The sequence below is a fragment of the Bufo gargarizans genome, chromosome 9 (genome assembly GCF_014858855.1).
Source record: "Bufo gargarizans isolate SCDJY-AF-19 chromosome 9, ASM1485885v1, whole genome shotgun sequence".
In the NCBI taxonomy this organism is placed as follows: domain Eukaryota; kingdom Metazoa; phylum Chordata; class Amphibia; order Anura; family Bufonidae; genus Bufo; species Bufo gargarizans.
Window position 1 is genome coordinate 111,779,650 of NC_058088.1, and position 288,358 is coordinate 112,068,007.

The 288,358-nt window shown below is 45.1% G+C and overlaps 3 protein-coding genes across 3 annotated transcripts; 1 reads left to right on the forward strand and 2 right to left on the reverse strand.

Moving 5' to 3' along the window:
• Window positions 1-8,155: 8,155 nt before the first annotated feature.
• Window positions 8,156-93,315, forward strand: ATP7A (ATPase copper transporting alpha). Its single transcript, XM_044305731.1, has 23 exons — window positions 8,156-8,266; window positions 25,858-25,990; window positions 36,199-36,670; window positions 39,004-39,735; window positions 42,552-42,752; window positions 49,854-50,017; window positions 51,821-51,982; window positions 53,075-53,151; window positions 61,541-61,763; window positions 62,654-62,887; window positions 70,089-70,180; window positions 71,223-71,350; window positions 72,093-72,247; window positions 73,403-73,537; window positions 79,768-79,962; window positions 80,322-80,498; window positions 82,102-82,312; window positions 83,576-83,725; window positions 83,813-83,955; window positions 86,979-87,182; window positions 87,927-88,044; window positions 88,833-88,935; window positions 92,427-93,315. Exons 2-23 carry the CDS (start codon window positions 25,877-25,879, stop codon window positions 92,707-92,709), a joined length of 4,473 nt encoding a protein of 1,490 aa, XP_044161666.1. The 5' UTR covers window positions 8,156-8,266; window positions 25,858-25,876; the 3' UTR covers window positions 92,710-93,315.
• Window positions 93,316-116,927: 23,612 nt separating this feature from the next.
• Window positions 116,928-123,861, reverse strand: LOC122919799 (cis-aconitate decarboxylase-like). Its single transcript, XM_044268986.1, has 7 exons — window positions 123,748-123,861; window positions 122,139-122,193; window positions 121,839-121,969; window positions 119,235-119,303; window positions 118,809-118,913; window positions 118,514-118,719; window positions 116,928-118,411 (listed from the first exon to the last, which is right to left on the reverse strand). Exons 1-7 carry the CDS (start codon window positions 123,859-123,861, stop codon window positions 117,490-117,492), a joined length of 1,602 nt encoding a protein of 533 aa, XP_044124921.1. The 3' UTR covers window positions 116,928-117,489.
• A 44,267-nt stretch (window positions 123,862-168,128) lies between these two features.
• LOC122919376 (cis-aconitate decarboxylase-like) lies at window positions 168,129-172,607 on the reverse strand. Its single transcript, XM_044268368.1, has 6 exons — window positions 172,543-172,607; window positions 171,173-171,227; window positions 170,817-171,004; window positions 170,391-170,495; window positions 170,096-170,301; window positions 168,129-169,993 (listed from the first exon to the last, which is right to left on the reverse strand). The coding sequence occupies exons 1-6, from the start codon at window positions 172,561-172,563 to the stop codon at window positions 169,072-169,074; spliced, it is 1,497 nt and encodes a 498-aa protein (XP_044124303.1). The 5' UTR covers window positions 172,564-172,607; the 3' UTR covers window positions 168,129-169,071.
• Window positions 172,608-288,358: the final 115,751 nt, after the last annotated feature.

Consider the following 288,358-nt stretch of genomic DNA (forward strand, 5'->3'; position numbering starts at 1 on the left):
CACTCGGTGCAGTGGAAGTGCCGACTGAAAATGGATTTTTCGAACAAACGAATATTATTCTTCATGTGGTGAAAATCTGCAAAACTTTCTTCAACATTTTCACTTAGCAGCTTGAGAAGCTGAACCATTCTTCCTTCTGGGAAGCGAACGTTCATGTCTTCCTGATGTTGGAAAGTTCTCTTTCAGCTTGTTGTATGAACAATACACCTGACAGATTAGCTTGTTTTTTCCTTGCAGCTTTAGATTCAGTTCATTTAAATAAGGCGACTTTCACACTGGCATTTTGGCTTTTCGTTTGTGAGATCTGTTCAGGGCTATCACACGCGGTCCAAAACGGATCAGTTTTGCCCTAATGCATTCTGAATGGAAAATAATCCGCCCCGAATGCATCAGTTTGCCTCCGTTCCCTCTCTATTCAGCTTTGGAGGCGGACATCAAAACGCTTGCAGCAATTTGGTGTCTGACGAAACTGAGTCAAACGGATTTTCTATGACACAATCTGGCACAATAGAAAACGGATCCGGCTCCCATTGACTATCAATAGGTGTTCAAGACAGATCCGTTATGGCAATGTTAAAGATAATACAAACGGATCCGTTGTGAACGGATGCATGCGGTTGTATTATCTGAACGGATGCGTTTGTGCAGATCAATGACGGATCCGTAGCAAACGCGAGTGCGAAGGTAGTCTAAGCTGTCAAATCGCACAAGATTGCTACATCCCAGAGCCATGATGGATCGCTAATCTCGGGAAGCTGTTTTGATTTTTCAGCCATGAAGATAGAAATCTCATGTCTCCGGTCAAAAAAGTGTTTCAGCACTTTGCCTCGACTTCACGGTGATAGACATCATCTTCATGTTCAGATTCAACTGCAATGAGAAATTCTCTGAAAGTCCTGGGATTCAGTGCATGTGATTGTATGAAGTTTACACATGTAACGACAACCTTCAGAACATGTTCCAAGTCCAACTGCTTCCCACAAAGATTTTGTTGGTGAATTATGCAGCGGAGCTCCAGTGCTGGAGAACCATTGGATTCTATCACTTTGTGACGTATTCCAGCTACCAAACCGTCCAACCATGCTTCTTGCACCATCTGTAGTCACTCCTGCTAACCTGCTCCAGTCCAGGCCAAGCTCGGCAATAACTTCTGATACTTCTCTGAACAAATCTTCACCAGTGGTTGTTCCATTCATGCTTTACATCGCTGCCAGTTCTTCTAGAACTTCAAATGTAGAGTTTGTGCCATGAATGAACACTAGCAATTGAGTGGTGTCACTTACGTCTGTAGACTCATCAGCAGCAATTGAAAACACTTCAAACTGGCCTCTTGTCCTCAGCAGTGATGGTCAGTTCGCAGTGTTTGCCAGCAGTCACTGGGAGAAGGCAGTTCCGAGAACAGCCCGATGAAGGCCCTCGGCGGCTGTTCTTGGAACTGCCTGCTCCCGGTGACTGAATTTAATTTCAGACCGGCTCCCGGCACAGGTAAGGGCTTACCTGTGCATCGCCGGACGGGCGAGCCTACCTTACTAAAGATGGCAGCCCGCATGCGTTCGCTGATGAACACTGAGAACTGACCATCACTGGTCTTCAGTTGCAGCATAAGATCGCCTCCCAAATCTCCCACTCGTCTCGTGATCGTTGATGACTTCAATTGCACTCTTTTTCTGGGCATAATTCTTCCACCATAGCCAAGAGGCACTTTTTCACACATTCACCTTCAGAAAATGGTTTGGCTTCCTTACTCAATATACGAGCCACCCGAAAACTTGCACGAACGGCTGCTTCATTTTCTTTTCTATTTTTATTGAAATTTTTTGTTAATCAACTTCTTCACGCAATTTGGCAATTTTCGGTTCATGGCACACACCAACATATTGGTCATACGTTATCTTGTGTTTGCTGTCACAGTGTTGTTTGATATTGTGCTCCTACTTTACGTTTCTTCCCTTCTGCCATTTTCTACAGCTGGTGCTGCACAGACCTTCCAATTGGGTGCCAACACTTTCTTTTGGAGCTCCTTTAAAATGTAATAAAGAAATAAATATTTTACATTATATTGGAGTTCCATGGTATGTGAACTACCCAACAACAAATTAGGCCCCTATTTTGGTGTAGTTTCGCATAGCAGCCACTAGATGGTGATGGGGCACAACTTAGGCTCCTTTCACACCTGCGTTCAGGTGTCCGCTCGTGAGCTCCGTTTGAAGGGGCTCACAAGCGGCCCTGAACGCAGCCGTCTGTCCCTAATGCATTCTCAGTGGAGGCGGATCCGCTCAGAATGCATCCGTCTGCCAGCGCTCAGCCTCCGCTCCGTGAGCGGACACCTGAACGCTGCAAGCAGCGTTCGGGTGTCCGCCTGGCCATGCGGATCCGTTCCGACTTATAATGGAAGTCAATGGGGACGGATCCGCTTGAAGATGACACCATATGGCTCAATCTTCAAGCGGATCCGTCCCCCATTGACTTTCAATGTAAAGTCTGAACGGATCCGCTCAGGCTACTTTCACACTTAGAAAATGTTTCTAAGTTATAATGCAGACGGATCCGTTCTGAACGGAGCCACCGTCTGCATTAATATGATCCGTTCAGAACGGATCCGCCCGAACGCTAGTGTGAAAGTAGCCTTAAAGGGAACTTGTCACCTCAAAAACGCATATAAAACGGACAGCGTTACCTCATAGTATCCCCCAGTCTGTTAGTAATCATATGTTTGATCCGGTAGTCTGATGCTCCATAGGTTTGAAAAACTATGTTTTAAGCGCCCTCAGCTTAAAGTCAAGCGGGCAGAGGCTTCCTTGCCTCAAGTCAAGGTAAGCACGCCCCCTCTTTTGTTAGATTGACCGCCTGCAGTGTGGCCGGGATTGCATAAGTCTCACGCATGCGCAGTGTGCTCCTTGGTAAGGTGCGTTCCTGTCTCCGGCTGCCGTTGTTAGCCAGGTTCCACAGTGCATAAGTTGCGTAAGTCTCGCACATGCACAGTGCGCCGCTGGAACCCGGCTAACAATGGCAGCCGGAGACAGGAACGCACCTTACCAAGGAGCACACTGCGCATGCGGGAGACTTATGCGATCCCGGCCACACTGCAGGCGGTCAATCTAACAAAAGAGGGGGCGTTTAGGGGGCGTGCTTACCTTGACTTGAGGCAAGGAAGCCTCTGCCCACTTGACTTCAAGCTGAGGGTGCTTAAAACATACTTTTTCAAACCTATGGAGCATCAGACTACCGGATCAAACATATGATTACTAACAGACTGGGGGCTACTATGAGGTAACGCTGGCCCTTTTATATGCGTTTTTGAGGTGACAAGTTCCCTTTAAAAGAAGTATGACCAGGCAGACTTATATATGTAGAGTTGCTCTATATGTGCAGCACAGGGAACTTGTATGCATACCTCCAAACCATCCCAGATCAGGCAGGACAGTCCCTAATTTTAGTGACTGTCCCACTGCCCAGGAACGGCTGAGGTATCGGCTGTCTCTGCAGTCACGGGGTGCATAGACTGCCTGTAGCGGTGAAGCAGGGAGCCGTCCGCTCCACCGTTCAGCGTAGTTGCGTGATGCAGCCAAACATCCCACTGCAGGAGACACAGACCAGCAGAGTAATGTGTGACGGTATCCTGCCGCTGGGAGCGCAGATCAGCAAAGGAACTAGGGGAGTATTTACTGATCTATTTATTCCTGTGAAGGGGGCACATGTGAGCATTACTGCTGTGAAGGGGGCACATATCTGCCATTATTACTGTGAGGGGCACGTGTGAGCAGTACTACTGTGAAGAGGGCACATATCTGCCCATTATTACTGTGAGGGGCACATGTGAGCATTACTACTGTGAAGAGGGCACATAACTGCCATAATTACTGAGAGGGGGCACGTGTGAGCATTACTGCTGTGAAGAGGGCACATATCTGCCCATTATTACTGTGAGGGGCACATGTGAGTATTACTACTGTGAAGAGGGCACGTATCTGCCATTATTACTGTGAGGGGCACGTGTGAGCATTACTGCTGTGAAGAGGGCACATATCTGCCATAATTACTGAGAGGGGGCACGTGTGAGCATTACTGCTGTGAAGAGGGCACATATCTGCCATTATTACTGTGAGGGGCACGTGTGAGCATTACTACTATGAAGAGGGCACATATCTGCCATTATTACTGTGAGGGGCACGTGTGAGCATTACTACTATGAAGAGGGCACATATCTGCCATTATTACTGTGAGGGGCACATGTGAGCATTACTACTATGAAGAGGGCACATATCTGCCATTATTACTGTGAGGGGCACGTGTGAGCATTACTACTATGAAGAGGGCACATATCTGCCATTATTACTGTGAGGGGCACATGTGAGCATTACTACTATGAAGAGGGCACATATCTGCCATAATTACTGAGAGGGGGCACGTGTGAGCAGTACTACTGTGAAGAGGGCACATATCTGCCATAATTACGGAGAGGGGGCACGTGTGAGCATTACTACTGTGAAGAGGGCACATATCTGCTATAATTACTGAGAGGGGGCACGTGTGAGCATTACTGCTGTGAAGAGGGCACATATCTGCCATAATTACTGAGTGGGGCACGTGTGAGCATTACTACTATGAAGAGGGCACATATCTGCCATTATTACTGTGAGGGGCACGTGTGAGCATAACTACTATGAAGAGGGCACATATCTGCCATTATTACTGTGAGGGGCACGTGTGAGCATTACTACTATGAAGAGGGCACATATCTGCCATTATTACTGTGAGGGGCACATGTGAGCATTACTACTATGAAGAGGGCACATATCTGCCATTATTACGGAGAGGGGGCACGTGTGAGCATTACTACTGTGAAGAGGGCACATATCTGCCATAATTACTGAGAGGGGGCACGTGTGAGCAGTACTACTGTGAAGAGGGCACATATCTGCCATAATTACGGAGAGGGGGCACGTGTGAGCATTACTACTGTGAAGAGGGCACATATCTGCCATAATTACTGAGAGGGGGCACGTGTGAGCATTACTGCTGTGAAGAGGGCACATATCTGCCATAATTACGGAGAGGGGGCACGTGTGAGCATTACTACTGTGAAGAGGGCACATATCTGCTATAATTACTGAGAGGGGGCACGTGTGAGCATTACTGCTGTGAAGAGGGCACATATCTGCCATAATTACTGAGTGGGGCACGTGTGAGCATTACTACTATGAAGAGGGCACATATCTGCCATTATTACTGTGAGGGGCACGTGTGAGCATAACTACTATGAAGAGGGCACATATCTGCCATTATTACTGTGAGGGGCACGTGTGAGCATTACTACTATGAAGAGGGCACATATCTGCCATTATTACTGTGAGGGGCACATGTGAGCATTACTACTATGAAGAGGGCACATATCTGCCATTATTACGGAGAGGGGGCACGTGTGAGCATTACTACTGTGAAGAGGGCACATATCTGCCATAATTACTGAGAGGGGGCACGTGTGAGCAGTACTACTGTGAAGAGGGCACATATCTGCCATAATTACGGAGAGGGGGCACGTGTGAGCATTACTACTGTGAAGAGGGCACATATCTGCCATAATTACTGAGAGGGGGCACGTGTGAGCATTACTGCTGTGAAGAGGGCACATATCTGCCATAATTACTGAGAGGGGCACGTGTGAGCATTACTACTATCAAGAGGGCACATATCTGCCATTATTACTGTGAGGGGCACGTGTGAGCATAACTACTATGAAGAGGGCACATATCTGCCATTATTACTGTGAGGGGCACGTGTGAGCATTACTACTATGAAGAGGGCACATATCTGCCATTATTACTGTGAGGGGCACATGTGAGCATTACTACTATGAAGAGGGCACATATCTGCCATTATTACGGAGAGGGGGCACGTGTGAGCATTACTACTGTGAAGAGGGCACATATCTGCCATAATTACTGAGAGGGGGCACGTGTGAGCAGTACTACTGTGAAGAGGGCACATATCTGCCATAATTACGGAGAGGGGGCACGTGTGAGCATTACTACTGTGAAGAGGGCACATATCTGCCATAATTACGGAGAGGGGGCACGTGTGAGCATTACTACTGTGAAGAGGGCACATATCTGCTATAATTACTGAGAGGGGGCACGTGTGAGCATTACTGCTGTGAAGAGGGCACATATCTGCCATAATTACTGAGTGGGGCACGTGTGAGCATTACTACTATGAAGAGGGCACATATCTGCCATTATTACTGTGAGGGGCACGTGTGAGCATAACTACTATGAAGAGGGCACATATCTGCCATTATTACTGTGAGGGGCACGTGTGAGCATTACTACTATGAAGAGGGCACATATCTGCCATTATTACTGTGAGGGGCACATGTGAGCATTACTACTATGAAGAGGGCACATATCTGCCATTATTACGGAGAGGGGGCACGTGTGAGCATTACTACTGTGAAGAGGGCACATATCTGCCATAATTACTGAGAGGGGGCACGTGTGAGCAGTACTACTGTGAAGAGGGCACATATCTGCCATAATTACGGAGAGGGGGCACGTGTGAGCATTACTACTGTGAAGAGGGCACATATCTGCCATAATTACTGAGAGGGGGCACGTGTGAGCATTACTGCTGTGAAGAGGGCACATATCTGCCATAATTACTGAGAGGGGGCACGTGTGAGCATTACTGCTGTGAAGAGGGCACATATCTGCCATAATTACTGAGAGGGGGCACGTGTGAGCATTACTGCTGTGAAGAGGGCACATATCTGCCATTATTACAGAGAGGGGGCACGTGTGAGCATTACTGCTGTGAAGAGGGCACATATCTGCCATAATTACTGAGAGGGGCACGTGTGAGCATAACTACTATCAAGAGGGCACATATCTGCCATTATTACTGTGAGGGGCACGTGTGAGCATAACTACTATGAAGAGGGCACATATCTGCCATTATTACAGAGAGGGGGCATGTGTGAGCATTACTACTGTGAAGAGGGCACATATCTGCCATTATTACTGTGGGGGGCATGTGTGAGCATTAAAGAGGGCACATATCTGCCATTATTACTGTGAGGGGCACGTGTGAGCATTACTACTATGAAGAGGGCACATATCTGCCATTATTACTGTGAGGGGCACGTGTGAGCATTACTACTATGAAGAGGGCACATATCTGCCATTATTACTGTGAAGGGCACATGTGAGCATTACTACTGTGAAGAGGGCACATATCTAGACAGTTTGACAGTGAATGGTTCACATGTGAGCTTTATTACTGTGAAGGAGGCACAAGTCTGGGCATTATTACTATGAAGAGGGCACATAGCAAGACTAAGGAGTGGAATGCAGGAAACTCCGTAACTGCCTTTGGCTGCAGCATTATGAGTTCTCTCTCAGAGCTGGTGAGGAGCAACCCAGATGGCCCACATGGGCACCAGACTTAGTAAAAGACACTTCCCACCACTGCCACACCTCGCCAGTCACATCCTCCATAGAACTTCTGCACCCTTCTGACTCGTACCTTCTCCGATGTGCCCTGATGCCTGGCTAAGAGTCCAGATGAGGTCTGTACCGACGGGTGTGGGGAGATGCAGAAAATAATTGTACTGCGCCACCCGCAATTGTACTGCTGTAGAACTTTATTTCAACTAAAAACTTTGTGGATCGGGTGTGGACCCATTAATTTCAATGGGGGCTACAAAAGATGCGGACAGCCAAGCAAATGTCCCATTCCATCCATTCTGCAGACAAGAATAGGCATTTCTAACAAAGGGCGCCATGTACTGATCCGCAAAATGCAGGATGCACGCGGCTGGTATCCGTTTTTTGCAGATCCAAAATATACAGACCACACAACAGATGTGGCCATGTGAATGAGCAGCTTATGGGGGCCTGCGGCTCTCAGTCGGGAGCCAGTGCTGATCCATATAATGCTCCCACAGGACACCCAGACCAGACCTGCTCCAGTCTGCTTACAACATGAAGGCACTAGCCAGTGTCTGCTCCCCCTGACCCGCACAGGGCAGCGCCACTGCACCTCTCCAGCATTCCACCATCATGTGAGGATGACCCGAGGGAGGGGGGGTGCTTGAGTTACCAGGGAGACGAGAAGCTCGGTCATGTGATTGCAGTGTTCTCGCGAGACTTCTCCTTCCCGGATCATCACAGTATCAAGCTGGCACCAAGTGACAGCGCGGCTGGGGAGTGAGAAGTCGCTGCAGGAGACGGGGATGGTGCCCCTGGCGCTGCTCTGTGGTGGACTCCAGGTAGGTCCTCTCCCCCTATTATTCCACCCCAGCAGTGGGGGGCGCTCTCTCCTCCAGCCTGTACATGAGGGCAGCGTTCCCTCCAGTAAGTTGTAGAGCTCAGGGCTTCCATGATCCTCCAGTAACATGTCCATTCAGTCATGTGCGAGCGACTGACGTGACTTGTGAAACTTGTAGTCCCTGTTCTAGAGATGGTACTTACCTATTCTTATATCTCCAACTATAGTGAGGTAGGTGTGCCCCATGCCCATCTATACTGTCTATGAGACATGGTACTTACCAATTCTTATATCTCCTCATAGTATAGTCAGGTAGGTGTGCCCCATGTCCATATATACTGTCTATGAGATGTGGTACTTATCTATTCTTATATCTCCTCATAGTATAGTGAGGTAGGTGTGCCCCATGCCCATATATACTGTCTATGAGACATGGTACTTACCTATTCTTATATCTCCAACTATAGTGAGGTAGGTGTGCCCCATGTCCATATATACTGTATATGAGACATGGTACTTACCTATTCTTATATCTCCTCATAGTATAGTGAGGTAGGTGTGCCCCATGCCCATATATACTGTCTATGAGACATGGTACTTACCTATTCTTATATCTCCTCATAGTATAGTGAGGTAGGTGTGCCCCATGCCCATATACACAGTCTGTGAGACGTGGTACTTACCTATTCTTATATCTCCAACTATAGTAAGGTAGGTGTGCCTAATCCCCATACACACAGTCTGTCAGACATGGTACTTACCAATTCTTATACCACCTCATAGTATGGGAGGTAGGTGTGCTCCATGCCCACATGTACTGTCTGGGAGACACGGTACTATGTCATCTACCTACCTACCTACCCTCAGTTGGTCAGTCAGTCGTATGCTGATCACATGTACAAGAACAGAGGGGCCCAGATTTACTAACGTGTCTGTGCCTAGAGTCTGTCTTAGGGCTTATGGATGGACACCACCGTATGTATTTTGCGGTCGCAAAACACGGATTCGCAAAAATTAAAAATAAAACGGATGACATGTAGGTCCATGTAGCATCTGTTGTTTTTTTTTTTTTTCCGGGTCCATTGTTTTCTTTTTTGCTGAATCGACTTGTGGACAAAAGGAAACGGAGTGCACACAGTCATTTCCGTAGGTTTTTTTGTGGACCTATTGAAGTGAATGGTTGCGCATACGGGCTGCAAGAAAAATGGAACGGATACGGAAAGAAAATCTGGTCTCGTGCATGAGGCCAGGGGTGTAAATGGGCCCAACCTTTTCTTGGTGGGGAAGGTGGCTGACTTCTTGGGGCGCCTTCACACGCAGCAGATTTTGTTGCAGAATTTTCTGCTCCTGAAAATCAGTGCGATTCATTTGAATGGGGTGGATTTCTGCTAGCCCCATTTAGGTGAAGGGAACAGATTTTCGGTCGCTAAAAATAATGCAACAAAATCTGCGGCGTGTGAAGGCGCCCCTAGGTGTGGCACGGTTTTGTACCACAATTCTGTCTCAGAGGAAAAGCCAATAGTTGTTATAGAGTCAGAGAGAAGTCCCTATCCCGGCACCATCTACAGGATGTGGTGAATGATTGCCCGTATTTGCCAGTCATGCCGTACACATCTGGTGTCACCGAACATCTCACTTTACAGCAGACAGTAGCCGTGTCGGCCATCATGAAAAACTGCCTAAGATCATAAAACCATGAATGGCCAAAAAAGGTGTGTGTGGTCCCTTTCCCTGTGCCCCTGCTGTTACTTTCTCCCCTCCTTCAGCTTTTCTCGATTACTTTGCCCAGCATTAAGGCAGCACACGTGGCCCGCATTAAAAACTGCACATAAATCGGCATTATTTTGGTGTGATTTCATGCAGATTTTCTCCATTGACGTCTAATGGGGAAACCACTCTATATGAGGTGCAGAATCACAGGAACAATTGACTGGCGGCAGATTTTAAAATCTGCACAACAGGTCAGTTTCCGCACAGAAGAAAAAAGTAAAGTGCACGTGGCATTTGTCAGATCTCATTTATTTTGCTGGTGCTGTACTGCGCTGCGGCTTCTCCGCACAAAAATCTGTGCGTAATCTGCAACCTGCGCAGTTACACCTAGGATAACTGTGACATTTTGCTCTTGCATTGCACTTGTATGTACATGGTGAATCCAGGCGGCTGTCTCCGTATCCTGGGCATGCACTGGATCAGACACTGACCGCTCAGGTAAAGACTGTGCCGTGGACGTGTCCGTTGCCCATGAACAGAAGATGCAGCCCCTCCATGCCGGCACAGGATGTGCAGATCGGGAGTCCTCAGTCACGTAGAGGTGAAAGGCTTGAGGACCAGCACTTCTGGGCCCAGCTTCTGCGGAGAAGAAGATGCTGGGATCCAGCCCTGGGTTGTGGGTACAAGCATGCAGTTTATCTGGCTGGAGCTGTAATGATGGAGACCGCTCGTGCACGTTAGACACATCTTGGCTAAACCCACCAATTTTGATGGGATTTTCTGGCAATGTAAGGGACATGGGGCCACCTGACTCTTCTCTAGTGGCAGCCGTTGTGGGAAGGAAGCATTGACCTGTTGGAATCCTTCTGACATAGGCCATGCTTATTTCTTTTATAGTCCGGGCAGCATGAAATCCCGACAGCTCCCTGGTTAACAGCAGCTATATCCTACTCAAGTGGAATTTCTCTCCTGAAAAGAGTGTGGCGAGGGAGGCAGCGGGGCCAGTGGCTCTGCCACATTTCTTACCCTCTGCCCCAGTTTTCTGGCACAGTCTCTGGCAGCGTGCCTGGGTACTGTATCCCAGTGTACTCCTCCCCAGGTGTAACCTATAGACATGCCCTGTAATTGTATAGCTACAGGGTTCTGTACACATGATCCCAGCGGGAGGGTGGCTGGGACCTCCAACCATAACTAGTGAATGTTTCATTTGCTGATGTGTCCCAATGGGAGGAGGGCTCTCCAGCCATCTTTTCTCCAGACCGTATGATCTAATTGTGGAGCTAGGGTGAAGTATCGGTTCCTCTACCTGCATCTTCTTCTAAACCTGATTTCCTTTAGTACGTCATCCTCCACGCTTCCACACCCTCTCAGATTATGAGACGCATCAATGTTCTCTCCACACCCACAACCTCTTCCTTGTCTTGTCCTCATGTTTCTTGTCACCATAGGGTTAGAATTTGACATTTGCATATACTTGTCTACATCAAGTAGTGTTTCACCATCAAATTATAAACTTGTGTGTTTCTGCTTCAGAGATTATGTAAGTGATGATTCCACAAGGAAAACTTGTTTTATTGGGCACCGTGAAGCTGTTCTAGGAAATGGAATTGTTGTGAATATGTTTTCCAAAATGTTTGCACTGGAGACTTTTCCTCTATAGGTCATCAGTATGTCCTTAGTGGGGGTCCAACACCTGGGACCCCCAGTGATCAGCTATTTGAGAAAACACTGGCACACGCAGTACCGCTGTGCCTTCTCGCAGCTTTATTAGGCCATGTGACGTCACATTCATTTGTCACGTGGCCTAGGCACAGTTCAGCCCTATTGAAATGAATAGGGCTTAGCTGCGATGCCAAGCACAGCTGCTACTGCGAGCACCAGTACCTTCTCAAACAGCTAATTGGTGGGTTCCGGGTGTTGAAGCCCCACCGATCAGATAACTATATTATAGGTAATCGGTTAAAAACGCTCAGAAACCCCTTTTTACGTTGATCTTTATTGCCTTTAGCTGTGCTTATGCAATATTTTTTGATGAGAGGCATGGGCAGCAAGAGCATGGGATGGAGAACGTACTTTATATAGAGATTTTGGTGAGGACGGCCATACACTACACATTAGATAGAAGGTTGATTGCTGAATGAACATACATCTGGTGAACGTCCGATTTACAGACGCAGTCATACATGTTTTAGTCCATATTGACTCTTACAGTTGTTCCAAATGCTCATACATGTTCAATGAGACCGGGCCATGGATGAAAGATCTTTCTGGGAACGTTCTTTCAAAGAAAGATCTTTCACCCGTCTATTGGGCAAAAATAATAATTAAACGTGACCAACTTGTTTTCAAGCGATAATGGTCTGTCATCTGTTTTAGCCAACAATCATTCATTGTTCAATTTCACCAAGCAAACCTTTTGTTTTGGTTGAAATTGCCTGTTTTGATCAACTTTAGACTGTGTATGGGTACCTTTAAAAATAGAAGTAACTTCTAACAAGTACTTTGCTGACTGCTTATAAGGGTTTTCACATGATAGCGACTTATCACCTATCCATAATATAGGTGATAAGTGTGTGAACGTTGGAGGTCCCACCACTGGTGCTCCACCTGTCACAAGAATGGGGATCCAGTGTCCACCATTAGAATAGTGTAGTGGTCACATGCATTACCGCTCTATTCCTTGTCTGTGGGACTGACAGACAGCAGAGCGCTGTACTTGGCTAACACTTATCAATCAAGCACTTATCACCTATCCTGTAGTGGCACAGCGCCTGTACCTATCATAGTAGTGCAGGTTAATATATGAAACCTATAAAGCCTATCAGGGAGGCTTGACAACCGGCAGCCGATGGTTCCTCTTTCCCAGGCTGCGTTATCTCAGTAATTAGAAACCTCCTCAGTCGGCCAAACTTGATCTGCAGGAAAAGTATGTAGGATGTTTTCTCAGTGATGCCCATAAAAACCTCTACTAAAGCCAGGTGTATTAAGTATTCACTCATCACAACACATTTAGTGAGATCTTCAAGAAAATCGTTCTATGAAGAGAGATCATGATGCAGATTCCTGAAACGTCTCCTCAGATTGCTGTAGATCTTTTCACAATGCATCTGCACCAAAATCTGCAACAAATCTGCCATGTGTGAACTTGGGGAGAGGAGGGGGATGCAGCTGCAGTCTCTCTCTTTTTCTTTCTCAGTGCACATACTGTCAGTGGGAGGTGGGAGCAGAGGTGCTTACTTATCCAACCATAACCTGAAGGATTTACTTGGATTTCCCTTTGTACGGGATGTTATCCAATATCACATGCCCCCGTTCTTTAAATAAAAGCTGGCCCACTCACATCTGATTGTCTGAAAACTCTTGACTTTAGTTTTACTTTCAAATTACCGTATGTGCTATTCCTAAATGTTCACATTTGCCACTCCCTGATAAATAAATGTCTAATATTTTTTACTTGATTTGTTTCTTTTTCTACATTTAGGACTTGTGTGGATATCCCATGCAGTTTTAGGTCAAATTTATGCAGAAATATAGAAAATTCTGAAGGGTTCACAAAGGTTGAAGCACCACTGTATATAGAGGAGACGGCTGTTCTCTAGGACGGACTGTTTAAAGGGCTTCTGTCACCCCATTAAACCGTTTTTTTTTTTCTTTACTAATAATCCCTACACTGCGATCTCATCATACATAAGCTAATTAATGATTTTCGTTCAGTAGAATTTGTTAAAAATCGATTTTTGAAATATGTAAATTACCTTGCTACCAGCAAGTAGGGCGGCTACTTGCTGGTAGCAGCCGCATCCTCCGATGGTAATGACGCCCCCTCTGCTTGTTGATTGACAGGGCCAGCGGACGGGATCTTTTTCTGCTGGCCCTGCCTGTTTTGATTCAATATCTGGCGCCTGCGCCGCAGCCGTACCTCTCTTCAATCTGCGCAGGCGCACTGAGAGGCGGCCACTCGCTCGGCGCTCCATCCTCAATGCGCCTGCGCAGATGACGTCACATCTACACCCGGCGCAGGCGCATTGAGGAGCGAGCGGCCGAGTGAGTGGCCGCCTCTCAGTGCGCCTGCGCAGATTGAAGAGAGGTACGGCTGCGGCGCAGGCGCCAGATATTGAATCAAAACAGGCAGGGCCAGCAGAAAAAGATCCCGTCCGCTGGCCCTGTCAATCAACAAGCAGAGGGGGCGTCATTACCATCGGAGGATGCGGCTGCTACCAGCAAGTAGCCGCCCTACTTGCTGGTAGCAAGGTAATTTACATATTTCAAAAATCGATTTTTAACAAATTCTACTGAACGAAAATCATTAATTAGCTTATGTATGATGAGATCGCAGTGTAGGGATTATTAGTAAAGAAAAAAAAAAAAACGGTTTAATGGGGTGACAGAAGCCCTTTAAAGGAGAAGGTTATTTACTCTTTTCAGTCATAGCTGAGACCGGACCTCGGATTAAGGGTACTTTCACACTAGCGTTTTTATTTTCCGGCATAGAGTTCCGTCCTAGGGGCTCAATACCAAAAGAACTGATCAGTTTTATCCCTATGCATTCTGAATGGAGAGTAATCAGGATGTCGTCAGTTCAGCCTGGACTTTTCAGGATGGAGATAATACCGCAGCATGCTACGGTTTTATCTCCGGCCAAAATTCCAGGACACACTTGCCTGAATGCAGGATCTGGCATTAATTTACATTGAAATGTATTAGTGCCGGATCCAGCATTAAAAATACCACAATGCTGGATCCGTCCTTCTGGTCTGTGCATATGCAGACCTTTTAAAAATGTGAAAAAAAATAGAAACGGGTCAGTTTGTCCGTATGACTAACATAGAGACGGAGCCGTTCTTGCAATGTATTTGTGAGACGGATCCGTTTACAAATGCTGTCCGTTTGCATGCAGAATGCCGGATCACTCTGCCACAAGTGTGAAAGTAGCCTTAGTTGGTTCCAGTGTCTGCTTGCCAGCAGTTCTCAGTACAGTAAATATGTATCTTTCCAGCCCTGATATTTACATATAATAAGAAGGAAGGGCAGATCTGTGTGTTTTGTTTAATCGGGAAAACCTAAAACCGGTGACTGTTCCCGGAAGCCCTGCAGGGGGCCTACTCTCTGCTCTGCCTCTTGCGTGTCTTCCTTCTTTTCCCACGTCCTCCTATAAAATGTACATGGATATTTTTTGTAACTTAAATTCTTCTGTAAGTCAGATAACATTGAGGGTCTTCTAGTGAATGTAACTCTCTTGGGATCCCAAGAAGTAAATGTCAGAATGCGGACAAGTAGTCAGCTGAATTGGCATGATCAGGACTGGAATCATTTTGGCCATCAGAAAATAACCAGTTTTCTCATATTTTTAGATTTTTAAATCTATGTTCTCGTTGTTTGTCAGGTAGTCCTACGAGATTCAGAAAACCCTTAGGCTACCTGCACACTTTGTGGGTTACGAGCGTTTTTTCTATGTGGATTATTGTGCAGAAAAACCACAGTATATTTCAATACCAGCAAAATGTATGAGATTAGACAAATTCTATGTACATTTTGGGGCACATTTATTAAACCCATCATTGTAGACACCGGTCTTAATAAAGGCCTGTGCTGGCGGTGGATCCGCCGAAGTTATGAAGAGGCTTTGGTCTCACTATTACTTCAGCTCATCCAGTGCCAGTTATAAATGTAAGACCGCTTCCTTGCTGTCTGACACTTAGACCATTTTCTATGCCTAAAACGGGTGCAGAAAATGATGATTGGGACAGGCCTGCCGGCCGCCCATGCCACTGCCACAATTTTAGTGGGGGTGAAGTCGCACACAACATACGACAAATTTAGGCATATTTCAGCTAATGACCCCCTTTGCTTTTTCGTTCCGTAGGGAATTTGACCTCCGGTGTGGATTTTGAAATCCGCAGCGTGTCAATTCTTTGTGCAGATTTCACCCTTTTTCAATGAAAGGTTGAGATCTGCAGCAAAACCGCAACAAATCTGCACCAAAAACCACAAGTAAAACAAGCGGATTTGGTTCAGAAATGCACAGACATCCATATGCAAACTTCTGCGAGACATCTGTATGCAGGTAGCCTGAAGGGGTGACCACATGTAGTATATACGCCCCAGATTTTCGGCAAATCGGCAGCATTTCCGCACCAAAATCTGCATTCTTCAGTATAGATTTGCTGATGTGAATTTTAGCCAGATATATTTTCTAATGCACGTTTTCGTTACCTAATACAGTCTAGACTTGTGGAATAAAAGCAATTGCGAACAAGAATAGGACATCATGCTCTATTTTCTTGCGGCGCTGTGGACCGGAAGATCGGGGCCGCGCTCCGGAAGAGTGCTCTCCCCATCTCTTCCGGCCCCATAAAGAATGAATGGGTCCCCACCCATTCCATGCGGAACGGATGTGGACCCATTCTAAATGGAGTCTAAAGGTGTTATCTAAGAGTATATAATGCACCCCATATGCCCGGGCCCCTCACATGGAATATACTTACCCCACACCGCTGCTGTGGCTTTTGACCGTTGCATGGATGAAAACATCCGGTGTCGGAGGGAGAGCAGCCAATGGCAACCGGGGACTGGGACGAGCCTGTCTAGTGTCACCCGCAATGCTAGGGAGGCTCATCTCGCCTGCCTCGCCACCACTGATAGATTGCTGGGTGGTCTGTAACCATGGAAACTAGCACTGTATAATGTGATGGAAAAATTAATCCAGCCAGCAAAGAAGCAGTATGGAAAATTATAATACATTAGTAAGTGCCTTGTATTAGGGTTGGACGATATCAAAAATATTCAGACGATAACGATATTAAAAAAGTTATCGCGATAACGATATATATCGCGATAAATGCCCATTTAAAAGAAAAAAAAACACAAGGCGTTATACTGTATGGGGACAGCCACAGGGAGACGTTACACTGTATGGGGGCAGCCACAAGGAGACGTTACACTGTATGGGGACAGCCACAGGGAGACGTTACACTGTATGGGGGCAGCCACAAGGAGACGTTACACTGTATGGGGGCAGCCACAAGGAGACGTTACACTGTATGGGGGCAGCCACAAGGAGACGTTACACTGTATGGGGGCAGCCACAGGGAGACGTTACTGTATGGGGGCAGCCACAGGGAGACGTTACACTGTATGGGGCAGCCACAGGGAGACGTTATACTGTATGGGGGCAGCCACAGGGAGACGTTACACTGTATGGGGGCAGCCACAGGGAGACGTTGTTACACTGTATGGGGGCAGCCACAGGGAGATGTCGTTACACTGTATGGGGGGCCACAAGGAGGCGTTACACTGTATGGGGGGCCACAAGGAGGCGTTACACTGTATGGGGGGCCACAAGGAGGCGTTACACTGTATGGGGGGCCACAAGGAGGCGTTACACTGTATGGGGGGCCACAAGGAGGCGTTACACTGTATGGGGGGCCACAAGGAGGCGTTACACTGTATGGGGGGCCACAAGGAGGCGTTACACTGTATGGGGGGCCACAAGGAGGCGTTACACTGTATGGGGGGCCACAAGGAGGCGTTACACTGTATGGGGGGCCACAAGGAGGCGCTACACTGTATGGGGGGCCACAAGGAGGCGTTACACTGTATGGGGGGCCACAAGGAGGCGTTACACTGTATGGGGGGCCACAAGGAGGCGTTACACTGTATGGGGGGCCACAAGGAGCGTTATAATAAGGTCTTATGGGAGCGAGGAGGAGGGAGAGTCAGGGCGGCCGCTGCAGGAAGTAGTAGGTTTATAATTTCGTCATCAGACAGAGCACACACTAGTGAGACAGCCGCAGAAAAAGTCTCTCCAGAGACACCAGTACTCACACAGGGGATCGCCAGTTCGCCACACACAGAGCCGGCACTGGTGTATGACGACGTCAGATGGTGGGTGGAGACTTGACTAAGGGAGGCGGAGCAAGAAGGAGGCAGGCCAGGAGCGAGAGGAAGTAATTACCCAGCGCTATGCAAGGTGCAGGGGCGGGCGGACGCACGTTTAGAAGAGGTCAGTGATGTCAGAAAATACTGCGGTATTTAGGAAACGGCGATATCGCCATATCGCCGTTTTTTTAATACCGCGGTATATCGTGATACCGGTATATCGCCCAACCCTACCTTGTATTAACTTTCTCTACATGATAAATGCCACTTACTGAAGTGAGACAACCCCTTTAAGATTAGAGGCTCCCTGATCATTGATGGGACTGTTCCCCTTATGTCATGTGTTTGACAACGTGACCCATGATCACAGTCATACAGGGATAAATAGGGAAGTTGTACCAGCCAGTTCCCTCCTGATGAAGATTTTTTGTAGATTACTGGTAATTTACACTTAAGTAAATGTGTTTATTCTAGATAAGCAATAAGCCGCTTTACTACAAATGCATCTAATAGGCAACCACAAGCCTGGTTATTCACCGCCTCCTTGCTGGCCGGCGGCCATATTCCTGGATGATTATGAGACCGTGGATGCAGATGACCTTTCCACGTTCAGGCTGCGCACATTTTGGCTTCAGAGTGTTGAAGTGACTTCTCATAATGGTTAACTGGGTTAGGGCAAGAAAGGGATCCTGGGAAATATAATATCGTTGTATAGCAAATTCCTTTAGCATTTCAAGGTTCATTTACTTTCTTACAAGGTGTGTTATTTGTGTAAGGATCTCCTGTTACTTGCACCCTCCAGACCATTAATAGCTGGCACAACCATGGCGATTCCTGGAAAGAACACTTTTGCTAACACAGCTGATTTTGACATGCCATTATCAGCAGTCTTTCCATTCTCTGGATGTTGTAAAATGGCAAAACTGTAAATCAAAGCAAATTATAATACACAGATTTATAATTTTTTTTTGCATATCATAAGATGCACATGAGTATATGAGGGCTTGTGTTTTTTATCTGATGGCTTCTTATTCCATTGTTATGGGTGGCCGGCTGAACAGCTTATATTGAAGTTATAGTGGCATTTTATTTATTTATTTTTTAACAGCATTTAATATCATGATAGTTTTATATAGTTCAAGTCATTGTGGGTGCTGTGATGTGTGTGTTTTGTTTTCCCCCCCAAAATAAAACATTTTTAATGGGGGCAAATTCATTTTTTTACTTTATATTTTGATGAGGGAGTTGATAACATGCAAGGGCAGAAGTTCATGTTAACCTCTCCCCAGGTTTATGTACAGTTGTACAATGAAAAGTGGAGCTGTGTTTTTCCTCCTCTCACTGCAGCCTGTCAGCATGTCCCCTACTGCCCCTTGTCCAAACTGGCGAAGATCATAGCCATCTGAAGGGTTGGGCTACTTCCTGCTCTCTCAGGCTATATACAGTCCTGATCAAAAGTTTAAGACCACTTGAAAAATGGCAAAAAATCTTATTTTGCATTACATTGTTGGATCTTAACAAGGTTTCAAGTAGAGCTTCAACATGCAACAAGAAGAAATGAGAGTGAGACAAAACGTTTTTTGAGCATTCAATTAATTGAAAATAATGATTAAACTGAAACAGGCTGTTTTTCAGCTGATCCAAATTTTAGGACCACATGCCTTCTCTGTCAGGTAGTCACACGTTGTGATGGCAAAGGCAAAAAACTCACCCTTTTTGAACGTGGTCGGGTTGTTGAACTGCATAAGCAGGGTCTCTCACAGCACGCTATCGCTGCTGAGGTGGGACGCAGTAAGACAGTCATTTGGAATTTCTTAAATGATCCTGAGGATTATGGAACAAAAAGGTCAAGTGGAAGACCCAAAAGAATTTCACCAGCACTGAGCCAGAGGATCCAATTGGCTGTCCGTCAAGACACTGGAGGATCATCGACCCAAATTAAGGCCCTTACTGGTGCTGACTGCAGCCACATAACCATCAGACGGCATCTGAGACTGAAGGGCTTCAAAAACAAAAAACATCTTCAAAGACCTCGTCTCCTTGAACGCCACAGAACTGCTCGTTTGGACTTTGCAAGAGAGCACCAAACATGGGACATTCAAAGGTGGAAGAAAGTTTTATTCTCTGCTGAGAATTTTTTTTTACCTTGATGGTCCAGATGGTTTCCAACGTTACTGGCATGACAAGCAGATCCCACCTGAGATATTTCCTACGCGCCACAGTGGAGGGGGCGCCATGATGGTCTGGGGTGCTTTTTCCTTCAGTGGAACAATGGAGCTTCAGGAAGTGCAGGGGCGCCAAACGGCCGCTGGCTATGTCCAGATGTTGCAGACAGCATTCCTCATGACTGAGGGCCCTCGTCTGTGTGGTAACGACTGGGTTTTTCAACAGGACAACGCTAGAGTACACAATGCCCACAGGACAAAGGACTTCTTCCAGGAGAATAACAACTCTTTTGGCCCATCCTGCGTGTTCCCCTTATCTAAATCCAATTGAGAACCTTTGGGGATGGATGGCAAGGGAAGTTTACAAGAATGGACAACAGTTCCAGACAGTAGATGGCCTTCGTGCGTCCGTCTTCACCACTTGGAGAAATGTTCCCACTCACCTCATGGAAACGCTTGCATCAAGCATGCCGAAACATATATTAGAAGTGATAAACAATAACGGCGGAGCTACTCATTACTGAGTTCATGTTTGGAAGTTGGATTTCTGTTTTGGGGGGGTTTATTTTTATTTTTTTATCTTTTTTGAGGTGTGGTCCTAAACTTTTGATCAGCTGAAAAACAGCCTGTTTCAGTTTATTCGTTGTTTTCATTAAATTGAATTCTGAAAAAAATGTTTTGTCTCACTCCCATTTCTTCTTGTTGCATGTTGAAGCTCTACTTGGAACCTTGTTAACATCCAGCCATGCTAAATATGATTTTTTTTTGCCATTTTTCAAGTGGTCTTTGATCAGGACTTTAGCAGCTAGAAATGTGAGCTTGTTTTAAAGCTAAGATTGTAAGCTTTAAAGGGTTTCTACCATCAGAATTTCTGTTATGTAGCTGACTGACGTTAGCGATGCGCTAATGTCAGCACTGCATAACAGTATGTTTTTTACATTTCTCCCTGCAGCCGTTCTGATAAAATAAGCACTTTTATAATATGCTAATTAGCCTGTAGGTGCTATATGGGCGTAGAATCAGCACCTAGATGCTCCGTCCACTCGCCCTTTATCCCGCCCAGGTCCCTTGTTCTGCCCGCCCCGCTCCTCGATGCCACGGTTCGCAGCATCGCTGATGAAATCCTGCGCCTGCGCCGTTCACTTCTGTATTTGGTGCAGGCGCAGTGGTGAAGGCCGCTCTCCTGGTGCCGGCTTCCTCACTGTGACGTAGTTGGCGCAGGCGCAGTGAGGTATCTGGCACCAGGAGCGCATCATTCACTCACTGCGCCTGCACCGAATACAGAAGTGAACAGCGCAGGCGCGAGATTTCGTCAACGATGCTGCGAACCGTGATATCAATCAAGAGGAACGGGGGCGGGCAGAACAGAGGACCTGGGCGGGATAAAGGGTGAGTGGACGGAGCCTCTAGGTGCCGATACTACGCCCACATAGCACCTAGAGGCTCATTAGCATATTATAAAAGTGCTTATTTTATCAGAACGGCTGCAGGGAGAAATGTAAAAAACATACTGTTATGCAGTGCTGACATTAGCGCATCGCTAACGTCAGTCAGCTACATAACAGAAATTCTGACGGTAGAAACTCTTTAAAGCAAGTGTGGATTACTGTGCAGTCAGACCAAAGTTGTTATTTTAAAGTTTCGCTTATCTTTAAAACAACACCTGGCTCTCTAGCTCCTATACAGCCATTAGATCCTGATCAGTTCCTCTCACACAGGGATTGATATTGAGAGAGGAACATATAAAAAAACTTCACATAACCAAAACTCTCAACCCCATTAAAACGTAACTTTTAATTCCAATAAGGGTACTTTCACACTTGCGTTGCTTGATTCCGGCAGGCAGTTCCTTTGCCTGAACTGACTGCCTGATCAGGCAAATTGTATGCAAACGGATGTCATTTTTTCTGACTGATCAGGCATTTTTCAGACTGATCAGGATCCTGATCAGTCAGAAAAATGCCTGATCAGTCAGAAAAATGCCTGATCAGTCAGAAAAATGCATTGCAATACCGGATCCGTTTTTCCGGTGTCATCAGGCAAAACGGATCCGTTTTTTTTTCTTTCCATTTTTAAAGGTCTGCGCATGCGCAGACCGGAAGGACGGATCCGGCATTCCGGTATTTTGAATGCCGGATCCGGCACTAATACATTCCTATGGAAAAAAATGCCGGATCCGGCATTCAGGCAAGTCTTCAGTTTTTTTCGCCGGAGATAAAACCGTAGCATGCTGCGGTTTTCTCTTTTGCCTGATCAGTCAAAACGACTGAACTGAAGACATCCTGATGCAAACTGAATGGATTACTCTCCATTCAGAATGCATAGGGATATACCTGATCAGTTCTTTTCCGGTATAGAGCCCCTGTGACGGAACTCTATGCCGGAAAAGAAAAACGCTAGTGTGAAAGTACCCTAAGATATACGATTAGACTTAAACCCTTCCCTAAGATATCCCGACTATGTCTCTGCCTAGGAAGCGGAATAGTTGCCCTGAAATGGGTGATTCCATTGTCTTCAAAACTATCCCTATACTGCCCTATGATATTAAGGGATTGCTGCCTCTAGATTATAGCTAGACACCACATCCATGAGCCTTGCGGTCCTGTCATGCTGCCCTCCTGCGACCGGATGTCATATTGAGGGCCTGCTTTTCCCACTATGCAGGAACAGCTCCACAATATCTACCTTCATCTTGGATTTTTCAGATAAGTGAATCTTCTATAGATCTTGTATTCAATGGTGTTTCTGAACCATTGAGCACGGTATTATTGATTACATTGTGTAGCTTATAAACATCTTTGGTGTGTGAGAAGGGAAACGCGTTGGACTTTATTAACATTAAGCATGAGTAGGTTCAAATGGGTGTATATCTGACTTATCTAGGGATGTCGTTTTGGTGATACTCTGATTGGCCATCCAAGCATTTTGTATATATCAGTATATATTTTAGATTCCTTGGTCTAGATTGAGCTTTGTCGATCCCGCTGCCTACACTCACTATACTTGATCCCTTAATATCACAGGGCCGTATAGTGATAGTTTTGCCCTTTCAGGGCAGCTATTTTGCTCCTTAGAGACATTGTTGAGACATTTTATATCTTATTGGACTTCAAATTTAAGTTTTATGGGTGTAGAGAATTGTTTTTCTGTTGGCACGTGCTGCACACCCATATTTGCTATCTGCACGCCAGTGCTTGTCAGATGCCTTTTGTTACCACCGGCAGATGGTCCATTTTTACAGTATCCGCCGGGTACTACATACTGGTGTATTCATTAGGGCCCAGCAGCATATACAGCCAGGTCCATAAATATTGGGACATCGACACCAGAGGTCGCAATAACGCCTATACAAGCATCATAGACGCCTGTTCAGGCAATTTTACGCTTTGAAAAAAGGCTAATGCGTATTAGTACGCATTAAGGCTTTTCTGTAGTCAACCAGTGCACTGCACGCTGTGAATCTCATGGGCAGCACAGCAATACTGCTGTTACCCAAAACATCTAATAGCAAAGCACCTTGCATGTGTAGGGTTGGCAGCAAGTAAGGAGCTTGTTATTAGGAGGGAGGCATCCTCATTGGCCAATTCCGGCGTGCTGCTTCTCCATGCTGCTCCAGAGTCCCTGACTGTGTAGGGAGACGGGAGAGCAGCCTGATGTCTGGGGACAAGCTGATAAGGAGTGGAGGACGCACAGTAGAGCACTGATCTTTGCTCTGCACCGGGGTAATGGGATCACTTAGAGTGCAGCGTGGCTGCGGAGCCAGCTGCCGACATCAGAGGTGAGGAGGTGACTGCCAGACAAGAGGTCATCATACCTCTCAGAGTCTAGAAAAGTACGACACTAAACTCTCCTGTGTTTTCCCTGTGCTAGGTGCTCAGCCAGTGCCTGCTGGTGCAGTGATCAGTCTCGTATCAGTCTATATCATGTTTATGTAGTGCTCTGTGTATCCTGTATTTTTTGCCCCATCAGCATCATCCCAGTAAAGATATTTCTGCGCTGCTCGGTCATCTCATAGGTGGGCTCTGGATCTACACAGCAGAACATTGTGGGGATAATCTTGGTGCCGATGGGGCAATGTAATACTGGAAATGCAGAGCACTGATAATTTGCCATTTTGGCTGCGTTATATTTTAAATGTGATGGAGAAAACACGAGTTTTTAAATTGCGCAAAAGTCATAAATGTAAAATTGTCTAAATTTGCTATTTATGTGAAGACAATTCTAGAGTTTTTATATGAAGACAATTCTAGAGTTTTTACTGATTAGCCATAAAAGTTTTTGAGGGAAAATTCCTTCAGTTTGAAGCTGTAAATACACATTGCTGTAAGTAAATATCGGCCAAACATGTTGATTTTGGTTGAAGTGCCTGGCCATCTAATGTGTATGGGGGTATCCTAACCCTCTGCAAAAGACAGATGTCAGGAAAGAAGATTCTCGCTTTCCTATATCATGCAAACACTCCCTGGCTTAATTTCATTAGAAGCCAATCAATGGGTTATTCCCATTCCATTAATAGTTGTGATCGGAATTATATTGCAAGCAGTGGGCGGAGTTACAGAAACAGCAAAGCAGGCCATTGTACACAATCAACGTAACTCCCTTAGGCTCCATTCACACAACCGTATTTTTGGCCCCCATCCAATCTGAATATCAATGGGTCTGCAAAAAACGTTTTGCGGACAAGAATAGGTATTGTTACAATGGGTCCGCAAAAAAAAAAAAAGGATGCAACATGGATGTCTTTCGTATTTTTTGCGAATCACAAAATACGGTCTTGTGAATGCACCCTTAGAAGTGCATGGGAGGCACTCCTGAGTTACAGAAACAGCGCAGCACGCTTGGCTGTTTCCATAACTCCACTTATCCCTGGCCACCACTTATGATAGTGTTGGTCAAGCACCAAAGTGCTCATGTGCTCTGGTGCTCGAGTAGAACACTTCTCGATGTTTGGGTGCTCTACAGAGTCAATGGGAGAACCCGAGCATTAAACCAGGCACGCCCTGCTCTGAAGAAGGGAGGGTGTCGGGACTTTAGTTTGGCTTAGGAGTCCCTGCCCTGCTGTGTCCTAATATGAAGTCAGTGCTTCGAGACACCCAGTGTATTTAAATCTAATTTAGCCTCTATTTCTGAAAAGCTTTTGGTGGAATTTGAACTAGCAACCTTCTACATTACAGCCAAGAATCGTATCCACTATACTATAGAGCTGCATGGCCAGTTACAAAAAAAAAAAAAAAGTGTCGTGGTTAAGGTTCTTGGCTGTAATGTAGAAGGTTGTGAGTTCGAATCCCACCAGAAACTTTTCAGAAATAGAGGCTGAATTAGATTTAAATACACTGACGATATTCGGCCGAACACCACGATGTGCCGAGCATAGCGACGCTCAAGCTGCACTGGTGTTCGGCCGAGCATGCTCGCCCAACACTAGGGATGACCCTTTCACCCCCCCCATCAGATTTAACCCTGCTTCTCCAGTGCTGACAAGCAACAGTGCTCGCTACAAGTTATTTCTGGTACAGAAGAGTGAAGAGAGAATCTGCTTTTAAATGGACAATGACGCTTTGGACACAGAGTTGCAGATCACAGATAACCAAAGCACGTAGCCGCCTACATAAAATCACATTATCCGTCTATTGCTAGGGGGTGTTGGTGACATCAGAAGCCAGGACTGGTAATATAGGATCTCTGCAGAGAAACAGTACGTGGTGCAGTTGTGTTTCCAGGTAGCAGCATCTGACTCTGCTTTGCAGGATATATCATGTAGGTACCTGTGACTGGAATATTGCAGCTTGAAGCTAATATCATAGATTATTCCTCAAACAGTCTTTTTCCTTTATTTTAGTGATTAAAGCCGGAAGGAGATGGAGTCAAGAGCCCTGCTGTCTGTCATCCCTGTTGAGGGGATGACCTGTAACTCTTGTGTCCAGAGCATTGAGAAAAGGATTGGAAGTCTCAATGGAGTTCACAGCATTCAGGTTAGTATTTTAATTATATACTGTTATCCCAGTTCAGTTCCATATCTTTCTTTTGGTACCATGGGCTTGTTTTCTTCACACTATGTGTGTGTTAAGACACTGCCAGACAGCATCTTTTATTTCAGTTTCCTGGATGCGAGTGAGCATAACGTACAGGTGATTGTCTTTACCTGCATTGATATGTGACCTCTGAATAGTATGGGTGTGCATACTGCATTTACATACATCTGTCTTCAGTTTAGGAGTCTAAAGCTTATATTAGACCTGCAGATCATCTAGACGATTGTCGGGAGGGAAGCGTTCCTTCCCGGCAATCGCCTGCTTGTCAGCGGAGGAGACTATTACATGCAGCGATCTCCTCTGCAGTATGGTGATCCCTAATGCCATCGCTTGACCCCATACTAAATCATTGTTTGCTGACAGCAGGTTGTGATTAGACAGCACCATCTGCCGCCAGCAAACAATTACTTTTAGGCTAGGACTACACGACGACATTTGTCGCGCGGCGGTTTTTATAATGATAGTCTATGGTGTCGCGCTGCAACATGTGACATGCCTCAACATACTGCGACTAGTCAGTCGCAGAAAATCCATTTGAAATTGATTTGTCTGCCACTGTCGCGTCGCAGCATATCGCAGTGCGACACGATAGACTATAAGTATAAAAATTGTCCCGTGATATTGGTGCAACAAATGTTGCAATGCAGTTGTGCCCTATGCGATGCGCTACTTATTGTCGAGCGACACATGTCCTCGTGTAGCCCTAGCCCTAAAACTGTTGAAAGATTCCAATTACCGGATGAATGAGCGTTTGCTCGTTCATCGGGTAATCGGCGGCAGTATTACACTGCCAGATCAGCGCTAATGAGCATTCATACAATGATCTGCACAGTTATCTGCCTGTCTGATATTAGCTTTAAGGTGGATTTACACGTATAGTTAATTGGGCAGGTTATCGCTCGTTCCCGACGGTGCAGCAGATTAGCTATTCATTTGTTCCTGATAATCGCCTGATCAGCTGAGAGCTATGTTTACATGCAGCAATTCCGTCTACTGTATGGGGATCAGTGATTGCTTGTCCCCATACAGATTAATTTCTTCTGGGTCACAGATGGCTGTTTACATAGGATGGTTTGGTGTCCACATCAGCGATACTTCCACCCGATGAACGAACGTTCGAGTGATCAGAGGCACTGATCATTGACGCTAATTGCTTTAATAATTTGTCAGTGTAAAAGGGCCTTTAATATTTTCCCTCCTTTCAGTACATAGTGGAGGACATTTATGAAAGCTTTCATGCCATATTTTGGTGTAAAAAAGTTTCTAGTTCAGAATGTCAGTGTAGATAAACGTCCCTCAGTATGTAATTTGAAAATTCAGGGGTTCTGTAAATTTTATACATATTATTTGTGTCTAAATTTGTGTTCTACCACAAAAACGGATCAATGGGACTAATATAAAATATATAAAAATCTTTATTAATCAGAATTAATAATATTAGAAATTAGAAAGAAGTACGACACAATAGCAATTTAAAACAGAAAAATACATGGGGCACATTACCAGACAAAGTCCATCAGAATCATTATTGTAAGATCAATGTGGCTCTAAGAATACACTGTTCTATGAGGGAAAATCTCTCAATGAAGGCCTACTATGATATTAATGGGCAGTGCAACAGACCAACAATGTAAAAGGCTGCCAAGATCATACATAGATAATAAGCAGGTGTGCCTTGAAAAAGCGGAAATACACGCAATTAAATAAGTAATGGCACCTAGATATATATATCGGGTGTATGAAACTAGATATAATATTAAATGACACACATGTCCTAATCCGCAGCCTGTATGCAATTCATATCTTCAGATATCCATCCCTAGGTATAGACATGACCATAATAAGTCTAAAACATACCCAGAGTCGTAATGTCCAGAGACTGGAATGTCGCCCCATGTAGAGGTGTCAGTACATGGGGCGACATTCCAGGCTCTGTGCATTATGACTCTGGGTATGGGCTCATTCAGACAGCCGTATGCTGTCCGCAAAAATGCGGATTAGATGCTGTCGCATTTAGTTCTATGGGGCCCTTTTCTTTCATTGCACAGCTCAGCAAAAAAATGAGACATGTCCTATACTTGTCAGTGAAAATCAGGACATGGCACTATTATAGCTCTATGGATCAGCAAAAAAAACTGAATGCATCCTGTTTTTTTGCGGACATGCTGAACTGTCTGCAAAAAAACGGATCCGCATTTTTGTGGACAGCATACGGCCGTCTGAATGAGCCCTATGTGTTAGACTTATTATGGTCATGTCTTTACCTAGGGATGGATATATAAAGTTATGAATTGCATACAGGCTGCGGATATTATATCTAGTTTACACATTTACTACTGCTTGTAAAACACCGTGAGAGAGTCTGTCGTCTGCTGACAGTCCATCTAGGAGGCACAGAATTTCTGGAGTGGAAGTCACTATATTAAGCAATGCTGTAATACACTGTCATGTGTTTATCAGAGCAGAACCAAAACTGCAGTGTAAAACTACCAGAGGTAGGGTTCCTTGTGGAGTACCCTGTATCTGGTGCCGATTGTTTTGTCAGATTCATTCCAAATCTAATTTAAAAGATCCAATAATAATTATTTAACCATGTGTGTGGGATCTGTGTTCGCCTCTATATTTACTTTGCCAAAAAAATAAAAAAAAGGGTAATTTATTAAGATTGGTGGTTTAGATGTCAGTCTTAATAATCCTGCGCTTCCGCTTGATGTGCCTACGTTATGTACAGGCGCCGTCCTCTAGCTGGCCATGCTACTTGCTTAAATCTATCAGCTCCCTTGCTGGAGTAGATTTAAGATAATAATGCACTTCGTAAAGTAGATGCAAGCATTATAGATGGACAAAGTCCTCATTCTGATATGATAAAATTTGAGACACTTAGCCAATATATTTTGATCAAAACACATCTGTGCCCGCCTACCAAGCGCCAAGGTGGTCTCAGGTCAGGCGGGTCCTACGCTAAACCTACCTAAGCCATTGGGCTGCTTTGTTCAGGAGCGCAGATGCCGCTCATATGGTGTGCTGCTCCTAGTAACCTCCATGTGCGTCAAGCAACCGATATGTACCACCTAATCAAGGCGCTCTATTCCCTAGTCTTTTGTGCTTTCCACTGATGGAGGGTCATGTGACCAGGCAAATAACCTCCATGTGAAGCCTCCGCCATTTAAATACACTGCCCCTGCCATTTGTATTTGTACCATTGGGAGTTTAGTGCATTTGCAGTGCGTTAGAATAGTCATGTAGTGGACAGCCATCAAACTGTCCCTGATGTTAATGAACATTTTTGGGAATAACCCACGGGATCCCGAATTCAACACTGAGAATCCACAATTAATTTTTTATTTTTCTTTATACTAATGAACTGGTTAATTTAATGGTTACACCAACAAACCCATGTGCGGAGCAGTTTATTGCTGTCAATCTGCAATTATTTTATGCATACTGTTGATGCAGCCAAATTACTTAACCCCTTAGTGACCACCCGTACACCTTTTTACGGCAGTCACTTAGGGGCTTTTGGTTGGGCCACCTTTTTACAGCGGTCCAGTCTAAGTGCTTCACCGCTGTAGGCTCTCGCATGAGAGCTGCGCTCCTGATATGCGATCCCGCAATGGTAAGCAGTTACAGAGGGAGTGGACCCCGTCTGTCTCCTATTTGTACCCCACAAAAGAGATTTATGAAAAAAATGTAATAAAATATAAAGGCTCCTTATGGACACTGCGATACCAAATATGTGAAATAAAGTTATGGATCTTGGGATGCGGCGATGTAAAAACATTTAATTTTTTATAAAAAAAAGAAGGTTTTATAGCACAAAAGTAATGAAATGTAAAAAAGAACTACCGTCTATGTACGTGAATACGTACTCATGCCTGGCTGAAGTTTTGTGGCATCATGTTTGGAGCACGCACAATACATAGCTGGAGATCGCCAGGCAGAATAGGTCATCAGTATTGGAGATGCCCGGCACCCTGCCTGATGAGCTATTTTCTGCTATGAAAACTTTGCTCTCTGCAACCCTAGATAAATACCCCAGGGGCTGTAGATTTCAAAATAGGGTCACTTCTTGAGATGTTGGGCAGCACCGCAGCAAACTCTCTTGCATTAGAGCTTTTTTTTTCTTTTTGGAAAGAGCTAATTTGCATACTTTTTCCCATGCGCTTGCTTTGAAGGAGAAATGATACCCCCCGAATTCTGACAAAGGCCACTCGCAGTTAAGCCATCCCTCTTTGTTCTGCACTGATGAAGGGGCAATCGCCCCAAAACAGCTGTCTGCAGATGAGGTACTCGTTTAGCAATACACGTGAAACTCGAAAAATTTTAATATCGTGCAAAGTTCATTTATTTCAGTAATGCAATTTAAAAGGTGAAACTAACATATGAGAGACTCCTTACATGCAAAGCCAGATATTTCAAGCCTTTATTTGGTATAATTTGGATGATTATGGCTTACAGCTTATGGAAACCCAAAGTCCCAACCTCAGGTCCCCTTTGCTCAGGGGCTATAGATTAATTAGGTGACTAGAGGGTGACACTTTGAGCCTAGAATATTGAACCTTTTCACTATATGCTAATTTTAAGTTGCATTAATGCAATTCCTTTTAATTTGCATTACTGAAATAAATGGACTTGTGCACGATATTCAAATTTTTTTTGTTTCACCTGTAATCCTAAATTATGTTTAAATATTATTTAAAAGGCTGAGTATTGGCTTATAGGATCGGCACCTCACATTTGGTGGCATTAGAGGCCCAGCTTTCTTTTCTTTTTGTGAAGAGAGCTCATGTACATACCTCTTTCCAGAGGAGCATTGCCTGGCCTATAAGACGTTGGAGCACTTGGCAGACTTGGTCCATGTTCCCTCCTGTATTTTTACGAGCAGGGATAGAAAAGCTCTTCCCGTAGAGGAAATTAGGGAAAGGGTCCTCCTTCTTCCATCTGCTTAGTGCTCATTTCAGTTTTTGTAAAAAAAAAAAATTTGAGCAGTCACACCAGCCACAACAGCCGACATGCAATTTTTGTGCAGTCCAGTCACATATACCTTGTAGCTGCTGCTTTCATTTATTTTATTGCTTTTAATTTAATCCACATTGCTTCCTGGTAATCGCAGTACGTCGTTCCCTGCAGGGCATGTTGGAGACAAATGTCACAGACCGTCGTGGGCAGCTAAGGATTAAATTGGCTTTTACCAACCTTTTAACAAGAAATCAAATGTTCTTATTGTTCCAATTGTTCCTGTTATGTGTTACAGAATCAGTTTTTTTATAGTAATCCCATCCATTCTAAAAATTGATGCGTACAGATGTCTAATTTTCGGATCGATTCTGCAACAAAAAAAAAGAGACAAAAATAGATCTGTGATATGCATTAGTTTGCATGCGTTTTTTTAGGGGTTAAAAACCGATCCACTGTTTTGCTGGATGGAATAGCGCAGAAATCTGAAGGAAGCAAAATGTATGCACTTTTGGCATGTTTTTTCTATAAAGACGTATGTATCCACTAGATGCATCTGTTTTTATAAGGGTTTTAAATAAAAACTGGTCAATTTAAAGCAGACGTTTTAGTCCTCTTGGACATTGATGGCAAATTCTTCAAAATAGTGTGATATAAACAATATATCACAGAACTTAATGTAAACCAGGTATGAGAGGAACGAAACGTTTGTGTTGCCCTTTTTAGAATGATTATGCTAGTATATCTTAGGCAATTATATGTTAATTGAGGGGTTTCCTCTCTCAGGATCCTCATCACAAGAGTGGGGAGATGTTCGAAAGAGTGTATCTTCCTTTGGAGGACTTCTCCTTCTCTGCATTACAGATACACTGACCAAAAATATAAACGCAACAGTTTTGCTCCCATTTTGCATGAGCTGAACTGAAAGATCTGAAACATTTTCTACATACACAAAAGACCCATTACTCTGAAATATTGTTCACAAAAATGTGTAAATCTGTGTTAGTGAGCACTTCTCCTTTACCGAGATAATCCATCCCACCTCACAGGTGAGGCATATCAAGGTGCTGATTAGACAGCATGCATATTGCACAGATGTGTCTTAGACTGCCCACAATAAAACGCCACTCTGAAAACCAGTCGGTATCTGGTGTGGCCACCATTTTTTCAGCTTCCAGGAATTGTGTACAGATCCTTGCAGTATGGGGCCGTGCATTATCATGCTGCAACTGAGGTGATGGTCGTGGATGAATGGCACAACAATGGGCCTCAGGATCTCGTCACGGTATCTCTGTGCATTCAAAATGCCGTCAATAAAATGCACCTGTGTTCATTGTCCATACGCCTGCCCATACCATAACCCCACCGCCACCATGGGCCACTCGATCCACAAGGTTGACGTCAGCAAACCATCTCCCACACGAAGCCGCACACACTGTCTGCCATCTGCGCTGAATAGTGGAAACCGTGACTCATCCGTAAACAGAACGCCTCTTCAATGTGCCAGACGCCATCAAATGTGAGCATTTGCTCACTCAAGTCGGGTACGACAATGAACTGCAGTCAGGTCCAGACCCCGATGAGGACGAGCATACGGATGGGCTTCTCTGAGACGGTTTCTGATAGTTTCTGCAGAAATTCTTTGGTTATGCAAACCGATTGTTGCTGCAGCTGTCCGGGTGGCTGGTCTCAGATGATCATGAAGGTGAACATGATGGATGTGGAGGTCCTGGGCTGGTGTGGTTACACGTGGTCTGCAGTTGTGAGGCCGGTTGGATGTACTGCCAAATTCTCTGAAACGCCTTTGGAGACGGCTTATGGTAGGGAAATTAACATTCATCGCAGGGGCAACAGCTCTGGTAGACATTCCTGCAGTCAGCATGCCAATTGCACACTCCCTCAAACGTTTGCGACATCTGTGGCATTGTGCTGTGTGATCAAAATGCACATTTCAGAGTGGTCTTTTATTGTGGGCAGTCTAAGGCACACCTGTGCAATATTCATGCTGTCTAATCAGCACCTAGATATGCCACACCTGTGAGGTGGGATGGATTATCTCGGCAAAGGAGAAGTGCTCACTAACACAGATTTATACAGATTTGTGAACAATATTTGAGAGTAATGGGTCTTTTGTGTATGTAGAAAATGTTTCAGATCTTTTAATTCAGCTCATGCAAAATGGGAGCAAAACTTAAAGTGTTGCGTTTATATTTTTGTGCAGTGTAGCTCACTAATTGGAATGGGAGCTGTGCAATCCTTAGTTTCCCCTCTACTGGCGCTGCAGGGAGTTCGAACACCTCCTACCAGGTTTCGCAAGAGATTCCAGCTGATTGCTGGCAGGGTGATAGGCTAGCTGAGCAGCCAGTCCATTACCACTTAGGAATCTCTTCAGTTTTAGAGCTAATGCCCACGAGCGCAAGGGCCCCTTGGCCATACTGCGGACCGCAATTTAATGCATGGGCACTGGCCACGTGAATTCTGTTTGCGATGTGGCCCCATATGACCAAAGATAGAACATGTTCGTTTTGCATTGCGGAGGCATGGATGGGAAGTGCTTCGTGGCGCTTCTGTGAGGTTCCGATCCATGCATCCACTCTGCAAAAGATAGGTGAAGTCCTTTGGTTGTATGTTGTGGATCGCGAACCCATTCAAGTCAGTAGGTCCACATCCGCTCCACAGAGTGCACACGGCCAGTGCCCGTATACTGCGGACTGACCATTTATGGTCTGCAATACAGACACTGAGCCAGTATGCTTGTGGGAATGAGCCCTTATTCAGATGAATGGGGTTGTTTTGGTGGCGGCACATGTGGAATTCTGCATGGCCCATTCAGATGAGTAGGACAGTCGGAGAAATTTCTACTAGAATTCATCCTGAGAGTACATCCACAAGCAGCGTACAGGCCACAGATTTTCTGCCGCCTAGCAGAACATCAGCAGCGTTTTACTGTAGCAGCAAAGTGGATGAGATTTAAAGGGAACCTGTCACTTTGATCCTGGTTTTTGAGCTGCAGGCAGCATTTTATATAGCAGGCGGAGCAGATTGATCTATAGTTTTATGGGAAAAGATTCAGTGTAACGTGTAATTTCTACATTTAGATTCCTGCTCATTTTGGGCTTTGAAGTCAAGAAGGCGATACTATCAGTGATTCACAGCCTTCCCTACATGACTGTGTATACAGAGATAGCTGTCAGTTACTGATAGGACCTTCTCCTGAACTTCAGAGCCCAGAATGAGCAGGAATTTAAACTGTAACGGTACTTTCACACTAGCGTTTTTGTTTTCCTGTATTGAGTTCCGTCACAGGAGCTCAATACCCCAAAAAACTGATAATTTTTATCCTAATGCATTCTAAATGGAAAGCATTCCGTTCAAGAGGCATCCATCAGCCCCTTTTAGGTTTTTTGGGATGGAGAAAATACCGCAGCATGCTGCAATTTTATCTCCGGCCAAAAATACTGAACACTTGCCCGAATGCTGGATCCGGCATTCATTTACATTGAAGTGTATTAGTGCCGGCATTAAGTGCTCTGGCAAAACGGATACGGCTTTTCGGTCTACACATGCGCAGACCTTTAAAAATGAAAAAAAAAAATAATAATAATAATAATACCGGATCCGTTTTTCAGGATGAAACTGGAGAGATGGATCTGGTATTGCAATGCATTTGTCAGATGGATCCGCATCGGAGCTGCCTGCAAGAATCCTCTGCTGCAAGTGTGAAAGTACCCTAACTGTCATGTTTTCATAATGCTACAGCATTATGCATACAGAAATCTTTAGTTTCTTCACATACCACTGTATTCATTGAGCTTTTCCCTTAGTTACAGCTGTTTTGAACCCTACAATATGAGGATCTACTCAGTATGGCTTATCCCCTAGTTTTCTGAGGCCAAAACTGCCTTCCCTCACTTCACATACACACTTGCTGTAGCCAGCAGCTGCCTGCCTGCCAGCCAATCAGATTAGATTACTGAGAGACACGCCTCCTCACTCTGAAGCCTAATGCAGGCATGCCGTGTGAAGGACCGCCCCTCTGTCTTCTGTTTACACTGAAGGGAAGACAGAAAAGCCATTGCAATCATTCACAGACTAACTCAGGTATACATGCCTAGCTCTAATAAACTAGCAAAAAAAAAAAAAAAAAAGGACAGTTACACTTGAATGAATGAAATATAGGTTATACTGAATCTTTTCCCAGAAAAAACTATATATCAATCTGCTCAGCTCCTCCTGCTCGACACTGGCGTTTTGGCTTTCTGTTTGTGAGATTCGTCATGGGCTCTCACAAGCGGTCCAAAACTGATCAGTTTTGCCCTAATACATTCTGAATGGAAAAAGATCCGCTCAGAATTCGTCAGTTTGCCTCCGATCAGTCTCCATTCCTCTCTGGAGTTGGACATCAAAACTCTGCCTGCAGCGTTTTGGTGTCCGTCTGAAGAAGCTGAGCCAAACTGATCCATCCTGGCACATAATGTAAGTCAACGGGGACGGATTAGTTTTCTCGTGACACAATAGAAAACGTATCCGTCTCCCATTGAGTTTCAATGGAGTTTATGACTGATCCGTCTTGGCTATGTGACAGATAATACAAACGGATCCGTTCATGACGGATGCATGCAGTTGTATTATTGTAACAGATCAGTTTTTGCAGATCCATGACGCATCCGCCCAAACCGCAAGTGTGAAAGTAGCCTTACATTGTATTTTCATGATGACAGGTTCCAGGAATCCCTCTGGAATCCTCATAGAAATTGACCTGCAGGGCAGATTTTTAGATTTTCAACATGTCCGTTTATGCTGCGGATTTCAGCCAGTTTGAAATCTACCTCAGATCCCCAGCAAAACCAACATGTAAATCCATGGTGGGATATCGCCAACAAATACATCCCCTGTGGACGTACCCTAATGATTTGAGCTTTCTAACTCATATGCTTCCCTTGAACGAATAATACCATAGAGTTTAGTGGGTCTGACCAATGCAGAGCTCTGCGTAACATTAAAACCAAGATTAAAACCAATTATATCATTATATTAATAAAAAAAATAATAATAATGCAAACACCTTGAATACAGGTGACAAAACCGGTTGTGTGTGCTCCTCATCTCGTGAGTCACATCCGGATTTTTGGCTGCCTAGGTTGTTCCTTATTATGTTTGGCTTCTGTATGTCCTCTCTACTTACATTTCAGGTATCGCTGGAGGGGAAAAATGCTGCTGTTATTTATGACCCTACTTCACAGACGTCAGATGCTCTTCAGGATGCAATTGAGGATATGGGATTTGATAGTGCACCTGTGTTCACGAACCCGCAGCCTGTACCTACAGAGAGCACCTTCCTCTACACATCTCCAGAGCAATCTACAGAGGACATCTGCAGTGGACTCCTGCAGCTGAAAGGTGTCCTGGATGCCAGGAGCTCCCCAGACGGAGCAGTCAGTGTGACTTTCATACCCTCAGCACTAAATACTGACATTATACTTCAGCAATTTCCAGGACTCCATTTGGAAGTATTGGACACAAATATGAGAACTTCAGCCACTCAGGAAAATCACACTGGAGATGTCCTGGTGAAAATGAAGGTGGAAGGCATGACCTGCCATTCCTGTACCAGCACTATCGAAGGCAAGATCGGGAAACTCAAAGGTGTCCAGCGGATCAAAGGTAAGATGTCTCTAGTGACCTTAGTGACTTTTGTAGATGTATTAAATGGCGTTTGTCCGCTTCACTGTAGCATATGGTTAGAGCTCTTCTGTGATGTGTATAACTGTGCTGCAGGATCTTGTACATATAAGGCTGTGTTCACATCACCGTTTCATTTTCCGTTCTTATGATCTGTCAGAAGAACATAAAAAAAACGGATGCTGTATTTTATGCATCCGTTATGCAGGACTTTTTTTCCATCTAAAAAAACGGATCTAAAACTGAAATGTCTCAAATGAAATGCTCAGGATCCATTTTTTTTTTTTTTTTTAAAGAATCCATTTTTTTTTTCAGGCTCCGTTATTTTTAGTTTTTCTGTTCTTCTAAAGGATCAGAAGATCAAAAAATGAAACAGTGATGTGAAGCCAACCTTACTTGAACAGGGTCATTTTCAAGCTGCGAGTATAGTTTTTGTAGCGCGAATTGAAGTACAACTGGTGTCCATCATCTTTCATCCCATGTTGTTTGAATTGTTCATACGCAAAAGCCGCCTGAAAGTTGCGTTCACATTTAGGTCAGTGTATTCCCATATTGCCCAACCGTTTGCATCAGCATAGTTGTGTAACCCTTTCCTAAGTGCTGGTTTATATTCTATACATTAGCTGTGTAGGGCTTCTTTCACACTAGCTTTTTTCCTAATTCCGTTATTGATACAACCATCTGCATCCGTTCTGACCGGATCCGGTTGTATTATCTGTAACATATCCAAGACGGATCCATCATGAACTCCATTGACAGTCAACAGGTGACGGGTCAGTTTTCTATTGTGTCAGAGTTAAACGGATCCGTCCCCATTGACTTGCATTGTGGGTCGTGACGGATCTGTCTTGCCCAACATCCCATCTCCGGTATGAGAACAGAACGGAATGCATTTTGGAGCATCATTGACAATGAATGGGGACAAAACGGAAGCGTTTTTCTCTGGTATTAAGACCCTATTACTGATCTCAATACCAGAAAAAAAAACACTAGTGTGAAAGTATCCTTAGTGTTGTCTATGGGCACAGCTTTCAGTTGTTCCTGCTTTTTCACTTCAGGCCTATGATGGCCTTAAAGGGGACTTGTCAGCTCTCCAGACATGTCTGGTTTTGTGCATTTGTCATGAACAATTCTGGAGCGTTTTTTCTTATAATTTTGTATATAAATGGACAACCGAGGATATGTCTGCACTGACCAATCGGTGTTGACAGACTCCGGCTGTATGAGGCCATGGTAAGACCACATTGTCAATTTGTTCATTACTTTCGAGGAAAAATGACAGGTATTTACGAAGATAGAAATTACAGGAGAGGTGATGGTTATATAGGATTATTTTACAAACAGCAGTAATAATAAAAGGATAATAACATTATTACTGTCATAATTTGCAGGTGTTATGTAATATGTCTTGTTAATTTTTCTGTCTAGCATTTATTTTACTTGCTGTAGAGCCTATTACTTACTATATAGCCTGACATATTCCGCAGTGCTTTACAGACATTGTCATTGCTTGCTGTCCCCAATGGGGCTCCCTACCTACTCCATACCTTTGGAGTGTAAGAGGTAACCGGAGTACCCAGAGGAAACCCATGCAAACATGGGGAGAACATGCAAACTCAGTGCAGATATTGTCCTTGGTCAGCTCTACACCTGGGACCCCAACACTGCAAGGCATCAGTGATAACCGCTGAACCACCGTGATATGAGGCAATTTTTTAGTCCTTTCAGTACCTCCATACCATTGCACTTCTCCCAGAGGCTCTGGGCATGTGGCCTATACTAGTCTCACTGCAGAATTGCACAATTTACAGACACCTATGCTAAAATAAATATTGTAATAATAAAAAGAAACTTAAAAAGTGAAACTATATGGAAGAAAATTATAAAACTTGTAGACAGGACGATGGCATTTAAACTGTTCACAAAGGCAGCAAATGTATGTTTGGTAGATATAATGATAGGTTGCTTTCAGAGTAATAGAAAGTTATTGATAAAAGTATTTCCACCTGGAGATGTGTAGTAGCTGAAGCCAAGCGTCTTGTCTAATCATAAATTTCTTCTGTTGGAGGAGTCAACCAGTCTTACATGGTCACTGTCATTTCAACAAATTGTATATAAATCAATTGTATAGGTGAACATAAGAAACTTTGTAATATACAGTATCTTATCTGAACAAAATGCTATTTGTCTGGGTTTATAAATTATCAGCAACTAGGAATGGGAATGATCTGTCATGATTTGATTTTCAGATACATTTTGACTGCTTCATGCCTCTAGACCTTTGGTAATTGATGTGTACATTTCCATTTTGACAGTGTCCCTGGACAGCCAAGAAGCTCACATAATCTACCAACCTGACCTCATCACCGTCTCAGAAATCAGGAGCCAAATAGAAGCAGCTGGATTTACAGCATCCATAAAGAACAAACCCCTTCCAAAACTGGGAGTCATTGACATTAGACGCTTAACTAATGGTAATGGAGATGTAGCACCGGCCAGACCAAAGTCTCTGAGTGACTTAACAAGTGCTGTATTCCAGGTGGACGGCATGCACTGCAAGTCATGTGTCGTGAACATTGAAAGTAACATGTCTTCTCATCCTGGGGTGTCCAGTGTTGAAGTATCATTAGAAAAGAAATCTGCGGTGATCAGTTATAGTCCAAATGTCCTTAGTTCAGATGCTCTATGTAGAGCTATTGAATCCTTGTCCCCAGGCACTTTTAAAGTCAGACTTTGTAATGGCCTGCCCTGTGGTTATCCTTCCATTGTCCAGTCTTCATCAGAAACCAGTAACGCGGAGCAGCTATCGTCTGACCGGACACACCAGGAGCCTTCCTCTAAAGTCACTGTGGTGAACATTGAAGGGATGACTTGCAATTCTTGTGTGCAATCTATTGAGGGCCTCATCTCTAAGAAGCCAGGTGTAATATCTATCACTGTGTCTCTGACAAATAAAAATGGGACAGTGACATATGACCCTCTTGTGACCAGCCCCGAACTTGTGCGGGCAGCCATAGAAGATATGGGATTTGATGCCTCGCTTCCTGGTAAGCATAGTTGTTTTACTACTGTGTACCATCTCCATCCTTTTATCGTTAGAAACATCACATGTATCGGCTGTACTCACTGAAAAGTAAGTTGTATCTCTGCGTAGTCACATTACATATAGTCATGGAACTCCTATTTCTTGAGTCTGGGCCAATGACTATTCTGTGCAGCAGCCTCAAATGAATGACCAGGCTTAAGGTGCCTATGGACATTACACGAAGATTGCCCAAATCTTCCACTTTCAGCTGGACTGGCAAACATTTAATATGTATAGGTGGCCTGAGTCCCCCACCAAAGGCAGATTTGGGGGGAAAGAAGGATCAGGAATGTTGGTTTTCAATATGCTCAATCCTTTGTTTCCATGGGTGATAAGCCATTGCTGGAGGTGTCTGCCAGCGGCTTATTCCCCTTTTCCAGGTGGTGTGCATGTACATAGGGGAGACTGGAGGAATAGCTATGTGAGGCCATGTTGCCCTCTGTGTTGGAGGCTATATTGACTCTGTCACAGCTTTTGTAATATTTGCCATGACTGAATCCAAAGGACCCCATAATAAGTTATTGGGGTCTTTTGGGCACAGTTGTTGTCCAGCATGTGACAGAATGGTCACAGCTTGAATTCTGTTTTTCTGCTGTTATAAAGGAATGGAAAAACGGAGATCCTAATGTATGTGACCATAGTCTACGATGTATGCTAGGCTTTACAATGAAGGGCAGGGTTTCCATAGCATGTGCAGACCTTTAAAAATATGAAAATAAATAAATACCGAATCTGTTTTTCCAGATGACTCTGGAGAGACGGATCCGGTATTTCAATGCATTTGTCAGACTGATCTGGAAACAAATGATATCAGTTTTCATACGGATTTCCCGATCCAGAAGGCAGTTCCGTTCTTCTAACGCTAGTGTGAAAGTAGCCTTAGTTTGTATTGATAAATCAGAGACTAGGGCTGAGTTCATGCGGCCCCTGCAGGTAGGTATTATCACTAGTAAAGATATCAGGTAGGTAATGGACTGAGGGATCTGCTGCTGGCTTCTCACTTCATGACCTCACTACAGGACCTCTAAAAGCCAAATCCAATGGTCTCCAGTATTTTTATCCTCTGCGGTTCTCAAGCATTTATTACTGCTCAGATCACTTACAGTTCTCATTTTATGTGTAATATTGTAGTGCTAAAAGCAGTAAAACAACCAGTTTCCTCTTCTGCTGAGTGCGTAGATTGCAAAAAAGGATTCAAATTCTGATGATAGCAGCTCTGCGATAAAGCAGTGTCCGTATTATACTTTTATTCTGGAGTACAAAATGTGACCAGGCTACTTTGTTATGCCCATACAGTACGTGAGTGGGAAATATACAGACTTTGCCGTAGTTTTCCTTTGGCAAACCTGTGTCGAGAGACTTTCCTTAAAGAAACTGGATGGACAAATGTCTTTTTTTTTTTTTTTTTTATTCATCTCACCCAGCGGAACCTGCGTGACAGGGAATCTTTACTAAAGCCTCATTCACATGTCAGTGATTTCCATCAGTGATTGTGAGGCAAAACCAGGATTAAGGCCTCACTGACATAAGGTATAAGGGAAAGATCTGCTCCTGGTTTTGTCTCAAAATCACTGTTGGAAAACCCTTACGTGTGAATGAGGCCTAGGGCTGGGTTCACATCTGCGCTGTGAACTCCATCATTCTGTTCCAGTGGAGGAACCGACATAGCCGGATGCCACTGTGCACCGCCGGATCCCCATTCACTTTATTGGGATCCTGCTGTAATCTGGCCACTTTCCGGCATATACGTTGACTTTCAGCCAGACAAAAAATGTTGCGCGAAGCATTGCTTGTCCGGCTGAAAGGCGGCATGTATGCCGGATACAGTGACTGGATGACAGTGCTGGAACTCACAACGCAGATGTGAACCCGTCCTTGCCTGCTCCCCACTGTTCTGTAGCTCCGCTGGGCTTCACTGGACTTTAGTTCTGTCAGCTTCTGCACTGGGTCAGACTGCAGCCAGTGACTGGCCTCAGTAGTGATGTGTTCCCAAGCTGCACATGTCCTGCTTGGAGACACATCACTGCCGAGGCCAGGCACGTGGCTTTGTCCATGCGGACGTTGACAGATGGTGGCCTGGAAGTCCAGTGAAGACGTGGGAGCCACAGAGCAGCGGGTATAAAACTCTCCACAGGTAGTGCTGGGAGGTGATAAAAAAATAAAAATAAATCCCAGACAACTCCTTTAAGGTGTAGGATTGACACATGATATGACGGATAGAACACAGTTTCACACGTTTTTGAATTACAGTTTGGCAAGGAAAAAATAGGACTTAAATAGGAATAAAAAAAAAAAGGACTTGTATCTGAGTTGTAGGGATTAGACATGGCTGGAGCATCAGACGCATGGTTCAAAGACCGCTGCCGGTAGCCTGGAACCAGCAGTAGAAGACTTAGAGTTCCCTGCCCCACCTTCTTCTGTGACTAGCCATTCACTTTGATGTTTAGAAAAAAATGAAATGTTAAAAGCATAAAAAACGATTGATGCTGTGATTGTGTGACGCCAATTACATAATAGTCTTTAGTGTCATTCAAACATTAGATGCTGCAGAAGTAGTGTATTCCAGGTCATGTATTTTCATGCTGGATCCTGATAAACTCATTGCATCAATGTCAGTCCTGGGAAAAGTTATGGGATTTTGCAGTCTTTAGTCATTTCTCCTTAGGTAACCAGAATATAGTGATATTTTGACGTATTAGTATATAATTCTGTTTTACTAGATAACCTGGCATAACATTCTTGATTGTTAAAAGCCTTTCTTTATTCACCTCACATTAGGCCTTTTACCTGAAATTACTCTGGAACCCACACAGAAATCTCAGCGCAATTCTTTCCACCCAAAAGAAGGCTTCAGCAAAGACTCCCCGGAGCACAGCAGTCAGGAAACCAGAACTACCAACAAGTGTTTCATTCAGGTCTCTGGCATGACGTGTGCATCCTGTGTTGCAAACATAGAACGGAATCTCCGCAGGGAAGAAGGTCAGTTGATGCAGATTATGTAATGGTTTTTCAGGGATCTCAAGTCTCCCGGACGTTCAGGGAGTCTCCCGCTATTAGATGGCGGCTCCCTGACGCCCGCATGTGAAACAATATATCCCGGAAAGGTTTACTCGCAGTAAACCTTTCCGGCAACCTGTAGCAGTGTCCCCTTCTCGGCGCGTGCGCACAGTGCAAGAAGAAGCCGATGCCAGCAGTCCGCAACGGCGCATCAGGCTGAGCCTGTGCGCACGAGCGGGATCTCAAAGCGGGAGGAGGGGGAGGGAGGGAGAGGCGGCACTGAGGAGTAGAAAGCGGCGCTGGGCACGAACGGCGATGCGTGCGGCCCGGGCACCATGCATCCACAGACCTCCCCTGCTTGGGCACCTTAATTCAATGATTAACGGGTTGGTAAAACCTGTTTTTCCGCTGAATAAAGCCACATTTTTTAAGGCCACCTAAGAAATCAGAATGCTACCCTGGACATAAGCATATGTTTAGCTCACAGGGCTTATAGGTGGTGACAGAATCCCTTTAATCATATACATAAATATGATAATTTGGGGCAGGGTAATGAGCCCAGTCCTCCACACCATAGAGCAAAGTGTGCAGATACTGCATATGTTTGGAAAATGTAATAAAAAGTTTGTGAAAGAAAAAAAAATTAAAACCTCCCGGAAATGAGAAGTGCACCTCCCTGAAATGAGTTTTTTGCACGTTGGGATGTCTGGTTTTTGGAAATCTGCGCTGTAGTTACATATGCCCCCACTAGCCTGTCTGCATTAGGTGACCTTTTTTATGTATGTTCCAATATATCCACACCATATTATGCGGCTTTTGGAGCAGATTTGCTTTTGGCAAAAAAAAATAACAAACACTATACTCGCCTCCCCTGATGCTACTGTGGCAACACATGGTCCCCTATCAGCTTCTGTGCACCCAGCCATCCTGTGATGATGTCTTGTCTCTTGTCGTATATGACTGCTGTAGGCTCTGATTGGCTGCAGAGGACATATGTGATGACATTTCCTTGCAGGAGTCCAGGTGTATAGAGCAGTGGTGGGCAAACCTATTAGTCAACTGAGCCAAATATCAACAAAACTGCGATTGAAATTTCACTACCCTCGTCACTTCCAGTTGTCACGCAGCACGTTCTGACGTTTGGAAGGAAGAGGTTCCTAATAGTGGGAGGAAATATGGGTTATATGAGATGTACACACCCTCTCCAGCTTTGCTAGGTGAAATAGGACTCTGGGGTGAAAAACAATAAGGGCCCCCCCCCCCCCATTCCTACCAATGCACATTTCCCCAGTCCAAACAGAACCAGGCGGCCGTGGCCCCATGGCACATTTCTCCAGCAGTGCCAGCACATGCACAGACATCTCTCTCATGAATCAGAGATGTCTGTGCATGTGCTGGCACTGCTGGAGAAATGTGCCATGGGGCCGCCCTGGTTCTGTTTGGACTGGAGAAATGTGCATTGGGGTGGGGGGAAGTGAATTACTCAGAGTCATAAGAGAGATGTCTGTGCATGTGCTTGCACTGGCACTGCTGGAGAAATGTGCCATGGGGCCGCCCTGGTTCTGTTTGGACTGGAGAAATGTGCCATGGGGCAGCCTTGGTTCTGTTTGGACTGGAAAAATGTGCATTGGGGTGGGGGGAAGTGAATTACTCAGAGTCATAAGAGAGATGTCTGTGCATGTGCTTGCACTGGCACTGCTGGAGAAATGTGCCATGGGGCCGCGGCCGCCTTGGTTCTGTGTGGACTGGAGAAATGTGCATTGGGGGGAGTCGGGAGAGAGATGTCTGTGCATGTGCTGGCACTTTTGGAGAAATGTGCCATGGGGCCGCCCTAGTTCTGTCACATCTCTCTCATGACTCAGAGTCATCCCCCCCCCCCCCCATGCACATTTCTCCAGTTCAAATAAAACCAGGGCGGCCCCATGGCACATTTCTCCAGCAGTGCCAGTGCCAGCACATGCACAGACATCTCTCTCATGACCCCCCCCAATCCCCAATCCAATGCACATTGGCCTTCCCTGGCAGAGTCTGGGCTGTGGCTGGCTCTGTTCGCTCCTTCTTCTCTGCTCTGGGGGCGGAACTGTGGCAACGTCAGACAGACGTAAAGACGTGCCTGCCTGTGCGGCAGCGGCGGGACGCTCTCTCACAGCCACCGCTCGAGTCTCTTAAAGAGGCTGGGCCCCCTCCTTTCCATATTAGTCCGGACCGTGCACTGCCCAGGACTCCATGCGCAGCTGCGCTTAGCGTAGCAGAGTTAGAAAACTTAGCAGCACTAGTATTGCGGGCCGGCGCTGGAGGGCCCCTGTAAGAGCCGCATTCAAGGGGCTAAAGAGCCGCTTGTGGCTCGCGCGCTGCGGTTTGCCAACCACTGGTATAGAGAATGGTAGGCACCAGTGGAGAAGAGTATAGTGTTGTTTTTTTGGACTGAAGATTTGGAAATCCACACCACAGATCTTTTTCCACAATGAAAGTTTACGCATCACGTAGATGAGACTTGTAATCTCAATCACTTTGCTGGTACTATAATCCGCTGTGGATTTTACATCTGCAAATCTGTACAGAAAATCCACTGCAGTTCCATTATGTGTGGTCCACTAACCCTAAAATAGGCATATGTAATGCTAGTGCAGCATTGGCCGGCCTAGGTGTTTGGGCCAACTAATAAGCAGAAAGCTGACTAGTCAAGTAGAACAGAATCAGCATCATCCATTGTACAGAGTAAGAAAATGCATTTATTATAACTTTATATTTGTGCCATATAAGGAGAAACTTCAGTGAATTCTTGTTTTATGTTCATTACTTCATTTAGCAGGGCTCTTACTTTCAACCTTTATGTCCACCTATGACCCTGAGTCATGTTTCACAGTCACTGAGGCTAGCCGATGAATAGGCACCACCCCGATTTAGCCTTTCTCTTTTACTTCAGAATTAACAGGTAGATTAATTCATCAGTCTATGTTACTATCTATAGTACGTGAAGGTTTGTACAGTTTTGAACTGCAGTACTGTGCAAATGTTTGAGGCAGGTTTGGTAACAATGCTGCAAAAGTAGGAATGCTTCAAAAAATTTAAGTTTTAATAGTTTCTTTTTATATCAATTAATAAAATGCAAAATGAATGAAGAAAAGAGAAATTTAAATCAAATCAATATTTGATGTGACCATCCTTTGCCTTCAAAACAGCACCAGGTACACTTGTGCACCGTTTTTGAAGGAACTCAGCAGGGAGGTTGTTCTAAACTAACTATAGATCTTCTTCTATAGATGTAGGCTTGCTCAACTTCTGTCTCTTCATGTGATCCCAGAAAGACGGGATTGTGTTGAGATCAGGGCTCTGTGGCGGCCATATCATCACTTTCAGGATTCCTTGTTCTTTAGGCCCCTTTCACACGAGCGAGTTTTCCGTCTGGGTGCAATGCGTGACATAAACGCATAGCACCCGCACTGAATCCTGACCCACTCATTTCAATGTGCAGGAGTTCTATATTCTGCATTTTTCACGCAGCCCTGGCCTATAGAAGTGAATGGGGCTTCAGTGAAAAACGCATTGCATCCACAAGCAAGTGCGGGTGCGATGCGTTTTTCACTGATGGTTGCTAAGAGATGTTGTTTGTAAACCTTCAGTTTTTTATCACGCGTGTGAAAAACGCATCAAAACACATTGCACCTGCACGAAAAAAAACTGAACGCAATCGCAGACAAAACTGACTGAACTTGCTTGCAAAATGGTGCGAGTTTCACTGAAAGCACCTTAGGCTTCGTTCACATCACCGTTCAGCCTCCGTTTAGAAGCAGGAGAACGGAAAGGACGGATAAGGCACATAACTGACGCCAAACTGAGCCAAATGGAGCCCTTAGGACCCCATAGACCATAATGGGGTCCGTTATGTTTCCGCTCAGAAGATGATTTTGAAGCAGAGACAAATGTCCTGCATGCACAACTTTTGTCTCCGCTTCAAAATCATCTTCTGAGCGGAAACATAATGGACCCCATTATAGTCTATGGGGTCCTAAGGGCTCCGTTTGACTCAGTTTGGCGTCAGTTATGTGCCTTTTCCGTCCTTTCCGTTCTACTGGTCCTAAACGGAGCAGGAGAACGGAAAGGCTGAACGGTGATGTGAACGAAGCCTTAAACGCATCCAGACCTAATCCGTAGCGTTCGTGTGAAGGAGGCCTTACGCTGAAGATGGTTCTTAATGACATTGGCTGTATGTTTGGGGTCATTGACCTGCCGCGGAAATTTTTTTGAGACAATCAGACGCCTCCCGGATGGTATTGCATGATGGGTTAGTATCTGCCTATTTCTCAGCATTGAGGACAATAATTAATCCAGACTAAATCTCCAATTCCATTTAGGCTCCATTAAGACGTTCATTGAATGGTCCGGATCCGTTCCGCAATTATGCGGAACGCGTGCGGACCCATTAATTTTCAATGGCCCCAGAAAATATGCAGACAGCACACAGTGTGCTGTCTGCATCCGCACTTCCGTAGTGCCGCCTCGAACTTCCGGTCCGCGGCTCCCCCAAAAAATAGAACATGTCCTATTCTTGTCCGTAGTAGCGTACAAGAATAGGCATTTTCTATTATAGTGCCGGCTACAGACGTGGACAAAATTGTTGGTACCCTTTGGTCAATGAAAGAAAAAGTCACAATGGTCACAGAAATAACTTTAATCTGACAAAAGTAATAATAAATTAAAATTCTATAAATGTTAACCAATGAAAGTCAGACATTGTTTTTCAACCATGCTTCAACAGAATTATGTAAAAAAATAAACTCATGAAACAGGCATGGACAAAAATGATGGTACCCCTAGAAAACACAGAACATAATGTGACCAAAGGGACATGTTAATTCAAGGTGTGTCCACTAATTAGCATCACAGGTGTCTACAACCTTGTAATCAGCCATTGGGCCTATATATATGGCTCCAGGTAATCACTGTGTTGTTTGGTGATATGGTGTGTACCACACTCGACATGGACCAGAGGAAGCAAAGGAAAGAGCTGTCTCAAGAGATCAGAAAGAAAATTATAGACAAGCATGTTAAAGGTAAAGGCTATAAGACCATCTCCAAGCAACTAGATGTTCCTGTGAGTACAGTTGCACATATTATTCATAAGTTTAAGATCCATGGGACTGTAGCCAACCTCCCTGGACGTGGCCGCAGGAGGAAAATTGATGACAAATCTAAGAGACGGATAATCCGAATGGTAACAAAAGAGCCTAGAAAGACTTCTAAAGAGATTCAAGGTGAACTTCATGCTCAAGGAACATCAGTGTCAGATCGCACCATCCGTCGTTGTTTGAGCCAAAGTGGACTACATGGGAGACGACCAAGGAGGACACCATTGTTGAAAACGAATCATAAAAAAGCAAGACTGGAATATGCCAAACTACATGTTGACAAGCCACAAAGCTTCTGGGAGAATGTCCTGTGGACAGATGAGACAAAAATCGAAGTTTTTGCCAAGGCACATCAGCTGTATGTTCACAGACGAAAAAATGAAGCATATCAAGAAAAGAACACTGTCCCTACTGTGAAACATGGAGGAGGCTCTGTTATGTTCTGGGGCTGCTTTGCTGCGTCTGGCACAGGGTGTCTTGAATCTGTGCAGGGTACAATGAAATCTCAAGACTATCAAGGAATTCTAGAGAGAAATGTACTAGCCAGTGTCAGAAAGCTTGGTCTCAGTCGCAGGTCATGGGTCTTGCAACAGGACAATGACCCAAAACACACCGCTAAAAACACCCAAGAATGGCTAAGAGGAAAAAATTGGACTATTCTAAAGTGGCCTTCTATGAGCCCTGACCTCAATCCTATTGAGCATCTTTGGAAGGAGCTGAAACATGCAGTCTGGAAAAGGCACCCTTCAAACCGGACACAACTGGAGCAGTTTGCTCATGAGGAGTGGGCCAAAATACCTGCTGAGAGGTGCAGATGTCTCATTGACAGTTACAGGAAGCGTTTGATTGCAGTGATTGCCTCAAAAGGTTGCGCAACAAAATATTAAGTTAGGGGTACCATCATTTTTGTCCATGCCTGTTTCATGAGTTTATTTTTTTACATAATTCTGTTGAAGCATGGTTGAAAAACAATGTCTGACTTTCATTGGTTAACATTTATAGAATTTTAATTTATTATTACTTTTGTCAGATTAAAGTTATTTCTGTGACCATTGTGACTTTTTCTTTCATTGACCAAAGGGTACCAACAATTTTGTCCACGTCTGTATGTGCACTTGCGGACATGTGAATGGACCCTTACTCAAATGCAGCCCAAACTTGCATGGAACCTCCACCACACTTCACTGTGCCTGCAGACATTATTGTACTGCTTTCCAGTCCATTGGTGAACAAACTTCCATCTGTTAGAGCCAAATAATTCAGATTTCGACTCATCAGTCCAGAGCACCGGCTGCCATTTTTCTGCACTCCGGTCTTTATGGAAGAATTGATGTGGAGACAAGGGCTGCATTTCAGCAAATGGAGTTGGGGATTTGGTCAGGATTAATGATATTCTTGTTGCTGAGAAATACAGGCAGATACTTATCCATCATGCAATACCATCAGACAGGCGTCATACTGCCTCCAAGTTTGTTCTGCAGCAGGACCCAACACATACATCCATTGTTAACGATCTTCAGCATAAAAAAGAACAAGGAAACCTGGAAATGATGATATGGCCCCCACAGAGCCCTGATCTCAGCATCTTCGAGTCTGTCTGGGATTACATGAAGAGATCGAAGGCTCTGAGCAAGCCTACGTCCACAGAAGATGTGTGGTTAGTTCTGCAAGATGTTTGGAAAAACTTCCCTGCCAAGAAAACTGTGTGCATGTGTACCTAAAAGAATTGGAGCTGTTTTGAAAGCAAAGGGTGATCACACCATATACCGATTTGATTAAAATTTCTCTTTTTTCATCCCTTTGCATTTTTTTAATTGATAGCAATATACTATTAACACTTCTATTTTAGAAAGCACTCTTACTTTGCGGCCTTTTTTCACACCTGCACAGTACTGTTTATGCAGACGACATGGTCGGTAGCTGGTGGTATTCACTCTGTTTTACTATTTTTTAGGTATTCATTCTGTTTTAGTAGCTTTAATGGCAGGCAAGGCTGAAGTGAGATACAACCCAATGATTATACAGCCCGCAGACATTGCTGAGCTCATCCAAGAACTGGGCTTCGAGGCAACTGTACTAGAAAACTATGACGAAGGAGACGGTGTCCTGGAGCTGGTGGTAAGCTAATCTGTTCTCATGGGTCTGTTTCATGTGCATTACGCCAATAATTGGTACTTTCATTCTCTGTTTCATAGTTGGACAGTTGAAATTATGCTGCAGTTAGTCGAGGACCCAGAGAATCTAGAAACTCTGCATTTAACAATAGCGCTAAAGGGGTAGCCTTAACGAAGAAAAATACTTTTAAATAGAAGATGTGAATCTGTCTTTTTAACCCCTGGTGATCAGCTCTTATTGCCGGGAAAGCTGCTTCTGAGGAAATGTGGCATCACATGCTGACCATTCAAATCAGCTGACTGGGCCAACCATAGCACAGTCCACACTTACAGAGCGGCTGTCCATCCCACCTCACTGAGCGAGGTCATGTGGGGAAACAACCCTTTCAAGAATTTGTCCAGTTGTCATACATTATGTTCATTTTCTTAGACATAACAACAAGCATGGTTATTCTTAATGGCCTTGCTTGAATTACTATCAAAATTCTTTGAGTCCTTGACAAATATGTCTAGTTTGGCGATACAGAAGCTTGGCACTGGGCAAATTTACCATTTAGGATTCTTATTGGAAGTATCCAACCCGATAAAAATGTAGTGAATCAGCTAAAAAAAATGTCTAAACGGATCTGTTTTGTTTGTGTATTTTTTTTTAATTTTTCTTTTTACTTTTTTCCTATTTAGTTTTTTATTTCATTCGGAAATGTAGTTTAGTTGGTTATTTCATGCCCTTTTCTTTGACTGGCATGGCCAGGGAAGGGGGCATGGATAAGTAGTGTAAGCTGTGGAGCTGCGGTGGACCAAGGGCCTAGAACAACCGCCTGGAGCACTAACGCTCTAACTGTGGACTCATGCACACAAGCGCAGTTTCTTTCCTTGTCCAATGCAGTATTTTTTTTGTTAGTTTTTTTTGGGGGTGGGGGGTGTCTGCAAAAAAACCTGAAGTTGCTTTGTGTGCATTCCGTTTCTGTGTGTCTGTTCGGCAAAAGAATAGAACATGTCCTTTTATTGTCCACATTACGGACAACGATAAGGCTGTTCTATTAGGGGCCAGCTGTTCTGTTCCGCAAAATACGTAATATACACGGATGTCATCCGTATTTTGTGCAGATCCGTGTTTTGCGGACCGCGAAATACATACGGTCATGTGCATGAGCCCTATATATCTCTGTTACAGCAAAATGGATTTGAGTGATTAATGTATTAAGGCCTGGTTTCAAATATTCCTTGATTTAGTACAATTCAGAAATAATCCAGGAAGAGTGAGAGGCATCCTTCACAGATTCCATAAAAAAAATTCAACAAATATAAGAGAATAAGCGATGGTCTCCACATCCAAATTTTTTAAACTTTATTATACATTTTGATCAAATTACATAGATCCACTTACGACGTCATGGTGGACTTTTTGAGTGGGTTCCTACACTAATTTGGTGCAACATCACATGGTGACTGCTTCCTCAACACAGCAGCTGCAGGCACCCCCTTGGCACTGTGCCACACCAAACTATGGGTACAGCACCGCTGCGTTTTATCTGGTAAATTGCTGAGCTCCCTGTTGGGATACTCGACAGTCCCAATTATACTCAATGTTGTGTTTGCTTTGATTTTCTACTCCTAGGATTGAACTGAGGCAGGTGTAATTGTAGCCTAAAAATATATATGCTGCTTATCACAGGAAATACCATTTGGCACACTGAGCATGTGAAATTCGGGGTTTCTGAGCAAGTGTTACTTTGCTGCTTAATTCATTCATTTAAAGAGTTTGGGATACTGACGATTTTCATGTTTTATTTGTGTCATTTTACAGGTTAGAGGGATGACCTGTGCATCCTGTGTACATAAAATAGAATCATGTCTGATGAAAACTAAAGGGGTGCAGTACAGCTCTGTAGCCCTTGCAACAAATAAAGCTCATATTAAATATGATCCAGAGATCATTGGCCCTAGAGACCTTATCAAGATTATTAATGTAAGTGTGTACTAATTTTAGCTATACGTTGTGTGGAGGATGTAGAAATGTGGCTACTAACCTTATTAGTATAACTAAACAATGCAATCTGCAAACACTGAATATATAGATTGTACATTTTACTTGTGCTATATTCACTACATACATGAATATACAGTACCTAGCAAATACACAATGGATCAAAATCATTTGTGCCCATCCACCACAACAAGGAGATCTCTTTTGGATGGGAACCTACTCTATAATGACTCCTCTTCTTATACCAACAGGCCTCCGGTTATATAATGCACTAATTAAAACACAACCAAGATGGAGGCAGCCACACCTCCAAAACCTTATTAGTATAGACATGTTCTCTTATAATATCACTAGAGATGAGCGAATTTCCACCAATGAATTTCTTTCACACTTCGTTTGTTGGTTAAAGGTGAATTGCGTTATGGATTTCGTTACCACGGACCATAGCTCAATTCTATGACGGAATGTCTTTAGAGGCATTCCGTTATTCATTCTGTCATAATAGAAGTCTATGGGCTGCAAAACAGATCTGTTCCGTTTCCGTTATGCAGAGGAGTCCATAGACTTCTGTTATGACGGAATGAATAACAGAATGCCTCTAAAGGCATTCCGTCATAGAATTGCGTTATGGTCCGTGGTAATGGAATCCATAACGCAATTCACCTTTAACCAAAATATGAAATTTGCTCATCTCTAAATATCATATTGCCTCCAGATCCCAGCACCCGGGCCAATCGGCTATTTCATAAAACTCCAGTGAGCGTGGTGGCTTCCTGGCAGCTTACCAAGCACAGCGCCATACATTGTATAGTGGCTGTGCTTAGTATTTCAGCTCAGCCCCATTCAAGTCAATGGGGCTGAGCTGCAGCTAGGCTATGTGACCGATTTGCAGTGACATCACTGGCCTAGGAAGGGGCCTAAATGCTCATGGAGCACCACTGCCTCTTCTAACAGCTGATTGGCTGGCTCCCAAGGGTCTTACCCCCGCCCATCTAATGACCTCTTATGAGGATAGGTCATCAGTATCAATTCCCAGATAACCCCTTTAAGCATTTCATTTTTCTTCTTTTCCAGGATTTAGGATTCAGTACATCGTTAGTTAAAAAAGACAGATCTGCAACTCATTTGGATCACAGGACTGAAATACAGAGGTAGGTATTATTTCATATGTTTTCATTACATGATTATTATAGACGCACTCCAAGATTTTTTTCCTGTAAGCAGGATTGCATAAAGAAACTGGCTTCTGGTCCACAGATAACTATGATTTGGATAGTTGGAGTCACGTGGTATTAGGGCTGTTTCACAAGAGCGAATCCATTGCGGAAAACACGCTGTGTGTGTGAGCGTGATCCTCCATTCTGGACTTGCGGGAGCTCACGGCATTATACTGATTTATAATGCTATGTGCCTCTGCTTAACCATACTTCTACAGGATCATAATGAAATAAAGCTGTCACTATGATCCTGTAGAAGTATGGTCAAGCAGAGGCACATAGTATTATAAATCAGTATAATGCCGTGGGCTCCTGCAGGTCCAGAACGGAGGATCATGCTCACACATGGGCATGATTCCCACAATGGACTCCCTTTTTTTAAACAGCCCTAATGGAAGAACCAAATGGAGAATGAAAATTTGGGAATAAAACTTTGATGGTTCTACTATTTATCCAATCACAATTGGAGAAGGATTTTTTTCTTGTGAGTGATCTATACATATACTGAAAGCTTAGGTTATGTTTAGTTATATCCTCCAGTCATACAGTGATAAATATTAAAAGCCACTTACTAGAAAGTGCAGCGTCTCCTAGTGTTCCTTAGGGCCCCTTTCACACGAGCGAGTTTTCCACGTGGGTGCAATGCGTGACGTGAATAGCACCCGCACTGAATCCGGACCCATTCATTTCAATGGGTCTGTGTACATGAGCATTGTTTTTCACGCATCACTTCTGCGTTGCGTGAAAATCGCAGCATGTTCTATATTCTGCGTTTTTTCATGTAGACCTGGCCCAATAGAAGTGAATGGGGCTGCGTTAAAAACTCATTGCATCCGCAAGCAAGTGCGGATGCAAGCGTTTTTCACCGATGGTTGCTAAGAGATGTTGTTTGTAAACCTTCAGTTTTTTATCACACGTGTGAAAAACGCATCAAAACGCATTGCACCCGCGCGGAAAAAACTGAACAATCGCAGACAAAACTGACTGAACTTGTTTGCAAAATGGTGCGAGTTTCCCTGAACACACCCGGACCTAATCCGTATCGTTGGTGTGAAAGAGGCCTAAGGGGATTGTCTCAGTAAGTGCTTTGTATTAACTTTGTCTACATGATCACTGCCGTTTGCTGAAGTGAGACAATCCCTTTAACATGGCTTGAGGTTATTATGGAATTCTCCTGGCCCCAAACTGACCCTTTTTGAAATAGAACTAGAGAGTTCCCTGCAGGAAAGAGATTTTCCATGTGTTCCCGTATTTCATTAATTTAAATGTCCATCTTTGTGAAATAATTAGGTGACAAACCTATTAATGCTGTCTACCTGTGGCATTTGTAATATTAGTTTTGTATATGGGACATAATAATGATATTTATTTATATAGCGCCACCATATTCCGCAGCTCTTTACAAATTCAGTGGGTTCATGTACAAAAGAAAAGTAACTGGCTAATATACAATTGAAACACCTAGAAGTCAGGGCCCTGCTTGCAAGAGCTTACAATCTATGAGGAATTGGGGGTGACCCATAAGATAGTTGATTGGGATAAGTAGGATACGAGCCATTATTGAACTGAAAGGAGTGGTGCGGCCGATCTGCTTCAGGTAGGAGGAGTTGGTGGGGGAGAGGTTTACTTGGGGAATAGTCCGTTTAGGTAGCTTGATAAGCCTGCCTAAAAAGATGTGTTTTTAAAGGGAACCTGTCATGTGGATATTTGATTATAATCTAACTAATTATATACAATCATTAACTACTAAAAAGTACCTCAGATGTATTCACTTACTGGTGTGATAGATGGTTACCTCATAATATACACACAAAGATGCCGCAGGCTAATGAGCTGATTTGAGTCCAGCGTGATGTCATTGAGTCCAGCGTATATTTAATTCAGAGCTATAGCCACTCCCCTGCCCACCTGCTGCTGGTTCATGTGGAAACAAACTGTCATTCAGCAGCAGGTGGGCGGGGAGAGTCAGGAGCTCATGAATATTCAGGACTCATCATTATCAGCTGGAGCTTTTCAATACAAGATGTTGGCAGATTGACTGGGTCAATCAAAGAAAGTGACCCAGCATTTTGCTAAGCGAATCAGTCACTTATTTATGTTGCCCTTAGTTAGGACACCATAAAACTGGTGACAGGTTCCCTTTAAGGCACATTTGAAGCTGGAGAAGTTGTGAAATGATTTGATATTCTGGGGAAGAGTATTCCAGAGAGTAGGCGCAGCTCGATAAAAGTCTTGAAGACGGGAGTGAGAGGTACGAATTATGGAGGTTATTAATCTTAGGTCGCTAACAGAACGGAGAGCACAAGTAGGGTGGTAGATGGAGATGAGGGAGGAGATGTATGGAGGTGCAGCACTGTGCAGAGGTTTGTGGGTGAGGGTGAGAAGTGTGAACTGTATTCTGTGGTGGATGGGCAACCAGTGACGTGACTGGCACAGACTAGTAGCATCAGTGTAGCAGTTGGATGGATAGATGAGCCTAGCTGCAGCATTTAGGACAGACTGAAGGGGGGAGAGTTTAGTGAGAGGGAGACCGATTAGTAATGCGCTGCCGTAGTCAAGAAGAGAATGAATCAAGGCAACCACAAGAGTTTTCGCCGTTTCCACCGTAATAAAAGGGCGGCTTTTACATAAGTATTATTGAGGCACAGTACAATGCTGGTTGTGGATTTTCTAGTGGATGAGCAAATGGATATGAAGTGAGTTATTTGACCATTTTGCACAGTCCTTGCAATTGCTAGATTTTAACATTTGTGACAATCTTAAAGGGACTCTCCAGGACTGAAAAAAGATGGCTGCCTTTCACCAAAAACAGCCCACACCTGTCTGCAGGTTGTGTATGGTACTTCAGCTCAGCCATGTTCACTTAAATAGGGCTGAGCTCTAATACCACTGGGGGACATTTATCAAGACTGGCGTTCCCATAAGCCATTCTTTATCTCCCTGCATCGGAGTGAGATGTGCCTAATTTATAAAGAGGCAGATGACTAATAAATTAGTCACATCTCTGGCAGTTCGTGCACCAGAAACTGACGTCTACACCAGCTTTTTTACACAACAGTAGTGGCATAAATCCTTTAAAAAATGACCCTAACTGGGAGTCATTTATCATAGCCCCTTATGCCAGTTTTTAAAATGCTTGCGCACCTAAGTTTAGGCACACAAAAAGTTTTTACACCGTCCTGGTCACTGGGACGTGGCGGTGGGAGTTGGGGGAGAGAGGTGGAACGCTATAGCCTCTGGTAAAATTCAACAACATTTACGCCTGTATGAAGCTTAAATGAAGATTGAAACCTACTCCTGTCAGTAAGCACTGGAAGTGACAGGATGGCAAGTGCAGTGCAGTGCAGGTCTACAAAGAAAGTGAGGGATTTGGAGCTTTATTCCATGATTACAATTCTTACAAAGGAAGAAAAGAAGCCTAAAGAAATCCATGAAAGGATGAATGCTGTATATGTTGATGATGCATCTTCTTACTTCCAATTAAAGTTTTGGGACAAGCAGTTTAAATGGTGTAGGGTAGGGAATCAACTGACGATGGCCCCCATTCAGGGCGACCTGTCGAAGCATCTTCAGAGGAAATGTACAGGCCATGGTTTTAGAAGATTGTCGGGTCAAAGTCTGTGTTATAGCTCATGAATCAGGCTTTTTAGCTGGCACAGTTTGCAATATCATTTATGATGTTTTGATGATGTCAAACGTCAGTTCCCGGTGAGTGCCACAAATGTCTACGTCTGAGCTAAAACACTTGTCGCCAGCAATTTAGTGATGCTTAGAGAAAATCCAGGAGACTTCTATTGTCTAAGTATTACAGGTGATGAAACATGGGTCCATCACCATTATCCTGAGACCAAACAGGAATCCAAAGAAATGTCATGTGCAGCAGTCAGCTGGAGAGTTTACTGGAGACACGTATGCTTCTTCTGACTAAAGGGATTTTAGTCCAGCTCACCACCACATAAAAAGGATTTTCTTTGGTGCACGTGTGGTGTGGAGAAGCTCGCCAGCATGAATCATGGCATGACCAGCAGCTATGCATTTCATATTATTCAATCCTTCATCAAGGCTTCAATGAATGAAAGCATAATCTGAAATATATAGCTGTTAGTCTTGCTGTGATTCATGCAGAAATCTTTTTAATGTTGTGAACATTTTATGGGAACTCATAATAGTGCTGGCCGGCACGTTGCAGTGCATGGGAGCTACGGAGCCAGTATAGCACATCAAGCTATGTTCTTTCCCTAACTTAGGGCTCATTCAGGCGGCCGTATCCTATCCCCAAAAGTGTGGATCCGTTTTTTCGTGGATTCATTTTTTTAGAAAATAAGTCCCCTCTTACCTGATGTTGTCTTTGGTCTCCCCTGGTTACGACCACCTCTCCTGTCAGATCCCGCCGGGGCCGCGCTTGCGCAGAAGACTGAAGATTTTCTCCCGGCCGGGCAATGTCCTGAACGCGCACGCCGCCGTGCATGCGCCATGATGACTTCTTCCTGGCCAGTATAGTACACAGAGCCGCGAACGCGCACGTTGGCTCTGTACTCTACAGGCCAGGAATAAGCCACCATGGCGCATGCGCAGCGGCGTGCGCGTTCAGGACATTGCCCGGCCGGGAGAAAATCTTCAGTCTCCTGCGCAAGCGCGGCTCGGCCGGGAGAAGAATCCAGGAAGTGAACGTCGCGCTCAAGTAAGGTAAGTATAAAAAGGGAAGATGAGAATACCCCTTTAATGTGATTGTACCTGGATTATGAGCCCAAATCACTGTATGCACACATTACATATTTCCACCTGCACGTCAGTAAAAAGTAATTTAATATTTTAAGGCCTTACCAACATGAACACATCCTTTACAATTGTATAACTCCCCAAAAGTTGCATTCCCTGGTGATTTCTGGGGATAAGACAAGGCAGTTCTCATGGCTGTGGCATTGGTACCTTCTCCAGTTCTGGCTGGTCTTCATCCTACTTCAGGGATCTTATCCCAATTATGGTGGAATAATATTGAAAGATATATAGGCCAGTTAGTACACAACCTTGTAAATATGGGAGCTGTCACAAATAAGGACCGCCTTATTCCTAGTTATAATGTTTGCTGTGATATTATATGTTTTATGGGTATATGTCGTAGTGTAACATAGTCCAGTGTGATTCACATTCATATACAGTATGTATTTGTATTGCCAGGCCAGCAGCCATTGATGAATTGGTTTAAGGCTGCTTATAGGCCGAGATGTCTGCCTCATACCTGTGAAAACAGCGAACTGCTCCCCGGGGGGGTTACTTAGCACAGAGATGCTAACCGGGTTGGGCCGTTTGCTGGTCACACTCAGGACAGAGGACAGCAGACTCTCCGGCGCCGTGTGTCAGCATGGGAGCTTCATACCAGAGAATATAAGATTCATATCTGTTTCATACATTAACCCCTCCCCTGCAAAAAAAGTCTAAATGTTTTGATCGTCGCATTCTAAAAACTAGAACTTTTTTTCTTTTTTCTTTTTTTCTTTTATCAATGTAGCTGTATTAGGGCTTGTATTTTGTGGGCCAAGTTGTAGTTTTTAATTGCACTATTTTGAGGTACACATAACTCATTGATTAACTTTTATTAGCTTTTGTTTTGGTGGGAGAAATGGGGAAAAAAACCAGCAAGACCGCCGTTGATTTTTCACATTGTATATTTTGCAATGTTCACTTTGTACTCTTTAGGTCAGTATGATTACAGTGATGCCAAATACATACAGTTTTTTCTACATTTACTTTCGGACAGTAAAAAAAAATTGAAAATCACTGTATTCCAAGACCCATAACTTTTTTTATTTTTTTCTTTCTACGGAGCTGTGTGAAGGCTTGATTTTTATTTTTTTATCAGGATAACTAGAATTTTTTATTGGTATTATTTTGTAGTGTATAAGACTTTTTTGATGCCTTTTTAATTTCGTGTTTTTGTTAGCGGATATGCCAAAAACAGTGATTCTGGCATTTTTTTTTATGGCATTCACCATGCATGACTAGGGAGGCTATATAGAGGAAGGACTGGAGGAGCATATATAAAGGGGGGACTGGAGGAGGGTATACAATGTATATAGAGGGAGGACTGGAGGAGGGTATATAGTGTATATAGAGGGTAGACTGGAGGAGGGTATATAATGTATATAGAGGGTGGACTGGAGGAGGGTATATAATGTATATAGGAGGAGGAATAGGGGGGTGTACAATGTATATAGAGGAAGGAGTGGAAGAGGGTGTACAATGTATATAGAGGGAGGACTGGAGGAGGGTATATAATGTATATAGAGGGTGGACTGGAGGAGGGTATGTAATGTATATAGAGGGAGAGGGTGTACAATGTATATAGAGAGAGCAGGATATATAGTGTATATAGAGGGAGGACTGGAGGAGGATATATATTGTATATAGAGGGAGGACTGGAGGGGGTTATATAATGTATATAGGAGGAGGGTATATAATGTATATAGGAGGAGGGTATATAATGTATATAGAGGGAGGGCTGGAGGAGGGTATATAATGTATATAGCGGGAGGGCTGGAGAAGGGTATATAATGTATATAGAGGGAGGGCTGGAGGAGGGTATATAATGTATATAGAGGGAGGGCTGGAGGAGGGTATATAGTGTATATAGAGTGTAGACTGGAGGGAGGTATATAATGTATATAGAGGGAGGAATGGAGGAGGGTATATAATGTGTGTGTATATATAGGGAGGACTGAGAAGGGTATACAGAGGAAGGACTGGAGGAGCGTATATAGTGTATATAGAGGGAGGACTGAAGGGGGGTATGTAATGTATATAGAGGGAGGAATGGAGGAGGGTATATAATGTATATAGAGGGAGGGCTGGAGGAGGGTATGTAATATATATGGAGGGGGTATATAATGAATATAGAGGGAGGAGTGGAGGAGAGTATATAATATATATAGAGGGAGGTGAGGAGGATATATAATTCATATAGAGGGAGGTGGAGGAGGGTATATAATGTATATAGAGGGAGGAGGGTATGTAATGTATATAGAGGGAGGAGAGGAGGAGGGTATATAATGTATATAGAGGGAGGAGAGGAGGAGGGTATGTAATGTATATAGAGGGAGGAAAGGAGGAGGGTATGTAATGTATATAGAGGGAGGAGAGGAGGAGGGTATATAATGTATATAGAGGGAGGAGAGGAGGAGGGTATGTAATGTATATAGAGGGAGGAAAGGAGGAGGGTATGTAATGTATATAGAGGGAGGAGAGGAGGAGGGTATATAATGTATATAGACGGAGGAGAGGAGGAGGGTATATAATGTATATAGACGGGAGGAGAGGAGGAGGGTATGTAATGTATATAGACGGAGGAGAGGAGGAGGGTATGTAATGTATATAGACGGAGGAGGAGGGTATGTAATGTATATAGAGGGAGGAGGAGGGTATGTAATGTATATAGACGGAGGAGGAGGGTATGTAATGTATATAGACGGAGGAGAGGAGGATATATAATGTATATAGAGGGAGGAGAAGAGGAGGGTATATAGAGGGAGGAGGGTATATAATGTGTATATATATAGAGGGAGGACTGGAGGGGGTATATAATGTAGGTTAATTGCTCAGCCCTAGTGTCAATGTAATATTATGTACAGGGGAACTTTACAATGATATTGTTTTGTTTTCTCTATTATGCAGTTTTATTTTCGGATACACATGGATGTAAAATTCGGTTCACATACCTTTCCTATTGCAGTGCAGTAAAGCTCAGTCTATGCACAGGTTAAAGGCCTACCCTTGCCCATGAATCGCCCTGTGCAGCAGTCATTTGACACCCACTCGCACCTCCTGCCCTCTGGATGAACACACTCGCATGCACCATGTGACCCTCGTCCCCCCACCGGAATGCCAGACATCACATGACTGATGGCCTCTTCATGCACAGCACATGACTGGTCTGCACTATTCATCCATCTGTGCGGGGACGGGCTGTACTGCTGTGGTATAATAAAGGGAAGTGTGCAGGGTGTTCACTACATGGACGTACGATTCCCTGCATTAGCAAATACCCGTCTGACCATGGCATTTCTTCTCAAAATAAGCTTTTTATGGGGGGTCCCAGGCGATGACCTCCCCCCTATGGCCGCATTTTATAAAGGGTTGCCTCTAATGATGCGATACAGTTATCATGTACCTGAATAGGCCAGCCATCTGTAACTTGCTGCTGATCTGTGCACTTTCTATGAAGGTTGCTGCCTTCAGTCATTTTTAGGAGTACATTCTTCCATTGTCTTAGCCATAACTTATATAAAATGTTTCCAAGGATTTAACCTGTGATTTTTATTTTTCCAAGGTGGAAGCGATCTTTTCTTATTAGCTTGATCTTTTGCATTCCTGTAATGGGATTAATGATCCACATGATGTTTATGGACAGCAGTCACATGATGCTGAACCACCACAACATGAGCATGGACGATATAACAATGTATCACCCGACAATGGTCCTGGAGTATCAGATCATGCCAGGCCTGTCCATCATGAACCTGCTGTCCTTCCTGTTGTGTGTCCCTGTGCAGGTAAATGACCTTAAAGAGGATTGCATTGTGTTGTGCCCGTCTTGTAAATATACCAATAAACTTACCGTTTCCCTTATTAAAGCCTGCATCCCTTCACAGCCGGCAAGGATTTGCCAGTGTCAGACTATATAGGGGCACACCCCAAAAGGTAACACCCAGTTGTTAATATATTAATACATTTCTAGGAGGAATAACAGAGGTGCTGCACAACACAGAAGAAAAGCTGCTCCAGAATAGTTACTGATGAATCATTCGCCAATATGACCGCCATGGCATTCTACACTGTTAACGTAGCACGCCTGCTCTATTTGCGTAGCATAGTTTTTAGTCTGAATGACAATAGACGAGCTATGCAAACAGCGCGGAGTGCCACGGAGGAATACGGTATTAACATAGTGCACTGGCGTCGTGATGGTGACTAGAACACCTGTAAATACATAAACACTATAGTTGTTCTTCAGTTTGTCCCTGTGGCCTTGGTTCAGCACCGGAGAATCCAACCATTGAAAAGCTGTTTTCATAATGTCAGACAAGGGTGTAGATGCCATACTGACAGCATGGTGCCGCTATAATGGGGTCCTTAGAAAGAGGCTACTGGTTGGCAAGAACCTTTGTCAGACTCCTATCTCCAGAGGAGTTAGATCACCCAAAAATACGTAGGGAAAGGATCCAAGGATTATGTTGGGGTCATGTAAGGAAAAGCAAACACAAGGCCATTTTGTGCTAGTTGACAAATCCCAGCACCATAAAGGGAGACCCGTGTTGATCCTTGCCGTGGGACCCCCTTATTTCTGTGTGTGACACTTTTCCTGCCCCTAGACATTTTATGCATTACTAATTTTGAGTATTGTTTCTAGACTGCTTATGCCAATCTGTTGTCAATGTTTTAGTTTTTAGGTGGATGGTACTTCTACATTCAAGCATACAAGGCCTTGAAGCATAGGACTGCCAATATGGATGTACTCATAGTCCTGGCCACCTCTATCGCCTTTATTTATTCGCTGGTTATTCTTCTGGTTGCCATGTTTGAGAAAGCCAAAGTAAACCCAATTACCTTTTTTGACACCCCTCCGATGCTGTTTGTCTTCATTGCCTTGGGCCGGTGGCTGGAGCATGTTGCTAAGGTGAGTAGTAATGTGCTTGCCTACTGGGGTGGATCCGTATGATAAGATTATAGACTTATCAGAGGCGCTGGCTTTAATGCGCATTCAGAGTGCTTTTACCTGTATGACATAGTCTGGGCTATATGTGTACACCACAGAGGCCGAATAGAGCTATATTTTTGTAGAGGCCATACTATTATACTGTTTAGTTATGTAATCTGTGTATAATTGTTCTTTTTAATTTATTCTGAGGACTATGGTTCCATTTTAACCACCTCCGGACCGCCTAACGCACATGTGCGTTCCGGAGGTGGCAGCGCTGCGCACAGTCACGCATATACGCGTCATCTCGCGAGACGCAAGATGACGCGAATATGCGCGCGCGCATGCGCAGTTCGCGCCGGCATTTCGCACAGCAGTATTTCGTCAGCAACCTGCCAGCCAATGATCGTGGCTGGCAGGTTGCTGATTTTTAAAAAATCCAATCAAAGTGCCAGATAGCAGATCATATTTGTAAATATGATCTGTTATATGGCTGCCTGCTCCTCTGCTGGTTCTTTTCGTCGGTTGGATCCAGCAGAGGAGCAGGCTTCACAGTGAGTACACCAACACTACACACTTAGCCCCAGATCACCCCCCTGAACCCCAATTAACCCTTTGATCACCCCTTTGATCACCCCTGTCAATCACAAGTGAAAAGAAAAAAGTAATCAGTGCAAACTGTCACTTTTTTTTTCACTGGTATTGACCGTTAGGTTTTAGGTATAGTTTAGGTCCCTTGGTTAGGTAGTTAGCGATCAGTTAGCGCCCAGCCCACCGCACCGCAGTCCGTTATTCGCTGATTAGCGTATCGCTAATCAGCATTTGTACTTTTATAGTATCTGGAAGTGATCAAAACTGATCACGGTCAGATCTATAATTGTATTAGTGTCACTTTAGTTCGCCCTCCACCCAAAACGCAGTGTTTGCTCGATCAGGCCTGATCGGTCGCCCACACGTGCGTTCGCCCACACCCGCCCCACCGCAGTGACAAAAAAAAAATTTTTTTTTGATCACTGCACATTCACCTTACACGCACTGCGGCGATAAAAAAATCAGTTTTGATATTTTTTATCAACCGCAGCGGCCTCCGGTACTTCGCTAGCCTCCCCTTTGTAAGACAGGCTTGCTTTTTTTTTCTTGGGTAGTCTCAGGGAATACCCCTAAATTTAGTTGCCCACATGTCTAACAGGGGGTATTCCTCTGAAGAGGCCTACAGGCTTCTGACCCAGTCGGATGAGGAGTGGGAACCCTCATCTGATGAATCCAGCGGGTCAGAATACGAACCTGTAGAAAGCAGTGGCTCTCTGACCCAAAGTTCGGACGAGGAGGCTGAGGTCCCTGATACCACCAGGCGTACCCGGCCCCGTGTCGCTAGACCGCAGGTTGCGCAGGATCCGCTTCAAGAGCAGCAGAGTGGGGCTGGTGCTGTCGGATTACGTGGTGAGGCATACACCAGCAGCCCAGCCCTCCCTGGACCTAGTACCAGCACTGCCGTACAACCTGGTGAAGTAGCGAGCACCAGAAGGGCAGTTGAAGCTGGTACGGTGGCACGTGCACTCGTGCAGTAGTGACCCCGTCGCAGCCACCGCAAAGACGTGCCCGTAGAGCCCCTAGAATCCCAGAGGTGCTGGCAAACCCTGATTGGCAGTCCCCAACTTCAGCCGCACCTTTCACTGCCCAGTCTGGAGTTCGGGTTGAGACGGCTCAGATCGGTTCAGCCCTGGGATTTTTTGAGCTGTTCTTGACTGCGGAGCTTTTAGACATAGTTGTGGCCGAAACAAACAGGTATGCCACACAATTTATCACCGCTAACCCGGGAAGCTTTTATGCCCAGCCTTTCCGGTGGAAACCAGTCCAAGTTTCCGAACTTAAAACTTTTCTGGGCCTCCTCCTCAACATGGGCCTGACAAAAAAGCATGAATTGCGGTCATATTGGTCCACGAACCCGATTCATCACATGCCCATGTTCTCTGCTGCCATGTCCAGGGCACGTTTTGAGGCCATCCTGCGGTTCCTGCACTTTAGTGACAACACCGCCTCCCGTCCCAGGGGCCACCCTGCTTTTGACCGGCTCCACAAAATTCGGCCCCTCATAGACCATTTCAACCAGAAATTTGCAGATATTTATACCCCAGAGCAAAACATCTGCATAGACGAGTCCCTGATACATTTTACCGGGCGCCTTGGCTTCAAACAATACATCCCAAGCAAGCTCGCCCGGTATGGGGTCAAATTGTATAAGCTCTGTGAAAGGGCCACAGGCTATACCCACAAATTTCGTGTCTATGAGGGAAAAGATCAGACCCTGGAGCCGGTCGGTTGCCCTGACTACCTGGGGAGCAGTGGGAAGACAGTTTGGGACTTGGTGTCACCCTTATTCGGCAAGGGGTACCATCTTTATGTGGACAATTTTTACACAAGTGTGGCCCTCTTTAGGCATTTGTTTCTAGAACGGATTGGCGCCTGTGGTACCGCGCGAACTAGTCGCGCGGGCTTCCCCCAACGGCTCGTTACCACCCGTCTTGCAACGGGTGGTAAGAGGGCCGCACTGTGTAACGAAGAACTGCTCGCGGTGAAATGGAGAGACAAGCGTGACGTTTACATGCTCTCCTCCATTCACGCAGACACGACAATACAAATTGAGCGAGCAACCCGTGTCATTGAAAAGCCCCTCTCAGTCCACGACTATAACCTCCACATGGGAGGGGTCGACTTCAATGACCAGATGTTGTCTCCGTATTTAGTTTCCCGACGCACCAGACGCTGGTATAAGAAGGTGTCTGTATATTTAATTCAATTGGCTCTGTACAATAGTTTTGTTCTCTACAGTAAGGCTGGGAGAACTGGATCCTTCCTCAAATTTCAGGAAGAGATCATCGAGAACCTCCTGTATCCAGGAGGTTCCGTGGCCCCAACCACCAGTGTAGTTAGCCGTCTACACGAGCGACATTTCCCCAATGTCGTTCCTGGTACCTCAACCCAACAGTCACCCCGAAAAAGATGTCGTGTCTGTAGCAGGAGTGGAATAAGGCGTGACACCCGCTATTTCTGTCCTGACTGTCCGGACCACCCTGCCCTATGCTTTGGAGAGTGTTTCCGGAAGTACCACTCACAGGTACACTATTAGCATAGGGATCATCTCACCAGGACAGGCACACAGGGCTATTAGGGCCCATTCACTCACTGCTGCTGCAAACGTCTCCTTTCACATGGGACAAAGTGCATAACGCACTTCGCCACATCTTTGGGCGATTTGCGCTTTGCACATTGACCCATGGGGAAGAAGAGGTTTGTTCTATAAAGATAAAAAAAAACAAAAAAAAAACAGGTAAGCAAACAGGTTAATGTTTAGTTCCAAAAGTTAAAGTTACATGTTCTGTTCCAAAGTTAATAAAATTATTGCGTTGTGGCCTGGTTTTTTTTTTTTTTGTCTTTTTACCTTCCAGGTGGACCAACCGATCTACTAGCTGCAGCACCGATGTGCATTCTGACAGAAGCATTGCGCTGCTGTCAGATTACACGCAATTCGGTGTATGCGGCGCTGCAAGACGGGATTTTCTCCTCTGCAGTGACAGATACGTTTGCCGAGGCATACGAGCTGAGGAGGAGGCGGCGTTCCTATGCTTTGGCAAACACTTTGTGTGTGTGTATATATATATATATATATATATATATATATATATATATATATATATATATATATAAAAAAAAAAAAATCCCGGCAATGATTTATTCATCCACATCGATTGATGCGAATGGAGAAATCTGGTTTGCCAGGGCATACGAGCTAAGTGGGTATGGATGTTGGGCAGACGCCTTTCCCCTCCATTTTTTTTTTGGGCAGAGATTTTTTCATCCACATTGATCGATGCGAATGAAGAAATCTGTGCCGTTCATTTTTTTCTTTCAGCCCAGAGGCTGAACGGAAAAAAAAATCTCATTACCTGTATGCTCAATATAAGGAGAATAGCAGAAACTCCTAATGCTGGCCATACATGTAATGATTGCGGAGACCCTCAAATGCCAGGGCAGTACAAACACCCCACAACTGACCCCATTTTGGAAAGAAGACACCCCAAGGTATTTGCTGAGGGGCATATTGAGTCCATGAAAGATTTAAATTTTTGTCCTAAGTTAGCGGAAAGTGAGACTGTGAGAAAAAACAAAAAAAAATCAATTTCCGCTAACTTATGCGAAAAAAAAAAAAATTCTATGAACTTGCCAGGCCCCTCATTGGATACCTTGGGGTGTCTTCTTTCCAAAGTGGGGTCACATGTGGGGTATTTATACTGCCCTGGCTTTTTAGGGGCCCTAAAGCGTGAGAAGAAGTCTGGGATCCAAATGTCTAAAAATGCCCTCCTAAAAGGAATTTGGGCACCTTTGCGCATCTAGGCTGCAAAAAAGTGTGACACATCTGGTATCGCCGTACTCAGAAGAAGTTGGGGAATGTGTTTTGGGGTGTCATTTTACATATACCCATGCTGGGTGAGATAAATATCTTGGTCAAATGCCAACTTTGTATAAAAAAAAATGGGAAAAGTTGTCTTTTGCCAACATATTTCTCTCACCCAGCATGGGTATATGTAAAATGGCACCCCAAAACACATTCCCCAACTTCTCCTGAGTACGGCGATACCAGATGTGTGACACTTTTTTGCATGCCAAGGTGGGCAAAGGGGCACATATTCCAAAGTGCACCTTTCGGATTTTGCAGGCCATTTTTTACACATTTTGATTGCAAAGTACTTCTCACACATTTGGGCCCCTAAATTGCCAGGGCAGTATAACTACCCCACAAGTGACCCCATTTTGGAAAGAAGACACCCCAAGGTATTCCGTGAGGGGCATGGCGAGTTCCTAGAATTTTTTATTTTTTGTCGCAAGTTAGTGGAATATGAGACTTTGTAAGAAAAAAAAAACAAAAAAAAAACATCATCATTTTCCGCTAACTTGTGACAAAAAAAATAAATTCTAGGAACTCGCAGTGCCCCTCACGGAATACCTTAGGGTGTCTACTTTCCAAAATGGGGTCACTTGTGGGGTAGTTATACTGCCCTGGCAATTTAGGGGCCCATATGTGTGAGAAGAACTTTGCAATCAAAATGTGTAAAAAATGGCCTGCAAAATCCGAAAGGTGCACTTTGGAATATGTGCCCCTTTGCCCACCTAGGCTGCAATAAAGTGTCACACATGTGGTATCGCCGTACTCAGGAGAAGTTGGGGAATGTGTTTTGGGGTGTCATTTTACATATACCCATGCTGGGTGAGAAAAATATCTTGGTCAAATGCCAACTTTGTATAAAAAAATGGGAAAAGTTGTCTTTTGCCAAGATATTTCTCTCACCCAGCATGGGTATATGTAAAATGACACCCCAAAACACATTCCCCAACTTCTCCTGAGTACGGCGATACCAGATGTGTGACACTTTTTTGATGCCAAGGTGGGCAAAGGGGCACATATTCCAAAGTGCACCTTTCGGATTTTGCAGGCCATTTTTTACACATTTTGATTGCAAAGTACTTCTCACACATATGGGCCCCTAAATTGCCAGGGCAGTATAACTACCCCACAAGTGACCCCATTTTGGAAAGAAGACACCCCAAGGTATTCTGTGAGGGGCATGGTGAGTTCCTAGAATCTTTTATTTTTTGTCGCAAGTTAGTGCAATATGAGACTTTGTAAGAAAAAATAAAAAAATAAAAATCATCATCATTTTCCGCTAACTTGTGACAAAAAATAAAAAGTTCTATGAACTCACTATGCCCATCAGCGAATACCTTAGGGTGTCTACTTTCCGAAATGGGGTCATTTGTGGGGGTTTTCTACTGTTTGTGCATTGTAGAACCTCAGGAAACATGACAGGTGCTCAGAAAGTCAGAGCTGTTTCAAAAAGCGGAAATTCACATTTTTGTACCATAGTTTGTAAATGCTATAACTTTTACCCAAACCATTTTTTTTTTTGCCCAAACTTTTTTTTTTTATCAAAGACATGTAGAACTATAAATTTAGCGAAAAATTTATATATGGATGTCGTTTTTTTTGCAAAATTTCACAGCTGAAAGTGAAAAATGTCATTTTTTTGCAAAAAAATCGTTACATTTTGATTAATAACAAAAAAAGTAAAAATGTCAGCAGCAATAAAATACCACCAAATGAAAGCTCTATTAGTGAGAAGAAAAGGAGGTAAAATTCATTTGGGTGGTAAGTTGTGTGACCGAGCAATAAACGGTGAAAGTAGTGTAGTGCAGAAGTGTAAAAAGTGGCCTGGTCATGAAGGGGGTTTCACCTAGCGGGGCTGAAGTGGTTAAAAGGGGCTATCCCATGATTAGTGTAAAAAAATGTACTACAGACGTCATATAGTACATGACAATCTCTGTCTAACAAAGCTAGAACCAGCCCTGGATATCACATGCAACCAGAGATCTCCCATTCATTCCTCCAATTAATCTGCTAGATTTCAAGCTGGCAGCTCAGTGGGAGTGTCCTTTCTTGATGGGTGTGTCCTTTCTCAGGGGCCATTTCCTCTCTGCTACAGCTGTGTCCGGTAATTGTCACAGCTTCTAACAGTAGATAGGCTGGTGACAGCTGAAGGATGGAACTGAGCATGTGTGACCTCCTCAGCTAGGTGGACAGAGAAATTACAAAAAGAACAAACAGCAGGTGGTGCTATACAGATAGATTTAGTTGATTTAACTCCGTGGCTATACTAAATTACAAAGTATTCAGATCCAGGTGCTGCTTTAACAAATGTAAAATGTTTTCTGTAGGACAACCTCTTTAATAGCCCAGACTTATGCTGGAGAATGGGTTAACATGACTCGGCAGTTTGTCACAATAAGCTATCTTCCTGTTTTTTAAGATTTCCTTCTTTGGCCTTCTTTTTGATTGTGTTTTTTGTGGGTCACAAGGGTTTCATTTGCTGCTGTATTAGTACTGATAGGGTATGGTCACATGTAGTGGGTCCACTGAGCATTTTTTGCAGCTCAAAAAAACGGATTGTATGGATTTAGCAGCGTTTTAAGTGGCGGTAAAAAGCTGCGGATTTGTTGCAGATTTCACCCTTTGCATTGGAATGGGCGAAATCGGCAGCAGAAATCCACAACATAAATTAACATGCTGCACATGTGAAATCCACAATGATCATCAATTGTAAATGTAACCTGAGAAAATCTTTTCCAGAGCAAAACATCAGAAGCCCTGGCACGACTCATTTCACTGCAAGCAACTGAAGCCACCATTGTGACACTGAGGCCTGACAACTCCATTGTGAGGTAACCTCGTTACTTGCTAATATCTATTATTATTTAAAGACACTTAAAGGTGTTTTCCGAGATGTCCTCTGAATAGGTCATCAGTAACTGATCGTGGGGGTGCGACATTGATCAGCTGTTTGGCAAAACATGATGTGAACAGAGCCTTAGTTCTTCTGACATCTGTGATTAGTAAAACACTGGGGCAGATTGACTCATTCTGCCAAATAGTAAACCAGTCTAAGGGTCCATTCACACGTCCGCAAGTGTTTTGTGGTCTGCAAATTGCGGATCCACAAACACGGACACCGGCCATGTGCATACTGCATTTTGCGGACCGCACATGGTCGGCCCTTAGATAGAAATGCCTCTTCTTGTCCGTGGCTGCGGACAAGAATAGGGCATGCTTTATTTTTTTGTGGGGCCACGGAACGGAACTACGGATGCGGACAGCAGCTGGTGTGCTGTCCGCATCTTTTTTGGCCCCATTGAAATTAATAGGGCCGCACCTGTTCCCCAAAATTGCAAAATGGATACGGACCCATTCATATGGATGTGTGAATGGACCCTAAAGATGTCCATCACGATGGCTCACTGCTTTATGATGAATTATTATAGCATCTTGAGGGACATGTTGGCCATTTATGTCTAATTTTACTTCACCTATTGGTTTGCCTACTTTGTGCCAAAATTTAGATGACATTTTGTCACATTATTGCACTTCATACCACACCACTTCCTGGCAAGCCAAACCCCTTGCCTCAAAGCCATATCTATTGTCTAATGAGGTGCAAGTCTCTAAAACACATAATAAATGTGGTACAAGATACATATTTCAGTTTTTGTGTGCAAATTCAGACAAAATACTGGTGCATTTAGCTTCGTAAATCTCCACCAATTTGTTCTTGAGATAAACAGTTTGGCCTAAATGGCCGCCAAGTTGTAGTACATGGACCCTCTATTTGTATTATGGCACACAGTTTGAGGTTTATTAGCGATAACCTTCTAGTAACACAAATATTTTTCTATCAGACTAATGGAAATTTCTTTTTTTATTTCCCAGTGAGGAGCAGGTTGATGTGGAATTGGTGCAGAGAGGGGACATTGTGAAAGTGGTACCTGGTGGAAAGTTTCCTGTGGACGGGCGAGTTGTTGAAGGCCACTCTATGGTGGATGAGTCCCTCATTACAGGTACTTGATGGTTGTTTTTGGCCTTATTTGTGTAGACCCTCATGAGTAACACAACTTTTACAGCGTTAGCGATAAAGATTATACAAATGTTTACAAATCTGGAATCTGGAATTAATAATTTTTGGCATAAAATCTTAGTGCTGTTCTACAGTCATATCTTGGTGGTTGTTAACTTGCTTAATTATTCCCCTTTAACCCTATCCAACTTATGCTGCTAACATGCATCTTGTGAGCCGTTGGCTTCTCTCACAGCTTCACGGCTTTAAATTATGAGTTTTGTTGAAAAACATTTGCAAAAAAATTAGAAGGTTTATGGAATATTATTCTGTAAGTTTTCATCTGCTGGAAATAGAGTAATATGATGACTTCTTCCTGTGATTGAGGATCCACTGAAGTAACACTGCATTGGCAGTGTGCAGGGACTGTCAACTGATCAAACATGGTATACCTCTGGATAGTTGACTTACACCATTTTGTCCAACAGTTAAAAGGTATACCAATGTGTACCAGCCTGATGGCAGCCAAAAGGACACTTTTTTGGCCTCTGTTGGTTGAATAGGAGCTCATGGTACGTTTAATGTATATGCCAGGAGTTTTCCCAGCATAGTCATTAAACATACTGCAAACACAGTGGGAATTCACCATGGCGTGACCTTTTATAAAGTGCACTTTCAGGAGACTGTATATAAATTAATTTGTAGCATTTACCGTGGACCTGAATCTCCGCCATATTCTTTCCCAGGTGAAGCCATGCCTGTCACTAAGAAGCCAGGAAGCAGTGTTATAGCGGGCTCAATTAACCAGAATGGCTCCTTGCTCATCTCTGCCACTCATGTTGGTTCAGACACCACCTTATCACAAATAGTTAAACTTGTGGAAGAAGCACAGACATCCAAGGTAACAACTTCTATATAGCAGTTCTCTCAGTCACCCATGTGGTAATAAATGTTTTTATTGAATGCAGATTTAGGGGTGTTTTGTACCCCTCCCAATACATCATTTTCAGTGCTGTGAAGATCACACCTTTGATCATCTATGGCCCAATTGAAATGAAATATGACCACAATTGTCTTCTTGTGCGTCTCAAGGCAGTATTACTCAGCCCAATGTGGCAGACGATTGCCTTCCCTCCCGGCAGTCACATGCTCGCCAGCAGAGGAGACCGCTGCTATTACATGCAGCGGTCTCCTCCGCAGCATGGGGAGGAGCGATCGTCATGCCATCGCTCATCCCCATGCTGTATAGTGGTTAGCTGGCGGCAGATCGTGATTAGACAGCACGATCTGCTGCCTGCAAATGATTTTTTTAACATGTCAAAAGATTTGACAGTCGGCGGCAGTATTACTCTGCGAGATGATCGCTAAAGAGTGTTCATATGATCGATCGTTAGCGATCATCTACCAAAAAATCAGCAGGTGTAATACAAGCTTTAGATGTTTAAAGATTAACTGCCGTGCCCTCTGCACTTTGACAGGGCTAGGCGGGTGTGAGCACGTTTTCACTGCCTGGCCCTGTCAATTAAAGTGCAGGGCGCGGCCCATTGTGAGATAGCAGACTCTAGGTATAACAACAATGCCCCATTGCTCCTAGAGGCTCATTTGCATATATTAAAACTTCATTTTTCTCGGAAATGTGGGCACATATGAACATGGGACCAACACAGATGCCTTCGGCTTCCAAGTGGATATGTAACAGGTCAGCCGGTGTCATAGGTACAGATCTGCTGACAGTTGCCCTTTAAGGCTGTATGCACACGCCCGCACCTGTCTGTATCTGTAAAATACAGATATATTGTTTTTCAAACTCCCATCAATAGAAAAGGCTATTGTCCGCAGCGGCACACTTCTGCACAAATATGGATGTGTACACAGCCTCAGAGAGACAAGTGGCGCAGTGTGCTCCCTACAAAACATGTGGATAGCACACAGATGAAAAATATCGCCACGTAATGTTAGACTAGCGATTTTTAACACTAAATGTAGATTTCGCTGTATTTGCACATTGATAACATGTGTCTTTTTTTGTCTATTACATTTATATTTTCTCTTCCAGGCTCCTATCCAGCAGTTTGCTGATAAACTCAGTGGCTACTTTGTTCCTTTCATTGTCATAGTTTCTGTTGTCACCCTGATTGTCTGGATTATTATTGGGTACCAAGACTTTGAAATAGTAGAGAAGTATTTTCCTGTAAGTATGGATGGGCTGAATGAAAGATTCAAAGCCATAGACACCTATGAGCTATTTTGTTTCTGTTGTTCATTTGCTTCCTAACTGTAAAATGAAGCTACTGCTCCTGGATGATGATGGCTCTTAGGGTTACCCAGAGGTAGGGAAGGGGAGGAGGTTGTACACTGTGAATTATATTTAGAGAGTGAGTAGAGCACCCACAGTCTGCAGCGTGGAAGGAGTACAGTCTGCAGAATCTACAGGAGAGGAGGAGAGAAGTCTCACCCCGGCAGCATTAGTTTAGAGGGAGCAGAACCTGCAGGATCTGGGGAGAGAGATCACACAGGCAGTATCAGTTCTGTCAGGGAGGAGAGATCACACAGGCAGTGTCAGTTCTGTCAGGGAGGAGAGATCACACAGGCAGTGTCAGTTCTGACAGGGAGGAGAGATCACACAGGCAGTGTCAGTTCTGTCAGGGAGGAGAGATCACACAGGCAGTATCAGTTCTGTCAGGGAGGAGAGATCACACAGGCAGTGTCAGTTCTGACAGGGAGGAGAGATCACACAGGCAGTGTCAGTTCTGTCAGGGAGGAGAGATCACACAGGCAGTGTCAGTTCTGTCAGGGAGGAGAGATCACACAGGCAGTGTCAGCTCTGACAGGGAGGAGAGATCACACAGGCAGTGTCAGTTCTGACAGGGGAGAGATCACACAGGCAGTGTCAGCTCTGACAGGGAGGAGAGATCACACAGGCAGTGTCAGTTCTGACAGGGGAGAGATCACACAGGCAGTGTCAGTTCTGTCAGGGAGGAGAGATCACACAGGCAGTGTCAGCTCTGACAGGGAGGAGAGATCACACAGGCAGTGTCAGTTCTGACAGGGGAGAGATCACACAGGCAGTGTCAGCTCTGACAGGGAGGAGAGATCACACAGGCGGTGTCAGTTCTGACAGGGAGGAGAGATCACACAGGCAGTGTCAGTTCTGACAGGGGAGAGATCACACAGGCAGTGTCAGTTCTGTCAGGGAGGAGAGATCACACGGGCAGTGTCAGTTCTGTCAGGGAGGAGAGATCACACAGGCAGTGTCAGTTCTGACAGGGAGGAGAGATCACACAGGCAGTATCAGTTCTGTCAGGGAGGAGAGATCACACAGGCAGTGTCAGTTCTGTCAGGGAGGAGAGATCACACAGGCAGTGTCAGTTCTGACAGGGAGGAGAGATCACACAGGCAGTGTCAGCTCTGTCAGGGAGGAGAGATCACACAGGCAGTGTCAGTTCTGACAGGGAGGAGAGATCACACAGGCAGTGTCAGCTCTGACAGGGAGAGAGATCACACAGGCAGTGTCAGTTCTGACAGGGGAGAGATCACACAGGCAGTGTCAGTTCTGACAGGGGAGAGATCACACAGGCAGTGTCAGTTCTGACAGGGAGGAGAGATCACACAGGCAGTGTCAGTTCTGACAGGGAGGAGAGATCACACGGGCAGTGTCAGTTCTGACGGAGGAGAGATCACACAGGCAGTGTCAGTTCTGACAGGGAGAGAGATCACACAGGCAGTGTCAGCTCTGACAGGGAGGAGAGATCACACAGGCAGTGTCAGTTCTGACAGGGGAGAGATCACACAGGCAGTGTCAGTTCTGTCAGGGAGGAGAGATCACACGGGCAGTGTCAGTTCTGACAGGGGAGAGATCACACAGGCAGTGTCAGTTCTGTCAGGGAGGAGAGATCACACGGGCAGTGTCAGTTCTGACGGAGGAGAGATCACACAGGCAGTGTCAGTTCTGTCAGGGAGGAGAGATCACACAGGCAGTGTCAGTTCTGACAGGGAGAGAGATCACACAGGCAGTGTCAGTTCTGACAGGGAGGAGAGATCACACAGGCAGTGTCAGTTCTGACAGGGAGGAGAGATCACACAGGCAGTGTCAGTTCTGACAGGGAGGAGAGATCACACAGGCAGTGTCAGTTCTGACAGGGAGAGAGATCACACAGGCGGTGTCAGTTCTGACAGGGAGAGAGATCACACAGGCGGTGTCAGTTCTGACAGGGAGGAGAGATCACACAGGCAGTGTCAGTTCTGACAGGGAGGAGAGATCACACAGGCAGTGTCAGCTCTGACAGGGAGGAGAGATCACACAGGCAGTGTCAGTTCTGACAGGGGAGAGATCACACAGGCAGTGTCAGTTCTGTCAGGGAGGAGAGATCACACGGGCAGTGTCAGTTCTGACAGGGGAGAGATCACACAGGCAGTGTCAGTTCTGTCAGGGAGGAGAGATCACACGGGCAGTGTCAGTTCTGACGGAGGAGAGATCACACAGGCAGTGTCAGTTCTGTCAGGGAGGAGAGATCACACAGGCAGTGTCAGTTCTGACAGGGAGAGAGATCACACAGGCAGTGTCAGTTCTGACAGGGAGGAGAGATCACACAGGCAGTGTCAGTTCTGTCAGGGAGGAGAGATCACACAGGCAGTGTCAGTTCTGTCAGGGAGGAGAGATCACACAGGCAGTGTCAGTTCTGACAGGGAGGAGAGATCACACAGGCAGTGTCAGTTCTGACAGGGAGAGAGATCACACAGGCGGTGTCAGTTCTGACAGGGAGAGAGATCACACAGGCGGTGTCAGTTCTGACAGGGAGGAGAGATCACACAGGCAGTGTCAGTTCTGACAGGGAGGAGAGATCACACAGGCAGTGTCAGATCTGACAGGGAGGAGAGATCACACAGGCAGTGTCAGCTCTGACAGGGAGGAGAGATCACACAGGCAGTGTCAGTTCTGTCAGGGAGGAGAGATCACACAGGCGGTGTCAGTTCTGACAGGGAGAGAGATCACACAGGCGGTGTCAGTTCTGACAGGGAGGAGAGATCACACGGGCACAAACACCACCAGTGTCAGCCTGCACAGGGGAAGAGGAGATCAAGCAGGAGATGTACTAGGAGGAGAAATGAGGCCAGGAATGAACCTGCGCTGAACTCCTGGACACAGACCTCACATCCAGCATGTATTACTGGGGGGGATGCCTCCTCATGAAAAAAGTGTCATATGAGGAGCAAGTTGTAAACTGAATAGTAGGGAATGTGGAAAGGAATGGAGACTGCAACCTGTTAAACTGGCCATACTCATGATATGTTGATCTGTAGATCACTGGCAGATCCAGCTTGTCTTAGTTGCATCTGCTGTTAACCCTTTGCTGATATGCACCAAATATATACAGTACTGCCCTTGGGATATTAAAGACCGTCACAGTATATGTATGATGCTGTGGTGGTACAGGGCCTCAATTGGCAGCTCATGTTATCTATATGTTGCAGCTATCACCCTGCTGAAACTTCAGCCTTTTCAGTGCTGACCGCAACATCTATTTGGTTTACAGAGTGAGGAGGACCCCTCTGTCCCCCCATTTCTTCACCCTCCCTCCACCATGCACTGAATGATCGCAAGTGCTGATTTGGTTTTTATGGAAGTTGAGGGCCTAACAATTGCTCCCAGGTTTGCCATATTAATACACCTATTAGTCCCTACCAGGGATGGCAGGCATAATACACTGCAAGGACTTGAATAATAAAAAAATGTAAAAAAATAAAAAAACTTTTTTAACTGTTAAGGGGGTTGTTTGGTTTTAGGAACAAACCAGACAACAAGTGGGGTATCCTTCTGCAAAAAAGAACTATGTTACATATCTGACAGATCCGGTGTTGCACTTCAGTTCTCACGTCCGGGCTAAAAATTATTGCAGTTACACGGGTTTTGTTATACACATGTTTATTTCCTTTGTGTGTATTGGAACAATTCACACTGCTCCTATTCATTTCTATGTGGTGGCCCTATAGAAATGAATGGAGGGCAGCTGCACATGCGCGGTGTGCCCTCCGGGACTTTGCCACCAACGTTTACGAGATAGGTGTGGGTCCTAGAGGTGGGACCCGCACCTATCAGACAATGGGGGCATATCCTAGCGATATGCCTCCATTGTCTAAGATGACACAACCCCTTTATGGGTACTTTCACACTTGCGGCAGAGGTTTCCGGCAGGCAGTTCCGTTGCCGGAACTGCCTGCCGGATCTGTCAAAACGCATGTAAACTGATGGCATTTGTCAGACTGATCAGGACCCTCAGCCGTATGGCAAATACATTGAAATGCTGCATCCGTCTCTCCGGTGTCATCGGAAAAACTGATCCGACATTTATTTTTTTCAAATTTGTCTGAGCATGCCGGATGTGTTTTGCCGGAACACTCGGGCATTAATGCATGTCAACGGGAAAAAATGCCGGCATTCCAGCAAGTGTTCTGGAATTTTGGACGGAGATAAAACCGCAGCATGCTGCGGTATTGTCTCCGTCCTGAAAAGTCCAAAAAGTCTAAAAGACTGAAGACATCCTGATGCATCCTGAACGGATTGCTCTCCATTCAGAATGCATTCGGATAAAACTGATCAGTTCTGTTCCGGTTTTGAGCCCCTAGGACGGAACTCAGTGCCGGAAAAGAATAACGCTAGTGTGAAAGTACCCTTAGTATGCTCACACTTAGGCTTTAGTCACATGTCACTGATTGCAGAGGTCACACTACATTTTTTGGGGGAAGAGTAAAAATACTTTTCTGAAGAGTGATTTTAGCCAAGCAGGGGTACAAAATAGGACATTGAGACACAGACAACATTGTTTTTGCTTATATACACCAGGTATATGGACAGTGTAAGTTCTGCATTCTATTGGTTGTTAAGCTACCATTATTTGTCATATCCTGGATCTGCTGAATCTCTCTCCATTTTAGCTGTAGTGGGACAATGCTATTCCAAAATATTCTGCTCCTCTACTGCATTTTTAAGGCTTTTGGAGCCCTCTGGTGTCCATTTGCACTTGATTTTCTTGAACATTTTTTTATTACTTCAGAGTGGGATCTTTTATATAATCCACTGGGGAAAAATACATTTTAGGGTATAAGGGCACCCTTCTTAAAGCGTAACTGACATTTTCATTATATTAATTTTTTTGCTAATGTGTACGGACAGTGACAGGGAACATTTTTGTAATATACTTTACTTTATTCAGGGAAACCGTTTATCTTTAGTAGAAAACTGGGTCTGGAAATGTCCCTTAGCAGCGCTCTCTCAAATGAGTGTTGCTAAGGGCCATCCGTCTTCTATTAGCATAGGAGAGAGCACGGGCTGTGCGGGAGCTGCGGGCGCCTTATGTGTTACATATACATAGTGTTATATATACATTTCCCCTTGTATTAAATATAATCTTCTACAGTATAGTTATGCTCACTGACCAGTGTAGCCAGCGCTGTCAGTGAGCTTTCCCTCTGCGGTAATCGCTCACTACAGGCAGTGCAAGGAGGCAAGGGGAAGCTCTTATACAGTATATAAGAACATAACTGTCCAGCTTCACCCTGCACTGCCTGTAGCGAGCACTTACCGCTCACACAGACATCGAGAGAGCGCTGCTAAGAGACATTTCAACCACAGTTCTAGTAAAAATAAACGTTTTCCCTAAATAAAATATATTGCAAAAATGTTCCCTGTCACTGTCCCTACACATTAGCTAAAAAAATAAAAATAATAATAATGAAATGGCCGTTACGCTTTGAGCTGCATTTAAGTGGTTGTGCATTATCAATAGGGATTAGCGAATCAACTTCGGATGCTTCATCGGATGCGATTTGCATAAAAGTTCATTCGAAGTCGATTCACTCATCTCTAGTCATCAATATCTGTTTGGCAGGGCACCCCCCCTGACATGCTGTTTGAAGAGGAGGCGGTGCTCCATGCCAGCTTTGTTTCCTGTTCATTACACTGCCAGTCATCTTCAAAGTGCAGTGTAATGATGAGTACTCGCTCCATTCACTTGAATAGACCGAATGCTTGTAATTACACTATGCCTCCGCTCAACAGGAGACAACACAGTGTAAATACCAGGAAATAGGAATATGGAAATAGAGCACCGCCATCTCATCAAGCAGCTGATCGTCGAGGATGCCGGGTGTCGGACCCCTTCCGATCAGATATTGATGGTAAGGGTAGGTCATCGGTATAAATCACTGCACAACTCCTTTAAGGCATCCGACCAAGCCTGCCAGAATTCTACTCAAGTGCAAGCACCCTGAAACGGCTGTCTACAGATGGATATTTGGCTTGGCTATATATATATCTCTTCCTTGGGAGATACCCCTTTGCATACAGAGTTTTATTACAACATTACATTTTTAGTGTCTAGGCCACTTTCAGTCACGTTATAAAGCTGTAACTTCTTTTCACAGGGTTACAACAAGAGTATTTCTAAAGGAGAAGTAATTATTAGGTTTGCTTTTCAAGCTGCCATCACAGTGTTGTGTATCGCTTGCCCTTGTTCACTCGGTTTGGCAACGCCAACTGCAGTTATGGTTGGTACAGGAGTTGGCGCTCAGAATGGCATACTGATTAAAGGAGGAGAACCCCTGGAAATGGCACACAAGGTAAGCTACTTGACTTTAGCATCTTGCCCTATGGAAAAATAAATTGTGCAAGTGTATTGCTTACTGTACTTTATAATGATATGCACCTGCTCCTAGTAGGTAACTCGGTTGAGCTGCGAATAGTCGTACCCTGTTCTATATCGTGAAGTTGCAGCAGTATGAATGAAATGGGGTGCACTGTATCCGTCACTCCTTTGTGTTTCAGAATTGTCTTTCCCGATATTCACTGGAGCTGGATCTGTTCATTTCTGGTGGATACACATGCTATACTCGTGTGCATGAAATATTGTCTTCGATCTCTTTTTGTAATTTTATTGCTGATGCTTGACAGTTACAAATAAAAATTCCTGTGTCCTCAGATAAGAACTGTTGTGTTTGATAAGACCGGAACAATCACACATGGTTGTCCTGTGGTTATGCAAGTGAAGCTTTTGGCTGAAAATATATCTTCAAACAAGCTGCTGGCAATTGCGGGGTCTGCAGAGAGCAACAGCGAACACCCCCTTGGAGCAGCAGTTACAAAGCATTGTAAAGAGGTGAGAAACGCGCATTAATAACCCTTCTGTTACAGGCTGCGGCAAAGTTAAAGCGGACCTGTCACTTCGCCAGACATGTCTGTTTTAGTAACTATGTGCATTCCCTATGTAATAGCAATTCTGAGGTATCTATTCTCATGGCTTTATGATGTGTCATTTCTGTATTGTTTCTGCTAGAAGTTATAAATGAATTGCCAGCAGCTTGAAGCAAAGGTACAGATAGGTGTCACCATTTGGGAGGGGGTGTCCCTGACACTAGCAGTAATGATTGAACAGTCAGACACACCCACTACTGGTAACACCCAGCAGTACCTTTACGGCAGACTGCTGGCAATTTATTTGTAAACTTCTAGCATGAATAATACAGGAATGGCACAACATAGAGTCGTAAGAATAGATGCTCCAGAATTGGTATTCTATGGGACGGCAAGTAGTTACTAAGACTCACATGTCAGGAATGGTAAGCAGGTCAGAAGCATAATCCGTTAGGTAGTTGTAATGGACCCACAACCAGCTGTCTTGTAATGTAACATCTCACACTATTGTAATCAGAATAATGGACAGAGGAGAATATATGGACCAAATCACAGTTTTAGTACATATTTTATGTTAAAGTTCTTTCATTTTGCATTGCGTGGTAATTTGATTGAACGGGATTTGGAGTTAAATCATCCTTAAGAGAATTAAGTTTTATTTTACTTGTTGGTAAATTGGTGGAATAGGCCCAGGGCCTGCCTAGTCCCATTCGTATTGAACTGGTGTTAGTACATTGTGTAAAAAATGGTCCACTTCAATTGTATTTGGGCTGCCAGTCAGTGAAAATGAACAAGATAGAAAATGTTCTATTTTTTTTATGTCCGTTATTCACTGGCTGTCAAAAAAACCTGTGGTTTGAATAACCCTATAGACTACTATTGTTTTCAAAATGGACATGTGACGACTTAAAAAAAAAAAAAGTTGTGTGAATGTAGCTTAAGGGTCCTTTTGGCTAGCATTGGCACGGATCATGGAACAGCATGCCGGACCCTACTGCCGCAAGTGTGAAAATAGTGTAACACACATTGAGACTTGCATTCGTTTGTTTGTTGTTTTTGCTTTGCCTGAAACGAAAACTGTGGATCTTTGAGTAAAAAACTCTCACACCCAGGGCATGCTGTGATTTTAAAAGCCTCCAAAAAAAAAGCCACTACAAAAATGGCTTCTGAAGCTGGTGTTTTTTTGCCTAAAATGGCAGTAAAAAAAACACAAAAAAGGCTAGAAAAAAAGCACATTGTGACACCAGCTTTATGCAGGTAGATGTGCAGCATAAAAGATGTGGTCAGCCGACAGACGAGCTTCGTTTGTCAGTTCATCAGTGGGTTGCAGAAGTGAAACATTCGTTTGCCCATCATCGACCCTACTAAAAGGTCCCTTGGGCCTTATTTACACCAGTCTTTTGGGCTGAGTCTGAAGAATGCCTCAAAGTATACATTATTTTAACAATGAAAGTCAGTGGCAGACATCTGAACCGTATTATGTCTTGGTAACTTTTATATCATGTGCATGGCTTTAGTTTTATGACCACAAGGGGTGATTGATCTTTTCTTTCTGTTCCTTTTAACAGGTCCTTAAAACAGAGATCCTGGGAACTTGCTCCGATTTTCAAGCAGTTCCTGGATGTGGGATCAGCTGCAGAGTCAGTAATATCGAACACCTTTTGAGCAGCACCAACCAGACAACAAGCACGAACAACAGCAAAAATGCTCTGCTTGTACACATCGATGAAAGACACGAGGACCCTGATATTCAATCTATCGCTGATTCCCAGAAAGCAAGTAAGCACACATTTTATTCTTGTCAGCAGTTGACCATGTAACCGAAGACTTCAAAAATAATTTCCTGGCCCCTTCGTAATGAAGGTCTAGAGTATAATATGTGGCAGGAATGACCACTGGCCAAATATTTTTACCATTCACTCATTTGCGAGTGATCATAATGTTAGTTGACCTGTCCAAATGAAGAAAATATTAAAGATAAAATTGTCACTTATTTTGTATCTTGAGCTTTGTTATCTACGGCAGGATCAGTAAAATCTAATGCCACTCAGACAAATTTACAGAACGCAGACAGCACTCCGTACTCCTTATCCAACCCTCAGGAAAAGACCTTTAAACCACCAATAGTTTGTCTTTGGTGCCTTTTTACTGTACCTGACAGTCTTTCCTTTCTGAATTGTGGTAGTGCTTCATTCTGTCCTTGCTGTAGGGACGAAAGGTGGATTTTGCATTACATTAGACTACCAATAAACAGTGCAACTAACACTTAATGGGAACCTGACTTGTTGAACATGGTGTCTCAGCTGAAGGAAGCAAGTTATAGAGCAGGAGGAGCTGAGCAGATTGATATAAAGTTTTGTAGGAAAAGCTCCAGTATAACTTATATTTTCTTCATTTAAATTCCTGCTCATTCTGAGCTTTGAAGTCAAGGAGGCGGTCCTATCAGTGATTGACAGCCTTCCCTACATGCCTGTGTATACACAGCTGTCAGTCACTGATAGGACCGCCTCCTTCACTTCAAAGCCTGGAATATACAGGAATTTAAATGAATAAAATGCAAGCTACAAAACTTTATATCAATCTGATCAGCTCTTCCTGCTCTATAACCTGCTGCTGGCAGACTACGCTGCATTTTATGAACGTTTAGTTTATAAGCATTACTATACTGCTGACAGTCCTAATTTTGCCAGGACAACCCTGAGAACCGGGTTGCAAAGGAGAAAGCCTTATGCAAACCCTGGGGGCATTCTTAACCAACCACTTTTGGGGATGTTTGTGGGGTTGGGTTTTAAATGTCCCAGTTTTTCAGATGTTGGTAAGCATGCACTACCTATAGATAATAACAGATCAATCAAAGCTTGAATTATTTTCTGCCCCTATCATGCAACAGAAAAACTTCTGCCGTCACAAGCCCAAATTCATAGTGTGATGGCTCTGTTAGAAGACAGCTCGCTTTAACAAAACCCCCATAAACGCTGAGCTCGACCTGGTCGTTTTTTCAAGTAATGAAGAAATTAATTTCATTTGTTATACATCCTACAGCTTCTTCTACATCAAAGCAGACATATTCTGTGCTTATTGGGAACCGGGAGTGGATGAATCGAAATTTCCTTAGTATGGAGGACGAGACTGATGCTCTTATGACTAAACATGAGAATAAAGGTCGTACAGCGGTCCTGGTAGCAGTTGACGGTAGGCAGTATAATTTGTAAGGAATGAATATATATGTTTACGCGCATTACAGTGCCAGATGTTCATACGCATTGTGCTTTTTTTTAGGTGTGGTCTGTGGATTAATAGCTATAGCTGACACTGTGAAGCCAGAAGCAGCATTAGCAGTTTATACGTTGCGTTCTATGGGGCTGGATGTAGTGCTAATGACTGGAGACAACAGCAAGACTGCGAAAACCATTGCATCCCAGGTACTTTAAATAACCTACATGCCTCCAGGGATAAAGGTCCACCTGTCCATTTAGCATTATTTTTATTGTATCTGGTTGAAGTATGTTCTGCATGTTAATAATTGGGAGCAAAGTAATGTACATTTGTGGCAATAAGACAAAATACATAATCATTCCAGTTGTTTCCTCACTTGCTGAGGGGAAAATACTGTATGTGCCGCCTTTACATATTACAATTTGAATGCCGCAGACTCATTCGCGGATTAGACCCATTGAATTTATCTAAACCACACGTTACCACCAGTCACAGCTTCCAGCACCGTCCAGACTAAGAAAAGATAGGACCTTTCTTGGTGCAGTCATTTCTTTAAATCGCTGGCCGCATGCACCTTTTAGTAAATTTAGCACAATTCAAGTCAGCATTCTTTTTTCTTAGGACTCAGTCAGATAACCGTATGAATCGGTCCGCATCCGTTGTGCAATTTAGCAGAACGGGTGCGAACCTATTCATTTCAATGGGGCCACAAAAGATGTGGACCACACCTTGTGCTGTCCGCATTCGTAGTTCCATTCCGCGGCCCCGCAAGAAAGCTAGAGCAAGTCCTGTTCATGTCCGCAATCGCAGGAATAGTCATTTCTATCATAGTGTCGGCCATGTATCAACGAGCGCTGTGTATACAGATCAGGAAGCACTATGCTGCTTCCTGTCCCGGCTACTATGTCAGCCCCAGTTACAGTAGAAATCAAAAGTAAAAAAATAAAATAAAATATTAATGAAGTTAAATATCCCCCAGAGGTCTTGTATGACCTTTATGGGGGACACAAAGTGTAAAAAAAAAAAAAAGTGTTTTGAAGAGAAAAAAAAAAAAAGATTCCCCCCCCCCCCCCAAATTACAAAATGTTAAAAATAGAAGAAAAAAATAAATAAATAGACATATTTGGTATCACCGCGTCCACAACGACTGGCTCTATAATTATATCATATGATCTATCCAATCAGGTGAACGCTGTAAAACAATAAAATAAACATTGCGCAAAAGAGATTTTTTAGTTAGCTCATCTCCCAAAAAACAGAATGTCAATCAATCAAAAAGTCGTGCGTACACCAAAATGGTAGCAATAAAAACATCACCTCATCCCATAAAAAATGATCCCCCCACTCAAAACCATAGCCAGAAAAATTAAAAAAAATATGACTCTAGGAAAATTGCCGCACAAAAACATGATTTTTTTCTAAAAATGCTCTTATTGTGTAAAACGTAAAAAAATAAATAAATGATAGACATATTTGGTATCGCCGCGTCCATAACAATTGGCACTACAAAAATATTACACAATCTGGTGTAAAAAAAAAATAATAATAAAAATTATGCCAAAACTGCTTTTTTTTAGTGACCTCATCTCACAAAAAACATAATATCAATTAATCAAAAAAGTCGTATGTACCTCAAATTGGTAGCAATAATGTCACCTCGTCCCGCATAAAACAATGAAAAAAATATGGCTCTAAGAAAATGCCAACACAAAAACATGATTTTTTTTTCTAAAAATGTTTTTATTGTGTAAAATAAAAACAAAAAAAAAACATATTTGGTATCATTACGTCCGTAATGACCCGATCTATAAAGTATTACCTTATCTATCCCATCAAGTAAACGGTATAAAAAAATAAATAGAAAAATGACACCAAACAGCTTTTTTTGTGACTTCACCTCCCAAAAAATTAGATAAAAGGCAACCAGAAAACCAAATGTACCCCAAAATGGTCCCAATAAAAACTACAGCTTGTCCCGTAAAAAATAAGCCCTCACGCAGCTCATTCCCAACAGTTGGGGTCTTACTGTATTCAGGAGAAAGTGGGTAGCAAATTGTGGGGGGTTATTATCCTGTTATCGTTTGTGAAAAATAAAGTTTTGGCCTAAAGCACCATTTCTTGTAAAATAAAAAATAATACATTTTTTATTTTCACACCCAAGTATTAAAAATTCTATGAAACACCTGAGTGAAGTGCTTTATATACCCCTGAAAAGTGGTGTGTGTGTGTGTATATATAATATATATATTTTTTTTGGGGGGGGGGGGTTCACTGTGGGTTACCTCAGGGTCTCTTCAAATGATGCAAAATCTGCAATAACCATATGGCGCCACTTGCCTTCTGTGCCCTGTCGTGTGCCCAAACAGTGGTGTACGACCACTTATGGGGTGTTTCTGCAAATTGCAGAATCGGGGTAATAAATATTGAGGTTTGTTTTGTTGTTAACCCTTGATGTGTTCCAGGAAAAAATAAAATAAAATGGAAAATCTGCAAAAAAAGTGAAATTTTGAAGTTTCACCTCTATTTTGCTTTAATTCCTTTGAATACCTAAAGGGTTAACAACATTTCTAAAACCAGTTTAGAATAGCTTGAGGGGTGTAGTTTCTAAAATGGGGTTATTTATGGGTTGGTTCTATCATGTAAGCCCACAAAGTTACTTCAGAACTGAACTAGTCCTTAAAAAAGTTTGCTTTGGAAATTTTCCTGAAAATTAAAAAAATTGCTTCTAAAATTCAAAACCTTCTAATGTCCAAAAATAATTACATTACCAAAATGATGCCAACATAAAGTAGACATATGGGGAATGTTAATTAATGAATATTTTATGAGGTATCACTTTCTGTCTTTAAAGCAGAGAGATTCAAATTTAAAAAACTGAATTTTTTCAAATTGTTGTTAACTTTTTTTTTTTTTTTTAATAAATAAAGGTAAAACATATTGACTCAAATTTACCATTAACATGAAGTACAATGTGTCAGGAGAAAACTATCTCAGAATGGCTTGGATAAGTAAAATGGTTCCAAAGTTATTACCACATAAAGTGACACATTAAACTGATGTACTGCGTGTCTTTCCCAGTCTGTGTAATAAATTAATGATTTAATTTATCCTTTGGAGTAGTTGAAAAGTAATGTTTTTTTTGCGGTCTACCATTAAAGTCTTTTAAGATTTATTAAAATAAACTCATATTATTTATATAGTTTACTTAATTTATTTTTTCCTCCCCAAGGTCGGTATAACCAAAGTGTTTGCTGAGGTTCTCCCATCCCATAAAGTAGCGAAGGTAAAGCAGCTGCAGGACCAAGGTACACGAGTGGCAATGGTGGGCGATGGAATAAATGACTCTCCTGCTCTGGCCATGGCCAATGTGGGGATTGCCATAGGGACCGGCACAGATGTAGCCATTGAAGCTGCAGACGTGGTGCTTATACGGGTAAGTCTTAGAGCTTTACATATTCACTTTTAACCTGCTAAACATGCACAGCAGGGCCAGACATATAAAGTATATAGGGGTATTTGTCAGCAGGACTGGCAGACTTTCTGATGTTTTCAAGAGATTTTTCTTCGTATATTGCTCTGGCAGGACCCTCATCACTGCTCATAGTGTTATGTTCTTTCTAGTTTGTGCTAAACTGGACCCCCCAGGTGGGAGCAGAAGCTGTAACTGCTTTCTCCTGCAAAATACCACTTTAATGTTGAGCTTTTTATCTAGCTGATGTTTATTAACCCTTTCACTGCTCCTTAAACACAGAAAAGACCAACATTAAATTTTAGTCACAGGATTTCTTGCTTTCATTGAATTAAGTTTCTCTGCCTAAAGCCACACACAAGTGAGTTGAATGCGAGGAACTCGCAGCATGTGCATAATGCTGTCAGTGAAATACAATGGATTCCAGGACTCTAAGGCTTACACAGCATTATAAATCAGTATAATGCTATGCAATCCTGCCTGGGGAGCAGACGCCAGAACAGGACCTCTCATTGACACACACAGAGTTTATCACTTTCAACTTTCATGTGTGTCTGGCCTATATACCAGATGTGCAAAGTGTGTATTGATTGACATAGAGTGTTCTCATCATGCTCCTATTGCATGCTGATAGATGTGAATGTGCCATAGAAGATACATACCTTACAATGAGAGCTGACTAAATCTGGTTATGTCTTTATGATGCAGAATGATCTCCTGGATGTTGTCGCCAGCATTGACTTATCGCGCAAGACTGTGAAAAGAATAAGAATAAATTTTGTTTTTGCCCTGATTTACAATCTCATTGGTATACCTATAGCTGCAGGTATGTAATGCAAATCTGGAGATACTCCAGAGATTTCATTATTTAGGAATAGGTGGATTAGGCTTCTTTCAGCTCTCTGGCAGACTGTTACCAGTCTCTGGCAGGCTGTTCTGGTAGAGACCTCTCTGCATCCGGCATGGCTGGATGTTACTGTAGTGCCCACCAGCCCCATTGCCTATAATGGAATCCGGCGAAAATCCGGCCGCACAGAAACCGTTGGGACTGAGCCTGGGACTGAAACTTCTCCCACACATGAACGGAATGAGCCGGAATACCAGGCACAGACCGGCCATACAAATATTGACAGCCTATCCTAAGGATAGGCCATCAGTGTTAAAGGGGTTGTCAGAGAGAATTAAAAATCTCGTCAACTACTTACCTCTTTCTCTGGCACTGTTCTCTGCACCACTAGTTTGGTCCTCCTGACACTGACGGTATGTGGCATATCATTGCTGATGCTAGTCACTGTCCTCGGCCTTCTACAGTGGTCATGTGCTGTAGCCCTGCTTGTCACCACTGCAGTTTGTAAACAAGCAGTGACGGGGACCAGCAGCCCAGAGAGCTGGCTAGTTTACAGTCATTTTTTATTTTACAGCATAACTTTAAGTTATCTCGGAAATCCTTTTAAAGGCTATGGCCCCTTTTGTGGTAAAATAACTTTTCTGTTATTTTTATTTTTTTATAGAAAATTTAATAATTTTTATTATCGAATAGTGTTGTAGGTGTTAGAATTATAACATTGAGCAGTCATTTAATTTATCTATGTCTAAATATGTCCACTGTTTCAGGTGTGTTCATGCCAGTGGGATTGATTTTACAGCCCTGGATGGGATCCGCAGCTATGGCCGCCTCCTCAGTTTCCGTTGTTTTCTCCTCTCTGCTGCTTAAACTGTACGTGTTGTTTCATTCCTTATTGCTACTCGTGATTCTGAAACTGAACATTTCAGTTGACATGGTTTTATTTTCTTCATGTTCTGCCTCATCAATAAGAAGTTACTAAACCTGACACAAGTCAATGCCCCTATACACATTAGATTACTATGAAAAAGTAACCTCCAGCTCGCCCGTACCTTTTTTGTACCAGACATGCACGGTTATAGTCTGATTCCTCACCTTTAGTAATCCATAAAGTAAAAACCAGCACCGTTCTTAACCGCTTTAAGTCCGCCCATAGGATATAAACGTCCTATGGGTGGACCTCTATTTCTGAAAGCACGTTTTAAAACGTCCTTTCAGAAATAGCAGCTGCGCGCTAATCGTGCAGCTGCTGATCGAGTTGCCCGCTGTCAGTGACAGCAGGGCAACCCAGAGAGAAGGCAGGGACGGTGCCCAGGTTTCCCTGCCTTCCGGATCGCTGCTGTGTCTGCAGAGCAGGAAGCGCTGAGCGCTTCCTGTTCCGGCCTGGCGGTCATGTGACCGCCGGGACCGGAGCGTGCAGGAGCTGTGTGAGGTCTTACAGAGACCTCGATCAGCCCTGCATTGAGGCTGTACAGCGCAGAATCATGCTGTACAGCCTCTCTGGGGGGTGCATTTCTTCTGTAACTGAAATCAACAGTGAAAAAAAAAAGAAAAAGTGAAGCAAATGTCCCCCAGAGGTCTTGTATGACCTTATGGGGGACGAAAAGTGTAAAATAAAAAAATAAAAAATAAAGGGTTGAAAAAAATTAAAATAAAAAAAAGTTTCACATGTAAAAAAAAAAAGGTCCCCAAGTAAGGAATAAAAAAAAAAAAATTAAAAATAGAAAAAATAAAATAAAATAGACATATTTGGTATTGCCACGTCCGTAAAAACCAGCTCTATAAAAATATCACATGAGCTAACCCCTCAGATGAACACCGTAAAAAAAAACAAACAAAAAAACTGTGTCAAAACAAGCAATTTTTGTCACCTTGCATCACAAAAGGTGCAACACCAAGTGATCAAAAACGCGTATGTCCCACAAAATGGTACCAATAAAACAGTCACCTCATCCCGCAAAAAATGAGCCCCTACATAAGAAAATCTCTCAAAAAATAAAAAAAACTATAGCTATCAGAACATGGACACATTAAAACATAATTTTTTTGTTTCAAAAATGCTATTATTGTGTAAAACTTTAATAAATGAGAAAAAGTATATATATTAGGTATCGCCACGTCCGTAACAATCTGCTCTATAAAAATGTCACTTGACTGAACCCCTCAGGTGAACGCTGTAAAAATAAATAAATAGAAACTGTGCTAAAACAACCAATTTTTTGGTCACCTTGCCCCATAAAGTGTTATAATGAATGATCAAAAAATCATATGTACCCAAAAATAGTACTAATAAAACTAGCACCTTATCCCCTAATTTCCAAAATGGGGTCACTTCTTGGGAGTTTCTACTGTAAGGGTGCATCAGGGGGCTTCAAATGGGACATGGCATCTAAAAACCATGTGGAGTTCCTTTTCTTCTGCGCCCTGCCGTGTGCCCATACAGCAGTTTATGACCACATGTGGGGTGTTTCTGTAAACCGCAGAATCTGGGTAATAAATATTGAGTTTTGTTTGGCTGTTAACCATCGATGTGTTAAAGAAAAAATTGGATTAAAATGGAAAATCTGCCCAAAAAGTGAAATTTTCCTTTAATTCTTGTGGAACGCATAAAGGGTTAACAAAGTTAGTAAAATCAGTTTTGAGTAACTCGAGGGATGTAGTTTCTACAATGGGGTCATTTATGGGGGTATCCACTATGTAGGCCCCACAAAGTGACTTCAGACCTGAACTGGTCCTTATAAAGTGGGTTTTGGCAATTTTCTTAAAAATTTGAAGAATTTCTTCTAAACTTCTAAGCCTTCTAACGTCCTAAAAAAATAAAATGACATTTCCAAAATGATGCCAACATAAAGTAGACATATGGGGAAGGTTAAATAATAAATATTTTATGAGGTATCACTTTCTGTTTTAAAAGCAGAGAAATTGAAATTTAGAAAATTGCGAATTTTTCAAATTTTTGGGTAAATTTGGGATGTTTTCATAAATAAAGGTGAAATATTTTGACTCAAATTTATGACTATCATGAAGTACAATGTGTCACGAGAAAACAATCTCTGAATGACTTGGATAAATAAAGGCGTTCCAAAGTTATTACCACATGAAGTGAGATATGTCAGTTTTGCAAAATTAGGCCTGGTCAGGAAGGGGGCAAATGGCCCAGATGGGAAGTGGTTAAAAGCTGTGACTAGAGATGAGCGAATTTCATATTTTGAAATTCGTTCACACTTTGGTAGTAAAAGCAGAATTGCGTTATGGATTCCGTTACCACAGACCATAACGCAATTCTATGACTGAATCCTCTCCTGCATAACAGAAACGGGACGGATCAGTTATGCAGGCCATAGACTTCTATTAATACGGAATGCCTCTAAAGGCATTCCGTTATGCATTCCATCATAGAATTGTGTTATGGTCTGTGGTAATGGAATCCATAACGCAGTTCTGCTTTTACCACCAAACGAAGCGTGAACTAATTTCATAACCTGAAATTCTCTTCTCTAGCTGTGACGATCCTTTATTCTTAAAGGGCTTCTGTCACCCCACTAAAGTGATTTTTTTTTTTGGGCTGGTGAAATTAGTTATATTGCGATATATGACAATATAATTGTGTCACTTACTTTGATCCAGCAGTTTCTTCAAAAAACGAAGTTTTATCATATGTAAATTCAGTCTCTAACAGCAAGTAGGGCGGCTACTTGCTGCTAGCTGCTGCAGAAATCCGCCCTCTCGTCGTGTTGATTGACAGGGCCAGCCGGGATCTCCTCCTCCAGCCAGCCCTGTCGGCATTTCAAAAATCGCGCGCCTCTGTTGATTCGGCGCAGGCGCTCTGAGATGAGGAGGCTCGTCTCCTCAGAACTCCCTCAGTGCGCCTGCGCCGATGACATCACCGAAATAGAAGACGTCATCGGCGCAGGCGCACTGAGGGAGTGCTGAGGAGACGAGCCTCCTCATCTCAGAGCGCCTGCGCCGAATCCACAGAGGCGCGCGATTTTTGAAATGCCGACAGGGCTGGCCGGAGGAGGAGATCCCGGCTGGCCCTGTCAATCAACACGACGAGGGGGCGGATTTCTGCAGCAGCTAGCAGCAAGTAGCCGCCCTACTTGCTGTTAGAGACTGAATTTACTTATGATAAAACTTCGTTTTTTTAAGAAACTGCTGGATCAAAGTAAGTGACACAATTATATTGTGATATATCGCAATATAACTAATTTCACCAGCCCAAAAAAAAAAATCACTTTAGTGGGGTGACAGAAGCCCTTTAAGTACAGCAGTAGTGCTAGTTGTAAGCAAGGTCACAGGACACAGGGAATGGTATGTGCTACTTATAGACCCAAATAAATTCACATTTATTCTTATTTGTGCAGTTACAGAAAGCCAAGTCGTGAGGAACTGGAACTGAAAGCTCAAGGTCAACTGCGGCGAAAGTCTCCATCAGAAATCAGTGTTCACATCGGCATCTCAGAAAACCTGAGAAGTTCTCCGAAGCTCAGCATGTTGGACCGCATTGTGAATTACAGCCGAGCTTCCCTCAACTCCCTCAACTTTCTGTCTGATAAACATTCTCAGCACAGCGTCTCTCTGAACGATCCTGACAAACATACACTACTTATAGAAGATCCCAGAGGGGAAGAAGACTCCTTCCTGTGATCAGAAGCACCCAAATATTCTATCTGTTAAATACAGATACATGGAAAAATATACCTAAGAGCCAGTGTGGGTGGACGTACCAATGAGCCTTCTGTAGCTAACATATCAGTACAATGCAGTGAAGCCTTGTGGCAGCAAGACTTAAAGCCATTGACTTGTAAGCTTATGTGCCTTATTGTCTTCAGACATTATCCTAAATTGACCAGGACACTGGTCGGTGAACACTCCTCTCACTTTTTCCTGTTCCTGTTTGTATGGGGACATATATCTATTCCAGTTTGGTTTTTTTGTTATCAAATCACACATATGCACCGCCGGATATATCCGATCAGTGTTGACACTTTTTGAAAGTGGAGATTTGCCTTTTTTTTATTTCACAAGCTGCCCTCCTCCACGAAAAGATGACAATCCCTATGTTCCTCACCCCCCCCATATAATTGTACTGCTGCACTTTGTGAGGTGACATTGTTGGTTAGTTTTTACTCCCACACACACAGCAGAAGATTCCCTAAAACGTGCCTAAAACCTTTTTCTGAAAAGACCCTAATCAGATCCCACAAACCACAAAGATGTTCAAAGGGTCAAATAAAATGTTCATGTCAAGGATTACTTTGGCTTAGTTTATTGCAAGTGCTGAAGTCTAATATGTTGTTTGCTCCCATATATGTGTCATTTGTGCTGCATTTAATAATGTACTCTCTGCAGCCCACCACTATTTATGCCTCATTTAAAGGAACACTCTGAAAAAAGCCTCCTAACTGTGGCGTTATGTTCTAGCTGTCTTGTGTCTATGTTGCTTTTTGAAAGTTTGTTGTTACCATTTTACCCAATGATTCAGAATGTTAAAGTAGGGCTACACAGCGACTTTAGCCGTGATACGCATATGGGGAAAAATCGCAGTGTAGCGCTGCCCACTTTGCAGCCAATGAAAGTGAATGGGGTTGCGTTGTTGTCGCAAGGCACTGCAACACAACAGTTGCAAGAAATCCATCAGGTTTAGATTTCTAGTGATTTTCATGTTACAGCAACTTACGAGTTATAACGTCACGTCATTCACTTTAACTATTGTGATGCAGGCAGTGCTGCGATATTTGTGTCACAGCCAGTCACAGTGTAGCATTAGCCCTATATAGTGGCTCACTTTTTGCACTCATTAAAATGCAATTTTTATTTTACTCTTGCACAGGAAAAAAATATAAGAAGTTTGATGAAATACAATAAAGCCTTATTCACACAAGTGTTTTGGTCAGTTATTTCCATTAGTGATTGTGAGCCAATTAAAGGAGTGGAGGCTACACAGAGAAAAGGCACGTTGGACAGATCTGCACCTGTTCTGTGTTTAGAAGGGCACCTGGATTTGGCTCACAATCACTGATGGAAATCACTGACTGAACACTGACCGTGTGAATTAATCATAAGGCTTAGTGTCAGGGTATACATGAGGAGTTGTTTAAAGGGGTTTGCAGGATTATAAAAAAACAAAACTCTAACAGCAAGCAGTAAGTATGATAAAAGTAAAAAAAGTATTCCACTGATTAATGCTCTGCTGCTCTGGCAGTCCCATGGATGCTATACATCCATGTGGCCTTGCATTTAAAGGGGTATTCCCATCTTCCCTTTTCATACTTGCCTTCCTTGAGCGCGACGTTCACTTCCTGGATTCTTCTCCCGGCCGGGCCGCGCAGTGTCCTGAACGCGCACGCCGCCGCGCATGCGCTATGGTGACTTATTCCTGGCCTGTATAGTACGGAGCCGGCGCACGTTCGCGGCTCTGTACTATACTGGCAAGGAAGAAGTAATCATGGCGCATGCTAGGCGGCTGGCGCGTTCAGGACATTGCGGGGCCCGGCCGGGAGGAAAATCTTCAATCTTCTGCGCAAGTGCGGCCCGGCGGGATTCGACAGGAGAGGTGGCCGTAACCAGGGGAGACCAAAGACAACGATCAGGTAAGAGGGGACTTATTTTCTCTAAAAGGGTGGGAATTGGGTAATTAAATGTATTTACAAAAATAATCACTGTTAAACCATTAACAGATTTAACAGTGATCATTGGGATGGGAATACCCCTTTAATACTGCTGAGGCGAGTGATTGGCTTCAGTGGTCACATGAGTGTACAGACAAGTCATCACAGGCAGGGAGGACTGAAATGCAGGTGATTAGACAGAAGTATTTTTATCACATTTTGTGCTGTTAGGTTTTTGTTTTATTTTTAATTTTGGACAACCCCCCTAAGCGGGGAAGGCAAGCCTCAAGGATTTCATAAAAATAAGATATGCAAAGTTTGCTAGTTGAGCTAGCCATACACATGATAAAATTTTGGATGAACCCACTGATATCAGTTGGATATCTGATATTGAAGATCTCGTGTGCAAGTCTGTGCACTTTACCCATATGGCAAATGTCAGGGGAGAGAAGGAGCTCAGCGTGCATGAGCCAGAGGAAATCCTCCTGTAGCCTAATGTACTGTTTTACCTGAGATTATACTTCAAAGAGACCCGGTCACCTCCCTCAAGCACCACTAAAGGGGTATTCCAGTTTATATAATAGGAAATCATACAATTTTCTAATATGTCCAAACAGAACAAATCCAGCTCATCTTTGACTTAGTCTTGGATTAACAGGACCTCATATTCAAAACAAACAGAAGGTTCCAGCACTGTAGTATCGTTGTGTTGCTTGTTTCTTTATTTTTGGTAAAACAGATACAGCTTAGATGAAAATCCTCCCACTCCAACAGCAGTTTACGCGTTTTGAACGTCTAGTTCTGACTAAGTAGTTATGACGAAGAACTAGACGTTTGAAACGCGTAAACTGCTGTTGGAGTGAGAGGATTTTCATCTAAGCTGTATCTGTTTTACCAAAAATAAAGAAACAAGCAACACAACGATACTACAGTGCTGGAACCTTCTGTTTAATTTTCTAATATACATGTATTTAAAAGTCTTCATACACACCTGTCTTAAATCAGGCAGTTGACCTCTATATGCAGTAGAATGGTGCAGCCCATATATCAGTCCTGTGTAATGTATCCATGGTTTAACTGAAACATTCATATGACACTGTACACACCATATAATCCCTGACATTTAGAAAATGACTGCCTGTCTGTAGGTGATGTAATGTTGTTAATAAAGTTTAATGTTAAAGGGAAAAAAGTCCTCAGATCGGCTTCTTCACAGACACTGGCAGACATGTTGAGATGCTGCTGCAGGAAGTAATACTCTATTGGGGTCATTGCCCATAGCAACTTATCAGATTCCACCTTTCATTTTAGACATCTCCTTTGGAAAATATATGTTCTGCCCCTCAATATACTCCTTACTGTTCACCTGTTAGATACCTAGGCGATTAACTGAAAGCCAGGTCACACGATACTTGTGAGGGTCACATGACGAGTCCTATCCAGCTCTCCTACAGATGCATTTCACAGGACTAGAATGGGCCATACCTTTTTTTTTTCTTTAGTGAGAGGCTACTGTATGGATATATAATAAATATCTGCAAGCAAAATTGTAAAACGGATGTATATTAGAAATTGTTCAACATCCTATTGCAGGGATCAGCAACCTTCAGCACTCCAGCTGCTGTGAAACTACAATGCCCAGCATAAAAACTTAATCAGCCGTTTTTGTAACTCCCACAGAAGTGAAAGGAGGATTCTTAGAGTTGTAGTTTCAGAACAGCTGTCCTATTGTCTATATAAATAAATGTAATCATTAAAACCGGTATACCTCTTTAAGTGCAGTACCGCTGCCCCTGACTATGCTGATGCTCATCCCGTTTCTGCGATGTCTGCTGCAGTTTGCCTCTAGAATAGACTGAGAACACTTGTGAACTGCTGCTCAGAAGGTCCTTTCCATTGTGAGAGTGGACACAAAAGCCCTGTCAATGTATTCCAATAGCGGTTTGCATATAGAGATTCAGAGGCAGCAGTACTATGCATGTAGTGCTTTAAGGAAGTGACTAACTCCTTTTAGGCTATTTTCACACTTGCGTTCAGGGTTCCGTTTGAAGGCTCTCACAAGTGGCCCCGAACAGATCCGTACAGCCCCAATGCATTCTGAGTGGATGCGGATCCGCTCAGAATGCATCAGTATGGCGGCTTGCATCGTTCGGGTGTCAGCCTGGCCGTGCGGAGCCAAACGGATCCGTACAGACTTACAATGTAAGTCAATGGGGATGGATCCGTTTGAAGTTGACACAATATGGCTCAATTTTAAACGGATCCGTCCCCCATTGACTTTCAATGTAAATTCTGGACGGATCCGTCTGACTAGCTTTCAGACTTAGAACATAATGCAGACGGATCCGTTCTGAACGGATCCCATCGTCTGTATTATAGGAGCGGATCCATCTGTGCAGACACCAGATGGATCCGCTCCGAACGCAAGTGTGAAAGTATCCTTAAACTGTCACATTTATAAAACACAATAAAGGGACTTTTATGCAGAAATCACAGAATTTCTCACCTAGTGTATCATGTTTCTTATGTTCTTTACCTAATGAACAGTAACTACATTTCCCAATACATTCTGTACTTTGCAGTGATGTACAATTATAGTAATATTGTCTGTCTGTAACATATATTTATTGTTTTTATGTTTTATTTACACAAATGTATTTTCTTTTCTTTTCCATTCTATAAAGTTCTCTCTGCTTTACATACTGGATTTAAGAAAACCAAAATTACTTCATTCGTTTTATTCAGATAAAATATAAACTGATATGAGCAAAGATATTTCTTTTTGTCTGGTTCTGGATTGTATTTTGGGTAAACACAAGTAGGCGCCATGGCAGTGGAGAGCTACATTTATAAACTAGTTTAGGTAAAAGCCCCTTTACCCTGCTCAACTGAGCTGACGATTGTCAGGAAGGAAGTGTTCCTTCCCGACAATTGCCTGTTCGTCAGTGGAGGCGGCCATTTCATTTACATATTGTGGGGATTTGCTCTGGTTGTTAGGATGAGCTGGCGCTTTACAGAGGCAAAATACAAGTTTGTAATTCAAACTTCAGTGTTTATTCACACATGGTGCCAAAAACAAAATGTCACTTTTGCAGTGTTGGTGTTACTTCACACCCATATAACAAAAAATCACCTTGGTGGCAGTTCTGCCAAAGTCTAAATACAGGCTTTAGGTGGCCTGTTCACCTGACACACGGGGCTCAGCTCTCCAGCCCAGCACAGGCCTCAGATCCAAGCACACAGACATGGCTTCTGAGCCCAGCTGCCTATTTAAGGACATCCAGGTGCTGCCGAAACCCGGAGCGGTATTTGACCTCACCTGACTGTAAATCAGCCCAGCAGCACATGCTGGCAGGAAAATACCTGTTTTCCCAGACCAAACCTCTTACTGTGTCACATTCCCCCCCCCCCCCCCCCCTTTGTTCAACCCTGAGGGGGTGAACACACACCAGACGGTGTACCCGGGACAGGGCATCCGCGTTTCCCTGTAACCGGCCTACCCTGTGTTCCACCGAAAACTTAGTTTTGTAGGGAGAGAAACCATCCGGTGACCTGGGAATTTCTGTCCTTGGCCTGGCTCATCCACTTGAGAGGGGAGTGGTCAGTCACCAGGTGGAATTTTCTCCCCAATAAATAATAGCAGAGAGACTGGAGTGCCCACTTGATAGCCAGGCACTCTCTCCACTATACTATACCGGGTCTCGGCTGGGGTGAGCTTACAGCTGAGCAAGACAACGGGATGCTCCTACCCGTTGACTTTCTGGTCTCATTACCCTGTGTGCTCTGTCTAGGATTAGATCATGAGTGGAAAGAGTTGGGATCAGGGTTTTCATGAGGCCTTGAAGATAAGATGCCAGATATTTAGTGGCAATTTCTTCAGAGATACCGCAGAATTTAAGATTATTGCGGCGGGACCTGTCTTCAAGGTCCACTAATTTGGCTCTGAGGTAGTCCAGTTCTTCTGATAGCTCATTATGCGCTTCTATGAGCTGGTTATGTGAGGTGGCAAAATCACCCATTTTAGATTCCACATGGCTGACTCTGCTATCCATGGCCTCCACTGCTGTTTAGAGTGAGAGGACAAAGGAAGATAAATCTTCTGTATAGATTGACTGAAGAGGACTAACATGTCCTTCAGCAGGTTACCAGACGTTGGTTGATCATTAGTGGGGATCGCCTGCATGGTGAGTATAGTATGTTTGCTTACCTCTTTTGAAATTGCAGGCGACTGCCGCTCCGGAGTTGATGAGGAAGATGGCGCATTTATGGAGGCGCGCTACACTGGGCTCATTGTCAGGGGGTTCCGGTCAGCCCTGATCATGTTTTGCGGTGCCGAGGTTTCAGACGGCCCAGACGAAGACGGGCCGACATTATCTCCGCAGGGGTCTCCAGCAGATCGTTCCGGACACCTGGGTGGTCAGGTCCTGGTGTTCGAGGCAGAGGCGGGGAAGCGGCGCCATTTTGGCATTTTTCAAGGTAAAAGTCCAGCTTTCCCTATTTCTTACCCGACCGTTTGCCTCTGGTCATCACTGGGTCTGTCTGGTCTCAGTAGGCGGGTGTTAATCAAATGGATATGGGGTGTTCAGTCCCGCTGACGCTGGAGGTTCGCTGGAGCTCTCGCTTCACGCAGCCATCTTTCACGACCGGCAAACCACGCCCCCTACCCGTTGACTTCCTGAGACAGTACACCACTGAGGCCTACTTTGGAGGCATCAATCTGTACTATAAACTCCCTTTTGAAGTCGGGTGTCACCAAAACCAGGGACCCGCACAGGGCTGACTTCAAAGCGGAGAAAGCCTCTTCCGCCCGATCATCCCAGCGAACCATCATTGACTTGTGTCCCTTCAAGAGCCCTGTCAATGGCACAGCCACCGTAGCAAAGTGGGGGACAAACCTCATGTAATAGCCCACCATTCCCAGGAATTACTTGCCAAGTGGTGACAGGTCGGGGCCAATTTCGTTTTGCCTCTATTTTGTTCACTTGGGGTTTGATGACTGCGCGCCCAATGACGTACCCCAGGTATTTAGTCTCCTCTAACCCTATCGCACTTTTTTGGGGTTCGTGGTTAGTCCCGCCTTCCCAAGGGAGTCCACTACAGCCTGCACTTTGGGTAGGTGACTTTCCCAGTTACTACTGTGGATGACAATATCGTCCAGGTAAGGCTACTTTCACACTAGCGTTCATAGGTCTGTTCGTGAGCTCCGTTTGAAGGAGCTCACGAGCGGACCCGAACGCCTCCGTCCAGCCCTGATGCAGTCTGAATGGAGCGGATCCGCTCAGACTGCATCAGTCTGGCGGCGTTCAGCCTCCGCTCCGCACGCCTCCGCGCGGACAGCTGAACGCTGCTTGCAGAGTTCAGCTGTCCGCCTGGCCGTGCGGAGGCGAGCGGATCCGTTCAGACTTACAATGTAAGTCAATGGGAACGGATCCGCTTGAAGATGTCACCATATGGCTCAATCTTCAAGCGGATCCGTCCCCCATTGACTTTACATTGAAAGTCTGAACTGATCCGCTCAGGCTACTTTCACACTTTTCACAGAATTTTTTCTAAGTTATTAATGCAGACGGATCCGTACTGAACGGAGCCTCCGTCTGCATTAATATGATCGGATCCGTTCAGAACGGATCCGATCGAATGCTAGTGTGAAAGTAGCCTTAGCCGAAGCGTACCGACGATGTGGACGCAGCACAATGTCTATAAGCCATTGAAAAGTGGCAGGGGGCACAATGCACACTAAGGGGTAGCACCTTGTACTGATACAGCCCCTCAGTTTTTCTTTTTGGCAGTCTCCATTAAGGGCATCTTCCAGTACCCTTTCGTGAGGTCCAAAACAGAAAAATACCAGGCTTGTCTTAACCTCTCGATAAGCTCATCCACCCAGAGCATGGGATACGCATTGCATTTGGAAATCTCGTTCAGTTTACGAAAATCGTTACAAAACTGTAATGTCCCGGCTGGCTTGGGTATTAAGACTATAGGACTGGCCCACTCACTTTTAGACTCCTCAATGACATCTAGTTGCAGCATTAACTGCACTTCCTCTGAGATGGCTTGTCGTCGAGCCTCGGGTACCCAGTATGGTTTTAACCGGATTTTGGCCTGAAGTTCCGTGACAATGTCATGCTGGATTGTGGAAGTACTTCCGGGGAGGTCAGAGAACACATCGGTGTTTCGACTAACGAACTCCATGACCTCCTGAGCTTGTTTAGAGGAGAGGCTGTCAGCAACTTTTACTGGCAGCAACCTCTTCCCTTGCATCAGACAAAGGGGCCGGAACCTCTTCCCTTATAAAACCCGGACGTGGGCTGTCTTCCGTAGAGGTCTCCCTATCCTTCCACGGCTTAAGCAAATTAACGTGGTTAATCTGTCCCGGCTTTCGCCACCCTGGCTGGTGTACCTTGTAGTTCACATCTTCAACTTTCTCGAGTACCTCGTAGGGCCCCTGCCATCTAGCCAGGAACTTACTGTACATGGTCGGTACCAGAACCAAAACCCAATCACTCGGGTTAAAGATCCGAGCCTGACGATTATAGACCCAACTCTGGGCTCGCTGAGCTGCCTCTATATGCTCCAAAAGAAGAGGCAACACTGTCTCTATCCATTCTTGCATCTGGGTAACGTACTCAATAACACTTTTATATGGAGTGGGTTGTTGTTCCCATGCCTCTTTGGCTACATCCAAGAGACCGCGATACTAAACACAGTATAGAGGCAACAACAAGTTCTTTGGATCAAACTGTTCAGTGTTTTATTCACACTTTAGGCAAGTGACAAAACAAGCAGTCATATTCAAACAAAAAAGTCACCTTGCGGTGTTGGTGGTAATTCACACCATGTGGTAATTCTGCCTCAAGGAGTCCTTGCTGATAGCAGCACCAACCTGTTTTCATGCCAAACAGGTAGCAAGCCTTAATCCAGACACAAGGCTCCCAGATCCCAACACAGAGACAGAGCTTCTGAGCCCAGCTACCTATTTAAGGACAGCCAGGTGCTGCCAAAACCCGGACCGGCATTTAAAATATGGGCTGGTATTTGACCTCATCTGGCTGTAAATATATATACTAGCAGAAGGACCTGGCTTCGCACGGGTATATTTCATCTATTTATTTAATGTTTATGTGTGTCGTTAAATGATATCGACAGTATCCACTATAACAGTAACATCCACAGCGCCCCCTCCCCTTTAACAGTGACCTCCACAGCGGTTGCCCCAGAGTACCCCGTCTCGTTAACAGCGATTTCCACAATAACCCGCCCCCTTACCAGTGACCTCCACAGGGCTCCGTTCCCTTAAAATGTGAGCTCCACAACACCCCACCCCCTTAACTGTGACCTTCACAGCAGCCTGCCCCTAGGGTGGCCAGAGGTCCGGCTTTCAGACTCCCTATCTTCCGTCCGGCGCAGGGCCTGGATGGACACAGGGATGTCCTTTTGAACAGATTACGTTCAGACAACAGCACTGCACTGTCTGAGCGTCTGCTGCAGGGAGAAAGTAACCCTCCCTTCAGCTGACAGAAGTTGATTTTTCCCTTTGTTTTTTCAATCCCCGCTGACTGCGGTGTGCGAAGGGTGTGACCTAACCGATCAGGGGAGTGACTTAGTGGGGACGGGGTTTTTAAGTCTGTCTTTTGAGGGTGACCTGAATGGCCACCCTACCTGCACCCTTGAGAAAATATATAAGCGTTATCTGGTATAAAAATATTGGACTACAGCAGCGGTACCCTTAAGGGAGTAGGTTCAGTCGAAATCAACAGTTTGTCAGTTATTTTAATCCTCTAAAAACGGGAAACTGAAATCTTATCCAGCTATCAGAGGCAATAATCGCAGAGACGTATTGTTCATACGAAGAAGTTGTAATCCACTTCCTGCTGGTCCGCAGATCTCGTCATGAGTCACCAACCACTGATTCCAAACACTGAATCTGAATATCTTCAAGAAGGAACAGAACAGATGGTGCAATACCCTCGATATCTTTAAGGTAAGGGGTTTATTGTACTCACAATTTATAAAGTTGTAAACATGCACATAGAATTGCCCGACCCGGGTTTCGCTATTAGCTTCTTCAGGGGCTGCGGTACAAACGCCGCTGCAAACCACGAGTAAAAGATCACTTCTACCCCGGAACTAAAACGGACTTCCGTTGTCCAATATCATGTCAATCAACCAATAAATGTCGGATGTCAGACATATGCATAGTGTGCAACATAAACAATCACATAAAATCACATAACATTTAAAATGACATATAAATAAAACAATTTATAAAACATTTTAATATCTCCCCCGCCCTAAAGAGAGATACTGAGAATGGCAGTCTCCAACTTTGGAAAAGGTATATTGATGACTGCATCGGTATCTGGCACCGTACTGAAAAAGCATTATTCGATTTTATTTCACACATTAATTCTAACGTGTGGAATATAAACTTTACTGAAGACATTAGCAGAAACACCATCCATTTTTTGGACCTTGAGATCAGGCTAGAACAAGGTAAAATTATAACTAAAACTTATTTTAAGCCGACTGATCGTAATGGGTATATCGAGAGGAGTAGTTGTCACTATAAGCCTTGGATATGCAATGTACCGAAAGGACAGTTGCAACGTATCAAAAGGAATTGTACTAACATGGAAGACTATGAAAAACAGAGTAACATTATTATTGAAAAAGGATATGAAAGGGAAACATTGTATAACCAGAGGGGAGAAGTGAAGCGAGTGAAGTGAATCACAATAATAAAAATAAAAATAAGGACCATAGCGAACATACAAAACAGATTAGGGATAGGGACAGATTCCCCCAACGGCTCGTTAGCACCCGTCTTGCAAGGGGGAAGAGGGCCGCACTGTGTAACGAAGAACTGCTCGCGGTGAAATGGAGAGACAAGCGTGACGTTTACATGCTCTCCTCCATTCACGCAGACACGACAATACAAATTGAGCGAGCAACCCGTGTCATTGAAAAGCCCCTCTCAGTCCACGACTATAACCTTCACATGGGAGGGGTGGACTTCAATGACCAGATGTTGTCTCCGTATTTAGTTTCCCGCAGAACCAGACGCTGGTATAAGAAGGTGTCTGTATATTTAATTCAATTGGCTCTGTACTAATAGTTTTGTTCTCTACAGTAAGGCTGGGAGAACCGGATCCTTCCTCAAATTTCAGGAAGAGATCATCGAGAACCTCCTGTACCCAGGAGGTTCCGTGGCCCCATCCACCAGTGTAGTTAGCCGTCTACACGAGCGACATTTCCCCAATGTCGTTGCCGTACCTCAACCCAACCGTCACCCTGAAAAAGATGTCGTGTCTGTAGCAGGAGTGGAATAAGGCGTGACACCCGCTATTTCTGTCCTGACTCCCCTGATCACCCTGCCCTATGCTTAGGGGAGTGTTTCCGGAAGTACCACACACAGGTACACCTAGCATAGGGATCACATCTCACCAGGACAGGCACACAGGGCTATTAGGGCCCATTCACTCACACAGCTGCTGCAAACGTCTCCTTTCACCTGGGACAAAGTGCATAACGCACTTCGCCACATCTTTGGGCGATTTGCGCTTTGCACATTGACCCATGGGGAAGGAGAGGTTTGTTCTATAAAGGTAAAAAAAAAAAAAAAAAAAAAAACACCAGTAAGCAAAAAGGTTAATGTTTAGTTCAAAAAGTTAAAGTTTATATGTTCTGTTCCAAAGTTAATAAAATTATTGCGTTGCGGCCTGTTTTTTTTTTTTTTTTTTTTTTTTTTTTTTTTTTTACCTTCCAGGTGGACCAACCGATCGACTAGCTGCAGCACTGATGTGCATTCTGACAGAAGCATTGCGCTGCTGTCAGATTACACGCAAGTCGGTGTATGCGGCGCTGCAAGACGAGATTTCTACTCTGCAGTAACAGATACGTTTGCCAAGGCATACGAGCTGAGGAGGAGGCGGCGTTCCTATGCTTTAGCAAACACTTTGTATGTAAAAAAAAAAAAAAAAAAAAATAATCCCGGCAATGATTTATTCATCCACATCGATTGATGTGAATGGAGAAATCTGGTTTGCCAGGGCATAAGAGCTAAGTGGGTATGGATGTTGGGCGGAGCTCCTATGTCCTGGCAGACGCCTTTCCCCTCCTTTTTTTTTTTGGGCAGAGATTTTATTCATCCACATTGATCGATGCGAATGAAGAAATCTGTGCCGTTCATTTTTTTCTTTCAGCCCAGAGGCTGAACGGGAAAAAAAAATCTCATTATCTGTATGCTCAATATAAGGAGAATAGCAGAAACTCCTAATGCTGGCCATACATGTAATGATTGCGGAGATCCTCAAATGCCAGGGCAGTACAAACACCCCACCACTGACCCCATTTTGGAAAGAAGACACCCCAAGGTATTCGCTGAGGGGCATATTGTGTCCATGAAAGATTTAAATTTTTGTCCTAAGTTAGTGAAAAGTGAGACTTTGTGAGAAAAAACAAAGAAAAAATCAATTTCTGCTAACTTATGCCAAAAAAATACATTTCTATGAACTCGCCATGCCCCTCATTGAATACCTTGGGGTGTCTTCTTTCCAAAGTGGGGTCACATGTGGGGTATTTATACTGCCCTGGCTTTTTAGGGGCCCTAAAGCGAGAGAAGAAGTCTGGGATCCAAATGTCTAAAAATGCCCTCCTAAAAGGAATTTGGGCACTTTTGCAGCCTAGATGCGCAAAAGTGTCACACATCTGGTATCGCCGTACTCAGGAGAAGCTGGTGAATGTGTTTTGGGGTGTCATTTTACATATACCCATGCTGGGTGAGAGAAATATCTTGGTCAAATGCCAACTTTGTATAAAAAAATTGGAAAAGTTGTCTTTTGCCAAGATATTTCTCTCACCCAGCATGGGTATATGTAAAATGACACCCCAAAACACATTCCCCAACTTCTCCTGAGTACGGCGATACCAGATGTGTGACACTTTTTTGCAGCCAAGGTGGGCAAAGGGGCGCATATTCCAAAGTGCACCTTTCGGATTTCGCAGGCCATTTTTTACACATTTTGATTGCAAAGTACTTCTCGCACATTTGGGCCCCTAAATTGCCAGGGCAGTATAACTACGCCTCAAGTGACCCCATTTTGGAAAGAAGACACCCCGAATACCTTAGGGTGTCTACTTTCCGAAATGGGGTCATTTGTGGGGTTTTTCTACTGTCTGGGCATTGTAGAACCTCAGGAATCATGACAGGTGCTCAGAAAGTCAGAGCTGTTTCAAAAAGCGCAAATCACATTTTTGTACCATAGTGTGTAAACGCTATAACTTTTACCCAAACCATTTTTTTTTTTGCCCAAACATTTTTTTTTTAATCAAAGACATGTAGAACAATTAATTTTGCAAAAAATGTATATATGGATGTCGTTTTTTTTTGCAAAATTTTACAGCTGAAAGTGAAAAATTTCATTTTTTTGAAGAAAAATCGTTACATTTTGATTAATAACAAAAAAAGTAAAAATGTCAGCAGCAATAAAATACCACCAAATGAAAGCTCTATTAGTGAGAAGAAAAGGAGGTAAAATTCATTTGGGTGGTAAGTTGCATGACCGAGCGATAAACGGTGAAAGTAGTGTAGTGCAGAAGTGTAAAAAGTGGCCTGGTCATGAAGGGGGTTTCAGCTAGCGGGGTTGAAGTGGTTAAGGCCTCTCGGTGACTGTAAGACAGAAAATAGGGGAAGGGAGTGACAGGTGAGGCCCTCTCTATACAACATGCGAGGCGGCTTGCTAACGTGTGGCTCGATGGGCGGATGCCTCTGAACGTTTGAGGCGGGGTGTTGGCCTCGCGGGACCACTAACTGATGGCGAAGCCAAGACGGGGTAACCTAGTGGGATGCCTGTGACCCTAATGCCAGCACACTATCCCTGACGGGGTCATCTGAAATGTATGGAGGAAAATCGTAAGAGCAGGTGTACGTACCTGGTGGTAAGAAAATTCACAGAACACACGTGTAGAGCAAAATATGTCTATGCTTGACCGCTTAAAAGGGGTTAAAAGAAAGTAGTATGACGAGTGTGGACTGTGTTGCGAACAGACACATGACCTTGATGGAATCATAAACGTGAGTATGAAAACAAGTACATGCTTGCGCGTGTGACTGGTTGGATCAAGACGTGAGAAATGAGGCCTAGCATGTAGGCTGAAATGACCATCATGAACGTGTGACCGCATGGTCTATGTAGGCGCCATACCATGTGGTTAAATTTTTATTTATTTTTTTCCCCCTGTCAGGGCTAAACAAGGGAAGCTCTATGTGTGATGGAGGATGATTATGAGTACATGAAAGTGACATTTATGGTGGTTTCCACACGATTGTATACCCATGGGGTGGTAATAAAATGCTTGCTGCCTGTGATTCAGAATTATGTTGTGGCTGTAAACATGAATGACCTGAGTAGAGCTACGATCTATCCCCAGCACAATGCGCGTTAGCCTTAGTGCAAGCACTTACGGCACCTACATGGGATGGCGGAGGTGGGGGTTACATACAGAATTTATGCATGGTAAAATCATGATGAAGCCAGGATATGACCTGTGTACTGTGCTGGATGGAGTTTGGTCACAAAGAGGAGCCGGACATCGGTATGAACACTGTATGAATTGTCAGCAAGGTATGGGGCAACCCATGTAGGAGCCGCTTAACATTTGACATGGTTGTATTGCCTGATAAGCATATTCCTGGAAGCACATGTTACCTCGGATGCCCCAGCGTCCGTGCTTCCTAGTGAGTGTGGGGTAGGAGGCTGACCGCCTGCTCCGGGGCTCCGCCGGCTAGCCTGGAGAGACGGACAAACCCCGGATGCCGGCGACCCCCTGTACTCGTTTCGGCGGTGGATGTCAGCCTGGACACTGCGCATGCTCTGGACGGAACCAGCCGCGCATGCGCAGTGCCGCCGGTTTTTAGGGGCAAACGCGATCTGCGGTGAAATCGGGTAGGAACAAGATGAATGGACAAGGTATGCTCCAAAATCCAGAACACCAATGGCGACGAACTTCCAGAAACTCAGCAACTCTCAAGTAACTCTCCAGTGACTTCTCAAGTGACTCTCTTTCAAGCAGTTCAGACCTCAGACGGTACAGGAGCCAGGTAAGGGGAGTGCCTTAAATAGGCTGGAGGTGGAACTCAGCCCCTCCCACAAATTCAGGCAAATTGCCTTAATACATATATGAGTTTCTTTCTGTGACAAAACGACTGGACAGATCTGCAGTAAATTTGGCAATAGGTACATCTGGTGTCAGGGGCGTAGCTAAAGGCTCATGGGCCCTGGTGCAAGAATTTAGTTTGGGCCCCCCTTCCCTCTGTGCTTTGTGGCTAGGGGCAGGGGAGGAGAAAATTGAAACGGCACCACCCAAGCCAAATCTTGACCTAACCTCTTCCCTCCAGCCAAAGGTGTAACTTGACCAGCATGCGCTTTCTATAATACCGGTGTCTTCTTATGAAGCACAAGGGTCTTTGGGCCCCCTCAGGCTTCTGGGCCCGATAGTGACTGCTACCTCTGCACCCCCTATATCTACGCCCCTGGGCGGCTGCAATGCAGTAATGTCATGGTTCCTGCTGAGCTGAGCAGGGGGAGAACACCAGATAGGGGGAAGGTGTGCGCCAATCATCTTGGGGACTGGGATAGGTGAGTATTACTTTTTTATTTTATTAAAACTACAGGGCAGCACTATTGTGGGGGACACTAAGGGGGCCACACTATTGTATAGGTGGCATTGTAAGGCTGCTCGAAGGGCCAACACTATTGTAAAGGGCATTAAAGGGGCAACATTATTGCAAGGCGGTCACTAAGGGAACTTTCACACTTGCGGCAGGACGGATACGACAGGCTGTTCACCCTGTCGGATCCGTTCTTCCGCTATGTCGCCGTGCCGCCACTCCGTCCCAATTGACTATAATGGAGACGGGGCGGAGCTCCGGCGCAGTATGGCAGTTCGCGGTGAAAGGCCTTTCGCCATGCACTGCCGTGCTGCGCCGGAGCTCCGCCCCGTCCCCATTATAGTCAATGGGGACTGAGCGGCGGTCCGGCGAAATAGCGGAAGGACGGATCCGACAGGGTGAACAGCCTGTTTGATCTGTCCTGCCGCAAGTGTGAAAGTAGCCTTAAAGGAAGCAAAATTGTGAGGAGGGCACTACTGAGTCAGCCTTACAGTGAGCAGCACTTATAAAGTGTGTGGGGCACAGCAATGTGTTAATAGGGCAATACTTCCAGCATTAACAAGGACAGAACATGCAGGACCAAGTTGTATCAAAGCCTCCCACTGAACTGCTGAGCACATATGAAGTCACAGTCCTGTCCCAGCCAAATAAGTGTCAGCTATCCAGGGAACGGAACTTATGGGATTGGGATGTAACCATGCGCTGCTCCCCATACAGAGACAGCTCCTCACACACCGAGACCCCTCCTCATATTCAGACAGCGGCAGCGCCTCACACACCGAGACCCCTCCTCATATTCAGACAGCTCCTCACACACCGAGACCCCCTCCTCATATTCAGACAGCGCCTCTCACACAGGTTGCTGACCGTGACCTTCTGCTCGTCACCACCCTCACCTCCCTCACTCGCGAGTCGCATCTTCTCCCCCACATCCGGCCAGTACTGCTACGGGAGCGGGACCTCCATCCTCTGTCTGAGCCTGCGCCTGCATACACTGCTCTGTCTCCGCCCCTCTGAACTTAGCCGCCGGCGCCACCTGCAGCGCGCAAGTGTTATAAACTACCCGGGCCAAGGCTTTACTCCTTATCTCCTGGGGGGCCCCGTGGGCCCCCCTGACTTAGAGGCCCGGTCGCAATTGCGACCGCTGCGACCCCTATAGCTACGCCACTGTCTGCTGTCCAGGAAGGTATTAGGCTGGGTCTCATCTCACTAGGACGTACCGTTCCTGAGATATTCCCAAAACATGCAAATATGGCACCATTACATGGCCTGCATTAGCCAATAGAAGCCTACAGGTTTTTCACTCATATCTCAACTGCCATACACACGTCACATGACCATTATCAGTCAATAGAAGCTTGCAGACCCTGAGTCTTGACATACACACAGTTTTACACCTGGTTTCCATAACAACCCATCCATTTTTCTTTACTGCTGTAGGTCAGCTTTAAAGGGGCAGGGTGCTGTGGATGACACTGTTAAGGGAGTGAAGTGCTGTGGAGGTCACAGTTAAGGGGGCAGGCTGCTGTGGAGGTCACAGTGAAGGGGATGGTCCGCTATGGAGGTCAGTGTTAAAGGGCAGAGGGGTGTAGAGGCCACTGTTAAGGAGGCTGGGTGTTGTAGAAATCACTGTTAAGGAAATGGGGTACTGTGGAGGTCACTAATGAAGGGGCAGCCGCTGTGGAGATCACTGTTAAGGGGGCAGGGAGTGGAGGAGGTCACAGTTAAGGGGATGTTCCCCTAAGGAGGCCAGTGATAAGGGGCGGGGTGCGGTAGAGGTCACTGTTAAGGGGCAGACCCTTGTGGAGGTCACTGTCAAGGGGGTGGAGTGCTGCGGAACTCACTGTTAAAGGGGTGGGCTGCTGTGGAGGTCCCATTTTAAGTTGGAGGGGCACTGGGGGGGGGGTCAGTGTTAAGGGGGTGAGATGCTGTAGAGGTCACTGTTTTGGGGGCATTAAGTCAATATCTTTTAATGACACACAAACATTAAATGAAATGGATGAAATATAATCGTGCGAAGCCAGTTCCTTCTGTTAGTATATTTATATATATATATATATATATTCACCAAATGAAGAGGCAGCACTTCCAGTCATGGGTGATAGGGTGATGACCCCAAACTTTATTCCCAGCAACGTTTCGGCCTTCTCTCTGAGGCCTTTGTCAAGCTACAACAATGCTAAAATGTGGGCTCTATATACCCACAATTCATTACAAAATCAGTGCAATTAGTGAAAACCTGTGTGGACAATTAAGTCACATGACCATCCAACATTATAATGTCACATGACTATATAAGTGCAAATCTTATTAATATCACATCATAAAACCATCGTACAGCGTATTTCAGACAATAGTCAAAAGTGGATCATACATGATATGTGTCGCATATCATAAATGCGATGTACAGACATCAATATTCAAAATGTTACATCCGGTGTTCACAATCTCATAAGTGATCACAAGTGTACAAACATTAAAGAGTTAAAATCATTATACAGCTGTATCTTATAATTAAAATCGGTGAGACCAACCGTCATGGCGTAGCCCAGTGTGCCTGCTTCAGCGTCTCCCCGTCTACCAGGCGCATGCGCCGCGACGAGCGTCAAGCGTCACCCTCCACCCATGGCCGCGTCATCACGCACGCTCCCTGGAACGCAACAGCGCCCAGTGGAACGCATCGCTGACGAGGCGGCCACAGGGGGCAGGGCAAGAGCATACACCCATCCGGATCGCATTACCAGGCGTCTGGGGGGCGTGTTAGTAGCCTAGGTGACAACATGGACCGCTGTCAAAGAGGGGGACCAGATCATGTCACCCAGCACAGTCAAGAGACCGACATTGGATGGAACAGCAACGATGGGTACAATAGGGGTCATCACCATATAATCGGCAAATGTAGCCGAAATGGTGCCTTCACCCCTATTGTCAACAACATTGCTGCCTTCTTAGGCTAATAAGCAGCTATCAAGGGAGGGATCCTTCCCATCTCCTTGCCTAATCCTATAAAATAGAAACCGAGGCCGTCTGGCTTACTGATTCCCGGCCAGAAATTGCCTCTCAATTCCTCTGGAATATTTGCCGGTCGGATAGTCTTGACGTGCAGTTAGTAACTTGTCATGGTAGCCCCTCCCGAACAGCAATCCATGGTCACCATCAAGCTTGCACACTGGGGTAGTCCATATACGGTCCGGTCCAACTGTAAGACAAAGGTTCTTCTATTTTCCTCAATTCTTTATCTATAGATATAGAGGGAAAGGGTGTAAGTAGATTCCTACAACATTCTATAACAATAGCATTGTCGTATATCACCCCCATCAAGCAGGATTACTTGTGTCACCCCCACGCCTGGTGAGCAAATAGCACATTACCTATCCACATAATTCCCATCTGCACTCAGCATTAAGACCTGCGGGCCTAAGCGTACCTAACTTATGTATCCACATAATCTCGCGCTGTTTCAACTTTTTCTCCCTGTCACCTCCCCTTTTGAGTGGGGGGATATGGTCAATCACCCTAAACTTAAGGTCCCTTTCCTTGTGTCCAGCCTCAACAAAATGTTTGGGTACTGGGAGGTCCCTTCGTTTTTGGCGGATCGAGTACCTGTGATAGTTCATTCTCGTCTTAGCATCACATGTAGTCTCCCCAACGTATAGGAGACTACATGGACATGACAACAGGTATACGACGAATGAACTGTCACAGGTCAGATAGTGTCGGATCCCAAATACCTTGTGTGTAACTGGATGCGTGAACGTATCTCCCTTTAGCATATAGCTACAATTTACACAATTCAGACATGGATAGCTTCCGCATTTCTTACGGCCCATATATGTCTGGACTGTGGTTTTCACACCCGCTACCTCTGCTTTTACCAATTTATCTCGTAAGTTCTCAGTTCTCCTGTAGGACATTAAAGGGGGCACTGCAAATTCATTAACATGACCAAGATTACTATATAGTATAGGCCAATGCTTCCTGATGGCCTTGGCCACCTGATCACTGCCCTCTGTATAGGTGGAAATGAATGGTATTCTGGCTTGGTTGATCACTTTCTCAGGTCTCCTCTGATCTAAATCATCTAAATGTTTTTGGACTAATTTTCTTGGGTATCCCCTATGCCGAAACTTGTCAGCCATCTCAGCTAATCTTTTATTTTTCAGTGGAGGATTTTTCACTATGCGTTGGATACGAAGAAATTGACTTCGTGGCAAAGACCTTACCATAGGTCGTGGGTGGCAGCTTTCAAACTTTAAAAGTTTGTTACAATCAGTCGGCTTAATATAAAGGTCTGTTACCAACCTATTGTCCTGTTTCATCACCATGGTGTCCAAAAATTGGACCTGCTCGGTGGAGTGCGTCAGAGTAAACTGGATTTCTGGATCCATATTATTCAAGAATAGATGGAATTGAGCCAATTCATCTTCATCGCCCCCCCAGATGACGAACACGTCATCAATGTATCTCCACCACCCCAGCACATGGCTGAAGTGGTGGGACACATAGACGTGCCCAGTCTCCAGGCCGGCCATGAAGATATTGGCGTACGTGGGCGCCATGTTAGACCCCATAGCGGTTCCACGCTGTTGGAGATAGTAGCCATTTTGGAAAGCAAAATAGTTGTATCTGAGCACCACACCGAGCAGGTCAATAATGAACTCCTTACATACATCAGTATATTGGGTTGTAACCAGACACTTTCAGTGTCATTTCCACCTATACAGAGGGCAGTGATCAGGTGGCCAAGGCCATCAGGAAGCATTGGCCTATACTATATAGTAATCTTGGTCATGTTAATGAATTTGCAGTGCCCCCTTTAATGTCCTACAGGAGAACTGAGAACTTACGAGATAAATTGGTAAAAGCAGAGGTAGCGGGTGTGAAAACCACAGTCCAGACATATATGGGCCGTAAGAAATGCGGAAGCTATCCATGTCTGAATTGTGTAAATTGTAGCTATATGCTAAAGGGAGATACGTTCACGCATCCAGTTACACACAAGGTATTTGGGATCCGACACTATCTGACCTGTGACAGTTCATTCGTCGTATACCTGTTGTCATGTCCATGTAGTCTCCTATACGTTGGGGAGACTACATGTGATGCTAAGACGAGAATGAACTATCACAGGTACTCGATCCGCCAAAAACGAAGGGACCTCCCAGTACCCAAACATTTTGTTGAGGCTGGACACAAGGAAAGGGACCTTAAGTTTAGGGTGATTGACCATATCCCCCCACTCAAAAGGGGAGGTGACAGGGAGAAAAAGTTGAAACAGCGCGAGATTATGTGGATACATAAGTTAGGTACGCTTAGGCCCGCAGGTCTTAATGCTGAGTGCAGATGGGAATTATGTGGATAGGTAATGTGCTATTTGCTCACCAGGCGTGGGGGTGACACAAGTAATCCTGCTTGATGGGGGTGATATACGACAATGCTATTGTTATAGAATGTTGTAGGAATCTACTTACACCCTTTTCCCTCTATATCTATAGATAAAGAATTGAGGAAAATAGAAGAACCTTTGTCTTACAGTTGGACCGGACCGTATATGGACTACCCCAGTGTGCAAGCTTGATGGTGACCATGGATTGCTGTTCGGGAGGGGCTACCATGACAAGTTACTAACTGCACGTCAAGACTATCCGACCGGCAAATATTCCAGAGGAATTGAGAGGCAATTTCTGGCCGGGAATCAGTAAGCCAGACGGCCTCGGTTTCTATTTATAGGATTAGGCAAGGAGATGGGAAGGATCCCTCCCTTGATAGCTGCTTATTAGCCTAAGAAGGCAGCAATGTTGTTGACAATAGGGGTGAAGGCACCATTTCGGCTACATTTGCCGATTATATGGTGATGACCCCTATTGTACCCATCGTTGCTGTTCCATCCAATGTCGGTCTCTTGATTGTGCTGGGTGACATGATCTGGTCCCCCTCTTTGACAGCGGTCCATGTTGTCACCTAGGCTACTAACACGCCCCCCAGACGCCTGGTAATGCGATCCGGATGGGTGTATGCTCTTGCCCTGCCCCCTGTGGCCGCCTCGTCAGCGATGCGTTCCACTGGGCGCTGTTGCGTTCCAGGGAGCGTGCGTGATGACGCGGCCATGGGTGGAGGGTGACGCTTGACGCTCGTCGCGGCGCATGCGCCTGGTAGACGGGGAGACGCTGAAGCAGGCACACTGGGCTACGCCATGACGGTTGGTCTCACCGATTTTAATTATAAGATACAGCTGTATAATGATTTTAACTCTTTAATGTTTGTACACTTGTGATCACTTATGAGATTGTGAACACCGGATGTAACATTTTGAATATTGATGTCTGTACATCGCATTTATGATATGCGACACATATCATGTATGATCCACTTTTGACTATTGTCTGAAATACGCTGTACGATGGTTTTATGATGTGATATTAATAAGATTTGCACTTGTATAGTCATGTGACATTATAATGTTGGATGGTCATGTGACTTAATTGTCCACACAGGTTTTCACTAATTGCACTGATTTTGTAATGAATTGTGGGTATATAGAGCCCACATTTTAGCATTGTTGTAGCTTGACAAAGGCCTCAGAGAGAAGGCCGAAACGTTGCTGGGAATAAAGTTTGGGGTCATCACCCTATCACCCATGACTGGAAGTGCTGCCTCTTCATTTGGTGAATATACATATTGGAGGACAAGCCAGCCTCTCTGAGGAATATTGCACCCAGCGCACAACGTCTGACTGTGCTGCTGCACTATCTGTTGTATTATATATATATATATATATATATATAAAACCTGTTGTTTAAATGTGTTTTTAAGTTTCTTCTATGGCTCAGTAGACAATCATACTCTCAGCATCAATGTTGGATTGGCCTTTGTTGGGATTAGTTTCTGACAGAATTATGGGGCCCAAATTTCCAACAGAAGGCAACCCCATTGGAAACCAACTACTTGCCACCAGGGCAGTGAGACAACCCCTTTAAACGTGGGTATTTAGTATTTCTACTGCTCTATACTGTTGTCAAAAGTAATTTTTTTGTGATTTGGTTTTGACATAAAGAACGCAGGCTGCAAAAATAAATACTGTATGAAAAATATTTGATTATATATTTCACAAATAATGTACAAGGCAGTTGAAGTCATAGTAGGTACCTTCAGCAAGGCTGAGCTATCATACAGCAGAGCACTGTGGTTGGTTTACATAAATCAGCAGAGTTCACTAACATTTCAAGACTCCACACAAGCCGATGAATCATAAATCAAATTCCCTTCACCTCTAAATAGATAAATTACTGCAGAAGTTATGTTCTGCTCACTTCTGGACCGAACATACAAAGAATTGAACCCCATTGAATTATACTTTTGACAAGGTTTCAGTTGTTTGGACAGAATGGTGCTACATGCTGCGCTAATCTAAACTACTGATGGAGGCTCCTAATGGAAGAGCGAACATAGAGGTCTAGAAGGTAGCTGACACAAAATGTTAGGATATTATTAATCAAGATTATTTAAAAATTTTTCTTAATTTTTAATTATGCATTAGACCAACAATAAATTAGTTGTGGAGGATGAACTTCCCCTTAAACTGCATGACGTGCGCAAATCAGCAGACCTGTGAGTGAGAGAATATTGCTTGCAGCAGCTTTCACAGTCAGTGGCAGTCACCCCCATACAGGATAATCAGACTTGTCACATTCTTAGGACAATTTCCAGTGAAAGACCTGGAAATACATGGAATCACATGCAACAACCGAACAACATTGAATACATTTAAATATAAATATACATAAATATCATCAAGACTTAATTAACTTATAAACAATATCCTTCCCATAGGCCAGTGGTTCTCAACCTAGGGGTCGCGACCCCTTTGGGGGTCGATCGGCCCTTTCCAGGGGGTCGCCTGAGGCTTCCTATTGTGGGTCGCCCGCACAACGGCAGCGGCCCCTTATCCTCGCGCACAGGAAGTGATGTCCTATCACTGCCTGTGCTTGAAGGAGCCTGACGTCTGGATGCTGAGGTCCGAGTTTTTTCATTAATGACACTGCCGCTGAGCACCACTGCCACCAATGATTTAATTGAGCCTGGCTAATTTTATTTTAATTAATTGGCTGAGCAAGGCTTAATTTATTTGGGGGGACATGAAGCACCGCTGATTTATTTATTTGGGGGACCCTGAGCACCATTGATTTATTTATTTGGGGGGGACTTGAAGCACCACTGAGTTATTTATTTGAGGGGTACTGTGCGCACCACTGATTTATTTTTTAGGGGGTATTTGTTGTTTATTATTTAGTTTAAAGTTATTTATTTGGTTTACAAATATTTTGTATTTATGCTAAAGTTCTGTGGTTATGAATGAATACATCCTGCATATCAGATATTTACATTACAATTCATAACAGTAGCAAAATTAGTTATGACGTAGCAAGGAAAAAAATGTAATGGTTGGGGGTCACCACAACATGAGGAACTGTATTAAGGGGTCACGGCTTTAGAAAGGTTGAGAACCACTGACATAGGCTTATACAAATATTGCATATGGTAGTTCAAGTGTACTCTTTAAAATCCCCAGTAATTACAAGAAAACTTTCCAAGGGTGCATTCACACTGCTGGATCTACAAAATACAGATGTGGTCCGTGTCGCATCCACATTCTCTTGCAGACTCATTGACCTCAATGGGTTTGCAGTCCGGAAAAGTATAGAACAGGTTCTGTTTTTTTCAGAACGGACATACAGATGCGCACAGTGCTCGGACGGCATCCATCTGCTGTTCGCATTCATATGTCTGTTCCACAAAAGATGTCCCATACTTTGCTGCAAAATGCTGACCCATTGAAGTCAAAGCCAATAAGGGATCCAGCAGATAGGAGTTTTTCCTATATATATATATTTCATTCCCTTTCAACCTACTTCTTGCTTTGGCTCAAAAAATGCAATGTCTGAACCCACCCTAAGAAAGGAAAGCAAGGGTGAGGTCCTACTAAACCTTTTAGTTTCATATTTTTTGTGTGTCTGTGTGTGGCAACAGAAACAGGGCAGGCTCTTGCTTTGCATTTTCAGCTCCTTGCATATCGTGCATTGAAATTTTTTCTTGTCCCCTTTTTAACTACAAAATATTGCATATAATAAAATATTTTTTTTTGAAAATTTACTGCAGCAGATGTGGTAACTGTGAGCTGTCTGTGACACTTTCTAGATTTTCTACCATCTGTATTACACCTTCAATTTGGTCCTCCTGTAGGACGTGTCTAGCATTGGACAAAAATTTCTTCAGTAGAGATTCTCGGCTCAGAGGTTTTCTCCAGTGCCCATAAAAAGTGTGACATTTTTCAATCATCACGTCTCCATTTTTCAGCAGCAGGACCACTTCTCCATACATCTTGTCAAAGTTGGCTTCGTTGTCTTGTGGGTGTTCCACTATCACTTTGCTCAGCAGGTTATGGATTTCTTTACGCAATATTTTGTCTTCATGGAAAGACCTGATATTTACTTCACCATCTAACAGTGCAGTGCAGGCATTGAACTGGAAGGAGTGACGAGCCTGATGTTCTGAATCTGGATAGGGTCGGTTAATGTATTTAGAGACTGGAATTCTAAGAACAATTGTCTGGATAGTGGATGGGTCAAATGATCCATATTGCTCTTCAAACCTGCTTCTCGCGGAAACAGCAGCATCAACTATCCAGTGCATTCCTAAATGTGCTGGAAAAGACTTGAAAGCAATGTCTTGCTTCTCAAGAAGAAACTCATACTGCTTTCCTGGTGAGGTGAGAGCCTTAGGCTGGTAGTCACTATAAAAAGCACTAAAACCAGAGCAGCCAGGCACCTCATCAAGTATGAGAGAGTTGGCCTCCATACCGTTAGCAGCCAGAATGGCGGCTTCAAGACCTAACCTAGTTGCATTACCAATGTGTAATGGCTTGGCTAGAGTGGCAGCATTTGCCATTGGAGCACCAGCGAGAGAGGCTGCAATTGCCAGGGCGTGGGTGCATTGATCTTTGTTTAATGAAAGGAGCTTGGCTGAAGCTGCTGCACTTCCCATGGTGCCAACAACAGAAGGTGGATGAAACCTGTGTACAGAAAACATTATATCATGAATTAGTTCCAATTAGCTATAATAGAATTTTCTTATGCAATGGGGATTATGCACTCGGGTGGAGCTCACTACTCACTTTTTAGGAATATTCTTTGCCTCACTAGAAAAACTCATCAGTCTTCCTTGTATTTCAATGCCCACATTGAAAGCTGTCAGGAGCTCCTCACCACTGACTCTTCTGGCATGTGAAAGCATCTGAGACAGAGCCAGAATGGCAGGAAGCACAGCGCCTGATGGATGAGTGGCAGGATGCCATGTGTCATCAAAGTCCATGGAGTGAACCTGTGTGAATAGGGACATCATCTATACAAGCCTAATTCTATGGATCTATTACGTTATTATATTTTCTTTTGCTGTGTATCTTTACTTACAGCAACTCCATTGGCATAGGCTGCCAGGGTTGGTGAGAGCTTCAAACCTTTTTGGCCAAAGACTGAACAGAGGGTAGTATTGCCATGAGCCGAGAAATATAGGTCCTAAAACAATGAATGATATAAACAAGAATATAAATAATATTGATATGCTAGAAGTACAACTATCCAAGATTTAAGCATGACACGGATATAACTGATCCACATATCTCAGGAATAATTACTGACATGCATAATACTTTAATGTGACTCCACCATTTACAGTTTCCCTAGAGATGTATCTACTGCCTTATAACTTCGGCTCAGAAAACAATTTACTGTATTACAAAAGTGATCACAATGGACATACACAGTAAATCCATCTGCACTCATCTCCTTCTAATGTACCCTACATGTAACTATATAGTCACCCAAGACATTCTTTACCTGGCAGTATTTCAGCACAATGTTAAAGACATGTGTTCTGCTGCCAACCAGTCCCACGCAGTGGCGTAGCTATAGGGGTCGCAGCGGTCGCAATTGCGACCGGGCCCCTAAGTCAGGGGGGCCCACGGGGCCCCCCAGGAGAGACAGAGTCCCAGTAAACAATGAAAGTGCTGCTTCAGAACTGTCTGCAGGCAGCGCTAGTGATTTACATACAATTCCGGCTAAGTTCACATAGTGGTGGGGGCAGAGGCAGAGCTTGTGTAGTACGTGCAGGCACATTCAGGAGAGGGCCTGGCTCCGCTCCCGTTGTTAGTGTGTGGGAGAGTTGTGAGCCGGACGTCGATGTGAAGCTGTGCATGCCTGCTGCAGGGAGTGAGTGAGGTGAGGCGGCGTGACCAGCAGAGCTCTACAGAGCAATGGTGCTGGGTGGGAAGGAATGGGGACTGACTGGGAGATACCAGCACAGCAGCCAGCATGAGCGGAGGCTTAACTGATGTGGAAGGGTCGGCCACTCCTGCTACAGGCTGGTAGGGCCAGGGGCCCAGGACCTAGTTGCTAGTAGTCTGTGTATAAACTAGCCAGTTTCTACTGGTTTCCCCAGATTGTGATGGCTTGGGATGGGGCTGGGTTCTACTTGCACTGGGTGAGTGACACTGCTGTAGTGTGGCTGTACAGCATGTCACCTCAGTTTGGGGGGTACACTGCCACTACCTAGTTGCCTCCTGATGTATCCCCGTTTTAGACTTGACTTAGGCTACTTTCACACTAGCGTTCGTCGGTCCGCTTGTGAGCTCCGTTTGAAGGAGCTCACGAGCGGACCCGAACGCCTCCGTCCAGCCCTGATGCAGTCTGAATGGAGCGGATCCGCTCAGACTGCATCAGTCTGGCGGCGTTCAGCCTCCGCTCCGCTCGCCTCCGCACGGACAGGCGGACAGCTGAACGCTGCTTGCAGCGTTCAGCTGTCCGCCTGGCCGTGCGGAGGCGTGCGGATCCGTTCAGACTTACAATGTAAGTCAATGGGAACGGATCCGCTTGAAGATGACACCATATGGCTCAATCTTCAAGCGGATCCGTCCCCCATTGACTTTACATTGAAAGTCTGAACGGATCCGCTCAGGCTACTTTCAGACTTAGAAATTTTTCTAAGTTATTAATGCAGACGGATCCGTACTGAACGGAGCCTCCGTCTGCATTAATATGATCGGATCCGTTCAGAACGGATCCGATCAAGCGCAAGTGTGAAAGTAGCCTTAAAGGGATTCTGTCACCTCTCCTAACTCAAAATCGGATATTAAAGCAGCCATGCACCACAGATTACCTTGAATAGGCTGTGCTCTTCTATCTTGTAATCTGTCCAGTAGTTTAGGAGAAAAACGACTTTTACGATTATGCAAATTAGCACTGATGGTGCCCAGAGGGGCGTTATGTTCCCCTTAGTGTGCCCAGTAACGCCCCTCTTACAGTGCCCAAAAACGCCTTCCTCCTGAATCCCTAACCGCCCACAGCGTCTCATCCCTCTCCTCCCCCTCCCTCACGTCCGAGCGAAGTCTCGCGCAGACGCAGTACCCACTGAGGGCTGCGCCAGTGCGATTTGCTGGAGACTGAGGGCAGGAGCTTCATCCTCGTCACTGGGCATGCGCCGAGCCCAGTGACGTCCGATGCTCGCTCTTCCCTCAGTCTCCTGCAGATTGCACTGGCGCAGCCCTCAGTGGGTACTGCGTCTGCGCGAGACTTCGCTCGGACGTGAGGGAGGGGGATGAGAGGGATGAGACGCTGTGGGCGGTTAGGGATTCAGGAGGAAGGCGTTTTTGGGCACTGTAAGAGGGGCGGTACTGGGCACACTAAGGGGAACATAACGCCCCTCTGGGCACCTTCAGGGCTAATTTGCATAATCTTAAAAGTTGTTTTTCTCCTAAACTACTGGACGGATTACAAGATAGAAGAGCACAGCCTATTCAAGGTAATCTGTGCTGCATGACTGCTTTAAAATCCGATTTTGAGTTAGGAGAGGTGACAGAATCCCTTTAAAGTGTCAACTACTGTACATTCACATAGCTGTGGTGCCACAGGCACGGCAGCGCCATAGCCATGTGAACATAGCAGCCTAAGCTTAAGTCAATTATCACTTTAAAGGGGTTGTCTCATCATAGACAATGGGGGCATATTGCTAGGCTATGCCCCCATTGTCTTATAGGTGCGGGTCCCACCACTGGGACCCGCACCTATATCGAGAACGGAGCCTCGCAAGGTGGTGGCTTGAGGACTCCAGTCCGGCCATCACCAAGCCGGCTCCCCATAGAAGTGAATGGGAGCGTACCGCGCATGACCGGCCACCGCTTCCATTCACTTCTACGGGCTCGACGGAAATAGACGAGCCAGCACTCGGCTATTTTCACCAGCCCCATAGAAAATAAATGGAGAGCAGCTGTACATGCACTTATTGCATTAAAATGTATTTTCTCGGTGAGATTTTAGTTCTGCCATTGGGCATGGTGGGCGTGCAGGGGTCTGGTGGTGTTAGGAAACGGTATTGAGGTAAGGGGGGGCCCAAACTGAACTCTTGCACCAGGGCCCATGAGCCTATAGCTACGCCCCTGGTCCCACGCCAATGTTGTCCAGTATCATACGTTTACTTCTGTGGCGGACGACATCAGACAGATGCTCTGGGCGTGTCCCATTAATAAATGATGCAAAACTGTTTGTGACCGTGTCTTCCAACTGGTTTCCAATAACCACTGAAAATAAAAATACGAATAATTTAATAAAGTTCTATACAGCATGTCCTTCATTGTTGTTTCTTCTCAGCCCATGCATTACTATCATTCTTGTAAAATGAGACTTTGATATAGTCACATTTGTAGGGGCAAACCTAGAACTTTGGGGGGCAACAAGACGATTATTTACCTTTCGCAGCCGACTTGTGAATGTGTCTTGATAGTTCAGGAATTTTCTTGGTGCTCTAGAAAAAAAGAGAAACATTGTAACTGGAATATTTGTAGTCTGCACTCTAACATTTCTTCTTAGGTTACATTAAATATAGAACGCACAGAAGAAATATCGCCACCTTTTTTTTTATAGCAAATAATACTTCCCATACTACTATATGCTATGTCGTTCCTTCTTTATTCCTCCTGTCGATGTATGACAAAATTAAAAGCTGGTTATTAAAATAGGTAAATAGGTTGTGTCCAAGCACAGCCTGACAGTGTCAGCAATGTCTGGACACCCTCAGACTGTGTAGGAACATACCTCTTTGACAAGTGAAATGGTTACACCTATTTGCCAAAATATTTCTACATTTACAGGAGAAATAACAAAGGAACAGTACAACTAAGAAACTTAAGGAAAGTGCTCCAGAATTGTTATATTATGGGGAATATAAGTATTTATTGAAACAAAGATTTCAGGGGAGTTGATGGATCCACGTTACGTGGCATTAATGTGTTATTTAAGCCTTGTCTAGGAGTGTAATAAATACTTGCAGTTTACTGAACTTGCCATACGGCCAATGAGTCACACTTACTAATGGTGTATGATATTTAGAGATTATAACTTAGAAAGAAATCACAATTTGTCACAGTATAGATTTGGGACACCTTTGCTAGAATTACTTTTCTCTTCCTAACACCACCATTATATTGCAGCATAAAGCTGACATGTGGCATTAATGAATCTGGCATATTTTACTATTAAAAAAGCCAAGTTCTCTTCTCTAGACAGTCTTAAAATCTAGCAAGGCACTAAAGGAGATTTTTTTTTTTTTGGTGGTGGAAAAATGGCAATTTAAAATTTATTTGTGTAAACACCCTTACAGTTTAACTATCTGAACAGTTTCTGTTTCAAAAAATTAGAAAGTTACATTTGGGTGTAATGCTTGATCCCACCACTAGATGATGCTCGACCGTCATATGACAGAAAATGCAGGTGATGAAAATATTTAAAAGCATTGAGGGCATATATTTGGGAGATAGAATGTAATAAATACATAGGTAACACTAAAGGTGGTGGGATGTGATCTAATTGGGTTTAAGACCACAGTTTAGTGAGTTTCTTCTTCTCCTACATTTGTACTATCCAAAAGAAGAAAAATAATAATAATATTAATAATAATAATAATAATACTGATTACAACAACATGCAGTTACAGCAAACCTGAACCTGACACTAGACACATGAAATGCACAGTATCTATCTTGCCTTGTATCTAGCACCAAATAAAAAAGAAAAAGGAATTTGAACAAAATTATTTAAAAATCTTACGTGGACAAGGGTGGAAAGCATCTTGAGCACAAGGTGTCTTCTGAGCTGCAGAGTTGAGTTTTGAGTTGTTGTATTGCCGTCTAGTTTCTCTAGTTCTGTCCAGTGATATTTATTCAGTTCTGCACCCTTACATCATTGTCTTCCATTTTTACATCACTGTCATGTCAAAGGAAATTGGTGGAGCTAACCTGGAGTTTACACCCCTCCAGCAGGTGGGGCCTCAGACAGGGGATTTCTGCAGGAAGTAATGTACCTGACGTCTTAGCAAACATGGATCCTTGGTCATGTCACTATAGTCATTATCTTGTAGGTTTCTGTTTCTGAGATTTCTGTTCTTCCTTGTGTCGTCTGCTACAAGTATGATCATCATGCATCCTTACATCATGCCTCACACCTACATCATATCCTTCTTATTAGGCTACTTTCACACTAGCGTTCGGGGCTCCGCTTGTGAGTTCCGTTTAAAGGCTCTCACAAGCGGCCCCGAACGGATCCGTCCAGCCCTAATGCATTCTGAGTGGATGCGGATCCGCTCAGAATGCATCAGTATGGCTCCGTCTGTCCTCCGCTCCGCTCAGCAGGCGGACACCTAAACGCTGCTTGCAGCGTTCGGGTGTCCGCCTGGCTGTGCGGAGGCAAACGGATCCGTCCAGACTTACAATGGAAGTCAATGGGGACGGATCCGTTTGAATTTGACACTATATGGCTCAATTTTCAAACGGATCCGTCCCCCATTGACTTTCAATGTAAAGTCAAAATGGATCCGTTTGCATTACCATGAAGAAGAAAAAAAAAAAAAAAGAAAAAATGTTTTTTTTTTTTTTTTTTTGTTCATGGTAATGCAAACGGATCCGTTCTGAACGGATCTAAGCGTTTGCATTATAGGTGCGGATCCGTCTGTGCAGATACCAGACGGATCCGCTCCGAACGCAAGTGTGAAAGTAGCCTTATAGTTGCTCTGATGCCTCCATAGCAATTTCTGAACTAGTAAAGTTGTTTTACTAGTTTAGAAATCTGAACTAGTAAAATTGCTCAGTACATTATTTTGAATATTACCTATGAATACCTACCTGTGTCATCTGTGCTTCACTGCATTTAATGTAATTTCTGCAGCCCACCACTATTTATGCCTCATTTAAAGGAACACTCTCAACACGTCTATGTAAAAGGAGTGAAAAAAGGTTACAGAGGCTCTACTGACAACTAAACACGGATTGGTGCTCTCTCCAATATGGCAGTACAAATTGCCAAGATATTGGATGTATGTATGAATTCAAAAAATGGAGGGCACTCAGATGGCTGGGTATATATAGGGAGAGTCAATTACGTATATGGTATATAACCTGTTATTTATTACATATAAAATTGCACCATTCAGTGAATCAATAAAATAATCTCACTCAGTATATCAATCGTGGTGTTATAATATTCACAATATAGGATGAGAATCAATGTGTATATCTTTATATAGCTGAAGGAAAGTTATAAAAACGTACATTGAAAAGAGAGGAGACCTACTTATGCAGGTGATCAGTCTGCATATAGGTCCTATATAAATGTGCACTATAAGATGAAGTTAATTTTAAAATTAGATTAAAAAGTTTTTCGCTGGTGTAGGTCCACTTGTATCCTAAAGGAGCAGTCACCGTGAAGAAAAAGAAGAAGGGGGAAGAGAATGTTTCAAAGTTATATATAAATGTATATAAGTGTAGATGCCCCTTCCCCATTTACACATCTACACTTATATACATTTATATATAACTTTGAAACATTCTCTTCCCCCTTCTTCTTTTTCTTAGCCCCTCTCTGCTCCTGGACGCCGCCAATCCTCGCCACCTGCTATTTTCTTCCTCCTGATGTCGGCTCTCGGCTGTGCACCCTGAACTGGCGCGCACAGCATGATGTAACAAAGTGCCTCACGCTGTGCGCAGCCCTGGACGGCCGACAGCCGAGGACCAGGAAGCGGTAAGTACAGAGCCTTCGCCGCTTCCTGGTCCTCCAGTACTAATGAGCACTTCCAAAATGGAAGCGCTTCATTAGTATTCGCCAGCCAGCAAGCTTGATTAGGGTGTGCCCAGGCACACCCGGCACACCCTGTGTGCACTCCTATGAATGGGGTTGCGTTGTTGTCGAAAGGCACTGCAACTCAACAGATGCAAGAAATCCAGCAGGTTTAGATTTCTAGTGATTTTCATGTCACAGCAACTTACGAGTCATAACATCACGCTGCGATATTTGTGTCACAGCCAGTCACAGTGTAGCTTTAACCCTATATAATGGCTCACTTTTTGCATTCATGAAACTTTTTATTTTATTTTACTCTTGCACAGGAAAAAAAATAAAAATAAAAATTTGATCAAATTCAATAAAGCCTTATTCACTCAAGTGTTTTGGTCAGTTATTTCCATTAGTGATTGTAAGCCAATTAAAGGAGTGGAGGCTACACAGAGAAAAGGCACGTTGGACAGATCTGCACCTGTTCTGTGTTTAGAAGGGCACCTGGTTTTGGCTCACAATCACTGATGGAAATCACTGACTGAACACTGACCGTGTGAATAAAGCATAAGGCTTAGTGTCAGGGTATACATGAGGAGTTGTTTAAAGGGGTTTGCAGGATTATAAATAAAAAAAAACTAACAGCAGTAAGTATGATAAAAGTAAAAAGAAAAAAAAAGTATTCCACTGATTAATCCTCTGCTGCTCTGGCAGTCCCTGCTGTTCATTGTTGGTGCCATACATCCATGTGACCACTGCAGCCAGTCCCTGGCCTTGCATTTAAGGTACAAGACTGCTGAGGTGAGTGATTGGCTTCAGTGGTCACATGAGTGTACAGACAAGTCATCACAGGCAGGGAGGACTGAAATGCAGGTGATTAGACAGAAGTATTTTTATCACATTTTTTGCTGTTAGGTTTTTGTTTTATTTTTAATTTTGGACAACCCTCCTAAGCAGGGAAGGCAAGCCTCAAAGATTTCATAAAAATAAGATATGTAAAGTTTGCTAGTTAAGCTAGCCATGCACATGATAAAATTTTGGATGAACCCACTGATATCAGTTGGATATCTGATATTGAAGATCTCGTGTGCAAGTCTGTGCACTTTACCCATATGGCAAATGTCAGGGGAGAGAAGGAGCTCAGCGTGCATGAGCCAGAGGAAATCCTCCTGTAGCCTAATGTACTGTTTTTACCTGAGATTATACTTCAAAGAGACCCGGCCACCTCCCTCAAGCACCACTAAAGGGGTATTCCAGTTTATATAATAGGAAATCATAACATTTTCATGTCCAAACAGAACAAATCCAGCTCATCTTTGACTTAGTCTTGGATTAACAGGTAGACCTCATATTCAAAACAAAAAGAAGGTTCCAGCACTGTAGTATCGTTGTGTTGCTTGTTTCTTGATTTGTGGTAAAACAGATACAGCTTAGATGAAAATCCTCTCACTCCAACAGCAGTTTACGCGTTTCAAACCTCTAGTTCTCAGTCATAACTACTTAGTCAGAACTAGGCGTTCAAAACGCGTAAACTGCTGTTGGAGTGAGAGGATTTTCATCTAAACTGTATCTGTTTTACCACAAATCAAGAAACAACACAACGATACTACAGTGCTGGAACCTTCTTTTTAATTTTCTAATATACATGTATTTAAAAGTCTTCATACACACCTGTCTTAAATCAGGCAGTTGACCTCTATATGCAGTAGAATGGTGCAGCCCATATATGAGTCCTGTGTAATGTATCCATGGTTTAACTGAAACATTCATATGACACTGTACACACCATATAATCCCTGACATTTAGAAAATGGCTGCCTGTCTGTAGGTGATGTAATGTTGTTAATAAAGTTTAATGTTAAAGGGAAAAAAGTCCCCAGATCGGCTTCTTCACAGACACTGGCAGACATGTTGAGATGCTGCTGCAGGAAGCAATACTCTATTGGGGTCATTTCTCAAACTGGTGTAAAGTAGAAGTGGCTTAGTTGCCCATAGCAACCAATCAGATTCCACCTTTCATTTTAGACAGCTACTTTGGAAAATATATGTTCTGCCCCTCAATATACTCCTTACTGTTCACCTGTTAGATACCTAGGCAATTAACTGAAAGCCAGGTCACACGATACTTGTGAGGGTCACATGACGAGTCCTATCCAGCTCTCCTACAGATGCATTTCACAGGACTAGAATGGGCCATACCTTTTTTTTTTCTTTAGTGAGAGGCTACTGTATGGATATATAATAAATATCTGCAAGCAAAATTGTAAAACGGATGTATATTAGAAATTGTTCAACATCCTATTGCAGGGATCAGCAACCTTCAGCACTCCAGCTGCTGTGAAACTACAACTCCCAGCATGCAAACTTAATGTGCTGTTCTTGTAACTCCCACAGAAGTGAAAGGAGGATTCTGGGAGTTGTAGTTTCAAAACAGCTGGAGTGCAGGAGGTTGCTGAGCCCTGTATTATTGTCTATATAAATAAATGTAATCATTAAAACCGGTATACCTCTTTAAGTGCAGTACCGCTGCCCCTGACTATGCTGATGCTCATCCCGTTTCTGCGATGTCTGCTGCAGTTTGCCTCTAGAATAGACTGAGAACACTTGTGAACTGCTGCTCAGAAGGTCCTTTCCATTGTGAGAGTGGACACAGAAGCCCTGTCAATGTATTCCAATAGCGGTTTGCATATAGAGATTCAGAGGCAGCAGTACTATGCATGACTAACTCCTTTTAAACATTTATAAAACACAATAAAGGGACTTTTTTTTTACACAAATGTATTTTCTTTTCTTTTACATTCTATAAAGTTCTCTCTGCTTTACATACTGGATTTAAGAAAACCAAAATGACTTAATTTGTTTTATTCAGATAAAATATAAACTGATATGAGCAAAGATATTTCTTTTTGTCTGGTTCTGGATTGTATTTTGGGCAAACACAAGTAGGCGCCATGGCAGTGGAGAGCTACATTTATAAACTAGTTTAGGTAAAGGCCCCTTTACCCTGCTCAACTGAGCAGACGATTGTCAGGAAGGAAGTGTTCCTTCCCGACAATTGCCTGCTCGTCAGTGGAGGAGGCCATTTCATTCACATATTGTGAGGATTTGCTCTGGTAGTTAGGATAAGCGGGCGCTGTACAGAGGCAAAATACAAGTTTGTAATTCAAACTTCAGTGTTTATTCACACATGGTGCCAAAAAAAAAAAACGTCACTTTTGCAGTGTTGGTGTTACTTCACACCCAATGGCGAGTTAATATAACAAAAAATCACCTTGGTGGCAGTTCTGCCCCAGAAAGTCCAAATGCAGGCTTTAGGCAGCCTATTCACCTGACACGCGGGGCTCAGCTCTTCTGCCCAGCACAGGCCTCAGATCCCAGCACACAGACATGGCTTCTGAGCCCAGCTGCCTATTTAAGGACATCCAGGTGCTACCAAAACCCGGATCGGTATTTGACCTCACCTGGCTGTAAATCAGCCCAGCAGCACATGCTGGGAGGAAAATACCTATTTTCCCAGACCAAACCTCTCACTTGCGCTCCCCCCTTTGTTCAACCCTGAGGGGGTGAACACACACCAGTGTACCCGGGACAGGGCATCCTCATTTCCCTGTAACCGGCCTACCCTGTGTTCCACCGAAAACTTAAAGTTTTGTAGGGAGAAAAACCATCGGGTGACCTGGGCATTTCTGTACTTGGCCTGGCTCATCCACTTGAGAGCAGAATGGTCAGTCACCAGGCGGAATTTTCTCCCCAATAAATAATACCGGAGAGTCTGGAGTGCCCACTTGATAGCCAGACACTCTCTCTCCACTATACTATACCGGGTCTTGGCTGGGGTGAGCTTACGGCTGAGCAAGACACCGGGATGCTCCTACCCGTTGACTTCCTGGTCTCATTATCCTGTGTGTTCTGTCTAGGATTAGATCATGAGTGAAAAGAGTTGTGATGAGGGTTTTTAAGAGGCCTTGAAGATAGAATGCCAGATCTTTAGGAACAATTTCTTCAGAGATACCTGTCTTAAAGGTACACTAATTTAGCTCTGAGGTGGTCCAGTTCTTCTAATAGCTCATTATGCACGTCTATGAGCTGGTTATGTGAGGTGGCAAAATCACCCATTTTAGATTCCACGTGGCTGACTCTGCTATCCATGGCCTCCACTGCTGTTTGGAGTGGGAGGACAAGGAAAGATACATTTTTCTGTATAGATTGACTGAAGAGGACTAACATGTCCTTCAGCAGGTTACCAGATGCTGGTTGATTATTAGTGGGGATCGCCTGGATGGTGAGTATAGTATGTCTGCTCACCTCATTTGAAATTGCAGATGACTGCTGCTCCGGAGTTGATAAGGAAGATGGTGCGGGAATGGAGGCGCGCTGCTCTGGGCTCATTGTCAGGGGGTTCTGGTCAGCCCTGATCATGTTTTGCGGTGCCAAGTTTTCAGATGGCCCAGACGAAGGTGGGCCGACGTTATCTCCGCAGGTGTCTCCATCAGATCGTTCCGGACACCTGGGTGGTCAGGTCCTGGTGTTCGAGGCAGAGGCGGGGAAGCGGCGCCATTTTGGCCTTGGCATTTTTCAAGGTAAAAGTCCAGCTTTCCATATTTCTTAACCGACCGTTTGCCTCTGGTCATCACTGGGTCTGTCTGGTCTCAGTCGGCGGGTGTTAATCGAGTGGATATGGGGTGTTCAGTCCCACTGTCGCTGGAGGTTCGTTGGAACTCTCGCTTCACGCAGCCATCTTTCACGACCGGCAAATCACGCCCCCTACCCGTTGACTTCCTGAGACAGTACAGCACTGAGGCCTACTTTAGAGGCATTGATCTATACTATAAACTCCCTTTTGAAGTCGGGTGTCACCAAAACCAGGGACCCGCACAGGGCCGACTTCAAAGAGGAGAAACCCTCTTCCGCCCGATCATCCTAGCGAACCATCATTGACTTGTGTCCCTTTAAGAGCCCTGTCAATGGCACAGCCACCGTAGCAAAGTGGGGGACAAACCTCATGTAATAGCCCACCATTCCCAGGGATGACTTTACTTGCCAAGTGGTGACAGGTCGGGGCCAATTTCGTATTGCCTCTATTTTTTTCACTTGGGGTTTGATGACTCTGCGCCCAATGACATACCCCAGGTACTTAGTTTCCTCTAACCCTATCGCACATTTTTTTGGGTTAGTGGTTAGTTTCGCCTTCCCAAGGGAGTCCACTACAGCCTGCAATTTGGGTAGGTGACTTTCCCAGTCAGTACTGTGGATGACAATATCGTCCAGGTAAGCCGAAGCGTACCGACGATGTGGACGCAGCACAATGTCTATAAGCCATTGAAAAGTGGTGGGGGCACCATGCAGACTAAAGGGTAGCAGCTTGTACTGATACAGCCCCTCAGGTGTGATGAAGGCAGTTTTCTTTTTGGCAGCCTCCATTAAGGGCAACTACCAGTACCCTTTCGTGAGGTCCGAAACAGAAAAATACCGGGCTTGTCCTAACCTCTCGATAAGCTCATCCACCCAGAGCATGGGAATTTGGCAATCTCGTTCAGTTTACGAAAATCGTTACAAAACCGCAATATCCCGTCTGGCTTGGGTATTAAGACTATATGACATCTAGTTGCAGCATTAACTGCACTTCCTCCGAGATGGCTGGTCGTCGAGCCTCAGGTACCCGTTTTGGTTTTTACCGGACTTTGGCCTGAAGTTCTGTGACAATGTCATGCTGGATTGTGAAAGTATGTCCGGGGAGGTCAGAGAACACATTGGTGTTTCGACTAACGAACTCCCTGGCCTCCTGAGCTTGTTTAGAGGAGAGGCTGTCAGCAACTTTTACGGCAGAAACCGCTTCCCTTGCATCAGACAAAGGGGCCGGAACCTCTTCCCTTAGAAAACCCGAACGCGGGCTGTCTTCCGTAGAGTTCTCCCTATCCTTCCGCAGCCTAAGCAAATTAACGTGGTTAATCTGTTCCGGCTTTCGCCACCCTGGCTGGTGTACCTTGTAGTTCAAATCTCCAACTTTCTCGAGTACCTCGTAGGGCTTCTGCCATCTAGCCAGGAACTTACTGTCCACGGTCGGTAGCAGAACCAAAACACAATCACCCGGGTTAAAGATCAAAGCCTGCCGATTATAGACCCAACTCTGGGCTCGCTATGCTGCCTCCATATGCTCCCTAACAAGAGGCAACACTGTCTCTATCCGTTTTGGCATCTGGGTAACGTACTCAATAACACTTTTATATGGAGTGGGTTGTTGTTCCCATGCCTCTTTGGCTACATCCAAGAGACCGCGAGGGTGTCTGCCATATAGCATTTTGAAGGGCAAGAACCCAGTAGAGGCCTGGGGTACCTCTAGCACTGCAAACATGAGATAGGGCAGAAGAAGGTCCCAGTCCTTCCCATCTTTAGTCACCACCCTTTTCAACACATTTTTTAATGTTTGGTTAAACCTTTCTACCAGACCGTCCATTTGCGGATGGTAAATGGACGTCCGTAGCTGTTTTATGTGCAGCAACTTAGAGAGTTCCCTCATCACCTTGGACATAAAAGGGTACCACTGATCAGTCAAAACCTCTTTAGGTAATCCTACTCAGGAAAACATCTCCAGTGAGTTTGGCCGATGTATGTCGCAGTGGCACTGCCTCCGGTTACCGAGTGGCGTAGTCTAGGATGACTAAGATGGCCTATGAGATCCATATCTATTCTGTCAAACGGTACCTCGATAATTGGCAGAGGAACTAGGGGACTATGGAAATGTGGCTGGGGGCTAGTTATCTGGCAGGTCGGGTAAGACTTACAAAACTCTTCTACATCTCTGAATATGCTGGGCCAGTAAAACCGCTGTAGTATACGATCCTGTGTTTTCTGCAACCCCAGGTGACCCCGAGAACGTGCTGGTGGGCTAGATCTAAAACGAGTTTGCGATAAGCCTTGGGGACCACTAACTGTTCTACATGCTCATCCCGTAGTTGGTTTACCCGATACAGCATACCCTGATGAACCACAAAACGGAGAAACACTGACTCGGCCCCCGTTTTTTGTGGTTCACCAGCTACTGTTAACACATTCTCAGGGTTAGGACAGGGTTAGGTCCTGGTGTTGTGCGGTACCAAAATTATCCCCAGAGACATTGAGGTCTGCCAATTTAGGACCCTGCGGCAAGTCCTCCACGTCTCCCACCTTCAAACTAAGCAGGGTTGTCTCTCCCCTTTCACCGAAGTGGTGGTCACCCCTACCACTGGCCCTTCGGCCTTGGGTTCCCAGGGTTGTGGTCTTCCCCCTGAGCAAGGCCACTCTGCTGGGGTTACCCCTGTCTCATTGGTATCGGTAATTCTCGTAGCAGGCCACAATGCCGGGAAACCTGGGAAGTCTCTCCCTATTATGAGACACCAGCGTGGTGGGGTAGTCTTTGAAGTCTCTGTGGATGCACATCACCCCTACTTTCCAGCCTTTACTAGGGTCACCAGACTCCCTGAGTCCAGCAGAGCCTATGCTGGAGTGTCTCCCACTTCCAGCTGGCACAAGTGATCTAGAGACTCTGGGGTACCTGTTACACACAGCCTCCTGGCATATAGCGACTGACGGTAGCCATAGTTAGTGTCCATGGGCTCAACCCGATGGGGACAGTCAGCCCTTACATGGTCAGGCTCCTGACCTCCAGCAGACTTTCAGAGCCAGGTCCGCCGTGGGTACATCCTGGGCGGGTTTTATCGGCTCAAATCTCCAGGCCTGGGGCAGAGATTTCCGGGGTTTGCCGACACCCCTCCCGACAGAACTCTCCTTTAGATTCCCAGTAGCTTCATAGCGTTCCACCAGGTCCACCATCTCAAGGGCATTGCCAGTAGAGACCTGACCGATCCAGTGCTGGATAGGGTATGGCAAAGCCCTCCAGAATATATCAGCTAATAGTCTATCCAGTATAGCCGGGGGACTCAGCACATCAGGCTGTAGCCACTTTTGCAAGTGGTGGAGGAGGTCATAATACTGGGTCCTCACAGGCTCAGCCATTTTAAACCCCCACTGATGTACCCGCTGGTCCCAGATCAACACATTAATTCCAGTCTTGCCAAAATGTCACCCTTTACTTTTTGGTAGTCGGCCACTTGATCATCCGGCACAGACTTCTTTCCGGGCATCGTGGACGCTCGGGGTTGCTCCTGCTGTCTGCAAAGCCATTACGTGTTGTAGCAGCAACTGGTTAGTGTCCAGCTTCTGCTTATTAGCCTTGCGTTGCTGCAGGTTTGTCTCTCGCTGCTGCAGATTAGCCTCCATGAGGGCCTTCACAACAGCCGCCATTTTGTTGTGGGGCAGTGGTTTTAATACAGCTGGTTTAATGTACGACAAACAACCGTGCCTAAAAAATGCAGAAACCAAAAATATAGGCGTTCACACCAGCCTCACTGCTCTTGCACACATCCTCCACCATTTGTGGGGACTCGCTCTTGAAGACAGAATTAGTGGACGCAGTATAGCGGCAACAACAAGCTCTTTGGATCAAACAGTTCAGTGTTTTATTCACACTTTAGGCAAGTGACAAAGCAAGCAGTCATATTCAAACAAAAAAGTCACCTTGCGGTGTTGGTAATTCACACCATGCGGCAATTCTGCCTCAAAGAGTCGTTTTTGATAGCAGCACCAACCTGTTTTCACGCCAAACAGGTAGCAAGCCTTAATTCAGACACAAGGCTCCCAGATCCCAACACATAGACATGGCTTCTGAGCCCAGCTGCCTATTTGAGGACAGCCAGGTGCTGCTAAAACACATCGCATTTAAAATACGGTCCTGTATTTGACCTCACCTGGCTGTAAATCAGATCAGTCAAGCAGCACATGCTGGGAGGAAAATACCTGTTTTCCCAGACCAAACCTCTCATTGTGTCACAATATATACAGGTGAAACTCTAAAAATTTGAATATTGTGCAAAGTTAATTTATTTCAGTAATCCAACTTGAAAGGTGAAACTAATATATGAGATAGACTCATTACATGCAAAGCGAGATATTTCAAGCCTTTATTTGTTATAATTTGGCTTATAGCTTATGAAACCCCAAAGTCACAATTTTGAGGTACCCTTTGCTCAGGGGATATGGATTAATTAGCTGACTAGAGTGTGACTCTTTGAGCCTAGACTATTGAACCTTTTCACAAAATTCTAATTTTAAGTTGCATTAATACTAGAGTTGAGCGAACACCTGGATGTTCGGGTTCGAGAAGTTCGGCCGAACATCCCGGAAATGTTCGGGTTCGGGATCCGAACCCGATCCGAACTTCGTCCCGAACCCGAACCCCATTGAAGTCAATGGGGACCCGAACTTTTCGGCACTAAAACGGCTGTAAAACAGCCCAGGAAAGGGCTAGAGGGCTGCAAAAGGCAGCAACATGTAGGTAAATCCCCTGCAAACAAATGTGGATAGGGAAATTAATTAAAATAAAAATTAAATAAATAAAAATTAACCAAAATCAATTGGAGAGAGGTTCCATAGCAGAGAATCTGGCTTCCCGTCACCCACCACTGGAACAGTCCATTCTCAGATATTTAGGCCCCGGCACCCAGGCAGAGGAGAGAGGTCCCGTAACAGACAATCTGGCTTCATGTCAGCAGAGAATCAGTCTTCATGTCATAGCAGAGAATCAGGCTTCACGTCACCCACCACTGTAAGAGTCCATTTTCATAAATTTAGGCCCAGCACCCAGGCAGAGGAGAGAGGTCCCGTAACAGAGGATCTGGCTTCATGTCAGCAGAGAATCAGTCTGCATGTCATAGCAGAGAATCAGGCTTCACGTCAGCCACCACTGCAACAGTCCATTGTCATAAATTTAGGCCCAGCACCCAGGCAGAGGAGAGAGGTCCCGTAACAGAGGATCTGGCTTCATGTCAGCAGAGAATCAGTCTGCATGTCATAGCAGAGAATGAGGCTTCACGTCACCCACCACTGCAACAGTCCATTGGCATATATTTAGGCCTAGCACACAGGCAGAGCAGAGAGGTCCCGTAACAGACAATCTGGCTTCATGTCAGCAGAGAATCAGTCTGCATGTCATAGCAGAGAATGAGGCTTCACGTCACCCACCACTGCAACAGTCCATTGGCATATATTTAGGCCTAGCACACAGGCAGAGCAGAGAGGTCCCGTAACAGACGATCTGGCTTCATGTCAGCAGAGAATCAGTCTGCATGTCATAGCAGAGAATGAGGCTTCACGTCACCCACCACTGCAACAGTCCATTGGCATATATTTAGGCCTAGCACACAGGCAGAGCAGAGAGGTCCCGTAACAGACAATCTGGCTTCATGTCAGCAGAGAATCAGTCTGCATGTCATAGCAGAGAATCAGGCTTCACGTCAGCCACCACTGCAACAGTCCATTGTCATAAATTTAGGCCCAGCACCCAGGCAGAGGAGAGAGGTCCCGTAACAGACAATCTGGCTTCATGTCAGCAGAGAATTAGTCTGCATGTCATAGCAGAGAATCAGGCTTCATGTCAGCCACCACTGCAACAGTCCATTGGCATATATTTAGGCCTAGCACACAGGCAGAGGAGAGGTTCATTCAACTTTGGGTAGCCTCGCAATATAATGGTAAAATGAAAATAAAAATAGGATTGAATGAGGAAGTGCCCTGGAGTCCAATAATATATGGTTATGGGGAGGTAGTTAATGTCTAATCTGGACAAGGGACGGACAGGTCCTGTGGGATCCATGCCTGGTTCATTTTTATGAACGTCAGCTTGTCCACATTGGCTGTAGACAGGCGGCTGCGTTTGTCTGTAATGACGCCCCCTGCCGTGCTGAATACACGTTCAGACAAAACGCTGGCTGCCGGGCAGGCCAGCACCTCCAAGGCATAAAAGGCTAGCTCTGGCCACGTGGACAATTTAGAGACCCAGAAGTTGAATGGGGCCGAACCATCAGTCAGTACGTGGAGGGGTGTGCACACGTACTGTTCCACCATGTTAGTGAAATGTTGCCTCCTGCTAACACGTTGCGTATCAGGTGGTGGTGCAGTTAGCTGTGGCGTGTTGACAAAAGTTTTCCACATCTCTGCCATGCTAACCCTGCCCTCAGAGGAGCTGGCCGTGACACAGCTGCCTTGGCGACCTCTTGCTCCTCCTCTGCCTTGGCCTTGGGCTTCCACTTGTTCCCCTGTGACATTTGGGAATGCTCTCAGTAGCGCGTCTACCAACGTGCGCTTGTACTCGCGCATCTTCCTATCACGCTCCAGTGCAGGAAGTAAGGTGGGCACATTGTCTTTGTAGCGTGGATCCAGCAGGGTGGCAACCCAGTAGTCCGCACAGGTTAAAATGTGGGCAACTCTGCTGTCGTTGCGCAGGCACTGCAGCATGTAGTCGCTCATGTGTGCCAGGCTGCCCAGGGGTAAGGACAAGCTGTCCTCTGTGGGAGGCGTATCGTCATCGTCCTGCCTTTCCCCCCAGCCACGCACCAGTGATGGACCCGAGCTGCGTTGGGTGCCACCCCGCTGTGACCATGCTTCATCCTCATCCTCCTCCACCTCCTCCTCATCCTCGTCCTCCTCGTCCTCCAGTAGTGGGCCCTGGCTGGCCACATTTGTACCTGGCCTCTGCTGTTGCCAAAAACCTCCCTCTGAGTCACTTCGAAGAGACTGGCCTGAAAGTGCTAAAAATGACCCCTCTTCCTCCTCCTCCTCCTCCTCCTCCTGGGCCACCTCCTCTTCCATCATCGCCCTAAGTGTTTTCTCAAGGAGACATAGAAGTGGTATTGTAACGCTGATAACGGTGTCATCGCCACTGGCCATGTTGGTGGAGTACTCGAAACAGCGCAACAGGGCACACAGGTCTCGCATGGAGGCCCAGTCATTGGTGGTGAAGTGGTGCTGTTCTGTAGTGCGACTGACCCGTGCGTGCTGCAGCTGAAACTCCACTATGGCCTGCTGCTGCTCGCACAGTCTGTCCAGCATGTGCAAGGTGGAGTTCCACCTGGTGGGCACGTCGCATATGAGGCGGTGAGCGGGAAGGCCGAAGTTACGCTGTAGCGCAGACAGGCGAGCAGCAGCAGGATGTGAACGCCGGAAGCGCGAACAGACGGCCCGCACTTTATGCAGCAGCTCTGACATGTCGGGGTAGTTGTGAATGAACTTCTGCACCACCAAATTCAGCACATGCGCCAAGCAAGGGATGTGCGTCAAATTGGCTAGTCCCAGAGCTGCAACGAGATTTCGCCCATTATCACACACCACCAGGCCGGGCTTGAGGCTCACCGGCAGCAACCACTCGTCGGTCTGTTGTTCAATACCCCGCCACAACTCCTGTGCGGTGTGGGGCCTGTCCCCCAAACATATGAGTTTCAGAATGGCCTGCTGACGTTTACCCCGGGCTGTGCTGAAGTTGGTGGTGAAGGTGTGTGGCTGACTGGATGAGCAGGTGGAAGAAGAGGAGGAGGAAGCCGAGAAGGAGGAGGTGGCAACAGGAGGCAAAGAATGTTGCCCTGCGATCCTTGGCGGCGGAAGGACGTGCGCCAAACAGCTCTCCGCCTGGGGCCCAGCTGCCACTACATTTATCCAGTGTGCAGTTAGGGAGATATAGCGTCCCTGGCCGTGCTTACTGGTCCACGTATCTGTGGTTAGGTGGACCTTGCTACAGATGGCGTTGCGCAGTGCACACTTGATTTTATCGGATACTTGGTTGTGCAGGGAAGGCACGGCTCTCTTGGAGAAGTAGTGCCGGCTGGGAACAACATACTGTGGGACAGCAAGCGACATGAGCTGTTTGAAGCTGTCTGTGTCCACCAGCCTAAATGACAGCATTTCATAGGCCAGTAGTTTAGAAATGCTGGCATTCAGGGCCAGGGATCGAGGGTGGCTAGGTGGGAATTTACGCTTTCTATCAAATGTTTGTGAGATGGAGAGCTGAACGCTGGCGTGTGACATGGTTGAGACGCTTGGTGACGGAGGTGGTGGTGGTGGTGTTGGTGGTACATCCCCTGTTTGCTGGGCGGCAGGTGCCAACGTTCCTCCAGAGGCGGAGGAAGAGGCCGAGGCGGCAGCAGCAGAATAGGCCGAGGCGGCAGCAGCAGAAGAGGTAGCAGGGGGAGCCTGAGTGACTTCCTTGGTTTTAAGGTGTTTACTCCACTGCAGTTCATGCTTTGCATGCAGGTGCCTGGTCATGCAGGTTGTGCTCAGGTTCAGAACGTTAATGCCTCGCTTCAGGCTCTGATGGCACAGCGTGCAAACCACTCGGGTCTTGTCGTCAGCACATTGTTTGAAGAAGTGCCATGCCAGGGAACTCCTTGAAGCTGCCTTTGGGGTGCTCGGTCCCAGATGGCGGCGGTCAGTAGCAGGCGGAGTCTCTTGGCGGCGGGTGTTCTGCTTTTGCCCACTGCTCCCTCTTTTGCTACGCTGTTGGCTCGGTCTCACCACTGCCTCTTCATCCGAACTGTGAAAGTCAGTGGCACGACCTTCATTCCATGTGGGGTCTAGGACCTCATCGTCCCCTGCATCGTCTTCCACCCAGTCTTGATCCCTGACCTCCTGTTCAGTCTGCACACTGCAGAAAGACGCAGCAGTTGGCACCTGTGTTTCGTCATCATCAGAGACATGCTGAGGTGGTATTCCCATGTCCTCATCATCAGGAAACATAAGTGGTTGTGCGTCAGTGCATTCTATGTCTTTCACCGCTGGGGAAGGGCTAGGTGGATGCCCTTGGGAAACCCTGCCAGCGGAGTCTTCAAACAGCATAAGAGACTGCTGCATAACTTGAGGCTGAGACAGTTTCCCTGGTATGCATGGGGGTGATGTGACAGACTGATGGGGTTGGTTTTCAGGCGCCATCTGTGCGCTTTCTGCAGAAGACTGGGTGGGAGATAATGTGAACGTGCTAAATCCACTGTCGGCCACCCAATTGACTAATGCCTGTACCTGCTCAGGCCTTACCATCCTTAGAACGGCATTGGGCCCCACCATATATCGCTGTAAATTCTGGCGGCTACTGGGACCTGAGGTAGTTGGTACACTAGGACGTGTGGATGTGGCAGAACGGCCACGTCCTCTCCCAGCACCAGAGGGTCCACTAACACCACCACGACCATGTCCACGTCCGCGTCCCTTACTAGATGTTTTTCTCATTGTTATGGTTCACCACAACAACAAATATATTATTTGGCCCAATGTATTGTATTCAAATTCAGCGGGATATAAATTTGAGGCCTAGTATTTAGGCGCTGGGTGACCGGTATGGATTTAGTGACAGAATTAGACTTGGAAATGCACAGAAGCGTGTGTGTGTGAAGTTATTCTGAATGACCCAATGTGCACCTTGAATATTATATACCCTTTTAGGGATAGATTTCAAATAGCTCTGATATAGCAGAAACCACTAAATTATGAAATTGTTAAATTGGGAATTGTATTTAAACCCAGAACAAAAAATGTGCTTTGACGGACACTAAATAACTTTCCCAGCCACAACAGGACAGCGTTAACGAGAGATTTAGCAGGATATAAATTTGAGGCCTAGTATTTAGGCGCTGGGTGACAGGTATGGGTTTAGTGACAGAATTAGACTTGGAAATACACAGTAGCGGGTGTGTGTGAAGTTATTCTGAATGACCCAATGTGCACCTTGAATATTATATACCCTTTTAGGGATAGATTTCAAATAGCTCTGATATAGCAGAAACCACTAAATTATGAAATTGTTAAATTGGGAATTGTATTTAAACCCAGAACAAAAAATGTGCTTTGACGGACACTAAATAACTTTCCCAGCCACAACAGGACAGCGTTAACGAGAGATTTAGCAGGATATAAATTTGAGGCCTAGTATTTAGGCGCTGGGTGACAGGTATGGGTTTAGTGACAGAATTAGACTTGGAAATACACAGTAGCGGGTGTGTGTGAAGTTATTCTGAATGACCCAATGTGCACCTTGAATATTATATACCCTTTTAGGGATAGATTTCAAATAGCTCTGATATAGCAGAAACCACTAAATTATGAAATTGTTAAATTGGGAATTGTATTTAAACCCAGAACAAAAAATGTGCTTTGACGGACACTAAATAACTTTCCCAGCCACAACAGGACAGCGTTAACGAGAGATTTAGCAGGATATAAATTTGAGGCCTAGTATTTAGGCGCTGGGTGACAGGTATGGGTTTAGTGACAGAATTAGACTTGGAAATACACAGTAGCGGGTGTGTGTGAAGTTATTCTGAATGACCCAATGTGCACCTTGAATATTATATACCCTTTTAGGGATAGATTTCAAATGGCTCTGATATAGCAGAAACCACTAAATTATGAAATTGTTAAATTGGGAATTGTATTTAAACCCAGAACAAAAAATGTGCTTTGACGGACACTAAATAACTTTCCCAGCCACAACAGGACAGCGTTAACGAGAGATTTAGCAGGATATAAATTTGAGGCCTAGTATTTAGGCGCTGGGTGACAGGTATGGGTTTAGTGACAGAATTAGACTTAGAAATACACAGTAGCGGGTGTGTGTGAAGTTATTCTGAATGACCCAATGTGCACCTTGAATATTATATACCCTTTTAGGGATAGATTTCAAATAGCTCTGATATAGCAGAAACCACTAAATTATGAAATTGCTAAATTGGGAATTGTATTTCAACCCAGAACAAAAAATGTGCTTTGACGGACACTAAATAACTTTCCCAGCCACAACAGGACAGCGGTAACGAGAGATTTAGCAGGATATAAATTTGAGGCCTAGTATTTAGGCGCTGGGTGACAGGTATGGGTTTAGTGACAGAATTAGACTTGGAAATACACAGTAGCGGGTGTGTGTGAAGTTATTCTGAATGACCCAATGTGCACCTTGAATATTATATACCCTTTTAGGGATAGATTTCAAATAGCTCTGATATAGCAGAAACCACTAAATTATGAAATTGTTAAATTGGGAATTGTATTTAAACCCAGAACAAAAAATGTGCTTTGACGGACACTAAATAACTTTCCCAGCCACAACAGGACAGCGTTAACGAGAGATTTAGCAGGATATAAATTTGAGGCCTAGTATTTAGGCGCTGGGTGACAGGTATGGGTTTAGTGACAGAATTAGACTTAGAAATACACAGTAGCGGGTGTGTGTGAAGTTATTCTGAATGACCCAATGTGCACCTTGAATATTATATACCCTTTTAGGGATAGATTTCAAATAGCTCTGATATAGCAGAAACCACTAAATTATGAAATTGCTAAATTGGGAATTGTATTTCAACCCAGAACAAAAAATGTGCTTTGACGGACACTAAATAACTTTCCCAGCCACAACAGGACAGCGGTAACGAGAGATTTAGCAGGATATAAATTTGAGGCCTAGTATTTAGGCGCTGGGTGACAGGTATGGGTTTAGTGACAGAATTAGACTTGGAAATACACAGTAGCGGGTGTGTGTGAAGTTATTCTGAATGACCCAATGTGCACCTTGAATATTATATACCCTTTTAGGGATAGATTTCAAATAGCTCTGATATAGCAGAAACCACTAAATTATGAAATTGTTAAATTGGGAATTGTATTTAAACCCAGAACAAAAAATGTGCTTTGACGGACACTAAATAACTTTCCCAGCCACAACAGGACAGCGTTAACGAGAGATTTAGCAGGATATAAATTTGAGGCCTAGTATTTAGGCGCTGGGTGACAGGTATGGGTTTAGTGACAGAATTAGACTTAGAAATACACAGTAGCGGGTGTGTGTGAAGTTATTCTGAATGACCCAATGTGCACCTTGAATATTATATACCCTTTTAGGGATAGATTTCAAATAGCTCTGATATAGCAGGAACCGCTAAATTATGAAATTGCTAAATTGGGAATTGTATTTCAACCCAGAACAAAAAATGTGCTTTGACGGACACTAAATAACTTTCCCAGCCACAACAGGACAGCGGTAACGAGAGATTTAGCAGGATATAAATTTGAGGCCTAGTATTTAGGCGCTGGGTGACAGGTATGGGTTTAGTGACAGAATTAGACTTGGAAATACACAGTAGCGGGTGTGTGTGAAGTTATTCTGAATGACCCAATGTGCACCTTGAATATTATATACCCTTTTAGGGATAGATTTCAAATAGCTCTGATATAGCAGGAACCACTAAATTATGAAATTGCTAAATTGGGAATTGTATTTCAACCCAGAACAAAAAATGTGCTTTGACGGACACTAAATAACTTTCCCAGCCACAACAGGACAGCGGTAACGAGAGATTTAGCAGGATATAAATTTGAGGCCTAGTATTTAGGCGCTGGGTGACAGGTATGGGTTTAGTGACAGAATTAGACTTGGAAATACACAGTAGCGGGTGTGTGTGAAGTTATTCTGAATGACCCAATGTGCACCTTGAATATTATATACCCTTTTAGGGATAGATTTCAAATAGCTCTGATATAGCAGGAACCACTAAATTATGAAATTGCTAAATTGGGAATTGTACTTCAACCCAGAACAAAAAATGTGCTTTGACGGACACTAAATAACTTTCCCAGCCACAACAGGACAGCGGTAACGAGAGATTTAGCGGGATATAAATTTGAGGCCTAGTATTTAGGCGCTGGGTGACCGGTATGGATTTAGTGACAGAATTAGACTGGGATATGGCCAAAAAATAACCACACTATTGCTGGTTAAATGCACTTGGTGACGGGCGCAGCTTGCCCCTGATTTAGTATATGGCCAAAAAATGAACAGACTATTGCTGGTTAAATGCACTTGGTGTCACAGCTTGACGCACCACACTACTGAGGGTTAAATGCACTTGGTGACGGGCGCAGCTTGCCCCTGATGTAGTATATGGCCAAAAAATGAACAGACTATTGCTGGTTAAATGCACTTGGTGTGACAGCTTCACCCTGATGTAGGCTTTAGCCAAAAAACAACCACACCATTGAGGGTTAAATGCACTTGGTGACAGGCGCAGCTTGCCCCTGATTTAGTATATGGCCAAAAAAATGAACAGACTATTGCTGGTTAAATGCACTTGGTGTGACAGCTTCACCCTGATGTAGGCTTTAGCCAAAAAACAACCACACCATTGAGGGTTAAATGCACTTGGTCGCAGCTTGGATGCACTTGGTCGCAGCACCGCACAAGACACAAAATGGCCGCCGATCACCCCAGAAAAAAGTGACTGACAAACGGTCTGGGCAGCCTAAAAACAGTGAGTGAGCACTTGAATTTCAGCAGCTCAATGATGCACAGCTGCAGATCGATCGATTAATCAAGTGAAGTCCTTTGGAGGAGTTAATCTGCCTAATCTCGCCCTACTGTCGCATCCGCAACCTCTCCCTACGCTAATCAGAGCAGAGTGACGGGCGGCGCTATGTGACTCCAGCTTAAATAGAGGCTGGGTCACATGGTGCTCTGGCCAATCACAGCCATGCCAATAGTAGGCATGGCTGTGACGGCCTCTTGGGGCAAGTAGTATGACGCTTGTTGATTGGCTGCTTTGCAGCCTTTCAAAAAGCGCCAAGAAAGCGTCACAAAAGCGCCAAGAAAGCGACGAACACCGAACCCGAACCCGGACTTTTACGAAAATGTCCGGGTTCGGGTCCGTGTCACGGACACCCCAAAATTCGGTACGAACCCGAACTATACAGTTCGAGTTCGCTCATCCCTAATTAATACAATTCCTTTTAATTTGCTTACTAAAATAAATGGACTTTTGCACGATATTTGAATTTTTCGAGTTTCACCTGTATACTAGCAGAAAGACCGAGCTTCGCACAGGTATATTTCATCTTTTTATTTTAATGTTTATGTGTGTCGTTAAATGATATCGACAGTATCCACTATAAGGCCCCTTTCACACGGTCGAGATTTCCGTGCGGGTGCGATGCGTGAGGTGAACGCATTGCACCCGCACTGAATTCGGACCCATTCGTTTCTATGGGGCTGTGCACATGAGCGGTGATTTTCACGCATCATTTGTGCATTGCGTGAAAATCGCAGCATGCTCCTCTTTGTGCGTTTTCCACACAACGCAGGCCCCATAGAAGTGAATGGGGCTGCGTGAAAATCGCAAGCATCCGCAAGCAATTGCAGAAGCGGTGCGATTTTCACGCACGGTTGCTAGGAGACGATCGGGATGGGGACCCGATCATTATTATTTTCCCTTATAACATGGTTATAAGGTAAAATAATAGCATTCTTGATACAGAATGCATAGTACAATAGGGCTGGAGGGGTTAAAAAAAATAAAAAACAATTTAACTCCCCTTAATCCACTTGCTCGCGCAGCCCGGCTTCTCTTCTGTCTTCATCTTTGCTGTGCACAGGAAAAGGACCTGTGGTGACGTCACTTCGCTCATCACATGGTCTGTCACATGATACATCACCATGGTGATGGATCATGTGATGGACCATGTGATGAGCGCAGTGACGTCATCAAAGGTCCTATTCCTCAAAGAAGAAGACAGAAGAGAAGCCGGGCTGCGCGATCAAGTGGATTAAGGTAGGTTAAATTACAAACCGGATTCCAAAAAAGTTGGGACACTATACAAATCGTGAATAAAAACTGAATGCAATGATGTGGAGGTGCCAACTTCTAATATTTTATTCAGAATAGAACATAAATCACGGAACAAAAGTTTAAACTGAGAAAATGTACAATTTTAGGGGAAAAATATGTTGAATCAGAATTTCATGGTGTCAACAAATCCCCAAAAAGTTGGGACAAGGCCATTTTCCCCACTGTGTGGCATCTCCCCTTCTTCTTACAACACTCAACAGACGTCTGGGGACCAAGGAGACCAGTTTATCAAGTTTAGAAATAGGAATGCTCTCCCATTCTTGTCTAATACAGGCCTCTAACTGTTCAATCGTCTTGGGCCTTTTTTGTCGCACCTTCCTCTTTATGATGCGCCAAATGTTCTCTATAGGTGAAAGATCTGGACTGCAGACTGGCCATTTCAGTACCTAGATCCTTCTCCTACGCAGCCATGATGTTGTGATTGATGCAGAATGTGGTCTGGCATTATCTTGTTGAAAAATGCAGGGTCTTCCCTGAAAGAGATGACGTCTGGATGGGAGCATATGTTGTTCTAGAACCTGAATATATTTTTCTGCATTGATGGTGCCTTTCCAGACATGCAAGCTGCCCATGCCACACGCACTCATGCAACCCCATACCATCAGAGATGCAGGCTTCTGAACTGAGCGTTGATAACAACTTGGGTTGTCCTTGTCCTCTTTGGTCCGGATGACATGGCGTCGCAGATTTCCAAAAAGAACTTCGAATCGTGACTTGTCTGACCACAGAACAGTCTTCCATTTTGCCACACTCCATTTTAAATGATCCCTGGCCCAGTGAAAATGCCTGAGCTAGTAGATCTTGCTTAGAAATGGCTTCTTCTTTGCACTGTAGAGTTTCAGCTGGCAACGGCGGATGGCACGGTGGATTGTGTTCACTGACAATGGTTTCTGGAAGTATTCCTGAGCCCATTCTGTGATTTCCTTTACAGTAGCATTCCTGTTTGTGGTGCAGTGTCGTTTAAGGGCCCGGAGTTCACGGGCATCCAGTATGGTTTTACGGCCTTGACCCTTACGCACAAAGATTGTTCCAGATTCTCTGAATCTTCGGATGATGTTATGCACAGTTGATGATGATAGATGCAAAGTCTTTGCAATTTTTAGCTGCAAAGATATTGCTCCACTATCTTTCTGCGCAACATTGTGGGAATTGGTGATCCTCTACCCATCTTGGCTTCTGAGAGACACTGCCACTCTGAGAAGCTCGTTTTATACCCAATCATGTTGCCAATTGACCTAATTAGTGTTAATTGGTCTTCCAGCTCTTCGTTATGCTCAAATTTACTTTTTCCAGCCTCTTATTGCTACTTGTCCCAACTTTTTTGGGATTTGTTGACACCATGAAAATTTGAATCAACGTATTTTTCCTTTAAAATAATACATTTACTCGGATTAAACGTTTGATCTGTCATCTACGTTCTATTACAAATAAAATATTGACATTTGCCATCTCCACATCATTGCATTCAGTTTTTATTCACAATTTGTTTAGTGTCCCAACTTTTTTGGAATCCGGTTTGTATTTTAAACATTTTTTTTAACCCCTCCAGCCCTATTGTACTATGCATTCTGTATTTTCCCTTATAATCATGTTATAAGGGAAAATAATAAAATCTGCACAACACCGATCCCAAACCCGAACTTCTGTTAAGAAGTCCGGGTTCAGATTTGGGTACTAAACATGCAGATTCTTCTCACACGCGTGCAAAATGCATTACAATGTTTTGCACTTGTGCGGAAAAATCGTGCATGTTCCCGCAACGCACCCGCATCTTTTTCCGCAACGCCCGTGTAATACCAGCCTAGCAGTGACATCTACAGTACCCCGCTCTTTTAACAGTAACCTCCACAGCAGCCTGCACCCTTAACAGTAACATCCACAGCGCCCTCCCCTTTAACAGTGACCTCCACAGCAGCTGCCCCTTTATTAGTAACCTTCACAGTACCCCTCGTTAACAGTGATTTCCACAATAACCCGCCCCCTTAACAGTGACCTCCACAGGGTTCCGTTCCCTTAAAATGTGACCTCCACAACACCCTGCCCCCTTAACTGTGACCTCCGCAGCAGCCTTCCCCTAGGGTGGCCAGAGGTCTGGTTTTAGGCTGGAGAGTCCGGCTTTCAGACTCCCTGTCCTCCGTCCGGCGCAGGGCCTGGATGGACACAGGGATGTCCTTTTGAACAGATTACTTTCAGACAACAGCACTGCGCTGTCTGAGCGTGAGCTGCAGGGATAAAGTAACCCTCCCTCCTATCCCTGCAGCTGACAAAAGTTGATTTTTACCTTCATTTTTTCAATCCCTGCTGACTGCGGCGTTGGAAGGGCATGACCTAACCGATCAGAAGACTGGCTTAGTGGGACCTGGGGGCAGAGTTTTTAAGTCCGTCTTTGAGGGTGACCTGAATGGCCACCCTACCTGCGCCCTTAACTGTGACCTCAACAGCACTCCGCTTCCTTAACAGTGTCATCCATAGCGCCCTGCCCCTTTTAAGCTGACCTACAGCAGTGAAGAAAAATGGCTGGGTTGTTATGGAAACCTGTTGTAAAACTGTGTGTATGTGGAGAGCCTGCGAGCTTCTATTGGCTGATAAGGGTCATGTGACCAGGGTTCTATTGGCTAATGCATTTTTTTTTTATATATCTCAGGAACGGTACATGCTAGAGAGACCGGTCTAAAACCTTCCTGGACACCTGATGTACCTGTGTGCCAAATTTCATGATTGTAAATGCGATGGTGCGGATTTCTATAGTGGACATACACACACACACACACACACTCAGCTTTATATATTAAATATACACTCACCTAAAGAATTATTAGGAACATCTGTTCTATTTCTCATTAATGCGATTATTTAGTCAACCAATCATATAGCAGTTGCTTCAAAGCATGTAGGGTTGTGGTCCTGGTCAAGACAATCTCCTTAACTCCAAACTGAATGTCAGAATGGGAAAGAAAGGTGATTTAAGCAATTTTGAGCGTGGCATGCTTGTTGGTGTCAGACGGGCCGGTCTGAGTATTTCACAATCTGCTCAGTTACTGGGATTTTCACGCACAACCATTTCTAGGGTTTACAAAGAATGGTATGAAAAGGGAAAAACATCCAGTATGCGGCAGTCCTGTGGGCCAAAATGCCTTGTTGATGCTAGAGGTCACAGGAGAATGGGCCGACTGATTCAAGCTGATAGAAGAGCAATGTTGACTGAAATAACCACTCGTTACAACCGAGGTATGCAGAAAAGCATTTGTGAAGCCACAACACGCACAACCTTGAGGCGGATGGGCTACAACAGCAGAAGACCCCACTGGGTACCACTCATTTCCACTACAAATAGGAAAAAGAGGCTACAATTTGCACAAGCTCACCAAAATTGGACTGTTGAAGACTGGAAAAATGTTGCCTGGTCTGATGAGCCTCGATTTCTGTTGAGACATTCAAATGATAGAGTCCGAATTTGGCGTAAACAGAATGAGAACATGTATCCATCATGACTTGTTTTTACTGTGCAGGCTGGTGGTGGTGGTGTAATGGTGTGGGGGATGTTTTCTGGGCACAATTTAGGCCCCTTAGTGCCAATTGGCCATCATTTAAATGCCACGGGCTACCTGAGCATTGTTTCTGACCATGTCCATCCCTTCATGACCACCGTGTACCCATCCTCTGATGGCTACTTTCAGCAGGATAATACACCATGTCACAAAGCTCTAATCATTTCAAATTGGTTTCTTGAACATGACAATGAGTTCACTGTACTAAAATGGCTCCCACAGTCACCAGATCTCAACCCAATAGAGCATCTTTGGGATGTGGTGGAACAGGAGCTTCGTGCCCTGAATGTGCATCCCTCAAATCTCCATCAACTGCAAGATGCTATCCTATCAATATGGGCCAACATTTCTAAAGAATGCTATCAGCACCTTGTTGAATCAATGCCACATAGAATTAAGGCAGTTCTGAAGGCAAAAGGGGGTCCAACACTGTATTAGTATGGTGTTCCTAATAATTCTTTAGGTGAGTGTATATATACAGTACAGAACAAAAGTTTGGACACACCTTCTTATTCAAAGAGTTTTCTTTATTTTCATGACTATGAAAATTGTAGAGTCACACTGAAGGCATCAAAACTATGAATTAACACATGTGGAATTATATACTTATCAAAAAAGTATGAAACAACTGAAAATATGTCATATTCTAGGTTCTTCAAAGTAGCCACCTTTTGCTTTAATTACTGCTTTGCACACTCTTGGCATTCTCTTGATGAGCTTCAAGAAATGGTCTTCCAACAGTCTTGAAGGAGTTCCCAGAGATGCTTAGCACTTGTTGGCCCTTTTGCCTTAACTCTGCAGTCCAGCTCACCCCAAACCATCTTGATTGGGTTCAGGTCCAGTGACTGTGGAGGCCAGGTCATCTGGCGCAGCATCGCATCACTCTCCTTCATGGTCAAATAGCTCTTACACAGCCTGGAGTTGTGTTTGGGGTCTTAGTCCTGGTCCAACTAAACGCAAACCGGATAGAATAGCATGCCGCTGCAAGATGCTGTGGTAGCCATGCTGGTTCAGTATGCCTCCAATTTTGAATAAATCCCCAACAGTGTCACCAGCAAAGCACTCCCACACCATCACACCTCCTCCTCCCTGCTTCATGGTGGGAACCAGGCATGTAGAGTCCATCCGTTCACCTTTTCTGCATCGCACAAAGACACAGTGGTTGGAACCAAAAATCTTAAATTTGGAATCATCAGACCAAAGCACAGATTTCCACTGGTCTAATGTCCATTCCTTGTGTTCTTTAGCCCAAACAAGTCTCTTCTGCTTTGTTGCCTGTCCTTAGCAGTGGTTTCCTAGCAGATATTCTACCATGAAGGCCTGATTCACACAGTCTCCTCTTAACAGTTGTTCTAGAGATGTGTCTGCTGCTAGAACTCTGTGTGGCATTGACCTAGTCTCTAATCTGAGCTGCTGTTAACCTGCGATTTCTGAGGCTGGTGACTCGGATGAACTTATCCTCGGCAGCAGAGGTGACTCTTGGTCTTCCTTTCCTGGGGCGGTCCGCATGTGAGCCAGTTTCTTTGTAGCGCTTGATGGTTTTTGTGACTGCACTTTGGGACACTTTCAAAGTTTTCCCAATTTTTCGGACTGACTGACCTTCATTTCTTAAAGTAATGATGGCCACTCGTTTTTCTTTATTAGCTGCTTTTTTCTTGTCATAATACAAATTCTAACAGTAGGACTATCAGCTGTGTATCCACCTGACTTCTCCACAAGGCAACTGATGGTCCCAACCCCTTTTATAAGGCAAGAAATCCCACTTATTAAACCTGACAGGGCACACCTGTGAAGTGAAAACCATTTCAGGTGACTACCTCTTGAAGCTCATCAAGATAATGCCAAGAGTGTGCAAAGCAGTAATCAAAACAAAAGGTGGCTACTTTGAAGAACCTAGAATATGACATATTTTCAGTTGTTTCATACTTTTTTGATAAGTATATAATTCCACATCTGTTAATGTAACGGGGTGCCGAAGGTGCACTCGGTCTCCCATCAGCCGCAGACCTGCTGCTTAGCTTCGGGAGCGAGGATCTGTGTTTGACCTCGTTCCCAGGGCAGCTTTGCTAGCTGGGAGGCTCCCTGCTCCTAGGTCTGCCTTGAGCGCCGAGCTGATCATTCGGTGCTCGACTGGTCGGTCTGTCGGTCATGTGACGCTGGCCACGTCACATGATCCTCACTCCCCACTATAAATACAGGCAGCCTGCTGGCCACAGGTTGCCTGTTAATTTTAGGTTCCTGGCAGTTGTTGTATACCTGTGTACTTACCTGATCCTGTTCCCTGACGATCCTTTGCCTGCTCCTCCTGTACTGCGCATCCTTCCTGGTATATTGACTGTGGCGAAACCAACCTCGCCACGGTGTTTTGGAGGGGGCTGTTTACCAGCCTCCTGCCCTGGGATTATGGTCCCTTAAGTTATTGGGTCTTAAGGCACTTGGGACGGAGCCCTCTGTCCCTGGATTGCATCCTTTGCCTTACTTGCTGGGATGAAGCACATGGTGAGAACAATAGATAGAGGCCATTTTAGCTCACAGAAACTGTTCTGACTTTTCAACACAATGCTATCTTGTCTGTATTTGGTGCACAGAGACATCATTCAGTAGTTTGAAACTACCAAACAGGGGACACATTTATTAGTGACTATTTTCGGTATAACTTGTATATTTTCAGTGTAACTGTATCTTCCAAACTACTGAACGGATGTGGGTGAATTTTGGACATGTGGTTCACCCAGATCCCCCGGTTCCGAGGATATATTGGTTATGGGGTTATTGCATGTTTTGGGGTTCCTGTGATATGTTTTTATAAAACTGTATTTCTCTGCCTTTGATAATTATATTCGTCATTGTGTTCAATGGTCATCATCGGCAGAGGGGAGGATTTTGTGTGGGTGTGTTTCTATTGTCCCATTGTCCCATTGTGTGTTTAAATGGTGATGTCTGTCCTGTTGTTTCCACATGTGTATTGGTGACCTCCCTTTGTCCTGAGAGATAATTGGATTGCCCTCGGTTGTCTCCCAGGCAGAGAGGAGGAAACCATGATGCATTGTGGGGATATGTTGTATCTGTTCTGTGTCGCAGTCTCCCTTCTGGTCCTCTAGGGGGCGGGAACGATTGATTGCTGTACTTGCATTGTGTGTTGTAAGATATTGATTGGTTGGATTTCAAAACCCTGTGGGCGGTACTATGTTTGTTTTTTATGAATAAAAGGGGCTGTACCTGAAGTACAGTCAGACCACTGTTTGACCCTCAAGACGGTGCCTTGTCTTGTTATTGGGGGGATTCCCTGTATGCTGTTGGAGACTGATTGCCAGGAGTGTAAGCTGACTGAATGCTTTTCCTGTTCGTCTGCTGACAGCTATTTGCGAGGTTCCAGTTTGGAGTGCTATTTTGTATCCAGTTCGGGAGGTTGGTGTTCTGCAGTAGCTGTACCTGTCTCTCGGAAAGGGGCATATCGCCTAAACGGATTTTAACCCCTTGTCTGCTGAAACGGTGCCGTTACATTGACCTCTGCTTCCACCTGATTATTCTTTGCGGACTCCTTTGGTACTTCTCGACTCTCCTGGTATATATGACCCCATCTTCTCCTGACCTTTCTTTGCTTATCCCTCTGTACTGCGTTGTCCTTTTGGTTTTGACCCGGTCCGTTCACTATCTGTTATTTGTCTTGTCTGTGCTTCCCGCACGTATTCTAAGTTAGGGACTGCCGTCCAGTTGTCCCCTGTCATCAGGACTCGTGAGGCAAGTAGGCAAGGCCAGGAGTGAGGGTGGAGCGCAGTGGTCACTATCCTCCCCCTGTGTGTGTGTGTACGTGACCATTACAGTTAATACATAGTTTTGATGCCTTCAGTGTGAATCTACAATTTTCATAGTCATGAAAATAAAGAAAACTCTTTGAATGAGAAGGTGGCTCCAAACCTTTGGTCTGTACTGTGTATATATATAGATATATATATATATATATATTTGTGGTCCTGGCTACGGCGCGAAGCCTGGCGAGTGAGACTGAACCTAATCTAACTAAGGCGGCTGGTGGTGTGCCTTTAGCCACGTGACGAGGGTAGGCCAAATAAAGGGGGCAAAAATACAAGTAGGAATGGTTAGGATACAACTCTTTATTGTGGATGGTAGTGTTACAAAACTAAGTCAGAGAAAGCTCTGGCGATTTCGGCTTTTGGATGCGGGATGTATTGCGAGAAACCGGAGGACTTCCATCGACCCATTTTGCGTATGATGTGGGCTGGGACCCTATGTTTGGATGCAGTGGAGGTGGCTACGATCCTGAATGAATGGCCCAAGATGGCCTGGGGGTTGAAACCTAACCCTGACGCGAGGCTGCGCATGTGTTTGATGAACTGTGAGGACGTAAGTGGCCGTGATGGGAAAGGAAGGAGAGGGCTGGCAGGAGCCCGGTTGCCCAGGGTGGTTAGTAACCTGTTGAGGACGGCCACGGGGCACCAAGGGTTGTTAGTAGGGAAATATTCTATGCACATGGGGTTCCCGGTTTGTGAGGTTTTGGAGACTGGCAAGGTGAAAGTGAACCGCTCGTGACTGTGGGTGAGTTCGCTTAGTGCGGGGCCTGTGTTGTGCCAGTGAATTCCCCGGGAGAGGTGCCGGTGAATTCCCCGGGCAGGAGAAAGCCGTAGAAACTTAGGTAGAGGGCGGCTTTGAGAATGCAGCTTCTGAAAGGGCCAAAAGGACTGCTGTCTAGGGAAGATAAGAGTTTCCTGAACAGATCCCCTGAGATGGGTTGCCTGGAGGGTTCGGACTTGTTTGAGCTCTTTTGAATACCCCGCAGTGTGGCTTTAATGGCGTGGGAAGAAAAGATTGAGTTGCTGTCTGGATGACGGATCATGAGGTGATGCTGGACCCCTGACAAATACAACCTGATGGTGCTGTACGAAAAGTGTAGGTCTTTGTGGCAGTATGCCAGGAAAGCCATGATGAATGTGACTTTGCTTGCGTTGCCCCTGGGATGAAGGTGAGAAAAAACCTTGAAAGCTTTCCAACCTGACTGGTAATTCCTGGGGGAGTTTTCGGACAGGGACTTGTGGATGAGAGATTGAGCCATTAATAAGTGCCTGTCTAGTCCAGGATCAGGGAGCCGAAATCTCTCGGCTTGTGGCATGACCTGGAAAAAAAGGTTTAGATTTATGGGAGACAAGGCATCTGCTGCAACGTTCCTGATGCCCTGGATGTGGGTGCAAGAAATATGGAAATTGTATTTGAGGGCTAGCCAGGTGAGTTTGTGTAGGAAGCGCATGACCTTGGGCGAGCTGGACCTGCCTTTGGTGAGGATATCGACGACCGTGCGGTTGTCGGTGATGAAATATATTGGCATGTTGCTCCATTCTTCGCCCCAGACTTGTGCGGCCGCCACGATGGGGTACAACTCTAGGAGAGGAGAGGACTGAATGGTTTGAGGGTCCGAGTGGATTTGGGAGGGCCAGGAGTCCGCAAACCACTGGTGGCCGAATAAGGCACCAAACCCGACGGACGCGGCTGCATCGGAATACACAGGTCGGACAGGTGGGACTCCAGCGAGGGACGAACAGGGAGATGCCATTCCATGCTGACAGGTAGACCCTCCACATGTCTAGGTCGGCCAGGGCTTCACGGTCCAGTTGAATCAGCGAGTCTTGCGTTGTGGCTGTAGGCAACAATTGGAGGAGTCTTGCTGTGAAGGATCGCCCCTGTGGCATGATACGGGTTGCAAAATTGAGAGAGCCCAGTAATGACTTCAGGTCGCCCTTGGACATGGTCCTGGATCCTACGCGAGCGGAAATGGACGTTTGGAGTATGACTAGTTTGTCCTCTGGGAGTCTGGCTTCCATTCTGCAGGTATCTAACGAGATACCCAAGAAAGTGATGACCGTGATAGGGCCATCAACCTTTGATGGCGCCACTGGGATCTGTAAGGCAGAGAAAATGCTGAGGAGACTTTCCAACCTATCGGGCACGTGGTTGGGGTTCTCGACCAGTAAAAAGTCATCCAGGTAATGTATGACTCTTGGACAGTTGCCGTGGTTTACCAGAATCCAATGGAGGGCCTGTGCGAACTGATCAAAGAGCCAGGGCCTGCTCTTTGACCTGAACGTGAGGCGGGTGGCAAAATAGTACTGGTCCCTCCATTTAATCCTGTGAAACCTCTGAGATGTCCGCTTTTGAGAGCTAAGCGCCCGCCCCTACCTGTAAGATCAGTTGAATGGCTTCATCCAGAGAAGAGTAGAGCATTGAGTATTCTTCCGACGGGATCAAAGAGTTGAGACTCGGGACGCTGGATGCATGAGGCGCTGACAAATCGTAGATTAAACGTTTTTTATTGGTGTTTTTTTTGCTGACCAGACCGATGGGGCTCACCCTGTAGACCTGAAAAGGAGGAGTGGGAAAAGGGCCTATGATGAATCCCTTCTGCAACTCGACCTGCAGAAGAGAATCCACAAGGCCGGGTCCTCCATGGCCAACATGAGATTGAGGGCCTCCCAGGAATCCCGAGGCAAGGTGACTAGACCGGTGTGGAAGCCTACGGAAAAGACAGATTGCAGAAATTCGACAAATCCGGAATTGTGGTGGGTTTTGAGGAGGGAGACAAGAAGGGGGACATTGATGTTGGCTAGTCAGCTTTTAGCCGAGCGCTGGGAGCAGGAGGATTGGGGGTGGGCCCGGAAGCAGGTGGAACATATGTGGAGCGCCTTGCATTTGCTGTAGTTGCAGAAGCTGGTATTGAAGTTGTTGCACAACTGATTTTTCCCTAGATACACAATGGGGCGACCTAATTTATCCAGGAGCGGAGCTGGCTTTTGAGGGGCTGAAGTGCTGGGCTGCTGTTTGGGCTGTGAGATGACATGCGTGTTTGGGCACCAGTCGGATGCGTGCAGTACTGACTGGCAGTTGGAGCAATATGGGGACCTGAGACCGGCAAAATGTCTGCAGAATAGTTCCATGTCTAAAGAAGCCCAGTTGGTGACATGCTGGAACTGGGCGAGGGCTGCGGCTGCCTTCGCCGAGAATGACCGATGGTAGTCGTAATAAGCGAATCCTCCGTATTTGTACCGGAGCTCCGTGACCCTGTATAGGTAAGCGTCCAGCTCCTCCCTTCTAGCTGGTTGTGCCGAGCAGATGATGTCCCGATACAGGCTGAATGCGAGCACAAACTCTGGGGTGGAGAGTTTCTTGTTCAGGCGAGTGTCTTTGGCCTTCAGCATGACGGACACGTCACCGCATGCGATGGTCCTGTTTTCCACCGTGTCGTGGGTGGAGATGAGGACCGCCGCCAGATTGACGTCCTTGCCTGCGAGTATGTCCCTGCGCAAGTTTTCGGGGACGAAAAAAGGAAGGAGCTATCTCGGGGGCCCCAGGAAACCTACCTGGGGAAGACGGCCGGGAAGTTGAAGGACCAGGGGAGGGACTGGTGGGAGCGGAAGGTGAAGCGTCCCTGCTTTCGACTGCTTGGAGTCTGGTATTTATGTCGCAGATGGAACTGGACAGGTTGTTGATGGTAGCATGCAGTTGCGTGAGGGACAACTGTATGGTCGACATGGAGACTTGCTCCGTGGACCATGTGGATGGCTCTGGAAACAAAAGGCGGTATAATTCGGCCTTTAGGGCTGTAGCCGAATGGCGGATTCCTCGCTTGTTCAGCTTGGCGATCATCTTGGGGATCGTCCACGTCTGGTAAGATGACCGACTTGCTCGCTCTGATACCGCGGACTCTACGATCGATAGAGCGTCCTCGAAATCAGAAACGTGAGACATGTTTTGAGCTGAAAAAATGAAGAGGGACATGACGAGAGCTGGCGGGGGAAGGGTGACATGGGCGCAGGTGGTGCTACCGAAGAATGCCCGCGGCGGGATGGGGGTGTGTTACGTCTGGGCGGTGACCAGAGGATGCGTGGTCCCCTTGCTAGGCGTTATTTATCAACTTACCTTAATTCACCGGTGCCGTTTGCGCCGCGATTTAAACGGGACGGAAAATGTAGAGAAGCCGAGTTTGTCACTACTTCCCCTAAAAAGAACTATATATGATGCCACGATTGGCTATGCCGGGAGGCCGAAATAGCGAATCGTGTCCACTACTTACCTGGAAAAACCAAATAGATTCTAAGGGGGCACCCACGGATTAGCTTAGCACCTGAAAGAACAAGACCGTACATGTTGACTTCGTGAACCGTAACTGGGACGCTACCAGATGTTCCTGGGTAGAGTTGAGCGGACACCTGGATGTTCGGGTTCGAGAAGTTCGGCCGAACTTCCCGGAAATGTTCGGGTTCGGGATCCGAACCCGATCCGAACTTCGTCCCGAACCCGAACCCCATTGAAGTCAATGGGGACCCGAACTTTTCGGCACTAAAAAGGCTGTAAAACAGCCCAGGAAAGGGCTAGAGGGCTGCAAAAGGCAGCAACATGTAGGTAAATCCCATGCAAACAAATGTGGATAGGGAAATGAATTAAAATTAAAATAAAATAAATAAAAATTAACCAATATCAATTGGAGAGAGGTCCCATAGCAGAGAATCTGGCTTCACGTCACCCACCACTGGAACAGTCCATTCTCAGATATTTAGGCCCCGGCACCCAGGCAGAGGAGAGAGGTCCCGTAACAGAGAATCTGGCTTCATGTCAGCAGAGAATCAGTCTGCATGTCATAGCAGAGACTCAGGCTTCACGTCAGCCACCACTGCAACAGTCCATTGGCATATATTTAGGCCCAGCACCCAGGCAGAGGAGAGAGGTCCCGTAACAGAGGATCTGGCTTCATGTCAGCAGAGAATCAGTCTGCATGTCATAGCAGAGAATCAGGCTTCATGTCAGCCACCAATGCAACAGTCCATTGGCATATATTTAGGCCCAGCACCCAGGCAGAGGAGAGAGGTCCCGTAACAGAGAATCTGTCTTCATGTCAGCAGAGAATTAGTCTGCATGTCATAGCAGAGAATCAGGCTTCACGTCAGCCACCACTGCAACAGTCCATTGTCAGATATTTAGGCCCAGCACCCAGGCAGAGGAGAGAGGTCCCGTAACAGAGAATCTGTCTTCATGTCAGCAGAGAATCAGTCTGCATGTCATAGCAGAGAATCAGGCTTCACGTCAGCCACCAGTGCAACAGTCCATTGTCATATATTTAGGCCCAGCACCCAGGCAGAGGAGAGAGGTCCCGTAACAGAGGATCTGGCTTTATGTCAGCAGAGAACAGTCTGCATGTCATAGCAGAGAATCAGGCTTCACGTCAGCCACCACTGCAACAGTCCATTGGCATATATTTAGGCCCCGGCACCCAGGCAGAGGAGAGAGGTCCCGTAACAGACGATCTGGCTTCATGTCAGCAGAGAATTAGTACTGCATGTCATAGCAGAGAATCAGGCTTCACGTCACCCAACATTGGAACAGTCCATTGGCATATATTTAGGCCCCGGCACCCAGACAGAGGAGAGGTTCATTCAACTTTCGGTAGCCTCGCAATATAATGGTAAAATGAAAATAAAAATAGGATTGAATATGGAAGTGCCCTGGAATACAATAATATATGGTTAAGGGGAGGTAGTTAATGTCTAATCTGCACAAGGGATGGACAGGTCCTGTGGGATCCATGCCTGGTTCATTTTTATGAACATCAGCTTGTCCACATTGGCTGTAGACAGGCGGCTGCGTTTGTCTGTAATGACGCCCCCTGCCGTGCTGAATACACGTTCAGACAAAACGCTGGCCGCCGGGCAGGCCAGCACCTCCAAGGCATAAAAGGCTAGCTCTGGACACGTGGACAATTTAGAGACCCAGAAGTTCAATGGGGCCGAACCATCAGTCAGTACGTGGAGGGGTGTGCACACGTACTGTTCCACCATGTTAGTGAAATGTTGCCTCCTGCTAACACGTTGCGTATCAGGTGGTGGTGCAGTTAGCTGTGGCGTGTTGACAAAACTTTTCCACATCTCTGCCATGCTAACCCTGCCCTCAGAGGAGCTGGCCGTGACACAGCTGCCTTGGCGACCTCTTGCTCCTCCTCTGCCTTGGCCTTGGGCTACCACTTGTTCCCCTGTGACATTTGGGAATTCTCTCAGTAGCGCGTCTACCAACGTGCGCTTGTACTCGCGCATCTTCCTATCACGCTCCGGTGCAGGAAGTAAGGTGGGCACATTGTCTTTGTACCGTGGATCCAGCAGGGTGGCAACCCAGTAGTCCGCACACGTTAAAATGTGGGCAACTCTGCTGTCGTTGCGCAGGCACTGCAGCATGTAGTCGCTCATGTGTGCCAGGCTGCCCAGGGGTAAGGACAAGCTGTCCTCTGTGGGAGGCGTATCGTCATCATCCTGCCTTTCCCCCCAGCCATGCACCAGTGATGGGCCAAGCTGCGTTGGGTGCCACCCCGCTGTGACCATGCTTCATCCTCATCCTCCTCCACCTCCTCCTCATCCTTGTCCTCCTCGTCCTCCAGTAGTGGGCCCTGGCTGGCCACATTTGTACCTGGCCTCTGCTGTTGCAAAAAACTTCCCTCTGAGTCACTTCGAAGAGACTGGACTGAAAGTGCTAAAAATTACCCCTCTTCCTCCTCCTCCTCCTGGGCCACCTCCTCTTCCATCATCGCCCTAAGTGTTTTCTCAAGGAGACATAGAAGTGGTATTGTAACGCTGATAACGGCGTCATCGCCACTGGCCATGTTGGTGGAGTACTCGAAACAGCGCAACAGGGCACACAGGTCTCGCATGGAGGCCCAGTCATTGGTGGTGAAGTGGTGCTGTTCCGCAGTGCGACTGACCCGTGCGTGCTGCAGCTGAAACTCCACTATGGCCTGCTGCTGCTCGCACAGTCTGTCCAGCATGTGCAAGGTGGAGTTCCACCTGGTGGGCACGTCGCATATGAGGCGGTGAGCGGGAAGGCCGAAGTTACGCTGTAGCGCAGACAGGCGAGCAGCGGCAGGATGTGAACGCCGGAAGCGCGAACAGACGGCCCGCATTTTATGCAGCAGCTCTGACATGTCGGGGTAGTTGTGAATGAACTTCTGCACCACCAAATTCAGCACATGCGCCAGGCAAGGGATGTGCGTCAAACCGGCTAGTCCTAGAGCTGCAACGAGATTTCGCCCATTATCGCACACCACCAGGCCGGGCTTGAGGCTCACCGGCAGCAACCACTCGTCGGTCTGTTGTTCTATACCACGCCACAACTCCTGTGCGGTGTGGGGCCTGTCCCCCAAACATATGAGTTTCAGAATGGCCTGCTGACGTTTACCCCGGGCTGTGCTGAAGTTGGTGGTGAAGGTGTGTGGCTGACTGGATGAGCAGGTGGAAGAAGAGGAGGAGGAAGCCGAGAAGGAGGAGGTGGCAACAGGAGGCAAAGAATGTTGCCCTGCGATCCTTGGCGGCGGAAGGACGTGCGCCAAACAGCTCTCCGCCTGGGGCCCAGCTGCCACTACATTTACCCAGTGTGCAGTTAGGGAGAGATAGCGTCCCTGGCCGTGCTTACTGGTCCACGTATCTGTGGTTAGGTGGACCTTGCTACAGATGGCGTTGCGCAGTGCACACTTGATTTTATCGGATACTTGGTTGTGCAGGGAAGGCACGGCTCTCTTGGAGAAGTAGTGCCGGCTGGGAACAACATACTGTGGGACAGCAAGCGACATGAGCTGTTTGAAGCTGTCTGTGTCCACCAGCCTAAATGACAGCATTTCATAGGCCAGTAGTTTAGAAATGCTGGCATTCAGGGCCAGGGATCGAGGGTGGCTAGGTGAGAATTTACACTTTCTCTCAAATGTTTGTGAGATGGAGAGCTGAACGCTGCCGTGTGACATGGTTGAGATGCTTGGTGACGGAGGTGGTGGTGGTGTTGGTGGTACATCCCCTATTTGCTGGGCGGCAGGTGCCAACGTCCTCCAGAGGCGGAGGAAGAGGCCGAGGCGGCAGCAGCAGAAGAGGGCGAGGCGGCGGCAGCAGAAGAGGGCGAGGCAGCAGCAGCAGAAGAGGCCGAGGCGGCAGCAGCAGAAGAGGTAGCAGGGGGAGCCTGAGTGACTTCCTTGTTTTTAAGGTGTTTACTCCACTGCAGTTCATGCTTTGCATGCAGGTGCCTGGTCATGCAGGTTGTGCTAAGGTTCAGAACGTTAATGCCTCGCTTCAGGCTCTGATGGCACAGCGTGCAAACCACTCGGGTCTTGTCGTCAGCACATTGTTTGAATAAGTGCCATGCCAGGGAACTCCTTGAAGCTGCCTTTGGGGTGCTCGGTCCCAGATGGCGGTGGTCAGTAGCAAGCGGAGTCTCTTGGCGGCGGGTTTTCTGCTTTTGCCCACTGCTCCCTCTTTTGCTACGCTGTTGGCTCGGTCTCACCACTGCCTCTTTCTCCGAACTGTGAAAGTCAGTGGCACGACCTTCATTCCATGTGGGGTCTAGGACCTCATCGTCCCCTGCATCGTATTCCACCCAGTCTTGCTCCCTTACCTCCTGTTCAGTCTGCACACTGCAGAAAGACGCAGCAGTTGGCACCTGTGTTTCGTCATCATCAGAGACTTGCTGAGGTGGTATTCCCATGTCCTCATCATCAGGAAACATAAGTGGTTGTGCGTCAGTGCATTCTATGTCTTCCACCGCTGGGGAAGGGCTAGGTGGATGCCCTTGGGAAACCCTGCCAGCAGAGTCTTCAAACAGCATAAGAGACTGCTGCATAACTTGAGGCTCAGACAGTTTCCCTGATATGCATGGGGGTGATGTGACAGACTGATGGGGTTGGTTTTCAGGCGCCATCTGTGCGCTTTCTGCAGAAGACTGGGTGGGAGATAATGTGAACGTGCTGGATCCACTGTCGGCCACCCAATTGACTAATGCCTGTACCTGCCCAGGCCTTACCATCCTTAGAACGGCATTGGGCCCCACCATATATCGCTGTAAATTCTGACGGCTACTGGGACCTGAGGTAGTTGGTACACTAGGACGTGTGGATGTGGCAGAACGGCCACGTCCTCTCCCAGCACCAGAGGGTCCACTAACACCACCATGACCATGTCCACGTCCGCGTCCCTTACTAGATGTTTTCCTCATTGTTCTTGTTCACCACAACAACAAAAATATTATTTGGCCCAATGTATTGAATTCAAATTCAGGCCTTTTTTTACAGATACCTAACACTATCTGGCTATCTATTTAGGTACCGTATTACACTAATACAGGCACAGCAGTAACCACCGATTTAGCTGACTATGAATTTGAGGCCTAGTATTTAGGCGCTGGGTGACAGGTACACGTTTTATGGACAGAATTAGACTGGGATATGCACAGTAGCGTGTGTCTGAAGTTATTGAGAATGACCCTATCAGCACCTTGATTCTGATATACCCTTTTAGGGATGTATTTAAAGTAGGCCTGATACAGCAGAAACCACTAAATTAGGAAATTGCTAAATTGGGAATTGTATTTCAACCCAGAACAAAAAATGTGCTTTGACGGACACTAAATAACTTGCCCAGCCACAACAGTACAGCAGTAACGACAGATTTAGCAGGATATAAATTTGAGGCCTAGTATTTAGGCGCTGGGTGACAGGTATACGTTTTACGGACAGAATTAGACTTGGAAATGCACAGTAGCGTGTGTGTGAAGTTATTCAGAATGACCCTATGTGCACCTTGAATCTGATATACCCTTTTAGGGATGTATTTCAAAGTAGGCCTGATACAGCAGAAACCACTAAATTAGGAAATTGCTAAATTGGGAATTGTATTTCAACCCAGAACAAAAACTGTGCTTTGACGGACACTAAATAACTTGCCCAGCAACAACAGTACAGCAGTAACGACAGATTTAGCAGGATATAAATTTGAGGCCTAGTATTTAGGCGCTGGGTGACAGGTATACGTTTTACGGACAGAATTAGACTGGGATATGCACAGTAGCGTGTGTGTGAAGTTATTGAGAATGACCCTATCAGCACCTTGATTCTGATATACCCTTTTAGGGATGTATTTAAAGTAGGCCTGATACAGCAGAAACCACTAATTTAGGAAATTGCTAAATTGGGAATTGTATTTCAATCCAGAACAAAAAATGTGCTTTGACGGACACTAAATAACTTGCCCAGCCACAACAGTACAGCAGTAACGACAGATTTAGCTGGATATAAATTTGAGGCCTAGTATTTAGGCGCTGGGTGACAGTTATAGGTTTACTGACAGAATTAGACTTGGAAATGCACAGTAGCGTGTGTGTGAAGTTATTCAGAATGACCCTATGTGCACCTTGAATCTGATATACCCTTTTAGGGATGTATTTAAAGTAGGCCTGATACAGCAGAAACCACTAAATTAGGAAATTGATGAATTGGGAATTGTAATTACAACCCAGAACAAAAATTTTGCTTGGACGGACACTAAATAACTTGCCCAGCCACAACAGTACAGCAGTAACGACAGATTTAGCAGGATAATAATTTGAGGCCTAGTATTTAGGCGCTGGGTGACAGGTATACGTTTTACGGACAGAATTAGACTGGGATATGCACAGTAGCGTGTGTGTGAAGTTATTGAGAATGACCCTATGAGCACCTTGATTCTGATATACCCTTTTAGGGATGTATTTAAAGTAGGCCTGATACAGCAGAAACCACTAATTTAGGAAATTGCTAAATTGGGAATTGTATTTCAATCCAGAACAAAAAATGTGCTTTGACGGACACTAAATAACTTGCCCAGCCACAACAGTACAGCAGTAACGACAGATTTAGCTGGATATAAATTTAAGGCCTAGTATTTAGGCGCTGGGTGACAGTTATAGGTTTACTGACAGAATTAGACTTGGAAATGCACAGTAGCGTGTGTGTGAAGTTATTCAGAATGACCCTATGTGCACCTTGAATCTGATATACCCTTTTAGGGATGTATTTAAAGTAGGCCTGATACAGCAGAAACCACTAAATTAGGAAATTGATAAATTGGGAATTGCATTTCAACCCAGAACAAAAAATTTGCTTTGACGGACACTAAATAACTTGCCCAGCCACAACAGTACAGCAGTAACGACAGATTTAGCTGGATATAAACTTGAGGCCTAGTATTTAGGCGCTGGGTGACAGGTATACGTTTACTGACAGAATTAGACTGGGATATGGCCAAAAAATAACCACACTATTGATGGTTAAATGCACTTGGTGTGACAGCTTGACCAACCACACTACTGAGGGTTAAATGCACTTGGTTACAGGCGCAGCTTGCCCTTGATGTAGTATATGGCCAAAAAATAAACAGACTATTGCTGGTTAAATGCACTTGGTGTGACAGCTTGACCAACCACACTACTGAGGGTTAAATGCACTTGGTGACAGGCGCAGCTTGCCCCTGATGTAGTATATGGCCAAAAAATAAACAGACTATTGCTGGTTAAATGGACTTGGTGTGACAGCTTCACCCTGATGTAGGATTTAGCCAAAAAACAACCACACCATTGAGGGTTAAATGCACTTGGTGACAGCTTGCCCCTGATGTAGTATATGGCCAAAAAATAAACAGACTATTGCTGGTTAAATGCACTTGGTGTGACAGCTTCACCCTGATGTAGGATTTAGCCAAAAAACAACCACACCATTGAGGGTTAAATGCACTTGGTGACAGGCGCATCTTGCCCCTGATGTAGTATATGGCCAAAAAATAAACAGACCATTGCTGGTTAAATGCACTTGGTGTGACAGCTTCACCCTGATGTAGGCTTTAGCCAAAAAACAACCACACCATTGAGGGTTAAATGCACTTGGTGCCAGGCGCAGCTTGCCCCTGATGTAGTATATGGCCAAAAAATAAACAGACTATTGCTGGTTAAATGCACTTGGTGTGACAGCTTCACCCTGATGTAGGCTTTAGCCAAAAAACAACCACACCATTGAGGGTTAAATGCACTTGGTGGCAGCTTGTGCTGGCGCAACACAAGACACAAAATGGCCGCCGATCACCCCAGAAAAAAGTGACTGAAAAACGCTCTGGGCAGCCTAAAAACAGTGAGCAATTCAATAGCAGCAGTTCAATCATCCACAGCTGCAGATCGATCAATGGATGGAGTCTTTTGGAGGAGTTAATCAGCCTAATCTCGCCCTACTGTCGCAGCTGCAACCTCTCCCTATGCTAATCAGAGCAGAGTGACGGGCGGCGCTATGTGACTCCAGCTTAAATAGAGGCTGGGTCACATGGTGCTCTGGCCAATCACAGCCATGCCAATAGTAGGCATGGCTGTGACGGCCTCTTGGGGCAAGTAGTATGACGCTTGTTGATTGGCTGCTTTGCAGCCTTTCAAAAAGCGCCAAGAAAGCGACGAACACCGAACCCGAACCCGGACTTTTACGAAAATGTCCGGGTTCGGGTCCGTGTCACGGACACCCCAAAATTCGGTACTAACCCGAACTATACAGTTCGGGTTCGCTCATCCCTATTCCTGGGGTATGAATGTGCAGGTGCCAGAAATGAAACGTGTGACTGCTGCAGCGGCAAGCAGGGAGTGGAAAATGCGCGAAATGAGCGGAATTGCAGCATGGCGGGGGTGATGGAACGTGGACCTTGAACCATTGACTGATGGAGAGACTAGCAACAAGGGGTCGCAGAGTGAAACGTGTGCCAGGGCGATGCTGGGAGCCAGAGACGCGTGAACAAGGTCAAGGAATGGTCCAGGGCGTACCTGGTAAGAATGAGTGTTGGGAAACGTGGAGCCTGGGCGTACCAGGCCGGGGGTTGGTGTGAGAATGCGTGGTGCGTGCACCAGCGTGAAAAGACATGGGTTGCGTGACCCGAGCGGAAACAAAGAGAGAGAGATAGGACACGAACAAATAGCAATGTCATATGGAAAGAGGGAATACAGGCCTTGCCTGTGATGTACGACATACGACAAGAGAGAGAGGAAAGTAATGAGAAGAAGGCAGGGCGTTCCTGCGGACAGAAGAGTCGTGAAGGATGGCCAGATTGGAAACCTGAGCGTATGTGTTTAAAATAAAAATAAAAAACTTTTTGGGGAGTTATGCTGTGTCAGAAGCTGCGAGTCAGCGGCGCTGGCCAGACTGGGATGAGGATGTTTGCGGTAGGTACCCGGGCATGACCACTACGCGGAATGACCACTACGCGAAATGATGACGCCGGCACCCGGCAGGCTCTTGAGGGAAGTTCTTTTTTTTGTGTCAGTGCCCGGCCGTCGGCTTCCTGGTCACTGCCGCGGTCGGGAGCGGTGCTCTGGCCTGGGCGAGTGGCGGCAGGAGGAAGCGGTGGGCGGCAGGGGACTGATGTGGCAGTAGTGAGCGGTGGTGGGCGGGAATCCCGACGGCCCAGTGGTAGGCCCTCCCCGCCGACTTACGACCCGCCATGGTGGTGCCATGATGCGTTGCATGCTAGAGCACAAGGCGGTGGGCGGAAGACGCGGGAAGGGGCGGACCGAGCAGAGGGAAGCTGTGATGGGGCCGGCCGGATCTGGTGTGGTGTGCCGTTGGTGCGGGCGAGCAATGTGAGCCGCGAGGGTGAGTAAAGCAGCTGTTTGTGTGGGACGGACAGTGCGGGAACTCCCCCCCCCCCCCCCGCAGACCTCCGGCTCAGCGGCGGCAGGTCCCGAGCACGGCGGCAGGAGAAGTGGCGGGGGGAGGGAGAGAGAGTTCGGCTGGTGCTGGGTGACGGCGGCGGGGGAGAAAGGACCAGAGCGACTTACCAATGATGCGGGATTCTGGCGCACAGAATCGTTGTACAGTGCAGCTAGGCCGGAACAGGAAGCTGACCGGTGCAACTCCTCCTACCCGAAAAGGCGAGAGAGAACGTGCACCAGGAGAGCTGGGCGGTGGAGCTTAAGAAGCCCCCTACGCCCCTCCCACAAAAGCAGGCTGAATTTAGCCTGCTGAATATATATATATATATATATATATATATATTTATGAGTTTCTTTCTGCGACCAAACAACTGGACCGATCTGCAACAAATTTGGCAATAGGTACATCTGGTTTCCAGGAAGGTATTAGGCTGGGTCTCATCTAACTTAACATATACCATTCCGGATATATTCCCAAAACATGCAAATATGGCACCATTACATGACCTGCATTAGCCAATAGAAGCCTACAGGTTTTTCACTCATATTCAGACTGCCATACACACGTCACATGACCATTATCAGTCAATAGAAGCTTGCAGACCCTTAGTCTTGACATACACACAGTTTTACACCAGGTTTCCATAACAACCCAGCCATTTTTCTTTACTGCTGTAGGTCAGCTTTAAAGGGGCAGGGTGCTGTGGATGACACTGTTAAGGGAGTGAAGTGCTGTGGAGGTCACAGTTAAGGGGGAAGGCTGCTGTGGAGGTCACAGTGTAGGGGATGGTCCGCTATGGAGGCCACTGTTAAGGGGGCGGGGTGTTGTGGAAATCACTGTTAAGGAAATGGGGTACTGTGGAGGTCACTGTGGAGATCACTGTTAAGGGGGCAGGGAGTGGAGGAGGTCACAGTTAAGGGGATGTTCCCCTATGGAGGCCAGTGTTAAGGGGCGGGGTGCTGTAGAGGTCACTGTTAAGGGGGCAGACCCTTGTGGAGGTCACTGTTAAGGGGGTGGGGTGCTGCGGAACTCACTGTTAAAGGGGTAGGCTGCTGTGAAGGTCAAAGTTAAGGGGGTGGGCTGCTGTGGAGGTCCCATTTTAAGTTGGAGGGGCACTGGGGGGTCAGTGTTAAAAAGTGGGGGGCTATGGAGGTCACTGTTAAGGGGGTGAGATGCTGTAGAGGTCACTGTTTTGGGGGCATACACTAAATACTTTTAATGACACACAAACATTAAATGAAATTGATGAAATATAATCGTGCGAAGCCAGTTCCTTCTGTTAGTATATATATATATATATATATATATATATATATATATATATATATATAACCTGTTGTTTAAATGTGTTTTTAAGTTTCTTCTATGGCTCAGTGGACAATCATACTCTCAGCATCAATGTTGGATTGGCCTTTGTTGGGATTAGTTTCTGACAGAATTATGGGGCCCAAATTTCCAACAGAAGGCAACCCCATTGGAAACCAACTACTTGCCACCAGGGCGGTGAGACAACCCTTTTAAACTTGGGTATTTAGTATTTCTACTGCTCAATACTGTTGTCAAAAGTAATTTTTTTGTGATTTGGTTTTGACATAAAGAACGCCGTCTGCAAAAATAAATACTGTATGAAAAATATTTGATTTAATATTTCACAAATAATGTACAGGGCAGTTGAAGTCATAGTAGGTACCTTCAGCAAGGCTGAGCTATCATACAGCAGAGCACTGTGGTTGGTTTACATAAATCAGCAGAGTTCACTAACATTCCAAGACTCTACACAAGCCGATGAATCATAAATCGAATTCCCTTCACCTCTAAATAGATAAATTACTGTAGAAGTAAAGTTCTGCTCACTTCTGGACCGAACATACAAAGAATTTAAGTGATACTCAATGGACCCCATTGAATTATACTTTTGACAAGGTTTCAGTTGTTTGGACAGAATGGTGCTACATGCTGCACTAATCTAAACTACTGATGGAGGCTCCTAATGGAAGAGCGAACATAGAGGTCTAGAAGGTAGCTGACACAAAGATATTATTAATCAAGATTGTTTGAAAAGTTTCTTCATTTTTAATTATGCATTAGACCAACAATAAATTAGTTGTGAAGGATGAACTTCCCCTTAAATTGCATGACGTGCGCAAATCAGCAGACCTGTGAGTGAGAGAATATTGCTTGCAGCAGCTTTCACAGTCAGTGGCAGTCACCCCCATACAGGATAATCAGACTTGTCACATTCTTAGGACAATTTCCGGTGAAATACATGGAATCACATGCAACAACCTAACAACATTCAATACATTTAAATATAAATATCATCAAGACTTAATTAACATATAAACAATATCCTTTACATAGGATTATACAAATATTGCATATGGTAGTTCAAGTGTACTCTTCAAAAACCCCAGTAATTACAAGAAAACTTTCCAAGGGTGCATTCACACTGCCTGATCTGCAAAATACAGATGTGGTCCGTGTCGCATCCACATTCTCTTGCAGACTCATTGACCTCAATGGGTTTGCAGTCTGGAAAAGTATAGAACAGGTTCTGTTTTTTGCACAACGGACATACAGATGCGCACAGTGCTCGGACGGCATCCATCTGCTGTTCGCATTCATATGTCTGTTCCACAAAAGATGTCCCATACTTTGCTGCAAAATGCTGACCAATTGAAGTCAAAGCCAATAGGGGATCCAGCAGATAGGAGTTTTTCCTATATATATATATTTCATTCCCTTTCAACCTACTTCTTGCTTTGGCTCAAAAAATGCAATGTCTGAACCCACCCTAAGAAAGGAAAGCAAGGGTGAGGTCCTACTAAACCTTTTAGTTTCATATTTTTTGTGTGTCTGTGTGTGGCAACAGAAACAGGGCAGGCTCTTGCTTTGCATTTCCTGCTCCTTGCATATGGTGCATAGAAATTTTTTCTTGTCCCCTTTTTAACTACAAAATATTGCATATAATAAAATAATTTTCTTTTGAAAATTTACTGGAGCAGATGTGGTAACTGTGAGCTGTCTGTGACACTTTCTAGATTTTCTACCATCTGTATTACACCTTCAATTTGGTCCTCCTGTAGGACGTGTCTAGCATTGGACAAAAATTTCTTCAGTAGAGATTCTCGGCTCAGAGGTTTTCTCCAGTGCCCATAAAAAGTGTGACATTTTTCAATCATCACGTCTCCATTTTTCAGCAGCAGGACCACTTCTCCATACATCTTGTCAAAGTTGGCTTCATTGTCTTGTGGGTGTTCCACTATCACTTTGCTCAGCAGGTTATGGATTTCTTTACGCAATATTTTGTCTTCATGGAAAGACCTGATATTTACTTCACCATCTAACAGTGCAGTGCAGGCATTGAACTGGAAGGAGTGACGAGCCTGATGTTCTGAATCTGGATAGGGTCGGTTAATGTATTTAGAGACTGGAATTCTAAGAACAATTGTCTGGATAGTGGATGGGTCAAATGATCCATATTGCTCTTCAAACCTGCTTCTCGCTGAAACAGCAGCATCAACTATCCAGTGCATTCCTAAATGTGCTGGAAAAGACTTGAAAGCAATGTCTTGCTTCTCAAGAAGAAACTCATACTGCTTTCCTGGTGAGGTGAGAGCCTTAGGCTGGTAGTCACTATAAAAAGCACTAAAACCAGAGCAGCCAGGCACCTCATCAAGTATGAGAGAGTTGGCCTCCATACCGTTAGCAGCCAGAATGGCGGCTTCAAGACCTAACCTAGTTGCATTACCAATGTGTAATGGCTTGGCTAGAGTGGCAGCATTTGCCATTGGAGCACCAGAGAGAGAGGCTGCAATTGCCAGGGCGTGGGTGCATTGATCTTTGTTTAATGAAAGGAGCTTGGCTGAAGCTGCTGCACTTCCCATGGTGCCAACAACAGAAGGTGGATGAAACCTGTGTACAGAAAACATTATATCATGAATTAGTTCCAATTAGCTATAATAGAATTTTCTTATGCAATGGTGATTATGCACTCGGGTGGAGCTCACTACTCACTTTTTAGGAATATTCTTTGCCTCACTAGAAAAACTCATCAGTCTTCCTTGTATTTCAATGCCCACATTGAAAGCTGTCAGGAGCTCCTCACCACTGACTCTTCTGGCATGTGAAAGCATCTGAGACAGAGCCAGAATGGCAGGAAGCACAGCGCCTGATGGATGAGTGGCAGGATGCCATGTGTCATCAAAGTCCATGGAGTGAACCTGTGTGAATAGGGACATCATCTATACAAGCCTAATTCTATGGATCTATTACGTTATTATATTTTCTTTTGCTGTGTATCTTTACTTACAGCAACTCCATTGGCATAGGCTGCCAGGGTTGGTGAGAGCTTCAAACCTTTTTGGCCAAAGACTGAACAGAGGGTAGTATTGCCATGAGCCGAGAAATGTAGGTCCTAAAACAATGAATGATATAAACAAGAATATAAATACTATTGATATGCTAGAAGTACAACTATCAAAGATTTAAGCATGACACGGATATAACTGATCCACATAACTCAGGAATAATTACTGACATGCATAATACTTTAATGTGACTCCACCATTTACAGTTTCCCTAGAGATGTATCTACTGCCTTATAACTTCGGCTCAGAAAACAATTTACTGTATTACAAAAGTGATCACAATGGACATACACAGTAAATCCATCTGCACTCATCTCCCTCTAATGTACCCTACATGTAACTATATAGTCACCCAAGACATTCTTTACCTGGCAGTATTTCAGCACAATGTTAAAGACATGTGTTCTGCTGCCAACCAGTCCCACGCCAATGTTGTCCAGTATCATACGTTTACTTCTGTGGCGGACGACATCAGACAGATGCTCGGGGCGTGTCCCATTAACAAATGATGCAAAACTGTTTGTGACCGTGTCTTCCAACTGGTTTCCAATAACCACTGAAAATAAAAATAAAATAATTTAATAAAGTTCTATACAGCATGTCCTTCATTGTTTTTTCATCTCAGTCCGTGCATTACTATCAGTCTTGTAAAATTAGACTTTGATACAGTCACATTTGTAGGGGCAAACCTAGAACTTTGGGGGGCAACAAGACGATTATTTACCTTTCGCAGCCGACTTGTGAATGTGTCTTGATAGTTCAGGAATTTTCTTGGTGCTCTAGAAAAAAAGAGAAACATTGTAACTGGAACATTTGTAGTCTGCACTCTAACATTTCTTCTTAGGTTACATTAAATATAGAACACACAGAAGAAATATCGCCGCCTTTTTTTTAGCAAATAATACTTCCCATACTACTATATGCTATGTCATTCCTTCTTTATTCCTCCTGTCGATGTATGACAAAATTAAAAGCTGGTTATTAAAATCCCTGTAAATAGGTTGTGTCCAAGCACAGCCTGACAGTGTCAGCAATGACTGGACACCCTCAGACTGTGTAGGAACATACCTCTTTGACAAGTGAAATGGTTACACCTATTTGCCAAAATATTTCTACATTTACAAGAGAAATAACAAAGGAACAGTACAACTAAGAAACTTAAGGAAAATGCTCCAGAATTGTTATATTATGGGGAATATAAGTATTTATTGAAACAAAGATTTCAGGGGAGTGGATGGATCCACGTTACGTGGCATTAATGTGCTATTTAAGCCTTGTCTAGGAGTGTAATAAATACTTGCAGTTTACTGAACTTGCCATATGGCCAATGAGTCACACTTACTAACGGTGTATGATATTTAGAGATCATAACTTAGAAGAGGCTGTCCAAAGAAATCACGATTTGTCACAGTATAGATTTAGGACACCTTTGCTAGAATTACTTTTCTCTTCCTAACACCACCATTATCTTGCAGCATAAAGCTGACATGTGGCATTAATAAATCTGGCATATTTTACTATTAAAAAGCCAATTTCTCTTCTCTAGACAGTCTTAAAATCTAGCAAGGCACTAAAGGAGATTTTTTTTTGTGGTGGAAAAATGCCAATTTAAAATTCATTTGTGTAAACATCCTTACAATTTAACTATCTGGACAAAATTCTGTTGCAAAAGTTAGAAAGTTACATTTGGGTGTAATGCTTGATCCCACCACTAGATGATGCTCGACCGTCATAAGACAGAAAATGCAGGTGATGGAAATATTTAAAAGCATTGAGGGCATATATTTGGGAGATAGAATGTAATAAATACATAGGTAACACTAAAGGTGGTGGGATGTGATCTAATTGGGTTTAAGACCACAGTTTAGTGAATTTCTTCTTCTCCTACATTTGTACTATCCAAAAGAAGAAATATAATAATAATAATAATAATAATAATAATAATAATAATAATACTGATTACAACAACATGCAGTTACAGCAAACCTGAACCTGACACTAGACACATGAAATGCACAGTATCTAACTTGCTTTGTATCTAGCACCAAATACAAAAGAAAAAGGAATTTGAACAAAATTATTTAAAAATCTTACATGGACAAGGGTGGAAAGCATCTTGAGCACAAGGTGTCTTCTGAGCTGCAGAGTTGAGTTTTGAGTTGTTGTATTGCCGTCTAGTTTCTCCAGTTCTGTCCAGTGATATTTATTCAGTTCTGCACCCTTACATCATTGTCTTCCATTTTTACATCACTGTCATGTCAAAGGAAATTGGTGGAGCTAACCTGGAGTTTACACCCCTCCAGCAGGTGGGGCCTCAGACAGGGGATTTCTGCAGGAAGTAATGTACCTGACGTTTCTGTTTTGAGATTTCTGTTCTTCCTTGTGTCGTCTGATACAAGTATGATCATCATGCATCCTTACATCATGCCTCACACCTACATCATATCCTTCTTATTATAGTTGCTCTGACGCCTCCATAGCAATTTCTGAACTAGTAAAGTTGTTTTACTAGTTTAGGAATCTGAACTAGTAAAATCGCTCAGTACATTATTTTGAATATTACCTATGAAGTCCAAGGTTTTATCTACAGGTGACCATTCACCTTATATAGTTGTTGGAAAGCTTGTCTGTCCGACCGTTATTCCTTACATGCCGTGATCCCCCACATGCACGCTCATCTCAGTCGGCAGACACCTCTGCAAAAGTTTTAACTCCCTTCAGAACAAAAGGATCATGTTTATTGAAATCCAACATTCTCAATCCTTCTTCCCCTTATTATCTGTTGTCAGGGCAGAGTTGGCACAGCATCATACACAATAGATGGTCAGCCGGTCCTGCTAAAATTGGCAGGCACGTTTAAAATTCATCTATTGTGTATGGCCATCTAAAGCCTCATTTACACTTCCGTGTCCTTGCTCAAATCTGTGAAAAGGTGGTCAGGGCCTCTGTGGACATGTCTGTGAAGGATTCCAGTGTGCTCCATGTGTCTGTTGTTTGCTGTGTGTCATCTGTGCTTCACTGACACTGTGCAGCTGAAAAATAATTTCCTAATGATCCTTAAAACACGGCATCCATATTGGGACATAATGGGTGTGATGGATCCGTAAACACAGACAAAATAGAGCATGCTAAAATCACGGACCGTGGCAGTGGCGTACCGCCAATATAGGCAGGGTACGCCACTGCTATGGGGCCCGCGGCACAGGGGGGCCCGGAGCGCACGGAAGGCCCCACCCCCTGCAACTGCACTAACTGCAGGCTCAGCTTAGGGCAGAGGCGGTCCGGCTCCCAGCGCCGCCAATAACACCCAGTCCGCTCCCCCCCCCCCTTCCCGAGTTCTCACTGGCTCCGCCTCCCAGTACTTCCTAGTACTTAGCCTGGCCGTGCGCTCACTCGGCTCGTGCGACTGCACAGCTTCACACAATGGGCCAATCAGCATTAGGAGTGTGCAAAGATCCTGCTGCTGATTGGCCCAGTGTTTCGCTGGCAGGCAGCAGGTGCGCACCCAGAGTGGAAGAAGTTGAGAGTGACTTGTGCTGCCCGCCTCACCTGTGTCACCAGCCAGACCGGACCTGAGCCACTGCCAGCCCGCCCACACAGTAAGACTGCCCCAGCCCCTAGTCACTATCTTTCCAACCCCAACCCGGATCATTAAGCTTCACTGGCGTAATTATAAATGACTGGGCCCCACAGGAATTTTTTTGAAGGGGCCCCACAGCAAATTTTTGAATGGGCCCCTGCAGTTGTCTGTCACCTCTGAATGGCAGAGACCCTTGACTTCTTCCCTAATACAGTCAAATTATTGTGCAATAGACAGTGTTAAAATATAATATTACAGTATACATATATTTCCATGACTTGTCTATTGGACAATAATTGGACTGTATTAGGGAAGAAGTCAAGGGTCTCTGCCGGACAACTGGGGGGGGGCCCATTCAAAAATTTTCTGTGGGGCCTAGTCATTTTAATTACGCCAGTGTCCCTAACGTATTCAATAGGTCATGTATATTTCCTTATTGGCAAATAGGGGTGTGGAAGGGGAGGAGCCAGGTCAGGAGGTGGAGTGGGCGGGGTTAGGGGGCCTAATTCAGATTCTTGCTATGGGGCCCAATGATTTCTATGTACGCCCCTGGACCGTGGTAAAACATTTTAGAATGAATGGGTACATATGGTGTCCGTGGAGAATGCGTACTGCACATGTACGTGAAACACTGACGTATGAATGAGGCTTAAGGCTGAGTTCACATAATCCGTTCTTCTGAACTGAAAAAAAAACTGATCCGTTAATTTGAACATTAGTTTTTAACAGTTTATATCAGTTTGTGTCACTTTCGTCAGAGATCAGTTATTTCTGAGAGGAGAAAAAGTCCTGCATGCAGTTCTCAAGAAGGGACAGATCAGTTATGTTTAGTGTAAACTGATAACTGAGCATAACTCTAAATAAATTATCAAAATAACTGATCATTTTTTAATTATTTTTCTGTATTTCTGACCTCAGGTGTTGGGTTATATACAAATTATTTTTATTAATTTTATTAATAATTTTTCTGTATTTCTGATGAAGTGTCCTAATATGGTCCTCAGGTGTTGGGTTATATACAAATTAAAACATTGTTCAAATTAAAGGAGTTGTCAAAAAAATATCTTAAGTGCCAGAGAGCAGGGGATTGTATGAAATAAAGAAAAAAAAACTTTTAAGCACCATTTAAATGTCCTGCTGCTCCTGCCTCCTTCGCTCCCGTCCCTACCACTCCGATCCTCACTGGTCCTGCAACTGTTATGTGCTGTTCATTGTTCACATGACCGTCACTGGTCTCAGCAGTTTTTTTTTTTTTCCTGCACATGCGACAACTAACACCTCTGCAGTAGCATTTTTAAAAAGATCCCTTTAAGTGGGCAAATATTCAGTATCTGTTGTATGTAAGAGCATGTAACGAATGTGCAATGATTAAATATTTAAAACAGACACTCAGGGTTGCAAAAAAAGGTGAAGGCACTTTGGGGGTAACCTGGATAAGTTTAGGACCACACTGAGGGTTTTGGTAAAAGGATTTTTTGAATAAATTATTAAACCACTTTACAATGAGCACCATCAATGACCTAGCAGTTAGCTCAGCTAGAGCTTTACCATTAGCATTATGATGTCCTCTGCATGCTAAATCAAAAACATCTCCCAAGAATGAGAAGGCTCAGAGGCGACTCAGAAGATGGTAACTTTTCAGAACTGAGAGGGCAGAAGAAAAGGATAGTGTAGCTATGAATAGGTGAAAAGGACAGAGTGTGCTACTTGATCTTAACCTGATCTTAGGTGAAACCACCCATGTATAAAATAATATGATAATATCTCTTAAGGGCATGACCACATGGTCAGGTTTTTTTTATGCAGTTTTGAAAGCCCAAACCATGAGTAAATTAATTGTCCTTTTTCTCGTTTTATGATCCACCTCTGATTTTGGCTTCCAAAACTGCATCAGGAATCCTGACCATGTGGCCATACGCTTATCATTTGCGTATGTTGTTTGTCAGTTATATGTCTGTCTTTGCTTGGTGTGTCTGCGCACAATTTATGAAATCACGCCTTAGTAATATATTTGATGTGCAATGTGGTTTACAGCTATATGTGTAAAAGTACACCAGGGGGTTGCCTGGCGTGGAGATGAAACTTTTCCAAAAGTCACACATAATCCAGGTCTAATCTCACTTTTGTCCCTTTGACCAAATGTCACAAACCAAATATAAACTGCAATTTCTAAGGAAAAAAAAAACAGCTGATTTGATAAATGTTCTCCCAAATGATTGTTTATAATCATACCAACAATTCTGACCATTCTTAACCCAGAATCAAGGACCAATTCAATGTCTCCAGTGAAATATTGTTAAGAACCTTCATACACATGGAATGAGCACAAGAACAGGAACAACAGTCCATTGGAAATGTTAAAGATTTTGATTGGTTAATATTGAACATTTTATCATATATGTGTTTATTGCGGATAAGCAGCCTCCGGTGAGGTCTCTAGCTGCTGATTTCTGGAGACGAGGCATATAAAGTTGGTTAAAAACTGTTACTGTAAAAGTTCATTCACACAGCACATCTACAAAGTTACCACAATAAATACAATATAAAATAACATAGTGTGGGTCAAATACTGAGACACGTTTCCTTTATCATGACTAATAATGGCGTCATACACCTTGACAACATCAATAAAGTGCCTAAAATAGATAGTGTATTGTAAAATTCAGCACAATACATCCTCATGTTACTGATTAGCTAAAGTCCCATTCTTAGTCATGTTATATGCTAGTTTCAATATACTGACCATAAAACCCAGTGATTCGTCAAGGAAATAGAATATGTTGTTATATTATCTGTGTCTAGAAGTATTTGGTCGGAGATAGAATATTGACTCTAGTTTTTTTTTACTTTCACATCCTTGTCTCACTGTTGTTTAGCCAGATTGTTTGTTATCTATTAGCTTTAGTTTTGTTGAAAGGAAAGTGAACGTAATGGTTTTGTTCTAGTGTCACATCATGTAACAAGTAGTGATGAGCGATAGGGGCAATATTCGAATTTGTGATATTTCGCAAATATTTAGTAGAATATTCGTAATATATTCGCGAATTCGAAATTATATTCTTGATTGCGAAAATCGGCAATGTATTATTCGCGTAATGTGTGCAAAATACCGGCGTGTAACTTTTCCATTGGTTGCTAGGGATGTTGCTAAACTGTGACAAAGCCTTCTCATTGGGTCACAAGCTAGAAGAAGGGAGGGATGGTCACCTGATGTGTACTGTGTTAAAAAATTAAAATAAAAAATTGAATATTCATCATTACGAATATATAGCACTATGTTCTAAATATTCGCAAAATCTCGAAGTGCCGATATTTGCGATAAAAATTAGCTTTTCGAATATTCGCTCAACACTAGTAACAAGACAATTGTGTCAAGGACACCATTTCATAGCACATGATAAGGGAATTTCCCATCTGGGACATTGATAAAATATGCCATCAATGTCAGATGGGTGCGGGTCCCACCTATGGAACTCACTCCTGTCTCCAGAATGAGGCCCCCGAAGTGAAGAAGAGCAAACCATACATGTGCTGTTAGGTCTTTTTTACTGCTATGGGAGTTCTGAAAATAGCAGGGGGGAGGGGGACCCATAGGTCGATTCCGTACCTACCTGACATTGATGGGAATGCCCTCTTATTCTATGTCTGTCCATTCACTTAAGATGACCCCTTTTCAAATGGAAACCAGTATTCAACAGAGTTTAGGATCTGACAAAGGTTGACTCTCCAAATGAATGGGATTTTTCTATCTCCATTTTCGGCCGATTGCTCCGGGGGGCTGGCACCCAGAAACACCAAGATCAGCAAGCATGTAGCCCAAACCCTCCTCTAACTAATTTTTTGCACTAGTCGCAAGTCTCTAGCCTCCCTGGTTCCGTTAGACCGGGGCTCAGAAGAGGGCCTCCCGAGATTTCAGGGAGACCATGTTTGGATCCCAGTTCTCCAGAGAACCAGGACTGGTGCCCAAAATTAGAGGAGGGGTTGAGCTACATGCACCCCAAGTTTTGTATTTCTGGGTCACACCATCCCAGAGCAATCAGCCCGAGAATGATCATAGGAAACTCCCATTCATTTTGAGAAAGATGGCGAAGTCCAAAATTTATTTCGTCCGATTGCTTCGGGAAGTTGGGACCCAGGGACACCAAATTTGGGGTGCATGTAGCCCCAAACCTCTCTAATTCTGGTCCCATGTCTTTAAACCCCCCTGGTTCTGGAGAACCGGGGCCCAAAGTGACGGCAAGAAACAGCACCACGAGAGTCAACCTGACCCGACAGGACATTGTGCCATTTTTTACCTACCCTGGTTTGTGTTAAAGGAGTTGTCTCATGAAGACTGATCTGTAAAAATGACTCTGGGTGACCAGGCTCACCCATGCATTGCATATATTTCCCCTTCAGCGGCTGCTGCTGGGAAAATGTTTGACCAAAAGTGATGGAAATAAACAGTAGTCTAAAGTTTATAAAAATTGATGATTTCAACTAAAACTAATGTTTATCTGATGAAATTTAACAATGAACAATTTTTATAGCTGACAGACTATACACCATTATTGTTTGAAAATACGTTGGCAATATTTAAATTGTTTTGTGAGGTCTTGTAATTGTCACCTGAATCGTTCCTTTATATGCTATTAAACTGTGAGTGACATATTATAAATCTCAGCTCTTGCAACATAGCTCATAGTAATTAAGAGCAAATCCTGGGTCTGTTGTCATAACCTGCTGTGCTACTGAAAGATCATTAGGTTATGTAAACTGTTTGATGAGCTTTCAGTGACAACAGTGATAAAAACGTAAGACAACATTTTTGGGAACTACCAGGTTGAGATTTCAGACCGCTCCTTACATTCTTTTTGAAGGAGTGAGAGGAAAAGAAGACATACCTTTTTTCTTGTTTAAACACTGGGGAGATTTAGTAATCATGAGCGAGCATTCTTGCACATTCTGTGCACCCCCCCCCCCCAAAAAATAAAAAAAAATAAACTGTCATACCTTCTTTGGAACATATTTATTAAGTGAGTGAGTGGTTTAATTTTGGCACATTTTTTCACATAAATTAAGTCAACAAATAAGCAGTGTAGAACAAAAGGATTGAGGAAAATATTTATTTTGCCCAGTACTTCTCTTCCCCAACATCATCTGTCGGGGGATAGAGACGGGGGCTCCCCAAGCCCATTCTCGGCAGATTCGGCTGATAGTTTGCTGATGTGTATGGGGGCCTAAAGACTAGACAGCTTATGGGGGAAATTTAACATAAAATCAGTAAGTGTTATTGCAGCAAGTGTCTGACCGCCTTACTTCCACCATCCTAGAGTGGGGAGCCACACATACTGTACCACGTCAAGGCCTAGAAAAGATCGTTCTGTAAGGTCTGACCCCTTTAAATGTAGATGACATCCTACACACAGGTGTCCCAACGTGTCAATGCAGAGTGCAATGGTGATTCAACCTAAGTAAGATTTACAGGCAACTTGTTATTAAGTCCATCAGGGAGAAGGAGAGGCGACTAGACAGATGGGTACTGCAAAAACAGACTGAATGGATTGTCCTTTTAAAGATGGTAAGGGTAGTTAAAGTGGTTAAGGAGGAATGGGAGGGTCCGAACCCCCATTCTAGTGCCATTTATCATTTAACCGGTGGTTAGGAGATGAATGTAGTTTTGTGGGATAATACTTTTGTATGGCTTGTCTCAATGGTAGTGTCATTGCTCACCTAGAGAAAAGTAAAAGGAAATATCTGCCTAAAAATCCATAACAGCCAATCTTCACTTTCCTCACAACAAAATTGTCAATGGGTTTGATGGTCTCCACACAAGTTAAAGGGGTTGTCCAGTTTAGGAAAGCCATTTTAATATTCCATATAAAAGTGGGAGGGTCTTGTTCAGAATTCTCATCTCGCTCAGGAGTAGTGTTGAGCGCGAATATTCAAAAAGTGAATTTTTATTGCAAATATCGGCACTTCGAGAATTCGCTAATATTTAGAATATAGTGCTATATATTCGTAATAAGGAATGTATTCACAGTACACATGAGGTGATCGACCCTCCCTTCTTCTAGCTTGTGGGCCAATGAGAAGGCTTTGTCACAGCTAAGGCTACTTTCACACTTGCGGCAGTGTGATCCGGCGGGCAGTTCCATCGTCGGAACTGCCCGCCGGATCTGCGGATCTGCCGCTGATTGAAAGCATTTGTGAGACGGATCCGGATCCGTCTCACAAATGCATTGCAAGGATGGATCTGTCTCTCCGCTTGTCATACGGACCGACGGATCCGTCTTGTACATTTTTTCACATATTTACCTGTCTGTGCATGCGCAGTCCGGATCCGGCATTCCGGTATTTTAAATGCCGGATCCGGCACTGATACATTCCTATGGGAAAAAATGCCGCATCCGTCATTCAGGCATGTTTTCAGTTTTTTTTTCGCCGGAGATAAAACCGTAGCATGCTACGGTTTTATCTTTTGCCTGATCAGTCAAAACGACTGAACTGAAGACATCCTGAACTGATTGCTCTCCATTCAGAATGCATGGGGATATACCTGATCAGTTATTTTCCGGTATAGAGCCCCTGTGACGGAACTCTATGCCGGAAAAGAAAAACGCTAGTGTGAAAGTACCCTTAGCAACATCCCTAGCAACCAATACATAAGTTGCCTACCCCTTACTATATAAGAACCTCCCCAGCAGCTATTTTCTAAAGTTTATTGCAGTTATGAAAGAGACAGCAGTGTCATTGCTGTGCTCTGTATTTACAGTAGACAGTTAACTTATCTATATAATTCAGATAGTTAGGGGGAGATAGTCAGCGTAGGTTAGATTGTGATATAGTGTAGCTGATAGGTTCTGCTGTTCATACATACATGCTACAGACATAGTGCTGTGATGTCACAAGTTGCAAGTATTGCAAAATAATATGCGCATCATTAATTGCCGAAAATTTGCAAGCGCAAATATATTGGAGCACTCTATCGGCATATAAAGCTATTCTAATGCTCTGCCGTGCCAAACCTTTTTCTCCAGTCTCAGGAAACTTATACCAGCTTGAAAAATGTAGCATAAGTGACCCACGCCGGTATTTTGCGCGCATTACGTGAATAATACATTGCCGACTTTCGCAATCAATAAAATAATCTCAAATTCACGAATATATGACGAATATTGTACAAAATATTCGCGAAATATCGCGAATTCGAATATTGCCCCTGCCGCTCATCACTACTCAGGAGGACCTGTTCAGCCTTAGGTCAGTATTATATAATTTGTTAGGTGTCTTCCAACACAAAGGGATCCCAGATTGCAGTTGATTGTGGGGGAATATGAACAATGACTCAGTTATTATTACAATCATTGGGCCCCCATAGATTTCAATTTATGTCAGCATTCACCAAGATTACATACATATTGGCTCTCATCTCAAGAAAGAACCCAAGTGTGGGACCCCTACCTCTATTATAGGTAGAAGGGAAGACTTTTTTATCTCTTATTTTGCTGTTTTATCTGTGCAACCTTGCAGTTTGATTAAAAGCAGCAACATGGCCGAGCTCTTCTACATCATTAGCATTAAAGCCTCTAATTAAATTAAAGAGGTTATCCCATCTTAGACAATGGGGGAATGTCACTAGGATATGCCCCCCATTGTCTTATAGGTGCGAGTCCCACCTCTGGGACCCGCACCTACAAGAAGAGTGGAGAAAGTTGAGGAGGGCACACTGCTCATGAGCAGCCACCCTCCATTCATTTCTATGGAGCTGCTGAAAATAGCCGAGCGCTGGCTCGGCTATTTCCGTCGGCCCCATAGAAATGAATGGGAGCGATGGCCACGCATGCGCGGTGCACTCCCATTCACTTCAATGGGAGAGGCGGGGAGCTGGGGTCCTCCAGCCACAACTCTCCCTGGCTCCATTATCATTGTAGATGCAGGTCCTAGCGATATGCCCCCTTTGTCTAAGATGGGATAACCCCTTTAAGTAAGCTCTTTGGGATATAAATATAGATACATGTAGTTGTAGAGGGAAGTGCCCAGAAAAAAATACATATATAGATATATGTATCCTTATGTATACGTATAGATAAAGAAACAGCAGCACTAGCCAATGTGAACTCACGGGTGCAATCCATACAGGCTGTAGGTTATTGAGCCCATGTAAATCCAATGTCATAGAATGAGGCAGCACTCCAAATCTGTGAAATTGGTGAACCCTTTATTTACCCCATTGCAACATTTCAGCCCAGCACAATGAGGCCTTACTCAAGCAGTGTAACTTGTGCAAACATGAAGTATATATAGTGACAAAAGTAGGAGGAGTCAAACAAGATGCTACATATCAACCAAAGGATCATCATCTAGTTATCTCTAAAATAATCAAACACGTGCATGTGACAAAATATTCATAGTGTAAAATCAGCAAATTGCCAAATACTTAAAATGTTCGCGAACCACAAGTTCGCAGCGGGCCCTATTCAATTAATGGCAGGCGAACCTGAAAAACCTTCAGGTCATATTTGCATCCACTGAATACTTATTAGAAGTGCACAAATAGTCCCACAACATGGACAGTGACATACTAGAGGAGGATCAATGACAAAAATCATATTTTAATCATAGGCCATTTTTATGCGTCTTAAAGGGAAATTCTCAAAAATGTGTCTTGCTGGAGCCTAGAAATTTTTTTATTTTAGGCCACGGGAGTACAGACCCTAAAAATTAGGCATTCACCTGACATAAAAGAAATTGTGATTATGTGGCTTGAAGTACATTATGCGGTCACTGAATAACAGTTTTACTGGAGTACAGGCCCCAAACATTAGGCATTCACCATACAGAAAAGATCAAGTGATTATGTGGCTGGAGGTATGTTAGACGGTTTTACTGCAGGCCAGTACAAATACATGTCAAATACATATGTTTAAAAGAACTAAAAATATAAAATTGGATTAAAAACATGGCTAACGAAATCCCCCCTCTTGAATAAACCCCAAATGATAATAGGTGAAATTCGATAACACGTGGTCGTCACAGGTGTTAAATTCCTCAGAGGCCCCAACAATTAGGCATTCACCTGACAGAAAAGATCAAGTGATTATGTGGCTGGAGGTATATTAGACGGTCATTGGATACCAATTTTACTGCAGGCCAGTGGCGTACAGGCCCCAAACATTAGGCATTCACCAGACAGAAAAGGCCCTTTATGCCGCTGCAATTACATAAGATAGGGACCATTCTTTGTTCTGGGTCGTGGCGGATATGTGTGGGCTGGCATGAGGAAATTCAATTAAACGTGGTCGTCACAGGAGTTGAATTCCTCCGAGATCCATGCCTCATTAATTGTTGGAAATGTGAGGTAGTCCACACTGTCGTGAGTTAGGCAAGTGCGTATATCGGTCACGACCCCCCCTGCTGCGCTGAATGTCCTTTCGGATAGGACACTCGACGAGGGGCAAGCTAAGAGTTCCATCGCAAATTGATCCAGCACTGGCCATAGGTCAAGCCTGCACACCCAGTAGTCCAGGGGTTCCTCGCTTCTCAGAGCAGTTAACCCGATGTAGTCGGACACCTGTCGGTCTAGGCGTTCCCTGAGGCTGGATCCAGAGGGCAGCTGTCGATGGGTTGGATGCAAGACTGATCTCATATCCGAAGTGACTAACACATCTTCAAACCGCTCTCTTCTTGCATGTGCGGTAGGATTGGTACCCGCAACAGTTTTTCTGTGGGTGGAAATTCTGCCAGCAACAGCAGAATGCAGCATCTCTTGCAGCAAGGCCTGGAAATGCTGCATTCTGACAGCCCTCTGTGATGCTGGTAAAATGTCCGCCATTTTGTGTTTGTACCGGGGGTCTAAGTACGTTGCCACCCAGGTCCTTGCCCTTTATGCTTTATTGCTTTTTATACGGTGGTCCCTCTTCAAACACTGGAGCACTAAATTGGAAGCGGTGGAGCGCCCTGGCTCCTGCTCATCGCCCAGGAGAATGTCGTCCTCGGTCTCCTCCCCCCATCCACGGACAACACCAGTGATCCCTGAAAAGTTTAAAGCCTGCGCTTCTTGCTCCTCCTCCTCCCCCATGCACCATTCTCCTCTTCAGATTCCTTCTGACTTGTCTCAGATGGAGTAGCCCCCCCTTGGAATTCATTCAGCATTGCGACTTCCTCATCTTCCAGCTCCTGCTCCTCGACGGCTTGATCAATGGCATGATGCATTGCACGCTCCAGAAAGAAGGCATAAGGCACAATGTCACTGATGGTGCCCTGGCTGCGACTAACCAGTTTGGTGATCTAATCAATTGGCCGCAGAAGTCGGCATGCGTTGCGCATGAGCAGCCACTGGCGCGGTGAAAAGAATCCAAGCCCCCCAGAACCTGTCCTTTTTGCAGATTTCGTATAGGTAGTCATTAACGGCACGTTGCTGCTGGAGCAGCCTATTAAGCACATAAAAGGTGGAGTTCCAGCTCGTCGGGCTGTCACAAATCAGACCTATGACGGGCAGGTGGTGTAGCCGCTGAACGTCAGCAAGGCGAGTCATGGCCGTGTAAGATCTTCTAAAATGGCCAGAGATTTTCCCGGCCTGCTGCAAGACATCCTGGACCCCGGGGTATTTGGCAATGAATCGCTGCACGAATAAGTTCAGGACGTGTGCCATGCACGGCACGTGTGTCATTTTGCTCTGTTTCTGCAGATTGGCATCGTTGTCGCACACCACTTTACCAACTGTCAAATTGTGCGGGGTTAGCCACTGATTGGCCTGTGACGGCAGAGCTGAAAGCAGTGCAGGACCGGTGTGGCACTTGGCTTCCAGGCACAACAGCCGCAGCACAGCATGGCAATGTCTCACCTGGCACGTCGAATAGGTTCTGGGGAGCTTGGGGAGTGCAGCGGAAGTGACGGTAGCAGTGGAAAAGAAGGAGTCAGCTGAGGAGGAGACGGAGGATGGAGGAGGAGGAGAAGAGGCAGGCCTGCATGAAATCTGTGGCGGTAACACCAAATTCACACAAGTGCCATGGGTTGCATGTTTGACAGCCATCAGAAGGTTCACCCAGTGGGCAGTAAAAGTTATGTACCTGCCCTGTCCGTGTTTGCTAGGCTAGTCTTTGGTCAGATGTCTCTTGGCACCGACACGGTGTGCCAAAGATACATTCACTTGCCGCTGAAGGTGACCATATAGCTCTGGGATGCCCTTCTGGGAGAAATACAGTATTTCCTTCCGGGGACCTTCCATTGCGGTGTGCCAATGGCGACAATTTTTTTAAAGGCGTCCAAGTATACCAGTTTATTTGGCAGTAGTTGGCGGGCTAGCAGTTCCGACAAGCCAGCGGTCAGCTGGTGGTCAAGAGGGTTATCCGGCGTCATCAACTTTTTTAAGTTCGAACATTTGGGCCAAGGAAGCCTGCCGGGAGTGTGGCTTTGTGGGTTCTGACGGCGTTGCTCCCACTGGGCTCGGTGATGGGAGGCCAGGTGCCTTCTTAAGGCGGTCGTCCCTAGGTGAGTGTTAGGCTTACCGCGACTTATGTGTTAACAGCACAGGCTGCAGGTCGCAACACTATTGTCAGCAGCTGACACATTAAAAAAAGCCCACACTGCAGAGCCATGTGCCGGCATCCTGGGAGCGCCTGTCACGAGGGTGTCAAGAGCCACGCCTGACTCCGTTGTACCCGGGGTCAGGAGGTCACAGCGGTTGGCTGCACGCTTTATGTAAGATAGGGATGTTTCCTTATTGTAGCTTTCTGGGTTTTCTTTGCAAACCCTTTTGGCTGACTCAGGGATCCGTAGCTCCTTCTCTCAACTGTTCCTTGTCCAGCACTCCCAATCCTCCTTATATTCCCCTCTCACACTTCTCTGGTTGCCAGATATAGAGCTTCCTGCCTGGACATCTATTCTGACCCACTGGAGCTGTGTTGCTGCGTTCTCTGATTGTTGCGTTAGAACTCTACCCTCCGGATCCCTGTTGGACCTTTGTGGACAGTTGTTGTCGTCCACCTGGGTGTCTGTGTTTGTCTGTCCTCTCCCTGGTGTTTCCCTCTTAGTGCAGTGGTGAGGACTAGCGATCCCACCGGCCCGTTCATTATCTAGGGTTCATTTCAGGGAAAGCCAGGGTTTAGGCACGTGATCGCCGCACGGGTGAGGAACCCGTCTAGGGACGTCAGGGCAGTCAGGTGCGAGCCGCAAGGAGAGTTAGGGGTCACCACCTTTCCCTCTCCCTTGGGCAGGACTTTCCCTTTTTCCTCCCTGTGCGTGTTGCCGGTCATTACAGCGCCAGATGTGACCGTGCATGGTGGATGGTTCGCTCCAGATACATTTGCAGTCTGCTTTTTGCCTCCTGTGCACTGCGATTTCTGCCTGCTTCTCCACCTACCCCCTATCTGCTGCTCTGTCTCTCCCTCTGAACTCCTGTCCTCTTCCTCGTTTGTGGGCACCCACCTGACATCAATTGACACGTCATAATCGTCACCTTCACCACCACCGACATTAGAGATTTCGGAGTAGGCAGCAACAGTGGAGACCTCCGTCCTTGGGCTGATCTGGGTACTGTCAGACTGCTGGGTGGCGGCCATTGCTACCTCCTCTTCCTGATCCAATGCCAAGAATTGATGCACATCGGTAAGGTCTGGGAATGGATGGGAAAATAATTTCTCTGACTCGAGTGGAGGGGCTATGGTGGTGGTGGTGGTGTCTTTGGGGGTGCACACAGCAGAGAGTGAGGAGGGTGCAGATACAGAGGATGAGGAGGGTGCAGATGCAGAAGGCTGAGTGAGCCACTCAACCAACTCTGGTGCATCCTTTGACGTAATTGCACGCACCTTCTCCAACTTCCCACTCCCCCTGGTGCACCTGCCCGACTCCTACTATTCCTGCGGAATGGCCTGTCTCTTCCTCTGCCTGTCATTTTCAAAATGACCCTGTGACAAAGTCCCTATAGAAGAGCAGTATTTGTGGAAGCAGGTATATTGCAGACCTCAATCAATATTTGGTGGAAGCCAGTATATCAAACCCCTTTATCAGTATTTTTTGGAAACAGGTATATAGATCACAATAATGAGTATTTGCAGGAAGCAGGTATATTAAACCCCTTAATCAACATTTGGTGGAAGCCAGTGTATTGCAGGCCTCAATCAATATTTGGTGGAAGCCAGTTTATCAATCCCCTCTATCAGTATTTTGTGGAAACGGGTATATAGAACCCAATAATGAGTATTTGCTGGAAGCTGGTATATCAAACCCCTTAATAAATATTTAATGGGGGCCGGTGTATCACACCCCTCAATCAGAATTTTGTGAAAGCAGGGATATCAAACCCCTTAATCAGTATTTTTTGGAAGCAGGTATATCGCACCACTTAATAAGTTTTTTTTGGGGGGCGACAGATATATCACACCAGTTGCAATTAGTTTTTCCAATAGCGTTTATCCCTCTATCTAGCTGCGGTATCTCAGCAGAACCGCACACAGCTGCTGCACAATACAAATGCACTATAATATACTTTCTATGTTAGAAGGTATATTATAGGTATATCACACCCCTCAATCATATTTTTTTTTGGGGCAACATATATATCACACCAGTTGCAATTAGTTATTACAATAGCGTTTGTCCCTCTATCTAGCATCGGTATCTCAGCAGAACCGCACACAACTGCTGCACAATACAAATGCACTATAATATACTTTCAATTTTAGAAGGTATTTTATAGGTATATCACACCCCTTAATCAGTATTTTTTTTTTTGGGGGGGGCAACACGTATATAACACCAGTTGCAATTAGTTATTACAATAGCGTTTGTCCCTCTATCTAGCTACAGTATCTCAGCAGAACCGCACACAACTGGTGCACAATACAAATGCACTATATCTATAATATACTTTCTATGTTAGAAAGTATATTATAAGTATATCACACCCCTCAGTATGTCACACCTATCGATAGCACACCTATACCAATTCTTAAAAGGACTTTTGTGGCCCTATTGGCTAGAGTTTGGTGTCCCTAACAGCCTGTCCCTGCTCCACACAGCAACCTCTCTCTACACTGGCAAAAGACTGAATGTAAAATGGCTGCCAGATCGGGTTTATTTATAGGATGGGGGTGTGTCCATGTACTGAAACATCCCAATTAGTTGTCCTGTCCCACCTGATGGATGTGTCATGGGTCAAAGTTTGGCGCTTTGCAAAAAAATATGGCGCCAATCGCGAACGAGCAAAGTTTGCCATGAAACGACCGCCAGGCAATCCGCAAGGCCATCTCTAGTGACCATGTGTCGTGAATTAAAACAATAAGAACACCTGTAAAGGTGTAAGGATAATTACAGGACCATCGTTGATGGGAATGTGTGTCTCGTAAATAATTGGATGGCGTACATCACATTTATACATATATATATATACTGTATATATATATATATATAATATTGCCTTATTGATAAAGACCCCCAATGGTGCCCCTGTAGAGGGAGATGCCCAGATGTATACAGTGTATATAATGTCTCCTTTTGAATATCTGCTTGCAGGCGCACACGGGACAATCACGTGCGCCTGCTGGGGATAGCAGCTGCTCGGACAACTGGACAAATGCATCCAGTTGCTGGCACATCAAAGGTGGACGATCAAAGAGATCCCTATCCCTAACTTTTTGTGAGTAGTGTATATAAAATGCCCCCAATAGGTATATATAATATTACCTTATTGAAAATGCTCCCTGTAGTATGCCCCCAATGGTATATATATATATATATATATATACAGTGGAGGAAATAATTATTTGACCCCTCACTGATTTTGTAAGTTTGTCCAATGACAAAGAAATGAAAAGTCTCAGAACAGTATCATTTCAATGGTAGGTTTATTGTAACAGTGGCAGATAGCACATCAAAAGGAAAATCGAAAAAATAACTTTAAATAAAAGATAGCAACTGATTTGCATTTCATTGAGTGAAATAAGTATTTGAACCCCTACCAACCATTAAGAGTTCTGTCTCCCACAGAGTGGTTAGACACTTCTACTCAATTAGTCACCCTCATTAAGGACACCTGTCTTAACTAGTCACCTGTATAAAAGACACCTGTCCACAGAATCAATCAATCAAGCAGACTCCAAACTCTCCAACATGGGGAAAGACCAAAGAGCTGTCCAAGGATGTCAGAGACGAAATTGTAGACCTGCACAAGGCTGGAATGGGCTACAAAACCATTAGCAAGAAGCTGGGAGAGAAGGTGACAACTGTTGGTGCGATTGTTCGAAAATGGAAGGAGCACAAAATGACCATCAATCGACCTCGCTCTGGGGCTCCACGCAAGATCTCACCTCGTGGGGTGTCAATGGTTCTGAGAAAGGTGAAAAAGCATCCTAGAACTACACGGGAGGAGTTAGTTAATGACCTCAAATTAGCAGGGACCACAGTCACCAAGAAAACCATTGGAAACACATTACACCGCAATGGATTAAAATCCTGCAGGGCTCGCAAGGTCCCCCTGCTCAGGAAGGCACATGTGCAGGCCCGTCTGAAGTTTGCCAATGAACACCTGAATGATTCAGAGAGTGACTGGGAGAAGGTGCTGTGGTCTGATGAGACCAAAATAGAGCTCTTTGGCATTAACTCAACTCGCTGTGTTTGGAGGAAGAAAAATGCTGCCTATGACCCCCAAAACACCGTCCCCACCGTCAAGCATGGGGGTGGAAACATTTTGCTTTGGGGGTGTTTTTCTGCTAAGGGCACAGGACAACTTATTCGCATAAACGGGAAAATGGACGGAGCCATGTATCGTAAAATCCTGAGCGACAACCTCCTTCCCTCTGCCAGGAAACTGAAAATGGGTCGTGGATGGGTGTTCCAGCACGACAATGACCCAAAACATACAGCAAAGGCAACAAAGGAGTGGCTCAAGAAGAAGCACATTAAGGTCATGGAGTGGCCTAGTCAGTCTCCGGACCTTAATCCAATCGAAAACCTATGGAGGGAGCTCAAGCTCAGAGTTGCACAGAGACAGCCTCGAAACCTTAGGGATTTAGAGATGATCTGCAAAGAGGAGTGGACCAACATTCCTCCTAAAATGTGCGCAAACTTGGTCATCAATTACAAGAAACGTTTGACCTCTGTGCTTGCAAACAAGGGTTTTTCCACCAAGTATTAAGTCTTTTTTTGTTAGAGGGTTCAAATACTTATTTCACTCAATGAAATGCAAATCAGTTGCTATCTTTTATTTAAAGTTATTTTTTCGATTTTCCTTTTGATGTGCTATCTGCCACTGTTACAATAAACCTACCATTGAAATGATACTGTTCTGAGACTTTTCATTTCTTTGTCATTGGACAAACTTACAAAATCAGTGAGGGGTCAAATAATTATTTCCTCCACTGTATATATATATATATATAGTAACACCTGGGCACTCACTGACATATGTGTCAATTGAAAGCAATTTATTAATACAAATGGATAATAAATAGTACAATATAAATAAGAATAAAATATAATCAATAAAGATGGTATGTGCAAATGTAAAGCTATGCAGAGCTGAAGGCAGCAGCAATCCTATATCATAAAATCATCCACTGATCAGGAAAAAGGATCCTTACAAATCATACAGTATATCACTAAGTGCATAGGATCATATGCCTTGTGAAATTGATTGCCTTGTGAAATTTCTCTAACAGTACATAAAGGCGGTCCTCAAAAGGAAAGGGTACACTAATTCTTCATATGTGGCCGTACATACAAATGCAGTTCATGCCAGACCCATGTAGTTGCTGGTATAACAGATATGATGGAAACTGTTCATGTAAGTGAGCAGCGTCCTGCTACACTAAATATACAAGCCGCGTGGCGCTTCGCAAAAACTCACTTGACGGAGCTCTTATTGCTGGTCTTATTCCTACTGTATACAGTATAGGGTTTAGTCTTTACCGGAATGTCATGCAATTTCTGTCGTTTTGTGAGACGTGTTACACCTTTAGTATAACTATTATAACTCAAGGTTTGGCATCCTCACCACTTCTCTATACCACGCTGGCTAGCATCGCACTCTGACCTCTGTCTGTCTTCCGGTGCCGGTTCACTCTGAGACCGATACCGTCTTGCGCGCGGGTGAATCTGTATTCAGCGGTTTGAAATGGCTCTTGGTGTCTTTGATTGTAGATGGTTCTTTTATGCTGTATTTGTAGTCCAACAATACTTAGTGATAAGGGTCTTCTTAGGCTTTGATGGGAAAATGGTACCAGACGCGTTTCGGAACTACTAGCGGTCCCTTCCTCAGTAATTACTTTTCTCCCATGATGCCCCCTTATTTATAGGGGGTTCGGTACTCTTCAAAGACTTTACCTTATGCTGTATAGGAATAAGACCAGCAATAAGAGCATTAAAAGGCATACGATCCTATGCACTTAGTGATATACTGTATGATTTGTAAGGATCCTTTTTCCTGATCAGTGGATGATTTTATGATATAGGATTGCTGCTGCCTTCAGCTCTGCATAGCTTTACATTTGCACATACCATCTCTATTGATTATATTTTATTCTTATTTATATTGTACTATTTATTATCCATTTGTATTAATAAATTTCTTTCAATTGACACATATGTCAGTGAGTGCCCAGGTGTTACTATATATATACACCATTGGGGGCATAATACAGGGAGCTTTTTCAATAAGGTAATATTATATATACCTATTGGGGGCATTTTATATACACTACTCACAAAAAGTTAGTGATAGGGATCTTATAGAGAAATTTCACATTAAAAGGCATACGATCTTATGCACTTAGTGATATACTGTATGATTTGTAACAATCCTTTTTCCTGATCAGTGGATGATTTTACACATATATCAGTGAGTGCCTAGGTGTTACTTTATATACAATTTTTCATGTAGAGTGGGTGAAACTATTCAACTGTGAGCACCAACGCCTTGGCCATCTGACACATTGGTGCAGCTTCACATATTACTTTTTATATATATATATATATATATATATATATATATATATATATAGTGTGTCCCCTTTTGCCCAGACAACTGGACAAATGCGTCCAGTTGCAGGCACATCAAAGGTGGAAGATCAAAGAGATCCTCTGCTATGCTGGGTTTAAATAACCCAGCAGTGGAGCAATCATCGGTTGAGCCGAGCAACATGCAAGAATCTTCTCCTGCAACGAGAATGAAGCAAGGATCATCCCCTGGAAAACAAGCATTAACCCCTGTAGACCCCTGGACTGGCTAAGTACCCCTAGACAATGAGCATAAGATTATTAACCCTTTTCCTGCCACTCTCTCTGCAATAATTCCTGCTACATCCCTGCAGTCAGATACCCTTTCCTTGCCTTATGGCTCTGATTATTAACCCCTCCCCTTCTGTCACCTCACTGGAATATATAATTAACCCTTTTCCTGCCAGCCCTGTATTAAGCCTTTTAAATTAAGGATAATCCATTTCCTTGCCAAATGTTATCCTTATTACAGTTATCCCTTTGTTTTCCCTTGTTTAGGGACATTTAGTGATAGATGAGGGAGGGGCCGCTACTGTTGTGTGTGTTGGATAATTTGGGTGGGAGTAGTGATATTTACAAGGTGTTGGTTTTTCCATAGTGTTGCATTGCATTGTACAGTTGTTTTAGTGATTGTGTTTATATATACAGTTGCAAGAAAAAGTATGTGAACCCTTTGGAATGATATGGATTTCTGCACAAATTGGTCATAAAATGTGATCTGATCTTCATTTAAGTCACAACAATAGACAATCAAAGTCTGCTTAAACTAATAACACACAAATAATAAAATGTTACCATGTTTTTATTGAACACACCATGTAAACATTCACATTGCAGTTGGAAAAAGTATGTGAACCCCTAGACTAATGAGATCTCCAAGAGCTAATTGGATTGAGGTGTCAGCCAACTGGAGTCCAATCAATGAGATGAGATTAGAGATGTTGGTTACAGCTGCCCTGCCCTATAAAAGACACACACTAGTTCTGGGTTTGCTTTTCACAAGAAGCATTGCCTGATGTGAATGATGCCTCGCACAAAAGAGCTCTCAGAAGACCTACGATTAAGAATTGTTGACTTGCATAAAGCTGGAAAGGGTTATAAAAGTATCTTCAGAAGCCTTGCTGTTCATCAGTCCACAGTAAGACAAATTGTCTATAAATGGAGAAAGTTCAGCACTGCTGCTACTCTCCCTAGGAGTGGCCGTCCTGTAAAGATGACTGCAAGAGCACAGCGCAGACTGCTCAATAAGGTGAATTAGTTGTTTTCTTTTAAACCCTTGCAGCTGCATTGCAGACTATATAGCTATTGGACCAATTTCCCTTTAGTTTTCCTTTTACAGGTGGAACTCTTTTTATCTGTACTTTAGGTGGAAGCACTCTCTCTTTTTTTAGGTGGAAAAATCGTCTACTTAGGTGGAATTATCTCACACCTTAATACAAGATTATTTTCCAGCACAACCACTATACCTTTAATAAGGTGGACATATTTTTTCCATAATAACTTCTTCCACATTTTTCATTTTGTAATTGGTGGAGTTATTTTAATTTTATTTTTATTTCCATGCATTCTTTTTTTTTTTTTTTTTTTTTTTTTTTACCCAACCCCCCCCCCCCCCCCCCCTTATTTCACTGCTGCGGGGTCCGACTGTAACTTAATCACTACTTTAGTTTCAATTTCCAGTACTACCAATGACCAGGATTTTTGGATCGGAGAACCTACCCTGTCTAGTATCACTCCAATGTTCTTGCTATTCTTCTGTAGGCATCAATAGTATCCATCTGAGCTCTCCACTCAGAGAAGCTGGGGCTGTTTTTTGTGCCCCAGTATTTAACAATCAAGGCCTTTGCGGCCATAAAACCCTCCAAGCAAACTCGTATCTGATAGGGCATTAAATCAGTAGGGGAGAAAAGACATAATATTGCCTGCATGAAACTTTGTTTCAATTTGATCTTATATCTTCTATATAGTTCCTCGTAAATGCTGGTCCAGAAACCACCTACTTCTGGACAATACCATAATAAGTGACCTAGATCAGCATTTTCTGCTGAGAACGTCCAACACATATCCTTTTTTTCCTTATGTATTTTGGCGATGAAGGCGGGGGAGTAGTATAGGCGATGCACAATCTTGAACTGAATCAATCTATATTTCTGAGAAATGTATACTTTTTTTATGTTTTGATATACCATATCCCAGTCCAAGATCCTACCATCGCCCAGTTCAGCTTCCCAGCCTCCCTCGCTTTTGAATGTTGTTATTTCCCCCAAGCAATCCCGAAATCTGTGATATATTTGAGAAAGTATAAGTTGTGTATCTTTAAATTTAAAACAATAATCCAAGAAGGAGTTCGCCCTAATAGTCAAAAGGCTTTGATCCTGAGTGCTCATCAATGCATGATTTATTTGTGCATATCTATATCTATCTAAAAAGGGACAGTTGTGCTTTTTTTTAATTCGTCTAAAAAGGGATAATATTACCATGTGATATTATATGAGTTAAGCGGTTAATACCACGTGAATTTCAGTATTTGTAGTCTACAATTGACATAAATTCTTTTAAATTATGATTGTGCCAAAGTGGAGTAAAATGTGTGGAGCCTATTGCACCCAGTATCTTTTAATCTTATTCCAGACCCTATTTAGAGTATCACTAATTAAGCACTGTTTTTTCCTTTTCCCCGGGTGACCAGTCTCCAAAATGGAGAAGATATCCCCATACGGCCCATTGGGTTGTGGTCAGATATACCATGTGGCTCGTACTTCATTTTTTGTATCCGTTTCAGAAATTCTGGGCTCTCGAGGTATATATCTATCCTAGACATAGCCTTGCAAGATCTGCTAAAACAGGAAAAGGCAATTTTTTTCCCCATACAGAAACTGCCATACGTCCGTAAGGCCCATCTCCTGACAGATCTTGCTAAGGGTCGTGGGCTGATCATTGACACCCCCCCTCCACTAAGCACAGATACCCTATCCTTATTGTCCATAATGGAGTCCCGCTTACAAACATACTCCGCAATCTTTCCTCCTTATCAATCCATTGATCATATGGGTCGTGGTCCACATTTCTGTGAATGTAAACACTTACTCCTCGCGAATAGGCCGAATAGTGGGAGTGGTACTCGTACTGCGTCCACGGTTTTCGTATATAATGCAATTTTTCAACTGTTAAAGGAGTCTCAAGCAGCCCCATGATAGCAGGTAAATGTCTGGAGATGGTATCATAGACCACCCTCGGTTTAAACTTGTCCGCCAGTCCACGGACATTCCATGTCAAAATACGCGGCATTTACACAATAATGGTGGATGGCCAAGATTATCCAATCCCTTTCCTGGTTCTACAACGGGTCCTGCAGCAGTGAAAAAGCCCCCCCTCCCATGGTGCACGAGGCAATAAAGTCCCATGCTTCTCTTACACATCGCCTAGGCCTGTGACCTGTCCTCCCAGTCAGTAAGTTTTTCCTTAAGGGCCTTATGTTCTAGCTCAATCGTCTAGTTTTTTTTGCCCAGTAAGGAGACTTCATTTTTGATGGCAATTAGGGATGATTCTCTTTCCTTAGCCCTGGAGCGAATTTTATCAGTATCATCCCTAATAAGAGAGATATCAGATTGCATTGAGCACACAGTAGTTGTCAGTGTTCCTAAGGCTTGGTTGGTGATTTTTAACGTCTCCAGAATGTCCCCCAATTTGCTTGATTGTTTCCATGCGGATGTGTATCCGATTTTCCATAGCCTCCTTTTCGCTGTTATCAGGGAACGTTGCGGTATTTCTAGGCTCCTCTTTTTCCTCTGAACGGACAAGTGTACCACTTGTTTTTGTGGGGGAAGATCTTAAGTACTTCTCTATATTAGGTTTAGGGCTTTTATTTTCTGAACCTTTTGGAGACGTAATCCCCAAAGATTTCCTTTTTTGTGTTTTATGGGCCATCTTTTATTTTATTTTTTGAACTGACACAATACTCTATCGCATAAGGTTAAATCCCCAAACCACAATTCTACCTAAACCATAAAACTCTCCCCCAACTCCCCGAGTCCTTCTACGTGGCCCTTAGGACATAAATTAATAGACCCTTCGAGCCCAGGGAGTCACTCAAGTCACTCAGAAATGTTCAACTTGTTAATGTTGTTAGTAGGCTGGCCAATGTTCCCCCACTATTAATGGCCTTTTGGCTTGCAATTCAATTAGTTAGATGTTAATGGCAGAGTTAAGCGGTTAAACAGGTGGCTTTCACCAAACTTGCCAGTCCTGGGTTCAATCAATCGGTGGGTCAGGGTCAACGAAGTGGCTCCAGGTCACAGGTGGCTCATGTAGTCCTCTTCACCGACATCTCTATGGCCTATTGCTTTGCAGAGGCTACACATTGGCGACACTCCGGCTTGGGGTTCATCGACAGTTCATGAAAATGTATTTATAGGTCCCACAGGGGCAGCAGCTATCTCCTCTCACAACCTGCGGTACGCCTCATCGGTCCAGCGAAAGCAGCCTGTGATACCCTCTCACTGCATGCAGTGCGCTCTGTCCATGCTGCTCACCAGCCTGGAGTTCGCTCGGAGTCCATGTGCCGTACAGGACAATCGCGATGCCCTCTCACCGCTCGCTGCACATCCCATTCAGCGCCACTCAGCTCTCAAACGGCCCATCCCGACCTCCGGACATCAGACAGAAGTGACTGGGGACTGCGGGGATGACACACCAGCCGGACCGGAGCCCGCACCACACCGCGGACCATTCAGAGCTACCGCCGAGCGGTCAATCAGCTGGGAGCAAGGGGAGAGAAGAGACGGAGCGGCTAGAGGTTATGGAGAGGTGGAGCCTGCAGCACGTCCTACGTCATGCTGCACGTCCATGCATTCACTTTAATATAAGTATTTGTATTGTGGATAGATTTTATTATCGTCCTTCTCAGCCCCATAATATTGATTTTTACTGATATTAGCACCAATACTATACTGATCTATCTGATGAATGTTGACATATCATTTCTACTTTGTTTGACTTGAGCCATATAGCTACTTGAGGACAATCCGGGATAATCATTACGGAGACCCGAACATTTATGGTCCACCTGACCTAGGTCTACGCAGTTGAATATCTCTGAGATTCACACTTTTATTTATAATTTATTTTATCAAATAAAACTGTTACTATATACCAGCAATTTGTTTCAAATAAATGACACGTGAATTTTTCCAAATGAGGTGTGCACAACCACTCTATATAGTATATTGATCCTCTTTCTGTAGACCGGGTGTGTCTATATTGGTTGGGGCACCCATTCCATTTGCAATAATCAGGTGAGCCATCACAAACAATCATATTTAAGAATCCTAGAGTGTCAGCTAAAGACTTGCAAAAGTCTCTGGCATATGCTAACATCCCTGTTAGCGAATGTACGATACGTAAAACACTAAACAAGAATGGATTTCATGGGAGGATACCACAGAGGAAGCCACTGCTGTCCCAAAAAAAACATTGCTGCACGTTTACAGTGTGCACAAGAGCACCTGGATGTTCCACAGCAGTATTGGCAAAATATTCTGTGGACAGCTTAAACCAAAGTTGAGTTGTTTGGAAGAAACACACAACACTAAGTGTGGAGAAAAAGAGGCACAGCACACCAACATCAAAACCTCATCTCAACTGTGAAGTATGGTGGTGGGGGCATCATGGTTTGGGGCTGTTTTGCTGCATCAGGGCCTGGACAGATTGCTATCATCGAAGAAAAAATTAATTCCCAAGTTTATCAAGACATTTTTGCAGGAGAACATAAGGCCATCTGTCCACCAGCTGAAGCTCAACAGAAAATGGGTGTTGCAATAGGACAACGACTGAAAGCATAGAAGTAAATCAACAACAATATAGCTTAAACAGAAGAAAATAAGCCTTCTGGAGTGGCCCAGTCAGAGTCCTGACCTAAACCCGATTAAGATGCTGTGGCATGATCTCAAGAAAGCGATCCACACCAGAGATCCCAAGAATATTGCTAAACTGAAACAGTTCTGTAAAGAGGAATGGTCAAGAATGACTCCCGACTGTTGTGCACGTCTGATCTGCAACTACAGGAAACGTTTGGTTGAAGTTATTGCTGCCAAAGGAGGTTCAGCCAGTTATTAAATCCAAGGGTTCACATACTTTTTCCACCTGCACTGTGAATATTTATATGGTGTGTTAAATAAAAACATGGTAACATTTAATTCTTTGTGTGTTATTAGTTTAAGCAGACTGTGATTGTTTATTGTGACTTAGATGAAGATCAGATAACATTTTATGACCAATTTGTGCAGAAATCCATATCATTCCAAAGGGTTCACATACTTTTTCTTGCAACTGTACATAGGCTTTGGTATTGAGCTGAAATGTTGCCTTGCCACATGGGTGAATAAAGTTTTCTACAGTGTTTCACATGTCTGGAGTGCTGCCTGCTTTTTGTATCCTATATTAATATATATATATATATATATATATATATATATATATATATACACAGGTCCTTCTCAAAAAATTAGCATATTGTGATAAAGTTCATTATTTTCTGTAATGTACTGATAAACATTCGACTTTCATATATTTTAGATTCATTACACACCAACTGAAGTAGTTCAAGCCTTTTATTGTTTTAATATTGATGATTTTGGCATACAGCTCATGAAAACCCAAAATTCCTATCTCAAAAAATTAGCATATCATGAAAAGGTTCTCTAAACGAGCTATTAACCTAATCATCTGAATCAACTAATTAACTCTAAACACCTTCAAAAGATTCCTGAGGCTTTTAAAAACTCCCAGCCTGGTTCATTACTCAAAACCGCAATCATGGGTAAGACTGCCAACCTGACTGCTGTCCAGAAGGCCATCATTGACACCCTCAAGCAAGAGGGTAAGACACAGAAAGAAATTTCTGAAGGAATAGGCTGTTCCCAGAGTGCTGTATCAAGGCACCTCAGTGGGAAGTCTGTGGGAAGGAAAAAGTGTGGCAGAAAATGCTGCACAACGAGAAGAGGTGACCGGACCCTGAGGAAGATTGTGGAGAAGGACCGATTCCAGACCTTGGGGGACCTGCGGAAGCAGTGGACTGAGTCTGGAGTAGAAACATCCAGAGCCACCGTGTACAGGCGTGTGCAGGAAATGGGCTACAGGTGCCGCATTCCCCAGGTCAAGCCACTTTTGAAGCAGAAACAGCGGCAGAAGCGCCTGACCTGGGCTACAGAGAAGCAGCACTGGACTGTTGCATGTCATTCGGAAATCAAGGTGCCAGAGTCTGGAGGAAGACTGGGGAGAGGGAAATGCCAAAATGCCTGAAGTCCAGTGTCAAGTACCCACAGTCAGTGATGGTCTGGGGTGCCATGTCAGCTGCTGGTGTTGGTCCACTGTGTTTTATCAAGGGCAGGGTCAATGCAGCTAGCTATCAGGAGATTTTGGAGCACTTCATGCTTCCATCTGCTGAAAAGCTTTATGGAGATGAAGATTTCATTTTTCAGCACGACCTGGCACCTGCTCACAGTGCCAAAACCACTGGTAAATGGTTTACTGACCATGGTATTACTGTGCTCAATTGGCCTGCCAACTCTCCTGATCTGAACCCCATAGAGAATCTGTGGGATATTGGGAAGAGAAAGTTGAGAGACGCAAGACCCAACACTCTGGATGAGCTTAAGGCCGCTATCGAAGCATCCTGGGCCTCCATAACACCTCAGCAGTGCCACAGGCTGATTGCCTCCATGCCACGCCGCATTGAAGCAGCCATTTCTGCAAAAGGATTCCTGACCAAGTATTGAGTGCATAACTGAACATAATTATTTGAAGGTTGACTTTTTTTGTATTAAAAACACTTTTATTTTTTTGGTCGGATGAAATATGCTAATTTTTTGAGATAGGAAATGTGGGTTTTCATGAGCTGTATGCCAAAATCATCAATATTAAAACAATAAAAGGCTTGAACTAATTCAGTTGGTGTGTAATGAATCTAAAATATATGAAAGTCTAATGTTTATCAGTACATTACAGAAAATAATGAACTTTATCACAATATGCTAATTTTTCGAGAAGGACCTGTATATATATATATATATATATATATATATAGTCCTGATCAAAAGTTTAAGACCACTTGAAAAATGGCAAAAATCATAGTTTACGTTGTTGGATCTTAACAAGGTTCCAAGTAAAGCTTCAACACGCAACAAGAAGAAATGAGAGTGAGACAAAACATTTTTTGAGCATTCAATTAATTGAAAAAAAATGATTAAACTGAAACAGGCTGTTTTTCAGCTGATCAAAATTTTAGGACCACATGCCTTTAAAATGCCAAATCTGTGCAAAGATGTGGATTCATTGTCCTTTTCTGTCAGGCAGTCACACGGTGTGATGGCAAAGGCAAAAAAACTCTCCCTTTTTTAACGTGGTCGGGTTGTTGAACTGCATAAGCAGGGTCTCTCACAGCGTGCCATCGCTGCTGAGGTGGGACGCAGTAAGACAGTAATTTGGAATTTCTTAAATTATCCTGAGGGTTATGGAACAAAAAAGTCAAGTGGAAGACCCCAAAAAATTTCACCAGCACTGAGCCGGAGGATCCAATTGGCTGTCCGTCAAGACACTGGACGATCCTCGACCCAAATTAAGGCCCTTAATGGTGCTGACTGCAGCCCCATAACCATCAGACGGCATCTGAGACTGAAGGGCTTCAAAAACAAAAAACGTCTTTAAAGACCTTGTCTCCTTGAACGCCACAGAACTGCTCGTTTGGACTTTGCAAGAGAGCACCAAACATGGGACATTCAAAGGTGGAAGAAAGTGTCACAACTGAGGATGGGGGAAACCCTCAGCCGTGCGATGCTCTGAAGATGTCCGCTCGCTACTCGGCCAGGACGACAGAATTAGGGAGCAGGTCACCTCCTATTGTGTCCCTAACACTGACCCTGTCTCCTAGCCATATGAGCCGACCCCGATGGTAGGAGGGCTCATACTCTGGAACCTAATAGTCCCTAGAAGCCCTCAGGCTGGCCCTGAACTAGAAGGAGGGTAAGACTACCTATTCCTCCTAGGCACGGAGGAACAGGAGTCTCACAGGCCAAGCACCAGGGAGAAGGGGAACAAGAACAGACCTATGAATATGACAGGTGAACCAAACAGTTCCACACTAACCTGCCACAGCCTTGCTGACTGGAACCCCTGCTCAAAGACGCTGTCCACACAAACATTAGACAAACAGCACACACATAAGAACACACAGGAACCAGGACATCCATAGCTGCAATAAAAAACAAAAGCACAGGACATCAACTAAACATCAGGGATTTGGATTTATGACCGGAAGAGTGGCCCTTACTGGAAGGATGGTAAACAGGATACCAGGAGGACGACTCAAGCAACATGCCTGGAGTACCCCTCAAGCTTCTGCCATCCAGCAGGAAGCAAAATAACCCAAGCGGCCACACCCACACACACACACTAGGAAAGGAGCTTAACCCTTCCATCACCAAACCAGGTAAGTGTCACTTAAAGGGGAAGTGTACAGACATCAAACTCCCTTTCACCAAACATAAAAAGTGAACACTAAAACCACACGTTGCCAGAGGCAACCACATGCCGTGACAGTGAGTGCCTAGCAACCGCTCAGGCCACTCCACTGCCAACAACCTTATGTTGCCAGCGGCAACCACATGTGAGGCAAGATACAGAGCCCACACCTGTGGAAGACAACATCAGACAAACCGCTGACAACAGCATGCGAACCAAGGAGTCACGACCACAACCATGGTTGTGACAGAAAGTTTTATTCTCTGATGAGAAAAAATTTAACCTTGATGGTCCTGATGGTTTCCAACATTACTGGCATGACAAGCAGATCCCATCTGAGATGTTTTCTATGCGCCACAATGGAGGGGGCGCCATAATGGTCTGGGGTGCTTTTTCCTTCAGTGGAACAATGGAGCTTCAGGAAGTTCAGGGGCGTCAAACGGCCGCTGGCTATGTCCAGATGTTGCAGAGAGCATTCCTCATGACTGAGGGCCTTCGTCTGTGTGGTAACGACTGGGTTTTTCAACAGGACAACGCTACAGTACACAATGCCCGCAGAACAAGGGAATTCTTCCAGGAGAATAACATCACTCTTTTGGCCCATCCTGCATGTTCCCCTGATCTAAATCCAATTGAGAACCTTTGGGGATGGATGGCAAGGGAAGTTTACAAAAATGGACAACAGTTCCAGACAGTAGATGGCCTTCGTGCGGCCATCTTCACCACTTGGAGAAACGTTCCCACTCACCTCATGGAAACGCTTGCATCAAGCATGCCGAAGTGATCAACAATAACGGCGGAGCTCCTCATTACTGAGTTCATGTTTGGAAGATGGATTTCTGTTTTGGGGGGGTTTAGTTTTTTTTGGGAGGTGTGATCATAAACTTTTGATCAGCTGAAAAACAGCCTGTTTCAGTTTATTTGTTGTTTTCATTAAATTGAATGCTCAAAAAATGTTTTGTCTCACTCCCATTTCTTCTTGTTGTATGTTGAAGCTCTACTTGTAACCTTGTTAAGATCCAGCCATGCTAAATATGACTCTTTGCCATTTTTCAAGTGGTCCTAAACTTTTGATCAGGACTGTATATATACTGTGGGGATGTGCTCGTGGTAGGCTACGGTAGCGGCGGCAGTATTGAGGCAATCACAGACAGTCTTTGTGATACACTGTGACTTTATTCACACCAACGGCATAACAGGCAATGTGCAGACCACACAGGTGCATATCCACATAGTGCATAGAACAAAAGTCCTTCCATAGAAAACAAACAGCAGGTTTGAGTCACCTTGTTTTGGACAGACCACAGCAGTTCTGCAGGTTTCTAGGCTATCTGCCTTTGTCTCCCTCAGGCCAGCACCACAGGTCCCAGGGCTATCCTTCAATGTGTGCTGCGCCCAGACTCTCCTTCATCAGCACTCACTCTGTCTGTGGAAATCTCCAGCACAGCAAGACACACCCCACCCCCATCATCAGCAGGCTGGGTTCTTTAAAGGCCCAGCTCCACCAAAAACCTGGGCTGGCCGTCGGGAACAGGCACCCCCCCCACTCTTTACCTGATCCCAGTAAGAACCGGCCCGGACACACTGCGCCAGCAGCATTCGCCGCTGTAACCGCAATGATCCGGTTCTTACTCCACCGAGGCCAGGACCTCTGGTGGCACGTATCGTCCGTCCATTATTATTCCGGGGACTCTCCTACATATCCCCCCCCTTCGTTCACCCCTGAGGGCTTGAACATACTGTTCAAGCCTGAGGGGGTGAACACACGCACAGCAGTGTACCCGGGACAGGGCATCTGCGTTCCCCTGTAAGCGGCCGGCCCTGTGCTCAACAGTGAACTTAAAGTTCTGGAGGGACAAGAACCACCTGGTAACCCGAGCGCTCCCCTCTAGAGTTGAGCGAACACCTGGATGTTCGGGTTCGAGAAGTTCGGCCGAACATCCCGGAAATGTTCGGGTTCGGGATCCGAACCCGATCCGAACTTCGTCCCGAACCCGAACCCCATTGAAGTCAATGGGGACCCGAACTTTTCGGCACTAAAACGGCTGTAAAACAGCCCAGGAAAGGGCTAGAGGGCTGCAAAAGGCAGCAACATGTAGGTAAATCCCCTGCAAACAAATGTGGATAGGGAAATTAATTAAAATAAAAATTAAATAAATAAAAATTAACCAAAATCAATTGGAGAGAGGTTCCATAGCAGAGAATCTGGCTTCCCGTCACCCACCACTGGAACAGTCCATTCTCAGATATTTAGGCCCCGGCACCCAGGCAGAGGAGAGAGGTCCCGTAACAGAGAATCTGTCTTCATGTCAGCAGAGAATTAGTCTGCATGTCATAGCAGAGAATGAGGCTTCACGTCAGCCACCACTGCAACAGTCCATTGGCATATATTTAGGCCTAGCACACAGGCAGAGGAGAGAGGTCCCGTAACAGAGAATCTGGCTTCATGTCAGCAGAGAATCAGTCTGCATGTCATAGCAGAGAATGAGGCTTCACGTCAGCCACCACTGCAACAGTCCATTGGCATATATTTAGGCCCAGCACACACACAGGCAGAGGAGAGAGGTCCCGTAACAGAGAATCTGTCTTCATGTCAGCAGAGAATTAGTCTGCATGTCATAGCAGAGAATGAGGCTTCACGTCACCCACCACTGCAACAGTCCATTGGCATATATTTAGGCCTAGCACACAGGCAGAGCAGAGAGGTCCCGTAACAGACAATCTGGCTTCATGACAGCAGAGAATCAGTCTGCATGTCATAGCAGAGAATGAGGCTTCACGTCAGCCACCACTGCAACAGTCCATTGGCATATATTTAGGCCCAGCACCCAGGCAGAGGAGGGAGGTCCCGTAACAGAGAATCTGTCTTCATGTCAGCAGAGAATTAGTCTGCATGTCATAGCAGAGAATGAGGCTTCACGTCAGCCACCACTGCAACAGTCCATTGGCATATATTTAGGCCCAGCACACACACAGGCAGAGGAGAGAGGTCCCGTAACAGAGAATCTGGCTTCATGTCAGCAGAGAATCAGTCTGCATGTCATAGCAGAGAATGAGGCTTCACGTCAGCCACCACTGCAACAGTCCATTGGCATATATTTAGGCCCAGCACACACACAGGCAGAGGAGAGAGGTCCCGTAACAGAGAATCTGGCTTCATGTCAGCAGAGAATCAGTCTGCATGTCATAGCAGAGAATGAGGCTTCACGTCAGCCACCACTGCAACAGTCCATTGGCATATATTTAGGCCCAGCACACACACAGGCAGAGGAGAGAGGTCCCGTAACAGAGAATCTGTCTTCATGTCAGCAGAGAATTAGTCTGCATGTCATAGCAGAGAATGAGGCTTCACGTCACCCACCACTGCAACAGTCCATTGGCATATATTTAGGCCTAGCACACAGGCAGAGCAGAGAGGTCCCGTAACAGACAATCTGGCTTCATGACAGCAGAGAATCAGTCTGCATGTCATAGCAGAGAATGAGGCTTCACGTCACCCACCACTGCAACAGTCCATTGGCATATATTTAGGCCTAGCACACAGGCAGAGCAGAGAGGTCCCGTAACAGACAATCTGGCTTCATGTCAGCAGAGAATCAGTCTGCATGTCATAGCAGAGAATGAGGCTTCACGTCACCCACCACTGCAACAGTCCATTGGCATATATTTAGGCCTAGCACACAGGCAGAGCAGAGAGGTCCCGTAACAGACAATCTGGCTTCATGACAGCAGAGAATCAGTCTGCATGTCATAGCAGAGAATGAGGCTTCACGTCACCCACCACTGCAACAGTCCATTGGCATATATTTAGGCCTAGCACACAGGCAGAGCAGAGAGGTCCCGTAACAGACAATCTGGCTTCATGTCAGCAGAGAATCAGTCTGCATGTCATAGCAGAGAATGAGGCTTCACGTCACCCACCACTGCAACAGTCCATTGGCATATATTTAGGCCTAGCACACAGGCAGAGCAGAGAGGTCCCGTAACAGACAATCTGGCTTCATGACAGCAGAGAATCAGTCTGCATGTCATAGCAGAGAATGAGGCTTCACGTCACCCACCACTGCAACAGTCCATTGGCATATATTTAGGCCTAGCACACAGGCAGAGCAGAGAGGTCCCGTAACAGACAATCTGGCTTCATGTCAGCAGAGAATCAGTCTGCATGTCATAGCAGAGAATGAGGCTTCACGTCACCCACCACTGCAACAGTCCATTGGCATATATTTAGGCCTAGCACACAGGCAGAGCAGAGAGGTCCCGTAACAGACGATCTGGCTTCATGTCAGCAGAGAATCAGTCTGCATGTCATAGCAGAGAATCAGGCTTCACGTCAGCCACCACTGCAACAGTCCATTGTCATAAATTTAGGCCCAGCACCCAGGCAGAGGAGAGAGGTCCCGTAACAGACAATCTGGCTTCATGTCAGCAGAGAATTAGTCTGCATGTCATAGCAGAGAATCAGGCTTCATGTCAGCCACCACTGCAACAGTCCATTGGCATATATTTAGGCCTAGCACACAGGCAGAGGAGAGGTTCATTCAACTTTGGGTAGCATCGCAATATAATGGTAAAATGAAAATAAAAATAGGATTGAATGAGGAAGTGCCCTGGAGTCCAATAATATATGGTTATGGGGAGGTAGTTAATGTCTAATCTGGACAAGGGACGGACAGGTCCTGTGGGATCCATGCCTGGTTCATTTTTATGAACGTCAGCTTGTCCACATTGGCTGTAGACAGGCGGCTGCGTTTGTCTGTAATGACGCCCCCTGCCGTGCTGAATACACGTTCAGACAAAACGCTGGCTGCCGGGCAGGCCAGCACCTCCAAGGCATAAAAGGCTAGCTCTGGCCACGTGGACAATTTAGAGACCCAGAAGTTGAATGGGGCCGAACCATCAGTCAGTACGTGGAGGGGTGTGCACACGTACTGTTCCACCATGTTAGTGAAATGTTGCCTCCTGCTAACACGTTGCGTATCAGGTGGTGGTGCAGTTAGCTGTGGCGTGTTGACAAAACTTTTCCACATCTCTGCCATGCTAACCCTGCCCTCAGAGGAGCTGGCCGTGACACAGCTGCCTTGGCGACCTCTTGCTCCTCCTCTGCCTTGGCCTTGGGCTTCCACTTGTTCCCCTGTGACATTTGGGAATGCTCTCAGTAGCGCGTCTACCAACGTGCGCTTGTACTCGCGCATCTTCCTATCACGCTCCAGTGCAGGAAGTAAGGTGGGCACATTGTCTTTGTAGCGTGGATCCAGCAGGGTGGCAACCCAGTAGTCCGCACAGGTTAAAATGTGGGCAACTCTGCTGTCGTTGCGCAGGCACTGCAGCATGTAGTCGCTCATGTGTGCCAGGCTGCCCAGGGGTAAGGACAAGCTGTCCTCTGTGGGAGGCGTATCGTCATCGTCCTGCCTTTCCCCCCAGCCACGCACCAGTGATGGACCCGAGCTGCGTTGGGTGCCACCCCGCTGTGACCATGCTTCATCCTCATCCTCCTCCACCTCCTCCTCATCCTCGTCCTCCTCGTCCTCCAGTAGTGGGCCCTGGCTGGCCACATTTGTACCTGGCCTCTGCTGTTGCAAAAAACCTCCCTCTGAGTCACTTCGAAGAGACTGGCCTGAAAGTGCTAAAAATGACCCCTCTTCCTCATCCTCCTCCTCCTCCTCCTGGGCCACCTCCTGTTCCATCATCGCCCTAAGTGTTTTCTCAAGGAGACATAGAAGTGGTATTGTAACGCTGATAACGGTGTCATCGCCACTGGCCATGTTGGTGGAGTACTCGAAACAGCGCAACAGGGCACACAGGTCTCGCATGGAGGCCCAGTCATTGGTGGTGAAGTGGTGCTGTTCTGTAGTGCGACTGACCCGTGCGTGCTGCAGCTGAAACTCCACTATGGCCTGCTGCTGCTCGCACAGTCTGTCCAGCATGTGCAAGGTGGAGTTCCACCTGGTGGGCACGTCGCATATGAGGCGGTGAGCGGGAAGGCCGAAGTTACGCTGTAGCGCAGACAGGCGAGCAGCGGCAGGATGTGAACGCCGGAAGCGCGAACAGACGGCCCGCACTTTATGCAGCAGCTCTGACATGTCGGGGTAGTTGTGAATGAACTTCTGCACCACCAAATTCAGCACATGCGCCAAGCAAGGGATGTGCGTCAAATTGGCTAGTCCCAGAGCTGCAACGAGATTTCGCCCATTATCACACACCACCAGGCCGGGCTTGAGGCTCACCGGCAGCAACCACTCGTCGGTCTGTTGTTCAATACCCCGCCACAACTCCTGTGCGGTGTGGGGCCTGTCCCCCAAACATATGAGTTTCAGAATGGCCTGCTGACGTTTACCCCGGGCTGTGCTGAAGTTGGTGGTGAAGGTGTGTGGCTGACTGGATGAGCAGGTGGAAGAAGAGGAGGAGGAAGCCGAGAAGGAGGAGGTGGCAACAGGAGGCAAAGAATGTTGCCCTGCGATCCTTGGCGGCGGCAGGACGTGCGCCAAACAGCTCTCCGCCTGGGGCCCAGCTGCCACTACATTTACCCAGTGTGCAGTTAGGGAGATATAGCGTCCCTGGCCGTGCTTACTGGTCCACGTATCTGTGGTTAGGTGGACCTTGCTACAGATGGCGTTGCGCAGTGCACACTTGATTTTATCGGATACTTGGTTGTGCAGGGAAGGCACGGCTCTCTTGGAGAAGTAGTGCCGGCTGGGAACAACATACTGTGGGACAGCAAGCGACATGAGCTGTTTGAAGCTGTCTGTGTCCACCAGCCTAAATGACAGCATTTCATAGGCCAGTAGTTTAGAAATGCTGGCATTCAGGGCCAGGGATCGAGGGTGGCTAGGTGGGAATTTACGCTTTCTATCAAATGTTTGTGAGATGGAGAGCTGAACGCTGGCGTGTGACATGGTTGAGACGCTTGGTGACGGAGGTGGTGGTGGTGGTGTTGGTGGTACATCCCCTGTTTGCTGGGCGGCAGGTGCCAACGTTCCTCCAGAGGCGGAGGAAGAGGCCGAGGCGGCAGCAGCAGAATAGGCCGAGGCGGCAGCAGCAGAAGAGGTAGCAGGGGGAGCCTGAGTGACTTCCTTGGTTTTAAGGTGTTTACTCCACTGCAGTTCATGCTTTGCATGCAGGTGCCTGGTCATGCAGGTTGTGCTCAGGTTCAGAACGTTAATGCCTCGCTTCAGGCTCTGATGGCACAGCGTGCAAACCACTCGGGTCTTGTCGTCAGCACATTGTTTGAAGAAGTGCCATGCCAGGGAACTCCTTGAAGCTGCCTTTGGGGTGCTCGGTCCCAGATGGCGGCGGTCAGTAGCAGGCGGAGTCTCTTGGCGGCGGGTGTTCTGCTTTTGCCCACTGCTCCCTCTTTTGCTACGCTGTTGGCTCGGTCTCACCACTGCCTCTTCCTCCGAACTGTGAAAGTCAGTGGCACGACCTTCATTCCATGTGGGGTCTAGGACCTCATCGTCCCCTGCATCGTCTTCCACCCAGTCTTGATCCCTGACCTCCTGTTCAGTCTGCACACTGCAGAAAGACGCAGCAGTTGGCACCTGTGTTTCGTCATCATCAGAGACATGCTGAGGTGGTATTCCCATGTCCTCATCATCAGGAAACATAAGTGGTTGTGCGTCAGTGCATTCTATGTCTTTCACCGCTGGGGAAGGGCTAGGTGGATGCCCTTGGGAAACCCTGCCAGCGGAGTCTTCAAACAGCATAAGAGACTGCTGCATAACTTGAGGCTGAGACAGTTTCCCTGGTATGCATGGGGGTGATGTGACAGACTGATGGGGTTGGTTTTCAGGCGCCATCTGTGCGCTTTCTGCAGAAGACTGGGTGGGAGATAATGTGAACGTGCTGGATCCACTGTCGGCCACCCAATTGACTAATGCCTGTACCTGCTCAGGCCTTACCATCCTTAGAACGGCATTGGGCCCCACCATATATCGCTGTAAATTCTGGCGGCTACTGGGACCTGAGGTAGTTGGTACACTAGGACGTGTGGATGTGGCAGAACGGCCACGTCCTCTCCCAGCACCAGAGGGTCCACTAACACCACCACGACCATGTCCACGTCCGCGTCCCTTACTAGATGTTTTTCTCATTGTTATGGTTCACCACAACAACAAATATATTATTTGGCCCAATGTATTGTATTCAAATTCAGCGGGATATAAATTTGAGGCCTAGTATTTAGGCGCTGGGTGACCGGTATGGATTTAGTGACAGAATTAGACTTGGAAATGCACAGAAGCGTGTGTGTGAAGTTATTCTGAATGACCCAATGTGCACCTTGAATATTATATACCCTTTTTGGGATAGATTTCAAATAGCTCTGATATAGCAGGAACCACTAAATTATGAAATTGCTAAATTGGGAATTGTACTTCAACCCAGAACAAAAAATGTGCTTTGACGGGCACTAAATAACTTTCCCAGCTACAACAGTACAGCGGTAACGAGAGATTTAGAGGGATTTAAATTTGAGGCCTAGTATTTAGGCGCTGGGTGACAGGTATGGGTTTAGTGACAGAATTAGACTTGGAAATACACAGTAGCGGGTGTGTGTGAAGTTATTCTGAATGACCCAATGTGCACCTTCAATATTATATACCCTTTTTGGGATAGATTTCAAATAGCTCTGATATAGCAGGAACCACTAAATTATGAAATTGCTAAATTGGGAATTGTACTTCAACCCAGAACAAAAAATGTGCTTTGACGGACACTAAATATCTTGCCCAGCAACAACAGTACAGTGGTGGGTAACGAGAGATTTAGAGGGATTTAAATTTGAGGCCTAGTATTTAGGCGCTGGGTCACCGGTATGGATTTAGTGACAGAATTAGACTTGGAAATGCACAGAAGCGTGTGTGTGAAGTTATTCTGAATGACCCTATGTGCACCTTCAATATTATATACCCTTTTAGGGATAGATTTCAAATAGCTCTGATATAGCAGAAACCACTAAATTATGAAATTGCTAAATTGGGAATTGTACTTCAACCCAGAACAAAAAATGTGCTTTGACGGACACTAAATATCTTGCCCAGCAACAACAGTACAGCGGTGGGTAACGAGAGATTTAGAGGGATTTAAATTTGAGGCCTAGTATTTAGGCGCTGGGTCACCGGTATGGATTTAGTGACAGAATTAGACTTGGAAATGCACAGAAGCGTGTGTGTGAAGTTATTCTGAATGACCCTATGTGCACCTTCAATATTATATACCCTTTTAGGGATAGATTTCAAATAGCTCTGATATAGCAGAAACCACTAAATTATGAAATTGCTAAATTGGGAATTGTACTTCAACCCAGAACAAAAAATGTGCTTTGACGGACACTAAATATCTTGCCCAGCAACAACAGTACAGCGGTGGGTAACGAGAGATTTAGAGGGATTTAAATTTGAGGCCTAGTATTTAGGCGCTGGGTGACAGGTATGGGTTTAGTGACAGAATTAGACTTGGAAATACACAGTAGCGGGTGTGTGTGAAGTTATTCTGAATGACCCAATGTGCACCTTCAATATTATATACCCTTTTTGGGATAGATTTCAAATAGCTCTGATATAGCAGGAACCACTAAATTATGAAATTGCTAAATTGGGAATTGTACTTCAACCCAGAACAAAAAATGTGCTTTGACGGACACTAAATATCTTGCCCAGCAACAACAGTACAGCGGTGGGTAACGAGAGATTTAGAGGGATTTAAATTTGAGGCCTAGTATTTAGGCGCTGGGTCACCGGTATGGATTTAGTGACAGAATTAGACTTGGAAATGCACAGAAGCGTGTGTGTGAAGTTATTCTGAATGACCCTATGTGCACCTTCAATATTATATACCCTTTTAGGGATAGATTTCAAATAGCTCTGATATAGCAGAAACCACTAAATTATGAAATTGCTAAATTGGGAATTGTACTTCAACCCAGAACAAAAAATGTGCTTTGACGGACACTAAATATCTTGCCCAGCAACAACAGTACAGCGGTGGGTAACGAGAGATTTAGAGGGATTTAAATTTGAGGCCTAGTATTTAGGCGCTGGGTCACCGGTATGGATTTAGTGACAGAATTAGACTTGGAAATGCACAGAAGCGTGTGTGTGAAGTTATTCTGAATGACCCTATGTGCACCTTCAATATTATATACCCTTTTAGGGATAGATTTCAAATAGCTCTGATATAGCAGAAACCACTAAATTATGAAATTGCTAAATTGGGAATTGTACTTCAACCCAGAACAAAAAATGTGCTTTGACGGACACTAAATATCTTGCCCAGCAACAACAGTACAGTGGTGGGTAACGAGAGATTTAGAGGGATTTAAATTTGAGGCCTAGTATTTAGGCGCTGGGTCACCGGTATGGATTTAGTGACAGAATTAGACTTGGAAATGCACAGAAGCGTGTGTGTGAAGTTATTCTGAATGACCCTATGTGCACCTTCAATATTATATACCCTTTTAGGGATAGATTTCAAATAGCTCTGATATAGCAGAAACCACTAAATTATGAAATTGCTAAATTGGGAATTGTACTTCAACCCAGAACAAAAAATGTGCTTTGACGGACACTAAATATCTTGCCCAGCAACAACAGTACAGCGGTGGGTAACGAGAGATTTAGAGGGATTTAAATTTGAGGCCTAGTATTTAGGCGCTGGGTGACAGGTATGGGTTTAGTGACAGAATTAGACTTGGAAATACACAGTAGCGGGTGTGTGTGAAGTTATTCTGAATGACCCAATGTGCACCTTCAATATTATATACCCTTTTTGGGATAGATTTCAAATAGCTCTGATATAGCAGGAACCACTAAATTATGAAATTGCTAAATTGGGAATTGTATTTCAACCCAGAACAAGAAATGTGCTTGAACGGACACTAAATAACTCGCCCAGCTACAGCACTAGGGACAGATTTAGCTGGATATAAATTTGAGGCCTAGTATTTAGGCGCTGGGTGACCGGTATGGATTTAGTGACAGAATTAGACTGGGATATGGCCAAAAAATGAACAGACTATTGCTGGTTAAATGCACTTGGTGTGACAGCTTCACCCTGATGTAGGCTTTAGCCAAAAAACAACCACACCATTGAGGGTTAAATGCACTTGGTGACAGGCGCAGCTTGCCCCTGATTTTGTATATGGCCAAAAAATGAACAGACTATTGCTGGTTAAATGCACTTGGTGTGACAGCTTCACCCTGATGTAGGCTTTAGCCAAAAAACAACCACACCATTGAGGGTTAAATGCACTTGGTGACAGGCGCAGCTTGCCCCTGATTTTGTATATGGCCAAAAAATGAACAGACTATTGCTGGTTAAATGCACTTGGTGTGACAGCTTCACCCTGATGTAGGCTTTAGCCAAAAAACAACCACACCATTGAGGGTTAAATGCACTTGGTGACAGGCGCAGCTTGCCCCTGATTTTGTATATGGCCAAAAAATGAACAGACTATTGCTGGTTAAATGCACTTGGTGTGACAGCTTCACCCTGATGTAGGCTTTAGCCAAAAAACAACCACACCATTGAGGGTTAAATGCACTTGGTCGCAGCTTGTGCTGGCGCACCACAAGACACAAAATGGCCGCCGATCACCCCAGAAAAATGAGACTGACAAACGGTCTGTGCAGCCTAAAAACAGTGAGCAATTGAGGATCAGCAGCTCAATGATCCACAGCTGCAGATCGATCAGTTAATCAAGTCCTTTGGAGGAGTTAATCTGCCTAATCTCGCCCTACTGTCGCAGCCGCAACCTCTCCCTACGCTAATCAGAGCAGAGTGACGGGCGGCGCTATGTGACTCCAGCTTAAATAGAGGCTGGGTCACATGGTGCTCTGGCCAATCACAGCCATGCCAATAGTAGGCATGGCTGTGATGGCCTCTTGGGGCAAGTAGTATGACGCTTGTTGATTGGCTGCTTTGCAGCCTTTCAAAAAGCGCCAAGAAAGCGTCACAAAAGCGCGAAGAAAGCGACGAACACCGAACCCGAACCCGGACTTTTACGAAAATGTCCGGGTTCGGGTCCGTGTCACGGACACCCCAAAATTCGGTACGAACCCGAACTATACAGTTCGAGTTCGCTCATCCCTACTCCCCTCCTTAGCCCGACTCATCCACTGGAGAGGGGAGTGGTCGGTCACCAGACGGAATCTTCTCCCCAGAAGGTAATATCTGAGTGCCCACTTGATGGCGAGGCACTCTCTCTCCACAATGCTATACCGGGTTTCTGCTGGGGTAAGCTTGCGGCTTAGAAAAACCACGGGGTGCTCTTCCCCGTTGAGCTCTTGGGAAAGCACAGCCCCTAGTCCTACTCCCGAGGCATCTGTTTGAACTACAAACTCCCGCTTGAAGTCGGGCGTCACCAGAACTGGGGACTCACATAGTGCCGACTTCAAACGGGAGAACGCCTCCTCCTCCTTCTCCCCCCAGCGAACCATCACCGACTTTCTACCCTTCAAGAGGCCGGTTAACGGGGCTGCCAAGGTGGCAAAATGGGGAATGAACCTCATGTAGTACCCAATCAGGCCCAAAAATGACCATACTTGCTTGGACGTACGAGGCCTGGGCCAATTCCGGATTGCTTCAACTTTATTTACTTGGGGCCTAATGACTCCGCGTCCAATCACATACCCCAAATAGCGAGCTTCCTCTAGTCCCACCGAGCATTTTTTTGGGTTGGCAGTTAACCCCGCCTTCCTTAGAGAATCTATCACTGCCTGAAGTTTTGACAAATGACCCTCCCAGTCTGGGCTAAACACGACTATATCATCCAGATACGCGGAGGTATACTGGTGATGGGGCTTGAGGACGACATCCATCAGACGCTGGAACGTAGCCGGAGCGCCATGCAACCCAAAAGGCAACACCCTATACTGAAAAAGCCCCTCCGGGGTGACAAAGGCCGTCTTCTCCTTTGCCGCCTCCGTCAGAGGTACCTGCCAGCAGCCCTTCGTGAGATCTAGGATCGAAAAATACCAGGCTTTTCCCAGCCGCTCTATCAACTCGTCTACCCGAGGCATGGGATAGGCGTCAAATTTTGATACCTCATTCAATTTCCTAAAATCATTACAGAACCGTAATGAACCATCCGGTTTGGGAATAAGGACAATCGGGCTAGCCCACTCGCTCTTTGACTCTTCTATGACCCCTAGACGTAGCATCGATCTTACCTCCTGCGAAATGGCCTGTCGCCGAGCCTCCGGTACTCGGTATGGTCTTAGGCGGACTTTCACCCGGGGGTCGGTGACAATGTCATGCTCGATCAAGGTGGTACGTCCAGGAAGGTCAGAGAATACGTCCCTATTCCGACTAAAAAAATCTTTCACCTCTTGTGCTTGTTTGGTCGACAGTCCGTCCCCTATCGTCACCCCAGCGGCGTTCTCCGGAACACCTGGTGGCCCCGGGTCACTCCCTGACGTTCCGACAGAGGGCGGGCTGTCTGCAAACAAATTCTCTCTGTCTCTCCAAGGTTTTAGTAGATTCACATGATATACCTGTTCGGGCTTCCGCCTCCCTGGCTGGTATATCCTGTAATCAACTGGGCCCACCTTCTCCTTAACTTCATAGGGTCCTTGCCACCGGGCCAAGAATTTACTCTCGACCGTGGGCACGAGTACAAGAACTCGGTCCCCCGGGTGAAACGTCCTTACCCGGGCGGTTCGGTTATATACCCGACTCTGGGCCAGTTGTGCCGCTTCCATGTGCTCACGGACGATCGGCAACACGACCCCTATTCGGTCCTGCATTTTTCCTATGTGCTCTATCACACTTTTATGAGGCGTAGGCTGTTGCTCCCATGCTTCCTTAGCGATATCCAGTAGCCCACGGGGATGTCGCCCATATAACAACTCAAAGGGCGAGAACCCCGTGGACGCCTGGGGCACCTCCCGTACCGCAAACAAAACATAGGGCAACAGTAAGTCCCAATCCCTCCCGTCCTTAGCCACGACTCTTTTTAGCATGGACTTCAGGGTCTTATTAAACCGTTCTACTAACCCATCGGTTTGGGGATGGTAGACGGACGTGTGCAGGTGTTTAATATTTAATAGCTTACACGATTCCTTTGTTATTTTGGACATAAAGGGTGTCCCCTGGTCCGTCAGAATCTCCTTTGGTATCCCCACCCGGGCAAACATACTCATGAGCTCTTTAGCTATTACCTTGGCCGACGTATGGCGCAATGGGACCGCCTCCGGATAGCGAGTGGCATAGTCTAACACTACCAGGATGTGTTGGTGACCTCGGGCTGACTTAATAATGGGGCCTACCAGATCCATGGCGATCCTTTCGAAGGGCACCTCTATAATGGGCATAGGTACCAGTGGACTGCGATAGTGAGGTTGGGGGCTAGTCAGCTGACACACTGGACAGGACTGACAGACCCTCCGGACTTCCTCATATATCCCAGGCCAATAGAACCGTTGTAGAATTCGCTCCAGCATTTTCTTAACCCCCAGATGACCACCCAACACATGCGCATGCGCTAAATCCAAGACCATTCGCCGGTAAGGCTGGGGCACCACCAGTTGTTCCACCACCTCCTGCCTCACCTTGTCTACCCTATATAACAGGTCCTGTTATAGGCCAGGTGAGGAAATACGGTATCGCCGCCGGGACGCTGGGCAACACCATTAACCACCGACACACCTTCTCTAGCCCTCAATAACGTCGAATCCTGGAGCTGTGCGGTCCCGAAGGTTTCTCGGGGTACCTCCAGATCCAGGATGGACGAACTTTCTACTGTCTCACCCGCCAATACTTCTAGGGGAAACCGGTCAGGGTTACACTCTACCTCCTCTACGGTGACCCCTACAGCTGGGGTCCCTGCCTCGGGGTCCTCGGGCTCGGGACCTGGACATTTTCCTTCCCCATAGGTAGGCAACCCGTTCCTCCACAAAGTCCAGAACAGGGGAAAGTCCCTCCCCAATATTGCGGCATAAGGGAGCCGTCTCCCCACCCCGACGACATGTGGTACCTCCTTTCCACACACTGCCAGGGTAACCTTAGTGGTGGGATACTCCCTGCGATCCCCATGTATACAGACAATGGTAAGGGTTCGTCTTTCTGGGAGTTTTTCCGTTACCAGCGACTCATGGACCAGAGTTACCAGGCTCCCAGAGTCCAGCAGGGCCTGCACGGAGTGTCCATTAACAACGACATCACACACCGGAGGGTTGTCCGCCGCCAGCAGGGGGTCAGCTATATACACCGGTTGGGCATAAAAAGAGGACCGGCGAGCGAACCCGCAGTCCATGGGTTCGGATGCCCTAGGGCAGTTGGATGCCACATGTCCCCAGTCCTGACAATGCCAACATCTGATCCTCGCAGCCTCCCTCCTCCCCAGGGTATTCCTCCCACGGACTGGAGATCCACTCCCCTCCTTATGTGGTGGGATCCCTTTTTCAGGATCCCGGGTCGGCAGCGGGGGCTGACGTGACTTCGGTAGTACCGCTGAGTCCCGCCCCAAATCCTGAGTGGCCATATACCTCTCCACCAGGCTAACCAGTTGTTCCAGGTTGCCTGGATCGCCTTGTCCCACCCAGCGCTGTATGGCTCTCGGGAGGGTACGCACGAACCTGTCGACCACGACCCTTTCAACCATCTGAGAAGGGCTCAATATCTCAGGCTGAAGCCATTTTTTTACTAGGTGAAGTAAGTCATAGGCTTGTGACCGGGCGGGTCGGGACTCGGCAAACACCCACTGATACACCCTGTGCGCTCGCACATAGGTGTTTACCCCCAACCTGGCCAACACCTCAGCTTTTAGCCTCTCATAGTCCTTGGCCTCATCGCAGCTGAGGTCAAAATAGGCCTTTTGTGCGTCCCCCACCAGAAAAGGCGCCACCACCTCGGCCCACTGCTCCAACGGCAGCCTCTCTTGCTCCGCGGTTCTTTCGAATACCATCAGGAATGCCTCTATATCATCTCCCGGACCCATTTTCCTCAGGGCGGATCGGACTTTGTCCCTGGCGGTAGACACAGTCGGGGTTGTCGCAGTTAAAACTCCTTGCAGGGATGTTCGCACCGACTCTTACATGGCTACCAGCTGCTGCATTAGGAGAGTGTTTGTTTGCTGCTGTGCACACATAGCCTCCTCATGTCTTTTTTGCTGTAGCTCATTACTTTCCCTCTGAGCCTGCAATGCCTGTTGCTGCTGTACATTACTCTGAATCAGGTGCTTAATGGCCTCCTCCATCTTGTCAGGAACCATAAAACTTGCAGGCCTGATATATGACATGCAGTCCAACACAACTCTTGCCTCAGGCCTGCCTCACTGCAGGAATGCCCGCTCCAAGCCACCAATTGTGGGGATGTGCTCGTGGTAGGCTACGGTAGCGGCGGCAGTATTGAGGCAATCACAGACAGTCTTTGTGATACACTGTGACTTTATTCACACCAACGGCATAACAGGCAATGTGCAGACCACACAGGTGCATATCCACATAGTGCATAGAACAAAAGTCCTTCCATAGAAAATAAACAGCAGGTTTGAGTCACCTTGTTTTGGACAGACCACAGCAGTTCTGCAGGTTTCTAGGCTATCTGCCTTTGTTTCCCTCAGGCCAGAGCCCCTTCGGCTTGTAGCACCACAGGTCCCAGGGCTATCCTTCAATGTGTGCTGCGCCCAGACTCTCCTTCATCAGCACTCACTCTGTGGAAATCTCCAGCACAGCAAGACACACCCCACCCCCATCATCAGCAGGCTGGGTTCTTTAAAGGCCCAGCTCCACCAAAAACCTGGGCTGGCCGTCGGGAACAGGCACCCCCCCACTCTTTACCTGATCCCAGTAAGAACCGGCCCGGACACGCTGCGCCAGCAGCATTCGCCGCTGTAACCGCAATGATCTGGTTCTTACTCCACCGAGGCCAGGACCTCTGGTGGCACGTATCGTCCGTCCATTATTATTCCGGGGACTCTCCTACAATACATACAGTACAGACCAAAAATTTGGACACACCTTCTCATTCAAAGAGTTTTCATGACTATGAAAATTGTAGATTCACACTGAAGGCATCAAAACTATGAATTAACACATGTGGAATTATATACTGTAAGGGAATGTCTGGAGTGGTAGTGGATGGAAGATACGTACCACCGGGGGTCGTGGCCCTGGTGGAGTAAGAGCAGGGTGGGTGTCTGTTCCCCACGGACCACCACGGGTGGACGGGTTTCAGTTGTTGGTGTCAGTCTACACTGATCCTGGCAGGTTGGTTATCTCTGGCCTTAGTTGGGTAGGGAAGGAGTTAATCCTTCACTATGCTTGCTGGGTGTGGTCTGCCTGCTACACCCAGGGCTGTGAATATAGGTTTGATGCTCACTGACTGTGGGGCTGCTGATGAAGTGTGGTCTCCTGTCTCACTGCAGGAAGCTGTATGGGAGGCTGATCGCTCGGTCGGGCTGAGCGCTGTAGTCCGCTTGTCTACCAAGGACTGCCCAATTGCTGCAGGCTCAGCGAAGGACCAAAAGAAGGGATCCTGTGGCCGGAGCCAATCCCTTGTCCAGGCCGACACGTGGCCTGTCTAACTTGCATGAACTTGGACAAACCCACCCCATGACAAGGTGTAGTACTGACCACGGATGTGAGAGACTGTGTGAACAGGCACCAAGACGCCTGCAGCGTTTGGGGATCCTTTGTGGGAGGTGGGGTTTATGGACATTGCTGTTGTGTTGAATTGCACAGTTTTGATGTGATGCACTGGAGTGAATAAAAGAGCACGGTTTGGACACAAAGCCTGTCTCCTGAGCCTCTATACTGCCACCGCTACCATCTGCCTACCAGAGCAAACCCCCACAATTGGTGGCTTCAGCGGGCAAACGGCAGTGAGGCTGAAAATTGTGCTGTTTGGACTGTATGTCATATATTAAGCCAGCAAGTTTTGTGGCTCCAGATAAGATGGAGGAGGCTATTAGACACTTGGTGCAAAGTAATGAGGAGGCTACTCGGAGACATGAGGAAGCCCTGAGAGACCAGCGGCAGTTGAATAGTCTACTGGCCCAGCAACTGGCGACTATGCAGGAGTCCATGCGTGTGTTACAACAACAAGCCGTCCCGGGGGGGCCGCAATCCTACCTGCTGCCCGGGATAAGGTGCGCTCAGCGTTAAGAAAGATGGGCCCCGAGGATGATATCGAGGCGTTCCTGATGGTCTTCGAACGCACTGCGGAACAGGAAAGGTTACCGGCAGAACAGTGGGCCGAAGTAGTGGCGCCATTTTTAGTGGGTGACGCACAAAAGGCCTACTTCGACCTCAGTCAGGAGGAAGCCAAGAGCTATGAGAGGCTGAAGGGGGAGGTGTTGGCTCGTCTTGGGGTTAATACCTATGTGCGTGCACATCGAGTCTACCAGTGGGCTTTCTCAGAGTCCCGGCCTGCTCGGTCCCAGGCCTATGACCTGTTACACCTCGTAAAAAAATGGCTGCAGCCTGAGACATTGAGCCCCTCGCAGATGGTGGAACGTGTGGTGGTGGATCGTTTGGTGCGTACCCTCCCAAGAGCAATACAGCGCTGGGTGGGACAAGGTGATCCAGGCACCCTGGATCAAGTTGTTGGCCTAGTCGAGAGATACATGGCAACCCAGGACTTGGTCCGAGAGTCTGCCTTCCTGCAAAAGCCGCGTTCACTCTCCCTGCCACAAAGGGGACCTGAGAAGGGGGCTCAACCGCTTAAGGGGGGGAGGTGATTTCCACTCCTGGGAGGCCAAACCTGGGGAGACGAGAGGCCCCGGGGATTAGATGTTGGCACTGTCAGGGCCTGGGACACATTGCTGCCAACTGCCCGAGGAATGCGGGTTCGCACGCCGGTCCTCCTTTTTCGGCCAGCCGGTGTATGTTGCTGCTTCACTGCTATCCACTGATACACCTCCGTTGTGTGCCATCTCTATTAATGGACACCCAGTTAAGGCATTGCTAGACTCGGGGAGCTTAGTGACCCTCGTGCACGAGTCCCTGGTGGCCAGTCGCGGCCCAGGCAAGCAAACCATCAGGATTGTGTGCATTCATGGGGACCAGCGAGAATATCCTACAACCTGTGTGACCTTGTCTACCCTCGGAAGGGAGATACAGCAGGTGGTTGGGGTGGGGCGACAAATCCCTTACGCTGCCATCCTAGGTAGGGATTGTCCCCTGTTTTGGTCTCTCTGGGAGGGACGGGGTGCAGAGCCGGTGCCCGTTGATCCTGAAGAGGGGCTACCAGCTGTAGGGGTCACCAATAAGGAGGAAGAGTGTCAACCCGATAGCTTGTACCTAGAAGGTTTGGCTGGTGAGCCGGTGACAGCCCCATCTGTTCCAGAACTAGAAGTATCCCGAGACACATTCGGGACCGCCCAGCTCCAGGATCCTACATTGTCACGGGCCAGAGAAGGGGTGACTGTCATCAATGGACTGGCTCAGCACCCGGGAGCCGACTCGGAATTTCCCCACCTGGCCTGTAACCAGGACCTACTGTACCGGGTCGACAAAGTCCGGCAAGAGGTAATAGAACAGTTGGTGGTACCCCAGCCATACCGCCGCATGGTATTAGACCTAACGCATACTCATGTGTTAGGAGGACATCTGGGGGTCCAGAAAACTCAGGAACGTATACTGCAGCGTTTCTATTGGCCGGGGATATATGAGGAAGTCAGGAGGTTTTGCCAGTCCTGTCCAGAGTGTCAGAAGACCAGCCCCCAGCCTCATTATCGTAGTCCCCTGGTGCCCATGCCCATTATTGAAGTACCTTTCGAAAGGGTCGCAATGGACCTGGTAGGCCCCATTAACAAGTCAGCCAGAGGCCACCAACATATCCTGGTTATAGTAGACTACGCTACTCGCTACCCTGAGGCGATACCCCTGCGCCACATGTCAGCCAAGCTGATAGCCAAGGAGCTGATGGGGATGTTCTCCCGGTTGGGGATCCCAAAGGAGATATTGACGGACCAAGGGACCCCTTTCATGTCCAAAGTGATGAGGGAGCTCTGCAAAATATTAAATATTAAGCACTTGCGTACTTCCGTCTATCACCCCCAAACTGACGGGCTGGTGGAACGCTTTAATAAGACCCTAAAGTCCATGCTCAAGAGAGCGGTGGCAAAAGATGGAAAGGACTGGGACCTCTTGCTGCCCTATGTGTTATTTGCGGTGCGAGAAGTGCCCCAGGCATCCACAGGGTTCTCACCGTTTGAGCTGTTATATGGTAGGCATCCCCGAGGCCTGTTGGATATCGCTAAAGAGGCATGGGAGCAACAGCCTACCCCTCACAAAAGCATAGTCGAGCACATTGAGAAGATGCAGGACCGGATAGGAACAGTTCTGCCCATAGTCCGTGAACATATGGAAGCGGCACAGCTGGCCCAGAGCCGCGTGTACAACCGGGCCGCCCAGGTAAGGACGTTTAACCCGGGCGACCGAGTGTTAGTACTAGTGCCCACTGTAGACAGCAAATTCCTGGCCAGGTGGCAAGGACCATATGAGATAAGAGAGAAGTTAGGCCCCGTGAATTACAGGGTATACCAGCCAGGAAGGCAGAAGCCTGAGCAGGTGTACCACGTTAATTTACTTAAAGCCTGGAAAGATAGAGAAAGTCTCCTTGGGGATGACCCGCGCTTTGTCTTGGCTGCAGAGAACGTCCCCGGCCCTACAGTGGTACCAGAGGACACCCCTGCAGTAAAGCTAGGTAGCGGTTTGTCGACTAAGCAGACTCAAGAAGAGAAGGCGTTCATTAGCAGGAATAAAGACGTGTTCTCTGACCTTCCGGGACGTACCAATCTCGTCCAACATGACATTGTCACCGAGCCCCAGGAAAAGGTCCGTTTACGACCGTACCGGGTACCGGAAGCTCGGCGACAAGCCATTTCAGAGGAAGTAAAGTTTATGCTGAAGTTAGGGGTCATTGAGGAGTCTAGAAGCGAGTGGGCTAGCCCGATCGTTCTTATCCCAAAGCCCGACGGATCATTACGTTTTTGTAATGATTTCCGGAAACTAAACGAGATTTCAAAGTTTGATGCCTATCCCATGCCGCGAGTAGATGAGTTAATAGAGCGAATGGGGAAAGCCGGGTATTTCTCGGTGATAGATCTCACAAAAGGGTACTGGCAGGTACCTTTAACAGAGACGGCAAAAGAGAAGACCGCCTTTGTCACGCCGGAGGGGCTGTTCCATTATAGAGTGTTGCCCTTCGGGTTGCACGGTGCTCCAGCCACGTTTCAACGGCTGATGGATATTGTCCTCAGACCACATCTCCGGTATGCCTCAGCATATTTAGATGATATAATCATATTTAGCCAGGACTGGGAAAGTCACTTGTCGAAGGTTCAAGCAGTGATAGACTCGCTCAGGAAGGCAGGATTGACCGCCAACCCAAAAAGTGCTCAGTGGGCCTGGAGGAAGCGTGGTATTTGGGTTATGTCATTGGACGCGGAGTCGTTAAGCCCCAAATAAATAAGATCGAGGCGATCCGAAATTGGCCTACACCCCTTACGACCAGGCAACTGCGGTCATTTTTAGGGATGGTAGGGTATTATATGCGGTTCATCCCACATTTCGCCACTATAGCTGCCCCGTTGACAGGACTCCTGAAAGGTAGGAAGTCGGTAATGGTTCGCTGGGATGAGCAGGCGGAAGAGGCGTTCTCCCGTTTGAAGTCGGCCCTATGTGGGTCCCCAGTTCTGGTGACGCCCGACTTCGGACGGGAGTTTATAGTTCAGACGGACGCCTCTGGAGTAGGCCTCGGGGCGGTACTCTCCCAGGAAATCAATGGTGAAGAACACCCCGTTGGTTTCCTGAGCCGCAAGCTCACCCCAGCGGAAACCCGGTACAGCGTTGTAGAAAGAGAATGCCTCGCCATCAAGTGGGCACTTGAATCTCTCAGGTATTACCTGTTGGGGAGAAGGTTCCGTCTGGTGACTGACCACTCCCCTCTCCGGTGGATGAGCCAGGCTAAGGAGGGGAGCGCTCGGGTCACCAGATGGTTCTTATCCCTCCAGAATTTTAAATTCAGGGTTGAGCACAGGGCAGGTCGTCTGCAAGGGAACGCTGATGCCCTGTCCCGGGTACACTGCTATATGTGTGTTCACCCTGATAGGATTGAACAGGGTCGTCAAGCCTTCAGGGGTGAACAAAGGGGGGGATATGTAAGGGAATGTCTGGAGTGGTAGTGGATGGAAGATACGTACCACCGGGGGTCGTGGCCCTGGTGGAGTAAGAGCAGGGTGGGTGTCTGTTCCCCACGGACCACCACGGGTGGACGGGTTTCAGTTGTTGGTGTCAGTCTACACTGATCCTGGCAGGTTGGTTATCTCTGGCCTTAGTTGGGTAGGGAAGGAGTTAATCCTTCACTATGCTTGCTGGGTGTGGTCTGCCTGCTACACCCAGGGCTGTGAATATAGGTTTGATGCTCACTGACTGTGGGGCTGCTGATGAAGTGTGGTCTCCTGTCTCACTGCAGGAAGCTGTATGGGAGGCTGATCGCTCGGTCGGGCTGAGCGCTGTAGTCCGCTTGTCTACCAAGGACTGCCCAATTGCTGCAGGCTCAGCGAAGGACCAAAAGAAGGGATCCTGTGGCCGGAGCCAATCCCTTGTCCAGGCCGACACGTGGCCTGTCTAACTTGCATGAACTTGGACAAACCCACCCCATGACAAGGTGTAGTACTGACCACGGATGTGAGAGACTGTGTGAACAGGCACCAAGACGCCTGCAGCGTTTGGGGATCCTTTGTGGGAGGTGGAGTGAATAAAAGAGCACGGTTTGGACACAAAGCCTGTCTCCTGAGCCTCTATACTGCCACTGCTACCATCTGCCTACCAGAGCAAACCCCCACAATACATAACAAGAAAGTGTGAAACAACTGAAAATATGTCATATTCTAGGTTCTTCAAAGTAGCCACCTTTTGCTTTGATTACTGCTTTGCACAGCAGAGGTGACTCTTGGTCTTCCTTTCCTGGGGCGGTCCGCATGTGAGCCAGTTTCTTTGTAGCACTTGATGGTTTTTGTGACTGCACTTGGGGACACTTTCAAAGTTTTCCCAATTTTTCGGACTGACTGACCTCCATTTCTTAAAGTAATGATGGCCACTCGTTTTCTTTACTTAGCTGCTTTTTTCTTGCCATAATACAAATTCTAACAGTCTATTCAGTAGGACTATCAGCTGTGTATCCACCTGACTTCTCCACAACGCAACTGATGGTCCCAACCCCATTTATAAGGCAAGAAATCCCACTTATTAAACCTGACAGGGCACACCTGTGAAAACCTTTTCAGGTGACTACCTCTTAAAGCTCATCAAGAGAATACCAAGAGTGTGCAAAGCAGTAATCAAAGCAAAAGGTGGCTACTTTTAAGAACCTAAAATATGACATATTTTCAGTTGTTTCACACATTTTTTGTTATGTATATAATTCCACATGTGTTAATTCATAGTTTTGATGCCTTCAGTGTGAATCTACAATTGTCATAGTCATGAAAATAAAGAAAACTCTTTGAATGAGAAGGTGTGTCCAAACTTTTGGTCTGTACTGTATATATAAATATATATATATATATATATATATATATATATATATATATACAGTTGTGTTAAAAATTATTCAACCCCCAATGCTGTAAAGGGTTTTAGGAAATTTAGTGTACATTTGTAATTGTGTTCAGAATTAAATCTTACAAGGACTTTTTAAAGAACCAAATGCAACTAAAATGACATCAATTCTTTTTGTAATACAGTATTATTATTTTTTTGTGATTTCTTCATTGACACAATTATTTAACCCCTTAAAGACTACCACTCTTAAGAACAGAGGTTCATTCAAGTGTTTTCGATCAGGTATTGAAAACACCTGTGGATGTCAAGGAGCAGCAATCAAGCATAATAAGCACCAATTATGCAGATTTAAAAGGACTGTGATACTCAGCTCCTTCTAGACATTTACTGGTGTGTTTACAAACATGGTAAAGTCAAGAGAATGGTGCAGGAAGACAAGAGAAGAGGTGATTTTTCTTCACAGGAAGGGCAATGGCTATAAGAAGATTGCAAAGATGTTAAACATAAGAGACACCATAGGAAGCATCATTTGCAAATTCAAGGCAAAGGGCACTGTTGAAACGCTACCTGGTTGTGGCAGAAAGAAGATGCTGACTTCGACTGCTGTGCGCTACCTGAAGGAGAAAAGTCCCTGTGTGACTGCTGAGGAACTGAAAAAAGATTTGTCAGATGTGGGTACTGAAGTTTCAGCTCAGACAATAAGGCGCACACTGCATAATGAAGGCCTCCATGCCAGAACTCCCAGGCGCACCCCTTTGCTGTCTCCAAAGAATAAGAAAAGTCGACTGCAGTATGCCAAAAGTCATGTGGACAAACCACAAAAGTTTTGGGATAGTGTTCTGTGGACTGATGAAACAAAATTAGAACTGTTTGGGCCCTTGGATCAACGCTATGTTTGGAGGAGGAAGAACAAGGCCTATGAAGAAAAGAAGACCTTGCCTACTGTGAAGCATGGCGGGGGGTCAATCATGCTTTGGGGCTGTTTTGCTTCTACAGGTACAGGGAAGCTTCAGCGTGTGCAAGGTACCATGAATTCTCTTCAGTACCAGGAGATATTAGATGAAAATGTGATGCAGTCCGTCACAAACCTGAGGCTTGGGAGACATTGGACCTTTCAACAGGACAATGATCCCAAGCATACCTCCAAGTCCACTAGAGCATGGTTCCAGATTAAAGGCTGGAACATTTTTAAGTGGCGATAGCAGTCACCAGACTTAAATCCGATTGAGAACCTCTGGTGGGACTTAAAGAAAGCAGTTGCAGCGTGCAAGCCTAAGAATGTGACTGAACTGGAGGCTTTTGCCCATGAAAAATGGGCGAAGATACCCGTAGATCGCTGCAAGACACTTGTGTCAAGCTATGCTTCACGTTTAAAAGCTGTTATAACTGGAAAAGGATGTTGTACTAAGTACTAAGATTGAATGTCACTTGGGGGTTGAATAAAACTGATAATGATGTGAGCACAGAAAAGACGTTTGTGGTTATTTCATTATAAATTTTATGTTATATTTGTCTGACTTACAAGTGCCTCTTTGATTTAATTGTAAACAAGATGACTGAAATTATCAAAATCAATGTCAAACTGGCCAAAACACTCAATTTTAGTGGGAGTTGAAAAATTTTGAATGACGTATGATGAACGCGCAGACACCTCATTCTGAGGGCCCACACGATCGGCGTATACATGCCTTTAGCTTCATAGAGGATATGCATAGTGCGCGTCATCGGACCTAGTGCCACATGACCATCACATGATCACAAGGAAGTCACCTGATCGCAATGCATCTGCCCGTCATGCAGATGTCGCTCTATAATACACCATGTAAAACAGATAAGGGGATCACTAAGGGACCATATATATAATATCCGGACAAAACAGTCTCCTATATAATAGTATATTATTGGGCTCCATTTTAACCCACCATAATACCTATCTGTATCACATGACAAACCATGAAAAGAGGGGACAGTATAATTCCTATTATCTAAATAGATGACAATAAGGAGTACAGTGCCACAGCCAGACTACCAGATCGGCAAAAAAATACCAAAAGTGAGGAGTGAATAACAATTAAACGAATATTAACCATTAAAAACATGTAAAATCAGCACCATACTGAATTGGACAAATAACTAATGAAATATCCTACCTATCTATACTATTCACATTGAATTTGATATTAAGCCCATGGGGTTGTAAAGATTGTAAGGTAAAGACCCATTTTAACTCTTTCTTTCTCAGCAGCTGTTCTCTATCACTACCCCTTCTCGGAACGTCAACCGAATCTATGACCTGGAATCTCAGCTGGTTGACAGAGTGACCACATTCAATGAAATGTTTTGCCACCAGTTTGTCCATCAATATTTTCCTTATTGTACTCTTGTGTTTGTTAATGAATTCCCTGATCTCCATGGTACTTTCACCCACATAGACTAAGCTACAAGGGCATTGGATCATATAGATGACAAATTTAGACTGACAACTGTAGAATTCTGAGATGTTATACTTTTTTCCACTGTATGGGTGGACAAAAGTATTCCCCTTGATCATATTCCCACAATTGCAACAACCTAGACTAGGGAAATTCCCTGTCTTTCTAGGCTTCAAATAACTCTGGCCACCTCCACCCCTGTCACCTATATCTGTTTTGATCAGTTTGTAATGAAGGTTAGTGCCCCGCTTGTATGCCATCAATGGCGGACTGCCAAATTACTGATTAATGGGTAGGCCTCTATGCACAATATGCTATTCTTTTCTCAAGACCTGTGCTATATTAGCACTGTGAGCACCATATGTGGATACAAACAGAATACGTCCCATATCCCTCTTAGTTGAGGAAGTGTGGAATGTGGTCTCTCTGTCAACCAGCGAGATTTTATCTCTAGTATTCTGCAGAAGCCTACCCGGGAACCTCTTCTTAGAGAACATATTACACATCTTGTCAATCCGGTTGACAAATACATCATCTTCTGATACCACTCGCCTAAATCGCAGTATCTGACTCCAAGGTAAATAATCTAGCATGCGTCAGGGATGATTACTGTCATATATCAGGGGGGTGATGGGGAACTGTACTTTCAAAAAATGACATTAGTCAAAGTTAAAACAGATCTATATCAGAAGCCCACAGATAGAAACAATCTATTGAGACATGACAGTAATCATCCCTGACGCATGCTAGATTCTTTACCTTGGAGTCAGATGCTGCGGGTTAGGCTAGTGGTATCAGACGATGATGTATTTGTCAACCGGACTGACGATATGTGTGATAAGTTCTCTAAGAGGAGGTTCCCGGGTAGGCTTCTGCAGAATACTAGAGATAAAATCTCGCTGGTTGACAGAGAGACCACATTCCACACTTCCTCAACTAAGAGGGATATGGGACGTATTCCGTTTGTATCCACATATGGCGACCACAGTGCTAATATAGCACAGGTCTTGAGAAAAGAATGGCATATTTTGCATAGAGGCCTACCCATGATTCGGGAATTTGGCAGTCCGCCATTGATGGCATACAAGTGGGACACTAACCTTCATGACAAACTGATATAGGCGACAGGGGTGCAGGTGGCCAGAGTTATTTGAAGCCTAGAAAGACAGGGAATTTCCATAGTCTAGGTTGTTGCAATTGTGGAAACATGATCAAGGGGAATAGTTTTGTCCACCCATACAGTGGAAAAAAGTATAACATCTCAGAATTCTACACGTCAGTCTAAAGTTGTCGTCTATATGATCCAATGGCCTTGTAGCTTAGTCTATGTGGGTGAAAGAACCATGGAGATCAGGGAATGCATTAACAAACACAAAAGTACAATAAGGAAAATATTGATGGACAAACTGGTGGCAAAACATTTCATTGAATGTGGTAACTCTGTCAACCAGCTGAGATTCCGGGTCATAGATTCGGTTGACATTCCGAGAAGAGGTGGTGATAGAGAACGGATGCTGAGAAAGAAAGAGTTAAAATGGGTCTTTACCTTACAATCTTTACAACCCCATGGGCTTAATATCGAATTAAATGTGAATAGTATAGATAGGTAGGATATTGCATTCGTTATTTGTCCAATTCAGTATGGTGCTGATTTTACATGTTTTTAAAGGTTACTATTCGTTTAATTGTTATTCACTCCTCACTTTTGGTATTTTTTTGCCGATCTGGTAGTCTGGCTGTGGCACTGTACTGTGCCCCCTTTTTCATGGTTTGTCATGTGATACATATAGGTATTATGGTGGGTTAAAATGGGGCCCAATAATATACTATTATATGGGAGACATTGTTTTGTCCGGATATTATACAAACCGGATTCCCAAAAAGTTGGGACACTAAACAAATTGTGAATAAAAACTGAATGCAATGATGTGGAGATGGCAAATGTTAATATTTTATTTGTAATAGAACGTAGATGACAGATCAAACGTTTAATCCGAGTAAATGTATTATTTTAAAGGAAAAATACGTTGATTCAAATTTTCACGGTGTCAACAAATCCCAAAAAAGTTGGGACAAGTAGCAATAAGAGGCTGGAAAAAGTAAATTTGAGCATAACGAAGAGCTGGAAGACCAATTAACACTAATTAGGTCAATTGGCAACATGATTGGATATAAAAAGAGCTTCTCTGAGTGGCAGTGTCTCTCAGAAGCCAAGATGGGTAGAGGATCACCAATTCCCACAATGTTGCGCAGAAAGATAGTGGAGCAATATCAGAAAGGTGTTACCCAGCGAAAAATTGCAAAGACTTTGCATCTATCATCATCAACTGTGCATAACAACATTCAGAGATTCAGAGAATCTGGAACAATCTCTGTGCGTAAGGGTGAAGGCCGTAAAACCAGACGAGTCACGATTCGAAGTTCTTTTTGGAAATCTGGGACGCCATGTCATCCGGACCAAAGAGGACAACCCAAGTTGTTATCAACGCTCAGTTCAGAAGCCTGCATCTCTGATGGTATGGGGTTGCATGAGTGCGTGTGGCATGGGCAGCTTGCATGTCTGGAAAGGCACCATCAATGCAGAAAAATATATTCAGGTTCTAGAACAACATATGCTCCCATCCAGACATCATCTCTTTCAGGGAAGACCCTGCATTTTTCAACAAGATAATGCCAGACCACATTCTGCATCAATCACAACATCATGGCTGCGTAGGAGAAGGATCCTGGTACTGAAATGGCCAGTCTGCAGTCCAGATCTTTCACCTATAGAGAACATTTGGCGCATCATAAAGAGGAAGGTGCAACAAAGAAGGCCCAAGACGATTGAACAGTTAGAGGCCTGTATTAGACAAGAATGGGAGAGCATTCATATTTCTAAGCTTGAGAAACTGGTCTCCTCTGTCCCTAGACATCTGTTGAGTGTTGTAAGAAGAAGGGGAGATGCCACACAGTGGTGAAAATGGCCTTGTCCCAACTTTTTGGGGATTTGTTCACACCATGAAATTCTGATTCAACATATTTTTCCCTTAAAATTGTACATTTTCTCAGTTTAAACTTTTGTTCCGTGATTTATGTTCTATTCTGAATAAAATATTAGAAGTTGGCACCTCCACATCATTGCATTCAGTTTTTATTCATGATTTGTATAGTGTCCCAACTTTTTGGGAATTCGGTTTGTATATATGGTCCCTTAGTGATCCCCTTATCTGTTTTACATGGTGTATTATAGAGCGACATCTGCATGACGGGCAGATGCATTGCGATCAGGTGACTTTCTTGTGATCATGTGATGGTCATGTGGGACTAGGTCCGATGACGCGAACTATGTGCGCACTCTATAAAGCTAAAGGCATGTATACACCGATCGTGTGGGCACTCAGGATGAGGTGTGTGCGCGTTCATCATATGTCAGGCGTTGCGATTGCAACGCAATGACGTTATGGACATGCGCACTGCGACGGCAACGCGATGATGTCACGGACATGCGCAGTGCACCTGGCCGGACACCGATATGGAGTTAAGATACACTCGAGACTGCCAGATGGTGATTGTTATATATAAGGTACACATTTGCATTAATTAGGCACAGATATGTTTGATTAAACATCGGGCTGTGTTCGCTTTTAAATTGCACTGATGTTATTAGTGGGTTGTGGTTTTAAGACGATTGGCTCCACCATTTGGTGGGAGAGGTCATTTATGAGTATTTATGGTTGCTATTTTCATTGTATACATGCTTGATAAAGGCTACTACGTAGCCAAAACGTTGTATTTCTGCTTTTTGTACGCACTCAAGACTTCAATAAAGGATACACCAGAGATGTTGCTGTAACCCTCTTTTTTCTGCTGTTCTGTGGACTGCTGTGGATTTGCGGTCTTGTTGCGGCTGATGCATTCCGGTCAGGGGCGGGCTGGGATGGGGGGAGCAGGGAGGCAATTGCCCCCCAGGCTGCCCTAAAGTATGTTAAAAATGGCCGTCCGCTGAGCACCGGTCTGGTCCTGGTATCTTCTCCTTGCTTCCGACAAGTTGTTAAGGACCTTTCCCACCCAGCCAATCAGTGGCTGCAGCTGTGTCACGTGTCAGGCCAGTGATTTCCTGCTGAGCCAATCACTGGTCTGACACATGACATAGCTGTGTCCACTGATTGGCTGAGTAGGATAGGTCCTCAACAACTTGTCCAGAGCCCAGAGAGAAGATACCAGGACCACACAGAGGAGAAGGGGAGCTGCTGCAGATAATTTTTGGGGGACATTATCTTTATACTATTAGTGTCAAGGTGCAGTTTTTTTTCTATGTGCCAATAATTGTTGAGGGGGGCACTATCTATGTGGTAGCAGTATTTCCAGGGGAACTGTTTCTGCGGTATAGTATTGCGGGTGGCAGGAAAGGGTGTTCAGTAGATGTGAAGATGCAGGGCCGTCTTTAATATTGATTGGACCCTGGGCAAAAAAATTTACTTGGGCCCCCTGGATCCCGCCTTCCCACACCCTAGCATGCAATCACGGCCTCCACCACAACACACACACACACACACAAAAAATCCACACATCTGGTGGAGTACAGTGAATGACTGTAAATACTTACAGTTCTGAAGACTCCAGCGGCTCAGGATCAGTGCTCTGGGCTGGAAGTGGGCACCGCTCTGCAGGAAGGAGACCAGGGCTCGGCTCACCCTAGCGTTACAGTGCACCCCAGCACCCAACAGTATGCAGTATAGCACCCTATAGTATACAGCACCCCACAGTATGCAAGCAGTATTTCACCCTATAGTATACAGCACCCCACAGTATGCAGTATATCACCCTATAGTATACAGCACCCCACAGTATGCAGTATAGCACCCTATAGTGTACAACACCCCACAATATACAGTACCCCATACTATACAGTATACAGCATCCCACAGTATATAGTAGAGCAGTATAGCACCCCACAGTATGCAGTAGAGCACACCACAGTATACACCACCCCATACTATACAGTATACAGCACCTCACAGTATACTGTAGAGCAGTATAGCACCCCACAATATGCAGCACCCCACAATATACAGCACCTCACAGTATACAGCACCCCAAACTATACAGTATACAGCACCTCACAGTACACAGTAGAGCAGTATAGCACCCCACAGTATACAGCACCCCATACTATACGGTATACAACACCTCACAGTATACAGTTGAGCAGTATAGCACCCCACAATATACAGCATCCCACAATATACAGCACCCCACAATATACAGCAACTCACAGTATACAGCACCTCACAGTATACAGCACCCCAAACTATACAGTATACAGCACCCCAAACTATACAATATACAGCACCCCACAGTATACAGCCCCCACAGTATTTAGCACCCCACAGTATACAGCACCCCACAATATACAGCCCCCCACAGTATACAGCACCCCACAGTATACAGTAGAGCAGTATAGCACTCCACAGTATATAGCACCCCACAGTATACAGCAACTCATGGTATTCAGCACCTCACAGTATACAGCACCCCAAACTATACAGCATACAGCACCTCACAGTATACAGCACCCCAAAGTATACAGTAGAGCAATATAGCACTCCACAATATACAGCACCCCACAGTATATAGCACCCTTAGGTATACAGTAAAGCAGTATAGCACCCCACGGTATACAGTAGAGCAGTATAGCACCCCACAGTATACAGCACCCCAGGTATACAGTAAAGCAGTATAGCACCCGACAGTATACAGTAGAGCACTATAGCACCCCACAGTATACAGCACCAGACAGTATACAGCCCCCCACAGTATACAGCACCCCATAGTATACAGTAGAGCAGTATAGCATTCCACAGTATACAGCACCCCACAGTATACAGTACAGCAGTATAGCACACCACAGTATATAGCACCCCACAGTATACAGCACCCCACAGTATACAGTAGCTTACAGTATATTAGCATAACAGTCACCTTTTCCTGATGCAATCTTCACAATAAAAGCTCCACAGTTAAGGCAAACTTCTCCTGCAGCAACACTCCTGGTAGAAAGGACCTTTGATTTCCTCATAGCCATGTGACCAGTAATATTGCTAGGTTACTGGTCACGTGGTGATGATGTCATCTAAGGTCCTTTCTCCTAAGAGAATCACAGCTCTCACAGTTCGCTGCCTGAAGTGCCAGCAGGCAGGCATGGCAGCACCCCCCTGTGTAGCTGACAGCCTGACACCCGGGGAAGTGTCTAGCAGGGCTCAAGAGGAAGCTACCTTGGACCCCCAGGAGCAACTGGCCTCGGGGCAGCTACCCCTTTTGCCCCTTGTTAAAGACGGCCCTGTGAAGATGATGGAAATGTGGGAAACTAATGTCTGTTTGTCAATCTCTGTAGAGACGTGAGATGGCTGAAAAATCATCATGGCGGTCTGGTCTGAATGGAGAAGATAAAGAAAGAGAACGTCTACAACAAAGGTGACATCACTGGATGTAAGAGGTATGGGGCGCTATGTAGGAGGAGGATTCAGAGCTGGTTGAGGATGGCCAAAGGGGGCAGCAGACCATGGGCGGGTGGCAGATGGTGGGGGGAACCACAAGCCCTGAGCAGGATCTGGGGAGGGAGGAGAGCGGAGAAGCTTTCTGGCTGTAGCCTGCTGTTGTTTATTGTATAATGTGAAGCAGGCAGTGTAGCCAGGACAGGTCCTCCCCTCTCCGTATGATGTGTAGAGACAGGCCTCAACAATAGAATTTCAGCTGTACTGTGTTTGTTGGAAGTGGCCTATTATATGTAGGAGGGGCTTTTAATAATGGGCGGGAATAAAAATGGGCCACTTGACTGGATTTGCCCCCCAGGACTAAGGCTGCCAGCCCTCCCCTGATTCCGGTATTGGTTGATGATATCCGTTTGTGCTGCTCTACATCTTTATCTGTTAAAGGGGCAGTCACTGTTAAAGGGGCGGCCACTGTGGAGATAACTGTTAAAGGGGCAGACACTGTGGAGGTCACTGTTAAAAGAGCAGGCAGTGCGGAGGTCATTGTTAAAGGGGTGGGCACTGTAGAGGTCAATGTTAAAGGGGCGTCTACTGTGGAGGTCAATGTTAAAGGGGCGGGCACTGTGGAGGTCATTGTTAAACGGGTAGGTACTGTAGAGGTCACTGTTATGGGGGAAATTGTTGATATCTTTTTATGACACACGGGAACATAAAAAGAAATAGATAAAATATACCCGTGCGAAGCTGGGTTCTTTTGCTAGTATACATATACAGGTCCTTCTAAAAAAAATTGCATATTGTGATAAAGTTCGTTATTTTCTGTAATGTACTGATAAACATTAGACTTTCATATATTTTAGATTCATTACACACAACTGAAGTAGTTTAAGCCTTTTATTGTTTTAATATTGATGATTTTGGCATACAGCTCATGAAAACCCAAAATTCCTATCTAAAAAAATTTGCATATCATGAAAAGGTTCTCTAAACGAGCTATTAACCTAATCATCTGAATCAACTAATTAACTCTAAACACCTGCAAAAGATTCCTGAGGCTTTTAAAAACTCCCAGCCTGGTTCATTACTCAAAACCGCAATCATGGGTAAGACTGCTGTCCAGAAGGCCATCATTGATACCCACAAGCAAGAGGGTAAGACACAGAAAGAAATTTCTGAACGAATAGGCTGTTCCCAGAGTGCTGTATCAAGGCACCTCAGTGGGAAGTCTGTGGGAAGGAAAAAGTGTGGCAGAAAACGCTGCACAACGAGAAGAGGTGACCGGACCCTGAGGAAGATTATGGAGAAGGACCGATTCCAGACCTTGGGAGACCTGCGGAGGCCAAACATCCAGAGCCACCGTGTACAGGCGTGTGCAGGAAATGGGCTACAGGTGTCGCATTCCCCAGGTCAAGCCACTTTTGAACCAGAAACAGCGGCAGAAGCGCCTGACCTGGGCTACAGAGAAGCAGCACTGGACTGTTGCATGTCATTCGGAAATCAAGGTGCCAGAGTCTGGAGGAAGACTGGGGAGAGGGAAATGCCAAAATGCCTGAAGTCCAGTGTCAAGTACCCACAGTCAGTGATGGTCTGGGGTGACATGTCAGCTGCTGGTGTTGGTTCACTGTGTTTTATCAAGGGCAAGGTCAATGCAGCTAGCTATCAGGAGATTGTGGAGCACTTCATGCTTCCATCTGCTGAAAAGCTTCATGGAGATGAAGATTTCATTTTTCAGCACGACCTGGCACCTGCTCACAGTGCCAAAACCACTGGTAAATGGTTTACTGACCATGGTATTACTGTGCTCAATTGGCCTGCCAACTCTCCTGACCTGAACCCCATAGAGAATCTGTGGGATATTGGGAAGAGAAAATTGAGAGACGCAAGACCCAACACTCTGGATGAGCTTAAGGCCGCTATCGTGGCCTTAAGCATCCTGGGCCTCCATAACACCTCAGCAGTGCCACAGGCTGATTGCCTCCATGCCACGCCGCATTGAAGCAGTCATTTCTGCAAAAGGATTCCCGACCAAGTATTGAGTGCATAACTGAAGATAATTATTTGAAGGTTGACTTTTTTTGTATTAAAAACACTTTTCTTTTATTGGTCGGATGAAATATGATAATTTTTTGAGATAGGAATTTTGGGTTTTCATGAGCTGTATGCCAAAATCATCAATATTAAAACAATAAAAGGCTTAAAACTACTTCAGTTGTGTGTAATGAATCTAAAAAATATGAAAGTCTAATGTTTATCAGTACATTACAGAAAATAATGAACTTTATCACAATATGCTAATTTTTTTAGAAGGACCTATATATTACACATTTATGAAAAACGTAAAAAGTTCACGCTGTGATATTATATCATGAAAGTAGGGCATTTAAGTATAAGCATGCAATGGTGATTTCCTCATCTCAAACAATTTATTAAAACAAAAGCCAACAACAGTGGTGGGTATACCCTCATGTCTCAAAAACTTGTCATGTGGCCTTGAGCATCAATTACAGCTTGACAATGACGTCTCATGCTGTTCACAAGTCGACTTATTGTCTGCAAGTTAATACAAGGCACTTATTAACTAATTTATTGTTATTTTCCATATTGCCTCCTTTGCTGGTTGGATTCATAGTTCTATCACAATATATGCTACTCGTTTCCATGGTTACAATTACAACCACCCTGCAATCCATCAGCAGTGGCCGTGATTGCAACTATAGAAAAGGAAAGCACCAGCCTATGTGAGCTCCCACAGTCCTGGCCACCAGGGAGGCTGGCACTTTTACCTATAGTGTACAAGCATGGCCCCTGCTGATGGATTGCAAGGTGGTCCGTGTTTTGCGGATCCACGATTTGCGGACCACCAAACACACCACGGGCGTGTGCATGAGGCCTAACTCACTAGACCCTGCTGAGATTCATCAGTTATTAGCTTCTTCTCTTAGCTCTTCTCTTCTGGAAACCCTTAAAGGAGTATCCCCATCTGGTACATTTCAGTGGTGTGCCTAGGGTGTTTGGCACCTGGGGCAGGTCCTTTCTCTGGCACCCGCCACCAATACTTTAAAAAAATTGTGCCTCCTTACAGTAGTATTGCCCTCATTGTACAACCTTCACAGTAGTTTTGTCCAGATATGTGCCCTCTCATGGTAATTAGGCCCATATTGTGCCCCTTCACAGTAGTTATGCCCACATTGTGCCCCTTTAAAGTACGTATCCCTTCATTGTGCCCCCTTCACAGTTGTAATGTCCTTTTTGTGCCTCCCTCACAGTAGTTATGCCCTCTATGTGCCCATTTCAATGTAGTAATGCCCTATCTGTGCCCCTTCACAGTTGTAATGCCCTCTCTGTGCCCCTTCAGAATAGTTATGCCCTCACTGTGCCCTATAACAGTAATAATGCCCTCCGTGCCCCTTCATAGTAATAATGCCTACTCAGTGCCCCATAACAGTTATGCCCACCCACTTTACAAGAGTAATGCTCTCTGTGCCCCCTTCACAGTAGTAATGCCATCTGTGCTCCCCTTCATATTAGTAATGCCCAATGTGCACCTTCATAGTAGTAATGCCCATTATGCCCCCTTCATAGTAATAATGCCCACTGTACCTCTTTCACAGTAGCAATGCCCATTGTGCCCACTTCATAGTTATAATGCCCATTGTATCCCATGTATAGTAGTAATGCCCATTGTGCCCCCCTAATACTAGTAATGCCCTTTGTAGTAGTATTGCCCTCTGTGCCCCATTTGTAGTAGTATTGCCCTCTGTGCCCCCTTTGTAGTAGTAATGCCCTCTGTGCCCCCTTTGTAGTAGTAATAATGCCCTCTGTGCCCCCTTTGTAGTAGTAATGTCCTCTGTGCCCCCTTTGCAGTAATTTTGCCCTCTGTGCCCTCTCCATAGTAGAAAGACTCTCTGTGTCCCCACCATTGTAGAAATGCCCTCTGTTAAATAAATAAAAACACAGTACCTACTCACTTTGTCCCGTTCCTGAAGCTCACAGTCCTTTCTCCCTTACAGACACAGATCGCTCTGCAGGACTGTGTGGGCAGAGCTTATGCAGATTTCCCGGCTGCCGGCTCCGCCCACACAGGCCGGCAGCGCAATCTGTGCCTGCAGGCTGAATGGTGGAGCGGGGAGAAGTCTTCCTGCTTCACCATTCAGTGCGGGAGAGACAGAGCGCAGGCAGCTCAGTGACAGGACCACAGCTCCCTGTGCTCCTGCAATGAATGCTTCCATCTATATTGATGGAAGCGCTCATTGCTTCTAGGCTCTGGCACCCCCTAAGAGCAGACACCCCGGGCAGAGCGCCACCCCCTGCCCCTCCCTGGACACGCCACTGCATCAATGTCAGATACAGTAGATGCAGGTCCCACCCGAAATGAAGGGTAGCACACCTTGCTGGTGACTTGCTCTCCATTCACTGCTATTGTGGAAACAAAAGAGAGGAAGGTGCTCATAGGGTAAGTATGTCATGTAATACTGTTCACTGGTGGGATTAATAATGCTCACCTGCTACTGTTGTGTAAACACTAGTGTAAGCGAACAAGGAGGAGATGACAGTAAATGTGCCCAATGTCTTTAGTCTCCTCCACTAGCAGTAGTCAACCAGCAGGAGGAATGTAGACTCAAAAGGGGAAAAACAGGATATTAGACTGGAGTGGTCAGACATCCGTTGGGCGCAGTAACACGGCCACTGGAGTGATGATATGAATCCTTAAGGGTACATTCACACTTGCGGCAGAGTGATCCGGCAAGCAGTTCCGTCGCCGGAACTGCCTGCCGGATCTGGCAATCTGCATGCAAACGGACAGCATTTGTAGACGGATCGGTATGCGGTTCCGTCTCACAAATGCATTGCAAGAACGGATCCGTCTGTCCGTTTGTCATATGGACAAATGGATCAGTTTCAATTTTTTCACATTTTTAAAGGACTGCACATGCGCAGACTGAAAAGAAAAGACGGATCCGGCATTGCAGTATTTTTATTGCCAGATCCGGCACTAATACATTTCTATGTAAATTAATGCAGGATCCGGCAACTGATCTGGAATTTTGGACGGAGATAATACCGCAGCATGACTGAAGACATCCTGATGCATCCTGAACGGATTACTCTCCATTCAGAATGCATGGGGATAAAACTGATCAGTTATTTTCCAGTATTGAGCCCCTAGGACGGAACTCTATGCCGGAAAAGAAAACCGCTAGTGTGAAAGTACCCTTAGTTAAGTGGTGGTAAAACAGTTATACAATGAGTTTTGGAGCTCAAAGGCGCCTCTTTCAAATATGAAGGAGATAAACAACCTGTAAAGTTTCAGCCACAACCCCATTATGAGGAGTCTGAGGTGACTGGTTCCATGCAGATATATCACATACTATATTTCAGGGGTTTCTATAACTATAACAATTTTCGCTTTGTACAGGGTCCTTCCATTATGTGGCCCTGATTGTTAGTACCCTGTCTCCTCATATATTTTAAACCAATTAAAGGTGTTTCTTCCTGTGCTTTGTCTTGCTTTGACAGAAGGAAAATGAAAGAAAAAAAAGATCAAATAGCAATCTCAGCTAAGAAATCTTTCTTAACTTTCTGTTAACAATATATGTATATTTTAATTGTAAGTGAATGGGAGCTGAGCTGCAGTAACCGGACACAGCCACTACACTTAGAATAGATCTGTGCTTCCAATTTCGTTTCAAAGTGGTAGTTCTGGGGCCGGCAGCAACAGGGAACAGTGGATCAGTGGGGGTCTCAGGTCTTGGACCTCCACCGAGCTGATATTGATGACTAGTGTTGAACAAATCAAAGTCAAAAAGACTTCTGGATTTCAGGAAAAATTTGATTTGCCGTGAAGCTGAATTTCCTTGCACTACGTGGTAATGAATGAATTTTCCCTGAAATGGCGGTAAAAACAAAAATAAATCTACTCACTTCATCTATATGTGCATAGAGGCTGTTGCTGCCATCTTGATTAAAGATACCACGCAAAATCTCTTGCACGGTGACGGCCAGCCAGCGTGATGTCATCATGTAATTCCACGGTGTCTTCAATCAAGATGGCCACGATGGCCTCTATGCGATCAAATGGATAAGTTGAGTATATTTTTTTTTACCCTGATTAAACCCTGAAAGGTTTAGATGAAAGCCTCAGATGCCGCGATCAGCGATGAATGCAGCATCTGAGGAGTTCAATGACCTGGGGGCGGTGTGATCACCTTTCCACATTAATGCACCCGCTACATACAAAGAAATGCACTTTGTGACAAAGTAATTTGTCACAAAGCAAATTTTGGGGGGAAATTCGGCAAAGCAGCCTAATTGAATTTTCTATAACTTCGCTCATCTCTATTGATGACCTATTGATAAGGATAGAACATCAATATTGGGAGCCTGAAAACCCCCTTTAAAAATTCTCATACTCATGTTTGAAGTGTGGCTGAGTAAAAGGCTCCATTCAGACGTCCATAGTGCATTGCGGATCCGCAAATTGCAGATCCGCAATACACCCGGCCAGCACCCCCATAAAAATGCCGGACAAGAATAGGACATGTTTTATTTTTATCCGCAGCCGCGGACCGGAAGATCGTCGGCCAGCTCCGGAAATGCGGATGCGGAGAGAACATAGTGTGCTCTTCGCATCCATTCCGTCCCCATGAATGGGTCCGTACCAGTTTCAGCAATTTGCGGAACGGATGTGGACCCGTTATACGGATGTGTAAATGGAGCCTAAGTCTCAACAAATGTTCCTTTAAAAAATGTTCCTTTGTAAATTAAACATTATTATGGTATCACACCACTGGCTAATGACAGCATATACTTATTGCTCAGCTTACCCCCTATGTCCTACAAATTGGGCATAAAACAAGCATTACAGCACTGATCAATTCTTGAACTTTAGCATTTTAAGTAGCCTCATACAAGGAAGTAATTTCGGGAAAATGCCAAAGTTATTTTTGTATTATATTCAAAGTCATTTCCAACAAACTTGCATTGTTTCCTAATCTTCTTTAGAAATTAAAGCCACAAATGGTCCTGCTCATGTGTCTTGAAAAAAAAATAAAAAAATTCTGCATCTGTTAATGACTTCTGAGTGGACACAGTGGGAGCAAACATATTCAAAGTGTACATAAACCTTTGTTTGACTTGTGGTTTACTTTATATTACAAGGAAATGAAAGACAAAATTAAGGATTCGTTCAGTCATTCGTAAGTAAATGAAACTTATCTGAGAAATGAAAACATGGTTAAATAGTTACATAGTTAACCACTTCAACCCCGCTAGCTAAAACTCCCTTAATGACCAGGCCACTTTTTACACTTCTGCACTACACTACTTTCACCGTTTATCGCTCGGTCATGCAACTTACCACCCAAATTAATTTTACCTCCTTTTCTTCTCACTAATAGAGCTTTCATTTGGTGATATTTCATTGCTGCTGACATTTTACTTTTTTTGTTATTAATCGAAATTTAACTTTCAGTTGTAAAATTTTGCAAAAAAAAGACATCCATATATAAATTTTTCGCTAAATTTATTGTTCTACATGTCTTTGATAAAAAAAAAATGTTTGGGCAAAAAATAAATGGTAAAAGTTATAGCGTTTACAAACTATGGTACAAAAATGTGAATTTCCGCTTTTTGAAGCAGCTCTGACTTTCTGAGCACCTGTCATGTTTCCTGAGGTTCTACAATGCCCAGACAGTAGAAAAGGAGAAGTTGGGGAATGTGTTTTGGGGTGTCATTTTACATATAACCATGCTGGGTGAGAGAAATACCTTGGCAAAAGACAACTTTTCAAAAAATTTTATACAAAGTTGGCATTTGACCAAGATATTTTTCTCACCCAGCATGGGTATATGTAAAATGACACCACAAAACACATTCCCCAACTTCTCCTGAGAACGGCGATACCAGATGTGTGACACTTTTTTGCAGCCAAGGTGGGCAAAGGGGCACATATTCCAAAGTGCACCTTTCGGATTTCGCAGGCCATTTTTTACACATTTTGATTGCAAAGTACTTCTCACACATTTGGGCCCCTAAATTGCCAGGGCAGTATAACTACGCCACAAGTGACCCCATTTTGGAAAGAAGACACCCCAAGGTATTCCGTGAGGGGCATGGTGAGTTCCTAGAATTTTTTATTTTTTGTCACAAGTTAGCAGAAAATGATGATTTTTTTTTTTTTTTCCTTACAAAGTCTCATATTCCACTAACTTGCGACAAAAAATAAAAAATTCTAGGAACTCGCCATGCCCCTCACGGAATACCTTGGGGTGTCTTCTTTCCAAAATGGGGTCACTTGTGGCGTAGTTATACTGCCCTGGCAATTTAGGGGCCCATATGTGTGAGAAGTAGTTTGCAATCAAAATCTGTAAAAAATGACTGGTGAAATCCGAAAGGTGCACTTTGGAATGTGGGTCCCTTTGCCCAACTTGGCATCAAAAAAGTGTGACACATCTGGTATCACCGTACTCAGGAGAAGTTGGGGAATGTGTTTTGGGGTGTCATTTTACATATACCCTTGCTGGGTGAGAGAAATATCTTGGCAAAAGACAACTTTTCCCATTTTTTAATACAAAGTTGGCATTTGACCAAGATATTTATCTCACCCAGCATGGGTATATGTAAAATGACACCCCAAAACACATTCCCCAACTTCTCCTGAGTACAGCGATACCACATGTGTGACACCTTTTTGCAGTCTAGATGCGCAAAGGTGCCCAAATTCCTTTTTAGGAGGGCATTTTTAGACATTTGGATCCCAGACTTCTTCTCACGCTTTAGGGCCCCTAAAAAGCCAGGGCAGTATAAATACCCCACATGTGACCCCACTTTGGAAAGAAGACACCCCAAGGTATTCAATGAGGGGCCTGGCAAGTTCATAGAAATGTATTTTTTTGGCATAAGCGGAAATTGATATTTTTTTTGTTTTTTCTCACAAAGTCTCACTTTCCGCTAACTTAGGACAAAAATTTAAATCTTTCATGGACTCAATATGCCCCTCAGCAAATACCTTGGGGTGTCTTCTTTCCAAAATGGGGTCAGTAGTGGGGTGTTTGTACTGCCCTGGCATTTGAGGGTCTCCACAATCATTACAGCATTAGGAGTTTCTGCTATTCTCCTTATATTGAGCATACAGGTAATGAGATTTTTTTTTCCGTTTAGCCTCTGGGCTGAAAGAAAAAAATGAACAGCACAGATTTCTTCATTCGCATCGATCAATGTGGATGAAAAAATCTCTGCCCAAAAAAAAAAAGGGGAAAGGCGTCTGCCAGGACATAGGAGCTCCGCCCAACATCTATACCCACTTAGCTCGCATGCTCTGGCAAACCAGATTTCTCCATTCACATCAATCGATGTGGATGAATAAATCATTGCCGGGATTTTTTTTTTTTTTATATACAAAGTGTTTGCCAAAGCATAGGAATGCGGCCTCCTCCTCAGCTCGTATGCCTTGGCAAACGTATCTTTTACTGCAGAGTAGAAATCTCATCTTGCAGCGCCGCATACACCGACTTGCGTGTAATCTGACAGCAGCGCAATGCTTCTGTCAGAATGCACATCAGTGCTGCAGCTAGTCGATCGGTTGGTCCACCTGGAAGGTAAAAAAAGAAAAAACCAGGCCGCAACGCAATAATTTTATTAACTTTGGAAAAGAACATATAAACTTTAACTTTTTGAACTAAACATTAACCTTTTTGCTTACTGGTGTTTTTTTTTTTTTTACCTTTATAGAACAAACCTCTCCTTCCCCATGGGTCAATGTGCAAAGCGCAAATCGCCCAAAGATGTGGCGAAGTGCGTTATGCACTTTGTCCCAGGTGAAAGGAGAGGTTTGCAGCAGCTGTGAGTGAATAGGCCCTAATAGCCCTGTGTGCCTGTCCTGGTGAGATGATCCCTATGCTAGGTGTACCTGTGTGTGGTACTTCCGGAAACACTCTCCAAAGCATAGGGCAGGGTGGTCAGGACAGTCAGGACAGAAATAGCGGGTGTCACGCCTTATTCCACTCCTGCTACAGACACAACATCTTTTTCGGGGTGACTGTTGGGTTGAGGTACCCGGAACGACATTGGGGAAATGTCGCTCGTGTAGACGGCTAACTACACTGGTGGATGGGGCTACGGAACCTCCTGGGTACAGGAGGTTCTCGATGATCTCTTCCTGAAATTTGAGGAAGGATCCAGTTCTCCCAGCCTTACTGTAGAGAACAAAACTATTATACAGAGCCAATTGAATTAAATATACAGACACCTTCTTATACCAGCGTCTGGTTCTGCGGGAAACTAAATACGGAGACAACATCTGGTCATTGAAGTCCACCCCTCCCATGTGAAGGTTATAGTCGTGGACTGAGAGGGGCTTTTCAATGACACGGGTTGCTCGCTCAATTTGTATTGTCGTGTCTGCGTGAATGGAGGAGAGCATGTAAACGTCACGCTTGTCTCTCCATTTCACCGCGAGCAGTTCTTCGTTACACAATCCGGCCCTCTGCCCCCTTGCAAGACGGGTGCTAACGAGCCGTTGGGGGAAGCCCGCGCGACTAGTTCGCGCGGTGCCACAGGCGCCAATCCGTTCTAGAAACAAATGCCTATTGAGGGCCACACTTGTGTAGAAATTGTCCACATAAAGATGGTACCCCTTGCCGAATAAGGGTGACACCAAGTCCCAGACTGTCTTCCCACTGCTCCCCAGGTAGTCAGGGCAACCGACCGGCTCCAGGGTCTGATCTTTTCCCTTATAGATCCGAAATTTGTGGGTATAGCCTGTGGCCCTTTCACAGAGCTTATACAATTTGACCCCATACCGGGCGCGCTTGCTTGGGATGTATTGTTTGAAGCCAAGGCACCCGGTAAAATGTATCAGGGACTCGTCTACGCAGATGTTTTGCTCTGGGGTATACAAATCTGCAAATTTCAGGTTGAAATGGTCTATGAGGGGCCGAATTTTGTGGAGCCGGTCAAAAGCAGGGTGGCCTCTGGGACGGGAGGCGGTGTTGTCGCTAAAGTGCAGGAAACGCAGGATGGCCTCAAAACGTGCCCTGGACATAGCAGCAGAGAACATGGGCATGTGATGAATTGAATATACCGCAATTCATGCTTTTTAGTTAGACCCATGTTGAGGAGAAGGCCCAGAAAAGTTTTAATTTCGAAACTTGGACTGGTTTCCACCGGAAAGGCTGGGCATAATAGCTTCCCGGGTTGGCGGTTGTAAATTGTGTGGCATACCTGTTTGTTTCGTCCACAACTATGTCTAAGAGCTCCGCAGTCAAGAACAGCTCAAAAAATCCCAGGGCTGAACCGATCTGAGCTGTCTCAACCCGAACTCCAGACTGGGCAGTGAAAGGGAAAACTACAGGTGCGGCTGAAGTTGGGGACTGCCAATCAGGGTTTGCCAGCACCTCTGGGATTCTAGGGGCTCTACGGGCCCGTCTTTGCGGTGGCTGCGACGGGGTCACTACTGCTCGTGCCACCGTACCAGCTTCAACTGGCCTTCTGGTGCTCGCCACTTCACCAGGTTGTACGGCACTAGGTCCAGGGAGGGCTGCGCTGCTGGTGTATGCCTGTCTTACAAAGGGGAGGCTAGCGAAGTACCGGAGGCCGCTGCGGTTGATAAAAAATATAAAAACAGATTTTTTTATCGCCGCAGCGCGTGTAAAGTGAATGTGCAGTGATCCAAAAAAAAAATTTTTGGGTCACTGCGGTGGGGCGGGTGTGGGCGAACGCACGTGTGGGCGACCGATCAGGCCTGATCGGGCAAACACTGCGTTTTGGGTGGAGGGCGAACTAAAGTGACACTAATACTATTATAGATCTGACCGTGATCAGTTTTGATCACTTCCAGATACTATAAAAGTACAAATGCTGATTAGCGATACGCTAATCAGCGAATCAGTGACTGCGGTGCGGTGGGCTGGGCGCTAACTGATCCCTAAACTACCTAACCAAGGGGCCTAAACTATCCTAAAACCTAACGGTCAATACCAGTGGGAAAAAAAAGTGACAGTTTGCACTTTTTTCCTTTCACTAGTGATTGACAGGGGCGATCAAAGGGGTGATCAAAGGGTTAATTGGGGTGCAGGGGGTGATCTGGGGCTAAGTATGTACTGTTGGTGCTACTCACTGTGAAGCCTGCTCCTCTGCTGGATCCAACCGACGAAAAGGACCAGCAGAGGAGCAGGGCAGCCATATAACAGATCATATTTACTAATATGATCTGTTATCTGGCTTCTCATTGGATTTTTTTAAAATCCAATGATTGCCAGCTGCGATCATTGGCTGGCAAGCTGATGACGTGACCCCCCTTGACGAAATGCCGGCCCGAACTGCGCATGCGCGGGCCGGCAAAGCGCGTCATCTCGCGTCTCGCGAGATGACGCGTATATGCGTGACTCTGCGCAGCGCTGCCGCCTCCGGACCGCACATCTGCGTTAGGCGGTCCGGAGGCGGTTAATATGGTTGAAAAAATACATAAGTCCATCAAGTTCAACCAAGGGATAGGTGAGGACGCGAATCCCAGAAGAAAGTGAGACTCAAAGTTCTACACATTTTTATAAGCATTAATGTTGTTTACTTTTAAGAATTAATCTAAACCCTTTTTAAAACTGTCCACTGTTCCTGCTGTGACCACGTCCTGGGGAAGTCTGTTCCACAGATTTACTGTTCTTACAGTAAAGAAACTTTTACTTTTTCCTCTCCAGTCGGAGGCAGTGCCCCCTTGTCTTTTGAGCACATTTTACATGGAACATTTTTTTACCATATATTTTGTATGTCCCATTTATATACTTGTGCAGGTTAATCATGTTCCCCCTTAGACGTCTCTTCTCAAGACTAAATAAATTCAATTCTTTTAATCTTTCTTCATAACTAAGACCCTCCATGCCCTTTATCAGTTTAGTCACTCTCCTCTGTACTTTTTCCAGCTGCAATGCATCCTTTCTATGGACTGGTGCCCAGAACTGAACTGCATATTCCAAATGAGGCCTCACCAACGCTTTGTAAAGTGGTAATATTACATCCCTGCCCCGAGAGTCCGTGCCTTGTTTATTGCATGACAATATCCTGTTAGCCTTAGAAGCAGCTGATTGACATTGTATGCTGTAATTTAGTCTACCATCCACAAGGACACCCAAATCTTTCTCTATAAGTGACTCTCCCAGTGTCATATCACCTAGGACATATGAAGCACAGAGATTATTACTACCCAGATGCATAACTTTACATTTGTTCACATTGAACCTCATTTGCCAAGTTGATGCCCAATCACTCAGAGTGTTTAAGACAGCTTGTAGTATATGGACATCTTCCATAGACCGTACAGTTCTACATAGCTTAGTATCATCTGCAAAATAATAAATGGTGCTATTAATCTCATCCTCGATATCATTAATAAATTAAATAATAAAGGGCCCAGCACTGAACCTTGGGGTACACCACTTATAATCCAGGACCATTCTGAATAGGAATCATTGACCACAACTCTCTGGGCACGGTCATTCAGCCAGTTTTCAGTCCAATTACAAACTATACTTTCCAAGCCTATAGGTCTAAAATTGCCTGTGACGGACCTTGATCCTTTTTTAAATATGGGCACCACGTTTGCCTTGAGCCAATCACTTGGCACTGTACCAGTACCTAGAGAATCTTTAAAAATTATAAACACTGGCACAGCAATGACTGAACTGAGCTCTTTAAGCACTCTTGGGTGTAATCCATCTGGACCCGGAGCCTTGTTAACATTTACCTATTTAACTTGTCTTGGACCATATCTACAGTTAGCCAAGTGAGTATATTACTGGATGTACTAACAGCCCCAGCACCACAGATATCAGCTCCTTTCTCTTCTTTTTTTATATACAGAGCTAAAAAAAACGATTTAGTATCTCTGCCTTTTCCTTATCTTCAGTGACTACCCCCCCTTTGCTATTATTTAGTGGACCTACCTGCTCAGACCTAGGTTTTTTAGCATTTACAATAGCTTGCAAAAGTATTCACCCCCCCTGACTTTTTTTGTATTTTGTTACATTACAGCCTTAAGTTCAATGTTTTGTTAATCTAAATTGTATGTGATGGATCAGAACACAATAGTCTAAGTTGGTGAAGTAAAATGAGAAAACTATATAAATAAAATTATTGTTTAGAAAAAGAAAACTGAAAATTGGCATGTGCCTATGTATTCACCCCCTTTGTTAGAAAGCCCATAAAAAGCTCTGGTGCAACCAATTACCTTCAGAAGTCACATAATTAGTGAAATGATGTCCACCTGTGTGCAATCTAAGTGTCACATGATCTGTCATTAGATATACCCTTTTTTTTAATGACACCTAAGCAAGAGGCATCACTAACCAAACACTGCCATGAAGACCAATGAACTCTCCAAACAAGTAAGGGACAATGTTGTTGAGATGTACAAGTCAGGGTTAGGTTATAAAAATATCCAAATCTTTGATGATCCCCAGGAACACCATCAAATCTATCATAACCACATGGAAAGAACATGGCACAACAGCAAACCTGCCAAGAGACAGCCACCCACCAAAACTCACAGACTGGGCAAGGAGGGCATTAATCAGAGAGGCAGCACAGAGACGTAAGGTAACCCTGGAGGAGCTGCAGAGTTCCACAGCAGAGACTGGAGTATCTGTACATAGGACGACAATAAGCCGTACGCTCCATAGAGTTGGGCTTTACGGCAGAGTGGCCAGAAGAAAGGCATGTTGTGAGTTTGCGAAAAGGCATGTGGGAGATTCCCAAAATGTTTGGAGGAAGGTGCTCTGGTCTGATGAGACTAAAATGAAATGTTTCGGCAATCAAAGAAAATGCTATGTCTGGCGTAAACCCAACACATCACATTACCCAACGAACACCATCCCCAGACAGGGACGGAGGTTCACCTTCCAGCAGGACAATGACCCCAAACACACTGCTAAAGTAACACTTGAGTGGTTTAAGCAGAAACATGTAAATGTGTTGGAATGGCCTAGTCAAAGCCCAGATCTCAATCCAATAGGAAATCTGTGGTCAGACTTAAAGATTGCTGTTCACAAGCGCAAACCGTCCAACTTGAAGGAGCTGGAGCCGTTTTGCAAGGAGGAATGGGCAAAAATCCCAGTGGTAAGATGTGGCAAGCTCATAGAGACTTATCCAAAGCGACTTGGAGCTGTGATTGCTGCAAAAGCTGGCTCTACACAGTATTGACTTTAGGGGGGTGAATAGTTATGCACATTGACTTTTTCTGTTATTTTGTCCTATTTGTTGTTTGCTTCACAATAAAAAAAAAAAATCTTCAAAGTTGAGGGAATGTTCTGTAAATTAAATGATGCAAATCCTAAAACAATCCATGTTAATTCCAGGTTGTGAGGCACTAAAATATGAAAAAAGTCAAGGGGGTGAATACTTTTGCAAGGCACTGTATATATAAAAAAAAAAAATTGGGATTTGTTTTGCTCTCTTTTGCTCGTTTTGTATTTTTGCTTATTTTATCTCCTTTTTACAGATTTTATTAAGCCCTTTGACCCCTCAGATTTGTATTTTTTAAATGCCCTTTTTTGTCTTTTATTGCCATTTTTACAATAGCTGTAAGCCATGGGGGGTTTAATTTTAGCCGTTTATACTTGTTACCTAAGGGAATACATTTTTAGTGCAATTACTCAATGTGGATTTAAAGCTCTCCCATTTATCCTCAGTATTGTTATGTGACAGTAGCTGCACACAGTATATGCCCTGAAATGCTGCCCTCAACCTAAGGAGATTAGCCTTTTTAATATCCAGTGTCTTTGCTCTGCCTGACAGAGTTTGCTCCTTATAGTGTAGGGGGAATATAATTATATTGTGGTCACTATTACCTAGTGTTTCTCGAACAGTATCAATTCCAACAAGCTCTGCATCATTAGAAATTACCAGATCCAACAGAGCATTGCCCCTAGTGGGAGCGTCTACAAACTGGTCCATAAAGTGGTCCTGCAGCAAGTTGAGGAATCTTTTCTATTGACCCTGTCTTTCCTAAATAGTGTAAAACCATTAATATTTACAGTCCAGTCACATGAGGAATCCAACCATGTCTAATCCACACCGACTACATCTATGTGTTCTTTTAGTACGATAACCTCCAGCTCAACCATTTTGCTAGATAGACTTCTGGAATTTGTGAAAATACATTTTAAATTACTATTACCTGTAAAGTGAATATCCAGGATTTTTGGGTTACCTTGGTTGATGTTTGTATGTAACAGGTTCTTGTTACCAGCAGTTCTATTTTTCATAAGTGTATAGTTATGCCCAGCCTACTCCCTACTTTCCTCAATAAATCCCAGCCCCCACTAAATCCCCACTGGCCCCTTCTATATCCCACTCTCTATCTATACTATCTAACCCCTTATAAGTATGACCCCCCACCCTCCACGCAGATCCTAGTTTAAAAGCTCCTCCAGCCGTCTAACCATTTATTCCCTCAGGGCAGTTGCACCCTCCCCATTAAGGTGTAGCACTTCCATACTGTAGAGCCTGTAGCCGACAGAGAAGTCGGCCCAGTTCTCCATTAACCCAAACCCTTTCTTACTGCAACAGCTTCTGAGCCACTTATTTAAATCCCTAAGCTCCCGCTGTCTCCCTGGTGACGCTTGTGGCACTGGTAGTATTTCTGAAAAAACTACCTTGGAGGTCCTGGACTTGAGCTTCTCTCCTAGTTTCCTAAAATGATTTTTAAGGACCTTCAATCTCCTCCTGACTTTGTCATTGATGCCAATGTGTACCATGACCGCCGGTTCTTCCCCAGCCCCTCCCAGCAATCTTTCAATCCGATCCGCAATATATGCCAAACCCGAGCACCCGGAAGACAACACACTGTTTGGCATTCACGGTCTCGGCCACAGATGACCCTGTCTGTCCTCATAATAATCTCCTATCTTTGGAGAGATGCTGGGTGCAGTAGTAATGAGCTATAATTTTAAGCATTTGACAGCAAAAACAGTATATCTCTTCCTGCAAAACATTTTATGCTGTGTCAGCGTGCGGTTCACTGTGACTCTTGTTGCCACGCAGGCTGGCTGCTTGCACTCTTGCATACTGGCTGCTTGCACTCTTGCATACTGGCTGCGGCTGTTATCCGTGTACGCTGGTTGTTCAGGTGCTGCGTGTTCCTTATAATTGGTGAGCTGTGTCCTGAGAATAGTGTACTCCCTGGCACGGCTGTGTTGCCATATAGGCTGTCTGCCTGTGCTTGCGTACTGGCTGCGGTTGACTTTTCCCAAGTATACTGGTTACTTGTGTGGTGCGTATTGGCTGTGGTGTTCTGTGGCTATGTCTGAACTGTCTCCTATGACTTGTATGCTGTGTTCATGTAGGGTTAATGTTTCCCTGGTCTGTGAGTTTGATTACCAGGAGGTCAGGTGCTCTCATTACCCAGCTATTTAGTCCTGTGTGCTGTGTGTCCGAGAGAAGTCTGTTTCCAAGACCCCCATTAATCAGCTGTTAGGAGAGGGCGGATTCTTCCTTGGCCAGTGACAATGCCATACATTGGTCAAGTGGCCTAGCTAGTTGCCGCTCAGTTACATTTAAGTCAGTGGGGCTTGGCCGCAATACTAAGCCCTGCCACTATACGATGTACGGCACTGTCCTTGGAAAGCTAATGGAAGCCCACAGCGCTCATCAGAGCTCCGATGAGGGCAGCGGCTCCCTGAATCAGCTGTTTGGTGGATTGCCAGGATTCTGACCCTCGCCGATATGATAATGATGACCTAAACTGAGGCTCATGCGCATGACCGTATGTATTTTGCTGACCGCAAAACACGGATCCACAAAAACTATGGATGACGTCCGTGTGCATTCTGCATTTTGCGGAACAGAACAACTTGGCCATTATAGTACAGTCCTATTCTTGTCCGTAATGCAGACATGTTCTATTCTTTTGGAGAACGGCCATACATAAATGGAATGCACACGGAGTCACTTCAGTTTTTTGGCGGACCCATTGAATGGTTCAGCATACGGTCCACAAAAAACAGAACAGAAACTGAAGAAAATACGTTCATGTGCATTAGCCCTAAGTCCAATAGATTGATACATAGTAAGAAGGAGTTGGCAATCCACAGTGTCAAATGCTGTAGAGTGATCCAGAAGCAGTGTCGGACTGGGGTGCCTAGGGCCCACCAGTAAAATTTATTTTGGGGGTCCACTGTACGGATACATTCAAATATGACTTTCTCACACAACAGCAAGATGCTACCAGATGATTGAATATGGGGGTCCTTGCAGCAGCTTTGAGAAGGTAGGTCCTGGGGAGAAGAGGACACTGGTAGCCTTCCTCTATACCTAGAAGTCATCTCAGCTCTGACCGTGTCTATAGTAATAAACTGGGGAGTTTCTTTAATAAGCTATCAGGTTTTTTATATGAACATAGACTGGCTAAGGGTGCTGTACACTGAATATATGTATGTAGTGCAGTAAGTCTACTGTGTTATGTGTCACTTGTGCAGGGGGTGGGAGACTAGGGGCCAACCTTGCTCAGGGGCCCACCGGGGGATTGACATGCACCCCTGTGGGGCAGTCTGAGCCCATCCAGAAGTATTGGTTGCCTTTATCTGTCAGGAGATCATTTGACACTTTGGTAAGGGCGGTTTCTGTAGAGCGTACAGTGTAGAAACTGGATTATAAAAGGTCTAGGAGAGAGTTAGCAGAGGGATAGCAGATGAGGTGAGAGTAGACCAGGCATTCCAGAACTTTAGAGATGAGGGGGAAATGAACAAAAGGTTGGTAGTTAGGCTTCTTTCACTGCAGCATTCAGTGCTGAACTGGTCTGTCTTTAGCCCACCATTAAAATTTATTTTGGGGCCCACCATAAGGATATATCCAAATATTACCTTCTCACACAGCAGCAGACAGCTGCAAGACGTTACAAGATGATTTATTATTGGGCCCTTGCAGCAACTTTGAGAAGGCAGATCTCTTGGAAAACTGGCTGTCCTGCCCCTGCACCTATAAGTCATCTCAGCCACATGAACGTGTCTATAATAAATTGGATAGTTTCTTAAAAATTTTAACCAATTTTTATTTAAACATAGGTTGGTTAAGGTGCTCTACATTGAATATATACACTCACCTAAAGAATTATTAGGAACACCATACTAATACGGTGTTGGACCCCCTTTTGCCTTCAGAACTGCCTTAATTCTACGTGGCATTGATTCAACAAGGTGCTGATAGCATTCTTTAGAAATGTTGGCCCATATTGATAGGATAGCATCTTGCATATAATGGAGATTTGAGGGATGCACATCCAGGGTACGAAGCTCCCGTTCCACCACATCCCAAATATGCTCAATTGGGTTGAGATCTGGTGACTGTGGGGGCCATTTTAGTACAGTGAACTCATTGTCATGTTCAAGAAACCAATTTGAAATGATTCGAGCTTTGTGACATGGTGCATTATCCTGCTGGAAGTAGCCATCAGAGGATGGGTACATGGTGGTCATGAAGGGATGGACATGGTCAGAAACAATGCTCAGGTAGCCCGTGGCATTTAAACGATGGCCAACTGGCACTAAGGGGCCTAAAGTTTGCCCAGAAAACATCCCCCACACCATTACACCACCACCACCAGCCTGCACAGTGGTAACAAGGCATGATGGATACATGTTCTCATTCTGTTTACGCCAAATTCAGACTCTACCATTTGAATGTCTCAACAGAAATCGAGACTCATCAGACCAGGCAACATTTTTCCAGTCTTTTACAGTCCAATTTTGGTGAGCTCGTGCAAATTGTAGCCTCTTTTTCCTATTTGTAGTGGAGATGAGTGGTACCCAGTGGGGTCTTCTGCTGTTGTAGCCCATCCGCCTCAAGGTTGTGCATATTGTGGCTTCACAACTGCTTTGCTGCATACCTCGATTGTAATTTCAGTCAAAGTTGCTCTTCTATCAGCTTGAATCAGTCGGCCCATTCTCCTCTGACCTCTAGCATCAACAAAGCATTTTAGCCCACAGGACTGCCGCATACTGGATGTTTTTCCCTTTTCACACCATTCTTTGCAAACCCTAGAAATGGTTGTGCGTGAAAATCCCAGTAACTGAGCAGATTGTGAAATACTCAGACCGGCCCATCTGGCACCAACAACCATGCCACGCTCAAAATTGTTTAAATAACCTTTCTTTCCCATTCTGACATTCAGTTTGGAGTTCAGGAGATTGTCTTGACCAGGACCACAACCCTAAATGCATTGAAGCAACTGCCATGTGATTGGTTGACTAGATAATCGCATTAATGAGAAATAGAACAGGTGTTCCTAATAATTATTTAGGTGAGTGTATATATATATATATATATATATATATATATATATATTTGCAGTGCAGTAAGTCTACTGTGTTATGTGCCACTTGTGCAGGGGGTGGCAGAATAGAGGCCCACCTTGCTCAGGGGCCCTCCGGGTGATGAACCCCTGTGGGCCAGTTCGAGCTCGGCAACAATATTAGTTCCGGCACGCTGCTCGTCATTGCAGGACGTTACCAGAATGCCTGCTGGCCCCACTAACTATAATGTCAAACTAGCCTTAGTTGCGCAAGATATTTTCTTTTTTTTTTGCAAAAGGGGTTATAATATGTTTGAAAGGGGTGACAGTGACAGCTGCAGAGAGGATGCGGTTTGAGAAAATAGGGTCACTAGTGCAGGTAGTAGGGCAAGAAGAAGAGAGGAGGTACTTTTTGGGGAACGAAAAATACATACCGTACATCTCTTTCATGCCTGTACTCACGTCTGTGGGTATGAGAAAAATCTAGACCACCATAAGATAGAGCAGGAGGGGAAGCAGTGTGATATTGTTGACTCCAAGTTTCAGTGACATTTTGAGACAAAGAAATCATGAATACATCCATGTGCATACATTTTGTGCGGCTTTATAGAGATGAATGGGTCCACGTGCAATCTGCCAAAAATCCAGATTGGACGAGGACCGAAAATATGGTTTCTTGAATGTAGCCTTGGTAATAGAAGAGGGACGACTAGAGTTAGGACAGATATCACCTGAAGTTAATAGCTGAAGAGGGGACAGAAACTACAGATGGTTTAGTGATTTATAAGTGTTTTTCGTGCTACACACTGGAACAAGTTGTTTGAAGAAAGTGAATAGTGCATGAGAGCTGTATATGGGTGGAGGAAGGTGAGAGGGACTGATGTGGATAGAAAGCACTAGAGGTGTAATAGGGCATTAAGCATGAAGTCAAATAGCAGCTAAAATAACAATAGATGAAGTGAATATGGTGGCTGAACTAGCAGCAAATGTGTTTGAGTAGTTCACATTGCATATTTGTCTCCTGCCAAGACACTTGAAATGGATTAAAAAATTTTCTCATAGTGTGCAAGCACGACCACCGTTGATGGATTGCAGGGTGGTCATAACCATAGAAATGAGCATTGTACAATTTGATGCAAGTGAATCCAGCCAGCAAAGGAAGCAATATGGGTAATAACTATACATTAGAAAGTGGCTTTATCTACATAATAAATGCCTTGCTGAAGTGACACAACCCCTTTAACATTTAAACTTCTCACACCCCTTTTAGCCCTTTGGTGACATAAAATTATTATTATTTTTTTCATTTCCATTTTTTCTCCCTGCCTTGCAAAAGCAATAGCTTTTGTACTTTTCTGTTCACATAGCCATATGAGGCTTGTTTTTTTAGGGATACATATTTTTAATGGCACTACTTAACCATATCATATTGAAAAATTATTACAAACATCATGTTGTGTGAAGCTGAAAAAGACATCTTTATGCTTTGCTGTTTGTATTTTATCTGCTTTGCTAAATATACAGTTACATAATTAATACAGTTGAAAAAAGACATAAGTCCATCAAGTTCAACCAAGGGATAGGTGGGGACGCGAATCCCAGAAGGAAGTGAGACTCAGATTTCTACACATTTTCATAAGCATTAAAGGGAACCTGTCACCGGGATTTTGTGTATAGCGCTGAGGACATGGGCTGCTAGATGGCCGCTAGCACATCCGCAATACCCAGTCCGCATAGCTCTGTGTGCTTTTATTGTGTAAAAAAAACGATTTGATACATATGCAAATTAACCTGAGATGAGTCCTGTCCCTGAGATGCATTCGCTGTGGCATTGTTTCGATAAGCTTCTGCAATGTCACAATTTTTCACCAAGATCTTGCATTGATGATGGTAGAGTCTGACTACTGCACAAAGCCTTCTCCAGGACATCCCAAAGATTCTCAATGGGGTTAAGGTCTGGACTCTCTTAGAATATGCCCGTGCCATCAGGGAAGAAAAATCCATTGATGGAATAACCTGGTCATTCAGTATGTTCAGGTAGTCAGCTGACCTCATTCTTGGAGCACATACTGTTGCTGAACCTAGACCTGACCAACTGCAGCAACCCCAGATCATAGCAGTTCCCCCACAGGCTTGTACAGTAGGCACTAGGCATGGTGGGTGCATCACTTCATCTGCCTCTCTTCTTACCCTGATGCCCCCATCACTCTGGAACAGGGTAAATCTGGACTCATCAGACCACATGACCTTCTTCCATTGCTCCAGAGTCCAATCTTTATGCTCCCTAGCAAACTGAAGCCTTTTTTTCTGGTTTGCCTCACTGATTAGTGGTTTTCTTACGACTACAGCTGTTCAGTCCCAATCCCTTGAGTTCCCTTCACATTGTGCATGTGGAAATGCTCTTACTTTCACTATTAAACATAGCCCTGAGTTCTGCTGTTGTTTTTCTTTAATTTGAATTCACAAAACGTTTAAGTGATCGCTGATCATGATCATTCCCGCCACATCAGGATTTTTTTCCCGCCACATTTCTTCCTTGAATAAGATGGGTCCCCACGATCCTTCCCCGCTCTCCTGGTGGCCTGAAGCCTATGAGGCAGAATGGAGGGGACAGGAGCCATAGGCTTCCATGGCCCTCATTGAAATGTTTGCTGCCCGGCGCCCATTGCAATTTGGCGCTCGGGGCAACTGCATCCCAGCCCCCCCCCACGCTACGCCACTGCCAAGATGCATAGCTTTACATTTATCCATATTCAACCTCATTTGCCAAGTTGATGCCTAATCACTCTATAGCTTAGTGTCATCTACAAAAATAGAAATGGTGCTATTAATCCTGTCCTCGATATTATTAATAAAGAAATTAAATAATAGAGGACCCAGCATCGAACCTTGGGGTACACTACTTATAATCCGGCACCATTCTGAATAGAAATCATCGACCACAACTCTCTGGACACGGTCCCTCAATATGTCTGTTGTTGATCTCTGACCAGGTCAACTGCAAACATTTTTTATTATCTTTTATGATTTGGGAAATTACAGCAATGACTTAGATGAATCAGCATATACGTCATGTGGTAATATTACAAGTGAGAAAATCAGTATTAAAATAGATGTCATTTTCTAGGTAAACAAGATAATTGGAGGTTTGATTTTCCCCAAACTAGATACTTATTTACCTACCTCATTTCACAAGCCAAATAAAACATCTTACACCTGTTTTTATATATATATATATTTTATTGTTTATGATGAAACCAAAGTCAACATTTCCTATTGGAATACTGCGATAAACTGGTGACAGAAACCCTCATTCAAACACAGGAGCCCTTACTTAAAAAAAAAAAAAAAAAAAAGTGTCAAGTTAGCACTAGAGTCCACTCAATTCAGTGAACACCCCAGGTTTCCAAAGATGGTGAAAGGTAGGTACAATGTGAGAAGGGGATATTCAAATCGAGCGTCTCTGTTTGGGAAGTATTGATTTCATAGCTTGGGATTTAGGATGTGTGTATGATGTGTAGTACTCTAGATTTGGAGGACTACAGTTGTAAATAGTTTTGCAAATTTGTTTTATATAATGTGTATTTTATTGTATGCCTCTGGTCATAGTTACAAGCAAAGAATGGATGGCAAATGTTAGCAAGAACAGGGTTAACCACCATCTTGCTCCCCTATCTATAGAAGTGGACTGGTCCTGCGTACTGCCAAGAGGGGAAGCTCCTGTCCAGAGACAGAAGGGAGAAGAGGCACTAGTCAGGGCTCCTTCTCCAGTTACAGATTCTTCAGAAAGAACTACTCAAACCTGCCTCAAAGTAAAATCTTGAGATGCTAGGTAACAGAGTGAACTTCTAAAACCAGCATTAAGGACACTGCTGCAAGGTAAGGGATTATGGCCAAGACACCCATCACCCAGAATGCAACTGGGCCAGAACCACCAAGTGCTAAATTTCCCCCATCAAACCTGCATCCAGAGTTGGCCGATTGGTGTACTCCCTACCGGATATAGGGTTTCTCTAGGCTGCTATACATTTACCGCTGGCTACATTGGGGTATGGAGTCTAAGGGATCTCTTTGTTTTCACCTTTGAACTTCACACTGATGTATGGACTTTGTTGTAGGGAGATTCCCAGGTCACAGTCCCAAAATAGTTACAGATTGGCTGCATTATCACTGATAGAGTTAAAACATAGGAACTTAGACAAGGGTGATCACTAAAGGTGCAGTCAAGATGCTTCAAGCCAGAAGATGAAATTAAAGCAAAGACAGGAACAGAGTCAAGGGTTACACATAGGAGCAGCAGAACAACGAATCTAAAGGGAGGGAAGCAAATGATATTCAGGGCCGACCAACGTCAGGATCAGGCTCAATCAGGAATCAGATGCACCAGGAACACGAGTCTGGAAAGGGTATACATCTTAACCAGCATTCAAAGCATTTGAGGCTGGTTACCTTTAAATAGTCGTGATGTGGAGTGGTTGCACTTGTGTGGTGTCCTCTTCATCCATTTCTATGGGACTCCAGAAAATAGCCAAGTGTGCTTGCTAAGCTATTTTCCGAACTCCCACAGAAATTAATGGAGAGCGCGACGCACATGTGGTGTTCTTGTTATTTTTACATTTGTTTGGTACAATTCTCGATGTTAGCTGAGAGTAATTTTGAAATGCAGGACTTAATGCACTTTTTTTCACTGCTTTTTTTTCAAATCAGCATGTTGAAGCAATCTATATAGAGAGTAAAATGGCAGACAAAAACACAAGTCAAACTTGTGAAAAGAAAAACACCAAAACCAATAAAAAAAGCTTTGAGAAAAGCATGTGAAATGCAAAAAATGCAGTTGATCACATAAGTTTGGTTGCTTTAAACCCCCAACCACATGTTGTCAGGAAGGGAACTGCCATGTAAATACTGAAATCACTTTGGAACAGGGCTCTAAAAGCAAACACAAATATACATGTGAAAACACACATTTTCACTCTATTTACCTCAGAGATTATAATTTCCTGGAATATGGTACCAGGAAGTGAGCTGTCATTAAACATTCCAATTCCTGATGATTACTAATTAAAACGGGTTTACTTAAAAATTCTTAAATGGCTAGTATGTGCCTCTAAAGCGTAAGTCACTGCTTGCCCACCAAATGATGCAGCCATTTTTAGCTTAAACGGTTTTCCAGTGTACAATAAGTACTGGTCAATAACTTCAGTATGTATTGAACTGTCTTTTTGCAATAATTAATTAACTGTGTGAGCTCAGTGCTGGAGTCTGCTCAATACAGAGCACAAGCTCAGGAGGCCTTGTGTTCATGAGCTTCACCTTTTTCTCTGCCGCCAACTGCAATAGGAAGTAAGATGTAAATGAGCAGTAGGGTGTGGGTAATGCCGGGAGTTAATAAATATGAGGACTTGCTTGTACACACTAGATATTGAGCAGACTGCAGCACTTGGCTTATGCTGGAGCTGTGCAGTATGTACAGATTTTAGCAATACACTGGGTCAAGTCAAGTAAGAGACCAGTATTTTTGCCTAGGGAATATGTCACTAGTTTATACTCTCAGTTAGGGGTGTGTGTAGCCTGAACGCTAATGGCGCTGGTCACATAGTCTGCCAGCTCCGCCGCCGACATCCATAAAGCGGCTCACACACGTCCGTTAGGGGACCTGATTCTGCCTAAAATCACCGCACTACCTTCCGGAATGGGTAAGCTTCAGAAGCAGCAGGCTCCAAAGAAGTTAACAGAGTTTTTTGCTAAGCCGGTGGCACCAAGCCCAATGCAATCCGGCTCCCCTTCTGCACAACACATGGAGGCGTCTTCCCCGGCCTTGTCATATAGGTCTTCCTCAGACCCAGGGGAGTCCTCACAAGCAGTCAACCATTCCCTCCCGCTCACTGAGGGCGCCATGTGCGCCATGCTGAGTTCGCTCTGCTCCTCACTTAAAGAGGACTTCGTGGCCATGCTCACTGAGGTCCGGCGTGAGATACAGGGCCTAGGAGAGCGCACATCACATATTGAGGGGAAAATGGCGGAGTTTGCCATATCACGCAACACCCTGATTGACGCCCATGAGGCCTTAGAGGCGGACATGACTGTGATTAAAAACAAGCAGCAGGCCCTGGAGGACCGCCATAGGTGGAATAATGTTAGACTCCGAGGAGTCCCAGAGTCTGTAGATTCTGAGGCACTTGCACCCCTTCTCAAAGGGTTACTTAAAGAAGCCATACCTTCGATGTCGGATCCAGAGCTGCTAATTGACCGCATTCACCGTATTCCTAAGCCTAAAGGGCTGGATCCCTCGTTGCCACGAGATATTGTGGCGCGTATTCATTTCTACCACATCAAGGAGGGGTGCTTGAAGGCTCTAAGACAGAATCCTAACCACACTTCCTCTTTCAAAGGTATCTCTGTCTTTCCTGACCTATCTGCCACTACTTTAGCTAAAAGGAGGGAGTTCGCACCAGCTACCAAGCTACTTAGAGAGAATCACATCCGCTACCGATGGGGCTTCCCGGTAAAGCTTCTACTTACTTATGAAGGAAGGCAACATGTCTGCAGCTCTCTGCAGGAGGTAATGCTCAATCTGCATAAGTGGGGCCTTCTTCCCGATATCCCCCGGCCGGAAAAGGCGGCTGGATTCAAGCCAGACAGGATTGCTCCGGATTGGGAAACAGTGTGATTTATCCTAACTTTTCCCATAACTTTTGTTTGGATGTTGGGAGGGAGGTTTGGTATGGGACTATCATCTGTCCTACCTTTCCCCCTTTAGTCTGCTTATGACTGATCTGGAGGTGTCCCAACCTCCTTTAAGCGGACTCTCTGCTATGTTGCAGCGAACTGGTAACTTGTTCATCTTCAAAGTTGGATTTATTTTTCCTTTTGTTTTTATTTGTTTTATGTGTTCTTTCTTTTCAGCAGGCATTACTGGTTTCTGTGCAAGGAAGTGTTCTTCTGCTGACTGTTTTATGTCTTTCAGAGGTTTCACATCAATCGGTAACGTTCGGTGTTTAATAATGTGCTTATTGTTTTTAACATGGGGGTGAAGTTCTATTCCAATAATGTGAGAGGCCTTAATTCTCCGTTCAGACGTTCTCAACTATTGACTGATCTTGTTAAGTCCCAATGCAGTGTTGCCTTAATACAGGAATCCCACAGGAATCGGATATACATAGATGTGCCCACCGCCGCTTTCTGCACATCTTTTACTCCCCATCGGTCATCAAAAGGCAAGTCGGCACTTTTATATATGCATCAGCTCATCAGTGGCGTTCACACTCCACAAATGTATTTCTGATTCTACAGGTCGATACGTCATTCTTATATGTTTACTAGAGGGTTCCCAGTACACCATAGTATCTGTGTATGCTCCTAATATGCATCAGAAATCCTTTATACAAAGATTATTTAAGAAGGTTCAGAAGGTAACAAAAGGGGCTGTGATAATGGGAGGCGATTTTAATATACCTATAAACGCGGACTTAGACTGCTGTACGAAAGCAAGTGCTAGACGCGATGATTTACGCAAATCTCTTAAATCTACAATGTTTCATGATATTTGGAGGTGAGCGTGATTACACGCATATCTCGTCATCCCATTCCTCACAGTCCCGTATTGATTATTTCTTAATATCAAGGGATCTACTTCATAAGGCGGTAGAATCGGGCATCTGATCATGCGCCTATAACATTGGTATTAGACACTGGTATACCCAGTCCGCCCTGTCATCCTGGAAACAAAATCCTTATCTATTTAAAAATATTAAAAGGGTGGAAGAGTAACACAGTCACATACAGGAATTTTTCAGTTTTGAAACCCCAGAAATTTCCACTTAGACCTTGTGGTTATCTCACAAGGCATATCTGAGAGGCATTTTCCTGCAATTGGCCACCAGGCTCAAACGATATGGAGACTGGCTGTTGTTGGAGGCTTTACTAAACCTAGAAAAGGCGGATCAATTATATAAGTCTGTCCCTCCTGCCCCCCACCTGGCAGAGCTTCAGCAGAGTCGATTGCCATTAAGGTCTCTTCTATTATATAAGCATGATAAAGTGCTGCGTACTTTAAAAACCTCCTTTTATCATATGGGGGATAAAGCAAGGTCATTACTAGCTAATAGAATTAAACACAAAATAGTTAACTCCTGGACAGAGAAAATACACTACAATGGATCTGTTACCACGCACCCGCAAGAGGTAGCGAATGTGTTTGCATCATATTATGCTGGTCTCTATAACCTCCATAGCAGACATAAAATCCTTTTTCGATCCACTCTATCTCCCCTGTTTAACGGCCGAACAATTGGGACTCCTTAATTAGCCGATTTCGGTTGAAGAGGTCATCTCGGCACTTAAAGACACACCCCGAGGTAAAGCTCCCGGTCCAGATGGTTTTGTCTCCGATTACAATAAAACATTTCAAGCACAGTTAGCTCCGCATTTGGCTACACTGTATAAGGGTTTCCTCTCCACTGGGGCAATACCTCATGATCTGCTGGTGGTTACACTTCCAAAGCCAGGGAAATCCCCAGATGACCCTGCAAATTTCCGTCCAATATCCCTACTGAATGCGGATTTAAAATTATACGTGAAAATACTAGCATCCCGTATTAATGACTATCTCCCCCTCTTCACAGATCTAGATCAAGTAGGATTTGTACCGAGGAGACAATGTAGAGATGGCACCAGACGAATGGTCGATCTACTCCAGTTAGTGAAGTTGTCCAGGTCCCCAACAATGTTTATTTCCCTTGACGCTGATTTCATAGGGTCCACTGGGGGTTCCTGGAACAGGTCCTGTGGAAATTTGGGTTTTGTGGCTCTATACTTTCAGCCATATTGGGGCTATATACGAAACCGTCTGCGCAGGTATTAGCCTCCGGTTACTTGTCTGATCCCTTTCAAATCACAAACAGTACCCGACAGGGATGCCCGCTATCCCCACTAATATTTGCCTTAGTTATTGAGTCGCTGGCGATATCCATCAGATCCTGTCCTCAGGTTAAAGGAATCTGAGTGGGGAATTTGTCACATAAAATTGGTCTGTATGCAGACAATGTAATCCTTACCTTAACGGACCCAGTTAACTCTTTAACAGCTGTGTCTATCATACTTTCTTCCTATTCACAATGTTCTTACTATAAACTAAATGAAAAGAAAACTAAGATTTTAGATGTTCACGTCCGGGGGGATACCAAAATACATCTTCAACAGATGCACTCTTTTCAGAGAGTTAGCTCGTTCAGTGGAAGAGACGCTAGCTACTAACTTGAGTAATTTGAGAGCAAAATTGAAAAAGGATTATGCAAATATGTTGCAGATTCATTTATCTTGGATCAATGCAGCTAAACTGTTCTCTCTCCCTAAAATCCTGTATTATTTTAGATGTCTACCCCTTCAAATACCCAGGCCTCAGATTGTGAAGTTGCAACAAGAATTTCTGACTTTTATATGGGACAACAAACGACCCAGAATATCCAAGTCGGCACTACACCCTCCAACTACAGCCGGAGGACTAGGGATTCCTGATATTTATAAATACTACATAGCTAACCTAGCTGAACAGGCGCTGTAATGGTGGTCCCCGTCCTCCCCACAACGTTGGTTGCAAATTGAAGAGACCTTTGTGAGACGTGGATCATTACCAGCAATTCTAGGGGCCTATAGTTTGCAAAGCTTTCAACACAACCTTCCCTTGTCAACGATGTGTGCCACAATGTTTGCCTGGGCTCATCTTGTAGATTCTGTTAACCTCTTCCGTGTCCCAACTAACTCCATTTCTATAGTTGCATTGGAGTATCATATCCCACACATTTCCTTGACAACCTGGGAGGCACGGGGTATTCAGCATTTAGATAGTTTATATAACTGCTCTGTGTTAGTAGACTTTGCTTTTCTGCACCGCAAATATTTACTCCCAAATAACCTGTTCTATCAGTATCTTCAAATACGACACTTGTTGAGCTCATTGCAGCCAAGGTAGGGCTGTCAAAGGGACGCCCTTTATCGTGCCTTCTTGGTTGGTAGCTCATTCCCCAGACCCAAATTGTCCACGATTTATGCTAGTATATTGCCCTGTGTAATTGAACACAAACAATCATTTATGCTGTGATGGGAACAAGAGTTGAGTAAGCAGTTCTCTGTAGAATGCTTGAAGGAGGCTCTTTACTGATCTTTCAAATCTTCCAAGTTTATCGATCATGTGGAACAGGCGAGAAGAATCAAGTTAAGATGGTATCTCACCCCTAACAGACTAGCACACCTGAGTCCAGGTTATTCCCCTCTTTGCTGGAGAGGGTGTGGGGAAATTGGCTCCCCGCTCCATATGTGGTGGGCCTGTACATCTATAACAACAGCCTTTAGGTTTTCTATAGAGGACGTCATTAAAGCAGTCACAGGTATTAGCCTTACCATCTCTCCAGAACTCTCAATTTTGGGTATAGGGTTATCAGATATCCCCTCAGAATTTCGATGGTCAGTTTCCCATATATTGTCCACTGCACGAAACATTATTGCCCGGCAATGACAATCTGTCAACACTCATATGCGCTGTGAATTGGTTTTTGCATCCACACTATGTGCTAGGATCCGTGCTCACAATCTGTGGGTTCCCCTGGCTGTCTAGCAGCTTTGCCACTGCACTCCCAGAATGTTTTCTGTGACATGCAGATAGTTATTATTTGTATCCTGTGTATTTGTCGCAGTAACCTTGTATCCGATGTCGGAATCATTTATCTTTGGAACTATGTTATAACGCTTCCATGACATTCTGCCTGCTTTATTATGTAAATCTGAGGTATGCCTTATGACACTGTGTAGTATGCTGCTTATTATGACTTGTATGCCTTAAGATGCTACCTTATTTTCCTACTGCCATGTTCTGTGTTTTTGTTAAAATATTATTCTTTTGAAATAATAAAAAAGTATTGAAATTTTACTCTCAGGACACCATAAAACTGGTGACAGACTCCCTTTAAAGAGGTTACTCTCTTGAAATGTTCTAAAATGTAATGCAGACATTTCGCAAGACACCAAAGAACATTGTGACATTGGTGACATTGGTGAGAGGCATGTACGTACGTGTACGAGAGTTATGACCCATGCCGATAGACAGGGGTGTAGCTAAAGGCTCATGGGTAGGGATGAGCGAACTCGAACTGTATAGTTCGGGTTCGTACCGAATTTTGGGGTGTCCGTGACACGGACCCGAACCCGGACATTTTCGTAAAAGTCCGGGTTCGGGTTCGGTGTTCGTCGCTTTCTTCGCGCTTTTGTGACGCTTTCTTGGCGCTTTTTGAAAGGCTGCAAAGCAGCCAATCAACAAGCGTCATACTACTTGCCCCAAGAGGCCATCACAGCCATGCCTACTATTGGCATGGCTGTGATTGGCCAGAGCACCATGTGACCCAGCCTCTATTTAAGCTGGAGTCACATAGCGCCGCCCGTCACTCTGCTCTGATTAGCGTAGGGAGAGGTTGCGGCTGCGACAGTAGGGCGAGATTAGGCAGATTAACTCCTCCAAAGGACTTGATTAACTGATCGATCTGCAGCTGTGGATCATTGAGCTGCTGATCCTCAATTGCTCACTGTTTTTAGGCTGCCCAGACCGTTTGTCAGTCACATTTTTCTGGGGTGATCGGCGGCCATTTTGTGTCTTGTGGTGCGCCAGCACAAGCTGCGACCAAGTGCATTTAACCCTCAATGGTGTGGTTGTTTTTTGGCTAAAGCCTACATCAGGGTGAAGCTGTCACACCAAGTGCATTTAACCAGCAATAGTCTGTTTATTTTTTGGCCATATACTACATCAGGGGCAAGCTGCGCCTGTCACCAAGTGCATTTAACCCTCAATGGTGCGTTTGTTTTTTGGCTAAAGCCTACATCAGGGTGAAGCTGTCACACCAAGTGCATTTAACCAGCAATAGTCTGTTTATTTTTTGGCCATATACTACATCAGGGGCAAGCTGCGCCCGTCACCAAGTGCATTTAACCCTCAGTAGTGTGGTTGGTCAAGCTATCACACCAAGTGCATTTAACCAGCAATAGTCTGTTCATTTTTTGGCCATATACTAAATCAGGGGCAAGCTGCGCCCGTCACCAAGTGCATTTAACCAGCAATAGTCTGTTCATTTTTTGGCCATATACTACATCAGGGGCAAGCTGCGCCCGTCACCAAGTGCATTTAACCCTCAGTAGTGTGGTTGGTCAAGCTATCACACCAAGTGCATTTAACCAGCAATAGTCTGTTCATTTTTTGGCCATATACTAAATCAGGGGCAAGCTGCGCCCGTCACCAAGTGCATTTAACCAGCAATAGTCTGTTCATTTTTTGGCCATATACTACATCAGGGGCAAGCTGCGCCCGTCACCAAGTGCATTTAACCCTCAGTAGTGTGGTTGGTCAAGCTGTGACACCAAGTGCATTTAACCAGCAATAGTCTGTTCATTTTTTGGCCATATACTACATCAGGGGCAAGCTGCGCCCATCACCAAGTGCATTTAACCAGCAATAGTGTGGTTATTTTTTGGCCATATCCCAGTCTAATTCTGTCACTAAATCCATACCGGTCACCCAGCGCCTAAATACTAGGCCTCAAATTTATATCCCGCTAAATCTCTCGTTACCGCTGTCCTGTTGTGGCTGGGAAAGTTATTTAGTGTCCGTCAAAGCACATTTTTTGTTCTGGGTTGAAATACAATTCCCAATTTAGCAATTTAAAAATTTAGTGGTTTCTGCTGTATCAGAGCTATTTGAAATCTATCCCTAAAAGGGTATATAATATTCAAGGTGCACATAGGGTCATTCAGAATAACTTCACACACCCGCTACTGTGCATTTCCAAGTCTAATTCCGTCACTAAACCCATACCTGTCACCCAGCGCCTAAATACTAGGCCTCAAATTCATATCCAGCTAAATCTGTCGTTAGTGCTGTAGCTGGGCGAGTTATTTAGTGTCCGTTCAAGCACATTTCTTGTTCTGGGTTGAAATACAATTCCCAATTTAGCAATTTCATAATTTAGTGGTTTCTGCTATATCAGAGCTATTTGAAATCTATTTCTAAAAGGGTAGATCATATTGAAGGTGCACATAGGGACATTCAGAATAACTTCACACACCCGCTACTGTGCATTTCCAAGTCTAATTCTGTCACTAAACCCATACCTGTCACCCAGCGCCTAAATACTAGGCCTCAAATTTATATCCAGCTAAATCTGTCCTTAGTGCTGTAGCTGGGCGAGTTATTTAGTGTCCGTTCAAGCACATTTCTTGTTCTGGGTTGAAATACAATTCCCAATTTAGCAATTTCATAATTTAGTGGTTTCTGCTATATCAGAGCTATTTGAAATCTATCCCTAAAAGGGTAGATCATATTGAAGGTGCACATAGGGACATTCAGAATAACTTCACACACCCGCTACTGTGCATTTCCAAGTCTAATTCTGTCACTAAACCCATACCTGTCACCCAGCGCCTAAATACTAGGCCTCAAATTTATATCCAGCTAAATCTGTCCTTAGTGCTGTAGCTGGGCGAGTTATTTAGTGTCCGTTCAAGCACATTTCTTGTTCTGGGTTGAAATACAATTCCCAATTTAGCAATTTCATAATTTAGTGGTTTCTGCTATATCAGAGCTATTTGAAATCTATCCCTAAAAGGGTAGATCATATTGAAGGTGCACATAGGGACATTCAGAATAACTTCACACACCCGCTACTGTGCATTTCCAAGTCTAATTCTGTCACTAAACCCATACCTGTCACCCAGCGCCTAAATACTAGGCCTCAAATTTATATCCAGCTAAATCTGTCCTTAGTGCTGTAGCTGGGCGAGTTATTTAGTGTCCGTTCAAGCACATTTCTTGTTCTGGGTTGAAATACAATTCCCAATTTAGCAATTTCATAATTTAGTGGTTTCTGCTATATCAGAGCTATTTGAAATCTATCCCTAAAAGGGTAGATCATATTGAAGGTGCACATAGGGACATTCAGAATAACTTCACACACCCGCTACTGTGCATTTCCAAGTCTAATTCTGTCACTAAACCCATACCTGTCACCCAGCGCCTAAATACTAGGCCTCAAATTTATATCCAGCTAAATCTGTCCTTAGTGCTGTAGCTGGGCGAGTTATTTAGTGTCCGTTCAAGCACATTTCTTGTTCTGGGTTGAAATACAATTCCCAATTTAGCAATTTCATAATTTAGTGGTTTCTGCTATATCAGAGCTATTTGAAATCTATCCCTAAAAGGGTATATAATATTCAAGGTGCACATTGGGTCATTCAGAATAACTTCACACACACCCGCTACTGTGTATTTCCAAGTCTAATTCTGTCACTAAACCCATACCTGTCACCCAGCGCCTAAATACTAGGCCTCAAATTTATATCCTGCTAAATCTCTCGTTAACGCTGTCCTGTTGTGGCTGGGAAAGTTATTTAGTGTCCGTCAAAGCACATTTTTTGTTCTGGGTTGAAATACAATTCCCAATTTAGCAATTTCATAATTTAGTGGTTTCTGCTATATCAGAGCTATTTGAAATCTATCCCTAAAAGGGTATATAATATTCAAGGTGCACATTGGGTCATTCAGAATAACTTCACACACACACGCTTCTGTGCATTTCCAAGTCTAATTCTGTCACTAAATCCATACCGGTCACCCAGCGCCTAAATACTAGGCCTCAAATTTATATCCCGCTGAATTTGAATACAATACATTGGGCCAAATAATATATTTGTTGTTGTGGTGAACCATAACAATGAGAAAAACATCTAGTAAGGGACGCGGACGTGGACATGGTCGTGGTGGTGTTAGTGGACCCTCTGGTGCTGGGAGAGGACGTGGCCGTTCTGCCACATCCACACGTCCTAGTGTACCAACTACCTCAGGTCCCAGTAGCCGCCAGAATTTACAGCGATATATGGTGGGGCCCAATGCCGTTCTAAGGATGGTAAGGCCTGAGCAGGTACAGGCATTAGTCAATTGGGTGGCCGACAGTGGATCCAGCACGTTCACATTATCTCCCACCCAGTCTTCTGCAGAAAGCGCACAGATGGCGCCTGAAAACCAACCCCATCAGTCTGTCACATCACCCCCATGCATACCAGGGAAACTGTCTCAGCCTCAAGTTATGCAGCAGTCTCTTATGCTGTTTGAAGACTCCGCTGGCAGGGTTTCCCAAGGGCATCCACCTAGCCCTTCCCCAGCGGTGAAAGACATAGAATGCACTGACGCACAACCACTTATGTTTCCTGATGATGAGGACATGGGAATACCACCTCAGCATGTCTCTGATGATGATGAAACACAGGTGCCAACTGCTGCGTCTTTCTGCAGTGTGCAGACTGAACAGGAGGTCAGGGATCAAGACTGGGTGGAAGACGATGCAGGGGATGATGAGGTCCTAGACCCCACATGGAATGAAGGTCGTGCCACTGACTTTCACAGTTCGGAGGAAGAGGCAGTGGTGAGACCGAGCCAACAGCGTAGCAAAAGAGGGAGCAGTGGGCAAAAGCAGAACACCCGCCGCCAAGAGACTCCGCCTGCTACTGACCGCCGCCATCTGGGACCGAGCACCCCAAAGGCAGCTTCAAGGAGTTCCCTGGCATGGCACTTCTTCAAACAATGTGCTGACGACAAGACCCGAGTGGTTTGCACGCTGTGCCATCAGAGCCTGAAGCGAGGCATTAACGTTCTGAACCTGAGCACAACCTGCATGACCAGGCACCTGCATGCAAAGCATGAACTGCAGTGGAGTAAACACCTTAAAACCAAGGAAGTCACTCAGGCTCCCCCTGCTACCTCTTCTGCTGCTGCCGCCTCGGCCTATTCTGCTGCTGCCGCCTCGGCCTCTTCCTCCGCCTCTGGAGGAACGTTGGCACCTGCCGCCCAGCAAACAGGGGATGTACCACCAACACCACCACCACCACCTCCGTCACCAAGCGTCTCAACCATGTCACACGCCAGCGTTCAGCTCTCCATCTCACAAACATTTGATAGAAAGCGTAAATTCCCACCTAGCCACCCTCGATCCCTGGCCCTGAATGCCAGCATTTCTAAACTACTGGCCTATGAAATGCTGTCATTTAGGCTGGTGGACACAGACAGCTTCAAACAGCTCATGTCGCTTGCTGTCCCACAGTATGTTGTTCCCAGCCGGCACTACTTCTCCAAGAGAGCCGTGCCTTCCCTGCACAACCAAGTATCCCATAAAATCAAGTGTGCACTGCGCAACGCCATCTGTAGCAAGGTCCACCTAACCACAGATACGTGGACCAGTAAGCACGGCCAGGGACGCTATATCTCCCTAACTGCACACTGGGTAAATGTAGTGGCAGCTGGGCCCCAGGCGGAGAGCTGTTTGGCGCACGTCCTTCCGCCGCCAAGGATCGCAGGGCAACATTCTTTGCCTCCTGTTGCCACCTCCTCCTTCTCGGCTTCCTCCTCCTCTTCTTCCACCTGCTCATCCAGTCAGCCACACACCTTCACCACCAACTTCAGCACAGCCCGGGGTAAACGTCAGCAGGCCATTCTGAAACTCATATGTTTGGGGGACAGGCCCCACACCGCACAGGAGTTGTGGCGGGGTATTGAACAACAGACCGACGAGTGGTTGCTGCCGGTGAGCCTCAAGCCCGGCCTGGTGGTGTGTGATAATGGGCGAAATCTCGTTGCAGCTCTGGGACTAGCCAATTTGACGCACATCCCTTGCTTGGCGCATGTGCTGAATTTGGTGGTGCAGAAGTTCATTCACAACTACCCCGACATGTCAGAGCTGCTGCATAAAGTGCGGGCCGTCTGTTCGCGCTTCCGGCGTTCACATCCTGCTGCTGCTCGCCTGTCTGCGCTACAGCGTAACTTCGGCCTTCCCGCTCACCGCCTCATATGCGACGTGCCCACCAGGTGGAACTCCACCTTGCACATGCTGGACAGACTGTGCGAGCAGCAGCAGGCCATAGTGGAGTTTCAGCTGCAGCACACACGGGTCAGTCGCACTACAGAACAGCACCACTTCACCACCAATGACTGGGCCTCCATGCGAGACCTGTGTGCCCTGTTGCGCTGTTTCGAGTACTCCACCAACATGGCCAGTGGCGATGACACCGTTATCAGCGTTACAATACCACTTCTATGTCTCCTTGAGAAAACACTTAGGGCGATGATGGAAGAGGAGGTGGCCCAGGAGGAGGAGGAGGAGGAGGAAGAGGGGTCATTTTTAGCACTTTCAGGCCAGTCTCTTCGAAGTGACTCAGAGGGAGGTTTTGGCAACAGCAGAGGCCAGGTACAAATGTGGCCAGCCAGGGCCCACTACTGGAGGACGAGGAGGACGAGGATGAGGAGGAGGTGGAGGAGGATGAGGATGAAGCATGGTCACAGCGGGGTGGCACCCAACGCAGCTCGGGTCCATCACTGGTGCGTGGCTGGGGGGAAAGGCAGGACGATGACGATACGCCTCCCACAGAGGACAGCTTGTCCTTACCCCTGGGCAGCCTGGCACACATGAGCGACTACATGCTGCAGTGCCTGCGCAACGACAGCAGAGTTGCCCACATTTTAACCTGTGCGGACTACTGGGTTGCCACCCTGCTGGATCCACGCTACAAAGACAATGTGCCCACCTTACTTCCTGCACTGGAGCGTGATAGGAAGATGCGCGAGTACAAGCGCACGTTGGTAGACGCGCTACTGAGAGCATTCCCAAATGTCACAGGGGAACAAGTGGAAGCCCAAGGCCAAGGCAGAGGAGGAGCAAGAGGTCGCCAAGGCAGCTGTGTCACGGCCAGCTCCTCTGAGGGCAGGGTTAGCATGGCAGAGATGTGGAAAACTTTTGTCAACACGCCACAGCTAACTGCACCACCACCTGATACGCAACGTGTTAGCAGGAGGCAACATTTCACTAACATGGTGGAACAGTACGTGTGCACACCCCTCCACGTACTGACTGATGGTTCGGCCCCATTCAACTTCTGGGTCTCTAAATTGTCCACGTGGCCAGAGCTAGCCTTTTATGCCTTGGAGGTGCTGGCCTGCCCGGCAGCCAGCGTTTTGTCTGAACTTGTATTCAGCACGGCAGGGGGCGTCATTACAGACAAACGCAGCCGCCTGTCTACAGCCAATGTGGACAAGCTGACGTTCATAAAAATGAACCAGGCATGGATCCCACAGGACCTGTCCGTCCCTTGTCCAGATTAGACATTAACTACCTCCCCATAACCATATATTATTGGACTCCAGGGCACTTCCTCATTCAATCCTATTTTTATTTTCATTTTACCATTATATTGCGAGGCTACCCAAAGTTGAATGAACCTCTCCTCTGCCTGTGTGCTAGGCCTAAATATATGCCAATGGACTGTTGCAGTGGTGGCTGACATGAAGCCTGATTCTCTGCTATGACATGCAGACTAATTCTCTGCTGACATGAAGCCAGATTGTCTGTTACGGGACCTCTCTCCTCTGCCTGGGTGCTGGGCCTAAATTTATGACAATGGACTGTTGCAGTGGTGGCTGACGTGAAGCCTGATTCTCTGCTATGACATGCAGACTGATTCTCTGCTGACATGAAGCCAGATTGTCTGTTACGGGACCTCTCTGCTCTGCCTGTGTGCTAGGCCTAAATATATGCCAATGGACTGTTGCAGTGGTGGCTGACGTGAAGCCTCATTCTCTGCTATGACATGCAGACTGATTCTCTGCTGACATGAAGCCAGATCGTCTGTTACGGGACCTCTCTGCTCTGCCTGTGTGCTAGGCCTAAATATATGCCAATGGACTGTTGCAGTGGTGGGTGACGTGAAGCCTCATTCTCTGCTATGACATGCAGACTGATTCTCTGCTGTCATGAAGCCAGATTGTCTGTTACGGGACCTCTCTGCTCTGCCTGTGTGCTAGGCCTAAATATATGCCAATGGACTGTTGCAGTGGTGGGTGACGTGAAGCCTCATTCTCTGCTATGACATGCAGACTGATTCTCTGCTGACATGAAGCCAGATTGTCTGTTACGGGACCTCTCTCCTCTGCCTGTGTGCTAGGCCTAAATATATGCCAATGGACTGTTGCAGTGGTGGCTGACGTGAAGCCTCATTCTCTGCTATGACATGCAGACTGATTCTCTGCTGACATGAAGCCAGATCGTCTGTTACGGGACCTCTCTGCTCTGCCTGTGTGCTAGGCCTAAATATATGCCAATGGACTGTTGCAGTGGTGGGTGACGTGAAGCCTCATTCTCTGCTATGACATGCAGACTGATTCTCTGCTGTCATGAAGCCAGATTGTCTGTTACGGGACCTCTCTGCTCTGCCTGTGTGCTAGGCCTAAATATATGCCAATGGACTGTTGCAGTGGTGGGTGACGTGAAGCCTCATTCTCTGCTATGACATGCAGACTGATTCTCTGCTGACATGAAGCCAGATTCTCTGTTACGGGACCTCTCTCCTCTGCCTGTGTGTGTGCTGGGCCTAAATATATGCCAATGGACTGTTGCAGTGGTGGCTGACGTGAAGCCTCATTCTCTGCTATGACATGCAGACTGATTCTCTGCTGACATGAAGCCAGATTCTCTGTTACGGGACCTCTCTCCTCTGCCTGTGTGTGTGCTGGGCCTAAATATATGCCAATGGACTGTTGCAGTGGTGGCTGACGTGAAGCCTCATTCTCTGCTATGACATGCAGACTGATTCTCTGCTGACATGAAGCCAGATTCTCTGTTACGGGACCTCTCTCCTCTGCCTGTGTGTGTGCTGGGCCTAAATATATGCCAATGGACTGTTGCAGTGGTGGCTGACGTGAAGCCTCATTCTCTGCTATGACATGCAGACTAATTCTCTGCTGACATGAAGACAGATTCTCTGTTACGGGACCTCCCTCCTCTGCCTGGGTGCTGGGCCTAAATATATGCCAATGGACTGTTGCAGTGGTGGCTGACGTGAAGCCTCATTCTCTGCTATGACATGCAGACTAATTCTCTGCTGACATGAAGACAGATTCTCTGTTACGGGACCTCCCTCCTCTGCCTGGGTGCTGGGCCTAAATATATGCCAATGGACTGTTGCAGTGGTGGCTGACGTGAAGCCTCATTCTCTGCTATGACATGCAGACTAATTCTCTGCTGACATGAAGACAGATTCTCTGTTACGGGACCTCTCTCCTCTGCCTGGGTGTGTGCTGGGCCTAAATATATGCCAATGGACTGTTGCAGTGGTGGCTGACGTGAAGCCTCATTCTCTGCTATGACATGCAGACTGATTCTCTGCTGACATGAAGCCAGATTCTCTGTTACGGGACCTCTCTCCTCTGCCTGTGTGTGTGCTGGGCCTAAATATATGCCAATGGACTGTTGCAGTGGTGGCTGACGTGAAGCCTCATTCTCTGCTATGACATGCAGACTGATTCTCTGCTGACATGAAGCCAGATTCTCTGTTACGGGACCTCTCTCCTCTGCCTGTGTGTGTGCTGGGCCTAAATATATGCCAATGGACTGTTGCAGTGGTGGCTGACGTGAAGCCTCATTCTCTGCTATGACATGCAGACTAATTCTCTGCTGACATGAAGACAGATTCTCTGTTACGGGACCTCCCTCCTCTGCCTGGGTGCTGGGCCTAAATATATGCCAATGGACTGTTGCAGTGGTGGCTGACGTGAAGCCTCATTCTCTGCTATGACATGCAGACTAATTCTCTGCTGACATGAAGACAGATTCTCTGTTACGGGACCTCTCTCCTCTGCCTGGGTGCCGGGGCCTAAATATCTGAGAATGGACTGTTCCAGTGGTGGGTGACGGGAAGCCAGATTCTCTGCTATGGAACCTCTCTCCAATTGATTTTGGTTAATTTTTATTTATTTAATTTTTATTTTAATTCATTTCCCTATCCACATTTGTTTGCAGGGGATTTACCTACATGTTGCTGCCTTTTGCAGCCCTCTAGCTCTTTCCTGGGCTGTTTTACAGCCTTTTTAGTGCCGAAAAGTTCGGGTCCCCATTGACTTCAATGGGGTTCGGGTTCGGGACGAAGTTCGGATCGGGTTCGGATCCCGAACCCGAACATTTCCGGGATGTTCGGCCGAACTTCTCGAACCCGAACATCCAGGTGTTCGCTCAACTCTACTCATGGGCCCTAGTGCAAGAGTTCAGCTTGGGCCCCCCTTCCCTCAGTGCTTTGTGGCCAGGGGCAGGGAAGCACAAACCTTTGTGCCGTCCAAGGCAAAAATTTAAACAGCACCCCAATGCCAAATTCTTGATCTAACTCCTTCCCTCCAGCCAGAGGTGTAACTTGACCAGCATGCATTTTCTATAATACCAGTGCCATCTTATGCAGCACAAGGGTCTTTGGGCCCCCTCAGGCCCCTGAGCCCAGTAGCGACTGCTACCTCTGCACCCCCTATAGCTACGCCCCTGCTGTTAGACTTCAGGGGAACGCATACATTTTCCCATATTCTTTTTTTTATTTTATTGATCACTACACTATGTTATTATTATATTTCTAATATATACCTGAGTGAATTATACTTAAATATAAGTATTTTACATCTGGAATAAAACATTAGTTCAGAAGAATTTTCCTGTAAACATACGTTTAGTTTCACTGGAAGTAGTGCAAAGGAGACATTAGCAAACTTTTCAATAAATACTCTGGAAAGACTAATATTAAATCTTAGTTAAAATGTAACAATGTAAGAATATTAGATCAAGGTGTGCAATGTATATAGATTCCAGAAGCATCTACACCAAGACCAAGTGTTCTCACAAAAAGACCATGCAATACAGCCTTCATCCACATCTATATACAGGTCCTTCTAAAAAAAATAGCATATTGTGATAAAGTTCATTATTTTCTGTAATGTACTGATAAACATTAGACTTTCATATATTTTAGATTCATTACACACAACTGAAGTAGTTCAAGCCTTTTATTGTTTTAATATTGATGATTTTGGCATACAGCTCATGAAAACCCCAAATTCCTATCTCAAAAAATTAGCATATCATGAAAAGGTTCTCTAGACGAGCTATTAACCTAATCATCTGAATCAACTAATTAACTGTAAACACCTGCAAAAGATTCCTGAGGCTTTTAAAAACTCCCAGCCTGGTTCATTACTCAAAACCGCAATCATGGGTAAGACTGCCGACCTGACTGCTGTCCAGAAGGCCATCATTGACACCCTCAAGCAGGAGGGTAAGACACAGAAAGAAATTTCTGAACGAATAGGCTGTTCCCAGAGTGCTGTACCAAGGCACCTCAGTGGGAAGTCTGTGGGAAGGAAAAAGTGTGGCAGAAAACGCTGCACAACGAGAAGAGGTGACCGGACCCTGAGGAAGATTGTGGAGAAGGACCGATTCCAGACCTTGGGGGACCTGCGGAAGCAGTGGACTGAGTCTGGAGTAGAAACATCCAGAGCCACCGTGTACAGGCGTGTGCAGGAAATGGGCTACAGGTGCCGCATTCCCCAGGTCAAGCCACTTTTGAAGCAGAAACAGCGGCAGAAGCGCCTGACCTGGGCTACAGAGAAGCAGCACTGGACTGTTGCATGTCATTCGGAAATCAAGGTGCCAGAGTCTGGAGGAAGACTGGGGAGAGGGAAATGCCAAAATGCCTGAAGTCCAGTGTCAAGTACCCACAGTCAGTGATGGTCTGGGGTGACATGTCAGCTGCTGGTGTTGGTTCACTGTGTTTTATCAAGGGCAAGGTCAATGCAGCTAGCTATCAGGAGATTGTGGGGCACTTCATGCTTCCATCTGCTGAAAAGCTTCATGGAGATGAAGATTTCATTTTTTAGCACGACCTGGCACCTGCTCACAGTGCCAAAACCACTGGTAAATGGTTTACTGACCATGGTATTACTGTGCTCAATTGGCCTGCCAACTCTCCTGACCTGAACCCCATAGAGAATCTGTGGGATATTGGGAAGAGAAAATTGAGAGACGCAAGACCCAACACTCTGGATGAGCTTAAGGCCGCTATCGTGGCCTTAAGCATCCTGGGCCTCCATAACACCTCAGCAGTGCCACAGGCTGATTGCCTCCATGCCACGCCGCATTGAAGCAGTCATTTCTGCAAAAGGATTCCCGACCAAGTATTGAGTGCATAACTGAACATAATTATTTGAAGGTTGACTTTTTTTGTATTAAAAACACTTTTCTTTTATTGGTTGGATGAAATATGCTAATTTTTTTTGATAGGAATTTGGGGTTTTCATGAGCTGTATGCCAAAATCATCAATATTAAAACAATAAAAGGCTTGAACTACTTCAGTTGTGTGTAATGAATCTAAAATATATGAAAGTCTAATGTTTATCAGTACATTACAGAAAATAATGAACTTTATCACAATATGCAATTTTTTTTAGAAGGACCTGTATATAAAGAAGGACGTATATATGTGTGTGTGTGTGTGTATGTATGTTCCGCAATCACTAAAAAACGCAACCATCGACTTCCACGAAACTTGGTATACACATCCCTTGCTACCTGGAAAGAAATTTTGAGGACGTACCGTTGCTCAGATATTCCCAAAAAATGACCCTCATTAGCCAATACAAGCCTATAAGTCTTTCTCTTCATATCCCAACTGCCATACACACGGTCACATGTCCCTTATCAGCCAATAGAAGCTTGCAGGCCCTTAGTCTCCACATACACACAGTTTTACTCCAGGTTTCCATAACAACCCATCCATTTTTCTTCAGTAGGTCAGGGCCACACAACGACATGTGTCGCACGACAATAAGTTGTACGACACATAGGGCACAACTACACTGCTACATGTGTCGCGAGACATTGATGTCCCACCAATGTTGCGCGACAATTTTTATAATGATAGTCTATGGTGTTGCACTGCGACGTGACATGCTGTGACTGCGACACGACAGTCACAGACAAATTCATCCAAGTTATGGAGAGGCCTGTTAAGGGGCAGACCGCTGCAGAGGTCACTGTTAAAGGGGCAGACACTGTGGAGGTCACTGTTAAGGGGGCAGAGGCCACTATTAAAGGGGCAACTGCTGTGGAGGTCACTGTTAAGGCAGCAGAGTACTGTGAGGTCACTGTTAAGGTAGCGGGGTACTGTGGAGGTTACCGTTAAGGGGACGGACCCCTGAGGAGGTCACTGTCAAGGTAGTGGGGTGCTGTGAAACTCACTGTTAAAGGGGCGGGCTGCCATGAAGGTCAAAGTTAAGGGGATGGGCTGCTGTGGAGGTCCCATTTTAAAGTGGCGGGGCACTGTGGGGGGGGGGGTCAGTGTTAAGGGGTGGGGGACTGTGGAGTTCACTGTTATGGGGTATATCTTTTAACGACACACATAAACATTAAATGAAATAGATGAAATATACCCGTGTGAAGCCGGGTCCTTCTGCTAGTATGTTATAAAAATGCACAATATGGACAAAAGTATTGGAGCACACCCAGGTGTTTCATTCAGTCCCATTGCCACCGGTGTGTAAATTCAGCACCTACGATGTAACAGGGGTAACACACACACTCTTAACTCAAATTTCTTAACTCATTGCGTTATCTTCATACAAAAGCCATTGAAAAGCAATTGCTTAACGCATTTAGTTGCATTTAGTGTAGATAACATGTCTCATAAAGCGTGTGTGTTAACCCTGCTACATCCATAGTCTGCCTTCACAAACATTTGCGAAAGAATGGGTCATTCTAAAGAGTTCAGTTGTGAAATTTCTTCTCTCCTAAATATTACTCAATCAGTACTTTTGCAGTGTAGAAGTAGAAGTGTGTAAGAACCACAGTAATTTAACCATGAAGTGGCAGACCATGAAAGTTGGGCTGGGTTCACATCACGTTTTTCCCATCCGTTTAACTTATACAAAAAACATATACGTTAAACAGATACCTCAGACCAATGCCATACAGTGGCATCCGTTCAGCATAGAGTTCCTTTGTAAAAATAAATAAATGAAATAATAATATTTCTTTTTTACCGGACTCTGCAGGATACAAAATGTGGTGTGCTGGATTTTTGGATCTTTTTTTCTAATGTACATGTCAAATGGACGCATAAAACGCGAAGTTAACCCATCCTAACAGATGTTAAACACCAAGTGCTGAGTTGCATAGTGAATAAAAGTCACCAACCCTCTGCTGACTCTGTAACAGAAGAGCCCAAATGTTTTTTGTGACCAGGGATGGACTGGGAACTTAAAGTGGCCCTGGAGAAAAACTCAAAGTGGTCCCATGTTGTAGGCAGATCCAAATTGACAGAAGGCAGGGCCAACACAAGTAGGCAGGGCCTATAATACCATGGAGCAGCACAAAATACTGCCTCAGAAGAACCAAATACTACAGTGCCGCTGGTCAGGTGCATAAGTACCTGATGCTCCTAAAATAATTAAAGCTGACAGGATTAGATTGTTATTTACCCGACCAGCAGACATGAGGAAGGCACACGCAGCCCCCTGGGCATCGGTTCACTGGGAAAATTCCCTGTAGGGTCTATGGCCAGTCTACCCCTGTTTGTGACTGATGGAAATCCGTTCCATCAGTCAGAAATACCGTATTTTTCACCCTATAAGATGCACTTTCCCCCCCAAAAAAAGTGTGCGAATGCTGCAACCGTCTGGTGAATATGCTGAGAGGGTGGAGGGGCTGGGGGCCGGCATCTGTTTCTGTAATGGCAGCAGGGCCCGAAGCAGTCACTGTATTCTACCACACCGGGCTCCGTTCTGTGTAGTATACGGTAATCATATCTAACTTGTGGGTATTGTTAAAGTATACCAATCATCTTAATCTAGCGCTGTACTACTTACTACTAACTTCTTGGCAGTCAGGAGGCCGGGCGGGTGCTCGTAGCGTAGCTCACTATGCTCACTGCCGCCCACCTTATGATTGAAGCAGGCGGTGCAGGCGCAGTGAGCTACGCTACGAGCGCCCGCCAGCCTGGCCTCCTGATTGCCAAGAAGTTAGTTGTAAGTAGTACAGCGCTAGATTAAGATGATTGGAATACTTTAACAATACCCACAAGTTAGATATGATTACCGTATACTACAGAGAACGGAGCCCGGTGTAGTAGAATACAGTGAATGCATTGGACCCCTCTGCCATTACAGATTAATATGCTTATTGTGCCTGTCAGTGTCCCTTTAAGTTATTTAAGCACTTTATGATCTCGCTGAGAGGTATATCTAAGGTCTAACTAATAGTTCACTTGCAGTATGCAGTTAGCAGTGACTATTTGCAGATTGGTTGAGTATGATCTGGTATGGTTGTAATTGTAGCTTGCAATTTGAAACTCTAGTTCAGTATACAGTTCTAAACACAATACTAACAATATGAACATTATATAACTGTTTAAATACCTATATTGGCCTCTTGTTCCCATAAAACCCAGCTCTCAGTGGAGTGAATGTTTCTTTAGCTCCTGTCTCTGGTGAATAATGATTTTAGTAGCAGGAGCTGGGGGAATTCCCAGACAGGCTGTATGTGAGACTGTATGTGAGGCTGGCTGTGATTGGTGAAAACTCTTGCTGTGTGAGAGGCTGGCTGTGATTGGTCTAGACTTCTGCCCAGCAACAACAGATTAACACTATGCTTTCTGTTGTTTCTGTGTCACTGAGCTTACATTACCAAATGAATCTTAAAGGCATATTATATTTTTCTGCTTCTGTGAACACAAAATATAACAGTTATATGACATCCAAAACATGAAGTCACAGTAAATATCTCTGCTTTTGTCTTTAATACATAAACATAGGAACTGTATTAAGGCTATTGGCAGGTCTAGCTGTATGCACATATAAGCTATACTAGCAACCTAGGACAGGTCTTAGCTGGCCAGCTACACCCTGAACGAATCTCACAAACGGAAAGCCAAGACACTAGTGTGAAAGTATCCTAAAATGTATTTTACTTTCAGGCTTTAGAAAAATTCAGATAAGTTGTGTAGATGTTATATTTGTTTAGCTTCATTATAAATATGTGAATTACAATGAGACAGACCATTATGTTTTTATGGGGCAGGAAATCTAGCATTGGTTATTCTCATTCTCTTTGCAACAAAGTAGTGAGAACCCGTGCAGCTCTCCCCTCAAAGGTTTTGCAATCAAGTATTAAAAAGTGAAAGTTTGATTTATGGTTATTATTATGTCCCATTACTTTTGGTCCCGTAACAAGTGGGAGGCACATATGCAAACTATTGTAGTTCCTACACCGTTCACCTGATTTGGATGTAAATACCCGCAAATTAAAGCTGACAGTCTGCAGGTAAAGCACATCTTGTTCGTTTCATTTCAAATCCATTACATCACCCCCTTCGTGTCAAATTTCTTCCCCCCCTCCATGGCAGCACTCCTCCCTTTCCCCCCAATGGCACATTTCTCCCCCTCCATGGGCCTGGCAGCAGCATATCTTACCCCCCCAATGGCACATTCCTCCCTCTTCATGGGCCTGGCAGCGCAGCAGCACATCCCCCCCTTCCCCCCCATGGCACATTTCTCCCTCGACCCCCTCCATGATGGTGCAGTGGCCGTGGCACTCAGAGACGAGCACGACACAAGCTCACTTACAGACCGGTGAGCAGTCGCAGTCACAGTCAGCTCAGCTCAAGACTCCCTGCATGCCGCCACATGTGACTACTACTGACTGAGTGACCCTGACTGCAGTGCTGAACACTGCTGAGTGGATGCACACGCAGGCTAGGCGGGCGCCCGGCACTTGCGCAAATGAAAAAAAAAAAAAAAAAAAAAAGGGCACTAAAGGGCCAGGGGCAGAAGGGGGAAGAGGCTCAAGCCCCTTTGAGCTCTATGTGTGCACGTCCCTGTTGCTATATAACATTATAATTCCTATGGTTCTTTCTTGTGTGTGTATGTTACCACATCAGTCATGAGCGCTTTCATAAACTACAATGTCACTTCATATTTTAGATAATAACAAAGTAATGTGAATAGTTTACAATGGCAGACTTGGCAGAAAAGAAAACATACAGTATATAAAACAGGTAGACAGAAAACAGCTAAACGGAAATAAATGAATAAAAGCAAAAGAACATTGTGTAAAAGATAACTAAGACCTTAGTTTAAAGAACATAATAAAGTAATGAAACCTCTTATTTGAGATCTTTAGAATTCAGAACAGAAGCTCACTAAATGATTCATTGGTTCTCTGTTTGGGGGTGGGGTAGGGATTCAAGTGTAATCCTACCCAGGACTGGTCCAGTAGACCAAACCTCTTATCTGGAGGTGCAGTGACCCGGTGGTTCACTACTAAAGTTGATAAAGGGTTAATACTGAGGTTCAGTATGTTAGAATGTTTACTCTTTTATTAACCGTGATTTATGCACTGTGTGATCCAGAAAAGTATGGGAGGAGATAGTTACCTGGCAGCCTTTAATAACAGTTGCTGGGTAGTGGGATGGCCCCATTTTCCACTGGCTAGAGTCATAGAAAATACTTGTTAAGTGTGTGCTGTTGCCAAGTAAGCCCATAGAGGAATCTTCCCCAGGGACCCACCATCAGGGACCCATGAGAGAAAAAGCTGCCAGAAAAGCTGCCTCTGAGGGAAAGATGCATAAAATATTTGCAGAAGGTTCAGGACCAGTAAAGGAGAGTGGATCAATGTTAAACACAGTTAAAGTAATGCTTGCATGCAGCTTTAGATTTTACTGCACATGGTAAGGGTTAATTGCTTCTGGCCCACGTTTTGAAACAGTACCCTGCAGCTGTGATCTGAAGAAATATAGCACAAGGACTTTGGTCATTAGGGAAGATTGCACGGTATCTAGTGAATGACTTTGAGGGGACCATCATACTGCCAATTTCCTATAAAGAGCTTTCTGGAGAACTACTGATTTGTAAAAAAAAACTGTCTATTACTTTAGATTGTACTGTGACACCCATCACCCTCAGTAAAGGGACTGTTATCTGTTTTAACCAAGCAGGCCTGCCTTTTGTCTTCACCATCCACCCACCCAACCCTGGCTCTGCTGCCTTGCACCCTGCTACTCATCCACCTAACATTAAGGGCACCTCAGCTACCACCAGGCATGAAACTGAAAAACTGTATCCCTCCATCCACTGCACGCTTATCCTGGGAAGAGCATTGGCGAGAGGTATTGGCCACTGTGAGGACTACAACAACCCTTGTTGTTGCTACCACTCCCATCCTTTCCAGCAATAGCTGCAACACTGTCACCCTTGCAGGCCGGCACGCTGCAGAGGCAGCATTTATATTAACCAATTTTAGGAGCAATAAAATTGGACAGACATTTTTTTTAGCTTTATCAAAGACAAGCAGGACCCTGATTATATATATTAACAAAATATGTTATTGCCGTAAGGCCTAATGTACATGACCGTATTTTTCATCTGTATTTTGCATTGTTGCGGACAAGAATAGTCATATCTAGTCATGGGAGTAAGAAAAATGCAGTTTGCAAAGGGGCCACATTTTGCGGATGTGTGGTTTGTGGACCACAATATGGACACGCTCATGTGCACGAGGCTTGTGATTAATAAGATAATATTATACATAAGTCTGTTTGTTTTCTAGCATTACATAATTTACATTAGATGGTTTTCACCGTATCTGCCTTTCTCTACTTGCTAACCATAGATAATCTATTCACAACTTTATCAACCTCGTTGGCTGCTAAAATGACACTTGTCTTATTATAATAGCATTAACTATAATACATGCCCCCCAATGCCTGGGCCCATCATATAGATTATACTTGATCCCTGACTCCCGCATCCCTCCAGATCCCAGCACAGCCGCCACTGCATCTCCCTGTCGTGTGGATAAAAACATAAGGCAACGAGGGGATCAACCAACAGCCGGCCGCCATAGGGACGAGCCTCCTCACCAGCTATTCCCCCCATCGCCGGATGTTATGATCCGTGTGATGGGGAGATGCAGCAGTGGCCGTGTGGGGATCAGGAGCAACCAGGGTGCTGGGGAGCTGGGGAGCGGTGTAAGTAAAATTATTATGAGGGCCCCGGGCATTGGGGGGGGGGGCATGTTTTATAGTTTTATAGATTCCAGGAAACTCTGCATACCACGCTTAATTTCTTCAGTAATCCAGGAGCGTTTAACATCGACCTTTGCCTTTAATTAGTCTGCCCAATTATAACACTCAATAAAAGGTTAATTAGTTATTAATAAGATTGCAGTGTACATTACCATACCTCTTAATATAATATCCCAAGCCCTGAGAAAGAATGTATCAACTTATGTGCCCATATCTCATGAGCATTGATGTGTATGAAAAGCTAACTGCTGAAAGCAAGAAAAAAGGGCGTCAAAATGTGGGGCAAATTTACAGTTAGGCCAGTTAAGAGTTAACTGACAGTATTTTTTATTTTATTAGATTTGTCACACTGCAAATTTGCAGCAAATGCCCTAAGTTTGAACTCACCCTTACGGTATTTGCTCCAACGGTGTTTACAATTGCTCCAAACAAGTAATTCATTACCAATTTTTTTCAAACAATTACATGCTGTGAGTGATTTTAAAACGTGTTAACTATTTATTTCCCTCCATTAAAATTTTCCTTCCTTTAAAATCACTCAGACATGGGGGCATATCGCTATATCAAGAACGGAGCCCCAAAAAGTGGTGGAGGATGCACTACGCATGCGCAGCCGCCCTCCATTCATATCTATGGGGCTGTCGAAAATAGCCGAGCGGTGGAGCCTCTGATGCAGTTGTGAACAAGCCCATAACATGACTTACAAGAAATAGGGAGAGACTTGTGAAGCACAGTGAAGAAACAAAGGTCTCAACATTGGTACTTTTACATTTATCAATACAGTTTCTAGTTTTTACAAATTTATGAGATAACTTTTTGTAAAAGTCTTTTATTTTATGATGATGCTGTGACCGTCCTGCTCTCCCTTGTAGGCATGAACGCCGCACCTCTTACCAGGCTGCCTGCTCCTGCTCAGCTACAGGCTGCCGGTATCCTCTGCAGGCTAGGGCCTACATGCTTCTACCTGTGCACTCCAGGAAAGGGGAGGGGGGTACCACTTTTGTTCCCTTTGGCCCCTTTTCTAATACTAAACCATAACAAAAAACGCAGACAACTGTTTCAGTTTATTGCTGGATGGTGATCGGCCACAGCTTTCTTTATTAAAAGTGGCAAACCCTAATAACCATAATTCTCGGAGCGGTATGCCGGACGCTGGACTCCCACCACCATATCTCCACTGTACACAAATGCCGCCAGCTGTGACTTCAGAAATTCAATCGGAATTCAGACCACTTAAAAGTAGAAAGAAAACAAAATAAAGAAGTATCCATAACTGCCCATAACATCTTAAAATGAGTTATCCCCAAAGAATAACTATAATGGGAGGGCGGGAGGGCCACTTCGCTTCCACTGTCAAGAGGAAGTGGCCGAGACAAGGAGGGAGTATATTTAACCTTCAGGTATCCTGCGCCTCCTCTTCAAAGTGCTGGGGAGGATCCCCATTAATTTAACCCTTACTGCTCCAATTGCATCTCTACTTCCTTCAAACACCACAGTAGCGGGGGTGGGGGGCAGATAATAAATACAGGGAAAGGGTAAGGGAAGACCACCAGTCCCTGAGCACCCTCCCTGTACAGTCGGGCGCTTGCCAAAACGGAAGCATGCAATAATATTTAAACAGTAAGTACATAAAAAAAGTTGGGCTGGGCATAAAATTTTCAACAGATGGTTCCGCAAAAACGGAACGGATACGGAAGGCATATGGATGCATTCCGTTTGTTTTGCAGACCCATTGACTTTAATGGAGCCATGGAACGTGATTTGTGGGCAGTAAGGGCATTTGCGGATCCACAATACACGGGCACCGTTCCGTGTGCATTCCGCATCAGGGATGCCGACCCATTCACTTCAATGGGTCCACAAATCCGGAGATGCGGAATGGAAGCACGGAACACTACGGAAGCACTACGGAGTGCATCCTGGGGTTACATTCTGTGCCTCTGCACCACAAAAAGAACATGCTCTATCTTTTTGCGTAACGGAGGGATCGTAGACCCATTCAAGTGAATGGGTCCATGATCCCCATGCGGCTGGGCCATGGTCTGTGCCCGTGCATTGCGGACCGCAATTTGCGGTCCAAAGCACGGGCACAGGCTTTACACGGTGAACGAGCCCGAATAGGACATGTTCTATGTTTGAACGGAACGGAAACACGGAAACGGAAGGCATACGGAGTACCTCCCGTTTTTTTGCGGATCCATTGAAATTAATGGTTCCATATACAGTCCCTATACTGAAAGCAAAAAATGGAACGGAAACGGAAAAAAAAACATTAGTGTGCAGGAGGCCTTAGGATGCACTTGCTGTCGGCTTCTTAAAGGGCCAGTGCACGCATGTCCAAATCCTTCCCCAGCCAATTACTTGGCATCCCTGAATATTTTAGGCACCCTTTCCAGTTGGAGGGTGCATGAGCTTTAGGTTTCCAAGTCTCTAATAATCGGCAAAGGCATTTTCCCTGTCTGACTACCCATGTTACCATGCTTCAGCCTGACTACTGACTGACTTCTAGTAGCCTGCGCCGACCAGGGCTGGCGTTAGCACCCGGCATACCCGGGCAAGTGCCGGGGCCCACTGTTCCTTAAGGGGCCCACTAGTTTCCGCGGCCCCTTTAAACATTTTGACGTACAGTACTTTAACTTTATGCTGCTGCTGCGCTGCCATATCATAGGATCTCCAGCAGATCGGAAGAGGACTGGAGGAACAAGCACGTGATCACAGCAGGGGCGGAGCTGATCAGCAGCGGGAGCACAGCTGAAGACACAGCCGAGCGCCGAAGAAACCAGGACTCCTGGAACAGTACACCCGTGCATACTGTGACATCGCAAACTCTGATCTACAGTACCTGTTATATGGGCAGATCCAAGAATCGTTCCTTCAGTTGTGGTTCCTAAGATGGAGCTGACTTGTAAGAGTTTCTTTAATATCGACATTACCAGATTGTATTACATGCAGTACATTATAGGTCAGACACACAGTGACTTCCCATTCACCCAGGGCAGCAGTCAGTGTGAGATGTGAGTCCTGTGACGTGTGACCACTGACACCACACACCAGTAACATGAGGGGGTGGCTGTAGGGCTAATGCATGGTGTAGACCCCCCAGTATACCTAACCTCAGGCTACCACATCTAATGTAATGTATATCGATGAGAAATGCACAGCAAGCAGTAAAGCTAATATTCCTAAAGGCTTAGCAGCATGTCCAGCCTCAGTCAGCAGTGAGTTACTGATAACTTATCACGGAAGTTATCAGTAATGACAGACTCACTCTCTGCTGACTGAGGCTGGACATGCTGCTGACTGAGCCTTTAGGAAAATTTGCTTTACTGCTTGCTGTGCATTTCTTTTCCTCATCCATATACATGCACAGAGGCGTATCTATCACGAGGCAAACAAGGCATTTGCCTGGGGCGGCACTTGCCAATGGGGCGGCAAAATGCCTTGTTTGCCTAGTTAGTTAACGTACACAAATACGCCAATTTTTTCTCCCCTTGCTTTGTCCGATGCTTGCCGATCCTTCACTATGCCGCTGCGAGCGGCAGCATCGCCGGCGCCGCATAGTGAAGGAGTGACTTACTTCCTCCTCCCTCCTCCTCCCGACCCCAGGTGTTTCCGCAATTTTCACCTACCCGGCCTTGCTACCCACGTCACTTTTAGTAGTGACGTGGGAGGTGCGTCTCTCCCCTCGGCTCCTGATTGGCTCTGCTGGGGGTTTGTCGGCGCAGGTGCGGAGGATTCCCCTGTAGCAAATAGTGCACGTGCACAGTGAGAGTGAGACTCATAAAGGTGGTATGATGTCAGACTGTCTATGGTGGCCCTGGCCTCTCCTTGAGGCTGCCCCATACAGACTGTATGGGGCAGCCTCAAGGAGAGGCCAGGGCCACCATAGACAGTCTGACATACATACCCCCTTTATTTATTGGGGCAGTCACAAGGAGACACTAAACTGTATGGGGGCTGCCACAAGCAAATAGTGCACTCTGCACTGTGTCATAAATAAATGTGGTATGTGTGTCAGATTGTCTATGGTGGCCCTGGCCTCTCCTTGAGGCTGCCCCATACAGACTGTATGGGGCAGCCTCAAGGAGAGGCCAGGGCCACCATAGACAGTCTGACATACATACCCCCTTTATTTATTGGGGCAGTCACAAGGAGACACTAAACTGTATGGGGGCTGCCACAAGCAAAT

Coding starts and splice junctions, on each gene's coding strand:
- ATP7A (XM_044305731.1), top strand. CDS start 25,877: ATGGAGTCAAGAGCCCTGCTGTCTGTCATCCCTGTTGAGGGGATGACC. Junction 51,983..53,074: donor ACCTTATCAAGATTATTAAT/GTAAGTGTGTAC, acceptor CTTCTTTTCCAG/GATTTAGGATTCAGTACATC. Junction 70,181..71,222: donor CCTGACAACTCCATTGTGAG/GTAACCTCGTTA, acceptor TTTATTTCCCAG/TGAGGAGCAGGTTGATGTGG.
- LOC122919799 (XM_044268986.1), bottom strand. CDS start 123,861: ATGATCATACTTGTAGCAGACGACACAAGGAAGAACAGAAATCTCAGA. Junction 119,304..121,838: donor TGATACTGGACAACATTGGC/GTGGGACCAGGG, acceptor CGACCCCTATAG/CTACGCCACTGCGTGGGACT. Junction 118,412..118,513: donor GCAAAGAATATTCCTAAAAA/GTGAGTAGTGAG, acceptor TTCTGTACACAG/GTTTCATCCACCTTCTGTTG.
- LOC122919376 (XM_044268368.1), bottom strand. CDS start 172,563: ATGCTTTCCACCCTTGTCCAT. Junction 170,302..170,390: donor CCTATGCCAATGGAGTTGCT/GTAAGTAAAGAT, acceptor CTATTCACACAG/GTTCACTCCATGGACTTTGA. Junction 169,994..170,095: donor GCAAAGAATATTCCTAAAAA/GTGAGTAGTGAG, acceptor TTCTGTACACAG/GTTTCATCCACCTTCTGTTG.